Source organism: Rhinopithecus roxellana, chromosome 9 (assembly GCF_007565055.1).
Source record: "Rhinopithecus roxellana isolate Shanxi Qingling chromosome 9, ASM756505v1, whole genome shotgun sequence".
In the NCBI taxonomy this organism is placed as follows: Eukaryota; Metazoa; Chordata; class Mammalia; order Primates; family Cercopithecidae; genus Rhinopithecus; species Rhinopithecus roxellana.
The window spans coordinates 123,959,165-124,246,003 of NC_044557.1; the positions used below are offsets into that span (position 1 = coordinate 123,959,165).

General features: G+C 47.6%; 5 protein-coding genes and 1 pseudogene across 14 annotated transcripts; 1 reads left to right on the forward strand and 5 right to left on the reverse strand.

Annotated features, from left to right (window-relative positions):
* Positions 1 to 7,033: 7,033 nt before the first annotated feature.
* Positions 7,034 to 30,959, forward strand: CTSB (cathepsin B). Of its 3 annotated transcripts, none has more exons than XM_030937405.1 (10): positions 7,034 to 7,167; positions 21,895 to 22,045; positions 22,677 to 22,762; positions 24,303 to 24,417; positions 26,041 to 26,159; positions 27,043 to 27,128; positions 27,388 to 27,531; positions 28,039 to 28,155; positions 29,421 to 29,549; positions 29,996 to 30,959. In XM_030937405.1, the coding sequence occupies exons 2-10, from the start codon at positions 21,920 to 21,922 to the stop codon at positions 30,091 to 30,093; spliced, it is 1,020 nt and encodes a 339-aa protein (XP_030793265.1). In that variant the 5' UTR covers positions 7,034 to 7,167; positions 21,895 to 21,919; the 3' UTR covers positions 30,094 to 30,959. The 3 variants fall into 3 exon arrangements, with proteins under 3 accessions (XP_030793265.1, XP_010382895.1, XP_030793266.1); XM_010384593.2 differs by lacking the exon at positions 7,034 to 7,167 and adding an exon at positions 8,287 to 8,305; XM_030937406.1 differs by lacking the exons at positions 7,034 to 7,167; positions 21,895 to 22,045; positions 22,677 to 22,762; positions 26,041 to 26,159 and having other exon boundaries at positions 24,344 to 24,417.
* A 5,511-nt stretch (positions 30,960 to 36,470) lies between these two features.
* Positions 36,471 to 71,707, reverse strand: FDFT1 (farnesyl-diphosphate farnesyltransferase 1). Of its 2 annotated transcripts, XM_010384590.2 has the most exons (8): positions 71,388 to 71,707; positions 65,513 to 65,610; positions 64,553 to 64,736; positions 51,834 to 51,962; positions 47,495 to 47,686; positions 43,068 to 43,244; positions 41,836 to 41,988; positions 36,471 to 37,379 (listed from the first exon to the last, which is right to left on the reverse strand). In XM_010384590.2, exons 1-8 carry the CDS (start codon positions 71,484 to 71,486, stop codon positions 37,158 to 37,160), a joined length of 1,254 nt encoding a protein of 417 aa, XP_010382892.1. In that variant the 5' UTR covers positions 71,487 to 71,707; the 3' UTR covers positions 36,471 to 37,157. The 2 variants fall into 2 exon arrangements, with proteins under 2 accessions (XP_010382892.1, XP_010382891.1); XM_010384589.2 differs by lacking the exon at positions 71,388 to 71,707 and having other exon boundaries at positions 65,513 to 66,823.
* An 11,882-nt stretch (positions 71,708 to 83,589) lies between these two features.
* LOC115899669 lies at positions 83,590 to 84,300 on the reverse strand (annotated as a pseudogene). Its single transcript, XR_004059289.1, has one exon. The product of XR_004059289.1 is annotated as an activated RNA polymerase II transcriptional coactivator p15 pseudogene (transcript).
* A 3,002-nt stretch (positions 84,301 to 87,302) lies between these two features.
* Positions 87,303 to 107,255, reverse strand: NEIL2 (nei like DNA glycosylase 2). Of its 2 annotated transcripts, none has more exons than XM_010384587.2 (5): positions 107,099 to 107,255; positions 104,995 to 105,134; positions 95,630 to 95,982; positions 91,782 to 91,978; positions 87,303 to 88,689 (listed from the first exon to the last, which is right to left on the reverse strand). In XM_010384587.2, exons 2-5 carry the CDS (start codon positions 105,130 to 105,132, stop codon positions 88,379 to 88,381), a joined length of 999 nt encoding a protein of 332 aa, XP_010382889.1. In that variant the 5' UTR covers positions 105,133 to 105,134; positions 107,099 to 107,255; the 3' UTR covers positions 87,303 to 88,378. The 2 variants fall into 2 exon arrangements, with proteins under 2 accessions (XP_010382889.1, XP_010382890.1); XM_010384588.2 differs by lacking the exon at positions 107,099 to 107,255 and adding an exon at positions 106,125 to 106,478.
* A 7,685-nt stretch (positions 107,256 to 114,940) lies between these two features.
* C9H8orf49 (chromosome 9 C8orf49 homolog) lies at positions 114,941 to 115,632 on the reverse strand. The gene is given in 4 exon segments (XM_030937264.1): positions 114,941 to 115,128; positions 115,131 to 115,367; positions 115,370 to 115,544; positions 115,546 to 115,632. Coding segments are annotated over 4 exon segments (687 nt in total).
* A 1,407-nt stretch (positions 115,633 to 117,039) lies between these two features.
* On the reverse strand, positions 117,040 to 202,402 carry GATA4 (GATA binding protein 4). 5 transcript variants are annotated; one of them, XM_030938100.1, is made up of 7 exons: positions 202,324 to 202,402; positions 170,413 to 171,508; positions 127,884 to 128,053; positions 126,763 to 126,888; positions 121,899 to 121,986; positions 119,959 to 120,107; positions 117,040 to 118,741 (listed from the first exon to the last, which is right to left on the reverse strand). In XM_030938100.1, exons 2-7 carry the CDS (start codon positions 171,026 to 171,028, stop codon positions 118,559 to 118,561), a joined length of 1,332 nt encoding a protein of 443 aa, XP_030793960.1. In that variant the 5' UTR covers positions 171,029 to 171,508; positions 202,324 to 202,402; the 3' UTR covers positions 117,040 to 118,558. The 5 variants fall into 5 exon arrangements, with proteins under 5 accessions (XP_030793960.1, XP_030793961.1, XP_010382888.2 ...); XM_030938101.1 differs by lacking the exon at positions 202,324 to 202,402 and adding an exon at positions 175,077 to 175,232 and having other exon boundaries at positions 127,884 to 128,050; XM_010384586.2 differs by lacking the exon at positions 202,324 to 202,402 and adding an exon at positions 175,077 to 175,232.
* Positions 202,403 to 286,839: the final 84,437 nt, after the last annotated feature.

The window sequence follows — 286,839 nt, forward strand, 5'->3', positions numbered from 1 at the left end:
AGGAGATCATCCCGACCTAGACCATCCTGGCTAACACAGTGAAACTCCGTCTCTACTAAAAAATACAAAAATCTAGCCGGGCGTGGTGGCGGGCGCCTGTAGTCCCAGCTACTCGGGAGGCTGAGGCAGGAGAATGGCGTAAACCCGGGAGGCGGAGCTTGCAGTGAGCTGAGATCCGGCCACTGCACTCCAGCCTGGGCGACAGAGCGAGACTCCGCCTCAAAAAAAAAAAAAGAGTTACTCCACTAATTCCCTTGCTGATCAGTGTAGGACTTTCTGCCTCCACTATTGCCCTCGGTACTGGAATAGCAGGCATTTCAACCTCTGTCACGACCTTCCATAGCCTCTCTAATGACATCTCTGCTAGCATCACAGACATATCACAAACTTTATCAGTCCTTCAGGCCCAAGTTGATCCTTTAGCTGCAGTTGTCCTCCAAAACCTCTGTGGCCCCTTGACTTACTCACTGCTGAAAATGGAGGACTCTGTATATTTTTAAACGAGGAGTGTCTTTTTTACCTAAATCAATCTTGCCTGGTGTATGACAACATAAAAACACTCAAGGATAGAGCCCCCAAACTCACCAACCAAGCCAGTAATTAGGCTGAACCCCCTTGGGCACTCTCTAACTGGATGTCCTGGGTCCTCCCAATTCTTAGTCCTTTAATATCTGTTTTTCTCCTTCTCTTAATCAGACCTTGTACCTTCCATTTAGTTTCTCAATTCATACAAAACCGTATCCAGCTCATCACCAATCATTCTATACGACAAATGCTCCTTCTAACAACCCCACAATATCACCCCTTACCACAAAATCTTCCTTCAGCTTCATCTCTCCCACTCTAGGTTCCCATGCTGTCCCTAATCCTGCTTGAAGCAGCCCTGAGAAACATCGCCCATTCTCTCTCCATACCACCCCCAAAAAATTTTCTCTGCCCCAACATTTCACCACTATTTTATGTTATTTTTCTTATTAATTTAAGAAGGCAGGAGTGTCAGGCCTCTGGGCCCAAGCTAAGCCATCACATCCCCTGTGACCTGCACGTACACATCCAGAAGGTCTGAAGCAAGTGACGAATCACCAAATAAGTGAAAATGGCAGGTTCCTGCCTTAACTGAGGACATTCCACCATTGTGATTTGTTCCTGCCACACCTTAACCGATCCATTAACCTTGTGAAATTCCTTCTCCTGGCTCAGAAGCTCCCCCACTGAGCACCTCGTGACCCCCGCCCCTCCCCGCAAGAGAAAAAACCCCTTTGACTATAATTTTCCACTACCCACCCAAATCCTATAAAACTGCCCCATTCCTACCTCCCTTCGCTGACTCTTTTCAGACTCAGTCCGTCTGCACCCAGGTGATTAAAAAGCTTGCTCACACAAAGCCTGTTTGGTGGTCTCTTCACATGGACGCACGTGACACCAGCTACTTGGTAGGCTGAGGCAGGAGAATCGCTTGAACCCAGGAGCTGAGATCGCACCACTGTACTCCAGCCTAGGCAACAGAGCAAGACTCCATCTCAAAAAAAAAAAAATTAGCTGGGTGTGGTGGCACGTGCCTATAATCCCAGCTACAAGGGAGGCTGAGGCATGAGAATCACTTGAACCCGGGAGACAGAGGTTGCAGTGAGCCAAGGTTGCACCACTTCACTCCAGCCTGGGTAACAGAGTGAGACTCTGCCTCAAAAATTTTAAAAATGCCAAAGTGTTTCTTAAAACAAGGTAGCTGTACTCTCGTTCTCCCACCAACAACATACGAGAACTTCCACTGTAGCACATACTTGCCAGCCTTTACTACTGTCAATGTTTTTTGTAAGACTAGAACCTTCAGCGTATCTGGCCGTGGGTATTAGAAAATGGGAGGGGCTTTGTGACCAGCGCACGCTGTATCTGTAAGCCATGTGGCTGGTGTCTCCTGTAGAATCCAATTGAAATGTATTCCTCACCACACCGTGTTCTGACACTGGGAGAGGGATGTAACTGTGGGACTAGGATCCAAGCCAGGATTTCGGGGCCTCATTTTTTTTTTTTTTTTCTCACCCTGGCTGTGAGGAGTAAAACAAGAGTGTTGGGAAAGGAGACCCCTGTGCGAGGGAGCGTTTAAACCTTTTCCCCAAGCCCGACAGGAAGCCCTGCTCCATGGTAGTTCCACCTGTGGGTTCAGATGAATGGGGGGTGTCAAGGGAGGTGAGAAATGCTCCTGCAAAGACGCATTCCTTCCATCTGCTGGAGGTCGCAGGAAATCAATCCTTCAGGCTCATGAAAGGCCTGGAGGAAAAGTTTTTTTTTTTTTTTTTTTGAGATGGAGACTCAATCTGTCGCCCGGCTGAAGTGTGGTGGCGCCATCTCAGCTCACTACCACCTCTGTTTCCTGGGTTTATGCAATTCCGCCTCATCCTCCCCATGAACTGGGACTACAGGCGTGCGCCACCACATTCAGCTAATTTTTGTATTCTTAGTAGAGATGCGGTTTCATCATGCTGGCCAGGCTGGTCTCAAACTCCTGGGCTCAAGCAATCCACCCGCCTAGGCCTCCCAAAGTGCTGGGATTACAGGCGTGAGCCACTGCGCCTGGCCTATTTTAAACAGATTTGGGTAGGAAGGTTGGTCTGATCTTGCAAGACCTTGAACTCTAAACAAATTTGAACTAATGGGTTTAAGCGCTAATTGGGAGGAAAGAGAGGTTAGAGAGGATTCACTCTTATCAGGCGGCACTCTGTGGAGCCCATACCTGGGAGAAAGAACTGGCCCATCCCAAAACCGTCAGACTCCAATTGTCAACTACAGAAGAACCCACTGCATATCTACAGAGAGCATCCATTAAAAATCATTCACCACAGTCTCACTTCCCGGGATTTAGAAACTGTTGGAGGTCAGAGGCAGTTAGATTTACAAGGGTTTGTAAAATAAAGGAGAAGAAATCGGGCATTTCCTCAGAAAAGAGACCTCTTCATAGGGTCTCATTTAGAGGGTGGGGGCAGGAAGAGTTGTTTTCAGGACTTCCAAAATCAACTTTTTGTTTTTTAGTTTTAGTTTTTGTTTGTTTGTTTTGGTAACAGCTTTACTGAGATAGAATTGACATAAATATTCACCCTTTAAAGTGCACAGTTTAATCATTTTTAGTATATTCACAGAGTTGTGCAATCATCATCACAATTCAATTTTAGAACATTCATGGCCGGGCGCGGTGGCTCACGCCTGTAATTCCCAGCACTTTGGGGGGCCAAGGCAGGTGGATCACGAGGTCAGGAGATTGAGACCAGCCTGGCCAACATGGTGAAACCTCATCTCTACTAAAAATACAAAAATTACCTGGGCATGCTGGCGGGTGCCTGTAATCCCAGTTACTCAGGAGGCTGAGGCAGGAGAATTGCTTGAACCCGGGAGGCGGAGGTTGCAGTGAGGCGAGATCGTGCCACTGCACGCCAGCCTGGGCGACAGAGCAAGACTCTGTCTCAGAAAAAAAAAAAAAGAAATTCATATGAGCCCCCAGAGAAACCCCACACCTTTTAGCTGTCACCTACCTAACCTCCCATGTGCATGCCCCCAGCCTAAAGGCAATTATGAATCTAGCTGCTATCTATAGATTTGCCTATTCTGAGGATTTCATGGAATCATACAATACGGGGTCCTTTGGGCCTGGCTTATTTTACTTAGCAAATGTTTTCAAGGTTTATCAATGTTGTAGCGTGTGTCACTACTTCATTCCTTTTTACGACTGAATAATAATACTCCATTTGGCGCACTTATGACTGTTTATTCATGCAATGGTTTTTAATGGATGGACATTTGAGTTGCTTTCACCTTTTGGTTATTGTAAATAATGCTGCTATAAACATCTGGTGCAAGTTTATATATATATATGTTATTAACTTTTGGTTTAGAGATGGGGTCTCACTATGTTGCCCAGGCTGCTCTTGAACTCCTAGGCTTAAGCAATCTGCCCACCTCCGCCTCCCAAAGTGCTGGGATTACGGGCGTGAGCCCTCTGTGCCTGGCGGATTTTTGTGAGGACATATGTTTTCATCTCTTTCAGGTGTTAACTTAGGTCTCTTTTACAGATGTTCAACAAGCAAACAGCTTTTACACATGTAAGTCAGGTCTCTCTGTAAGTTCTGAGAGCTGTTCCCCAGGCCCTGAACCCTGATCCCCAAATCTAGCAGGTTAAGCCAAAATTCTCCTTAACTTCAAGGCCTACTTCATTCATTACACATCCACTCAACGGACATTTCTCCAACCTCTGCTATGGGCCAGACAGCCTGCAATGTGCTGGGATGAAGCTGGGGGACAACACAGGTAAAAATCCTTGCCCAGGTGGCGCTTAAGATCCAGTGAGGGCAGGAAGGAACATACACAAGTAAATATGCTGTACGTTCCTTTCTCCATGGAGCTTTCCTAGATGTCCCAGGAAGGGATGAATTCTACTCTGGTAGTAATTTATTTCTTTTATTTTCTTTGAGATAGAGTCTTGCCCAGGTTGGAATGCAATAGCGTGATCTCGGTTCACTACAACCTCTGACTCCCTGGTTCATGGGATCCTCCTGCCTCAGCCTCTCGAATAGCTGGGATTATGGGCATACGCCACCACACTCAGATAATTTTTATATTTTTAGTAGAGACGAGGTTTCACCATGTTGGTCAGGCTGGTCTTGAACTCCTGGCCTCGTGATCTGCCCGCCTCAGCCTCCCAAAGTGCTGGGATTACAGGCCTGAGCCACCGTGCCCAAACTATTTCTTTCCTTTTTTTTTTTTTTTTTTTTGAGACGGAGTCTTGCCCAGGTTGGAGTGCAATGGCGTGATCTTGGCTCACCGCAACCTCCACTTCCCAGGCTCAAGCAATTCTCCCGCCTCAGCCTCTCAAGTAGCTGGGATTACAGGTGCACATACTACCATGCCCGGCCAATTTTTGTATTTTTAGTAGAGACTGGGTTTCACCATTTGGGCCAGGCTGGTCTGGAACTCGTGACCTCAGGTGATCCGCATGCCTCAGCCTCCCAAAGTGCTGGGATTACAGGCGTGAGCCACCACACATAGCCTGTTTCTTTTGTTTCAAAAGTTATTTTTACCTCTCAAAAGTGATTTATAAGACACTGATAGAAAATTCCATCAAGGCCGGGCGCGGTGGCTCAAGCCTGTAATCCCAGCACTTTGGGAGGCCAAGACGGGCGGATCACGAGGTCAGGAGATCGAGACCATCCTGGCTAATACGGTGAAACCCCGTCTCTACTGAAAAATACAAAAAACTAGCCGGGCGAGGTGGCGGGTGCCTGTAGTCCCAGCTACTTGGGAGGCTGAGGCAGGAGAATGCCGTAAACCCGGGAGGCGGAGCTTGCAGTGAGCTGAGATCCGGCCACTGCACTCCAGTATGGGCGACAGAGCGAGACTCCGTCTCAAAAAAAACAAAGAAAATTCCATCAAACAGCCATAACGCATATCAAGCACTACTGCTCTGCATACCTCCTGTCACACTCTTAAGAATGTGAGAGGGGAAAGAGTTATCCTGGTTCTGGCTGTGTCCTCCCCATTTTGGCTATCTTATGAGCTCTTTATAGAGGTCTGAAATGATTTGACATCCATATGGAAGACAGCATGCCCCAGCACTGATTTGGAGTCTGGAGTCCATGGCCCTCAGGATACGACTAGGGTGAGCAGGCAGTTGGGACCACCTTGACCTCCAGCCTTCTGGTCCTCAGTTCCTTGGGTATCCCACTCCGCTGGGGGCTTAGTGACCATGTTTGGGCTCCAGAGATTATTTTTTCCTTCCACTCCTATCCTTAGTTTGGTACTAACCAGGCGGGAGTACAGGTATGTCTCTGAAGACCCTGGCAGGCTCAGGGCTGTGTGACAGCTGACGACCGGGCTGCAGAGACCCACGTCCCTTGGAGTCCTACTGCCTTCTTACTGTCGCCACAGCCTGGATAAAATACAATTCTTCTGAACTTTTTTTTTTTTTTCTGAGGCAGAGTTTCACTCTTGTTGCCCAGGCTGGAGTGCAATGGCGAGATCTCGGGTCACCGCAACCTCCGCCTCCCGGGTTCAAGTGATTCTCCTGCCTCAGCCTCCCGAGTAGCTGGGATTACAGACATGCGCCACCACGCCGGGCTAATTTTGTATTTTTAGTAGAGACGGAGTTTCTCCATGTTGGTCAGGCTGGTCTCGAACTCCCAACCTCAGGTGATCCGCCTGCCTCGGCCTCCCAAAGTGCTGGGATTACAGGCGTGAGCCACCGCGCCCAGCCCCTCTGAGCCTCTTGAAGACAGTGGTCATGCCCCCCTTGCAGGTTTGTCTTTAGGATTAGAGCTGTTTAGGGAGGGTCTGGAGGAGGGTGTCTTGAGCCAACCCCAGCATCTCCCCTCCAAGCCCTCCCGCTAATAAACCCCAAGTAAATGTGCACTTTGTCAGTCCTCTCGGAGCAGGTCTCCCGGGACTCCTGTGCCAAGCCGATTTCCGCCCCCCAAGGTCCTTCTCCTCCTCTGTAGAAATCCTGACGCAGCTCCTAGGTTCCTTCGCGGTGACAGCCACCCTTTTCTGTTCGTACGTAGCTGGAGTGTTTGGTGGGTACGTTCTCAGAACAACAAAGTGGAGCTTTTAAAGGCTGTTCTGTAGGGTCCACAGCCTCGCCACCCCCAGCCCCTGCAGCGGCTTCTGAATGAATGGAATAAGCGACGGCGCCCTCTCCCCCACCCCGGCCCCGCCAACCCGGCAGGCAGGGATCCCCCGCGCCGGTTCTGGCAGAAGCGGTCCCGCAAGGCGGGGGGACTTTTCCGGGTGGGGGTGGGGGCCTTGGGACCACCTTTAGGGGCTTTTTCCCCATCCCCGGCCCCAATTCGCAGCGTTTCGCCGCCCAGGGCCCGCCGGGCTCCAAGCCCCTCTTCCCCAACCCGCGCGCTCAGGCCCCCGCCCTCCCAGACGGTGTCTCCGGACCCCGGGCTGAAGGGTGGGGGGTGCGGGGCCGGGAGGGGGGCGCGGGCGGCGGAGGGTGGCGGGAGGGGTGGGGCTGGGAAGCGGGAGGGCACGGGCGGGGCTGCGCGGCAGTCACGTGGCGCAGGACCGGGCGGGTACTTAGGGCCGGGGCTGGCCCAGGCTACGGCGGCTGCAGGGCTCCGGCAACGGCAGCGGTTCCGCGGCGCGCAGGCTGCAGACTCAGGCTCTCGGCAGCAGCGTTCGGTGAGTGCCGGGGGCGCGGGGTCACCGCGGCGGAAGTGACCTTGGCGGGGACGGTGCCAGCGGCCGCCGAGACGGGTTCTTCTGCGTCCCCGGTCGGGCCTAGGCGCGGCCCCGCGGCGTCCCTGGGGGCCGGCGGGGAGCCAGGACCCTCGGGACTGTCCCGGACGGGCGGGCGGGCTGGGGTGGGAGCCCGCGCGCTCCGAAGCGTCGACGAGAAAAGCAGAAAACAGCCCCGCCCGCCCCCTCCCCTCTGCTCCCCTCCCCTCTGCTCCCCTCCCCGGGCTGTGCGCGGGCCCCCGGCCCCCGGAGCGGGGACGCGGCCAGGAGCCCGAGGGGGGCGCCTGCGAGGAAGAGCTCGGCTCGGTCCGGAGGCTGCTGCCTGGGGATCGCGCTCCCAGAGCCTGGGCCTCGGTGTCCCCGGGACAAACTGCCGAGATGATCGCATCTGCCGGCGTCTATTTTCCGTTTATTTCCCCCTCGTTGCAGAGGATTTGCCTGGCCAACTTTCTGCTCAAGATCCCACACAATTCCTGGGACCCCAGAAGACAGGTCCTGTTGAAGAACAGGGATCTGGCACTGGGTGGGCTGGGCAGGAACCCGCACGGGGTTAAATCCATAAACAGGAAGAGAAACCAAGCTGCGAAACCAAGAGGCGAATGGGCGATTGGATGCCGGGTGGGGAGAAGGCCGGGGCGCTCCCTGCCCCTGGACTCCAGTAAAGGGAAACCGGGCAGAGTCCCTGGGGCCCTACCTCCCCCTCGGTTAGTAGCCCTGGAGGCCGGGGGGAGTTGGCCTCTGGGGAGCAGTGGGTGCCTGGGTGTGGGGCGCTGCAGGCAGGCTGCGGTGGGTGACCCAGGTGGAAGTGAATTGCACTTGGCTTCTTGGTGGGCCTCTGTCACCCCCTTCCCCAGACATTGAGGAAGCCAGCAGGCTGGCAAGGAAAAGGACACTAGCGCAGGCCCTACACCCCTCCTCCTAACGGAGGAGACACCCCCAAACCCACTGGAGAAGTGACGCTGTGGGGCTCAAAGGCAGACCTGGCACGTTTTTGTAGCCTGGAAAAACTGATCCCCACTGCCTCCCGCCGGAGGAGAGGATAGCTGAGATGCACCCTCTTTGAATCCAAACGTTCAGAAAGGTAAGGCGAGGAGGCCTAAGAGGGCGTTGGCTTGGTTAAGGGCTGCTGTTTCTCTTCCATAACATCGGTTTTTTTTTTTTTTTTTTTTTTTTGTGATGGAGTCTCGCTCTGTCTCCTAGGCTGGAGTGCAGTGGCGCAATCTCGGCTCACTACAACTTCTGTCTCCCAGATTCAAGCTATTCTCCTGCGTCAGCCTCCCTAGTAGCTGAGATTACAGGTGCCTGCCACCACGCCCAGCTAATTTTTGTATTTTTAGTAGAGATGAGTTTTAACCATGATGACCAGGCAGATCTCGAACTCCTGACCTCAGGTGATCCGCCTGCCGCGGCCTCCCGGTGAGTCACCATGCCTGGCCAAGAACTGTTTCTTGTTGGCTCTGGTGATGGTGACTTAGAACCAACCCGCCAGCTCCTGGAGAAAGGGGCTGGGCCGCCCAACCTGTGTAGCTTTCCCAAAGACAGAGTCAAACGTCTCCTGGAGAGCAGAGGCTTCCCCTCCTTTTTGGTCATTTGTCCCCCAGCTGGGGTACCCTCTGGTGGAAAGGCACAGGTCTCTTGGCCCAGGTGGCAACGCAGACCAGACCCGGCCCTGGCACAGCTCTCGCCCCAACAGCTCTCCTGGATGTTGGCTCAGGACAGCCCTGTTGTCAACTGGTCAGGTGGTGAGGGGTGGCAGCCCTTTGGCTCCAGGTTGAAACTGCCCATGTGGTGCTGATTTAGCAGTTGGGTGAGGCTCTTCTTGTGGGCAGGTTCTTTTCTTTCCCTGGCTGCTGCACCTGGGAGTTGGAAGAGAAGTTGCACCCATTTTAGGGATAACAGATATTTTCTGTTGCTCTTGGTTGGACTGGAAAGTGAAGGGAGGTCACGTTTCAGGGGTGCCTTGGGATGTCTGTTGGTGATGTTCTCTTTCTTTTTTTTTTTTTTCCTTTTTGTGGAGAACGGGGTCTTGCTATATTACCCAGGCAGGTCTCGAACTCCTGGGCTCAAGCTATCCTCCCGCCTTTGCCTCCCTGAGAGCTGGGATTACAGGCGTGAGCCACCGCGCCCGGCTCTTTTTTTTTTTTTTTTTTTTTTTTTTTTTAAAGACAGACTTTCCCTCTGTTGCCCAGGCTGGAGTGCAGTGGTGCGATCTCAGCTCACTGCACCCTCCACCTCCCAGATTCAAGCAATTCTCCTGTCTCAGCCTCCCAAGTAGCTGGGATTGCCGGTGCCCATCACCACACCTGGCTTTTTAAAAAATTATTTTTAGTAGAGACGGGGTTTCACTATGTTAGCCAGGCTAGTTTTCAAACTCCTGACCTCAGGTGATCCGCCTCAGCCTCCCAAAGTGGTAGGATTACAGGCGTGAGCCACCACGTGGGGGTGGGGGTGATTTTCTTAAATCTGTTAATGAGTTATGGTTGTGTAGAATAATACACCTTCCTTTTGAGATATGGACTGAAACATTGAGAGGGAGGAGTTACAGGCATGCCACTTCTTATCCTTTTCTCTCTCTTTTTTTTTTTTTTTTTTTTTTTGAGGCGGAGTCTCTCTCTCACCCAGGCTGGAGTGCAGTGGCAAGATCTCAATTCACTGCAACCTCTGCTTCCTGTGTTCAAGCGATTCTCCTGCCTCAGCCTCTTGAGTAGCTGTGATTACAGGCATGCGCCTCCACACCCAGCTAATTTTTGTATTTTTAGTAGAGATGGGAGTTTCACCACGTTGGCCAGGCTGGTCTGGAACTCCTGACCTCGTGATCTGCCCACCTCGGCCTCCCAAAGTGCTGGGATTACAGGTATGAGCCACTGCGCCCGGTCTGCTGCCTCTTTTTGATGGCCTGGTGTAAGGAAATTATTGGAAAAATGTGCTGTTGAGTGATATTTACTGGGCACTTCCACATGGTACATGTAAAGGGAGATGGTTGGGGTGACAGGCAGTTTAGTCTAGCGGAGGCATCTGCAGATGTGTTGTGCCTCTGGGATATCAGGGTGGCAGGGAGCAGTCTCTATGTCTGGTCCCAGGCTGCCTGAGAAAGAGTGTGTGGGAGGCAAACCTTGCGCCCTGGCATGGTTGTTAAAGTTTATATTTACCCTAGCTTGTGTGGGGTAGGAGATTTAGGGATCAAATTCCACTCTGTGTTTAGACTTTTTTTTTTTTTTTTTTTTTGAGACAGAGTCTCACTCTGTCACCCAGGCTGGAGTGCCGTGGCACAGTCTCAGCTCACTGCAACCTCCACCTCCCAGGTTCAAGCAGTGCTCCTGCCTCAGCCTCCCGAGTAGCTGGGATTACAGGCACGCACCACCATGCCTGGCTACATTTTGTATTTGTAGTAGAGACAGGGTTTCACCATGTTGGCCAGGCTGGTCTTGAACTCCTGACCTCAAGTGATCCCCTGCCTTGGCCTCTCAAAGTGTTGGGATTACAGGCGTGAGCCACTGTGCCCAGCCGTGTGTTTAGACTTTTAACTAATCTCGTTTTTAGCTTCAAGCCTTATCCTCCGCCTCTACAGACCACTCCTGTGCCTGTTTACTGGTCCTTCCAGGGGCCATTGTATTCCCTGTCTGCTGCTCCTCTTTTGGATTCTCCTGCACATTTTTTTTGTTCATTCATTCATTCATTCATTCATTCATTCATTGTTTGATTCATGACAGGGTCTTGCTTTGTCTCCCAGGCTGGTGTGCAGTGGTGCGACCATGGCTCACAGCAGCCTCGGCCACCCAGACTTAAGCGATCTGGTTCCCACCTCAGCCTCCCAAGTAGTAAGTAGCTGGGAGCACAGGCAGTGCCCAGCTTTTTTTTTTTTTCTTTGTAGAGATAGGGTCTCCGTGTTGCCAGGGCTGCTCTGAAACTCCTGGTTTCAGGTGATCCCCTTACCTCCTCCCACTTGGGCCTTCCAAATGCTGGGATTATAAGGCATGAGCCACTTCCAGGCCTTTTTGTACTTTTAAAACTCTGCATCAGTGTATAAACAATGTTTAAGTTTATATGACTTCAGTTCCACTACATGGATCCTTTTTCACTCACAGTTGTGAGATTTATTTCTGTTGATACATCCAATTCTAGTCCATTTGTCTTAAGTGCCCAGTGTGTTTATCTACTGCGGGACAGTTATGTTATTTCGTTTTCACTGTTATCCCGTGCTACAGGAAATATCCTGTGTCTCCCAGATGCTTAGAAGGGTTTCTGCAGGGCAAATGCAGGAGAGCTTGTTCTGGGTCCTGAGGTATGTTCATCTTCCATCTTGCTGGATGTTGGCAAAGGGTTCTCCAGTGTGGTTGCATCAATTTACACGCCCAGCAGTGTGCAGAGTTCCTGTTCCTCACATTTACCAACACTAGATACTACCAGACTTTGATTTTTGCCAATCTGATGGATTTGAAGTTGTACCCTTATTTTAATTTCATGACCAGAAATTCAAATTTAATCTTTGCCATAGGAAAACATTAACTCACTTATGCCTAGTGTTCCATTATTGGATCACTAAGCATGTGGGAGTTTTTACATCATACTGCTCAAGGTCATCACCAAGGTCTGATGTTTTTACTCAGCAGCAATTCAAAAAGTTGCAACCTCTGGCATAAATGGGTTAATGAGTGACATTTTTCCCGTTTTTATTGTTGGTCAGTGATGGTGTATGTGCTGGTTTTTTTCTTTCTTTTTTTATTTGAGACGGAGTCTCGCTCTGTCGCCAGGCTGTAGTGCAGTGGCATAATCTCGGCTCACTGCAACCTCCACCTCCCAGGTTCAAGCGATTCTCCTGCCTCAGCGCCCTGAGTAGCTGGGATTGCAGGCGTGTGCCACCACACCTGGCTACTTTTTGTATTTTTAGTAGAGACAGGGTGTTGCTATGTTTGTCAGGCTGGTCTTGAACTCCTGACCTCATGATCTGCCCGCCTTGGCTTCCCAAAGTGCTAGGATTACAGGCCTGAGCCACTGCCAGCCTATTTAATTTTAAATTTTAATTTTCTAAATAGAGATGGGGTCACTATCCTACCCAGACTGGTCTTAATCTCCTGGATTCAGTTGATCCTACCACCTTGGCCTCCCAAAGGGTCAGAATTATAGATGTGAGCCACTGTGCCCAGCCCAGAACTGATGTTTTGTAAATGCTGGGTGCTGAGAAGGATGTGTGGCTGGCAGTCTTGACTGTGTTATCTGTCTTTACCAGGCCAGTAACTTCTTTGGTCTGGTCATCAAGATAATCTAGCATCACCAGCAAGCTTGCGTGGAGGAGGATGGGACCAGTGTGGCCAAGATGGTAACGGGAGCAGTAGAGAGCCCTGTAGAAGACATCTAGATATTCTGCCCTAAGAGACCTGGAGGGCTGGGCTGTTTCATGACCCTCTGACCTGCTGACCTGGATTCCGGCAGAATGTGCACACACACATAGTCACACAGCTTCCTGGCTTGCGCAAGTCCTGGGAGGGCGGTGCCAGCCACAGGCTTCTCCCATTCGAGGGTTGGAAGCGTATATCAAACCACATCAGAGTGCTGGGGGCTACCTGCCACCCATTCCCAACCCACCTAGCCCTCCTGGTGTTTGGGACGTGCTTTGCTTTGGCAGTCAAGACAGCAGAACAAATCAACTTTTGAGGCCTTGTCACTGAGTACAATTGCCATTATTTTTCATCCAAATTAGGATACTTCTGAAAATAGAAATGATGACTCTGGGACAGCAAATGTTGGCTGTCCTATGTATAAGGAGATGACTTTTCACCCTCCCAGTGACTGAGGAGGTTTCTCCCAGATGGCACTGCTCTGAGCCTGGTGCAGGGTAGGCACTTTCAAAAGAGTGTCTCCTTCTGTCTTCCATCAGCCTTGTGAGATGAGTATCTGTTCCCAGGGCCCCAAGGGAGGAAAACAGGACCTTGCTGGATCCGAGAGCTAGGCCTTTTTGTGGCTCGCCTTCGTGTCAGCCAGGGCCTCAACTGCCCTGGTATCATCTCGCCTGTGGTTGAATTAGGGAACCGCCGTGTTCTGCAACTGGAGAGACACAGAACACTAATCTCATTGCAATCTCAAAGGATCCCTAAAAGCTTTTATAAAGCAGGCCCAAGGTCCTTTGGTATCCAATGCAGAATGATGAATGCATTGGCTCTGTCAGCCTCTGAGCAAGTCAGTAACAGAACTAGGGAGCAAAAGCTTTCAGAACTTTCTAAAACATTGACTAACCAAATTGTCTTGTTTCCAGTCAACAACAACAACAAATCAACTGCTGAGGGCCTTCCTAGTGTCTGCTATTTCAAGCATACGGTAGTCATTTTGTCTGCAGGATGTGGGGTTGCTGTGGCTGACCTTGTACAATATTCCACTCATGGGTGTCTTCAGGCCCATGGAGAGCAGCTTGCGTGGGCTGGCCCTGCAGCACCTGGTTTGCATATAGGTGGGCAGCCTGGTTCAGGTGAGAGAGGTGGAGTGGGGCTTCTCTGCTTCTCCTGGTTCCCTGGAAGCCTCCAAGGCTGATGAGCATCGCTGCTGCCTCTGCCCACCTGCGTGCTGGGTGGGTTTTCTGACGGGTTTTCAATTGCTCGGGGGCTAAGGCTGCAGGGAGCCCGCTCCATGGGACAGATGGGCCCCTGGTGCCCGTTCATCAGGAGACCGATGAGACCGAGGCCTGAGAGCCCTTTGGATTTCGTTTTTGTCCTTAATTTAATCATAAGCCAAGAATCTGCTAAACACCGTTCCATTAGGGGAAAAGACATAACACATCAGAGGCCACAGCAAGGCCGTGATTCCTACTCAAAAAGGAAAGCTCTCCAGGGTCTCCTCTGGGTCACTCCAGAGCGCACCTGAGGTCAGCACACTCCCACCCAGTGCAGGTCCGCTCCAGCGTTGAGGTACGTCTGGCAGATTGAAGTAGGGGAAGATGAAACTCGCCAGTCTTGTTTTGTGGGTGCACTTAAGTGGTCGAAACTTCAGGAGCAACTGCCGTTATTAGCAGGGAGCGCCAAGACTAGTTTTTGTAAGAGAGAAAGAAAGTTCCCTGGGAAGGTCTTACTGAGCCTTCACAGTCTCCCACCTTTCCACTGTTCCGCTGCTCTTAGCCGCTCGGCTGGCCTATAAAGCACAGTCTTCATTTGTGGCTTCTGGCAAAATGTAGGCACTCGACTTTTGATTTTTTTTTTTTTTCTTTTTGGAGGCGGAGTTTTGCTCTTGTTGCCCAAGGCGGAGTGCAATGTCGCGATCTCGGCTCACTGCAGCCTCCAACTCCTGGTTCAAGCGATTGTCCTGCCTCAGCCTCCTAAGTAGTTGGGATTATAGATGCATGCCACAACGCTCGGCTAATTTTTTGTAATTTTAGTAGAAATAGGATTTCACCATGTTAGCCAGGCTGGTCTCGAACTCCTGACCTCAGGTGATCCACCTCCTTGGCCTCCCAAAGTGCTGGGATTACAGGTGTGAGCCACTGCGCCCAGCCAACTTTCCATTCTTTAGAGCTAATGATGAGAGGAGCCAGCAGTATATTCACAGCATCAGTGAACGTGGAAGAGCAAAAGACTGCATGAGAGATTTGCTAAGAATTCTTTCACTTTTTTTCTCTCTCAGCCAGGAGCTAGCAACTTGGCTTATTTGGAAATTTTAGGTGTACATGTCCTGTCTCCTTAAATCCTTTGCAGATTTAGAGTGCAGTCTACCTGAGGGCTGTGACCATGTAAGAAAGCTTTTTCTTTTTTTTTTCTTTTTTTCCTGAGAGAGTCTCATTCTGTCACCCAGGCTGGAGTGCAGTGGTGCAATCTCGGCTCGCTGCAACCTCTGCCTCCTGGGTTCAAGCAATTCTGCCTCAGCCTCCTGAGTAGCTGGGATTATAGGCACCACCACCACGCCTGGCTGATTTTTGTATTTTTAGTAGAGACAGGGTTTCACCATGTTGGCCAGGCTGGTCTTGAACTCCTGACCTTGTGATCCACCTGCCTCAGCCTCCCAAAGTGCTGGGATCACAGGCGTGAGTCACCATGTCTGGCCTCTTTTTTTTTTTTTTTTTTGAGACGGAGTCTCCCTCTGTTGCCCGGGTTGGAGTGCAGTGGTGTGATCTCAGCTCACTGCAACCTCCACCTCCTGGATTCAAGTGATTCTCCTGCCTTAGCCTCCCAAGTAGCTGGGATTACAGGCACCCACCACCATGCCTGGCTAATTTTTGTATTTTTAATAGAGACAGGAGTTTCGCCATGTTGGTCAGGGTGGTCTCGAACTCCTGACCTCAGGTGATCCACCTGTCTCGGCCTCCCAAAGTGCTGGGTTTACAGGCATGAGCCACTGTGCCCGGGCGGAAAGCTTTCTTTTTCGAGCTTGGTGGCAGCCCAAAACTGATTAAGGATGTCAGGACTTAATACCTCCTGTGACTTAGCAGCACCTCCTCTCCTTTGACTTTTCATTCCACCTCCTTCCAGGATCTCAAGGTCCCTATTTGTCCTGGGAGCGGCTTCAGGGTCATCTGGGGTGCTGTTAAGGTGCTCTGGTTGATAGTCTCCTGGCCACGCGCTCTTTTTGGCACGTGATAACATTCTACAGATCTAGAGTGGAGCATCCTTTCACATAAGCACTCCGCAGGTATGGAGAGAGAGGATATGAGGAGCACCCTTTTTTTTTTTTTTTTTTTTTTTTTAACCCAAAGATTAACTTGGAAAAGGGGCAGAGGGGTGCAGTGGAACCCAAGTCTGCCCAAGCAGCCCGGCTGACCATAGTCTAGAGATGCATCTGCTTGCAGTTGTTCTTCCACTAGCCCACATCCTGGAAAGAGTTCTTGTGGCACGCAAGAGTTCACATCCTTCCCTCATGAAATAAGGACTTTGTGTTCATCATCTCTTGTAAGAAGCAGAGCAGAAAGCACAGAATTAAGAAATAAAAGGGAAGTGTGTGCCTATACAAAGGGAAGTGAAAGCGAGTTGCTGTCCCACGCAAAGACCCTGGAACCTGTCAGCAGCCCAGCTTGTCATTTTCACCATTCGCATTTGTCCAGAGTGAGATTTGCGTTGTTGTGGAGAGAAAGGCGCCTGTTGCATGATGGAGTGGGGTTGTCACTGCTCTCAGGACCTCTGTGCCTGGCTTCACACTTTTTGGGTTCTCAGCAGTCTTGGGACCCTCAGAGTGGAAGCATTTTTGGATATTAAATGCTGGGGTTAATTGAAGTTAAGAGCTTGTTTTACTGGCCCTGCAGCACCTGGTTTGCATATAGGTGGGCAGTGCGGGGAAGGACCTGTGAGTGGCCAGCCTGGTTCAGGTGAGGGAGGTGGAGTGGGGCTTCTCTGCTTCTCCTGGTTCCCTGGAAGCCTCCAAGGCTGATGAGCATCGCTGCTGCCTCTGCCCACCTGCGTGCTGGGTGGGTTTTTCTTTTCTTTTTTTTTTTTTTTTGAGACGGAGTCTTGCTCTGCCACCCAGGCTGGAGTGCAGTGACCGGATCTCAGCTCACTGCAAGCTCCGCCTCCCGGGTTTACGCCATTCTCCTGCCTCAGCCTCCCGAGTAGCTGGGACTACAGGCGCCCGCCTCGTCGCCCGGCTAGTTTTTTGTATTTTTAAGTAGAGACAGGGATTCACCGTATTAGCCAGGATGGTCTCGATCTCCTGACCTCATGATCCGCCTGTCTGATGGGTTTTCAATTGCTCACACCTATAATCCCAACACTTTGGGAGGTCAAGGCAGGCAGATCACTTGAGTCCAGGAGTTTGAGAACAGCCTAGGTAACATAGCAAAACCCCATCTCTACAAAAAAATATAAAAGTTAGCTGGGTGCAGTGTGCATGCCTGTAGTCCCACCTACTTAGGAGGCTGAGGGGAGCAGATCTCTTGAGCCCTGGAGGCAGAGGCTGCAGTGAGCCATGATCGTGCCACTGCACTCCAGCCTGGGCAACAGAGTGAGATCCTGTCTCAAAACAATAACAAATAAGCAAATGAACTTTCTTTTCATTTAGACTCTTCTCGGCGTTGGGGACCTATTGGAATAGGTTTAGTGTGAACTGAGGGCTAGAAGTGGTGGAGGAAGAGAAGAGAGGGAGGGAACAGAGCCCACTGGAGCAACTGCCCTTCCTACCTTATCGTTGCACACCAGGCGTGTGCTGGCGCTTTAGTCCTCAGTTCATTCTTGACAGCCACCTGAGACGTGGTGGTTACTAGCTCCATTTTACAGGTGGTGAAACTGAGGCTTGGGGAAGGTCAGACCCCAAGGGTGCCATTTAGTCAGTGGCATAGCCAGATCCAAATGCAGGTCTCCTGACTCCAAGTGCAGGGCTCATTTTATCAGCCAGTTGCAGCAGGCTGGCGGCCCCTTGAACCCCAACCTGGATGCCATGTGGGAGGAGCAGAGAAGCCAGGAACACCACAGCCCTGGGCCAAAGTGCGGGACTGAAAGAACTTCCCAGCGCTCAGCCTGGGACTAGTGGAACGGGCTGGACCCTGGGGCTGGCGGTGGTGGCCCCAGGGAGCCTGGGAATGAGTAGGGAGCACAGGCAGGTGTGGGAGGGCCTGGGAACCATGGAAAGAAGGGTGGGTTCAGGGAAGTTGCCCACTAGTGAAGTGGCGAGGGGGCCCTGTGGGACTCCAGGGAATAGCTGTGGCAGGTTGTCCTCCAGGAGCTGAGAGCCATCGGACATGGCAGCTGCCTGTGTTCTCAGCCACCACAGAGCATCACAGCTGCCTCTGCCCACCTGCGTGCTGGGCGGGTTTTCTGACGGGTTTTCAATTGCTCACACCTATAATCCCAAAGAAATCTTGGTTTAAAAATTCAAGTTGCCATAGAAACTCTCCCATCCTCGACTTAGCTTATTATTTAAAATAACATCTCTACAGCACAAAAGCCCCCGGGGACATCCGAGGACACTCCTGTCTGCCCACGAGACACGCTCACCTCACAGTGTGGAGGCTGTATGGGTCACTGACACGCAGGACCACGTGAGATGCTGCCTACCCACGAGTCGCAGAAAAGGGGAAGATTATTAAGAAAGTCACTAAGGGCCAGGTCCAGTGGCTCATGCCTGTAATCCCAGCACTTTGGGAAGCTGAGGCAGTCAGATCCCTTGAGGCCAGGAGTTCGAGACCAGCCTGGCCAACATAGCGAAACCCCGACTGTACTAAAAAAAACCAGACGTGGTAGCACAGGCGTGTAATCCCAGCTACTCAGGAGGCTGAGGCACAACAATCACTTGAACCTGGGAGGTGGAGGTTTCAGTAAGCCAAGATGGCGCCTCTGTACTCCATCCAGCATGGGCCACAGAGCCAGATTCCTGTCTCAAAGTCACTAGGGAGGAAGCCTCATTGGTGGGAAGGAAATGCTGTAAGGAATCATTAAACCAAATGTCCTTTTATCAGTTTGGTGGCTCAGGGCCTTTGAGTAACACCGCCAACTATTTTTCCTAGAAGAAACGAAGCTGAAATAATAGGAACATAGTCACTTTTTTTTTTTCTTAAAAGTAAGAGTATGTTGTGAAAAAAAAGTCTTCCCGCTGCAGTGACCGACAACTGCACATCGTCCTCGGCATTTCGCGTGTAGTAGCAGGAGTGTGCTTGCATGTGTAGATTGTTGAGGGTCAGATGCTTATGGTCCTCGGTCACCCACAGCTTGTTTTTTCACCACTTAACACTGGGACTTGGGGCATTTTTACTTTGTTAGTACAATAGAATTTACTTCAACTAGTTGCTTTTTTATTTTTATTTTATTTATTTATTTTGTTGTTATTGTTTTTAGATGAAGTCTCGTTCTGTCACCCAGGCTGGAGTGCAGTGGTGCAATCTCAGCTCAGTGCAACCTCCACCTCCTGGGTTCAAGCAATTCTACTGCCTCAGCCTCCCCGGTAGCTGGAATTACAGGTGTGAGCCACCACGCCTGGCTCATTTTTGTATTTTTAGTAGAGACGGGGTTTCACCATGTTGGCCAGGGTGGTCTTGAACTCCTGACCTCAGATGATCCGCCCACCTTGGCCTCCCAAAGTGCTGGGATTACAGGCATGAGCCACCGCGTCCGGCCTATTTTTATTTTTATTTTTATTTTTGAGATGGAGTTTTGCTCTCGTTGCCCAGGCTGGAGTGCAATAGTGCGATCTCGGCTCGCTGCAACCTTTGCCTCCTGAGTTCAAGCAAATTCTCCCGCCTCAGCCTCCCGAGTAGCTGGGATTGCAGGCATGTGCCACCACGCCTGGCTAATGTTTTTGTATTTAGTAGAGACAGGGTTTCACCATGTTAGGCTGATCTTGAACTCCTGACCTCGGGTGGTGCACCATTGTGCCTGGCCAACTAGTTGCTTTTTTAATGGTTGCTTCATATTCTATTTAACCACTTACTATAATTTAACAATTACTCTGTTACTAGATACTTGCTTTATTTCTGGTCTTTTGCTAATGCAAAAATTATTTAGCGAGCACTCGTGTGCATGTATCTTTGCATTTTGTGGGATACATTTCTAAATGTCAGGTTGCCTAGTCCCAGGACACGCAGATTTAGAAACTGGTGGGCATTGCTGTAGATTAAGGAAAGGAAGCCTAAAGTGTATGTTAGTACTGCTTTGTCAGTTTTTGTTTTAAAGAGACTTTTCAGTTTAATGCAAGCATTTTCCTCTTAAGGCTATGTTTTCTGTCAATCCTAGGCTTTCCTCCAGCATTACTTTAAAAAAAAAACTTTATTTTCTTTAGAGATGGGGGTCTCACTATGTTGTCAAGGCTGGTCTTGAACTCCTGGCCTCAAGTGATCCACTTGCCTTGGCCTCCCAAAGTACTGGGGTTATAGGCCCATTTTTAAAAGGGCATTGATTTTTTTCATAAAACCTTTATAATTAAGATCTGTGGGCCGGGCACAGTGGCTCACACCTGTAATCCCTGCACTTTGGAAGGCCGAGGTGGGTGGATCATGAGGTCAGGCATTCGAGACCAGCCTGGCCAAAATGGTGAAATCTTGTCGCTAAAAATACAAAAATTAGCTGGGCATGGTGGCACGCACCTATAATCCCAGCTGCTCAGGAAGCTGAGGCAGGAGAATCGCTTGAACCCAGGAGGCGGAGGTTGCAGTGAGCCAAGATCATGCCATTGCACTCCAGCCTGGGTGACAGAGCAAGACTCCGTCTCAAAAGTCTGTGTTGCATGTGGTACTTTTTGTGTGTGAGGAGTCCAGTGTGAAGGTTTAGCCTTCAGCCAGCCACTTGTCCAAGCACTGTCCTGTTTCCTCTCTGGCCCCACCTAGGTACACTGACTCCTCCATGGAGGAGGTGCTTCCGAGTGGTCTGTTGGGTCCTCTGCTGATGGGCATCACCCAGCGTTTTATAATACATTTGCTGCCCCAGAGGGCCGGGCTCCCATCAGAGCTATTTTCCACTGGCTGGGTGCGGTGGCTCACCCTTGTAATCCCAGCACTTTGGGAGGCCAAGGCCCGAGGTCATGAATTCGAGACCAGCCTGGCTAACATGGCAAAACCCTATTTCTACTAAAAATACAAAAATTAGGTGCATGTGGTGGCGCACACCTGTAATCCCAGCTGCCTGGGAGGCTAAGACATGAGAATTGTTTGAACCTGGGAGGCAGAGGCTGTAGTGAGCCAAGATCGTGCCACTGCACCCCAGACTGGGTGACAGAACAAGACCGTGTCTCAAAAAAAAAAAAAAAGTTTTTTCCAGAGCCATCTTGCTGTCCTCATGTGTTTATTCTCGCAGATGAATTGTTGCTTAAGCAACAATGCAGTTTCAATTGTTCTTCAGATAGAATCCACTATGTTCCAGTCAGTTTGTTAGGCACTAACACCACAGTCCTGTGACTTTCATGTTGACCTGTGACCTGTGGGAGGTAGAGCACCTCACCCACCCACAGAAGCCCCTGGAGTGAGGGACAGGAGCCCCTGCCTCACCCATCTCCCCACGCTGCGGTTCTCCCCAGCCCTGGGTGCAGGCGCCCAGGAGACATGTATTGCTTTTGTCGAGCTACTTGCTTAGGAGGGTGACTCAGAGTTCAAGCTGGAAAGCACTGGCTTGTGACTCATGAGCCAGTCCCAGATCAAAGGGCTGAGGCATCAAGGTGAGAATTTTCCTTCCCAGAAGCCTCATCTCTGCAGCCAGAAGCAGAGCCCTTGGCTGACTGGAAAAACCAGAGAGGCCCCGGGAGTGGGAAGATGGCCAGCCCAGCCCCACCTCTCAGCCTCCACCTCCACCAGCCCACGCCAAGCTTGTTTGTCTGTGTCCTGTGAAAACTAGGACTCCTGTCTTTTCTTACATTTCTTTTCTAACTTTTCTTACATTTCCCTGTCCCGTGGGTGTTTCACTTAGGGCGTAATGACACACACAGGCTCTTCACTGTTTCGTGTCACTTACTTGGGCAAGTCTCTCAAGCTGTTCTACAAATCCATGCAAAGGCCGTTTAAAAATAGTAGAGCAGGCCCTGGACTCGGTCTAGTCCAGCACAGCCCTTTGGCTTTCTCTCCTGGCTCTGGCCGCCTGGCCCCCGGGGACACACACGAGGTCATGGCATGCTGCAGGCACCAGGGCAGGGAGGCGGGGAGCCCATGGGTACCTCAGCTCCTCAGAGTTCTGCGCCTGGGCCAGGACGAGCACGGGGGTCCACTGATGCCTGAGACGGTGCCCGTGTGTGTGTGAGCCTTTGACCCACATAACAGAGAAGTGCCCTGATGCCCTCTGTCCTCTCCAGGTGGATCTAGGATCCGGCTTCCAACATGTGGCGGCTCTGGGCCTCCCTCTGCTGCCTGCTGGCGTTGGGCGATGCCCAGAGCAGGCCCTCTTTCCATCCCCTGTCGGATGAGCTGGTCAACTATGTCAACAAACGGAACACCACGTGGCAGGTAGGCTGTGGGGCTGCATCCTGCGTATGTCCCCTCCCAGGTCGGTCTGTGCACACTGACTCCAGGGATGGGGAGCTGACTCTCACTGTGGCCCGCAGAACATTATGTCCTGGACCGTTGAACAGCCCTGACCCCGGGTCACAGCGGCTCTGGACCACGCCTGCCTCCTCTGTCCCATACCCCATATGTGTGCATGAGTGTGTGTGCATGTGTATGAATGTATGGTTGTGTGCACGCGGAGGTGTGTGGGGGAGTAGGTGAGATTTGGAAGTGTTCAAAACCAGCTAGCCCCTGTGACGCCCGCCATGGCAGAGTGGCAGTTCATCATCCTGCCTCTGATTCCCTTTGTCTCTGTCCAGCTCTGACCCTGGGACTGAAAACCTGGAATGAAGAGTGAGCCATGTTGAGGGCCAGAGAGGGTCTCTGATTGTCAGCAAATGGGAGCAGAACAGGGGAGGCACCCACTCTGCCTGTGTGTCACTCTGGGCTGTTCCCCACTGCCCCCCAACCCATGTGCCCTTGAGCTGGGTAGGGCCCCTGGCTTTCCCTGGGTTGGACCTGGTGTGTGGGCAGTGTGCCCATCCACCACTATCCCAGGAAACCCCTCAGTCAGTGGGTGACTCTCTTCCAGGCCGGGCACAACTTCTACAACGTGGACGTGAGCTACTTGAAGAGGCTGTGTGGCACCTTCCTGGGTGGGCCCAAGCCTCCCCAGAGGTGAGTGCCCGCTCCTCCACACCACTGTAATGTGAGTGGCGGGCGTTGGTTTGGGGCAGTGGGAAGTGGGAGAGTGAAGGCCTCTGGCATCCGCAGGGCTCATGCCACCCAGGGCTACTGACACCGCTTGAGGTACAGCACTTGTCTCGTCTTTTCATTTTTGTATTATTTGCTTTTTCTTTTTATTTTATTTTTTCTTTCTCAAGTTATTAGTAGAGAAGATGCTGGTGCTTTCTTTTGTTTTGGAGAGAGTCTCTCACTCTGTCACCCAGGCTGGAGTGCAGTGGCGCCATGTTGGCTCACTGCAACCTCTGTCTCCCGGGTTCAAGCGATTCTCGTGCCACAGCCTCCTGAGTACCTGGGGCCACAGGCCAGCACCACCATGCCCAGCTAATATTTGTATTTTTCGTGGAGACTGGGTTTTGCCATATTGGCCAGGCTGGTCTCAAACTCCTGGCCTCAGCAAGTGACCTGCCCCCATCAGCATCCCAGTGGGATTACCAGCATGAGCCACCTTCAGTGTTTTCTGGTGCGCTTCTCCAAGGTGTCTCAGCCCTAGATGTGAGAGACTAGGTCTGGGTCTCCACTATGTGGGCAGACTCAATCTTGAGTAATTTAAGGAAAATCTAAGAAAAGCCAGATAAGGCCAAGTACAGTGGCTCTACTAAAAATTCAAAAATTTGCCAGGCATGGTAGCGGGAGCCTGTAATCCCAGCTACTCAGGAGGCTGAGGCTGGAGAATTGCATGAACCCGGGAGGCGGAGGTTGCGGTGAGCCAAGATCGCACCGCTTCCCACGTGAGGATGGGGTAGTTAAGTTGCGGGACACTGCCTTCTGCACAATGGGGATGATATGAGAAATGATGAGAGGATCCTGGGCAGATGTTGAGGCAGGAGAGCGGGGCAAGAAACACTATCTGGACTGGATAAACTCATTTAAAAATGAGTTTATTATTTGTGGATAAACTCATTCAAAAAATCCATTACATAAGCCTAGGAAGAAGCATACAACATCGCAAGTCAGACCAGGCATGGTGGATCACGCCTGTAACCCTAGCACTTTGGGAGGCCGAGGCGGGCAGATCGTTTTAGGCCAGGAGTTTAAGACCGGCCTGGCCAACATGGTGAAACCCCATCTACTAAAAATGCAAAAATTATCTGGGCGTGCTGGTGCATGCCTGTAATCCCAGCTACTCAGGAGGCTGAGGCACCAGAATCACTTGAACTCAGGAGGCAGAGGTTGCAGTGAGCAGAGATCTCACCACTGCACTCCAGCCTGGACGACAGTGAAATTCTGTCCGGCCCGCCCCCCATCCCCAAAGAAAAAATCACTAGTTGCGTTGAGCAATAGAATTTCCTTTGGTTCTGTGAAAGTCCCAGGGACACCTGCCTGCAGCCTTCTCCTGCGTGTCTTGTGCTCACTTCCTTTCTAGGGGACTGTGGCCCAGCCACAGTGACTGCTCTTAAACCAAGGGGCCTTTGCAGGGACTGGGGAGGGAGTTGTGGGATGAGAGCTTGTAATGAAGACTTCCTTTATCCAGAGTTATGTTTACCGAGGACCTGGAGCTGCCTGAAAGCTTCGATGCACGGGAACAATGGCCACAGTGTCCCACCATCAAAGAGATCAGAGACCAGGGCTCCTGTGGCTCCTGCTGGGTAAGGCCCTGCTGGTCAGCGGGGGAAGGGCTGGAGAGAGAGGAAGCAGCAATGGGGAGTCTTGGGGGATTCGGGGTGGGGACAACTCTGACAAGGCAAGTTGTAGAAACTTCCTGAGTCCCGTTTTCCATCAATACAAACATCACAATCTCTCTGGCCATGAATTATGGCAAGGATTAGGCGGAATGGCGGGCAGAGCATCCTGCAGATTGCGAGTCCACGTGTATGGGCGGCGAAGACGCTCCCTTCCCCTGACACGCTGCCCCGTCCACAAATACCAGGAGCTCTCATCACTACTCTGCTTCAAGAACGCGTCCCTTTAGTGTCAGCGAGCTGCCTTCATTTTGTCACTTAATTGTGGTAAAATACACGTAACAGAAAATTTAATAATCTTAGCAATTTTCTTTTCTTTTTATTTATTTATTTTTTGGAGATGGAGTCTTGCTCTGTCACCCAGGCTGGAGTGCAGTGGCGGGATCTCGGCTCACTGCAGCCTCTGCCTCCTGGGTTCAAGCGATTCTCCTGCTTCAGCCTCCCCAGTAGCTAAGACTACAGGTGTACGCCACCACACCCAGCTGATTTTTGTATTTTTAGTAGAGACGAGGTTTTGCCATGTTGGACAGGCTGATCTCAAACTCCTGACCTCAGTTGATCTGCCCTCCTCCGCCTCCCAAAATGCTGGGATTACAGGCGTGAGCCACCACACCCGGCAGCTGTTTTCAAGTGTACAGTTCTGTGGCATTAAGGACATGCACAGTGTTGCTCAGCCATCACCAATCCCCCAGCCCCTGGTGACCCCCGCCCTACACCCTGTCTCTGAATTTGACTCCTAGGGACCTCATACAAGTGGGTCACACAGTATTTCTTTTCTGGGTGAGCTGTGTTTTTTGTTAAGAAAAAAACATGGCCAGGCACGGTGGCTCACGCCTGTAATCTCAACACTTTGGGAGGCTGAGGTGGGCAGATCACCTGAGGTCAGGAGTTTGAGACCAGCCTGGCCAACATGGTGAAACCCTGTCTCTACTAAAAATACAAAACAGCTGGGTGTAGTAGCGGGCGCCTGTAATCCCAGCTGCTCTGGTGGCTGAGGCAGGAGAATTGCTTGAACCCAGGAGGCGGAGGTTGCAGCGAGCCGAGATTGCACCACTGCATTCCAGCCTGAGCAACAAGAGTGAAAACTCCACCTCCAAAAATAAAAATAAAAAAGTGAAAAACACACACATACAAACTAAAACTACACATTTTACACATTTCAGAAATGACCCGAGTTCCCAGGCGGAGGATCACGGTGGTGGTTCTCTTGCTTTAAAAGCTGAGTTGGGCAGATGTCAAGGCAGGAGAGTGGGGCAAGTGGCTCATCATGCCTCTAATCCCAGTGCTTTGGGAGGCCGAGGTGGGCAAATCACTTGAACCGAGGAGTTCAAGACCAGTCTGGCCAACATAGCAAGACCCCATTTCTACCAAAGAAAATGAAAGCTGAGTTTGAGCCCCAGGAGCCTCCCCTGGTGTTGAGAGATCAGTTGCCCACAAGGTCTGAGGTGCCCCTGTGGGCCTTTGAGGGGACCGCTGCGGAGGGCCCAGCCCGAATGTGGCAGCCTCATGCGGTGGGACTCGTTCCTACAGGCCTTTGGGGCTGTGGAAGCCATCTCCGACCGGATCTGCATCCACACCAATGCGCACGTCAGCGTGGAGGTGTCGGCGGAGGACCTGCTCACCTGCTGTGGCATCATGTGTGGAGACGGGTGAGTCAGGCTGTGCTTCCACAGTGGGTTTACTGCTGAGAGACCCTGGGCCCCGGCTTCTCAGTGGAGGGGACTTGGAGGACTTCTGGGACTCCTGCGAGTCAGAAGTGTTTCAGGGAGACTCCGGGAGTCTGGCAGCCAGGGCCCGGCATGGCTGCTGCTTCCTGGGAGGTGCCTGAACCAAGGCTGGCCCAGCAGAACTGTCTGAGGGGTGGTGTCCCAGCAGAACAGACAGTCTCAGAAAATGTGGTGGAATGTCTGACCCCTGGCCTGGTTTGTGTCATCGCATGTTCCTTTTTCCTGCTTGGGGAAGCACTCTGGGGCATTTCCTTATGCGTAGTTAAGGAGGATGGAGCCACCTTAACAGCAAGGTGGTGGCCCAGAACTTCCCAGCCCAGCCTCACCTTGGTTCTGCAGTAGTGGTGTTCGCCCGCAGCTGCAGATCTGAAACACCTGAGGACTTCAAACATGTGCCTGGGCCTCTCCCCAGACTAGTTAAATGAGAATCACTGGTGATTCGCATTTCAGAGAACTGGTGGTTCTCTCCTAAGAACCACCAGTGGGTGGTTTTTCGTAAGTACCTCAGGGAAGTTTCGTGTCTGCTCAGTTGAGAATCACTGTTCTACCTGGAAGGACATGAACAGGAGAACCTCCTGTCTCCTCCAGGATCTCTGTGGGCAGGGGTGGGGCTGGGGGTTATTTCCTGCAAGCTGTGCTAATCTAGGAAGAGTCCCTTGGAGGGTCTGGTGTCTGGGAGGGCTGCTGCACCACTTGCTGAAGGTGGGGGCGGGTCCACGAGTGACCTCGGGCACTCGGGTGGCACGCAGTGGTCTGGAGAGCAACTAGTCCTTTTGGAGGTTTTCACAAGAGCCTGTCTTTTCAGCTGCAATGGCGGCTATCCTGCTGGAGCTTGGAACTTCTGGACGAGAAAAGGCCTGGTTTCTGGTGGCCTCTATGACTCCCACGTAGGTCAGTGTCTCCCCTCGGCCCCTTTCTGGCCAGATGGATTGTTTAAGCAGTTAACCATCGTGGCTTTATTTGCCTTTATAAAGTGGAGCTTGAGACAGGGCCGGGTGAAAGGTGCGAGCAGGTGAACAGGCCTCTGGCAGGACCTGCCTGGCATCCATGCTGCAGGCACGAGGCTGGCCTTGCCCCAGGTCTGCCTGTCCCAGTGGGGCTTCTTGGTGGGGGCTGTAGGTTGACTCCACTTTCTCCCGGGTCCCATCAGGGTGCAGACCGTACTCCATCCCTCCCTGTGAGCACCACGTCAACGGCTCCCGGCCCCCGTGCACGGGTGAGGGTGATACCCCCAAGTGTAGCAAGATCTGCGAGCCTGGCTACAGCCCAACCTACAAACAGGACAAGCACTACGGTAAGGGGCCTGGCCACGGCCGCGTGAGGCTGGGGAGCTGCTGCATCCTTCCCTACGCTGCAGGGAAGAGGTCAGGGCTGAGAAGCCGTGGGGTCCAGGAACCCTAGGATGGGGAAGGAAAGGGAAATGATGCCGTCTTGCCAGGGGAAGCAGCACACTCTCCACTTGCTGTCTGTTCCACCCTGAACTCAGCCTCAGCCCTCCCAAGCTGGAAGGGACCAAAGCCCTCATTTTACAGGGGAGTGGCATGTCCTGGAGTCCTGGGGTATCCTGGCCTCTTCCAGGGCCGCATGCTCACTGTTCCCTTCTCCCACTTCTGAGCTTCCAGCCCCAGCCCCGTCCTTACTCCCTCAGGGGAGCCTTCCTCGAGCTCCCCTGGCTGGGCAAGTCCCCTTAGACGCACAGTCTTCCCCTGGAGGCCACCAGAAATCAGTGACTGGCTGATGGTGGCACAGCACGAGGCACGGTCACCGCCCTCCCCAACCGCCAGCTTGGTTTATTTTCCAGGATACAATTCCTACAGTGTCTCCAATAGCGAGAAGGACATCATGGCCGAGATCTACAAAAATGGCCCCGTGGAGGGAGCTTTCTCTGTGTATTCAGACTTCCTGCTGTACAAGTCAGGTGCGTGCTGAGAACAGTGGAGGCTCATGCTGACCCTCCAGGGGAGGGGAGCCCAAGGGGCCAATAGGACTTGATTGGGGTAGGCAGGCAAGGGGCTGGGGAAGAGGCTGTGAGGGGCCTCCTGCACAGGCTCACTCCTCTGTGGACCAGGCTGGCTCCTCTCCTCACAGTCTGTCTCTCCACCTGCTGTGCCACCACACAGAGAATTCCGGAGGCCTCTCCCAGGCCCTCTGGGCTAGTTCCTTCCCATCCCTTAGAGTCCAGCTCACATGTGTTTTCTGTGGAAGCGCCTCCCTCCCTGGCGGCTGACCATGCCTGCCCTCGCCTTCATGGCTTTGCGTTGCTTTACCAGCGTGTTCCCGTTATAACAGCAGGCCTTTCGTGTCTGCACTGGGTGGCACGTTTTCTTCATCTTTGTCTTTGCAAAGGCCTAGATCATGCCTCACACCAGTGGATGAACACACAGGGAGGACCTTGCCCTGGGCAGTGCTGTAGGGACTCGAACCAAGGAATCTGGACAGTCCCCATCCCCAAGTCCTGTCTTAGAAATCCCTTGCTCCAGATGAACAGTCTGCTGACCGCATCGATCTCATTAATATTTTGCTAGATGGGAAACTCCAAAGCTCTCAGCTCTTATAAAACAACAGTTTGACAAGGGAAGATGATTCTGGCAAGAAAAAATGACTGTAAAGATGGTAGTTCTTAGCACAGTCCTTGCCCATATTATTAAAAGATGCGTTTCCACTTTGATGGTGATTTCCCTACCACAGGAGAGCCTGGTTGGGCAGCCCTGAGCCCCTTAGCTGGTATCTTTCCCATCAGCTAGCACTGGCCGCCACCAGCCCGCCCTTCTCCCTCACCTCTCCGGGGTGTACCTGGAGCAGCTGTTAAACCTCTTTAAGCCGTGTAACCCTTTTGAGAAACCCTTGCTTACATGGAATCCCAGTATATAGAACAGATGAATCTGTCGTCTAACGTTAAATGTTTTACAAACTAGAATGTATTAGAAATTCTATTTTTAAAGACAACCAACAAGCACATTTTGTAGGAATCTATTTTAATATTTACTCAACAGGTTTGAGTGTGTTGGGCCTTCAGAAATGTATTTAATATTTCCCAGTGTTGTAACCCTGGAGCCTTCTGATGGAGCAGCAGGGTCCCTCTGGAAGCTGTTTGTCCTGCCCGGAGGGTGACCAGCGGAGTGTGGGGGGTACTGTGGGGTGCGGGCCAGTGGCCTGGTCTTGGTCTCAGCCGGTTCTTTTCAGGAGTGTACCAACACGTCACCGGAGAGATGATGGGCGGCCATGCCATCCGCATCCTGGGCTGGGGAGTGGAGAACGGCACACCATACTGGCTGGTTGCCAACTCCTGGAACACTGACTGGGGTGACAATGGTGAGTGGCGGCCCCTTCCTGTCGAGAACAGGGAATTGTGAGCCACACACAGTGCCCGTCTCGGCTTTCTCTGTTATACCCGCTGCACAGCCTCAAACCCTGGACCTAAGGCCAGGCTGTGAGCTCCTCCTATGTGCCAGGCACCCAGGAGTTTCCTTTTGCTACAAGGGCAGACTCTGAGCAGCTTCAGAGCCCATGCCTGCCACAGTTCCCACAGCATCGAGCCAGATGCTGTGATGGGGGCGGTGACCGGGCAGGAGGGTTGTCAGCGGAGGTGTGCCCCACGGCTGCCTCCAGAAGCCTCATGGTGCTGAGGGCTGTGCTACTGGGCAAACAGCAGGAGCTGCCAGGGATTGGTGACTTACTCCCAGGTCTTTTAGGGATGAGTCTGAATATATTGATTGACCCTTGTCACACTTCAAAGGCACCTTACTTTTTATTCCCAGGCTTCTTCAAAATCCTCAGAGGACAGGATCACTGTGGAATCGAATCAGAAGTGGTGGCTGGAATTCCACGCACCGATCAGTACTGGGAAAAGATCTAATCTGCTGTGGGCCTGTCCTGCCAGGCCTGGGGGAGTTTTCCCTGAATACAGTCAGGGACGGGGGTGAGATGGGGGTAGAAATGCCTTTTATTCTTTGAGTTCACGTAAGATACAAGTTTTAGACAGGGCGTGAAGGACTGGACTGGCCAAACCTCACATCAGCCATCAGAGCTGTCTTCCAAGGAGACACATCCCAAATCCTGACTACATCGCAGCCTGTGGTTACAGTGCAGACAGACAGGCCATGTGAGCCACTGCTGCCAGCAGAGAGCGTCCTCCCCTACAGACCAGCGCCATAGGGAGTGCCTGCTGCCCCAGCTGACTGCGGCCCCTCCCCGATCCATCCATCTCCAGGGAGCAAGACAGAGACCCAGGAATGGAAAGCGGAGTCCCTAACAGGATGAAAGTCCCCCCATTAGTTGCCCCCAGTACCTCTGAGCAAGTAGCTTTCCACATTTGCTACAAGATCAGAAGAGAGATGGTGTTGGGAGCCCTTTGGAGAACGCCACATTCTCCCAGACCCCCCCGCATCTATCGAGTTTGCAATGTCACAACCTCTCTGATCTTGTGCTCAGCATGATTCTTTTTTAATAGAAGTCTTCTCTTTTGTGCACTCTGCTAATCATGTGGGTGAGTCGAACAGCTGGGAGCACCTGTGCTAGTTTTACAGATTGCCTCCTAATGGTGCGGCTCAAAACGAAACCAAGTGGTGATGACTTGTTTCTGACCCACTGATCTCTACTACCACAAGGAAACTAGTTTAGGAGAAACCAGCTTTTACTGTTTTTTAAGAATTACTGCTTCACCCTGTCAAGTTAACAAGGAATGCCTGTGCCAATAAAAGGTTTCTCCTTCAACTTGAAATCGACTCTGGTGGGATCTCAGAGATCATTTGTCACTGCCTATAGACTTGTGGCTGCTGTCTGTCCTCATCCCTGCAGAGAATTACGTCCTGGAACTGCAGGTTCTTGCGACTCTTGGGACCTCATCTTAACTTCTCGCTGCCCCAGCCATGCTTTCAAGCATGGCATCCCTCCCTCTTAGTTCCCTGGCATCCTCATCCGCCTTCTCTGTAAGTCCTTGGTAAGCTGGCCCTTGCTTAAGAACTGACAACACAGCTGTGCTCTATTTTTTTGTTGAGACAGAACCTCTCTGTCACCCAGGCTGGAGGGCAGTGGCACCATCTCGGCTCACTGCAACCTGCGGCCTCCTGGGTTCAAGCGATTCTCCTGCTTCAGCCTCCCGAGTAGCTGGGATCACAGGCACGTACCACCATGCCTGGCTACTTTTTGTATTTTTAAGTAGATATGATACTTCACCATGTTGGCCAGGCTTGTTTCAAACTCCTGGCCTCAGGTGGTCCACCTGCCTCGGCCTCCCAAAGTGTTGGGATTACAGGCGTGAGCCACCATGCCTGGCCTCTCTTTTTTATCAGCCACAAATCCAGCAGCAGCCTGAGGATTCAGCTCATAAAATAGGCCGGGTGTCTTGGTGATCTCACATAACCAAGATGCCATCCCGTGGAGGACCACATCTCCCTGGATGCCCTCTAGTCTTGGTTTGGGCTGGCGTCAGAGCCTGTATACAGTATTTTGAATTTGTATGCCACTGGTTTGCATTGCTGGTTAAGAACTCTAGTGCTTTGCATAGCCCTGGTTTAGAATCATGTTACAGCAGTTCCTGGTGTAGAGGAAACTAGAAGACCCCGCAATCATTCCACTGCCCTGCCAAGGTACACCTCAGTACTCCCCTTCCCAACTGAGGTGGTGTGGGGCTAGCTCTTTCCAGAAGCATTGAAGTTTGGTTTCTGATGTGACTCAGAAGTTAGGAACCAGAAGCTACATCAAATAAGCTCTGAGTATCTGAGGAGCATTGTAGGAAAGGCTGTGCTCATCATGGCACTTAAGAGATGCTTAACAAAGGTTACCAAAGCCACAATTCATAACCACTTATCCGGTTTCAACTAGAGTATATTCATAACCTCAATAAAGTTTTACCTGCTCCCAAACTGAGTTGAATCATTCCACGTGCACTGTCTTCCCTCACCTCCATCGTATCCCCACCTGCAACTCCCTCCCTGCCTCTGCATGGAGCCAGCGGGAATGGGCTAGTGACAGAAGGAATTGTGGGGCATCTTGACATCGGCTTAAGGCTTTGTTAGAAACACCTGCCCTGCCGGGCGCGGTGGCTCAAGCCTGTAATCCCAGCACTTTGGGAGGCCGAGACGGGCGGATCACAAGGTCAGGAGATCAAGACCATCCTGGCTAACACGGTGAAACCCTGTCTCTACTAAAAACTACAAAAAACTAGCCGGGCGAGGTGGCAGCGCCTGTAGTCCCTGCTACTTGGGAGGCTGAGGCAGGAGAATGGCGGGAACCCGGGAGGCGGAGCTTGCAGTGAGCTGAGATCCGGCCACTGCACCCCAGCCTGGGCGACAGAGCGAGACTCCGTCTCCAAAAAAAAAAAAAAAAAAAAAAAAAAAAAAAACACCTGCCTTGCAGTGTTTGTGACTGGGACAGAGCTCAGTGCTTTAATGCACCTCACATCACCCCATTGATCACTTTGTCGCCTCAGTTCAGTAGTTTCTCCTAGATTCTTGTCCAAGTGACATGACAGGTGGAGGTGACAGTGCCTTTTCAGTCTACCTAGACTCTCCAGAGAGTCACTCCAGAATAGAAATTAGAGTATAGGTAGGCAGTCCAACCTCTGCCTTTAAAAAAAATTTTTTTTAGATGGAGTCTCGCTCTGTCACCCAGGCTAGAGTGCAGTGGCATGATCTTGGCTCACTGCAACCTCTGTCTCCTGGGTTCAAGCGGTTCTCCTGTCTTCGCCTCCCAAGTAGCTGGGATTACAGGCATCCGCCACCACATGTGGCTAATTTTTGTAGTTCTAGTAGGGACGGGATTTCGTCATGTTGACCAGGCTGGTCTCGAACTGACTTCAAGTGATCCACCTGCCTTGGCTTCCCAAAGTGCTAGGATTATAGGCATGAGCTACCGTGCCCGGCTGCCACTCTTTAAAGAAAGCAGTAATTTGCCCTCTTTAATGTGCCTCAGCCATACTCAAGTGGTCCACAGACCAGGAGCACGGCCGTCACCTGAGAGCCTGTTGGGAAATGCGCTCCTCAGAGTGTGAGAAGGCCAGACCTCTGAACCAGCATTTGCATCTGCCAAGACCCCAGGTGTCTCCCAGGTACATTCAAGCTCAGAACGCCTTTCCAACTGCTCCCTGATTAGAAAAATGCCTGAGAATTTAGGATTGCAAGCTCTTGGGCACCCCATCAAACCTACTGTGTCAAAGTCTTTGGTCCCAGCAATCAGGCAATTCTGATATAAAGTCTGAGAACCACAGCCTCTTTAGAACTCTTTCCAAAACTGCTAAGAATAACCTAGAATGCTTGTTAACATGCTGGACTCGCCCTCTTCCTCCTATACACACCCAAGCCCCTGGGAAATGGCTCAGTAGACGGAGGAAGGGGCCCTCCCCGCACTTGGCCACAGGCATCCAGAAGTTCCCATATGCAGACGTCAAACTCTTGTTCCCAACCATTGTCATTGTTTATGGTCCTAGATTCAGACGGGTCAGAGGCTCCTCTGAGGAAAACCTAAAATATTCCACCATTAGGTAGGATCCAAGTAGACTGTATGCCAGAGATGCTATAAAATTATATTAGAAGTGGGGGGTAGAGGGTAGTGTTGCTAGAGTTAGCAAACAGAAATACAAGATGGCCAACTACTTTTGAATTTTCGGATACGCAAGTTTTCTTGCTTTTTCTTTTTTTTGAGACAGTCTTACTGTCGCCCAGGCTGGAGTGCAATGGCGTGATCTCGGCTCACTGCAACCTCTGCCTCCTGGTTTCAAGCAATTCTTGTGCCTTGGCCTCCCGAGTAGCTGGGGCTACAGGCATGTTCCAAGCCTGGCTAATTTTGGTATTTTTAGTAGAGATGGGGGTTTCACCATGTTGGCCAGGCTGGTCTTGAACTCCTGACCTCAGGTCATCTGCCCCCCCCGGCCCCTCAAAGTGCTGGAATTACAGGCGTGAGCCACCGTGCCCAGCCATGCAAGCAATTTTTTTAGTCTAAACATGTCCCATGCAATATTTAGAGTGTAATTCTAAAAAATAAGGCTGTTGCCCGGGTACGGTGGTTCACACCTGTAATCCCTGCACTTTGGGAGGCTGAGGTGGGCGGATCACCTGAGGTCAGGAGTTTGAGACCAGCCTGACCAACATGGCAAAATCCCATCTCTACTAAAAATACAAAAATTAGCCAGGCGTGGTGGCATGTGCCTGTAGTCCCAGCTACTCTGGAGTCTGAGGCAGGAGAATCGCTTGAATCCAGGAGGCGGAGGTTACACTGAGCTGAGATTGTAACGTTTATCTGAAATTCAAGTTTAACTGAGCATCCTGTGTTTTATGTTTTTCTTTTCTCTTTTCTTATATAATGACAGTTGATATTTTACACTTATATTGAGACAGGGTCTTGCTCTGTCATCCAGGCTGGAGGGCAGTGGCACAAACACAGCTCATTGCAGCCTCAACCTCTTGGCCTCAAGCGATCCTCCTGCCTCAGCCCCAACACCCTCCAAGTAGCTGGGACCACAGTGTGAGCCACCACGCCCAGCATCCCGTATTTTATCTGGCAACCTTAGTAGAGAAGATACTTAGAAGGAAAACAAGTTTTCAAAGAGCTTCAGAATGCAATGAGAGCGAATACCTTTGTACAAGTCAGCGAGTAGAAACACGTACATAGCTTTACAGATAGAAAAAACCTGAAATCACCCAAACCACACAGCTCAGGAAGTGGTCCCACAAGTAATGACCGCGTCAGGAGAGATTTCCGCAGGCCCCACTCAACCAAAGCTCTTTCCAGCAGGTTGTTCAGTCTCACGTGAACTTTGGCAGAACTAAATCTTAGATTTCAACACGCAGATTTGTAACAACCTACCTTGAAATCTCAAACCAAGTTTTGAGGCTTTAATTCCTTGGAAAATACTGCTGCGTCTAGCTCAGTTGTCCCCAAGCTTTTTGGCACCAGGGACCAGTTTCATAAAGGCAATTTTCCCAAGGACAGAGGGAGGGGAATGGTTTGGGGATGGAACTGCCACCTCAGATCATCAGGGATTAGATTCTCATAAGGAGCATGCAGCCCGGATCCCACACACGCGCAGCCACGCAGCCCGGATCCCACACACGCAGCCACGCAGCCCGGATCCCTCACACGCGCAGCCACGCAGCCCGGATCCCCCACACGCGCAGCCACGCAGCCCGGATCCCCCACACGCGCAGCCACGCAGCCCGGATTCCTCACACGCGCAGCCACACAGGAGAATCTAATGCTGAGTGGAGCTCAGGTGGTCATGTTCACTTACCCGCCGCTCACCTCCTGCTGTGACGCCCGGTTCCTAACAGGTCACGGAACAGTAGGTTTAGTGCCAGTCCTAGGCCTGGCGGTTGGGGACCCCTGGTCTGGCTGTATTCCATCTGGCAAGTTATCTTGGCTGGTGACAAATGTGTCCAGGGCTAAGCCTCAAATGAACCAATTAACTGAGGTCTCCCTGGACCCAAACTAATTTTGGTGTCAGTGGTCACAGCAAAAGTGTGTTTACAACAATGCAAATCCAACATTGCGCTGGGAACAACTCAAATTCAATGATTAAGCCACCATCCACGAGGGGCTGCAGAAGAGTAGACTATATACTATGAGTTCCTGTAGCATTAATGGCTTCTAGAAAGTAATGAATGCCCTAGTACACCGATTCTCAACTCAAGGGTCCACAGGCCTCCTTGACGCACTGAGCGCCTCAGTGAGAGCACATCACAAGCTCTGCTGCACTAGGGTAGAGAGGAAGGTAAAACCCCAAGCAGCAGAAGTACTGTTCTGCTCCCAAGCCAATCACCTGAAGACAGCTTTTGCCTTTCTTAAGACTTGAATATATAAACTGGTAACTTTAAAAAAGAAAAATTGCTGGGGGAAAAAAATAACCTTAATTTTTTTTTTTTGTACAATTTTTTACAATTTTTTAAAGATGAAGTCTCACTCCGTCGCCCAGGCTGGACTGCAGTAGCGCGATCTCAGCTCATCACAAGCTCCGCCTCCCAGGTTCAAGCCATTCTCCTGCCTCAGCCTCCCCAGTAGCTGGGACTACAGGGGCCCGCCACCACACCCAGCTAATTTTTTTTTATTTTTAGTAGCGATAGGGTTTCACCATGTTACCCAGGATGGTCTCGATCTCCTGACCTCAAGTGATCCGCTGCCTCGGCCTCCCAACGTGCTGGGATTACAGGCATGAGCCACCACGCTGGGCCATCAACTCCATTCTTGAGCTCCATCTTTTCCACAGTCAGGCAGGCTTCCAAGTGAACTGAACTTGACAAATGCAGAGCAATTAAATTCTTTATTATAAAAATCTCAAAAATGTCCACCTTAACTGAAGGCCAATCTTCTGAAATGGGGTCAAAGGCAATCCTGCTGTTTCTCTCTGAAAGCTAAACTCCCTTACGGTAATAGGAGAACACCCAGAATTTTATCCCCAGCCTTTGTGTGCAAAAGGCAGTTTGCATTCTTAGGAAACACCTAAGTGTCACCTAAACCATAAATATTTCCATCTACTCCATTCAACCCAATTAAAGAAAACAAAACGATGAGAAAAATAGGAACTCAACAGAAAGAAATTTCACATCATTTTCTACTATTGTCAACATTCAAAGGTTGCTTCAAATTAAATACTTTTAATTATCATTCTAGCCAGGATCACACTAAATAGGATCTCACGACAGTCACATACGCAGCTATTTCACCTAAACTGTGGCACAGAATGCTCTGCCATGAGTCACAAGCAGCACAGTGATCATCACCCACAAGGACAGGTTGCTGGGGTGAAGCGCCCTTTGCTTTCATGTTTACATTCTTCTCAACTGCATCTCACTTTCCTAAAGGCCCCGGCCACACAGTTCTCTTAGGGATTAAAGTAGGAGGAAAAAAATAAAGAGAAGCCAACATCCATCCTTAAAGAAAAAAAGTAAATCCATTTTATGGTGAGCTTCACCACGGACAAATTTGGAATCAGTGTTCTCCAGTCTGAACAAAGTCTTCTGTGACCTGGGAGAGTGTGGTCAGGTACTGCCAGCTCAGGGCAGCCAAGAGCATGACAAACGACAGGTAGAGGGGGGAGTAGTGGCTTCGGGAGATCAGCTGACAGTTGGGAAGATTCTGCGTCCGGATGGTGGAGATGATCTGCCTTGTTTTACTAGAAGATGGGTCTGAGTCGGGGATTCTATGATAAATCTGTGAAAGACACGGGGAAAATGGTAAGTGCTATGTGCTTCACATTTTCCGTGGCTACTTACAACCCTCCACTGGTAGGTAGTTTATGCCTATTTTACCAGCGAGGAAAGGGAGGCTCAGAGAACATGAAGTAACTTACCCAAAGCCACCCCAATGATAAGGTGGGGATGTCAGCCCCAGCCTACTCATCGCAAAGCCTGTCTTCCTGAGCAAACGGGAAGCACAGGTGTGCATACTGCACCCCGGAGGCCCTCAAGAGCAGCGGCTGAGCCACACTGATCTTCCCATCCCCAGCACCTCACAGTGCCCTTCCAGGAGATAAGTAAGGTGAATAAATGAAGAGAAATCTTGGTTGTGACGGTCCCCGGTAATACAATTAGTGGCAAAACGTTTGAGTCCTTTGATGATCACTTCTAATATATAGGCATGACAGCACAGCCAGAAGCTGCAGTCACTGGTCTTCAGACGTGGCCTTACCTAAAACAGAGCCGCTAAGGCCAAAGGGACCGTCTAGATGCTTGGTTGCTAGCCCAAACCCCACTTTCCATTTACCTGAAAGCACACAGTAGGTTTTTGCAAACTCAATTATTCAGGTCTTAAAAACCTACCAGTCTCGGTCAAGGAGTTACATCTGCTTGTCAAGGACAGGTTGTGGCAGACTTTTCATCTACATGCCTGGCATATAGTTGAAGCAAAAGAAATACTTGAGGGGTTTGAGAAAGGGCCTCACTCTGCCCAGGTTGGAGTGCAGTGGTGCCATCTCAGCTCACTGCAACCTCCACCTCCTGAGTTGAAGCGATTCTCATGTCTCAGGCTCCCAAACAGCTGGGATTACAAGTGTGTGCACCACCACGCCTGGCTAAATTTTGTATTTTCAGTAGAGATGGGGTTTCACCATATTGGCCAGGCTTGTCTCGAACTCCGGACCTCAAGTGATCTGCCTGCCTCAGCCTCCCAAAGTGTTGGGATTACAGGTGTGAGCCACAGTGCCGGGCCGGATGATTAAATGACAGAGGCTCCTGTAAGTGCTTACTGGACTGAAATAAGCTCTTGTGCAATGCTGTGCTACAGGAGCTCCTCTGTGAGTCCATGTGGTACTTCCAGGTCTCAGCAGTTCTACTTACAACAACAGAATATGGAATCAGTTTGATAATCATTTAAAACTCTCATCTATGAACATCTAAACTCCCATTAAAGCAAAAACATCACTTGGCAAAAAACAAAAAAAGGCAGATTCTGATTTGACAGGTTTGGGTGGGGGCTGATGTCTAACGGGCTCCCAGGTGATCCCCAGCGGCTGCTGGCTGGGGACCATCCTTGAGCAGCAAGGCACCTGGGGTCCAAAGAGCCTGATGATGCTCTGACTTAACCACAGGAGGGCACAGAAAGTGTGCAGAGACACGAACAAGATTCTCCCTGCCAAGGAATCACTTTGGCAGAGAGGGGAACGGGGGTTTCTGGCCGTTTGGCTGAGCATTTATTTATATCCCAAAATAGCAGGTTGATCTTCTCCCCAACTGACAGGCGTCCAGGCTGGTTTAAAGTGGCGGCTGCTCCACGGTGGGGTGAGGGCCCTGCAGAGTGTGGCCACCTGCTTGGGAAGGCATGGGGCTGCACTCCCAAGTCCTCACTAAGCACTGGAGATGCATCAGGAGGTCCTCTGGCAAGCCCCTTTCAGGTGCATGCTCGCTACAACACTAAGTCCAGAGATCCTACAGAGTCAACATTTCCTCCTTTCTCACTGCAAAGGACAGACTCGGTCAGCGAGGAGAAACGGGATCAGTGCTCATATCTGGACACCAGCAGGAGGCCAGACGACTTGTGGCTTTTATACAACATGTTTTCATTTAAAACTTCACTTGTAAAATGTCCTTACTGCTGAAACTAAAACCATTAACAGGTTCTACGGCTTAAGACTTAGAAATCTTCAGAGATTTTTCCAAATCAAATCAACTTAAGTATTAATATTAACATTTCTCCCCAAATGCCTTGAGTTTTACTAGGGTAACTTTAAACAAAACAACTTGATGCCCTAAGCCAGAGGTCAGCAAACCTCTCATTCAAGGGTCAAAAATATTTTTAGCTTTACAAGTCATCCCCGTTGCAGCTCCTCAACTCGGCCGTTACCTTGCAAAAGCAGCCACAGAAGATATAGAAGCAAATGGGTGTGGCTGTATTCAGATAAACTTTATTCACAAAAACAGGGCTCGGCCAACTGTAGATTGTCCACCCTTACCCTCAAACTATGAATTACCACTAGGATTTAATTCCAGTAGTTAAGGAAAAATCAAATACATCTGAATTTTAATACAGTAATGGAATTGGCCACAAAATGTTTAAAAACTGGTTTCTCTCGGGCGAGGTGGCTCGTGCCTGTAATCCCAGCACTTTGGGAGGCCGAGACGGGCGGATCACAAGGTCAGGAGATCGAGACCATCCTGGCTAACGCGGTGAAACCCTGTCTCTACTAAAAGTACAAAAAAAAAAAAAAAATTAGGCGGGCGCGGTGGCGGGCGCCTGTAGTCCCAGCTACTCTGGAGGCTGAGGCAGGAGATTGGCGTAAACCCTGGAGGCGGAGCTTGCAGTGAGCTGAGATCCGGCCACTGCACTCCAGCCTGGGCGACAGAACGAGACTCTGTCTCAAAAAAAATTAATAAAAAAAATAAAAATAAAAACTGGTTTCTAAAACTAGTGATCAGAATAAAACTGCAAAACCGAAACACTCTGAACTTACTACATAAAATGTTTCTAATTTATATAAAATGAAGAAATGGTGCTTAATATGGCAGGATTCCATTTAGAAAGGGTAGTTGAACCCCTTAGAATTGGGGTTAACATCATGGATTCTGATGTCAGACAGACCTGGGTTCAAATGATCACTGCAGCCATGAGGCTGGGGCTCGAGTTTCCCTGAGATTACTCCTACCCACCTACTCGGTCACTACCCCAGGCACATAGCTCAAAATAAGTCCTGGCTACATGGCAAACTGGAGCGTCTCCTTGGTAGCAATTTTTTTGGTCAGTGGCTGAATACTTTCATCTAGTGACTATAAAATTTTAGGATTTTTAAAAGCGATTTGGCCTTCTCTTAGACGTCTACAGGCGCCTCTGACAGAAGTTTTGGACGTCAGCATTTCTATGGCAGACAGAAGGTAGGGAGGAAATATAAGGACAATATGCGACATGCAAGAGAAATCAGAAATAGCTATTTTGTATAATTCTATTTAGAGGAAAACACTGTTGCAAACCATATTCCTGTAAAGGCATAACAAGGGGACTAGAAGGATGTACAAAACCATGGACAATGGTAACCTCTGGGGAGGGAGCTCAGGCAAAGAAAAAATGATGAGGGGTGTGTATGTTTTCATAAAGTCTACAGTGTTTCAATCTCAACAAGACCACACCTGAGGATCACAGCATCATCCTGGGCCTCTGCTCACCAGATGCCAGTAGCAGCCGATTCCTGTCCTCTTGTGGGAGGGGAGCAAATGACCTCCATTGACAAACCGCTGCTCTAGGGTCTAGACATTACAGAGACTTCTGGTCTCTAAGAAGTAATTTCTTTTTTGAGACAAAGTCTCACTCTATCACCCAGGCTAGAGTGCAATGATGAGATAACACAGCTCACTGTAGCCTCGACCTCCCAGGCTCAAGTGATCCACCTGCCTCAGCCTCCTGAGGCAGCTGGGACCACAGGCGCGTACTACCATGATCAGCTAATTTTTAAATTATCTGTAGAAATGGGGTCTGGCTATGTCACCCAGGCTGGTCTTAAATTCCTGGCCTCAAGTGATCCTCCCACCTTGGTCTCCCAGAGTGCTGAGATTTCAGGAGTGAGATACGGTGCCTGGCCAGAAATAAATTTTCTGAACCTAGTCAGGTATTACAGATTTGACCTGAGAAGGTATGTTTTCTTTTTATAGCATGCTTTTGGTATTTGAAATGAAATTTTCCAAAGAAAATTTAGGAAATAATTGCAACTGGATGGCTTATCCTTGGCCTAAATTCCCTACTGTGATTTTTCAACTGAGGCCTGTGGCATAATGAAAGTACCCGACTGGGTGTCAGGACACATGGACGGGAGCCAGAGATCCACTCAATTGCGTACTGCATCAGCACAGACAAGCTTCAACCTCACATTCCTCACCATCAGCAAGAAGCTTGGTTGGCCTCCTGCATCATCTTGCAGCTCAAAATCTATGATTGTACTCAGGGGCTCCATCCTACAGTCTTGCTCCATTTATCTCCTCTCGCCAGGGTACTACACAGCAGTGAGCAATCTGCTCGACTCCTGTGCATAGATTTGTTTCCTAACAAAGGATATCAACTCCTGTCTCTTTAGGCCATAGGAGAGTGAGTTGTTAGGATCATATAATATCCAAACATGTTTAAACAGTGACATTACTAAATCATAAAAGTAGCTACAAATTATCCAAGTAGTTAAATAAAAACCCACCTCTTCCATATACTGATATATGATGGCTTTGACAGCTGGCATGTTGGTGGCATCCATCATCAGGGTCACCGCTTGCCCTTTCCGAATCTTCACTGCCCCTTTGAACACCTGCTGGTTATTGTAACAGGCAGCCAAAGTGGCAATGGCCATCACCTACAGAGAGCAAGAAGAGAGGGGAAAAAAGAAGAGATAGTGTTGTAAGCTATCATTATCACAAAAAGGTAAGAAAACCTTCTGTCGAATGGGCAATTGCTAACCACTAATGAACTAAGATGTAATTAATCAAGAAAAAATACCCACGAAGAAAGTATGCCAAGATTTTTACCTTCCCGACTACTGCCTTTCTCAACAACACACAGAATTAAGCAGTCTAAAACAATTCTACAGTTTAGCCACAAAAGTTCCATTTTATTTGGAAAAAGCAAACACAAGTAAATCCAACATTTTCCATGCTAGAGCAATGGATTATTAGATCTGAAATATCTATTTCAACATAATATACGGAAAGAAATTTCTGTTTTACTTGTTTTTCTATTTTCCTACAACAAACATAATCATTACATATTTAAAACTAATGCCAGGGGAGAACAACAGAAGGGGATTAATTTCCTGTGCTCATAGATAAACTATTTCTAGGTAAATTGAAACATGAGACAAGGATATAGATTTTACTTTCAACCACCATTCCAAGTTGGTCATTAGAACAAGATCAAACCAAGTTCCCAAATCAGTTAAACGCTATTTTTGCAGTAGTATCTGAAATACTTGGTAAAGGCAACTAAAAAGTGTAAGGTCCTAGCATACTGAGGGACTAGGTCTACAGGACCAGGTTCTTGTTATCCTGGGTCTAGGAAAAGGACAGCAATAATCACATACGTAATGAAGACTTTTTAATGATAACAGCCTCACCCATGTTTTACCCAGCACTCCTCATAAATCTAGGCCAAAGCCCTTGACTTAGCTGAGGATAAGAACCTAACTAGTTTAGAACAGCTGTGGAAAAGAGTAAATCCAGAAAGAAGGTTCTGAAAAGGAGCAGGCCTAACCTCAAGGCTGAGATGAGTTTGGTGGCTGGAAGCAAAGCGGGGTGCTATGAAACCCCCAGCACAATCAATTGGAGCCATCATCTTTTTAAGGAATCATATCCTTGAATACAGCACAGCAAAATCCACCCTTACGCCCACCCCACTCCCTTTAGCCCCATATCCACCCAGAGGAGTCCCATTCCCTACCTGCGGAATAGCACAGAAGTTAAACACACTCTGGTTTCTGAGTCTCGAAAGGTAGGTGATGACATCTGGGATGTGGTGCAGTGCATTGGTTATAAGTTCATTCAGGCACTGCACGGCCAAGTCAATATTCTCCGGCTTGGCAAAATCCCCTAACTTCTTAACATACCTGCTCCAAACCTAGACAGATGAGAAGATTAAGGAACAGGTCAGCATGTGCATAGGGGAGAATTTACAAATAATATTAAAGGATCTTTGTGCGTAAGAACTATGACACAGGCTGGGCGTGGTGGTTCACGCCTGTAATCCCAGCACTTTGGGAGGCTGAGGAGGGTGGATCATGAGGTCAGGAGTTCAAGACCAGGCTGGCCAAGGTGGTGAAACCCTGCCTCTACTAAAAATACAAAAATTTGCTGGGTGCGGTGGCAAAAAAAAAATAAAACAATGATATACAGTAAAGTCTCTCTTAGCTGCACACTCATCTCTCACCAAGATCAAGTTTGTTTTAAGCTCCATGCAATAGCTATTTCTGACTACCAGTAAGGGTCCATTTGCAACCTAGAAGTGAGTTAAGTATTGGAGAGCATGTCCTTAGGGACAATTAGTGCGACGCTGCACTACTTGGACGAATTCAGTCTAAAGAGGCTCCTGTTAGAGCTGTCAGTCTACTTCTGAAAAAAAAACCCGATATACAAAAATGTTATAATTGTACTGTAGACTAAACACTAAACGTTCTCAAGATGGCCAGGCCTCTAAATAATGACTAATATTATATTCCTACTCTGGTAAGAATGCTGCTGAAAGCCATACCTGGGAAACGAGCTGAGTCTATCCTCTAAGTGTATTACCTCCCTGGATCCTGATAATTAGAAAGTAAAATAAAACCCTCAGTTCTAACAGTGGGATTCGGCTTGATGATTTTTAATGATATTATTTAGAGGATTCTCTGAAGCTAGCAAAAGTTCTGGAAAGATAGCGTTGACGGTTATATAAAATCATTAATGTACACTTAATGCCACTGAATGATACACTTAAAAATAGTTAAAATGGCAAATTCTCTATTATGTACATTATAAATAAGAAAATGTTAAGTATATATACATACAGTTAAAAAGAGATAACAAGAAGTGTTGGTGAGGATGTGGAGAAACTGGAACTCTCACACTGCCGACGGGAATGTAAAATGGTGGGGCCACCTTGGAAAAGAGTCTGGCAGCTCCTCACAAGGTTCGAGCTGCTGTATGAACCAGCCATTCCATTTCTCAGTATAGACCCAAGAAAAAGGAAAACACACATCCACACAAAACCTTATATGCAAATGTACACAGTACTATTCACCATAGCCAAAAAAATGGAAAGAACCCAAATATCCTTCAACTGATGAATGGATAGATGTGGTCTGTCCACACAGTGGAATAATACTGGGCAATAAAAAGGAATAAAGCACTGATGCAATGCCCCAGCATGGAAGAGCCCTGAAAACACACTAGCAAGCCAGGCGCAGTGGCTCAAGTCTGTAATCCCAGCACTTTGGGAGGCTGAGACGGGCGGATCATGAGGTCAGGAGATCGAGACCATCCTGGCTAACCTGGTGAAACCCCGTCTCTGCTAAAAACTACAAAAAACTAGCCGGGCGAGGTGGCGGCGCCTGCAGTCCCAGCTACCCGGGAGGCTGAGGCAGGAGAATGGCGTGAACCCGGGAGGCGGAGCTTGCAGTGAGCTGAGATCCGGCCACTGCACTCCAGCCTGGGCGACAGAGCGAGACTCCATCTCAAAGAAACAAAAAAAAAAAAAAAAAAAAAACACACTAGCAAAAGAAGCCAATCACCTAGGACCACATTTGGCATGATTCAACTACTATGAAATGTCCAGAACCTTTATTAAGCATTCTGTGCTAGAAGTTCATCTCATTTTATTCACACCACCACACTGCGGTAGAAATAATTCTATTTTACAGATAAAGGAAGTGAATGAGAAGAGCAGGGCTCTGCGCCTGTGTGTGCAGGATGGTGTGGCTCATGCTCATGAATCACATGCCTGTGGCTGATGTTCTGTCTGGGAGACAATGGAACAGTGGTCAGGTGCTGGCCGAGCAGCCAGGAGACTGAGACCCTACTTCCAAGGCAGCCACTGCCTCGCTGTGCATCCCCAGACAAACCCCTTCCCTTCTTGGAGCCCTGTTGTCAGTAAAAGATGGGTAGACAAGAGTGGCTTCTCAACCCTGGCTGCACACAAGTCACCTAGGAAACTTAAAAGGCCGTGGCCGAGCTCTGGGTAGTGTTGTTGTTTCTGTTTTTTTTTTTAGAGACAAGGGTCTTGCTCTGTCACCCAGGCTGCTGGAATGCAGTGGTGTGATCATGGTTCACTGCAGCCTTGAACTCCTGGGCTCAGGAAATCCTCCTGCCTCAGTATCTCAAGGAGCTAGAACTATACGGGCATGCCACCATGCCCAGCTAATTTTTAAATTTTTTTTTTTTTTTAATGGAGTCTCGCTCTGTCACCCAGGCTGGAGTGCAGTGGTGCGATCTCAGCTCACTGCAACCTCTGCCTCCTGGGTTTGAGCGATTCTCCTGCATCAGCCTCCCAAGTAGCTGGCACTCCAGGCATATGCCACCACGCTTGGCTAATTTTTGTAATTTTAGTAGAGATAGAGTTTTGCCATCTTGGCCAGCCTGGTCTCAAGCGCCTGAACTCAAGTGATCCACTCACCTGGGCCTCTCAAACTGCTGGCATTATAGGCGGGCAGTCACTGTGCCTGGCCAATTTTTACTTTTTTTTTTTTTTTAATTTTATAAAGACAGGGTCTCACTACGTTGTCCAGGCTGTTCTTGATATCCTGGCTTCAGTGATGTTCCCGCCTTGGCCTCCCAGTGTGGAGATTACAGGCGTGAGCCACCGCACCCGGCCCCCAGGGTAGTTTAAACGTGAATTTTTCTTAGGAGTAAGACTCAGCATCTTTTCAGATTTTTAATAATCATCTGTATGTCTCTTCCTGTGAACAATCTGTTCTTATCTCCTTGCCCATTTTTCTATGGGGCAGTTGGTCTTTTTCTTAACTTTTAGAAGTTCTTTTTATATTAGGAATATGAACCCTTTATCTGCTCTGTGAGTTGCAAATATTGTTTCCCCCTTTGTCACTTATTTTTCTTGAGATGGTCTCATTCTGCCACCTAGGCTGGAGTGCAGTGGTGTGATCATAACTCACTACAACCCTGAGCTCCTGGGCTCAAGGGACCCTTGTGCCTCAGCCTCCTGAATAGCTAGGAATACAGGTACATGCCACCATGCCCAGCTAATTTTTTAAATTTAGTTTTTTCTACTTTCTTTAATTTTTATTTTTGCTCTCTTTCAGCAGAATCATTTTCAAACAATTTTTGGTAGAGATGGTGTCTTGCTGTGTTGCTCAGGCTGGTCTTGAACTCCTGGCCTCAGCACTGGGATTACAAGTATGAGACGCCTCACTCATCTTTTTAAAAATTTAAAGTACTTGGCTGCAGGAAACAATTTTATGGAAAGCAAAAGGTAAATGCTGGAATAAATTCAGGAAACAGTCATAAAATTTTCTAGTTTCTTTCTGAACAAAATCAGTATCAAAATCTTTCCGTTCCCTGTCTATGTTTTAATTAAGTTAAAGATCGACGCTTGTCTCTTATTACAGACATCTGGAGTGTTTTGTCTACCTGGCATCCCTTTCCCCTTCTTGCGGCAGAATTCTTTCTTTGGGGGAAATCCATTCTGTGTGTACTGTGTAGACATAATCCAGGTGAGGCTGGAGAACTCAGTTGCATAGCAACTGATTCAGGGCTGGGCAGAAGAACCAAGCCCTTCCTCTTTTTTTGAGATGGAGTCTCACTCTGTCGCCCAGGCTGGAGTGCAGTGGTGTGATCTGAGCTCACTGCAATCTCTGCTTCCTGGCGACTCTCCTGCCTCAGCCTCCCGGGTAGCTGGGATTATAGGTTTACACCACCACACCTGGCTAATTTTTGTATTTTTTAGTAAAGACGGGGTTTCACCATGTGGGCCAGGCTGGTCTCGAATTGCTGACCTCAGGTGATCCGCCCACCTCAGCCTCCTAAAGTGTTGGGATTACAGGCATGAGCCACCGCACTGGGCCGAACAAAGCCCTTCCTAAGAACTTTTTGTTAAGCTAGTGCGCATGGGTTATCATCATATCCACCACCTGGAGAAAGACGGTCTGAAAGAAAGCAAAGACAGCAAGGCTTGAATACACTGATTACAACGTGTAAATCCTGGGATTCGGCCAGTCTATCTGAAGCAAGCTCATCTCAAACTATCCGATTTTCCACATCCTCTTACGCTGCCTGGGGTAGGTCTGACTTGTGTTTCTGTCACTCCCAATCTCAAGAGTTAAATGATTTTTCAGAGAATGTCTAAAATTTTTTTCCCCCAAACTACCCTGAATCTGTTACCTCTTGAGGCCAAAACTCTCTTCCTTCTTGCTGGTCTTCCAGATAGTCACGAATGATGTTTGTTTTCTGCAGAAACAGGCCCATAGAGTTGGCGCGTTCCGTATCTTCACCAACTAAGGGGTCTTCGAACTCTGAAGCCGAGAAGAGACGGGAAAGGCCAATTCCTACCAACCCAGCGACATAGTGGCAGTACTGCAAGAGATGATTTTTGAAGTACTTTAATAATGGAATTTTTATTAAAAGGGACACACTAGAGATCATTAGCTCCAAAAAAGCAGGTTCAAAACAGAATGGGTAAGAATGCATTTTGATTTTAAAACACAAATATACATACCAGAATTTTAAAAAAAACATCCAAGAAGGATGTGCTCATAAGATTTAACAGCGGTCTCTGGCTGATCGGAATCTGATGTTTTTATTTTTTACCTTATTTTCTAAATTTCTACAATGCACATGTACTGCTACTATAATAAAAGGCTATTGAAAAAAACTAGTCTAGTAAACATTTTTTACTTTATTTTATTATTTTTTTTCAGAGATAGAGTCTCATATGTTGCCCACGTTAGACTCAAACTCCTGGGCTCAAGCAGTCTTTCTGCCACAGCTTCCCAAATAGCTGGGATTGTAGGCAAACACCACTGTGTCTAGCCTTACCTTACGATAAACTTTTTTTTTTTTTTTTTTTTAGATCAAGTCTCACTTTGTCACCTGGGCTGGAGTGCAGTGGCACAATCTCAACTCACTGCAACCTCTGCCTCCTAGGTTCAAGTGATTCTCCTGCCTCAGCCTCCTGAGTAGCTGGGATTTATAGGCGCCCACCACCACGTCCAGCGAATTTTTGTATTTTTAGTAGAGATGGGGTTTCACCATGTTGGCCATGCTGGTCTTGAACTCCTGACCTCAACTGATCTGCCCGCCTTGGCCTCCCAAAGTGCTAGGATTACAGGCCCAAACCACCACACCTGGCTTAGCTTTACAATAAACTTTTTGATACATAAAATTGTGAGAGAAGGCAACGATGAAAGATGGAATATTCTGGCTAACAGAAACTAAGACAATACTAAGTATAGTTGAATCTTTTTTTGACCAACCTGAAAACATTTGAAGATCTGCAGGCCCTCAGAATCACCATTATATGAAAGAACAAATAACTATCATATGTTCTTGACACTGTTTTAAGAACTTCGCATATTCAATCCTCACAAACATTTATCAGGTACATAGCGCTATGATCTCCATTTCAGATGAGGAAACTGAGGCACAAAGTTAATTAACTTGCCCAACATTGCCCATCTGAGAAAAAAAAAATTAGCCAGGCACGGTGGCACATGCCAGTGGTCCCAGTTACTCAGGAGGCTGAAGTAGGAGGATCACTTGAACCCAGGAAGGTGGGGCTGCCATGTCTGTGGCAGGGGCTAAGGGTTCAAAACTAGGTAGTCTGACTTAAGTGCCAGGCTTTAACAACTTTGCTAAAACGTCCCCCCCGCCCCTGCCTTTTTTTTTTTTTTTTTGAGGCGGAGTCTCGCTCTGCCGCCCAGGCTGGAGTGCAGTGGCCAGATCTCAGCTCACTGCAAGCTCCGCCTCCCGGGTTCACGCCATTCTCCTGCCTCAGCCTTCCTAGTAGCTGGGACTACAGGTGACTGCCACGTCGCCCGGCTAGTTTTTTGTATTTTTAGTAGAGACGGGGTTTCACTGTGTTAGCCAGGATGGTCTCGATCTCCTGACCTCGTGATCCGCCCGTCTCGGCCTCCCAAAGTGCTGGGATTACAGGCTTGAGCCACCGCGCCCGGCCCCCCCCTTTTTTTCAATTTTTCTTTTAGGGATAGCGTAACTTTCCCTCTCTCAAAAGAGATTTCAGTAAAGGCAAGTCTTAATTGTCAAATACTTTTTTTCCAAGACACCAATTTGTTATAAGCTATCCTCCTCTGAAAAGGGTATCCTAAGACAACTTAACACAACATTCACATACAATAATTGTCTATTAGTTAACTTAAGAAGAGAAAAGTAAAGAAGGTAAGCTCTGGAGTGTCATTAGGAAGGGTAAAAGTTAGGCAATGACCAAAGTTCACACTTGTAATCCCAGAATTTTGGGAGGCTGTGGAGAGGGCATTGCTTGAGCCCAGGAGTTTCAGACCAAGCCTGGCCAACAAAGCAAGACCCTATCTCTGTAAAAAACTTTAAAAGGCTGACTGTGGTGGCTCACACCTGGGGGGCCAAGGCAGGTGGATCGCTTGAGTCCTCCAGGAGCTCAAGACCAGCCTGGGCAACATGATGAAAACCTGTCTCTACCAAAAAATTACAAAAATTAGCCAGGTGTGGTGGTGTGCACCGATAGTCCCAGCTAATCGGGAGGCGGAGGTGAGAGGACTGCTTGAGCACAGAAGGTCGAGGCTTCCGTCAGCCTTGATCATGCCACTGCACTCCAGCCTGAGCGACAGAGCAAGACCCTGTCTCAAAAACAACAAAAATTAAAATAGATTAGCCAGGCACAGTAGCAACATGCCTGTGGTCCCAGTTACTCACGAGGCTGAGGCAAGGAAGACTGCTTGTGCCTGGGAAGTCAAGGCTGCCTTGTTTGTGCCACTGGATTCCAGTTTAGGTGACAGAGTGAGACCCTGTCTCAAAAAAAACAAAAGTCGCCTCTGATTGAAAGCAATGCAAGGCCAGAGACGAATCGGGGCACAATGAACAGGCAAAGAGAAAGCACTTGAAATTTGTTCTAGGAGAAAAGTAACGTGAAAAAAGGAACATTTTGCTGAAATTACATGTAAATAAATTAGCTTTGGGCAGCTATACAAAATCTTAAAAAGAATTACTAGAAATTTAAAAAAATCATTAGTATATCTATAGTACTATCCAAAAATATATTTTAAGATTATAGTTCTTTTGGTAGAAATACTTCTAAAATGGAGATGTACATAATTCATCTTCCTCCAAAGTTGAAGAAAAAAAAACTCCTTAAAATATTTGGCTGGGTGCAGTAGTAGCTCATGCCTGTAATCCCAACATTTGGGAGGCTGGAGTGGGAGGACTATTCGATGCCAGGAGTTTGAGACTAGCCTGGGCAACATGGCAAAACCCTCTCTCTACAAAAAAAAAAAAAAAAAAAAAAAATACAAAAATTAGCTTGGTATGGTGGCATGCACCTGTAGTTACAGCTACTCAGGAGGCTGAGGTGGGAGGATCATTTGAGCCCAGGAGGTTGAGGCTGCAGTGAGCTGTGATCACACCACTACACACCAACCTGGATGACAGAGCAAGACCCTGTCTCAAAAAAATTCAGTTTTATCTGATCAGAACTTCTATTCAACAACCTACAATTAAGTTTCCTGAATAAATCTGCACAACAGAAAATGAAGTTACTATCATAACCAGTGCTGGTTCTTGGCCAGAAGTTTTAACTTCAACTTTATTTTCTTTCAGATGGGGTCTTGCTCTGTCACCCAGGTTGGAGTGCAGTGGCGCAATCATGGCTCACTGCAACCTTGAACTCTCAGGCTCAAGCGATCCTCCCACACGTCAGCCTCCAGAGTAGCTGTGACCACAGGCACATGCCACCAATGCCCTACTAATTTTTTAATTTTTTGAGAGATGGGGTCTCGCTATGTTGCTTAGGCTTGTGTCCAACTCCTAGGCTCAAATGATCCTCTCACCTTAGCTTCCCAAAGGGCTGAGATTACAGGTAACCCACAGTGCCTGGCTAACCTCACCTTAAATGCAGAAATTGATTTCTGGCACTCATTATATGCTGTTAACTTGGGAAGCACAAACCAGCAGTTCCAAAGATATTGCTGTCATGTTTTGAGGTTTGAAAAATTAAGAGGCCCAAGACCTTAGACCCACTAACTTGGTGACTATGTAGCAGCATCTCTTTGGAGATCCTAATTTAAGCACTGTTAAAGGTATGAAATACATCAACACTTTAGATGTTTGAAATGTCTTTGACTGTTAAATTTGACTGGCTTTAAAATAATAAAATGTCTTTGCTTCCACAGAAGTGATAAGTCTTGCAAACACCATTCCTATGAAAAATAGGCAAGACTCCTAACCCTACCTTATGTTTTGATGTGTAGTTTAATCTTCATGGTCAATTATATCCCTTTGTCTAGATAATCACTTCTCTCCAATTCCCTACTCCTAACCTGGCCGATATCCTACATAGCTGCTGGTTTGGAATCAATTCCAAAGGGTCTATGATGAGACATTCAACCTGAACAGATGAATTGTAAAACCAGAGGGCCTGGAACTAGTGAACAACTTTTCTTGTTCTGAGCTTCACTGTGAGGATTGCTAGCTGTGTGTAATACATCACACACAGACACTGTTTTACAAGACTGACCTTGTCCCACTCCTGTTCAGAGGTCACATGCTTATCCAAAAATTCTGCCATCCCAATTCCCATTCTCTGGCAAATGTCGGCAATCACCGTTTGGTATTTCTCAGCCAGATTTCTAAACTCCAGGGAGATCTGAAATAGAAACCGTAAAAACACAGACATCATGAAATATGTGCAGACATGGCACCAAAGATCACAAGGCAAACAACGGTGGAATTAATTATCACTCTGCAATGGTTCATCTATAAGCCTAATTTAGGTCATACATGTTTTGTTTTGGTTTTTGAGATGGAGTCCCGCAATGTTGCCCGGGCTGGAGGGCAATGGCGCCATCTCAGCTCACTGCAAACTCCGCCTCTCGGGTTCAAATGATTCTCCCGCCTCAGCCTCCCGAGTAGCTGGGATTACAGGAATGCACCACCACGCCCAGCTAATTTTTGTACTTTCAGTAGAAATGGACCTGTTAGAATCACCATGCTGGCCAGGCTGGTCTCAAACTCCTGACCTCATGATCCACTAGCCTTGGCCTCCCAAACTGCTGGGATTACAGGTGTGAGCTACTGTGCCCAGCCTCATGTTTCTTATTATAGCATAAATTTTATAAATATTATAATAGAAGGGTCTAAAAATGCTAACGTTTCTAGATTAAAAAGAAGTTTCAAAGTCCCACTACACACTTCATCTTTCCAATGTATAACGAGATGCTTCAACATAACGCTGAGTACAAGAATTTTAGGGAGAACAGCTTGTTTAGACAAACCTCATGATGAGAAAGATTCCTTTATGCAAACATGGATCAAGCACTACCTATGTAACAAGTATCATTCTAGGCACTGGGGATGTATATCACGGACACAAACAGAAACTCAGACCTGGAGTTGCTTCCAAGATGCCCAAAGAGGAACAGCTCTGGTCTACAGCTCCCAGCAAGATCAACGCAGACACTGGGTGATTTCTGCATTTCCAACTGAGGTACCTGGTTCATCTCATTTGGACTGGTTGGACAGTGGGTGCAGCCTATGGAGGGCGAGCTGAAGCAGGGCGGGGCATCGCCTCACCCGGGAAGCGCAAGGGGTCGGGGGATTTCCCTTTCCTAGCCAAGGAAAGCCGTGAGTGACTGTACCTGGAGGAACAGTACACCTCTACCCAAATACTACGCTTCGCTTTTCCCACAGTCTTCACAACTGGCAGACCAGGTGATTCCCTCCAGTGCCTGGCTTGGCGGGTCCCATGCCCACGGAGCCTTGCTTGCTGCTAGCACAGCAGTCTGAGATCAAGTTGGGATGCTGGAGCTTGGCGAGGACAGGCACATCTGCCATTGCTGAGGCTTGAGTAGGCAGTTCTATGTTCACAGTGTCAACAAAGCAGCAGGGAAGCTCAAACTGGGCAGAGTCCACCACAGCTCAGCAAGGCCTACTGCCTCTCTAGATTCCACCTCTGCGAGAAGGGCATATCTAAACAAAAGGCAGCGGACAGCTTCTGCAGACTTAAACGTCCCTGCCTGACAGCTCTGAAGAGAGCAGTGGTTCTCCTAGCATGGTGTTCGAACTCCGATAATGGACAGACTGCCTCCTCAAGTGGGTCCCTGACCTCCATGTAGCCTGACTGGGAGACTCCTCCCAGTAGGGGCCAACAGACACCTCATACAGGTGGATGCCCCTCTTGGACAAAGCTTCCAGAGAAGGATCAGGCAGCAATATTTGCTGTTCTGCAGCCTCCGCTGGTGATACCCAGGCAAACAGGGTCTAGAGTGAACTTTCAGCAAACTCCAACGGACCTGCAGCTGAGGGACCTGTTAGAAGGAAAACTAACAAACAGAAAGGAACAGCATCAACATCAACAAAAAGGACGTCCACAAAACCCCATCCATAGGTCGGCCCCCATCCATAGGTCGGCCCCCATCCATAGGTCGGCCCCCATCCATAGGTCGGCCCCCATCCATAGGTCGGCACCATCCATAGGTCGGCCCCCATCCATAGGTCGGCCCCCATCCATAGGTCGGCCCCCATCCATAGGTCGGCACCATCCATAGGTCGGCCCCCATCCATAGGTCGGCCCCCATCCATAGGTCGGCCCCATCCATAGGTCGGCCCCATCCATAGGTCGGCACCATCCATAGGTCGGCCCCCATCCATAGGTCGGCCCCCATCCATAGGTCAGCACCATCCATAGGTCGGCACCATCAAAGACCAAAGGCAGATGAGATGGGGAGAAATCAGAGCAGAAATGCTGAAAATTCCAAAAACCAGAACACCACTTATCCTCCAAAGGAATGTAACTCCTCGCCAGCAAGGGAACAAAACTGGATGAATGAGTTTGAGGAACTGACAGAAGTAGGCTTCAGAAGGTTGGTAATAACAAACTTCTCCAGCTAAAGGAGCATGTTCTGACCCATCACAAGGAAGCTTAAAACCTTGAAAAAAGGTTGGACAAATGGCTAACTACAATAACCAGTTAGAGAAGAGCTTAAATGACCTGATGGAGCTGAAAACCACAGGACGAGAACTTCGTGAAGCACAGACAAGCTTCAAGAGCTGATTCGATCAGGTGGAAGAAAGGATGTCAGTGACTGAAGATCACATTAATGAAATAAAGCAAGAAGACAAGATGAGAGAGAAAAGAGTGAAAAGAAATGAACAAAGCCTTCAGGAAATATGGGACTGTGTGAAAAGACTAAATCTACATTTGATTGGTGTACCTGCATACGGTGTACCCTACATTTGATTGGTGTACCTGAATATTGGTGTACCTGAATATGGGACTATGTGAAAAGACCAAATCTACATTTGATTGGTGTACCTGAAAGTGATGGGGAGAACGGAACCAAGTTAGAAAACATTCTTCACAATATTATCCAGGCCTAGCAAGGCAGGCCAACATTCAAATTCAGGAAATACAGAGAACACCACAAAGATACTCCTTGAGAAGAGCAGTCCCAAGATACCTAATTGTCAGATTCACCAAGGTTGAAATGAAGGAAAAAATGTTAAAGGCAGCCAGAGAGAAAGGTCGGGTTACCCACAAAGGGAAGCCCATCAGACTAACAGCAGATCTCTCGGCAGAAACCCTACCAGCCAGAAGAGAGTGGGGCCAATATTCAACATTCTTAAAAGAATTTTCAACCCACAATCTCACATCCAGCCAAACTAAGCTTCATAAGCGAAGGACAAATAAAATCCTTTACAGACAAACAAATGCTCAGAGATTTTGTCACCACCAGGCCTGCCTTACAAGAGCTCCTGAAGGAAGCACTAAACATGGAAAGGAACAACCAGTACTAGCCACTGCAAAAACACACCAAATTGTAAAGACCATCAACACTATGAAGAAACTGCATCAATTAATGGGCAAAATAACCAGCTAACATCATAATGACAGGATCAAATTCAAACATAAAAAATTACCTTAAATGTAAATGGGCTAAATGCCCCAATTAAAAGACACAGACTGGTAAACTGGATACAGAGTCAAGACCCATCAGTGTGCTGTATTCAGTAGACCCATCTCACGTGCAAAGACACAGACAGGCTCAAAATAAACGGATGGAGGAAGATCTACCAAGCAAACGGAAAGCAAAAAAAAAGCAAGGGTTGCAATCCTAGACTCTGATAAAACAGACTTTAAACCAACAAAGATCAAAAGAGACAAAGAAGGCCACTACATAATGGTAAAGGGATCAATTCAACAGGAAGAGCTAACTATCCTAAATATATATGCACCCAGATTCATAAAGCAAGCCCTTAGAGACCTACAAAGAGACTCAGGCTCCCACACAATAATAATGGGAGACTTTAACACCCCACTGTCAATATCAGACAACAGATCAATGAGACAGAAAGTTAACAAGGATATCCAGGACTTGAACTCAGCTCTGGACCAAGCAGACCTAATAGACATCTACAGAACTCTCCATCCCCTATCAACAGAATATACATTCTTCTCAGCACCACATCACACTTATTCTAAAATTGACCACATAATTGGAAGTAAAACACTCCTCAGCAAATGTAAAAGAACAGAAATTATAACAAACTGTCTCTCAGACCACAGTGCAATCAAATTAGAACTTAGGATTAATAAACTCACTCAAAACCACACACCTACAAGGAAACTGAGCAACCTGCTCCTGAATGACTACTGGGTACATAATGAAATGAAGGCAGAAATAAAGATGTTCTTTGAAACCAATGAGAACAAAGACACAACATACCAGAATCTCTGGGACACATTTAAAGCAGTGTGTAGAGGGAAATTTATAGCACTAACTGCCCACAAGAGAAAGCAGGAAAGATCTAAAATTGACACCCTAACATCACAATTAAAAGAATTAGAGAAGCAAGAGCAAACACATTCAAAAGCTAGCAGAAGGCAAGAAATAACTAAGATCAGAGCAGAACTGAAGGAGATAGAGACACAAAAAACCCTTCAAAAAAATCAATGAATCCAGAAGCTGGTTTTTTGAAAAGATCAACAAAATTGATAGATCGCTAGCAAGACTAATAAGAAAAGAGAGAAGAATCAAATAGACACAATAAAAAATGATAAAGGGGATATCACCACCGACCCCACAGAAATACAAACTATCATCAGAGAATACTGTAAACACCTCTACGCAAATAAACTAGAAAGTCTAGAAGAAAAGGAGAAATTCCTGGACACATACACTCTCCCAAGACTAAACCAGGAAGAGGTTGAATCTCTGAACAGACCAATAACAGGTTCTGAAATTGAGGCAATAATTAATAGCCTACCAACCAAAGAAAGTCCAGGACCAGACGGATTCACAGCCAAATTCTAGCAGAGGTACAAAGAGGAGCTGGTACCATTCCTTCTGAAACTATTCCAATCAAAAGAAAAAGAAGGACTCCTCCCTAACTCATTTTATGAGGCCAACATCATCCTGATACCAAAGCCTGGCAGAGACACAACAAAAAAAGAGAATTTTAGGCCAATATCCCTGATGAACATTAATGCGAAAATCCCAATAAAATATTGGCAAATCTAATCCAGCAGCACATCAAAAAGCTTATCCACCCCAATCAAGTCAGCTTCATCCCTGGGATGCAAGATTGGTTCAATACATGCAAACCAATAAACATAATCCATCACATAAACAGAACCAATGGCAACAACCACATGATTATCTCAATAGACGCAGAAAAGGCCTTTGACAAAATTCAACAGTCTTTCATGCTAAAAACTCTCAATAAACTAGGTATTGATGGAACATACCTCAAAATAACAAGGGCTATTTATGACAAACCCACAGCCAATATCATACTGAATGGGCAAAAACTGGAAGCATTCCCTTTGAAAACCTGCACAAGACAGGGATGCCCCCTCTCATTACTCCTATTCAACATAGTAATGGAAGTTCTGGCCAGGGCAATCAGGCAAGAGAAAGAAACAAAGGGCATTCAATTGGGAAAAGAGGAAATCAAATTGTCTGTTTGCCGATGACATGATTGTGTATTTAGAAAACCCCATCACCTCAGCCGAAAATCTCCTTAAGCTGATAAGCAACTTCAGCAAAGTCTCAGGATACAAAAATCAATGTGCAAAAATCACAAGCATTCCTATACACCAAGAACAGACAGAAAGCCAAATCATGAGTCAACTCCCAATCACAATTGCTACAAAGAGAATAAAGTATCTAGGAATCCAACTTACAAGGGATGTGAAGGATCTCTTCAAGGAGAACTACAAACCACTGCTCAACGAAATAAAAGAGGACATAAACAAATGGAAGAACATTCCATGCTCATGGATAGGAAGAATCAATACAGTGAAAATGGCCATACTGCCCAAGGTAATTTATAAATTCCGTGCTATCCCCATCAAGCTACCATTGACTTTCTTCACAAAATTAGAAAAAAACTACTTTAAATTTCATATGGAATCAAAAAAGAGCCTGCATAGCCAAGACAATCCTAAGCAAAAAGAACAAAGTTGGAGGCATCACGCTACCTGACTTCAAACTATACTACAAGGCTACAGTAACCAAAACAGCATGGTACTGGTACCAAAACAGATATATAGACCAATGGAACAGAACAGAGGCCTCAGAAATAACACCACACATCTACAGCCATCGGATCCTTGACAAACCTGACAAAAACAAGCAATGGGGAAAGGATTCCCTATTTAATAAATGGTGCTGGGAAGACTGGCTAGCCATATGTAGAAAGCTGAAACTAGATCCCTTCCTTACACCTTATAAAAAATTAACTAAAGATGGACTAAAGACTTAAATGTAAGACCTAAAACCATAAAAACCCTAGAAGAAAACCTTGGCAATACCATTCAGGACATAGGCATGGGCAAAGACTTCATGACTAAAACACCAAAAGCAATGGCAACAAAAGCCAAAATAGACAAATGGAATCTAATTAAACTAAAGAGCTTCTGCACAACAAAAGAAACTATCATCAGAGTGAACGGGCAACCTACAGAATGGGAGAAAATTTTTGCAATCTATCCATCTGACAAAGGGCTAATATCCAGAATCTACAAAACACTAAAACAAATTTACAAGAAAAAACCAAACAACCCCATCAAAAAGTGGGCAAAGGATATGAACGGACACTTCTCAAAATAAGATATTTATGCAGCCAACAGACATATGAAAAAATGCACATCATCACTGGTCATCAGAGGAATGCAAATCAAAACCACAATGAGATACCATCTCACACCAGTTAGAACGGCGATCATTAAAAAGTCAGGAAACAACAGAAGCTGGAGAGGATGTGGAGAAACAGGAATGCTTTTACACTGTTGGTGGGAGTGTAAATTAGTTCAACCATTGTGGAAAACAGTGTGGCAATTCCTCAAGGATCTAGAACTAGAAATACTATTTGACCCAACAATCCCATTACTGGGTATATACCCAAAGGGTTATAAATCATGCCACTATAAAGACACATGCACACGTATGTTTACTCTGGCACTATTCACAATAGTAAAGACCTGGAACCAACCCAAATGTCCATCAATAATAGACTGAATAAAGAAAATGTGGCACATATACACCATGGAATACTATGCAGCCATAAAAAAGGATGAGTTCATGTCCTTTGCAAGGACATGGATGAAGCTGGAAACCATCATTCTTGGCAAAATATCACAAGGACAGAAAACCAAACACTGCATGTTCTCACTCATAAGCGGGAGTTGAACAATGAGAACACGTAGACACAGCGAGGGGAACATCACGTACCAGGGGCTGTTTGGGGGGCGGGGGCTGGGGAAGGATGGCATTAGGAGAAATATCTAATGTAAATGACAAGTTGATGGGTGCAGCACACCAACATGGCACATGTGTACCTATGTAACAAACCTGCAAGTTGCACACATGTACCCTAGAACTTAAAAGTAAAATAATAAAAAAAAGAAAGAAAAAAAAAAAACTCAGACCCTCGAAGAGCTTAGATTCTAGTGAGCAGATCTGCCAATCATTTCATCTCATTAGTTACCCAATTTATATTATGAAGCTATAGAGTCTCTCTCACTATTAAGGCTATACTTTTACATTCATTAAACAACTCAATATGAGGCATGCTGCCCAATACTTTTTCCATAGTCCAAGCCCTAATGCAGAAAAGTTGAAGTGATGTTTTTAAAATTTATTGTTACTGCCCAAATGTCGTGTTTTAACTTCAAAGAATTGTTTATAGGTTGACAAAATACAATATAAAAACACCATGGGAAGTCTTAAAACAAAACATGAGAGCCTATATATAATACTGCCAACAGTGGAGAGATGTGGTTAAACACTGAAAGCGTGCAATATACTCGGTCTGTGTTTATGGAAAAGTTAGAAAAACGTCCTCGGAAAACACCCAAAATTAAGGGCCCAGAGGAAACCAGGTGGCCGGCTGATTGCAAAGCACCAGGAATTCACATAATTTAGGATTTCTGATTAACATCAACTGTCAACATCCCCATGCTCCTCCCATAAAAAAAAAAAAAAAAATCAAATCAATCAAATCAATCTGGTCTTTCCAGAACTGTTTCCAAAAAGTTGTTCTTTGCAGAACAGCTGTTCAAGCTAATGCCAAAGGATAATTCCTTCTTGTGGCTGAAACAAACTAGTGATTCAACAAGAGGTTATTAGAATCCCTGAATCTCCATAGGACTCTGCTCCTTCCACAGATCCTTGGCTAGACCAGTTCTATTTATTAGAGAGGAAAGGCCAATGAGAGTGGGGAGGAGCTTAGACTCCTCCAAAACACTTTCACTTCTGAACTTGACCGATCCTTCCAACAACTTTTGGTATTTATTATACAATTGTACAGTTCCAAAAGTAAAAACAAAAACATACAGGAGAAAGTGACAATGAAGAGCCCTATGGTTTTTCCCAGAAACCCAGAGGACGGACAGGGCTCTGCTGACTCCACACTCAGTGCCCAGTTTTGTATATTCCCTGGGTACAACAATAAGCCCTCACATGTGAATTGAGCCAGGAGGGCTTTTTCCCCTGCCAGGTAATTCTGTTCCACAACACAGTAGTTTTCTATGTTCTCAGATCACTTTCTGGTGACTCCAAGTACAAGAAGGAAGGTGCTAGAGCAATTCCACAGGGATGATGGAGAAAGGGCCAAATCCTACACAGGAGGTAAGAGTAGCAGGGAACACAAATACAAACTCCTCTGATTACAAACCTTAGGAGTGCTGTGATCAAAACACTGGGTGGCTCTATCTTTGCCTAGGTTTAAACTGTTTTTGGTTTGTTGGCTTTGTGTTTTCAACCATTTTTTTTTTAAAGTGGCAGTAAAGTATGCCACTGACTAAGCACAAGGGATCTGAAGCCAGACCTTGCAGATTCACTGATTCTGCCACTTAACTTTACAGGTAATCCTAAGCAAACTACTTAATTTCTCTGTGCCTCAGTTTCCTCATCTACATAAAATGTAAATAATAACAGTATGTTATGTACTAGGTAATTTCCCTGTTAAATGATGTTGTAGATAAAATAATACAAAGAGTAAATTAACAATGAAATATATTTAGCAACTAACTCATAGTAAATTGCTCAGTAAATGAATGCTATTATCGCTATTATCATTTAAAAATAAGGAAATAAGGCTGTATTATTACTTAAATTATGTTTACAGGTAGAGTTCTAAGCTTTCTAGCTTTCCACTAGTACCAGCTGAGAAAGATATGTGGTCATGTATTGTATAATGATGTTTCAGTCAACGACGACTGCAAATACAATGTTGGTCCTTTAAGATTGTAACACCCTATTTTTACTAAACCTTTTCTATGTTTAAAGACACAAATACCACTGTGCTCCAATTGCCTACAGCATTCAGTACAGTACCGTCCTGTAGAGGTGTGCAGCCTTGGAGCAATGGGCTGTACCACAGAGCCTACGTGTGTAGTAGCTATGCCATCTTGGTATGTGTGAGTACACTCTATGATGTTCGCAAAATGATGAAATCATCTATCAATGCATTTCTCAGAATGTATCCTGAGCCACTCATTAAGTGATGCATGACTGTGTTCTAATCGAACCCCTAATATACAATGAGAGTTCTAGAAAGCCTGACTTGAACTGGTACCAACTAATGATCACTAAAGTATAAAGCATCAGGTTCAATCTACTGTACATCGAGATGGAGGTCACTTGGTTAGAACACTGTATTGAGGCTTATTCCTAAATTCTGCAAGGCCTGGGATAAGAGGACAAACGGAGGCCTACTACATGTAGCTAAAAATTTTTAAATGATCAATCGAGTTAACGACTTGTTAAATAAAATATATTCTATCCTCCTGCCTTGACAAACATATCTTCATAACAACCTGGTTGATTCAGGTTTGAATTTAAAATTCTTAGTCCCTCAGAGGTTTATTCCAAAAGGCAACAGGACACAGACAGCTGATCCTCATATCCCAGGCTCTTCCCTTCCACTGCTTCCTGAATCCCGCTCTCTCCAGCATGGGAGGCACCTCACATTCATTTGAGAGGATATCCCAGCCCTTAGTGCCAGGATCCATCTACCACACTCCCCAACACAGCCCTGGGCCATCACTCAGGCCCAAGGGCACAGTCAGTGGTGGCACATTCCCACCTGGAGGAGATGGACAGACCTTAGGAAACAGACTGTGTGGATGCAGACATGGGCTCAGGGATTCGGGGCAAGGAACTCCACATGTCCAGAACGTGGTGTAGGTGAGCCCATGAGAGCTGAATAAGCACCTTCCCATGGCCCCAGTGACCCCTCACCCCATGGGGCCCTCTAAAGTGAGGAGTTCCACTTGCCCAAGTGTAACAGCAGTACTGTGTGAGTGAGGCCAAGCTATTAGTCCTCTTTTACACTACTTGTTCTATCCTGGGACCTCTTAGCCAAAAGCTGATTGCAGGTCTAGCCCCACACAACTGGTTTCAAAGAGATGCTGGGCCACATCAGCACATATACAAATCATTCCTTAAGGAGACAAGGCACTATTAATTCCCATACAGTCCCATCTCAAGCTGAATCAGACTGGAGGGACCTATAATTCAAGGAGCTTCAAATTATATATGCACACAAAACACACCACTTAGTACATCTTTATATTCACAAAGGATACAAAAGGTTAACAACAGCGGAAATAGCAGTGGCCTGGCTTGCGCTTTCTGCTCCCTTTTACTCTCCCCAGGGCAACTCTGCTTTCGCGAGGACTGCATCTCTAACTCTACCACCCAAAAGAGAAAACGATCAGTTCAGTGTTCACATCTGAAACCTTCCAGAACTAAGCATTATTTTTCCACTGGAACACTGTATGAACAAAGGAAGACACTGAAGTTTTACAAACATATTGGAATATCATCTGGAAATTTGCTAGTGATATTCCCCAAAATTATGTTAGCATTCACACACTTTCATATTCTTTCACTTTTGCTGAGTGGATAGCGCTGCCTTGACTTACGCAATACCTAAGACATTTACCCCCTGCCCCGGAAATGTTTTCATTATTATGACTCTACTCAAGTCAAAAGTAATTTGGCTGTTTTTTTATGGCAATAAAATGACTTTTTCAGGATTATGTGATTTAAAAGATTGACTCTTTTGACAAAATAATATGTATTCATGATATGAAATATACACAAATAAAAACAACATAGTTCACTTAACACCCCCCACCCCACCCTACCGCCGCCGCGAGCCCAGGGTTCACTGTTACCATTCTGAAGTGACTATGGAATTTCAGGCTAGGTCCAGCTAGAATAATATTAGTTGTTTCTAAGTGAGAATGTGCTTCCATTATAAATGGGGTATGACTACTTCCTCTGCTTCAGCAGAGTTCAGAGTCCCATCAAATAATGGTCACAGATTTCCCATCAAAGGAAATCCATCCTCTGGTCATCAGGTGTCCTGTGAGAGCCAAATCACCAGGACCTTCCCAGGGTTACAGCTCTAATTCTCACCCAGTTACTCGTCATAAATTTTCTTTCTTCTTTTGAATTGTACTGTATAAACTCGAATTATTCTTCAGATATTTTCTTCTCATTTGTGTCGTGTTGTACTATATTTTGGGCTTTGGTACTGAAGGTCTGATCTCAGCAATCTGAAATAGCCTTTGCACCAAAACAGTCTTCCCCAAATATTCTTTTTTTTTTTTTTAATATTGTCCCATTATGCAGAAGAATCAAAGATTCGTTTCTTTGGCGGAGGACTCTCCATCTGTCCACTTAGCTCCCTCCCAACTCAGATAAAGATTAGGTTTCTTTCAGTAACATAAGGAATGTTCTCCAAAAGCTCTGGCAACTGTGGATAAAAAGGGCTTCTTTGGGCCATTACAGAACATGTGACTTTGCCAAATCAAACTTTTATTTATAAGATATGGAAGAAGCAGTTATTTATGTGATTCAAGACATGCGAATTCTAGGAGAGTAGGACCTAGTCAGATGTCCACATAAACTTGAGGGACTTTTTAAAGCTTAGGATTTTAACTATAACCCACTTTACCCCAACAAAATAGACCAAATAGCTAATATTTTCAGAACACTTACTCTGTACCGGCACTAAGTACTTTATACATGTGAAATTACTCAATCCTCTCAGTTCTAACTTTACAAATGAGGAGATGGAGACACAAAGCAGATAAGGAATTTGCCCAGGATCACAGGTGAAGTGACAGAGGCTCACCCTGCTTCTCAATCCTCACCCTAGCTGCTAACAGACACCACCCCCTATGCCAGGCTGCTACCCATCTTGAGCAACAGTCCCTTGCTACCAGGCTCAGGGTAGTCAAGAGGCCAGTGGTGTCACACAGGTAGGCTGCATTATACAGTCAGCAGGTTTTTGTAAGCTAGCCTGAGAATCTTTTACAACACTAAAATGTGAGTGCATCTTCCCACAGGAAGAAACACTGGACTTCCAATACTGATAATAACAGCAGTAACTAACATTCTAAGAGCATTACCTATGTTAATTCTTTGAATATTCAGAATACCATGAGGTAGGTGTTATTATTACCCCATTTTATAGACGAAGAAACTGAGGTACAGAGAGGCTTTGCAAATAACCAATAGTTTAGTAAGTGGGAGATCTGAGATTCCAACCCAGGCAGCCTGGCTCCAGAGTCTTGGCTACCAGGGTTCTTAACCATCACATTATGCTGCCCTCAGACTGCCTATTTTACCTTTCTCCATAGGTATGCAGGCTAGCGGATAGGCACATTAGCAATTATGAACACAACGGTCAGTCGACAAGATGCGTAACCCCACTCACCGTTGGGAAGTCCTCCAGCACCTGGCGATCCTTCTCCTTGCTCTCCATGAACCGCCAGTCTGGTTGGTAAAGGAAAGAGTGAAAGTTGTGTAACAGCGGGACCTTCTTTTCCACACTGATGGTCATGTCATCTTCCAGTGTGTCCAGAGCTCGGAGAACCAGATAAAATATGCACACTGCGTTGCTGTAAAAAAGGAAAAACTATTAATATATTGGAACAAACAACCAAATATATTTTATTTTAAAATAACCTGTGCCACGCCATTTTCTAAACCCATCTACACGCTTAACTCTAAAGAACTATACGGATATCCAAAGCTTTTCATATTTAACGAAACTTACATTAGTTTTCCTTTCTTACATGAGAGTAATGAACTTCTGTAGTTTGTTTATTAAAAAATTAAAAGCCTACTAGTTGGGTGTCACTAGTACTCCCAGCAGTGAGTTGCATTTAACTAATGCAGAACAACTATAGAGACCAAAAGACCGAACTAATTATTTGGCAAATAGAAAAGAAAGTCAAAAAACACAGTAACTTCTCAGTATAAAGACGATCATACATAAAGGCAACTGGTGTTAAGTTCATGCGTGTAATCTGCACAGAGATAGCTTCAAAAGAATCAACCGAATATGCTAGAAATAGAAATGTAAAGTTGGATAAGAGAAGCCGAGAAAATACACGACCTGCTCACAGACAGGTTCAGCTGTCAGGACTAAAAAAAGTTAATAAACATCACCCCCTCCCCCCTTCTCTGAAAGGCTGGGCCCAAAGGGACACTACTAGATGGCAAAGAGCCTGGAAGGGCTCTAAAGTAAACACATAGGGCAGGGCTATGTTCTGGGCAAGCCACAGCAACGAGGCTGCAACGCTAAGCGCTATATCAAAACGTAGCCTCCAACCACTGAAAGCTCCCGGGACAAGCTTTCCTCCAAGCCAGAGGCGCTGCCTCCATCACTCACCGCATTTCTCCATCCAGCGCCTGGATAACAGCTGCGAAACTGCGACTGGTCTGATTGAGATACTTGTAGCAAGTTTTCAGGCTGCTGCTGAGCGAGTCCTGCGGGCAGACAAGACACACGGCGGTGGGAGACGTCGAGGAGCAGGAGTGGGAGTGGGACTGGGGCAGGCGGCTCCACAGCCTGCCGCCCTCTCCCCGGGGCCAGTCCTTGCAGGGCCAGGCTGCAGGAGGCAAGCAGCAGCCCCGCGGGGCGGTGCCTGCGCCCGGGCCCCTGGGCGCCGCGGCGGGACTCAGCACCAAGGTGCGCTTGAAGAGGGCCATGGCCTTGGTGCCGCAGGCGGCTGCGGCCATGGGAATCGCGGACCCCGCGGAGTTTTTCCTCCATAGACTCGAGCCGATCTGGGAAGCGCCCAACGAGGGGCGGGACGGGCTCGCCCTCTACTCGAATACGCGCTGGGCCGACCCAGAACGGGCCCGCCCCGCACGTGGAGGCCGCTGCCTGGCCCGCAGCCCCGCCCCCGTCTCCCGCTCCGCACCCCTTCGGCACCTGGCGCCTGCTTCCTCCCGGTCTTGCCCTTCTCAACGGAACCCACCTGCCGCTAAGGGAACCCAGCGCACTTCCGAGCAGCTCGCTTGTCCTCCCAGTGACAGAGTCTCCCTAGACCAAACTCTACCCAGGCTCCGCTGAATCCTCTTCCCAACAAGGCCTGGACTTTGTACTCAACGCGTCTGTCTTTGCATCGCCCAATTTTACCAAGAATCCTGCTAAATTGATTTGCCCAGAATCCCCCAACTTCAATATCTGATCACCCTGGACACCTGATCAGGTTCCACATCCCCCTGCATCCCTCAGGTGATGTCTGATGATAACTCTGGCCTGCCTTCAGCAAGAATCCTCACCCCTGTGTTTCCTCGTAATGATTTTCCATCCACTGACATCCGGCTCCTCTGTCATCAATTCCTACTTTTCCTTGTATTGGGAATGGAGCCCAGTTCTGTACCGAGGTCTCTCTCCTCTTACTGCAATCGTTGTTCTGAATAAAATCTGTGTTTTGCCGTTTTACTACCACTGTCCAACTATGGTTTTTCTCTGATACCTGTTTTCAGAGAAAACTGTGGTTTTTCTCTGACACCTGTTAAGCCTCTACTATTCTCCAGAAAGCCAGCCATTCCTGTCTTCTCATCTTTCCCTTCGAAATTAATGGAATGCAGTGCACTGACCTTTACTCTTCCCTAAAGCAAAGAAGGACTGTGTTTTTCCAAAAGGGAAAAAAAGTCTTATTTTAAATGCAAGCATATCAGAAAGAGTTGCTGTTTATAGTGTATTTATTTTCATAGACTATTTTTTAGAGCAGTTTTAGGCCCACAGGGAGTCGAAAGTACAGCGGGTTCCTATTCCCCACTTCCCTCTCCTCACCCGACAGTCTCACAACAGTTCTTTTTAGGAGAGAGATGGGAATCATTTATCTAACAGGGCCAGGTGTGGTGGCTCTCGCCTGTAATCCCACACTTTGGGAGGCCAAGGTGGGAGAACTACTTGAGTCCAGGAATTTGAGGGCAGCCTGGGCAACATAGTGAGACCTCATCTTCACAAAAAAGCTTTTAAAAAAATTTTTTTTAAAAGCCAGGCGTGGTAGCGCCCACCTGTAGTCCTAGCTACTCAAGACTAGCTACTCAGGAGGCTGAGGTGGGAGGATCACTTGAGCCCAGGAGATACAGGTTACAGTGAACTATGATATCGTATACTACTGAGTGAGACCCCATCTCAAAAAAAATTTAAAAATTTAAAAATTACTGATATGCTCCTAAAAAAAATATGGCATATCCACTGCTAGGAAATTCCACAGTCACTTCAGAATGGTAACAGTGAACCTTGGGCTCTGGTGGGGGGTTTAAGTGAACTATGTTGTTTTTATTTGTGTATATTTCCTATCATGAATACATATTATTTTGCCAAAAGAGTCAATCTTTTAAATCACATAATTCTGAAAAAGTCATTTTATTGCCATAAAAATTATTAGTAAAAACAAATATTTACTGGGCACCCTAATATTAGTAAAGTTCAGTGTCTGGCACATAAACATATTCGGTAAAGGTGTGATGAAAAAAATGAAGACATTCATCGAGTATTTTAAAACAATTCACCAACTCCTTCCCTCTCAAAATATGGGGAGGCAAGATTTCAGAGTGAAAGAAACAAGAATACCTGCTCTGGACTGAGCTCCAGATCAGCTCTTCACATAGCCTGACCATTACCAGGCTACAGCAGGCAGTATTTTTAACTGCACTGCCAAGTCATGTTCAGTCCAACCAAGAGTTTGGGGGCTGATGCTAAGCCAGGAGTTTCAATCAATGCCAAGACACAGTCCCCCTAGATTTGAACACCAACACTCTTCAAGAACACTATCCCTCCTTCCCACACAGCTCTCCACTCTGAAAGGGAGCAAGCTAAGCCACTTACTCCTCCAGCTCGTACCCCTGCTGCTCTTTTTCCTGTCACCTATTTGTTTCAGTGCCTTTCCTTGTAACAACAGTTTCTTCAAATCACCAAGAACAAAACAGGAAGACACAACTAGTAAGCACACTATGGAAAACACTACTCACTAAAAATTTCCACCTCTTAATTCTCATGAGCTAAGGGAGAAAGAAAGCTCAGGCTACTGCTGCCTGTCCCTCCTGGGTTTTCTATTGCAGTCTGAGATTCAGGGCACTCCCAAGAGCTTGCAAGTGGGAGAAAACAGGGATGGAGGGAATTTAGAGGAGGGGTGTGGGGTGGTCAGGAGGACAAGACCAGACTCCCAGGAAGGGGCTCCAGCCTCAGGCTGAAAGTTCCACAAGTGAACAGCTACCAGCTACCGGCCCTCTATGCAGCCTTCCTCACTTTAAAATAGAATAGGTTTCTCCAGGAGGGGAAAAATACCACAAACTCAGAACTGAATTTACATAATCAGATTGATAACCATCATTTATCAGGCACCTAACTTCATGCCAAGCACAATGTGGACATCGCCTGTTATCCTTACTCAACCCTTTAAGGTCTCAAAGGCCTACAGTCCACTGACACATTTGTGGCAAGACTTGGGGCAGAATTTAGCATTTTTAGTGTTTTAGAAAATAGGCAATAAAATGCATATACAACCCCAGTCAGTGTGAAGTAGCATCTCATAATTATTTCTTTAGCAAAACATTTGAATATTTATACTAAGTGGGATGAATGTAGCCTCAACTTCAAGTCAGGTTTTGCTGCCAAGTGATTTTGAGCCAAATTGACAAAAAAACGTTTGCAGACCATCTTAGAGTTGGGGAGTTGTGGTTAAAAAATCGTGACCACACATACATCCCAATTTTACAGATGAAGTAACTGTGGCTCAGAGGTTAAGTTACCAAGGTTGTTCACCTAACTTAACAGAGTCAGAAACTGGAGTTAATAATAGACTTCAGAGAATATACTAGTCTAAATAACAGGATTTAGATTTGACAGAAGCCAGATCTGCCTGATTACAAACAGCCTGCTTTTTCCATCACTTGGCTTTTGGGTGATGCCACACACCTTGCAGGCAGCATATGCCCCTAGATTTACTGATATGCTCCTAAAAATGCAGTATAAATCAAGTTTACTAAACCCTGAAATTCTATAGCCAAATCCTTCTGCAATAGAAATAATCAGCCCTCAATATCTGCTAAGTGTAAATTTTTTCCCTAGTTTGTAGAGAGAAACTGGTTGGGTGCAGTGGCTCACACCTGTAATCCCAGCACTTTGAGGCTGACATGGGAAAATCGCTTGAGCTCAGGAGTTCAAGACCAGCCTGGGCAATGTAGCGAGACATTGTGTCTACAAAAAAATTTGAAAATTAGCCAGGCATTGGTGGCACGTGCCTGTAGTCCTAGCTACTCAGGATTAGGAAGCTGAGGTGGGAGGATGGCTTGAGCCAGGGAAGTCAAGACTGCAGTGAGTCATGTTCAGGCCACAGCATTCTAGCCTGGACAACAGAGCGAGACCCCGTCTCAAAAAAAAAAAAAAAAAGCCGGGTGCGGTGGCTCTCACCTGTAATCCTAGCACTTTGAGAGACCACAGGCAGATCACTTGAAGTCAGGAGTTCAAAACCAGCCTCGCCAACATGGTGAAACCCAGTCTCTACTAAAAATACCAAAAAATCAGCCGGGTGTGGTAGCAGGCGCATGTAATCCCAGCTACTCGGGAGGCTGAGGCAGGAGAATTGCTTGAACCCAGGAGGCGGAGGCTGCAGCGAGCTGAGGTTGCGCCACTACACTCCAGCCTGGGCAACAGATGGGAGACTCCATCTCAAAAAAAAAAAAAAAAAAAAGGAGAGAGAGAAACTAAGATAATGTTAAGTGAAGGGAAATGTATTTTCCAATTTGTTTCCCCTAATTACAACTCGGTTATTTTTTTAACGGCTCATGGGGATTTAAATAGTGCCCAGAAAGACTACAACAAAACAAATACTACTGTACCATATTATCAGAGCTAGAAGGAATAGCTCGTCTCACTTTAAAAAAAATCAAAATGTACAAAAACAGCATACTGTGAAGTCTTTCACTACTCACCATGACCACCCACTTTCCCTCCCAACAGGTAACCAATCTGCTAGCATCTTCCTCTGCAGTGCTTTTCTCCACCTGAAAAACTGTACATTTGTTTTTTTGAATTGTCTCTCTTCCACTAAAAAGTAAGTTTTATAAAAGCAAGGTCTTCACCTATCTTGTTCACAGTTGTATCTCCAGCACCTAAAACACAATCTGATATACAACTGGTGGTCAAATATTTGTTAAATAAATGAATGCTACATCTAAATATAAAAAGTGACATCTGCCCTATCAAATAATAAGTTATTCTGCAGCAAAATAATTAAAATAATGTAGCACCGGCAAAGAAAAGATGGAGAAAATTGAATATTCTACAAATAGGCTGAAGGATGTACCTGTCCTAAAGACAGCATGTGAAAGATAACACCAAACGAGGGTGTAGTCTAATGGAGACAAAAACCAGAAATTTATTTTCTAGTGTGTTTACTGAAGCACATGGACACTGACAGAAAGACTCCAATGTTCAGGCACCTATCAAGCCTCGGCCTGAGTCACATTTGCTACCGTCCTGTTGGCCCAAAATGTCACAGCAATCAGCCAGGCTGGTCCAGACCAGAAGAACTCGGTTGAATGTGTCTATTCATTCAATAATCGCATAGAATAATTTTCTTGTTGAAATAAAAACACCTCTTATGCATTCATTTAATAAATAGTACAGGCATGAGGCAGATAAAATGTTAAGTAAAACCAAGTTCTGACCTTCCGCCAACCACCTAGCTAATCCATAGACGCACAGATAACTCATTAGAACTCGGAAGTGTAGATAGGCGATTTTAAAACTCAGGAAGCGCTGAGGATGAAGCGGTGGATGGCAGCAAGGCGGGGAGAGCTCTGGAGGAGGAGGTGAAACTGGAGGAGTGAGATTTCATTCCAGAAAGGGTGTTCATGTGATGTTACCTGCATAGTTCATTTTGCTTACCAAAACACGCACTCGTCCTCTCCCACATAACCCACCCACATCGCCTCAGATGTGCAACCCTCGGGTTAGAACACTGGTAAGCGCCGATGCTCACGGAAGGGACGAAACGGGGAGCGCAACCGCCGGGAACCAGGCAGAAGCCGCTCAGGCCCAGGGCGGCTTGCGGGGGCAGGGACAGGCCTGCCAGGAGGGCCGCGTCCACCCGGACCCGACGTGGGGAAGGCTCGAGGTAAGGGGGACGGGAACGCCCGGGCGTCGGCCCTGCTCGCTGCGCCCCTTGCCCCAGATCCGGGCCCGGCCGCTCAGGCCCTGATGCCGTCCCCGACCCAGGAAGCAGGGATGCTCGGCCCACCTGGTCCATCTTGGGCATCACCTTCCGCTTGCCCCCGATCCGGAAGCGCACCAGGTTGTAGAACTCTTCGGGGTGGCCCAGGCACTTCACGAACTCCATCCTGGCGCAGGTGGCGGACTCTCCGGCGCGGCGCTGACCTCTGCGGTCCCCAGGCTCTCACCGGCCGGCCGGACCTGTGGAGTAGGCGCGGCTCGGGGCTGGCCGGGAAGGAGGCGGGCCCAGCACGACGACGCCCCGCCCGCCGCTCCGCCCACTCAACGGGCCTCGGGCGCTAGCGTGGCCACCTGCGGGCTAGCGGGGTGGACTGACGGGTGCTGATTGGCCAGCGCCGCTCGCACTAGGAAGACGCCGGCCAATCAGTGGCGGAAGGAGCCTGGCGTGACAACACCCTAGAAGCTCATTGGAGGCGGAGAAAGAGGCCGACGAGCGGGATTGGTGCCCTGATGGAGCCGGGCCTTTGTTTTCTCCGGCTTACGCCGGCTGGGAGTGCGAACGCCGTGGGGACCGGACGTGAGGCCGCAGGGTCAGGGTTCGCAGGAGCCCAACGGTGGTCCGGCGTCTGGAGAGCAGTGCCGGCCGGCGTGCGCCCCGCTTGGTCAATAAGTCGTCCACGTGTCCAGCCTCGTTGGCTCCTGCCAACTCATGAGCTCTGCAGCCGCTCCCCATAGAGCCTAAGACCGTGAAAAGGCTGGCCCCGCGCCAAGCTGGGCGTCTTTACTGTAACACACCCCAGCACAGCCCGCTCTCCTGCCCGCCACCGCCATCCGGCCCCAGGGAGCCCCGCACACTCCTGGAGCTTCAGCTGCCTCCTCTCTAAAGTGTTTACTTGAGATCCAGCTTAGTCCTAGAAAAAGGAGCTGAAGCCTTAGAGGGCCTGTAACAGAAAGGTGGAAACTTCTCTCATCCTAGATCTCTCCAGCCGTAGAAACCACTGGCTACCTGGCCGGGTGAGGTGGCTCACGCCTGTAATCCCAGCACTTTGGGAGGCCGAGGCGGGTGGATCACGAGGTCAAGAGATCGAGACCATCCTGGCCAACATGGTGAAACCCCGTCTCTACTAAAAATACAAAAAAGCCGGGTATCAGGTGGCAGGCGCCTGTAGTCCCAGCTACTTCGGAGGCTGAGGCAGGATAATCACTTGAACCCAGGAGGTGGAGGTTGCAGTGAGCCGAGATCACGCCACTGCACTCCAGCCTGGGCAACAGAGCAAGACTCCGTCTCAAAAAAAAAAAAAAACTGGCTACCTAAGCCATTCTGCAGTCTGTTTTAACACAGCAACCAGTAATCCTCTTAAAACCTGTCCGGTCTGGCCGAGCGTGGTGGTGCACTCCTGTAATCCCAGCACTTTGGGAGGCCAAGGCGGACAGATGACCTGAGGTCAGGAGTTCAAGACCAGCCTGGCCAACATGATGAAACCCGTCCCTACTAAAAATACAAAAATTAGCCACCTACAGGCACCTGTAATCCCAGCTACTTGGGAGGCTGAGGCAGGAGAATCACTTGAACCCGGAGGCAGAGGTTGCAGTGAGCTGAGATCGCACCATTGCACTGCAGCCTGGGGGACAAGAGTGAGACTTCGTCTCAAAAACAAAAACTTGTCAGGTCCGTTCACTGCCCAAAGCCGTTCAGGGTCTCTCCGGCAAAAGCCAAAGCCCCTACGGGGATCCCGAGAGGCTGCAATGAGTAGTCTTCCACCCAGATTACCTCTCTGGCCTCCATCTCTTACGCTTTCACCTTCTCTAGTCCCAGGGCTTTTTGTCTAGCTGTTCACTATTCCTGCACTATCCCCCAGATACTGGCTTGGCTAACTCCTGTGCCCCTCGAGTTTGCTCACACCTCATCTAGACCCACCTGTTTGCCCTCCCCTGCATTTCCACCACTGCTGATCCCATTTTCCTGCTCCACTTGCCTATATTTACCATATTCTATGGTAAATACATCATTTACTTATGTATTAGATCACAGAGTGTTTCCCCTTGCTAGTGTAAACTAAAATTAAAATCCTAAGCCCCTACCACTGGACAGCCCTCCCACTCCCCACCTTGGCCAAGGGAACCCCAGAAAAATCTTTAAAACTTAGTTTCCAGTCATGATGATGTAAAAAGTAAAGTAGAGGTTCCTCTTCAAAGACTTTCCTCCGTATTTAGTTAGGAATAAATAGTAACTTCTCTTAGAAGCAAAATTTATTCAAAGACCTGTGCTAACATTCTTAAATATCTTCTAGCCGTGATAAAGAAATCAGTGTACTTTATGTTCTTAGCTCCCACAATTTAGCCTAAATATTTGCCCTGGCACGCTTATACTGGTCCAAGCAAGCCTGTTCCTCTTTCTTGTTTGAAGGTGTTTTTACCTTTCTCACCATTCCACAAGTTACTTCCTCCTTCCTTTGTTCTTCTCTACCTTTTTCTCTTTTAAAAAGTTCTAAGTTGCTAGCCAATCGGGACAAATACAGAAAGTCAGGTCCCATTCCAGACAACGGAAACCGGACACAGCAGTAGGGTGGATGTGTCAGGTTATGAATGACCCTTTCTCCTTTGTTTGGTATACTCTCGTGGCAAAACTGCTGGCAAGGTTACCCTTTCTGCAGGAAGTAAAAATAGCCTTGCTGAGTAAATTAAATTTATGTTCGAGTGCTATTTTTTTTTTTTTTTTTTTTGAGAAGGAGTTTCACTCTTGTTGCCCAGGCTGGAGTGCAGTGGCGCAATCTTGGCTCACTGCAACCTCTGCTTTCTGGGTTCAAGCGATTCTCCTGCCTCAGCCTCCCTCCTACCCACCACCACACCTGGGTAATTTTTGTATTTTTAATAGAGACAGGGTTTCACCATGTTGGCCAAGCTGGTCTCGAACTCATGACCTCGTGATCCACCCACCTCGGCCTCCCAAAGTGCTGGGATTACAGGCGTAAGCCACCACGCCCAGACTTCAAGTGCTGTTCTTTTTTTTTGAGATGGAGTGTCACTCTGTCGCGAGGCTGGAGTGCAGTGGCGCGATCTTGGCTCACTGCAACCTCTGCCTCCCAAGTTTAAGCGATTCTCCTGCCTTAGCCTCCTGAGTAGCTGGGACTACAGCCATACACCACCACACCCAGCTAATTTTTGTATTTTTAGTAGCGACGGGGTTTCACCGTGTTGGCCAGGATCGTATCAATCTCTTGACCTCGTGATCCACCCGCCTTGTCCTCCTGAAGTGCTGGGATTACAGGTGTGAACCACAGCACCCTGCCTACAAGTGCTATTTCTTTCTTTCTTTTTTTTTTGGGGGTCTGAGTCTCGCTCTGTCGCCCAGGCTGAAGTGCGGTGGCGTGACCTCGGCTCACTGCAAGCTCCACCTCCCGGGTTCACGCCAGTCTCCTGCCTCAGCCTCCCAAGTAGCTGGGACTACAGGCGCCCGCCACCATGCCCGGCTAATTTTTGTATTTTTTAGTAGAAATGGGGTTTCACCGTGTTAGCCAGGATGGTCTCGATCTCCTGACCTCATGATCTGTCCACCTCGGCCTCCCAAAGTGCTGGGATTACAGGCGTGAGCCACCGCGCCCGGCTCAAGTGCTATTTCTTTAAGGCACCGGGAACAAGCATTTCAAATAACGGGACAGGAGATCAGACAGCCCTCATTGTACCACCTCCCTTTTGGAGTTCATACACAACTGACCGGCATTAACATTAAAACAGAGATCATAAGACTAATGGAACAGACTCTGTGGCAGTAAGATACCCAATTATAAACAGGTCCTAAGGCCGTGCAGGCAATGGTGAAGTCAGGCACCCCTACGCTTAAAGAATCAACTAAGCTCTAACTGCCACAGGGTCTTCTTTTTCTCCAGCAGCTAAACAACACTGGCCTTGAGATAAGCAATAGTAAAACACTTGCAGCTCCACCAGACAGTGAATCCTTGTTCCACCAGCCATAACTACGGCTTTGACTGGTCAAGAGACTGATTTCAGTAACTTTCTGCTGATAACACCACCGACCGTGGACTGGTCTGACCAGTTTACAAAGACTGTACACTCAAGACACCGTCCTGTCCTAAAAAGACCTTTTGACATATACAGTCTAATTGTAATGCATTCACATGTTGAGTCTCTCTCTCAAAGTGACTGTGGGTCATATATTACATACATGTTTGTTCAATGTGTCAGGTCCACCTTCATAAATATTCATAGCTCCTCTTGTAACCTGTTAAATATGTATGTTTAGCCAACCCATTCAGCATAAAGCGCCTACCTCAACCCTTTCTCCTTCGAAGTGCCTGTCTGGTCTAAGCTGGAAGCATGCTGTAACCCTTTAGAATAAATAAAGTCTCTTCTCCTTTTCTAAATTGATAAATCATATTTTTAAGTGAACACTAGAAATCTAAGCTCAATGATGACGGATCTTTGTTTTGCTCACTCACGTCCCCTCAAGCATCTAGAATAGTGCCCAGCACATACTGGGTGCTCAATGAATATTTATTGAATTGAGCTGCATGTGGGACATCTCCTCTTTGATGGCGCCTAAACAGTGCAAACTTAACATGCCCACTCCTTAAAGCTCTCTCCCATTGAATCTGCTTCTCCTGTGGATAGCATTAACAGCCTCTCAGTTTTGTAATCACAAAATCTGGGTGTCATTGCTAACTCCCTTTCTTTCCTTATATCCTTCAAAATCATTCATCAAGTCCTATGGAGTCCAAGAAAACAAGTATCTTTCATTTTAATCTTTCCTCTCTGCTCTATCTTGGTTTAAGCCACATCTTCTTTCCCAAACCATGTTGAAGTTGACTTCCCCTGTCCTTTCCATATGGCAGGTAGAGTTATTTGTCTAAAACACACACTGGGCCAGGTGCAGTGGCTCACACCTACAATCCCAGCACTTTGGAAGACCAAGGCAGGTGGATCACTTGAGGTCAGGAGTTCGAGACTAGCCTGGCCAACAAGGTGAAACCCTGTCTCTACTAAAAATAGAAAAATTAGCTGGGCATGGTGGTGGGTGCCTGTAATCCCAGTAACTTGGGAGGCTGAGGCTGGAGAATTGCTTGAACCCGGGAGCCGAGATGACAACACCACACTCCAGCCTGGGCGACAAAGTGAGACTCCGTCTCAAAAAAATAAAAAATAAAAACAAAAACAAAACACACACTTGATTATAATCCTTCCATTTTAAATTCCTCAAAGGAAATGTCTTTGAATCAATGGATTCATTTAAAGGAAATCAAGCCTTCTGGCATCGAATAAAAACTCCCTTGCCATTTGGCATCTACATCCTTTGTTGGGATTTCAGCCTCCTGTCCACCCACTCTTGTACTTTTACACCCTGATCCAGTCCTAGCAGCACTTACTGTTCCCCGAACAGGCTGCAGTACTTCACATCCGGCCTTGGCCCAAGCAATTCACCTGCCTGGAATACACTTCCTGCTCCTTGCCTAGCCACTGCCACGCCTCCATTGCAGGTCAGGTGGAATCTGCCTCAGGAATCATCCTTTTCTCGTGTTTCCTGGCCTCTCCTTTATCTGTTCTCACCCCGCCCCCCCCCCCTTTTTTTTTCTGTGCGAGACAGACAGGGTCTTATGTTTTCCAGGTGGGCCTCAAGCTCCTGGGACCAAGGATCTTCCTATCTTCCCATCTCAGTTTCTTCCTATCTTCCCATCTCAGTTTCTTCCTATCTTCCCATCTCAGTTTCTTCCTATCTTACCATCTCAGTTTCTTCCTATCTTCCCATCTCAGTTTCTTCCTATCTTCCCATCTCAGTTTCTTCCTATCTTCCCATCTCAGTTTCTTCCTATCTTCCCATCTCAGTTTCTTCCTATCTTCCCATCTCAGTTTCTTCCTATCTTCCCATCTCAGTTTCTTCCTATCTTCCCATCTCAGTTTCTTCCTATCTTCCCATCTCAGTTTCTTCCTATCTTCCCATCTCAGTTTCCCTAGTAGCTGTGATTCTTTGTCTCTTCTTTAAATGCAACAAACATTGGTTGAACATCTACAATGTGGCAGCAGACACGGGAAAAACAAAGATGAGTAAGATAAGGTTCCACACCCAAAGAGCTTACAAGCAGAGGAAGAGACAGACGTGTTACGTGATGGTGCTATTTATTAGAGACACAGTTGGAGACCCTAATCCAGCTCCCTCAATCTGACTGAGGTGCCCACTTGGAGGCTGAATATACAAATGGACAACAGCCAGACCTTATATGATAACAGAACTGTGGCTTAAACAACCACTGCTGCAAGCAGTCTGAGGAAATCAAACTGAGGTAGGAGATGAGAGTCGACTCCAGAGGCGGGGCTTAGACAGCCGACCAAATTGAGGACCAGCTAAAACAGGGAGGGGCAGAAGCAGCCTTCCACAAGACACGCCCACCAGTGTGCCATATCAGTTTACCATTGCCATGGCAACACCCTGGCGTTAAGACCCCTTTCCATGGCAATGACCCAACAACCCAGAAGTTACTATCCCTTTCCTAGAACTGTCTTCAGAAACTGTCCCTTAATCTGCATGCAATTAAAAGTAGGTATAGCTCTGACTGCAGAACTGTCCTGAGCTGCTGCTTTCAGCACACTGTCTGTGGAGCAGCCCTACTCTGCAGAAGCAGTCACAGAGCTGTCACACTGCCTCTTTAATAAAGCTGTTTTCTTCCACCCTACCACTGGCTCACCCTTGAATTCTTTCCTGGGCAAAGCCAAGAACCCTCATGGGCTAAGGCCCAATTTGGGGCTTGCCTGTCCTGCATCAAAACCACAGTCTCAGCAGCAATCAGCCCCAAATGGTCAGGACTCTTGCAACTCAGAATCAACCACAGAAAGACAAATACGCTCCTCAAACCAATCACTGAAGACACCTACCTCTATCAGCTGCCTCCAGCCTCCCCAGGCCAGAAGCCTCAATCAGAGCACCCCTGCAGCCTTCCCCTTTTCCATTGTAAAGCTTCCCACTCCCCTGCCTGCCCCGGAGTGTCCACCAAGTGCAAAACTCCCTTGCTTGAGCAACTTCTGAATCAAGAGCCTCATTTTTTTGGGCTTATTGGGCTGGTCTTTACTTTCACAGACCTCAGTACTTCTAGTACTTCTACCATGTTCAGTGGCTCTTTCCATCCCGAACTTTCTGTATTCTAACAATCTCTTGTCTGTCTCACTGCCTCACAGTGGCCCCTCAAGGGCAAGCACTGGGCCTGCACAGTATCTGGCAGAGTGCTTACAGCATAATCAGAACATGGACAGTCCAGTCACTTATCCCCCATCCTCACACAGTACTTTTTCCATTAACAGAAACACTTTTCACACTCCCGTTACAATAGGATTTGGCTTTGTGTTTTGTTTATCCTTGTATTCCCAAATCCTAGCATTTAGGAGGTGTTTAAGAAATATTTATGAAGTGTCTAGAGCCACTGTGAAAGCTTACATTAAATCCCACATTTTTCACAATGTCAGTTATCTCAAAACCCCAACTCATGAGCTACACCGATCTTTCCCTTAGAATCTGTCAAGTCCAAGTATCCCGCCTCTCCTTTCTTTGACGGAAGCCTAGATTCACCCCCCACCCCCCATATTTCCATGCCCTCCTTCACGGTCCTGTAGAGCAAAAAACTCTCCTCCTTCCAGGCAACAGGCACAGGCCCAAAAGGCATAACTGCCACTGGTCATGTTCCACCCTGCTGTCTCTGTACCATCTCCTCTTCTCTCTTTCAGTCCACTTACACTGTATCATGCCTACCTCCTTTTATGTATTTATCTTAAAATTTTATTTATTTTTGAGACGAGGTCTCACTCTGTCACCCAGGCTGGAGTATAGTGACATGATCTTGGCTCACTGCAGCCTTGACCTCCTGGGCTCAAGTGATCCTCCAACCTCAACCTCCGTAGTAGCTGGGGTTACAGGTGTGCATCACCATGCCTGGCTAATTTTTGTATTTTTTTGTAGAGATGGGGTCTCACTACATTGCCCAGGCTGGTCTTGAACTCCTGGGGTCAAGCGATCCTCCTGCCTCAGCCTCCCAAAGTGCTAGGATTACAGATGTGAGCCACTGCACCAGGCCCTACCTCCTTTTGGAACCAACCTGAAACCCACTGAGAGCCTACTGCCAGGGTGAGTTAGATCTCACTCACTGGGAGAGAAGCATGGGAGTGTGGCTTGTTACCTGCCCACATTCCCCCTTCCCCACCTCTTCCATGTGGAACACGTTCCACGGAGTTCCAGCGGCACCAACCACAACCCTTACTCTCAACTGCTAGATACCAGTATTTTCCCAACTATTAGGTTTTTCCATAAGTCACTGCAGTCAGAGACACTATTAGCAAGGCTGTTCCAGAGATCCTCCTAAGGCAGGGATGAAGGTCATTCTTTCACGTTTCACTCTATAAACTTTACTGTGTGACTCTTTCGACGTTTGTAATTTTAAAAAATAATGTTTCTCCTTGCCCCATTGGTCTCCCACCATTCTTACCCCGACAAACGTCCACGTCCATTGTGGGGTAATCCAACATCCAATGTCTTCGTTTTTGATCCTAAGCCACTGGATGCTGTCAGGAAAAGTCAGGAAATGCACAAGTGCCCTGGGCTTGCCGTGTGGCTCTACAGCCCTTCCCTCTAACCGAAGTGATCATGTTTCTGTTACAGCTGTTACAAACCTCCTCACTCTTCTGTACCCCAAAGGCCTCACTTTTAGCAAATTTTCTAGGGACTTATTCTTTCTCTTCCCATCCTAGCCCAGTCGTCTTTAAGTGACAGCTCTGGTGTAAGCTTTCTCTCTCTCTCCTGGTTTTCTCCCCTGAACTAACTACACACAAACCTTCACGTTATATTCATCCTTTGCTCTCCTCCCTGCCTTTCATTTTCTTTTTCTTTTTTTCCACATTTCTTACTTTTATTTCAACATTTAAAATATTCATAGATGGAGTATTATATTCAGACATCGCCATGGAAGAGGTATGAAAACAAAGCATACAAGTATTTCGCAATTACAGAATTACGTATTTGTGACTATGTGAATATTTACCCTAGAGTTTATCTGGAAAAACACCATTAAAAAAAAACAACTTTTGAGTGTTTCACTGGATTAATTTCCATAAAAAACAAACTGCAAAGAATTTCAGGATACCTAAATATTAGTACTTTTTAAAAATTTCAAACTAAAATTTTATAGTATGCTGCTAACGTAGCTCCTATAAGGAACACTTAATACTGAATTTTTTTTTTTTTTTTTTTGAGACGGAGTCTCGTTCTGTCACCTGGGCTGGAGTGCAGTGGCCGGTTCTCAGCTCACTGCAAGCTCCGCCTCCCGGGTTTATGCCGTTCTCCTGCCTCAGCCTCAGAGTAGCTGGGACTACAGGCGCCCGCCACCTCGCCCGGCTAGTTTTTTGTATTTTTTAGTAGAGACGGGGTTTCACCGTGTTAGCCAGGATGGTCTCGAACTCCTGACCTCGTGATCCGCCCGTCTCGGCCTCCCAAAGTGCTGGGATTACAGGCTTGAGCCACCGCGCCCAGCTGAATTCTTTTTTTCCCCCTCAATAGCCAAGTCAGAATATACTTATTTCCTTTTTCACCCAAGTCTTTGTTTCTAAAGACATTATGTAGAATAGATTTGATCGTCACAGCATCTTGAGTAGCTAATGAGGTAGGAGTATTCTTAAGTTCTTAGGCATTGACAAAGCAAAGCAAAAGACAATCAAGTTACAAAGCTTCTTTTTTAGTGGTTGTTCTTTAAGTAAAATGCTAAGAGCACTGGAAATTGGTCAAATGCTGCTCACATTTTAAAAACAAAGAGGAAAAACCCATTAGAAAGCCCTGATATGCATAGAGTCTGTTAAAGGGAAAAACCTGAGTACTGGAATTAAATTCATTTTGGCATTGTAAGGTAAGGTATCTATGCCTAAAAATGCTAAGCTTTCTGCCTTGGAAAAAAAATCTTACCAAGGAGATACAATTTAAACAGAAAACAAAACTAACCTATACTTTCTTTTCAGAACAAGTTAATTTGCTTCTTTTAACCCAGTTCTCTTTTCCTATACACAAAAAAAGGATTAATAATTTCAGTACACTACATATCCAGTAACACATTTAAATGAAGTTAGCAGTCATTTTACCAACTGTGCCAGAGAAACGCTCCTTATATGGAGGCTTCATTAACATAATGCTAAACAGCTAGAAAACATGTAGGTAATAGATTTCAGCACCATCTGTTAATAGTGTTTCAAAATGCCTACACCCCCTAAATCCATATAAACCTAGGAAATGAACCCATCATTCTCTGCATCTACACCAAAAATCCAAGTTCTGAATTCTAACAACCCTGTGTGCCAAAAATAAGAAATTCTTAAAAATCTATCCAATTAAGTTAATAGGACACAAACATGTTCCCCAAAAAAGGAGGGAAGTTACCAATCAAGCATGACGTGTCTAAAATACAAATTTTGGGAGTTTCTCTGAACCTGCTCTGGTTCAAGGGGCTGGAAAAAAAAATACATATTTTTAATACATTGGTACCTATTATTTGATGAAGGCTAAATTACAAGAAGAGATTTATTTTAGCAATTTGCACCTCTTAAGGTTACTGCTAAATATACTTTAAAAAGTCATCTAAAAAATGTTTTAAAAATACAATAGAATAGCTGCTAGAAAAAAAATTGACAACTATGTGGTCTGGCAAATGATTTTCAAATTAAGTCCTTGACAATCAACTACAAAATGTTTTAGATGTACGAATCAAACTTGGTAGCAAAATAGTGCAAAACTCTGATACAGCAGCCCTTAATAGCAAGTACTCATTTGAGATTTGCTACCAAAAATGAATTGTCAACAAGAATCTTTTATGTCTTTAAACCTTTCCTTTTTCTACTCTACCTAGAACTGTATTCCACTGCTCTTATAAAAATCTCAAAATATCATGTGTATATCATTTATATAGAAGACAATTATTTCCTCTTCACTGCTGCCTCCTTTAATTTCAGTTATAATTCCCTTTATACACATCCTTTTCCTAAGGCACACCATGCCCTATTTACTGCCACAAAGCCACTAAAATCTGTGCCTCAATCTGTCTGCTTCATGGGTATGGTTAAATACAAACCACTTGCTAGGGTCTGCTAAAACTTAGTAACATCAAGCCTAGAATGCCACTGTCTGTTCTACTGGGGCAAAGGCCAAAATACACAAGCATGTACTCATATGCTCTTTTCCCTACAAACTAACCATGTTACCTACTATAACAGTAAAGCTTCATGACGTCTCTGGCTACATATAATTCATACTCAATATTATGAAATAAAGTGTTAGGCCAGTAAGCTTTCACAATTTTTATTAAATCCTACTCTAGTTTAACAATATCTGATGTTACAGACATCATCCCATGGTGAACATGTTTAATAAGTGAAAGCAACTCAGACATCTCATCTAGGTCTTTATTTTCTGCAGACTAAGCAATAACTACACAGAACACTATGGGTAATGACAAACACCTTCTCAGTTTCCACACAAGCCATGTTATCAAACTAGATCTGCTAATATTGAATACAGTCGATTTGGTGATTGTAGTTCTCATATAATTATAAGTATCATATTAAGATAACATTTTGACAGTTTCACTGACTTTCCAAATAAGCATAACATACTCAAGGAAAAGAATAAAGAGTGAAGTAAAAACTGAACATGAAGAGATTAACTTATTAAAAAAAATGAAGTAAACAAAATAAAAAGAGTGAAAAATCACTGGGGTGGAAGTCAAACAAACCTAGACATTTGATTGGAAGAGAACAGATCAAATACGGATTTCACAAACCAAAAGTTTATAAACTCAATGCAATACAAATCCTTTTTATTGTAAAAGCTGAGTTGAAATTAAAAGATGTATAAAAACTATTACTTTTGGCCTTAAACAGTACCAACTCTTATGGTCAAAAAAGCCCACAACAGTTAAGATTGTATTGCTTGGGCCAGGCGCGGTGGCTCAAGCCTGTAATCCCAGCACTTTGGGAGGCCGAGACGGGCGGATCACGAGGTCAGGAGATCGAGACCATCCTGGCTAACACGGTGAAACCCCGTCTCTACTAAAAATACAAAAAAAAACTAGCCGGGCGACGTGGCGGGCGCCTGTAGTCCCAGCTACTCGGAAGGCTGAGGCAGGAGAATGGCGTGAACCCGGGAGGCGGAGCTTGCAGTGAGCTGAGATCTGGCCACTGCACTCCAGCCTGGGCAGCAGAGCGAGACTCCGTCTCAAAAAAAAAAAAAAAAAAAAAAAGATTGTATTGCTTGATTTTATTTTGCACTAGGTGGTGGACATAAAGCAATCCTTCTTAATAAAGTTGACAATTAGCTTCACTCAACATTTTTAATAATGCACATTAAAAAAAGTATTCATCTTACAAATTCCTCTGCAATCCAAACATACAATAGCTTGGAGAGCAACGTTTGGAAAACAAAAGCCAATGTAAAAAGACAGATTAAAACAACTAGAACAGCACAGGTTTTATTTACATGGCTCGGATTTTACAGTTTTCTTACTGCATCATCAATGACAGAAATCTGTTCCTTCAGCTGGCTCCATTGTTCTGGATTTAAAGAAATCTCTTTTCTTCCGGGTTTCATTTCACCATCAGGATCCATCCAATATTCTCTAATATCCATTAGCACTTTCCCTTTAAAACCTCGAACGCTAACGTACCTCACTTTCCCAATCTGAAACTTGTTATCATCTCTGCTGCTTCCGCTGGTTAGAAGATGACAGAGCTCTCGAAGTTTCACCTGTCTTTTGCTTCTTTATAGATTTTTCTGGAGCAACTTGCTTTTTCCTCTTTAACTTTTTGTCAACCTCACTGTCAGAATCACTGCCAGAAGAGCTTGAAGAAACAAGTTCCTTTGATTGAGGCATTGCTTCACTCAGCTCTAGCAGTCAAACACCCTCCTTCTTGTTCGCTCGCGATTCCTCCCTGCCCTTCATTTTCTTTTTTTTTCTTTTTAAACTTTACTTATTATTATAATTATTATACTTTAAGTTCTAGGGTACATGTGCACAACATCCCTGCCCTTCATTTTCATCCCCTCCAAAGCCAAACTTCCTGCAGGGGAGACCACCCTCACATTCCACATCCTCCCTCCCACCCGGTCCCTTCCCACTCTGCACACAGTGCTCTCCTGAAGGTCACCATGACCTAGAATTGGATCACCTGCCAAGCCCAAGGGGCCACTGTTCCGTCGTTCCGCCTTCATCCCTGCATGACTCACGATGCCGACTGCCCGCTTCTCCTTGGACCTTCCTTTCCCCACTTACCTTTGACCCATCTCACTGATTGGTTTCTCCTTCCTCTCTTGCTCCTTCAACTTACAAGGCTTTCTCTCGGATTCCCTGCACCTTTCCTCATACTCCATGACACACTGTGAGCCTGTCCAGCTCATCTTGACTCCTACTAGGAAAGCTGCCCCATGGGTGCCTCTAAGACCAGCCTATGCTTGTGGGAGGCCAGGCCTGCTCCCCAATTACGTTGTCTCCCTCTCCACAGCACAGGTGGTCGCAGGCTCGAGCTCAACACGCCTCAGGGGCTGATGCACAGTGCCCGCTCACCCGCTCTGCCTTTCCCCATCTGCCAGGCGGTGGCCTCTGCCAGCGCTCAGCTCAGTGCTGGCTGAGCCCCTCCAGTGTTTCCTTCTCGCCCTGGTGCCCACTGTTGGCCAGGTGATACCAACAGAGCCACTGCCGCCGTGGCCCGCGCCTCTCACCCTCTCCACTCCTACAGCTACAGCCGCCCCACGGCTTGTCAACAACTTCCTCTCAGCACCACAACAGCCTTTTCCTTTCTACCAATCCCAGTTGGAGCAAACCACACGCAGGCTGTGGCGTCCAGTCCCCGCCAGGTCCGGGGAGCCCCTGGACCCACTGTCCTGTAGACACCAACTCACAGGAAATGGTCTCAGCCTCATGTGTTGCAGCTCATGCCTGGAGTCCTAGTCTTGTCCTAGCCATATGGGTTAGAAAGGCGCGTTTCAGTACACACACACACACACACACACACACACACACACACACACACTCTTAATTTTTTTTTTTCTTTGAGATAAGAGTCCCACTCTGTGGCACAGGCTGGAGTGCAGTGGCGTGATCTCGGCTCACTGCAACCTCTGCCTCCCCGGTTAAAATGATTGTCTTGCCTCAGCCTCCCAAGTAGCTAGGATTACAGGTGCCCACCACCATACCAGGCTGATTTTTGTATTTTTAGTAGACACAGGGTTTCACCATGTTGGCCAGGCTGGTCTTGAACTCCTGATCTCAGGTGATCCACCTGCCTTGCCTCCCAAAGTGCTGGGATTACAGGCATGAGATACCATGCCCGGCCCACATTCTTTAATGTTACATGTTTTATATATGTGCATATATACACACAAGTGCATGAGTATGCTCTTCTACTCTTCTAAATACAAATAAATCCATTGTTCAATATTTTCCCATCATCTATTCTGGAATTGAGGTTTTATTCATTTTTTCTTGAATCCAGGACTTCATGAAGGGAAAGTAAAGTTTTTATAAGCTATTGTACATTTTTTTTTTTTTTTTTTTTTTTGAGACGGAGTCTCGCTCTGTCGCCCAAGCTGGAGTGCAGTGGCCGGATCTCAGCTCACTGCAATCTCCGCCTCCCGGGTTCACGCCATTCTCCTGCCTCAGCCTCCCGAGTAGCTGGGACTACAGGCGCCCGCCACCTCGCCCGGCTAGTTTTTTGTACTTTTTAGTAGAGACGGGGTTTCACCGTGTTAGCCAGGATGGTCTCGATCTCCTGACCTTGTGATCCGCCCGCCTCGGCCTCCCAAAGTGCTGGGACTACAGGCTTGAGCCACCGCGCCCGGCCTATTGTACATTTTTTTAAAGAGTGGGAGGAGATGGCCTTTGAGAAGTTGAGGATTTTCTCCCAAATTCCTTTGTAGCCTGCAACAGACTGAATTCTGTTCCCTTAAAATTCACATATAAAGCCCTAATCCCCAGTGTGACCTCATTGAGGACTGAGTCAGCCAGCCCTTGATCTTGGACTTCCCAGGCTCCAGAACTATCAGAAATAACAGTCTGCTGTTTGTCACCCACCTATGGCACACTACGGCAGCCAGAGCTGACTCAGGTGTGGCTCTCGCCCTTGTTGATTGTGTGAGCTTAGGCGAGGTCCTCAGCCTCTCTAGACTCTTTCGTTTTCTCATCTATAACATAAGGACAAGGGTGAGTACCTGTCTTCATGAGTTGTTTTGTAGATCATGTGCAAGAAGTAAGCGAAGTGGTGAGGACTGGGTGAGGGAGAGAGAGCCCTCAACACAGGGAGAGCACCTGGTTGCAGGGGGAGCCTTCAGTACAAGAGATTCAGTCTGCCATCAAGTGGCTCTCCGCACTGTTGATAGTTCTCAATCACTGAAGACAGAGGAGGTGGGGCACAGTGACTCAGGCCTGTTATCCCAGCACTTTGGGAGGCCGAAGCAAGCGGATCACTTGAGGCCTGAGGTTCGAGACCAGCCGGGGCAACATGGCGAGTCTCCGTCTATACAAAAATACAAAAATTAGCCGGGCATAGTGGTGCACACCTGTAGTCCCAGCTACTGGGGAGGCTGAGGTGGAAGGATCACCTGAGCCCGGGAGTGAGCCATGGTCACACCACTGTATTCCAGCCTGGGCAACGCAGTGAGACCCTGTCTCAAAAAAAAAAAAAAAAAAAAACAAGAACGTGCGTGTGTGAGAATAAAGGAAAGCCAGAATCATCAGCCGGTGTTTTCTGTTTCACTCTCACAAATCTCTGTGCAGACATCACGGTGACAGAGCTTCAGTCCATCTCTGCTCGCCTGCGGCAGAAGAGCCGGCGTGCCCTCACCTCTTCTCACTGCTCCTTTTATGTAGATTCCTCAGCTAATCCAGTAAGCCCTGGAGGCCACCTCCGTGAATAGTTCTGTTATTTAAAGACCTTTTACTATCAAAAAAAGATGACAACAGCAAGTAACAGAGAGCTTTATTTTCATGTCACTGCTCTGGCTTCATTCACCTGTTGCCAACAACTGGAGGGAGTTTCTCCACAGCCCTTGATTCCTGAATTGTTCAACATATCAACAGTCACAAAGACATTGACTTAAGGAGTAAACAAGCAGCTTTTCTCTACAGACCACTGGGCACCCCAAGAAGGCGCAGCTCCCTGCTCCACCCCCAGCCTCTTGGTGTCTGTGTCCAGCAGGAAGGACCCGGCAGGAGGCTGAATCCAAGCACTGCTCTCAGGTCACTCTATCCTCATCCCTGGATCCTCCAGGGGAACAAGAAAAAAAACAACAAAAAAACCAAAAACCAACCTGTTTTCCTGCTTTCCAAAATGGAGGGCCTTAACATCAACCAAAGTTACAAAACAAAAACAAAACACAGGAGCTGGCTGGGCGCAGTGGCTTACACCCATGGTCCCAACATTTCGGGAGGCCAAAGTGGGAGGACTGCATGAGTTGCAGGAGTTCAAAACCAGCCTGGCCAATATGGCAAGACCCCATCTCTATAAAAAGTAAACAAAAATCAGCCAGGCATCATAGCACATGCCTGTCATCCCATTCTGCTCTGGAGGCTGAGGTGAAGACTGCTTGAGCCTGGGAGGGCAAGGCTGCAGTGAGCCAAGATCACGCCACTGCACCCTAGCCTGGGAGACAGAGCAAGACCCTGTCTCAAAACAAAAACAAAACCGCACATCATCTGCAAAGCCATGTTGGGAGCTCAGCCATTTCCCATAGGCTTTCTTTTTCCTTGCCCCAGTGCCTTCTGGGAGGTTTCCCCTTCCCCATCATCACGATTTCTCTCATCTTTCACTATGATGCAATTCAATAGGACGAATTCACTGAACTGGAAAAGGATAAAAAGAATCTAATCCTATGAAAACTCTGCCTTCAACATAACTCCGGGGAGGTGAATATTATAATCCTGGCACCCCAACATACACGATCCTCTGCACCCCATCCCTGCCCACATCCTCCTTTCTGGACACTTAGACATCAGGTTCCCCAAGGGCCAAGGTTCCATGAAGAGCACCACGAGCTCCTTAGGAGACTTGGCGCCGCTCCGGCTCCTCTGACAACTGGGGCTGGCACTGTGGGCACCACCAGGTGAGCCTCCGGAACCCACCTGGGGGCCCAAACGCCTCCTTCATGACCTGGTGGCCAGCAGGGCACTGATCTTTCTGGTAGACCTGCGTGTGCTGCGGTCTGCCCTGGAACTTGCCCTGCAGCCAGGCTGTACTGAACTCCACCACGTGATCCACCAGGGCCTCCCGACGCGGGGCACTCAGGACTGAACCAAGAGAAAGGGGATGGATCCCAGCTCTGTACAAGACTTCATTCTTAATGATGTTCCCTGAAATAAAGCAGGGGAGGGTAAGCGAAGGAGAAAGGACACATGGCACGATGAAACCACCCACAAAGTTAGCACGGCAGAAGTCAGCTCTTCCACGTCCTGTGGGACCCTGGGCGGGTCCGCGATCTCTGACTCCGCTTCTCTGTCTGTAAACTGGAGTTGACAATTCCTACCTTTAAGGTTGCTGTGAAGATGAAATGAAACTCAGCCGGGCGCGGTGGCTCAAGCCTGTAATCCCAGCACTTTGGGAGGCCGAGACGGGCGGATCACGAGGTCAGGAGTTCGAGACCATCCTGGCTAACACGGTGAAACCCTGTCTCTACTAAAAAAAATACAAAAAACTAGCCGGGCGAGGTGGCGGGCGCCTGTAGTCCCAGCTACTCGGGAGGCTGAGGCAGGAGAATGGCGTAAACCCGGGAGGCGGAGCTTGCAGTGAGCTGAGATCCGGCCACTGCACTCCAGCCTGGGCGACAGAGCGAGACTCTGTCTCAAAAAAAAAAAAAAAAAAAGAAACTCATGCATGGCCTGTCATGGCAAACAGGCTATCAAAAAGGGGTCGGGCACCTGACTGCCTGCACTTGAATCCCAGCTCAAGCAGATCCTACCCACGTGACCCTGGCAAGCTGCTCAGTCTCAATTAGCTGCAGTTTCCTTATCTCTAAGGCAGGGATGGCTCACCTGGTTTTTGTGAGCAGTAAATGAGAATTCACCAAAAAACGCTGAGCACAGTGGCTGGTATGTAGAGTACTCAATAAATATTAACTGTTGTTATTATTTAAAATGTCGGCCTGGTGCAGTAGCTCATGTCTGTAATCCTAGCACTTTGAGAGGCAGAGGCGGGTAAATCACTTGAGGCCAGGAGTTCAAGACCAGCCTGGACAACATCGTGAGACCCCCATCTCTACCAAAAATACAAAGATTAGCCAGGCATGGTAGCACCTGCCTGTAATCCCAGCTACTCAGGTGGTTGAGGTACGAGAATCGCTTGAACCTGGGAGGCGGAGGTTGTCCCTGTAATCCCAGCACTTTGGGAGGCCGAGACGGGCGGATCACGAGGTCAGGAGATCGAGACCATCCTGGCTAACACGGTGAAACCCCATCTCTACTAAAAATGCAAAAAAAACTAGCCGGGCGAGGTGGCGGGCGCCTGTAGTCCCAGCTACTCTGGAGGCTGAGGCAGGAGAATGGCGTGAACCTGGGAGGCGGAGCTTGCAGTGAGCAGAGATCCAGCCACTGGCACTCCAGCCCGGGCGACAGAGCAAGACTCCGGCTCAAAAAAAAAAAAAAAAAAAAAAATTAAAAACAAAATGTCAAGCATAGCTAGGCACAGTGGTTCATGCCTGTTATCCCAGCACTTCGGGAGGCAGAGGCAGGAGGATCGCTTGAGCCCACAAGTTCAAGACCAGCCTGGGCAACACAGTGAGAGCCTGTCTCTACAAAAATTTTAAAAATTAGTGAGACGTGGTGTCATGCACCTGTAGTCCCAGCTACTCAGGAGGCTAAGGTGGGAGGATCGCTTGAGCCACAGAGGTTGAGGCTGCAGTGGGTTGTGTCTGTGCCACTGCACTCCGGCCTGGGCAACAGAGAGAGACCCTGTGTCAAAAAATAAAATAAAATGAAATACCAAGCATAATATAATGCTCGTTATGTAGAAAGTGTTTGGGGAGGTGATATCTTATGATTTTTCTACTCCTGCCTCATTCTCTGTGAAGCCAGCCTCGATCCCTCCTTCCAGAATCAGTAACTCTCTTTGGAATGTTCCAACCATACCCTTTCAGCTCCACCAGGGATTCATAGCAATCTTTCCTAACTCGCAGTGGACTGAGTCTGTGCTTGCTGGGACATTAAACAATGATCTCCTTAAGGAGAGATTGTGAGCGTGACAGAGGTCAAGTGAGTGTGTGTTTGGAGTGAGCGGGTGAAGGAAATTCTTGCTTTTCCCAAGAGCCTCATAGTCATACTCCTCATTACACACATCGGTCTCTCCAGCATTTGTTGACAGAATACCTGGATTCACATCTCAGCTGCACCGTTTACTAGACATGCGTTCTCTGCTTCAGTTTCCTCATCTGAAAGAAGGGAAACCCACTATAACCATATCCTATGGAACAGCACTAAGGACAAAAACGTGTGCCTGGCACATCAGAGCTGCTTGGGAAACACTGGCCATTATTAATTACTACTGTTACTTTATTAGCTCTTGCCACATATACCCAAAAAGTCACTTCCGATGGCTCTTTGCTCCTGAGGGCACAGGGACTCCCATGGTCCTAACATGAAAATGCAAGGCTAGTGCCTGGTGCACCACCGGGCCTTCTCCGACCCTCATGAGGGGAGGTGAGCAGGCAGCAAAGCCACATGTTGGATATGGAGGTGACTCTGTCACCGCCAACTTGCCTGATTGCTTCAGCAGCCAATTTGGGGCACAATTATTCCCCTGCTGTGGGTAATAAGAATGGCACGCTCTCATAGTCCAGCTAATTAGCTGTTATATGTATTTCTGAAATTGTTCAGCTCTTCTCCCTATCCTGAAATGCTCACGGTTTCACTGCTCATGCCACTGCAACAGAGAGAGGGAAACTCCTCTTCACTCGTGTCTTGTAAGAGCCCAATGTAGACTGAGTCATCTTTGTGCTCTGGCCGGCAGGGGAGCTCCATCCACCCAAAAGCAGCGTCCCTTAGAACGTGCACTCACTCCTCTGGTAGCAGCCTGCACGACTTCAGTTCCTACAGACACAGGTCAGGCACCTCCTGTGTGCCAGGCACTGCACTGTGCTGTGGAGGGTACAGAGGTGCCCGAGACATGACCCCGCGCTTTAGGAGGCAATGTTCCAGCGCTGCTGGCAGAAGGCTCACAACTGATGACACAGTTAGGATGTGGATTCTGAAGCCGACAGACAAGTTAAAAACTGCCTGATCTAATGCCCTCAGTCTGAAAACAAGGGAAGTAAAACAAAGGAGATTAAGCAAGTGGCACCTCAAGACCAACAGCACTGGCACAACTAGTGTGGGCCTCAGGTCTTGTGACTCCCACAGGAGCGACTTTTCCATGAAGCAACTCTGTGGACTCACCCCTTTCCCATGAGTCATACCTAGCCCTGAGAAGTATCTCTGGTCCAGCAGTGTATAGCAGACAGGCTGCGCCTGGCCTAGAGCTTCTAAGGCTTGTCCTCGATGGAACGTCTCAGACAGGATGTCACAGGCGGGTGTGACCACTGGGGAAGAGCTCCAAGACATCTGACAATTATAAAATGCCAGGAAGCCACCACCACCAAAGTACAGGACCAACCTGGGAAGAAAGAACAGGTCATATGTACACATCGCTACCACAACATAGTCAGAGCACACTCTGTGGTCGGATCATACACACATACACACATCCCCACATCGTTACCATGATATAGTCAGAGCACACTCTGTGGTCGGATCATACACACATACATACATCCCCACATTGTTACCACAATATAGTCAGAGCACACTCTGTGGACGGATCATACACACATACACACATCCCACATCGTTACCATGATATAGTCAGAGCACACTCTGTGGTCGGATCATACACACATACACACATCCCCACATCATTACCACAATGTAGTCAGAGCACACTCTGTGGTCAGATCATACACACATCCCCACATCGTTACCACAATGTAGTCAGAGCATACTCTGTGGTCAGATCATACACACATACACACATCCCCACATCATTACCACAATGTAGTCAGAGCACACTGTGTGGTCAGATCATACACACATCCCCACATCGTTACCACGATATAGTCAGAGCACACTCTGTGGTCAGATCATACACACACACACACACATCCCCACACTGTTACCATGATATAGTCAGAGCACACTCTGCGGTCGGATCATATACACATACAGACATCCCTGACTTACAATGGTTCACTTTTAATTTTTGATTTTATAATGGTACAAAATCAATGCATGCTCAGTAAAAGCCATACATTGAGTACCTATAGAACCTTTCTTTTCAGTAAGTATTCAATAAATTACGTGAGATATTCAACATTTTATAAAACAAGCTTTGTGTTAGATGATTTTGCCCAACTGTAGGCTAATGTAATTGTTCTGAGCACATATAAGGTAGGTTAGAGGTTAGGCTAAGCCAGAATGTTTGGTAGGCTAGGCATATTAGACATATTTTTGACTTATAAGTTTTTTTTTTGAGATGGAGTTTCATTCTCGTCGCCCAGGCTGGAGTGCAGTGGCACTATCTTGGCTCACTGCAATCTCTGCCTCCTGGGTTCAGGCGATTCTCCTGCCTCAGCCTCTCGAGTAGCTGGGATTACAGGTGTATACCACCATACCTGGCTAATTTTTTGTACTTTTAGTAGAGATGGGGTTTCATCATGTTGGCCAGGCTGGTCTCAAACTCCTGACCTCAGGTGATCCACCCACCTCGGCCTCTAAAGTGCTGGGATTACAGGTGTGAGACACCACACCTGACCTAATATTTTCAATACTCCATATACTCTTTCCATATAGAAAGGATATATAAAGCTAATTTTATTTATTTATTTATTTGGAGACAGGGTCTTGCTCTGTTGCCCAGGTTGGAGTGTAGTGGCACAATCACAGCCCACTGCAGTCTCAACCTCCCTGGCTCAAACTACCCTCCCGCTTCAGCCTCCCAAGTAGCTGGGACTACAGGTATGCACCACCATGCCCGGTTAATTTTATTTTTATTTTTTGTAGAAACAGGGTCTTCACTATGTTGCCCAGGCTGGTCTCTTACACCTGGGCACAAGTGATCCTCCTGTCTCAGCCTCCCAAAGTGCTGGGATTACAGACAGGAGTCACTATGCCTGGCAAGCTACTATTATTTATTTCAAAGACCAACAAAGTAGATAAAACTCAGGTCAGCCTATTAAAGAAAAAAGAGACAAAGCAAAATAAATATAAAACATGTAAATGAGAAAAGAGACATAACCAGGTAAACAGATTTAAAAATAACGGCATGATACACATTCACTCTATGGCAATATATCTGAAAACCTAGGGGTGAGCCTGCTTCGTGGAGAGCATTTCAACGCCTCCAGCTGGTGACTAATCCAGGACTCAGCAAAGGGCAGGCTCCTGATGATGAGAGGTTTGCTGGAGGTTCTAAGAAAAGCTTCCTCATCTGAACTTCTAAAAATGACCTTCTCATCTTCTGGATTTTTTGGTGTGAATAAAATCCTGGAGCTGCAGTAGCCTTTTGCTGCTGGTCTAAGGAACAAAACCAATGTGTGGAAAGTGCAAAGCCAGGAGAATCACATGAAGCCAGAACCTCGGAACTGCAACCCCAAACCTACCCTCCTTCTGAACTTCCAGTGATGTGAGCAAAATCTCCGGGCCACAGAAGCCCAAAGCATCCTATGATACCTACATCATGCCACAAAAAAAAAGACTACAGTTCTAAACATTTTTACAAGTTATAAAACTTCAGAAAACAGAAGTCATGTGACTTTCTCTGGGGGTAGAAGGGACCTTTTTTTTAGTAAAAGGGGAAACCTATGAGCAACCAAGAAAAATACCCACCATTGACGCCATACAAATTTCAAATCCCAAATGGATTAAGCTCAAAGGACGGAGGACAGACTTGAAACAATGCTGGCAACACGTCACAAAACCAAACAGACTTTTGGTCCAAAGGCTTCGATAAATTGATAAGAAGTACACAAGTGACCTAACATTCATGAGATTTCAGCTCACCAGCACTTTCCTACGGCCATCAAATGTACAGCCCTAAGCACGTGCATTCCCTCTGAGCAGCAATTTCTCCTCTGGGAATTGACACTGAGCATAGGATCCTAAACCTAGATAGAGTTTTATGCACAAAATGTTAATCTCAACATTCATAGATTAAAAACTGGGGCCAAGCATGGTGGCTCATGCCTTGTAATCCCAGCACTTTGGGAGGCGGAGGCAGGCGGATCACTTGAGGCCAGGAGTTCCAGACCAGCCAGCCTGTCCAACATGGTGAAACCCCGTTTCTACTAAAAATACAAAAATTAGCCGGTGTGGTAGCACGCACCTGTAGTCCCAGCTACTCAGGAAGCTGAGGCAGGAGAACTGTTTCAACCTGGGAGGCGGAGGTTGCAGTGAGGTCAGATCGTGCCACTGCACTCCAGCCTGGGCCAACAGAGCAAGACTCCAGTCTCAAAACAAACCAAAACAACTCATCAAGCTGAACACTTAAGATCTGCATTCGGCCGGGCGCGGTGGCTCAAGCCTGTAGTCCCAGCACTTTGGGAGGCCGAGGCGGGCGGATCACGAGGTCAGGAGATCGAGACCATCCTGGCTAACATGGTGAAACCCCGTCTCTACTAAAAAATACAAAAAACTAGCCGGGCGAGGTGCGGGCACCTGTAGTCCCAGCTACTCGGGAGGCTGAGGCAGGAGAATGGCGGGAACCCGGGAGGCGGAGCTTGCAGTGAGCTGAGATCCGGCCACTGCACTCCAGCCTGGGCCACAGAGCGAGACTCCGTCTCAAAAAAAAAAAAAAAAAAAAAAGATCTGCATTCTATTGTATGTTAATTATATCTCAATAAAAAATAAACACACAAACAGTATACTTAAAACAAAACTGGGAAAATCTTGTCCCTAAACTCAAAGCACACAAGTCAGGAGTCAGGCAATAAAATGTTCTTCAGGGACAGTCTACTCTCAAGTGCCACATTTGTTGGGAAAATTCTCCCCTTCTCCCAGCCACCTCTGGGTGCACAACCCTCTCCTGCGTGCAGACCACAGTCTACTTCCTATCACTAGTAGATACAGAGGTGGCCTCTCTCCCCAAGACAGCAGGGCCCTGGGGGGCGGCCTGGACGTCCTCAGTGTGTCCCCACTGCTTAAGTCCCAAACCCCATCAAGCAGGGCCCTATGACTATCAGAGCCCCTGAGAATCAGATGGTCACACCATTACCTCGGGGAAGGGTCCCTCCAGTCTCCTCTCTTGTTGGCTTTCTTGGCTCTGGAGAACTCGTTCACCCAAACGCTGCCAAACAAACCAAAGCTGACACGCAGCCACCTCCCAGCATCTCCTGCAGGGGCGTCTCCCTCCAAACACTCAGATTCATCCTCTCCCTGGGGGTTGAGCTCTGCAGACTGTGAGGATCCATCAAGCGTCTTCTGCCCGCTGGGCTCCCCGTCCTGCTTTGGGTCCACAGCCCCTTCCTTGTGCGCTTCTTTTTGTGGAGGCTCTGGCGGTGGGCTGCTGCCAGGGGGCTCCATTTCTTCATCTGGATCAAATCTAAGGAATAATTTCTTTCCATGGACCTGGAAAAAATGAACAGAGATCTAAGCCTCACAGACCCAGAGGGGAACGGGGGAACGCAGATATGTATCCTATTGCAAAGGTCTTCCTCCTCGCCCCTCGCGGTGAGCCTTCCCAAATGAAGTCTTTGGGTTCTGCTTTTTGCTCTTTTGCTCCAGTGGTGTGAGCAGTTCGCATGTGGTTTTCAAAGTGACCGAGAGCAAGTAGACTTAGTTGGCAGTGAAACAGATCCATGCTAGATGGCAGGACCACCCTGGACAACCTGAGGGGAATCGCTCCCAATTTTTTCATGCAGTAGCTAAGAAGTGAACATAAGTTGTCATTCCTTCATTTCATTCATAATACATTTTCTATGCCAGAAATAAGCAGTGCATGGGAATGCACACACACAGAGCAGCTAAAGACAACACACTATAAAACGGGGTACCCCACGCTACCCCCTCCACCAATGTATTGGACTTGATAAGAAAATTGTAATCAATAAAAATTAGATACTGAAACAAAAATTGACCAATGAATCAAATCACCACTATAAAATGTACAAGGCAAAGGACCCACCTTATCTCACTGAAAATGATTTCAGTAGAAGAAAATAAATACAGAAAATGTGTGTTAATGGATGTTCTGGCTGCTTTGAGTTTATTTTCTTTTTTTTTTTTCAGACGGAGTCTTGCCTAGACTGGAGTGCAGTGGCACCATCTTGGCTCATTGTAGCCCCCATCTCCTGGGTTCAAGCGATTCTCTTGCCTCGGCTTCCCAAGTAGCTGGGACTATAGGTGAACACCACCACATCCAGCTAATTTTTACATATTTAGTAGAGACCGGGTCTCACCACATTAGTAAGGTTGGCCTCGAACTCCTGACCTCAAGTGATCTGCCTGTCTTGGCCTCCCAGTGTTGGGATTCCAGGCATGAGCCACCACACCCGGCCCTTGCTTTGAGTTTATTTTCATGTTACACCTCCTGATATGCAGCATGTATGCCTAGATTCCAGGATGTGTCAGTTCCACACAGCCTGAAATTCAGGCAGTCTTTCAAAGAGTATAAGCCAAAACATCTGGCATTAATACTGAAAATGCCTGTGTTACTTTTTTGACCACTACAGGTCTGTGCTTAAAGATCACTGTTCTGCTATGATCTTAAACTTGTTAATTAGCATACAAATTAATCTTGAAATCCTCTATACAAAAGAGCATTACCTTTCAAAATAATCCCAGAATAGCTTATCTGTAAATCTGAGCACAGATTGTTATTTGCCACATACTAGAAATGGTTTAACTGAACTACATAAAAAACAAATTGAGCAAGGATTTAAGTGGGCATAATAGAATCTGCTGCAGAAAATATTTCTTGGTATAAATTCACCAATGTTGATATAATTCTGATGAAAATAACTGTCAAATGCCCATGATGATCAAAACATTTACTAGGTCAAAAATGTCTAGGTCAAGATGTCCTCATACCCTCTTCAACTATGGCAATTTCTACTGTCCCTCTTTTAGGTTCCTGTGACATTGCAGCCACTTCAGTTCGCTAATCATTAATTAAGCTTATTCAATGTGCCTGGCAGTGTGCTAGGCTCCAAGGGCAAACAGATGAGTAAGGCGCTGCAATGGTTTGAATGTGTTCCCCAAAAAGTATGTGTCAGAAACTTAATCCCCAATGGCACAGTGGTAAGAGATGGCCCCTTTGAAATTAGGCCATAGAGCTCTGACCTCCTGAATGGAATAATGCCAACTGCAAATGACACGGCAAGATGCCAATGCCATGCCCTTGGACTTTGCATGTTCCAGAACTGTGAGCTCTATAGACTTCTATTGTTTATAAATTACCCAGTCTCAAATATTCTGTAATAGCAGCAAAAATAGATTACAACAATCTCCAATGTTCCCTCATCTGTGACATGGGTGAACTTTGAGGACTTTATACCAAGTGAAATAAGCCAGTCAAAAAAACTCCAAATACTGTATAACTGTATAATTCCACTGATACGAGGTAGCTGGGGGAGTAAATTTCAGAGAGACAGAAAGTAGAAAGGTGATTGCCAGGAGCTGCGGGAAGGGAGGAAAGGGAGAGTTAGTGTTCAACAGGCATGGCGTTTCAGCTTGGGGAGATAAAAAAGTTCAGGCAAACTGTTACACAACGTGAATATACTTAACATTACTGAACTATGTACTTTAAAATGGTTAAGATAGTAAATTTTGTTATGTGTTTTTCATCACAATTTTTTAAAAAATTTAAAAGGCGGCCGGGCGTGGTGGCTCACGCCTGTAATCTCAGCACTTTGGGAGGCCAAGGCCAGCGGATCACGAGGTCAATAGATCGAGACCATGGTGAAAGCCCGTCTCTACTAAAAATATAAAAAAATTAGCCGGGCGCTGTGGCGGCGCCTGTAGTCCCAGCTATTCGAGAGGCTGAGGCAGGAGAATGGCGTGAATCCGGGAGGTGGAGCTTGCAGTGAGCCGAGATTGCACCACTGCACTCCAGTCTGAGAGACAGAGCGAGACTCCGTCTCAAAAAAAAAAAAAAAAAAAAAAAAAAAATGTAAAACGTGGTGGGGGTGGGAGGGGGACAAGTATGAAAACAGATACTACAAGAGCATGGAGAAAAGTGTGGGTAGGCCAGGCACAGTGGCTCATGCTTGTAATCCCTGCACTCTGGAGGCCAAGATAAGAGGATTGCTTGAGCCCAGGAGTTCGAGACCAGCCTGGGTAACAAAGTGACACCCCCATCTGTACAAAAAAAAAAAAAAAAAAGAAAAGTGTGGGTAGAAGCAGAGGTGGCACACAGAAGGAGAGCCTACACCATGAGGGGAGCTGGCAGCTACCTGGGCTGGGCTTCACAAGAAGAGTGGAAGGCAGAGGAGACAGGGAGTCCCCAGCGGAGGGGACACACCTGAACGCAGAGGTGGAAACCCCACACTGGGAGGGGAGCTCCTGGTCAGACACAGTAGCTAGGGCGTGCGCTGTCAGCACTGCTCCCAACAAACCCGCCACAGGAACCAAAGAGCTCTAAACCCTTGGGATCAAGAGGAGGAGCAGACAGGAGATACAAATTCCCTCCAGAAGATGAGGAACAGGCACAGGAAGGGTAACTGACGGGAGGCAGAGCAGAGACCCCTGCTGCAACAGAGGGGGACCCCAAGGAAGAGGCAACCCAGGGAACCTACCCACCCTGAACCCAGGTGAGCTGGAGATAGGCCCCAGGTGCTATGGCAAGAGGTTAAAAATGGAAGGATTGGTCCTCATACACTGCTGGGGGACGATAAAATGGTGCAGCTGCTTTGTAAAACACTATGGAAGAGACTAAAAAAGTTAAACATACTATATAGTCCAGCAATTTCACTCCTAGGAATAGTCTCAAGAGAAATGGAAACATATGTCTACACCAATACTTGCACATGAATGCCCACAGCAGCATTATCCATAGAAGTCAAAGAGTTGAAACAATCTGAATGTCCATCAGCTGATGACTGGACATCACTGACTATAAAATGTATGATGTGGTTTGGCTGTGTCCCCACCCAAATCTCAGCTTGAATTTTAGCTCCTATAATTCCCATGTGTTGTTGGGGGGACCCGATGGGAGGTAACTGAATCATGGGGGTGGGTTTTTTTCCCATGCTGTTCCCATGATAGTAAGTCTCACAAGATCTGATGGTTTTATAAAGGTCAGTTCCCTTGCACATGCTCTTTCTTGCCTGCTGCCATGTAAGACATGCCTTTGCTTCTCCTTTGCCTTCCACCATGATTGTGAGGACTCCCCAGACATATGGAACTGTGAGTCCATTAAAACTCTTCCCTTTATAAATTACCCAGTCTTGGTTATATCTTTATCAGCAGCATGAGAAGAGACTAATACTGTAAACTGATACCCAGAGTGGGGTACTGCTATAAAGACACCCCAAAATGTGGAAGCAACTTTGGAACTGGTTAACAGGCAGAGGTTGGAACAGTCTGGAGGGCTCAGAAGAAGACAGGAAAATGTGGGAAAGTTTGGAACTTCCTAGAGACTTGTTGAATGGTTTTGATCAAAATGCTGACAGTGATATGGACAATAAGGCACAGGCTGAGGTGGTTTCAGATGGAGATGAGGAACTTGTAGGGAACTAGAGTAAAGGTGACTCTTGCTGTGCTAAGAGACTGGTGGCATTTTGCCCCTGCCCTAGAGATCTATGGAACTTTGAACTTGAGAGACATGATTATGGTATCTGGTGAAAGAAATTTCTTTTTTTTTTTTGAGACAGAGTCTTACCCTGTCGTCCAGGCTGGAGTGCAGTGGCATGATCTAGGCTCACGGCATCCTCTGCCTCCCGGGTTCAAGTGATTCTCCTGCCTCAGCCTCCTGAGTAGCTGGGACTACAGGTGCCTGCCACCATGCCTGGCTAATTTTTGTACTTTTAGTAGAGACAGGGTTTCACCATATTGGCCAGGCTGGTCTCAAACTCCTGACCTTGTGATCTGCCCGCCTCGGCCTCCCAAAGTGCTGGGATTATAGGCATGAGCCACCACGCCCAGCTGGTGAAAGAAATTTCTAAGTGGCAAAGCATTCAAGAGAAAGCAGAGCACAAAAGTTTGAAAAATTTACAGCCTGATGATGCAGTAGAAAAGAAAAACCCATTTTCTGGGGAGAAATTCGAGCTGGCTGCAGAAATTTGCATAAGTAACTAGAAGTCAAATGCTAATCACCACGTCAACGAAGAAAATGTCTCCAGAGCATGTCAGAGACCTTCACAGCAGCCCCTCCCATCACAGGTCCAGATGCCTAGAAGGAAAAAATGGTTTCCTGGGCCAGGTCCAGGCCTCATTGCTGTATGCAGCCTAGGGGCTTGGTGCCTGGTGTCCCAGCCCCTCCAGTCATGGCTAAAAAAGGCCAATGCACAACCTAGGCTGCTGCTTCAGAGGGTACAAGCCCCAAGCCTTGGTGGTTTACATGTGGTGTTGAGCCTGCGGGTACTCAGAAGTTAAGAATGGAGGTTTGGAAACCTTTACCTAGATTTCTAAGGATGTATGGAAACAACGGGATGTCCAGGCAGAGGTGTGCTGCAGGGGCAGAGCCCTTATTGAGAACCTCTGCTAGGGCAGTGCAGAAGGAAAATACAGGGTTAGAGCCCCAGGGCAGAGTTCCCACTGGGGCACTGCCTAGTAGAGCTGTGAGAAGAGGGCCACTGTGCTCCAGACCCCAGAATGGTGCCAATGTAAACGGGGCCAATGTACAACTCAGGCTGCTGCTTCAGAGGGTACAAGCCCCCAGCCTTGGTGGTGTACATGTGGTGTTGAGCCTGCGGGAGCACAGAAGTTAAGAATGGAGGTTTGGGAACCTCCACCTAGATTTCTGAGGGTGTATAGAAACGCCTGGATGTCCAGGCAGAGGTGTATTGCAGGGGTGGAACCCTCAGTGAGAACCTCTGCTAGGGCAGTGCAGAAGGGAAATGCAGGGTTAGAGCCCCGGTGCAGAGTTCCCACTGGGGCACTGCCTAGTAAAGCTATGAGAAGAGGGCCTCTGTCCTCCAGACCTCGGAATGGTAGATCCACTGACAGCTTGCAGCCTGCTCTGGAAAACCCACAGACCCTCAATGCCAGCCTGTGAAAGCAGCCAGGATGAGGGACTGTACCCTACAAAGCCACAGAGGCAGAGCTGCCAAGGTCGTGGGAGTCCACCTCTCATATCAGTGTGCCCTGGATGAGAGACATGCAGTCAAAGATCATTTTGGAGCTTTAAGATTTGACTGCCTTGCTGGATTTCAGACTTGCATGGGGCCTGTAGCCCTTGTTTTGGCCAATTTCTCCCATTTGAAACAGGTGTATTTACCCAATGCCTATACCCCCATTGTATCTAGGAAGTAACTAACTTGCTTTTGATTTTACAGGCCCATAGGTGAAAGGAACTTGCCTTTTCTCAGATGAGACTTTGGACTGTGGCCTTTTAAATTAATGCTGAAGTGAATTAAGACTTTTGGGGACTGTTGGGAAGGCATGATTGGTTTTGAAATGTGAGGACATGTGCTTTGGAAGGGGCTGGGGGTGGAATAATATGGTTTGGCTGTGTCCCCAAATCTCATTATAACTCCCGTGATTCCCATGTGTTATGGGACGGACCCGGTGGGAGGTATCCAGTGGGAGGTAACTGAATCATGCGGGCTGTTCTCGTGATAGTAAATAAGTCTCAAGATCTGATGGCTTTTTTTGTTTTTGTTTTAATTTTTAAGATGGAGTCTCGCTCTGTTGCCGAGGCTGGAGTGCAGTGGCGCGATCTCAGCTCACTGCAACCTCTGTCATCTGGGTTCAAGCAATTATCCTGCCTCAGCCTTCCAAGTAGCTGGGATTACAGGTGCCTGCCACCATGCCCAGCTAATTTGTGCATCTTTAGTAGAGATGGGGTTTCAACATGTTGGCCAGTCTGGTCTCAAACTCCTGACCTCAGGTGATCTGCCCACCTCTGCCTCCCAAAGTGCTGGGATTACAGGCATGAGCCACTACACCTGGCCTGATGGTTTTATAAATGGTAATTCCCCTGCACAAGCTCTCTTGCCTTCCACCATGTAGGATGTGCTTTTGTTTCCCCTTCGCCTTCTGCCATAATTGCAAGGCCTCCCCAGCAATGCAGAACTGTAAGTCCATTAAACCTCTTTCCTTAATAAACTACCCAGTCTTGGAAGGGGAGAGTGGAAGGAGCTTGTTTTCCAATGTTGCTCCTATACCACCCTCGACTGTTCCATTACTGGAGTGGAGGGGGAAACCCTGAGTTGGAGTAGTCATTTTTCTCAGTCTGTTACGAGTAATCCAACACAACTCCTGATACAGAAAATGGAGAGCTGACAAGGAAAGGATGTGCCAGACAAACAGATGGCACAGGGTGAAGCCAAGCTCTCTCCTGCCTCATCAACTTGTCCTGCTCACTCTACCTCCATCAGCCTGCCTGTAACTGCTTCTCAAGCCTGAAATGCCCTTTCCTCCCTCTTCAGTTCACCGAAATCCTTCAGCCTTCAAGGCCCAACTCAAGTCCTACCTCCCACGCATCATCTCCAGGCCACTGGGACCTCTTCCTATCAGGGCCATTACCTGGGCCTTCATCATGTGCTCTGCCCTCCCCATTTAGTGTAGCTTAATAGTGTGGCCTGTGTCGACACAGGCCCTATGTTCTCAATGCAATTCTAAGTTCCTAGGGTCAGGGATCCACCCACAGGGAGAAGCAGGGAAGGGCGCTCACTTCAAAGCACTGCCAGGCAGCCCCCAAGGTTCCCTGCAACCTTAGGTTCCCTGCAACATGGGTTTTTGCTTGGTTTACCGGGAAAGCAGCTCCCAGTCCCGTCTACAGGTTCCTTCACTGCACATCCATCTGTCCACCCACTCACTTGCGAAATGTTCTCTTACAGCCAGCTCTGTGGCAGACACCCTGGTAAGTGCTGGGGATCCAGAGACAAAAGACATAATCCTGCCCCTGCAAACCTCGCAGGACAGTGTGTACAAAGAGGCCACAGTCCTGGAGGCCATGGGCCCCTGGGCTCTCACCTTTTCCTTGCCAGCCACCTGAGTTTGGGCTAAGTACTCCCTTCTCCGAGCCTCAGTCTCCAAAGGAATCAACTGTGGGTAAAGGGCTACAAGATCTCTTCCAGTTCTAACAAAAAACAGTTTTAAAACCTCTGTGTGTATGTGTTGCAGGGGTGGGGGTTGAGGGCAAGATGGAAGAAAGGGAACTAGTACTTATGGTGTGCCCATTATGTGCCAGGCATAAAGTCTACTTAAAACAACAATTTTAAGAGGTCAGTGGCTTATCTCCATTCTACAATAGAAGAAAGAGCTAAGAGATGAACATGCTTAAGAGCACACGGCTAAGCAGCGGCAGAGCTCATGAGTTCATCTGCAGGCACCGCCCCGTGCTTCCTATGTGCCAGCACTCAGCTAAGTGCTAGGGGCACAATACTGGCAAGGGGCAGCCCCTGCCCTCTACATCTGTCCTCGCCCCTCAACAAGCAGAACAACTCAGTAAAAAGGGAAGAACAGGAGTAAGTACACGATATCCTGGAAGCACAGAGATGGAGTCTCCTCCCCAAGTAAAGCAGACAGGGAAGGCTTCTCTGAGGATGCAATGGCCAAGTGGAAGCTGGAAGACCAGGAATAACCATTATAAATTTGAGGGGACGGGGCAGAGTTGGGAGAAAAAGGAAGAAGTGATTGAGCAGGGGGCAGCAAGTCAAAACCACGGACAGAAAGACTAAGAAGAGCCACAGTCAGTTCCATCAATCAGAAGACAGGTTTTGGGCAAGATAAGAAGGCTAGAGAGGGAGGCAGGGGTCAGAAAACAGGGAACCCCGTGAGCGCCTGGAAGGATGAGCTGCTTTGAACCTAGATCTGAAGGTTCTGCTCTTTTCTTTCTTTTTTTTTTTTTTTTTTTTGACAGAGTCTCACTCTGTCACCCAGGCTGAAGTACAGTGGCACAATCTCGCCTCACTACAACCTCTGCCTCCCGGGTTCAAGAGATTCTCTTGCCTCAGCCTCCCGAGTAGTTGGGATTACAGGCACCCACCACCACACCCAGCCAATTTTTGTATTTTTAGTAGAGATGGGGTTTCACCATGTTGGCCAGGATGGTCTTGAACTCCTGACCTCGTGATCTGCCTGCCTCAGCCTCCCAAAGTGCTGGGATTACAGGCATGAGCCACGACACCCAGCCGGTTCTGCTCTTTCCTTAATTCTCCGCTGGCTCAGGGGAATTGAACATAGTTCCCAGCCAAAGGTGCCCATCAGCTGTGGCTGGAGAGAACAGAAGCATTCCAGACCCTCTGAATCAGGGTCTCCAGCTCATGTACACATGTTCTTTACAGTTCTACAGTCCACAGCAATATCTACTTCTGGCTGAGACCCATGAGATTGAAAGAGGGAGCTGCATGGAGGCCGAGCTTGGTGGTTCCGGACTCAGGGAAGTGACACCCTGAGACACGTGGGGATAGATCCTAGGGGAGGTGCAATGCAGGATGTGCGACAGAGCCAGCTCTTCAGAGGAGGATGCCTCACCTGGGTGTCCTGGAGCCACAGGGACTGCAGGCCGGCGGGCTGTAGCTTCTTACTGCTGCCCCCTGTCTTGACCACCTGCTGGCCCACAAAGGGGGAGATCAAATGGTGAAATTTCCTCACCAATGGCCCTTCTGGCATCCCTGTGGGCAGAAATGGGCAAAAGAGGCCACGGATTTAGCTCATTTATCTCTAGCATCTCTAACAAGTGCCAAGCAACCTCCACGCCACCATTTTTGCTGCCAACTAACTTTAAGAGCAAATATAGCCAAAAAGGGAGTGTGGCTGGGAGGGGGTCAGATCATAGAGAAGACCAGCTGTGGCAGGGTGTGGCAAACTTAGCAGTAAAGGCAGCCCCTCTTACCCTTCTTCATGCAGCAAACACTTATTAAGCACCAACAGTGTGCTAGGCAGCACATCATGGGCACCATCCACTTTATTCCTGACTGGCAACTGCCACACCAGGAGCTGGCCCTTGTTACTTTTTGCCTGGACCGTGAGCCTCTAACACCTCCTGACTTTCTCTGCGCCCCCTCCTCCCGCTCTCAAAAAAAACAGCCATTCTGACCCACTGCTGCTGACTGATTTCCCACTTTTGAAGGGACTGGATACTGCCCTACAGGACCACCGACCACTCACATGGGGGAGGTGTGCATGGGATGACCAATATGCGGACAGAGCTCAGAATCGTGAGACTCCCAGCCATGTAGTTAAGCCCAGCTTAACTTCAGATAGTTATCTCTGATCACCGAGAAAAGCCGTGGTTCTGTTTTAATGACCACGCAGGGCTCCCAGGGCCACCTCTACTCTCCCTGCCCCAAATCATCCCAGTCCACTGAGAGCCGCCTACATAAGACAGTCTGAGTGGTCTACACCCGGGCTGCTAGGGCAGAGGAGACCCCCAGTCTCACCCAGGGCAGCTGCCTAACCACCTGTTCCTGCACCAGCCTCTCTGTAAGTTATGATGAAAATCGAAAAGAACTAAGTAGATATCGGGCACGTGATAGCTATTATATTCCAGTGATCCTAAAACACATTTTAGAATACTTTTAAAATCTCAGAAAGGGGGATGGCTCACAATCTGAGCATTCTCATCGTTTCGACGGCAATACATTCAATAACGTGCATCTTACACTCGCTGGTGCCGATTCACTGAGAGGTTCTATTTCCCCTCATCAGGCTTTCGAGAGACACTCTACAGGGAATCCTCACAAAACCTCCAGGCTGGAAGGAGACGTGCCAAACGCTGCTGACCATAACCAGTTGGAAGCCTGATCCTCTCCTACGCGGAAGCTTCTGGAAAAGCCTTCATCTGAAATGCATCAAGTCCTTAAAAGCTCTGGACACGTGGGCATGTTTCCTTTAGGGATTTTTACGGAGATGCACAGGTGGGAAGCAAGCCGCCTCTGCAACAGCCTTTAAAGATGAAACGCGGAGCCGGAAGTGGTGGCTCACGGCTGTAATCCCAGCACTTTGGGAGGCCGAGGCGGGCGGATCACGAGGTCAGGAGATCGAGACCATCCTGGCTAACACGGTGAAACACCGTCTCTACTAAAAAAATACAAAAAATTAGCCGGGGGTGGCAGCGGGCACCTGTAGTCCCAGCTACTCGGGACGCTGAGGCAGGAGAATGGCGTGAACCCGGGAGGTGGAGCTTGCAGTGAGCCGAGATCGCGCCACTACACTCCAGCCTGGGTGACAGAGCGAGACTCCGTCTCAAAAAAAAAAAAAAACAGATGAGACGCGGAAGGGGCTTCGAAGAGTCTCTGCGGATGCCGCGCTCCGTCCTCGGGCCCTCCCTGCCCGGGGGCTACCGACGAGCTCGAGGCTGGCTCTGCGCCAGCCAGGGAAGGGGAGGGGTGTCTTCGCCGTTCTCTTCCGAGTGCCCGAGGGGGGTCTAAGACCACTGCTTTCCCAACTCTGCCTCGGTGTGTGGCGAGAGGGGCGCAAACGCGGGCCTGAGGGTCACTGGGGTCCTCCAGTCGTGGGCAGCACCTCCGCAGGCTGCCGAGACGGAGCAGGGCCCCACGCCCGCCCTCCCGTCCTGTCCCCTCCCGACTTCTCCGCGAGGCCGCGGATCCACCGGAGGGCGGACGGCTGCACTCACCGGCTCCGGGTGGGCGGCACCTCGGCCCGACCCCGCACTGCGGCGCAGCCCGCACAGCCGCTCCAGCTGGGGGCGGAGATTTCCCGGGGCCGCGGCCCACAAAGGCTCCGTCCTCCTAGGGGACGCCCCTGTAGGTGGAGGCTGCGGGGCTCCTCCCCTAAGTGGGCGTGGACTCCGGCCTGGAGGCGGTGGCGGGCTCGTAGCTACGCGCCGGGTGCGCGCAGGCGCGGGGTTTAGCTCCTGGGAAGGGGGTCGAGGCTGCTCACTTGCGGGTGGGCGAGGGGTTCTGTCCCCGGGGTCGCTGGAGGCGGAGCTGCGTTACAGGGTCGGGAGTGAAAGCCGAGGTGGAAGAAGGCTGCAGGCTGGGACTAACATTGAAGAGATGCTCTTGGAACTTTTTTTTTTTTGGCGGAGGAGACAGTCTCGCTCTGTGGCCCAGGCTAGAGTGCAATGGCGCGATCTCGGCTCACTGCAACCTCGGCCTCCTGGGCTTCAGCGATTCTCCTGCCTCAGCCTCCCGAGTAGCTGGGCTTACTGGCGCCCGGCTAATTTTTGTATTTTTAGTAGAGACCGGATTTCACCATGTTGGCCAGGCTGGTCTTGAACTCCTAATCTCAGGTGATCCACCCGCCTCGGCCTCCCAAACTGCTGGGATTACAGGCGTGAGCCACCGCACCCGGCCCTTTTGGAACATTTCTTGTCTCAAGGAAACAGTTGTAGGGAAAAGTTAACCCTCTTAGCCAATGGATCGGAATGGGACAGCCTGGGTGTTCCCACAATGGCAAGCCTTTCGGTGGGTTCTGCTTTGCCTCCGAGCCTAATAAAGTATGGTGCAAAGGAAACGTGGTCAAGACTGTTGAAATGTTGAACGGGTGGGATTTTTTTTGCTTTCTATTGTTTGAATATTATTACTTGAATTTTTACTATAAGCAAATTTTGCTTAAAATATTTGTGTATTAAATTTTTTATTTCAAAGAATAAAAGAAATAAAACAATAGGCTGTTTAAAGATACATGTTTTCTTGTCTTTAGTTCTCGAAGGAGGATGGGGAGCCAGCGCTCTCCAGGAAGTTGGGAGGAAAGTTTGAGGAACTCCCCAGCAGGTGTTCAGGAAATAGGCTGGGGTGAAGTCACCATGGACCGTAGCTGAGGGGGCCCTGGGGAAGGACTTAGTCAGCACAGGGAGACAAGCCCAACCCACCACCGTCAGAGACATGGTTGTGTCCTACTGATTGAGAGGAAGGGTACAAGTGGCCTTCCCACAGTGGTCACCTACTGAACAGATTAGGGCAGGAGGTGAGGAGAGGGAGGCCTGGGGAGGCCTAGGGTATAAGGTTCTCATCTAGAAAGGCATCTGGAGGCAGAGGGGATGAAGTTGGAGGGTATGGGGTTTGCAGGAGGCATCCCTCAGAGAGCCTCTGGTCCCCCTCTTTCTGTATCTGGCCTTTTCTGGAAAATAACGTCCCCACCCCTCCCAGGACACCCCTGCTATAGGATCAGGCTCATCACAATGGTAGCTTCTGGAACCCCTAGCTTCCCTTTCTGTAGACTGGCTGAACTGGGAGGGAAGCCATAGCCATAATTCTCACCTCACCTGGTGGAATGAATGCCTGGTGCCTAAAGGGGTTCTTCTGAGGCCAAGGGGCTATGCAATTGAAAATCAGATGGTTCACAGCTTGGCTGTGTCGTTGATTATTATTGTTCATTGAGCACATACTGTGTGCAAAACACTGTTGCGAGCGCTTTGCATATATTACTTGATTATTAGTTGTGGGGATACAAGCAAGTCATAGTATCTCTGACTTCATTCATTAAATGGGCTATCTATTAAATGGTATTATAGAAATATTACAAAGCCACACTTCTCAAACTTCAATGTGCCGATGAATCCCCTGGGAACCTTGTTTACATGCAGATTCTAAAGTCTATACCAGGGCCCAAGATGTTGCCTTTCCAGCAAGCTGCTGGGTGATGCTGATGCTGTTGACCTAGGGGCCACATTTTTTTTTTCTTTTCTGTGACGGAGTTTCACTCTTGTTGCCCAGGCTGGAGTGCAATGGCGCAATCCCAGCTCACTGCAACCTCTGCCTCCTGGGTTCAAGGGATTCTCCTGCCTCAGCCTCCTGGGTAGCTAGGATTACAGGTGCATACAAGCATGCCCAGCTAATTTTTGTATTTTTAGTAGAGACGGGGTTTCTCCAGGTTGGCCAGGCTGGTCTCGAACTCCTGACCTCAGGTGATCCTCCCATCTTGGCCTCCCAAAGTGCTGGGATTACAGGCTTGAGCCGCCGCGCCCGGCCCTAGGGGCTACATTTTGACAAGCAGCAAGAATTTAGAGCACAGCGATTGACAGTTGGTAGACACTCAGCAAATTGAGTGAATGATTCAATGCATCCACGTTGAGTGAATGATTAAATGAGATACTAGCTAGGAAACACACATAAACTGTAAGTACATGCAAGTACTGTGCAAGCATATGCAATCATCATTCTAAGACAAAAAGGCTGAATAATCTGCCCGGAAAAGGCCAGCCTGGAAGAGTGACTACACAGAGGAGTGGCTAGAAACCTGCTCCCATACCAGGCTGCCTGGGTCCACAACCCACCACTCAGCTGGGAGAGCCTGGGCAAGTAACTCACCCTTTCTGTATCTCAGTTTCTTCATCTGCAAATAATGGTCTTACTGATTTATTATTTATTTATTTATTTATTGAGGCAGAGTCTCAGTCTGTCGCCCAGGCCGGAGTATAGTGGTGCGATCTCGGCTTACTGCAACCTCTGTCTCCCAGGTTCAAGCGATTCTCCTGCCTCTGCCTCCCGAGTAGCTGGGATTACAGGCGCCTGCTACCACACGCTGCTAATTTTTGTATTTTTAGTAGAGATGGGGTTTCACCATGTTGGTCAGACTGGTCTCGAACTCCTGATCTCAGGTGATATGCCCCCTCCTCAGGCGCCCAAAGTGCTGGGATTACAGACCTGAGCCACCACGCCTGGCCCCTGTGTGAAATCTTGAAATGATTCACCTCCATCACTGCACTGGGTCTGGTCACTGCACTGGGTCTCCAGCACTGGATCTGGTGTATAGCAATCACTAAACGTTTTAATAATTATTATTTGTATTATTATTAGTAGTAGTAGCATTTGCCTCCTGGAGTGGGGCAACCCCCAAGCCCACTGGAGTGGGCCTCAGCTCCGAAAGGACTGGCGCCCACCTTTCTAAGAGGCGTGGAACCAATTGCTCCCCCTGCCTTTGAGTCCTTGTTTTTTTCCAACAGAGCTAGAGTTGAAATGCACGTGAAAATAGATTAAAATACAGCCGCCCCAAAGAATGCAAGGAAGGGAGTGAAAGAGAAAAAACACTAGGATCCTGTAAGGGATTGAATTACTGCTGAGAGTTTGGGGATTTTGAAGCACACAGGGAGGGTCCGTATGGCTCTAGGAGCACCACAGGGGCAGGGGCTGAGCGGATTCTGGAGGTTCTTCCAGTTGCCCCTCTTTTGGGGTACGTGGCCGTGGACAGTAAGCCCTATTCCTCATTGTCTCTAGGTCTTTCTTTCATCACGTATAATTCGGGAGAATTTGGAACCGAGGATTCTCCTCAACTTCTAGAAAGACACTGAAGGACTTCCTCTTGGACTGCCGGCTAATCCCAGACTGGGCAGGGCTTCCAGGCTTGTTGATTTCCCCTGTTTAGGAGACTCAAGAGTGGGGTGTAAAAGCCCAGATTCTGGAGTGAAATAGATGTTGTTTGAACCCTGATTTGCACTTACTAGCTCTGTGACCTTCAACAAGTGACTTAAAATCCGTGGGCCATATCTTTTTTATGTGCAAAACGTGAGTGGGGGGATATGGAAGTGTTTCCTGCGGCTGTCGAAAGCTACCAGCAGCGTTTGACATGCAGTCGTGTTCAATAAGCAGCAGGCAATTTTTGCTGGCAGCATTTCGGGGCTGCGCAGGGATTGACGGCTGGAAAACTCAGGCTGCAGCGGAGGCTGAAAGGGAGAACACGTGCGCCCCCACATGGTAGGCGCATTAACTGCAAGGGCGTACTCGAGGTGGGTTCCATGGCCTTCCGGTGCGGGTGGCTGGTCAGTGAATGTTGCTCTTCCTCACACCAGCTCTGTGGATTTGGGCAAGTTCCCTTGACTGAGAGACAAAAGGGTTTGAACCAGATGGTCTCGAGACCCGACATGATTTGTAAATGAGTCAGGCACGATATCTCAATCTGGGCTTCCTTTCCTTAGCAGAGTTCAGTTTTCTTGGTTCCATTCAGGCTCTCAGGCCAGCTGTTGGAAACTTAGGAGTGCTAACTTCTCAATCATTAGCAGTTTGTCTTCTGGAAGAAGTTTAGTTTCCAAGGCTACTTTGAGGAACAATGCTCTTTGGATGTATAATTCTGGAACCTTTTTTTTTTTTTTTTTTGAGACAGAGTCTCACTCTGTTGCCAGGCTGGAGTGCAGTGTTGCGGCCTCTGCTCACTGCAACCTCCGTCTCCTGGGTTCAAGCAATTCTCCTGCCTCAGCCTCCCAAGTAGCTGGGATTACAGGCACGCGCCACCAGGCCCAAGCTGATTTTTGTACTTTTAGTAAAGATGGGGTTTCACCATGTTAGCCAGGCTGGTCTTGAACTCCTGACCTCGTGATCTGCCTGCCTCGGCCTCCCAAAGTGCTGGGATTACAGGCATGGGCCACCGCACCCAGCCTCTTGGAACCATTTTTTTTTTTAACCTTATTAATTGGGACACAATGACGACACTGCTTTCCATTTGAGACTCAAGACATCAATGTTATTTATTTATTTATTTATTTATTTATTTATTGTTTTTGAGACAGAGTCTTGCACTGTTGCCCAGGTTGGAGTGCAATGGCGTGATCTTGGCTCACTGCAACCTCCGCCTCCTGGGTTCAAACAATTCTCCTGCCTCGGTCTCCCAAGGAGCTGGGATTACAGGAGCCCGCCACCATGCCCAGCTAATTTTTTGTATTTTTAGTAGAGATGGGGTTCCACCATGTTGGCCATGGCTGGTCTCAAACTCCTGACCTCAGGTGATCCACCCGCCTCAGCCTCCCAAAGTGCTGGGATTACAGGTGTGAGCCACCGCACTCGGCCAAGACATCAATCTTGAGTCTCCAGAAAGAGCATTTTCAAATCTTGGGGCCCTGAGGAGTCATCTGTACCAATGAGACTGTGTGAGGCCCAGAGAGAGAGGTGAGTCATTTTCCTCCAATTTGTGATTCCATAGCTGCTGGTCCAGTCTTGGACACCTGAAGCTGCCCAGGCCAAACCATTTTACAGATGAGGATGCTGAGGTCAGAGCAGTTGGGTGAATGGCCCAACAGCACGCAGCCAGCCCATGACCAAACTTGAGCCGGAAGGCAGGTCTCAGAATTCCCTGTTGTGGGCACTTCCAGTCCCCTCCTTTTTTTTGAGGAGGCAGAAGCGCAGGTGTCTATTGATACAGGATCCTTCCGTGTGTGTGTGTGGCAGTGGCCCCTTCTGGAGGCCCCAGGACCCAGAGAAACCCACAAGCCATTGAAAAACAGTCAGAAAGCATCTAAGTAACCATCCATTTAGTATCTGTCACAAGGCCACAAAGTAAACTAAATGGAATGTCTTTGCCTTAGGTGGGAACCCAGCTTGGTGTATTGACTCTCTGGTACTTGTTAGCAGAGATGAACAGTTATGGTTTTTGTTTGTTTGTTTCTTTATTTATTTATTTTGAGATGGAGTTTCTTTCTGTCACTCAGGCTGGAATGCAGTGTTGGGATCTCGGCTCACTGCAACCTCCATCTCCCAGGTTCAAAGGATTCTCCTGCCTCAGCCTCCCAAGTAGCTGGGATTACAGGCACCCGCCACCACCGCCAGCTAATTTTTGTATTTTTGGTAGAGATGAGGTCTCACCACATTGGCCAGGCTGGTCTCAAACTCCTGATCTCAAATGATCCACCCGCCTCGGCCTCCTAAAGTGCTGGGATTACAGGCGTGAGCCACTGCGCCTGGCTTGTTCATTTTTAAATTGAGGTATAATTTTCATGCGGTTGTTTTTGATCTATGAAAAATGAGGAAAACCCCAAATGACTAGTTAAAACTACTTCAAAACATGGGACCTGTGCTGGGTGTGGTGGCTCACACCTCTAATCCCAGCACTTTGGGAGGCCGAGGTGGGCAGACCACTTAAGCCCAGGAATTTGAGGCCAGCCTGGGCAACATAGTGAAACCTTGTCTCTACTAAAAATACAAAAACATTAGCCAAATGTGGTGTTGACACACATCTGTAGTCCCAGCTGCTCAGGAGGCTGAGGTGAGAGGATCACTTGAGCCTGGAAGGTGGAGGCTGCCCTGAGCTGTGATTGCACCACTGCACTCCAGCCTGGAGGACAGAGCAAGACTGTCTCAAAAATAAAAACAAAAACAAAAATGGGGCCCATGGCAGGGGTGAGAGTAGGTAAAGGGGACTCTCCTGATGGGAAGATTGGAAGCCACTCTAAGGAACCCCAAGGAAAGGTATACAATGGGTGACTGTGGAGGATATCCCAGGGGATGCCAGCCCAGAGTCTTCAGCAGGGCCCGGGCCCCTCAGAGGCTATAGCAGCTCCTTCCAATGGAAAAGCATGTTAGGGGCACTCTGGACCCATTGCTTTGCTCAGCAGAGCCCTGGCCTCGTTAGGGTTCTGTGATTTCAGTGTTTACTGACTACATCTATCCTCCATCCCGGCTTAACCATTTTAGATCATCAAGAACCCTAGAAGTAATGGATATTTTCCATTTTTATTAAGTTCTCAAGGAAAAGGACAGAGGAGGAACAATAAATCTCAATTATTATTATTATTATTATTTATTTTTTGAGATGGAGTTTCAGTCTTATTGCCCAGGCTGGAGTGCACTGGCGCAATCTCGGGTCACTGCAACCTCCGCCTCCTGGGTTCAGGAAATTCTTCGGCCTCAGCCTCCCAAGTAGCTGGGATTACAGGCGCCCACCACTGCACCCAGCTAATTTTTTGTTTTCTTAGTAGAGATGGGTTTTTGCCATGTTAGCCAGGCAGGTACCAAACTCCTGACCTCAGGTGATCCACCCCCCTCGGCCTCCAAAAGTACTGGGATTACAAGAGTAAGCCACGATGCCCAGCCATTTTTTTTTTTTAATATCTCTAATTACAACTCACTTTCAGCAAATTCATCTTGAAGAGGGAGCACAAGAGACTATGGTATCTTTCTGGTACAAACATTATGCTAATATTGTTCACCAGTATTGTCCATAGTATTGAGCTGCTTCTGAATTAACTCCTTATGTCAGTCATTCACTGATTAGGAAGCTGTGACTGGTTTAGTTGACTTGAAAAGTGATTAGAACTGGTGCATCCTGTTGCAAACTGCTTATAGATCCAGTGGGGTGTCTGTGTGGGCTTCTGTGTCAGAGGGAGGGAGAGGAAAAGAAGTTTATCAGGCAGAGAACGGCAGCCACAGCTGTAGGATGGAAGACAGTCATCCCAGAGGGAATGGAGTGAGTGTGAGTGTATGAGAAGTGCCTCATTTATCACTCATCTTGGGACGGGAGAAGCCCCCTTTTTGTGTTCATCTGAAAACCCCCCGACCTGGAGCTTGCGATCATGAGCACCAGTGTCTCACAGGCTTTTCTGGTTCTTGTATTCTGGTTAACTTGGAGCACACCTGTGCCATCAGTGCTTTCTGCAAAACTAACCCCCGCCCCCCACAGCCCCGCCACCCCCGGGTTTTAGCCAGAGGAGTGAGCTGGCAGTGCATAGACCAGAAAAAAGAATGGACTTTGAAAAATGAGGTCTGTTTTACTATCATCTTCGCTTTGATGATTTTATTCTTACTTGTTCTCAAATAGCCTTTTTGCAAATGCCACTGCCACTGCTATCTGGAAGAGCAATATGAAAGTCACACTGGAGTCAGAGCTTAGAGAGCAGCACCATGTCCCTGGAGGATAAGGGAAAGGGCCTCAGTGACTGAAACGAGAGCAACAGTGTAAAGTGGCGGACAGAGCAGAGAAGGAGGTTCCTGGAGGTTCGCTTCCCAAGCTAAGCCTCGCAGGGATGACGCATACTTGTATTGTTACAGGGTGATGGAACATTTGTGCTCCAGCTTCAAGCAAGCAAGGCAAGGATGCAACCTGAAGAATAGGTGCCAATGTCACAAAATGATAAAACAAGCAAACCAAAACCAGAACACCCAGTCCCACTCCGAAAGAAAGAGCTTTCCGAATGGCTGCGTCCCGTGCACTTAGTCCACGAGTGAGAGCTGGGGGCTCTGCAGTGGGTGGTTTGTCCTAATACTCCCCACCCCTGGCTCCATTTGGTACATATTCAGAGATTGTAAACTTATTATTTTGAGATGAAGTTTCACTCTTGTTGCCCAGGCTGGAGTGCAATGGTGAGATCTCGGTTCACTGCACCCTCTGCCTCCTGGGTTCAAGCGATTCTCCTCCCTCAGCTTCCTGAGTAGCTGGGATCACAGGCATGCACCACCACGCCTGGCTAATTTTGTATTTTTAGTAGAGACGGGGTTTCTCCATGTTGGTCAGGCTGGTCTCAAACCCCCAACCTCAGGTGATCCACCCACCCCAGCCTCCTAAAGTGCTGGGATTACAGGCATGAGCCACTGCACCTGGCCTAAACTTATTTTCATTACTGTTAAGCCAAACACAATCACAGCATAATCACAGCTAAAATTAACTTTGTTACTGCTCACCTATCTTAGAGGCATTTAAAAGTCTAATTTTAAAGATAAATGCGCTCCTTAATTGTTAAAAGACTTGATGTGGGTTTCAAAAGGTTTTGTTTGTTGTTTGAGACAGAGTCTTGCGCTGTTACCCAAGCTTAAGTGTAAGTGGCATGAGCTCAGCTCACTGCAGTCTTGACCTCCTGGACTCAAGTGATCCTCCCACAACCTTCTGAGTAGCTGGGATCACAGGGGCATGCCACCATACCTGGCTAATTTTCTAATTTTTTGTAGAGATGGGGTCACCCTATGTTGCCCAGGTTTGTCTCGACCTCTCAGGCTCAAGCAATCCTCCTGCCTTGGCCTCCCAAAATGCTAGGATTACAGGGGTGAGCCACCGTGCCCGGCCCCACTCCACATACTTTTAAGATGAAGTGGTTAAGCACCCCCGTGGCCTAAGGAGGTGAAGACAAATGGATAAAGGAGAGGAAGTGCCGCCTTCTCTCTCATGCTTGTGAGGCATCATTTGCCCCTTAGCCTGTTTGGATCAAACCATAAAATGGCAAGAGCTCCTTGTCCTAGAGGGACCCACTTTTAAGTCGGAAGGGGCTAGAGAGAACATTTTCTTCCAGGCAGGTGGAGTCTCATGCTCCAGGCCCTGTTGTCTGGAGGAGGGCTCTAAAAATGCCCTCAGATGGTTGGGAGTGGTGACCCATGCCTCTAATCCCAGCATTTTGGGAGGCCGAGGCGGGAGAATGGCTTGAGCCCAGGAGTTTAAGACCAGCCTCGGCAACAAAGCAAGATCCCATCTCTACAAAATAAAAATTAGCTGGGCATGGTGGTGTGCATCTGTGGTTCCAGCTACTGAAGAGACAGGCAGGTGGATCGCTTGAGCCAGGTAGGTCCATGATGGCACACAGCACTCCAGCCTGAGCAACAGAGCAAGGCCCTGTCTCAATAAATCAATAAATACATTGAGCAACTTTTGTTGGACCACAAGGAACTTTGTTTATGGATAGGTACAACTGTCTCCTAGGAAATTAAAGCCCAGCGGTGACACCCATCTAATGTCTGACATTAGCAGGGCTGGGATGAGTGTTCTTTTCAGGATCCACTGCTACCAAAAGAGGGAGCCTTGGCCAATGGCCAAAAATAAAGGAAGCAGCCGTGAGTGGGTCAGTGGATCCATGGCCTCAAGATTCCCCAGGAGAGAAGAGCAGTGCTGAACCTCCCAGTGAAGACCACTGAGGGAAGAGGAGGGAAAGAGGAATACAGATAAATTTATTAGTTAAATACTGATTTTACAGCCATTTCACCTTAAGACAATGTTAACAGGTTTGTGGGTTAGGGAGGGTATACGAGGGGGCCTTTGGAAGAAAACAATGTAAATGATGATTAAAACAGAATCTTGGTTCAAAGGTATTCTCTGCTACAGCCAGTAGGATTTTGGAGTGAGGGGGCTGGGCGTGTGGGAGGCGTAGTAATGCCACAGTCAGCTACAGCTCTGCTGAGAAAGAGGAAGGAGTCTCCATGAGCTCCAGCGTCAGGGGCGGAAACTGAGCGATGTGCAGAGGAGAAGGCAGCGGATCCCGGAGCAGCTCAGAGTCGGAGGCTCCCTCCAGGCCCCCTGCCATGTCCTAGCAGTCATCTTCTTTCCATGACTTGTGTTGTGTTGTGTTTGTTTGCTTTGAAATCATGTTGCAGAATCTCTGGCTTTTTGCCTCCTGGACAAAAGACTTCTGCCAAGGCGAGGCTGCAGGTCCAGAGGGACTCTGGCTGCCACCTGACCAAGGACCAGGAGGAGCAGACAGCAGGTGGGTCAGCCTTTGGAACACTCCTGCCCCCCGAGCAGGACTCTGTCCACTTACACTCTCCCCGGAAGGATCTCGAGGCCCGGCTGAGTGTTTGCCAGACTGGCTTGAGCAGCAGAATGTTTTGTTCTTACTCAGAACCCCTCTGTGTGTGACAGGGTGAATGAAGGGCCTGCAGTGAACTCGAGGGGGAGCCGTTTGGCTAACCTACCCAGCTCTGGTTTTGCCAGGGGAGGGGCATGTACAAGCTGCAGGCAGAGCTGAATCACTCAGAGCGGGAGAAGGGATTTTTATTTTGAGAGACGTTGGAAGTGAAGGAGCAAAGGCCGGCAGCAGGGGAAGGTGCCTGGGGGAGAAGTTGCCAGCTGCAGGTGGATGAGGCTGCGCTCTGTGGCGGGTGCAGTGCTCCTCTAGCTCCCCAGGAAGTGTTCGGTCACTTCTGTCACATCCCACAGTTGTGGAGACAGATTTAGTATTGGGGATGCAGGGTGGTGCCGCTTCTCAAGCGGATGGATGGGGCAAGGGCCTCTCCCCAGGGGACCGTCCATCCAGGTATATGGCAAACAGATGCCGTCATTTGGGCTGGAGCAGGGATCCCAGGGCCCAGCCCTCCGCTTGTTCTCAGAACCCTGGTGCTGGAAACACAATGCAAAACCCACTGTCTAGGCCACAGCGGTGAACATAGGGGACAAGGACATCTTGGGAAAGAAGTCTCCAACTCACAGGGAGATGCAGTGTGCTCATGCTGAAGGCTGGGCTCCCTCCAGTCCCACCACCGTATAAAGGCATCCAAGAAAATCCAACACCCACTTCCCCTAACCGGATGGTCAGCTTCAAGTTTCTTCCCAGTTGTTGTTCTGGAGTCATTCCCAGGCAGAGGACGCCGGTCCCTGGGAGCCCAGGGCCTCCTTCTTCGCAGTCCTCCACGTCCCAGGTCCGTGCAGGAATTTGAAGAGGGAAGAGGGAAGATTATGCAGTGATTATGTCCCCGTGACTGTCAGCCAAGACCAGGCTGTTCCAAGAGTCCTGCTTGGAGCTGGTCTGTGGAGACTGGCTGACGGGAGACACATAGCCTTGTGGGGAGAGCTTCAGGGCCGAGAGGACCGGGTGGATGGAGGGCCCGTGGCCAGACATCGCGCTGACCGAGAACGTCTGAAAAGCAGAAAGCACACGATGAGGCCCATGGAGACGCTCCTGAGGTAGGGGAGGGTGCCCTACTATGCAGATGTCGCCAGGATGGCTCCCGCCCTCAGGAAGGGACCAAGGAGCACGTCTCTCTGTTTCTCCTGATCCCGGTGATCTGGGCACGAAGGGTCTGGGTGACGCATCCGCTGCTTCTGAGCACAGTATACAACCAGGGCTAGGACCCTGTGGGCCTGTGGCTACTGTGGCTGCCCAGAAGGCTCTGATGGTTACAGGCACACTTTCTACCATCCCACCACTACCACATCCACTTTCCAACAGAGAAGCCGTCCGCCCGGCCCAGAAGGGGCTCCTGCTGCCCCTGGTTCTGTGGGATCAGGTTCTCCCAGGCAATAAGAAGCTCTTAAGACACAGCCTCTCTCAGTTAAGAGCAGAGGCAAGATTAACAGCAGGGGCTGGTCAGAGGAGACTGTGGTCAAGCTTGGTGCATCCTGGTCCCAAGAGAGGGAACTGCAGAGGGGACGAGGCAGGGAAGCTGAGATGCCATCATCCTCCACAAGAGGGAACCTGGGTTGCCCCGGGTGTCCCCTGACACACGTGCAGAGCTGGGCCTCATGAAAGTGGCATCCTGCCTGTGACCTCCCACAGCCTGCCCTCCCTGCCCTCTGCAGGGTCCAGGCCTTTCCCCACGCCAGCTTCCTCCTCCTTCCCCACCCTCTCCTGTTGAAGTCTAACCTCCCTGAACGTAGGAGACAGACTTGCCTAGAGAACCCCTGCTCTGCCTCCCAGGGCGGAACCACGTGGTTCCTCCCACAGCGGAACCACGCCTCCCCTCGCCCCAGCAGGCAGTCTCATTCAGCCTGTACTTGTGCGTTGTTTTCCTCCCCTGCCACCCATGCTGTATGCCAGCCCCGGACTCCCCTCTCTTTGTTTCCAAAGATAGTGGCACAGAGGAGCTGTTAAAAAATTGTGAGTCATAATCGTGTCCACACCACCATAGCTTGATAAGATGTCCTGAAATACAGCCGCATGCAGAGGCCCCTAGCCTCGAGGGGCCCTGAGGGCACCACGCAGCTCAAAGGCTGCAGCTTCCTAGCCCAGAGGGTAGCTCACTGCTTGCACCTGTGAGGCCTGGCTGCAAGTCCCACCCAAGACTAGGCTGGCCCCTGGGACTCTGCAGTCAGCCTCCCCACAAACAGCCCTGGCGCCCCACCCGTGGTGTGTACCTGGGACACGGAGCTGCTGTGCCCGTAGTGAGATGACAGGCCGGGTTCTGTCTTGATGGGGCGCATCTCCTCGCTGCTGCTGGTGGTGGCACTGCTGGAGTTGCTGGAAGCACCGCTGGCGGAAGGAAGGCTCTCACTGCCTGAAGGACCTGGAATGAAGCAGAGTCAGCACACCCAAATCAGCGGCAGGGACAAATGAACAGAGACAAATGAACAGAGGGCAGCAACAGGGATGGGTCTGTGCTAATGGCTTTATCTACATGTGTCAGGGAGAGCAGCAGGGGTCCTTATCAGTGGAGAGTTACAGTTCTCACAGGGATGGCTTCTTCCCCCTATCTCATCTCAAACCCTTGAGGCCACATGGGTTTCAGGATTCAAAACTTTAAAAAAAATTCTTCCTCATTCAACTTGAAGATTCAAATTTTTTAAAGTCCAAATACTGTGTATTATAGAATACCTCCAGCAGGGCCTGAGATAATACCCTATAATTAAATACATTAATATCCCCACAGCAAAGCATGTGAATATCATACTGAATGGGGTAAACAGAGACTATCAACAGCCTTGTGTCTGTTCAAAGTAGGTTTGCTGCCAAATCTAGCTTCCTGGGTTTGGAATTCTGGACCGGGGATGGCGCACCTGAGCCGAATGTCTTCTCTACCTGTGACTGCTACGTGCGAGGAAATAAGGTTGCCCAGGGCACATAGGGTACTCGGCAGCAGCAGGGAAGCAGGAGGAGAGGTGGAAGACCACAGGTGTGAGGCACTGAAAACTCCGGGGGGAAATATGCCTGCCAGAAGGGGCAAGCCATGGTTGAATCTAGAAAAGTAGAACTTTGATCATGTCCTTGGTAGTGGAAAGGGCCAATTTATCTGACTCTGTCATGCCTTAGGTTAGAAGATAAATTTTCCATCAGATCAGCCAATTGATTTTCTCTGAGACTGTAGCATTGACCAGTCCAGTCTTTAACTGGGTAGCAGTACTGAGTGGGGAATGTTTTGGTAGGGAACATAAATGTATTAAAGAACAGCCCTTGTTCTTTCATAAATTTATATATAATTTAATAAATACAAATAAATATAATTTAAATTTAATAAATATTTAATAAATTTATTAAAAATAAATTTTAAAAGAACAGCCCTGGTTCTTTTTAATTTTTTTTTTTTTTTTTAGAGATGGGGTCTTGCTCTGCTCTCCAGGTTGGAGTACAGTGGCACCATCACAGGTCACTGCAGCCTCCAATTTCGAGCAGCCCTTATTCTTAATCTAGAAATTAAGAAGGCAGGTATATTGAAGAGAACATTGACCCAGAAGCATAAAAGCTTGGGTTTTAATTCTCTACCCATTAACAGCTGTATGACCCTCGTTAAATCATCGTCCTCTATGAGCCTCAGTGTGCTTGTTACTAAAATGGCATCATAAACTGGTTCTCATGGAGTCTTACGTTCATGGAGATCATGTTTCTGAAGGGGCTTTCTAAAGCACAAAGCACTGCCTGATGTTAATTATCCACTGGCTTAGAGATCAATCTGTTAGGAACATGATTAATTGGACCCTGTCCTCCTGGATCCCCGTTAGCCCAAAGAAAACTGAAAGGAACTGAGCTTGGGGTGGCTGCAGCGCTGAAGATGAAGGACCTAGTAAAGTTCCTCTTTCTTGCAGGCCCTCAACCGGTCCAGCCTGCCCACTGAGATTTTTGCAGTTGGCAATGATCAGACCCCAGCCTGAGTTGAGCCTGCTTCAAAAGCTCCCAATACGTTCCATGGCAATTGTCACTTTTTGCTGAGCTCTTCATCCTGTCCCGAAAGGCCAGGGGTGTACAATGCTGTCACCACACCCTGGCAGCCTGGGCTGGCCTGCCTAACCCAGAAGATATCATTCTTATGCACTCTGAGGGCTTCTGACGTATTCACATAATCACTCACAGATCTTTTCCTCACCTGCTGGTGTCTTAGATTTATTCAGGTTCTTGGGCTTCCGTTTTCTGGTTTGAATCCCCTCTTTCCGCATTGCAAGAGGCCTGGGGACCTGGAGGGTCACAAGTCAATACATATGGTTTTCCATTTCTACATAATCTGCTACAGCACTGAAAGTCACACACCTGCTGCAAGAAGGCAACACCTAAGCAATCTCTCCACAGAGGCTGGGGCTCAGACGGTGTGCACAGGCCCCTGGAATTCAGCAAGAAAGAAATCAATTCTGTTTTTAAAGAACTTATCGAGCACCTACGTGATGTGATGGGGACTTTACTAGAGCCTGGAGAATAGGGCACGAAAGACACACAGTTCCTACCCTCAGAAATTCAGAGACAAGTAGAAATAAGCAGACTCTGGTAGGTGATATAAAAAGACAGAGAAACATGAAACTGTCCTGGGGTGAGGAGTGGGAAGGAGGGGCACGTGAGGATATCAAGGAAGGTTTCAGTGTGGAGGTGACACCTGAGTTTGTAAAAGGTTTTGAGTAGACAGAGGCAGGCATTTCAGGCAGCAGAGACAGAATGTTCAAAAGCCTTTATCATCCACACAAGGACCCTGAAAACAAAAAGTGGGTGCTAGGCCAGGCACAGTGGCTCATGCCTGTAATCCCAGCACTTTGGGTGGCAGAGGTAGGAGGATTACTTGAATCCAGGAGTTCAAGACCATCCTTGGCAACATAGTGAGATCCCATCTCTACAAAAAAGTTTTAAAATTAGCTGGGCATGGTGGTACATGCCTGTAGTCGCAACTACTTAGAAGGCTGAGATAGGAGGATCACTTGAACCCAGGAAGTCGAGGCTGCAGCAAGCCGTGATTGTGCCACTGCACTCCAGCCTGGGTGACGGAGCAAGGCCCTGTCTCAAAAAGGGGCGAGAGTGAGGGGTGCTATCAATAATTGTGCTGGGAAAATTGGCCTCAACAGCAACAGCCCCAGCGAGTTGAGATGTAACATCACTCTACTTATAGCAGCTCTGTACAGCATTGGGTCTGGCTGGAGCCACTGGTGCTTCTATGAACGGTGGGGAGCAGTAAGAGATTATTCTAGAGACTGCCCTGTGACCAGGTTCTGAGATAAAATGTGCCTGGACAATACTTTGACCACAGTTCTGTTGGGAGGCAGGCCCCACAGCCATTCACAGATGCCTAAGCCAGTCCTGGGGAGCAGGACTGCAGGGTGCCTTCCCCACATCTGGTTTCTCTTAGGCTGAGCCAAGTCTTTTAGCCCATTCTATGCTATGCTTGTCTACCATGTGGGATCGATAAAGGCCACACCTGCAAATACAGAAAGAAAAGCAATTACTGCTTCAGAGACATGAACATGGAATGGTTAAGCGAGAAATGCACCAGCATATGTGAACTTGAACTTGCCTCCTATTTAACTGTGGGTAGATGGGGCAGCATTTGCACCCCCCTAACCCACCATCTGCCTATCTGTGACTCTATACCCAGACCCCTATTTTCCACCTTGTGGGAGGGTGTCCTCCCTCACCCCATCCCCCTAACTATGCCTCAAATGTTCAAGCCCATTCCAGCCTCAGAAGAATCTTCCCTTCATGTTAATCTCCATTCATTTAGGTATGCCTTTTTTTTCAGTTGCAGTAAAATAAAATACATGTAACTTAAGATTTACCATCTTAACCATTTTTAAGTATATCGTTCTGCAGTGTTAAGCACATTCACTGTTCTGCAGCCCTCACCACCATCCCCAGAACTCTTCTCATCTTGCAAAACTCAAACGCCATACCCATTAAACATCACTCCTCATTCCCCCTTTCCTCAGCCCCTGACAGTCTCCATTCTACTTTCTGCCTCCATGGATTTGACACGTGGTGTCAGGGGCCAGAATTCCCTTCCTTTTTAAGGCTGAATAATACCCTACGTGTATGTATGTCACACTCTGTGTACCCGCTCATTTCCCCGTGGACACTTGCGTTGCTTCCATCTTTCTGCATTTGTGAGCCATGCTGCTATAAACAGGAGTGTACAAATAGCTCCGAGACCCTGCCTTTAATTCTTTTGGGTATATATCCAGAAATGGTATGCTGGATCATGTGGTAATTTTATTGTTTTATTTTCTGAGAATATTATCTTTTGAATACCTATATAATATTTCCCAATAAGTTTCTTGTACCATTCCCATATTGAAGAATAATAGTTTAACCATTTTCCTTCCAAAGGTTTTTTCCCCTCCATTTTTGCTATTACAGTGATTAACAAACACCCTTATATATATTCTTTGCAGAAAGAAATGTTTTCTTATGAATGTTCATAACTTCAGCTATTTGTTTGTTCATTATAACAAGAAATCATGAAAAGATACACGAGATTAAGTTAATAACAGCCCTCTCACTCCACTACCGTAAATCCTATCCCAATGAGGCAACTGGATTTAACAGCCTGTTATATATTCTTACATTTAAAAAAAATTCTCAAACACGTGTACACATATGTATCTATTGACGTGGTTTGGCTGTGTCCCCACCAAAATCTCATCTTGAATTGTAGCTCCCATAATTCCCACGTGTTGTGGGAGGGACCTGAGGGGAGATAATTGAGTCACAGGGTGGTTTCTCCCATACTGTTCTAACTGTAGTGAGGAAGTCTCATGAGAGCTAATGGTTTTATAAGGGGAAACCCCTTTTGCTTGGCTCTCATTCTCTCTTGCCTGCTGCCATGTAAGACATGCCTTTCACCTTCCGCCATGATTTTGAGGTCTCCCCAGCGATGTGGAACTGTGAGTCCCCTAAACCACTTTTTTATTTTGAGTATGTCTTTATCAGCAGTGTGAAAACAGACTAATACACCTATACATGTATATTTGTGTGTATGTATTCACCCATCCGCTGGTCTGTCCACTCATCCCATATGTATGTGTGTTTACTGCGCCTTCAACACTCATAGTATGGGGTCATGCTACATATATTTCTTTGCAATGTGCTTTTTCATTTTCTAGATCAAGATACATGGCTCTAGATTACTATTTTTAAATTTCTCCTCAATATTCCACATTTTGGGATATACCAGAATTTTTTCAACCATTCCTTTATGGGGTTTTAAGGTAGTTTCTAGTTTTTGCCACCACAAACAATGCAGCAATAAATGGTCCAAAGGTCATCATGTACTGGTTATTTTTTATAGGCTAGTTTCCCAACAGTAGACCTGCCAGATATAAAGGTGTTTATGGGTTTTAACCTTTAAAATACCACTAAGTTAATAGATGCAGTTATTCAAATACAAATCAATAATACATGAGAGTATCTAATTCCCCAAATCCATAGCAGCACACATTTTAATTTTTGCCAAATATATGGGCAACATAGGGACTTTCGTGGTCATTTTCAGGTACATTTCCCCGATTTTTAGTGAGATTCAGCATGTCTGCACATGCTCATGGCTATCTGGATAGCTTCTGTGAGGTGTCAGTTTGTATCTGTTGCCCATTTGGGGGAAGTGGGGGAAAGATCAATTGTTCTTTTCTTACTAGGCTATAAGGTCTATCTGTTTCTGGTTTGGTTTTAATTTAACTTGTATTTGAACAATTAAGACTTGCAAATGTACCGTCTAAGGTACCAAGGGGGTACACAGCAAAAAGAGTGTCCTTCCAATCCCTTCCCCCCAGGACCCCAGTTTTTCTCCTGGAGGCACCCCATGTACACATATATGCATACATGTGACCATGTGACCAACCTCTACATATCCTACCAGAGGTGTTCCGTGTACATGGAAGCAACCACGTATAAATTATGTTCTTCCTCATATTTATAAAAATAGTGCCATAGTAAGTAGTGTTCTGCACCTTGCCTTTTTGTTAACACTGTATAATGGAGAATGTTCCAATAAAAATGTAAAGAGTTTTGTAGAAGCTCCTTGTAATTCTGGAAATATTAACCCTTTTTCTGGTACTGTGTGTATTGGTCTTTACATTCCCTAGCTATCATTTCCAGGCACTAATAGTAAATATTTACAAAATCAAATCTATCTAACTATTTTTATATGGCTAAAAAGTTTTAAAATATTGTTTAAGAAGTTCTCCCATCCCCAAAGTTATATAAATACTTCCCCTTACATTTTCTTCCAGTGTTTTTATCGTCTGATTTTTTTTTTTGTAGTATTTTATTGTCTAATATTTTTATTTTTTGGAGACAGGGTCTCACTTTGTAACTCAGGCTGGAGTGCAGTGGCATAATCAGAGCTCACTGCAGCCTCAAACTCCTAAGCTCAAGCCATCCTCCTATCGCAGCCTCCTAAGTAGCTGGGACTAGAGGCATGCACCACCATGCCCAGCTAGTTTTTTTTTTTTTTTTTCAGTGGAGACAGAGTTTCCAGGTTGGTCTTGAACTCCTGAGCTCATGCAATCCTCCTGCCTCGGCCTCCCAAAGTGCTGGGATTACAGGCATGAGTCATGATGCCTGGCCTTACTTTTAGTTTATTTCAAAGATATTTTACATTTAATATCTTTCATTCACCTAAGTTTATTTTTGTTTAAGTAGGAGGTGGAGGTGATGCTTTCCTTTTGTTTTCCAAATGAACAGCCAATTTTGTCAATGCAACTATCCTTAAGCTTCTTATCCACTGAATCGAAATGCCGCCTTTGTTGCCTACCAAGCTGCTATACATAAATATGGCCTGCTCATCTGTAAAATGGAAAATTCACTTAAGCAATGTAAAGGACGGAAGAGGCCAGCAAAGTTGTTGAAAGTCCCTTCCAAATCTAAGTATCTTTGTTAAGAAGGGAAAATGAATGCTAGTCCAAAGGAGGAAGACAAGTGATGACTGAGAGATGGGCATCAGAAGGCAAGGATGCCGCATGGGCGTGGGACCCACGTACCCCATGGAGCTTCATGTAGAGGCCACAGGCATTGCACACAGGCTCGCCCTCCGCATTGCGGCGCCACAGCGTGGTGGTAGTGGTCTGGCAGTTGGCACAGGAGAGGCCCACTCGGCGGGAGGCGGACTGCAAGACAGGAAACAGACCCTTCATGTCCAAGTAAAAGGGGGGCACTGCCCCTTCCACCTCGCGTGCGACTGCGGAGTTGGGCCTCCCTAACGGGAGGCAGGGCTGGGCCCTAATGACCCTGCATGAGATCTCTGACCTGTGACAGCACCTAACTCTCCTGTCACCTGAGCCACTGCGAGAAGTAAATCAGAACAAGGTTGCTGCTGCATGAGGAGAGTGAACGTGGGCACTGAAGACCTGGTTTCCAGTCCTACCATCATTCACCATCAGGCAAATAACCCAGTGGGTGCCGGACACTGCCGGAAGGAAAGCTTCTCCTGAAAGAAGCTGCAGGTGCCAGGCACAGATGGAGAGTGAGGAATCATGGTGTCCAAACGGTATCAAAGTCTAAATGGCCCTGGGACCTCAAGAAAGGGAGGCACCAGGGTGTATCCCCTCTGTTCTTCCCTCCTTAATATAGTGCAATCTGGTTGGTGTTGATCAGAATCAAATTATATTAAAAAGGAGCATGAAGCCAAGAACCAAGCCCCAGGCCCAAACTCTTCCCCAGCCACGGGGCCCAGCACAAGCTGCTTGCACTTCTGAGCTTTGGGATTTGCTAACTGATCAACTGAGGTCAGGATAGAGACCAGCCTCTGAGGTGACCTTCCTTGCAGGGCTGGTGTGGATGGAGGAGACACTCCAGTCAACACTGGAGTGGGAACCAGGAAACCTGGATGGGAGACTCAGTACCTTAGTGGCTGTGAGCAAGGCCACTAGCTTTTCTGAGCCTCACTTTACGTTTCTGTGTGCTGAAGAGGTTGAACTGGACAGCCTGGATCATTCTGGTGGCTCCAGCTAACTCTGAAGTTGTGAGAGTTATGGTGGAGCTCTCACCCATCTAATCCCCTGATCCACACCCTCAAGTTCCAAAATCAAAACCAGAGGGTGTCCCACCAAGGCGAGAGCCCTGCAGCCAGGTGCCCAGAGGAGGCCGCGAGGCAGGTGCTTACCAGCCGGCGCTGGGGCTTGATGAGCGGCCGGTTGATGCCGTTCATCTTGTGGTAGAGGCCGCAGGCGTTGCACAGATAGTGACCCGTCCCATCTCGCCTCCAGAGTGGGGTGGACATAGCCCCACAGTTGACACACTCTCTGCCTTCTGAGAAGTCGTCAAACATATCTACTGAGTTGGGGAGAACAGACAAGAAAAGACACAGAGGATTAATTCTTTGTTTACGCCCATCTCTTACATCTGAGAATCTAGAGAGTGCAGAAACAATACACTTTCCTTGGAAGGAGAAGACCACCTTGGGCTGCTCTTGCTCTTCCTCACTCTGACTTCAGCCCCTGCCCCCTAATCCCAGACACTGTGAGCTCCCCTGAGCATGAGAAGAGGAAAGGTTGCAGTGATCAGCCGCGTCCTGGGCTGGGAGGCAGGACACCTGGATTTCAGTCCAGATATCACATTAAGAGCCTGCAGCCCCAGGCCTCTCACCTCACACTGAGGTCCACGCAAACCTTCTTGCGCTCTCTTTTTCCTTTTCAAAGTTAGTAAGATTACTTTTCCCTTTGCATAAAGGTATAAATATTTACCTTAGGAAAATCAGTGCCAAAATATATAAGGAAAATCCAGATTGTCACTAATGTTTTCAGCATTTGGTTCTATTGTATATTTTGTAAGACTGTATTTTATTCTTTTTATCAGAGACAGAGTCACTCTGTCACCCAGGCTGGAGTACAGTGGTGCAATCATAACTCAGTCCAGCCTTGAACCCCTGGGCTCAAGTGATCCTCTAGCCTCAGCTTCCCAAAGTGCTGAGACTACCTGCATGAGCTACTGTGCCTGAGCTACTGTGCCTGAGCTACTGTGCATGAGCTACTGTGCCCAGCCCTTTGTGAGACTTTTCTGTTTTTGAGGTGGAGTTTCACTCTTGTTGCCCAGGCTGGAGTGCAATGGCGCAATCTCAGCTCACTGCAACCTCTGCCTCCCGGGTTCACGCGATTCTCCTGCCTCAGCCTCCCAAGTAGCTAGGATTACAGGCATGCACCACCACACCCAGCTAATTTTGTGCTTTTAGTAGAGATGGGGTTTCACCATGTTGGTCAGGCTGGTCTCGAACTCCTGACCTCATGTGGTCCGCCCACCTTGGCCTCCCAAAGTACTGGGTGAGTACACCACACCCAAGCTTGTGAAACTTTCATATGTTGATATATATTTTTGCCAAGCTATATAATTCTGAGTCTGTGTGGGTCTTTTGCTTAATACCAAAACATTTTCTCAATGAGAAATTCTTTATAAACTCATTTTATAAAATTCTTTATAAACACATATCATTATTCCATCATATAAACGTGCCATCATTTAACTAGTATCATTCAACTATTAATTTTCTTTTCTTTTTTTTTTTTTTTTTTGAGAGTGGAGTCTCGCTGTGTCGCCCAGGCTGGAGTGTGGTGGCGCGATCTCAGCTCACTGCAAGCTCCGCCTCCCGGGTTCCCGCCATTCTCCTGCCTCAGCCTCCCGAGTAGCTGGGACTACAGGCGCCGCCACCGCACCCGGCTAGTTTTTTGTATTTTTAGTAGAGACGGGGTTTCACCGTGTTAGCCAGGATGGTCTCGATCTCCTGACCTCGTGATCCGCCCGTCTCGGCCTCCCAAAGTGCTGGGATTATAGGCTTGAGCCACCGCGCCCGGCCCAACTATTAATTTTCATCCAATTTTGGATTCTTGTTACGTAAACACTGCTTGTTTTGTGCATAAATCTGTGCATTTCTAGTTATTCCTTAGGATACAATCCGAGAAGTGGAATTTCTGAGTCAAAGGCACTAGATTTATTTTAAGTTTTTGGAATTTTCTAACCGTCCAGCAAAAAAACCGCTTCATTCATTCATTTTTTCTGTTTTAATATACCTGTATGGGCTGCTGCATCATAGTTTGACATTTTTCTTGCTTATTGGTATATAAAATAAAGGTGTATACTATAAGCAATGGCACCTTAGAGCTGCTCACAGGAGCGGAGCGTCTCCCCGACTACCACAAGGCTGCTGGGTCTGCCGCTCCCTTCACTCGCTCACTCCTCCCGCCATCACCTTCATCGTCCATGTCTACAGAACGTTACAACTGACAGGTTCCACTTGTGTCCATTCTCCTCACCCTGATGAGACAGGCTGGGCCAGTTTTCTTATTCCCTGTAGTCTATATAAAGCCTGGCTCACAATCTCCAGAAGTCTCTCTGACTTCATGTTATCCTAATTTGCTGTCCCTAAACACATCTACCTTGGTCTCCAGATTCTTCCTATGCTGCTGCCAGAGGCAAGGGCAGATTCTTCTCTAGTGGAGAGGGGAGCTTTTATCGAGTTGGGAGGACAGGTGGTGAAGAGCTCTCTTTCCAACAGGACCCAGCCCGGGAGGGGGTTAAGGTTGCACCTTTTGCTAGTTCTGTGGCCCAGCTACTTGCTCTAAGGGAATGTGGGCCAGAGAAAAGCATGGTGGGGGGCCCTCCCCCCAACTCTGGGTACACAAACAGTCATTTGCACCTGCAAACAGGTAGCTGTGTGTCCACACCGAGTAAACAGTGTGCAGGTGTGAGGGGCTATTTGCTCAGGCCAGGGAGCGGAGCACAGGCGTCACAGCAGAGGCTATTTTTACACCTGGGTCACACTGACAGCCTCTACCAAGGTCGCCTGCCCTCAGACCCATACATGAGATGCGGCCACTCCTGCCCATGACTTGTTCACAGCTGGACCCCCACAATTAACACTACTGTTGCCACCTCTACAGTCAGTGCCTATGGCCTGTCAGCCTCACTTCTTTCATCCAGGCCTGCTCATGAGGGGATTCGAAAGGCCAGGAATTTACAAAAGGACATTAGACCAAGCCAACTCCACAGCAGGAGGGGGGCACAGGCAACGTCGTCACTTTGTTGGGTGTCAGCAATAAACACTAGGTGGCACTACCATCTCAAGATTGAACCAAGACGCACAGTCTGGCCTGAATGACACTTGGACATAGAGGCCTTGTAAGATCACCTTTCCAGTCCAAACCTAGCACAACTCTCTCATTCTGGTTTCCTTTTTTATTTTATTTTTCTCTTTAGAGACGGGACTCTGTCACCCAAGCTGGAGTGCAGTGGTGCAATCGTAGCTCACTGCAGCCACCAACTCCTGGCCTCAAGAGATCCTCCTGCCTCAGCCTATTTTTCTTTTTCTATCTTTTTTTTTTTTTTTGAGACAGGGTCTCACTCTGTTACCCAGGCTGGAGTGCAGGGGGCCCTGCAACCGCAAGCTTCCTTAGTACCTGGGACTACAGGCATACACTACCATCCCCAGCTAATTTTTGTAGAGATGGGGTTTCGCCATGTTGCCCAGGCTGGTCTCAAATTCCTGGGCTCAAGTGATCCTCCTGCCTTGGCCTCCCAAAATGCTGGGATTACAGGCATGAGCCACTGCACCCAGCCCTATTTTCCTTTATTATGAAAAAATTCAAACATATTCAGAAGTGGACAGAATATGAAAGAGAACTCTGACTTAACCATCACATCCAGTTTCCAATCATTTGTGGTCAATCTTGTTTTATCTATACCTCCATTCACTTTCCTCCATATTGTGCTACTGAAGAAAATCCCAGACTTCTATTATTTTATTCACAAATATCTCAGTATGTTGCTCTAACAGATAAAGAATCACACTCTTAAAAATAAGCAAACTGGCTTCTCTCCTACATTCTGGTTCATTTAAGTCAAAAACATCTCATAATGTGTTCCTCTTGTTCGGTGGGGAGATTCTCTTTTCTTCTCACAATTATTGTTTTATATGCAGGAATGGAGTGTTTTTTTTTCTTCTTCCCACACTACACTGATGTAAAGAAAAACCTTTTTTGAGACAGGGTCTCACTCGGTCCCCCAGGCTGGAGTGCTGTGATCTTGGCTTACTGTAGCCTCAACCTCCTGGGCTCAAGCACTCCTTCCGCCTCAGCCTCCCAAGTATCTGGGACTACAGGTGCCTGCCACCATGCCTTGCTAATTTTTTTTTTTTTTGTATTTTTGGTAGAGACAAGCTCTCACTATGTTGTACAGACTGGTCTTGAACTCCTAAGCTCAAGCGATTCTCCCACCTCAGCCTCCCAAAGGGCTGGGATTATGGGTGTGAGCCACCGTGCCCACCCCAGAACCGTGTGCCCCCCAGAATCTTATTAAAGGACCCAGGAATCCCTGGAGCGTCCTCTCAGCTGCTGACTCACCTTTGGCTGCCTTGAGAACCCAACACACAGGTCTGCCTCGGAAGCCCCTGCAGGCAAACGTCAAAGTTGGGTCACGCATTCAAGCAACTATTTTACTGTCCAGGTAAAGTCACTGGAGGTTGCCAAATATGTACTTGTCACCAACAAATATTTACTGAGCATCTGCTATTTAATCACTCTGTTAGATGTCACAGGAGCTAGGAGGAAACCCAGGTCTCAGAATGCTAGTGATCTATTTGGACAACTTGGATTTGAATATCAATAATGAGTAATAATATTACTCAGTTTGTTTTTAGAACATACCCTCAGCAGAGTGGGGGACTCATGGCAGACCCTAATTGTCTAGGGCAGAAAGTGTGGAATTCCCACCAGCATAAAAGTCCCACTGTGATAGAAGGGTCGGGGATTACCAAAACAGCCCAAGTAAAGGCTATGCTTCCTAAAGACACCCAACAGACACTCTGCAACACCTCCAAATCTGCAGAGGTTTCCATATTTCTGACCACAAAATCTTGCCATCCAACCCGGTCAATGAAATGTTACACACATTTTTAAACAATGACTATAAAAACAAGGTAATCATAGAGGAAAATGTTGACCCTATAATGTTAAATGACAAACACAGCACTAAGTCCCAAACTAGCACTCACATCTGGTATGAACCTCGGTAAGCACCACTTCTCATTCCTTCCTAGGAAAGGTACTGAGAGGGAAGAATGATTCTGAAGCCAGGGGGCACAGCTGTGGCCTCGGATGCAGCCCCTCCCACCCAGTGCTGGCATCCCAGGAACTGCTCCAGCCACTTGGAAGGCATCACCCACGTTTGGAGGAAAGACTTGTAATAATGGTTGTAAAGTACTTTGCAAATGAGAGGAAAAACTTACAACAATGGCTGTAAAGTGCTTTGCAAACATCAAATGAGATAACAATGATGGATTATTGTTAGGAGGCTGAAGTTGGAGGGGTCAGGAGGGAATGGGAGAGACCATGACAAACCTTGGCGCTGGTTATTGGAGGAGGGGAGGACAGATAAAAGAGCTAGGAGACTGGGGAATCTGACCTTTCTTAGACCACTGGGGCTATGCTCAGGATTGTCTGTCGCTCTCAGCCATCAGGTTTGAGACTGCAAGCCGGGAACCAACTGACAGCAAGGCTGACCGTGTACACTTACTCGGTCTCCAAGTTGTTGCTCATGGAAGTATGAATTAATGATTAGTTTAGCAATGAAAAGCACAAAATAAACTATGTCCTAACTCCAAGGATGGGGATCTCACTCCTCACTTCCATCCATACCTTGCTAAAACAAAGTTTTTTTAAAGAGGAAACAAAGTCTGATAGTCTGATTTCTCAGACATCCAGTGCAATATGGATGTTCCTATGAATTAAGGCAAACTACTCCCACCCTAGTGCCTGAAAGAAGAATGTAGGCCAGGAGGTTGAAACATCCCACCCCTGACTTCCCTACAAAGAACTGACGCAACCAGAGGCAAAGACTGCGACCTCTCCTCTCCTCTGACCTGCTCCATCCATCTTGGGGAACCCACCCACCCCAACAAGGGGAAGCCAATCAGGGCTGGGAGAGGGAAGGCATGGGAGGAAGAAAGGGAGAGGAATCAGAGGCCAGGGTCACGGTTCCGCTCTCCACTCCCTCCCCTGGGCACTGCTGGCTGCTGGGGAGACAGCTCAGGCCACTACTGCCGCCCCATCGGCGCCACAGAGCCTGGTCTGCTCTCCTGCAAATGCGCCCCTCAGACCTCCATCTGCTGGGGAGAGCTGGTGTTGAGCCCCAGCTTGCGCTGGAAAGAGCCTCACCCTCATGCCTGGAGGCAGAGGTGATGGGTCTCGGCCCCTTCACTGCAATGTCTGAAGCTCAAACATTTGCCATGTGTCTGTCTACGCGCCCCTGTACGAGTGCTAGACATAATGAACATGGTGGAAAAACCCACGCTAACTCCTTGCCCTAAGTTGTTTTGGTCTAGCTGGGGATGCACAACTCAAAGCTAATCGCTACCTTTGAGGTGACAAACTGCAGTGGGCCTGGGCCTCACACCGGTGCCCAGTCCACCACCTCCAGCTTCAGATCTTCAGCATAATGGACGTTCAGGGAGAGACACATCAACAGTGGAAAGGGCCCGTGCCCGGGGCAGCTGGGCAGTGCTACACAAGAAGGGCCAGGGGGGCCAAGGAGATGCAACCCAGAAGGCTTCTTGGAAAAGGCCAGACCCCGTCCCAGACTGGGCAGGAGGGGAGGGACCTGCCCAGAGACCATTCCCTGGGAACTAAAAACGTTTCAGAGCGAAGTCTCAGCCTCGCCCAGAGGTCCCTTGCTGAACCCCAGGCCCACGTCCCATCCAGAGTTCACTAGAGATGGAGCCTGGATTTCCCGACAGGCCTGGATCTGTCCCTGCGGCTGGCGCCTGCGTGTGGGGCACGAGGCCCAAACAAAGCCTGAGGTTTTCCTGGCAGCTCTTGAGCCCTGCGTCTTCTGGGCTTCGTCAGGCTCGGCAGATGCCTGTGACAGGAGGCTGTCTCGGGGAGGCCCACACAGCTCCAGCGGGCTCCGGCGAGGGGATGAAATCACCTATTTTGGAAGCTCCTGCAGCTGCTGAACAGAGGAGGTTACCGGTTACCGCCCACCTTGCAGAGTCACCCCACAGAGTCCAAGGCCTCTGCTTCTGACCCTTATAAAGCACAAGACCCCAGGACGCTGGCTGGCTGGAGTGACGGAATGTGACTCGGTTTTTTTTTTCTTTTTCCTGAATCACAAACAGGCAAGGACATTGTGAAAGGAAAAAAAAAAAAAAAAACAAAAAAGACAAAAACAAGAATGGGGGTGGGGGGACGTACAGAGAGACAGAGGAGGAAGAGGTTGAAGATCAAATGATAGAGGAAAATACACCTGCTCATACGCAAAGACGTTTTACAAATGACAGAGAAAGATGAGCTTGAAGGCTGTAACATGCAACCACACCTGTCACGGGAGGAACTGTGGAAAGGCTCCAGCCCCAACACCTTGGGCCCCAGCGGCTCCTCCCTGGAGGTCTAAGAACTCCCAGCACCTCTGCACCTGCCTGGTCTGTGCTCATAGCAGGGTCAGCGTGGGAGGCCAGTCCAGGAGAGGGATGGCAATGGAGGAATGTTCATGTGCTTTAGAAAACAGATTCTGCCCGGGGCCACAGAGCTAATCAACAGCAGAGATGGGATCAAACCCAGGCTGGCCAGTCAGCCTCTTAACCGCAGGCCAGGGTCCCACCAGCTCTGCCCACAGATTCTTGGCCATCCCTGACCCTTTCCCCAGCGGCAGTAGCTGGCAGCAGAGAGAAAATCAGTCTTGATTTGACCTGTGAGCAGCAAGGGCTATAGGAGTCCAGAGCCCAAGCGTGTTCTGTTTTCCCAGCGTGTCTGATCCCAGAAGTGTCCCAGCATCTCGGTTTCCATGCTTCTCAGCTCACCCACTTGGGAAATGCTTCCTGGCCTTCATCATTGTCAAGATTAGATTTTGAGACCTTCAAGAACCCCTACACGTGGGTCTATAATTATGGCATAAAGATTTCCCCATAAAATGCAGGATCAGTTGTTGGCTCCAAGAGAAATGTAGGATGCTTCTGAATTCAAATTTGAGCCTCTGCAATGACAATGCCATAGAGCTAAGTCCGTGAACTTGTGGACTGTTGCATTACTCTCACATGACTTTTTTTTTTTTTGCAATGGGGTCTTGCTCTGTCACCCAGGCTGGAGTCCAGTAGCTCAGTCACAGCTAATTGCAGCCTCGACTTCCTGGCCTCAAGCGATCCTCCTGCCTGAACCTCCTGAGTAGCTGGGACTACAGGTGAATACCACCACGCTCAGCTAGTTTTTGTAGCATTTTGTAGACATGGGGTCTTACTATGTTGCCCCGGCTGATCTGGAACTCCTGAGTTCAAGCAATCCTCCCGCCTCAGCCTCCCAAAGTATTGGTATTACAGGCATGAGCCACCACTTCTGGCCACAAGCACTTTCTTGAAGCAAATGAAACAAAAGCATTGTGGTGAAAATGACTTCATTTGCTGTATCTCGACACTAAACATGCAGACTCCCAGAAAATGGTCACCACGGTCCCTTCCCACCAGAGAACTGCAGGCTGGGATACCATTTTAAAAACGGGCAAAGGGCCAGGTATGGTGGCTTATGCCTGTAATCCCAGCACTTTGGGAGGCCGAAGCGGGTGGAACACTTGAGGTCAAGAGTTCAAGGCCAGCCTGGCCAACATGGTGAAAGCCTGTCTCTACCAAAAATATAAAAAATAGGTGGGCATGTTGGTGCACCCCCGTAATTCCAGCTACTCGGGAGGCTGAGGCAGGAGAATTGCTCAAACCCAGGAGGCAGAGGTTGCAGTGAGCTGTGATCATGCCACTGTAGTACAGTCTGGGAGACACAGTGAGACCCTGTCTCCAAAAAAAATGGAAAAGGAACAAAGAAAAGAAGGGAATACTGAAAGACTGCAGTGAGCTCTACATTTCTATTTGAAAACTCTCCCCAATGCCGGCATTTAGCCCCTATACCAATACATTTTTTACAAAGACTGTCTTGCCGGCTGTCACCCTCAGGTGAAAGAGCTGTGGAGTTTTCCTGGGGGCCTCCGTGTGGGAAGCTACGATCAGTCCCAGAGTGGAGGGGCCTGGGCCTCCCAGCTGCTGTGTCTGCAGAGACCCTGCCCGGCAGTCCCCACCCCGAAACCTGGGACAATGTTCTCCTCTTTGTGCTGTCCCCCTCCCCGGGTTAATCTGGGAGCCCTGTGACTCACCATACAAAATGGGACACTTCTGAGGGGGCACATTACTAATTATTCTTAAAGCACAATCTTAACACCAGGGTGTGTGGCAACCCTCTGCAGACCTCACTGTCAGACCTGCATCCCTGACATGCTGATCCCTCCTCTTCGTGTCTCCCTAGTGTCCCAGCTGACAGGTAATACGGCTTACTTGCCCCCTCCCAGACAAGCCACACGCAGCATGCCAGGAAAGAGGCCAGGACACCACATTGGGCGCTGGTTCCTGCAGCTCCTGGGACTTCCAGCTTCAAGCTCAGATACAGCCAGGGTAGCCCTGGCCGGGGAACAGCACTTGCAAATATTTACTCCTTCCTGGCCTCTGGGGACTGCATGCAAAGGGCGCCCCCGCCGCCGCTTCCCTGTCCACTGCCTTGTTGAGTTGGCTCGCTCTGCACATCCCCAGTCCTGCTGTGTGAGAGGCTGTGAGGGTCCAGGAGCAAGGGGCAGTTGGCACAGTGGTACAGTCTTAAAACCTGCAAGCTGGGTCTGGGCTATTCCGTGAACATTCAGAAGAGGAAACCAAGGTGCAGAGCAGGCCGGGCAAGTGCCTCATCTGAGCTCCCAGTCCTCGCCTTCCATAGCACCACACTGCTCTCCGCTGGACCCCGCCACCTGTAGCACCTGGCACACAGCAGAAGCTCCAGACACAACAGAAACTCCACACACACGACAAAAGCTCCGCTCACGACAGAAGCTCTGCACATAACAGAAGCTCTGCACACAGAACCATCGAGTTTCAACAAACCCAGTGCCTAGAGTCCCGTGAGGCGGCCGAAATGAGCTGGGCTTCCGGCCAGCCGGGCTGCCTGGCCACTGGGATGCCCTGTTCCTGGACACACACCATAATTCAGCTGTGAGAATTATCTATGCAGGGCCAGAAGTTTCCGTGTGTGTGTGTGTACACATACATGTGTGTATATATGTGTGTATGTAAAATCATATATAATGGATGTATATGGAAAATTACACCGCGTTGCACTAAAAGCCAGCCCACTCTTGCTAGCAATAAAACTGCTCTAATTAATTCACTGGAACACCTTGTTTTTAAAGGGAAAATGTCTATTTTTCAGATGTTCCTGCCAAATACTGGAAACAACCAAGATGCCCAGTGGTAGAAGAATGAATACAAAACAAAGTTTCAGTAAAGCCATACGGGAATTGGAGTTGGTTTATTAAATGACAACTGGATAGACTATGTTCTTCATATTTTCTCTTCCTGTAACATGGTTTAAATTAGTTAAATATGCAGTTAATTAAACAAGCATCTCTGCCTAGGCACTGCAGGATCGGAGGTGTTTATTTTCTTCCATTTCCTGGGATCCTCCCGGTCTGAAAGAAAAAATACAAAGTACTTTTTCCACTTTGGGCCCAGCTGCCTCCCCACCACAGTGGCAGCCCCATCTGGGCTCAGGCATCGCTATGGCACCAACTATTCCTCCCACCCTACAGAAAGAAAGGGAGAACCCCTCCCTTCGGGGTACAGTCCTAGCCAGGGTAGAAGGTACATGAAGAGCTTGCTGGTCACGCTGTGGACAAAGTCTGGCACTGGTCCTGGTTCTTCCAAGTCACTGTGTTGTGATGATACCCCTCTCTAGGCTCCTCCCAGCTTGCCTCAGTCATTTTAGTGTGCCCTGGGGTTGGGGGATGTGGGGAAGCAGACACTCTGGGTCTTGATGGGAAGCGTGACATGGTACAGCCCCACAGCCAGTGGGGAAAGCAATTTAGCAATATCTTATCAAAAGTATAAATGCATGTGTCACTTGATCCAGAAACTCCACTTCCAGGAATTTATCCTCCAGATTACTTTTGTGTAAAATGGTTTATATACAAGGAGATTCACTATGGCATGTTTTTCCATAGCAGAGGACTAGAAAAACTACTCTTACGTTCATCAATACAGGACCGGTTAATTCAATTAAGGCATACTTTGTAGCCATAAACAATGGTCTTGATGTACTGATATGGAATTCTTGCCAGTATATGCTGTGAAATATTAGAAGGCATGGACAATACATTGATATTCTCTTACAAAAAGAAGGGGAGAAGAATCTATACATGGATTTGTTTATATATACAATGAACATTTTTAGGAGGACAGACAAGAAACTGATCATACTGGTTGTTTCCAGGGAGGCATCTTGGTGGCTCATGGAGGTACTTCTCATTGTTTGCTGTTGTGTAACTTTTAAATACTCAACTATTTTAATGTTAATGTATTTCTTATTTGTGATAGTGATTTTTTTTTTTTTTTTTTTTTTTTTTGAGACAGAGTCTTGCTCTGTCACCCAGGCTGGAGTGCAGTGGCATGATCTTGGCTCACTGGAACCTCCATCTCCCAGGCTCAAGCAATTCTCCTGCCTCAGCCTCCCCAAAAGCTGGGATTACAGGTATATACCACCATGCCTGGCTAATTTTTGTATTTTTAGCAGAGATGGGGTTTCACCATGTTGGTCAGGCTGGTCTTGAACTCCTGACCTTAGGTGATTTGCCAGGCTTAAGCTCCCAAAGTGCTGGGATTACAGGTGTGAGCCACCGCACCTGGCCTATGATTCTTTTGTATGTTAAATAAAGTACAGAAATATGTTATGGGCTAGCATCATCACTCTTTCATGCAGTAACATTTTTAATTTAAAGCTGGGCAGGTTCCATTTTCAGATTTTTCCACAAAAGCATCTTTTCTCCCACCTTACTTTCCTACAAAAGCATCTTAATTCCCTAATAAGAAAATGGAACCCATTTCCCAAGTGGGTCCTTAGCTTTGCTGCACTCCTAAAGCTGTTGACCCACTGTCATCTCTCACAGCACCCTAGCTCCTGCCCCAGGGAGCCCCAGACTCAGCCCTGGGGAACCCTGGCCTGGCTTCTAATGCTCAGTGATATGGTCCTGGTTCCTTTTATTTATTAGGAAGACCACAATGGAGCTTTGGCCAGAGGAGACAAGCTGGGCTAGTCTGGGCCGTTTGACTCTGCAACCCCAGTTAGGAGCTGGCAGGACGGAAAAGGAATATTGAACAAATTGCCAGGGCAGCTCCCTCAGGGACCGAGACAATGGGTCTGCTGGGAGAGGCTTTTCCTTCCAGGCCCATGGCCTGCCGTCAGGAGGAAACAACTTCCCCTTCGCCTCTGGAATGGCAGCAGCAGCAGCCAGCTGGGAGATTTATGGAGATATAATGTGACCTCTTTATTGCCCTGAATGCTAGGGAGGCATTTCAGGGGAGATTTACGCCTTTCAGAAGAGGAGGCGAGCAAGGGTGTAGAAATTTATACGTGGGGACTGTTTTCCCCTCTCGGGGGTTTCTGGAGGATTACTTAATCAAACCAAGGTTAAGCTCCAATCGCCATCACTTTACATCTTCTTCTCCTGCTAATTCACCCAGTTACCCTTGTACCCTGAAAGCTTTTTGCATGAAATGTGGAGTCTAAGCCAAGTTGCAAGGGATCTGTTAAGTTCTGAGTTCATTTAACACAAAACAAAACAAAAAATAAGAATGAAGACCAGATTTCCAGGGCCAGGAGACAGTGCCCTGCAGCCATGGACCTGGGCAGCACACATTTTGCTTATATAGGCCTCAGATCCTCTTTGTGAAAGGAAGGTGTTAGACCAGATGACTTGGGTCCTTCCTAGTGTGAAAATCATCTAGATAATATCAGATCAAATGCTAATGCTATACCTTACTCTGCACCAGTGATTTTTCTGTCACTTTTTTTTTAAGCTGCAGAACTCTTTCTTCAAAGAAAATCTAATCTGAGGAAGCCCAACATTAAAGACAGAGGAATGCGGTGCACTGGGTGAAAGGTGGCTCCGTCTTCTGGCCAGCACTCCTTCAGGTCCACATCCACGCTTCCCGGGGCCTCGAGGAAGGTCCTCCAGCCTCTAGAGGGCGCCCAGCGCTGCAGCGTTCCTGCCAAGCGCTGTTCGGGGCTCGCCTGATGCGGTGACCCGGGTCCGCCGCCGGCTTCACGATCAGAAGCCTCGCAGACCAGACATGAAGGCAGGGGCCGGCGCAATTCCAGAGGCAAGCAGAGGTGGACGTCTTGGCCAACCGTCGTTTCACCTCTCTTGGTCTGGTCTCCACAACTCAAAAGTGCAGTAGTTGGAAAAGATGATTTCTTTTTTCTTTTCGAGACAGAGTCTCGCTGTGTCGCCCAGGCTGGAGTGCGGTGGCCGGATCTCCGCTCACTGCAAGCTCCGCCTCCCGGGTTCCCGCCGTTCTCCTGCCTCAGCCTCCCGAGTAGCTGGGACTGCAGGCGCCGCCACCTCGCCCGGCTCGTTTTTTGTATGTTTTTTTTTAGCAGAGACAGGGGTTTCACCGTGTTAGCCAGGATGGTCCCGATCCCCTAACCTCGTGATCCACCCCCGGTCGGAAAAGATGGTTTCTAGGCTCCTACTTGTGAAAGCATTCAACATGGCACTGCATTCTAATTCTCATTTATGTGTTTAGTCCCTGTCCCCTTCAATTTGTGTTTAAATTATGCAATTTTTAATTGCTACAAAAATTCAAACAGGCCAGGCATGGTGGCTCTGGTCTGTAATCCCACCCCTTTGTGAGGCCGGAGTATGGCTTGAGCTCAGGAGTTCAATACCAGCCTGGCAACATGGTAACTCTTAAAAAAAAATAATTAGCTGGGCGTGGTGGCCCTCGCCTGTAGTCCAGCTACTCCAGAGGCTGAGGTAGGAGGATCACTTGAGCCTGGGACTGCGGGACTGCAAGCCTGCAAGCGAGTTATGATCGCACCACCGCACTCCAACCTGGGTGACAAAGCAAAACCCTATCAAAAAAAAAAAAAAAAAAAAAAAACAGTACAGAAGAATGTCACATAGAAACAAAAGGTCCCAACAGGGCGCGGTGGTTCACGCCTGTAATCCCAGCGTTTTGGGAGGCCGAGGCGTGCGGATGACCTTAGGTCGGGAGTTCGAGACCAGCCTGAATAACATGGATAAACCCCATCTGTACTAAAAATACAAAATTAGTCAGCGTGGTGGCGCATGCCTGTAATCCCAGCTACTCGGGAGGCTGAGACAGGAGAATGGCTTGAACCCGGAAGGAGGTTGCAGTGAACCGAGATCGCACCATTGCGCTCCAGCCTGGGCAGTAACAGTGAAACTCAGTCTAAAAAAAAAAAGAAAGAAAGAAACAAAAGGTCTCCACCATCACCGTTATCCCATCCCCAGGGGCAGAGGTAGCTAAAAATTTTTCTATTTTTCCAGATATCTTCTACTTCATTAATGAACATTTTTATTTTTAGAAATTTTAAACTTACATAAAAACATAAAGGACACTGTAACAATTCTGTTTATTCCCCCGCCATCTGCTATCCAATCAATATATCGAATTTAGTGTATATCCTTCTAATTAATTTATATACTTCTACACACAGGTATAAATGTTCCTGTGAAGAACATAAGCATTACTTTGCAATTCTAAAGATTTACATGAATGCTTTCTTTAAAAAATATGAAATATTTCAGTCACTGAGAAAAAAAATATATAGCCAACACTCTTAAACCCACCACCAGCTTTTTCAAATCTTTATATTTACCATATTTGCTTCAGATGTTTTTAAAGAAATACAACACTGCAGATACAGTAGAGGCCTCTGTGTAACCCACAATTCCAGTCTCTTTTTGCCTATTATGTTTCCCAGTTTTAATTATACATATGGATCTGCTTTATTTGAGTTGATTTATAGTTTTCCATTGTATTAATAAATCACATTTTATTTGTTCATTTCTTTTTTTTTTTTTGAGACGGAGTCTCGCTCTGTGGCCCAGGCTGGAGTGCAGTGGCCGGATCTCAGCTCACTGCAAGCTGCGCCTCCCGGGTTTACGCCATTCTCCTGCCTCAGCCTCCCGAGTAGCTGGGACTACAGGCGCCGCCACCTCGCCCGGCTAGTTTTTGTATTTTTTTAGTAGAGACGAGGTTTCACCGTGTCAGCCAGGATGGTCTCGATCTCCTGACCTCGTGATCCGCCCGTCTCGGCCTCCCAAAGTGCTGGGATTACAGGCTTGAGCCACCGCGCCCGGCCACTTGTTCATTTCTTTATGGTTATGGACTAAATGTCTGTGAATACCCCAAATTTAGATCTTGCAATCCTAACTCACATGTGATGGTATTTGGAGGTTGGGCATTTGGAAGGTGAACTGGCCATCAGATGGAGCCCTCATGAATGGGATTATTGCTCTTATAAGAAGAGAAAGAGGCTGGGTGCGGTGGCTCATTCCTGTAATCCCAGCACTTTCAGAGGCTGAGGCAGATGGATCACCTGAGGGTCAAGAGTTCGAGACCAGCCTGACCAGTACAGTGAAACCCCCCCCCCATCTCTATTAAAGATACAAAAATTAGCCGGGCATAGTGGTGCATGCCTGTAATCCCAGCAACTCAGGAGAGGCTGAGGCAGGAGAATTGCTTGAACCCAAGAGGCGGAGGTTGCAGTGAGCCGAGATTGCGCCATTGCATTCCAGCCTGGGCAACAAGAGCAAAATTCCGCCTCAAAAAAAAAAAAAGAAAAGAAAAGAAAAGACAGAAGAGATATCTCCCTACACCCACCCCATGTGTGAATGCAGCGAGATGATGGTTTTCTGCAAAGCAGGCTTGGGACTCTCATCAGACACCAATCTGCCAGTGCCTTGACGTTGGACTTCCTGGCCTCCGGAACTTTGAGAAGTAAGTGTTGTTAAAGCCACACATTCTATGATACTCTGTTACAGCAACCTAAACGGACTAAGACACTTACTGACATACATTCAGATTGTTTTCAGTTTTTTGCTGTAATAGCAATGCTTCCTCAGGCATCCTTGGACATGTCTGCTTATACACATGAGAAAAGTAGGATATAGGAGATATATTTTAGCCATGTTCAAATGCATATGCATAAAACACTTATTCTTGTTTTGGTGCTGTTTAAGTTGTTATGCTGTAACAAATATTTATCTGTTTGCTGTACACATTACATGTCAGCTGCAAGCTGGCTGAAGCTCTATATGTGTACTTCACTTGGACATGCAGGTTGAAGGCAAAACTTCTATGTGGTCCATGCCAGCCTTGTGGCAGGAGGCAAAAAGTAAGGACAGAACCATGTAATGGCTCTTAATGCCTCTTTGTGGAAGTTGTATAGTGACTTTGAGTCACATGTTCTTGATCAAAGCAAGTCTCATAGCCAAGCCTGTGTCATCAGGGTGGTGGAAATAATCCTCACCAGATACAGGCTCCCTCAGTATGGGAAGAACAGAGCAGTGTGCTGAACACACGTGGGATCATACCATCAATACTCCTCTGCAGCTGTTTCTGCAGGGAAGCGTATCTGTTTGGACATTTTTCCATATCAGCACAGATCTACTTCTCTCTTTGAAGAGGATTTATTACTTTTGTATTGTTAAGACACATAACGTTCACATTCTACTCCATAATTCTCACAGCTGTTTAGCTGTAGATGGTATTTGAAAGGATTCAGTGCTAATGCCAGTCTTTTTGTACCACAGCCTCCCCATTCCTAATACCTTGGCTGCATTTCAGCAAGTAACTTTTCACTGCTACACACAACAGGGCTGCAATGAACATCACTGCTTTAGCTTCTGTGCCAGCGTGTCTCTAGTTTGTTTTGATTTCTGATAAGGCAAGTTCCCCTTTCTTAAGTCTCCTTTTAAAAAACTATCTTGGCTATTCTTGTACAATAACTCTTTCATATAAATTTTATAATCAGCTGGACACGTCGTAGTTAAGAAATCTTGTTGGGATGTTTCCTGAGACTGTGTTAAATTTATAGATTTGTTTGAGGGAGTTTGGAATACAGAATGCTGCCAGCTTTTCCAATCCAAGCATCTAGTATCTTTCTCCATTTATTCATGTCTTCTTTTATGCCCTTCAGTAAAGCTTTATAGCTTTCTCCACAGGGAACTTACATTTGTTTACTGAAGTTGACCAGTCTTTCATCTGCAAATAATGAAAACATTGCCACTTTTCTTCCTATCCCATTTATTTTATTAACAGGGAAATTTACTCCTGGCTGGAGAGCTGAGAGGTATGCACCAGCTCTTAAAGTCTTTCCTTCAATGTGGTCTGGATTTATATTATATTTGGCAGTTTTCTATAGTTGGGGATATGAGTTGTCTCTTAATTTCACTGCAGATAAAAGTTTTACTTGATTTGGGGGTTTCTTTTCATCTGATGTGCTGGTCTTCAGGGAGGAGGGGGAGAAAGCAAACCTTTACTCTGCCAGCCTTCGCAGGAAGTCTCCACCTGTTCTTCAGACCAAACACACACCCTTCTCAAATTCCGTCAGCTCCTCTTCCTCTAGCCTTCAGATTCAGGTTCACCTGACGTGTTCATGAATCTTTATGGCAATCGCATCTATCTTGAATTATCTGTTTTATCTTGACTTATTTACTTTGCAGCAGCTCATTTTTTGGTGTTGCTTCACTTTTTCTTCCCAACCTCTCTCTGTTTTGTTTTGTTGCTCTAGCCTCGGAATTCTTTAGCCAAGCAAACATTTACAAATCAAATATAAAGTAGGTGAAATGGAGCTTCTCTGCACTAGGGGCCCCACAGACCCTGCTCTCAGCCTTCCTTCCATCTAAAGCACCTGCGCTGAAATCAGTGCTCCCGGAGCATAGTTCGATGACAAAACGTCTAGTAGTTCAATCTGCCTTTTTACAAATAAATTTCACTTACTTGGCAGACATCTTAGGTGGGGCATGAAGCTGCTACAAAATCTACAGTCTTTTATTCTGCGCGGTTGATAGTTTTAATCTAATCTGATTTGCATTCCCAAGGAAATTATAAAAGTGCATTCACTGCTATATTTTATGAATGTAACTTAAAATTTTAATGCAGATTATAAACATGGTAAATTTGCAGATCAAAATCGGACTAGCTGCTTGTAGTACAACATTTAAAAATCACCATTTTCTACCTCCTCACCAAGGATAACCTTCTCCTTATTGATCAGCCCTGTTCTGATAGCAGGATAACACTGAGACTTGGGCAGACAGAAACAGCGAAGAGCCAGAAAGGCAATCTTATAGAACAAATTCTGGATGGATAGTTCTACCTAATCTTCCATTAATGCTACTTACACCTTTGGCCAAAGAAGGAAACAGAATGAGGTGTTAGGAAAAAGGTTTTCACAATTTACTTTCTACTAGCTAAGCTTGTACACTGCCTCTCCATTTTTCTCTTCTTTATTTTAAATTGTGATAAAATACATATAAAATTAACCATCTTAACAATTTTTAACTGTACAGTTCAGTGATAGTAAATGTGTTCACACTGTTGTGAAACTAATCTCTACAACTGTTTTCATCTTGCAAAACTGAAACTCTGCACCCATTAAACACTAACTCCCCATCCTCCTGCTCCCCTCTCTCCCCCGCCACCTGGCAACCCCCGTTCTACTTTCTGTCTTCATGAATTTGAGTGCTCTGGGGGGCTCCACAGAAGTGGGACCATACAGTATTTGCCCTTTGGTGACTGGCTTGTTTCACTTGGCGTAATGTCTTCAGGATTCATCTGTGTCGTGGCAGTGCAAGACTTTCTTGTCAAGGCTAACTAATACTCCACTGTGCACACAGACCGCATGTGTTTATTCATTCATCCATGGATGGACACCTAGGCTGCTGCTACTTTTTGGATATTGTGTCTCTCTCTTTTAATCAATAATGTGCTCATTTTTACAAGAAAATAAACACTGGGAATAAATGTCGCCTCAAAATACATCAATCAAATGTGGGTCACGGTGGCTTTGCTGATCCAGCCAGGAAACTCCTCAAGACCGGGTCTTCATAAGACTCAGTCTTTCAGGAAGAAACTCAGAGGCAGTGGTAGCTGCCATATTATTCTCTTGCTGACCAAGAGTGAACAGATTACAGGTAAGGAAACGAAAAACCAGAGAAGTCAGGACCAAAGGAGAATCCTGCAGCAACAAATCGAGAGGAAAGGAAGACTGCCCGAGAAGCTCGCCCTGACAGCCATCCAGGCACACGGGCTGCACCTCAGTGGGCATTGGGCCACATGCCCTGAAATGGGAGCTCCTGGGGCAGATGACACGAGACAAACAGAGAGGGCACTGGCCAGGGAGGTCAGGCTGACCTAGGTCCCGCCAGCCTCGGGCCCTCTGTGGCCTTGGGCAGGTTCCTGTGACCTGGGTTTCTTCTCCTGCCCATGGACATTACAGTTCCTGCCCACAGGAAGTTGCTGGAATAAATAACAAAACAATGCCAGGACAGTGGGGAACATCGTAAGCGCTCAGTGTTCGCTGGGCCTCAATGCCACCACCAAATATCACACCTTTCCCCACAACTGCTCTGCTGAGCAGGCTGGCTGCGGCCTGAAGACCCAGGATCCATCCTCCTCTTTGCTGTCTACACCTCTGCCTAGTTCTTGTCCTCTGGCCCCTACATGGAGGCCAGACAAAGCCCCCAGCTCCTGATCAGAACAGGACAAATAATCACCCTTCAATTCCCCTTGTTTCACATTCTATTCAGATTTTTAATAAAACTGTTAAAACATCCTGACAGTGAGTGTTCACCTTCACTGAATCTCACAGGTCATCAGAGGTAGACGGGCTCACAGATCTAAGAGGTATCTGGTTTCAATTCACTCATCTTCACAAGAATCAAAAGCCTAGGCAAGCCCATTTGGCTCCTCTGAGATGGACACCACGTCCATGTCACTCCTGCAGTGAAGATGGAAGCACAGGAAATTCGGATCCTGACTCCAGCCCATAAAAACACTCAGTGAGGCCAGGCACAGTGGCTTATGCCTGTAATCCCAGCACATTGGGAGACTGAGGAAGGAGTATCACTTTAGCTCAGGAGTTCAAGACCAGCCTGGGCAACATGGCAAAACCCTATCTCCAAAAAATATAGAAGTTAGCTGGGCATGGTAGTAATTCCAGCTACTTGGTGTGAGGATTCCTTGAACCCTGGAGGTAAAGACTGCAGTGAGCCATGATCACGCCACTGCACTGCAGCCTGGGCAATGCAGCAAGATCTTGTCTCAAAAACAATAAAAACAACAACAACAACAAATAGTAAGTGGCACGAATATCCAGGAATTATATACTGGGTTTAAAAACCAACAATGCATAACAACTAACTAATAAGTAACTCCTCATTTTCCTTTCTTCTCCAAACTCATTCAGAATTGAGCAGCCACCATAGGTCAGATGCATTTCCAGGCAGAAATTCACAGGGCAGCAGACTTAACCCCTGCTTTTCAGTGAACAAATTTTACACCATGATAATTCAAGCTGGAATGATTCACTTATTTCCAGAGATTACTAGAGACCAACCCCGTGAGGGCTTTCTCAGAACACACACTATTGAACCACAGTCCTTCTTCCTTTCTGAGTTCAACCTAAGTAGCTTCTGCATTTTTTTTTTTTTTTTTTTTTTTGAGATGGATGGAGTCTCACACTGTTGCCCAGGCTGGAGGGCAGTGGCACAATCTCGGCTCACTGCAACCTCTGCTTCCTGGGTTCAAGCGATTCTCCTGCCTCAGCCTCCCGAGTAGCTGGAATTATAGGTGCATGCCACCATGCCTGGCTAATTTTTTGTATTTTTAATAAAGATGGGGTTTCACTATGTTGGCCAGGCTAGTCCTGAACTCCTGACCTCGTGATCCACCCGCCTTGGTTTCCCAAAGTGTTGGGATTACAGGCATGAGCCACCATGCCTGGCTTCTGCATTTTTTCTTTTTGTTCAGACATCACTGGAGAAAGTCATCTGGTCCCAACTTCCTCAGCTAGATCTTTTCTTTTTTCTCTTGTTCTGTCGCCCAGGCTGGAGTGCAGTGGCACAATCATGGCTCACCACAACCGGGTTCAAGTGATTCTCCTGTTTCAGTCTCCTGAGTAGTTGGGATTATAGGGACCTGCCACCACACATGGCTTATTTTTCTATTTTTAGAGAGACGGGGTTTCACCATGTTGGCCAGGCTGGTCTCGAATTCCTGACCTCAAGTGATCCTCCTGCCTCAACCTCCTGAAGTGCTGGGATTACAGGCATGAGCCACCATGCCTAGCCCTCAGCTAGATCTTTAAAATATTCTAAAACTATGACTATAACCCCATTAGTCTCTGCTTACCTATGTGCTCCCCTATGTAAGATAAATTATAGACAGTAAGTTGGATATGGGGTCTACGACCTAAATGTAGATTAATACTGAGAAAGAAAGCAAATTCTCACTAATATAAAACCCCACTTAATTCAACTTGGCAGCCTCCTGTACAATCTAACTCTTTATGTTATTGGATCCGGGGCTGGGCACAGTGGCTCAAATCCATAATCTCAGCATTTTTGGAGGCTAAGGAAGGAGGATCACTTGAGCCCAGGAGTTGAAGGCTATAGTGAGCCATGACCATGCCACTGTACTCCAGCCTGGGCAACAGAGCAAGACCCTGCCTCTACAGAAAGTAAAATGATAATTAAAAAAAATGAAAAAGCTGGGTACGGTGGGGCACACCTGTAGTCCCAGCTACTTAGGAGGCAGAGGCAGGAGGAGTGCTTGAGTCCAGAAGTTCGAGGCTGCAGTGAGCTATGATTGCAGCACCGCACTCCAGCCTGAGCAACAGAGTAAGACCCTGTTTCAAAAATAAAAGTAAAACAAAAAAGATCCTATTTTAAATATTTCCTTTAATGACAATAGCTAGCATTTATTAATGGTTGGCTTAATGACTAATATTTGGCTGAGTGCAGTGGCTCACACCTGTAATCCCAGCACTTTGGGAGGTCGAGATGGGTGAATCACCTGACATAAGGAGTTTGAGACCATCTTGGCCAACATGGTGAAACCCCATCTCTACTAAAAATACAAGATTAGCTGAGTGTGGTGGCAGGGGCCTGTAATCCCAGCTACTCGTGAGGCTGAGGCAGGAGAATCGCTTGAAACTGGGAGGTGGAGGTCACAGTGAGCCGAGATCGCACCACTGCACTCTAGCCTGGGCAACAAGAATGAAACTCCATCTATAAATAACAAATAAATACAGACTAACATTTGTAGATACTTACTATATGCCAAGTACTATGCTTATGAATATTATTTCTTAGCTTCTGTGGAGTAGTTTCTATTCCAATTTTATGGGCATGAAAACTGGGTGACATTGTATGGGGTAAAGCTGAAATTTTTTTTTACTTTTTTTTTGGAGACAGTCTCATTCTGGCGCCCGGGCTAGATCATGGCTCGCTGCAGTCTCCATCTCCCAGACTCAAGCGATCCTCCCACCACAGCTGGGGCCACAGACACACACTATCCCTAGCTGGGGCCACAGACACACACTATCATGCCAGGCAAATTTTTTGTATTTTTGGTAGAGAAGGGGTTTCACCATGTTGCCCAGTCTGGTCTTGAACGCCTGAGCTCAAGCAATCTGCCCGCCTTGGCCTCCCAAAGTGCTGCAGGCGTGAGCCACCGCGCCCAGGCTAGCTGGAATTTTAAATCAGGTGCCTGACTCCAGCTTCTTTAACCACTTACTAGACTCTACTGCCTCTCCTTATCAACTGCCAAATAAAAAGCTGGAGGTCCCCATAAGGATTATAAGCAAAATTCCTGAAAACAAAGGAAAAAGGGGTCTGGCTAATGGGCTCCCCCTTCACCAGGAACAGCTGCTTATATGGCCAGCTCTCCCCTTCCCAGCAGGCGGGTCCATTCTCCTCTTCCTTCTCCCCCCATCCTCTGCTTTGTGCTGGAGAAAGGGTCCCCACTATTTATGCCACTCCTGGAGACGTGTTTACACAGGGAAGGAAACTCAGTATCAACATTCCCTGAAGGAAAGTGTCCTGTCACTTCTGTGAAGCTTTTCAGGCAGGGAGTCACTATCCTCCAAGATTGACAGGCACTTACTGCCTTTAAACACCTTTAAACAGGGTCTGAAGGGAGCTTCTTTCCTTGTGGCATTTGTTATGATGAGGCTGAGAACATGGCTGGCACACACAGCTCTCCTGGTGCCTCAAGGAGCTCTCCAGGAAGGATCCTGGGGAATCTACTCAGAGTGAGTTGGAGGGAAAAACAGTGGGCTGAGGCACCCAAGATGGGAAAGGATAAACTAGCTGAGTGAACACTCCAGAAGTCCCTTTGAGCTGGCAGGAGATTGTGAGTCATCTGCTCTGGGTCCAGAACACTGATGGAATGTGAAGATGGCGGGGGGCCTTTGGAAGCCAGGAGGGCACCATCAGGGCCCAGCAGAGCACCAAGGGATCAAGTGAGGGGGCCAGGGGTGTTTATAGGCAAACGCGAGGGCACACTGCCTGTCCACTTCCTCATCTCCCTTGCCTGCTCTGGGCCTCCCAAGCCCTCCAACTGCATCAGAAGCCAGCTCTGCAGAGCTCCTCCTCCAGCCCTCTGCACCGCCCCCACTCCCCTGGGGGCTCTCTCCTACTCTCAAGGGTTCAAACGGAGGCTGGAGGGTCCCACGTGTGCACCAGCCCTTATAGCCCTCAGACTCCAGCCACCACCACCTGTGCAACTGTCCCCGGGACATCTCCACCTGCACCTTTCTCCCTGCCTCAGACCCAGGAGGTCTCCGGTGTTGGCCACACCTCACTGCCCTGTTCAAAGGTAGTGTTACTACCTTTGAGAACATAATGTTAGAACTTTCTGCACTCTCCTCTGGCCTCCTGGCCTTCTAGGTTTTGGGCGCCTTTGCTCCCTCAATCTCCCCCGACGTCTCTCGGGCTCCTTCTCCCTGTAAAACTGGCCAGGGATCCACACGGGCTCATCCCTGGGCTCCTGTTTCTCAGGTTCCTTTTATAAGGATGGCTCTGCTCCCCACTGGAGATGTCTCAGCAGAGCCATTCATGGAGGTCTGAATATGTGAGCCAAAGTTGCCAAATGCTTCAGGATGAATTCCCGGTTGCATTTTTTCAGTGAAGGAACACGTGCATGTGTCTGGTATGTTCCAGGTGATTGTATTCCGGACCCCAAAAGGAAATGTGGCATAATTCTTGCCCTGCAAATACTTCCAGACTAGTGGAACTATAATCCAAATAAAAGGACAGTACCAGAAGGTGTAGTGAGAACAGAGGCCACTGGCTGATGCTCAGGAATTGCGCCTGGAGATGAGTCAAAAGCTGCTTGCAGAGACAAGCCACACAGAGATGCAGAGGCCTGAGGCCGCTCCCCTGCCCCCAGACCCCTTTCCCGCTACTGGCTTTCATGCACTTGCAAGATGCACCTTCTGCTTCCCTCTGAGGCCATCAGTACCAGACGGATTGCCAAGGTGCGGAGTAATAATGGCTCAGGGTCAGCACTCGCTGTGAGCCAAGGCTGCTGGGTCCACGCTCTTCCCTGCCACGACAGGCAGGCAGCAGCAAGTCTGACCTCCAGAGTCAACAGCGAGGGGCAGGAGTTTCACAAACCTTTGCCATCCCCACTAAGACCAAGACTCACCCCAGCCTACGCAGTGAAACCCAAGCACTCTCCAGAAATACTGTGGGATTTGCTCTTCTCCCAACAGGAAACCAGTCAAAAAGAGGCCTTCGGTTCTGCAAGTTCCCTCCCTGGCAGTGGCATCCACTTCCCGGCCTGTGCCTGGAGTGGTAGGCTGCTGAGGGTGGGGGCCAGTGCGGGATCAGATGCCCCAGTCCTTGCGTGATGCAGGGAGCTTCAGTGGGACTGGCGGTGAGATAGTCTTTTGTAACTTTCACAACCTACTCAAAATGTACTCAACTCCCTGTTCAAAAGTTCCTCCAGACTTTCTCAACCCAGCAAATGAAGCTGCTGGGAAAATATGGATCTAAATCCCCGATGGGGAGTGCGATGACATTGGCGTGGGCCAGATGACCGGATCCCATTCACTACTACAGGGGTGTCCCTCCTCCCTCATCTCCACCCCAGCCCCACAGGGAATGCGTGGGCTCCAAGGACAAAGCATGACTCCTTCCATGACAACACAGAAGGACAGCAGAGAATGAAGGCGGTGAAGCAAATGCGAAGGCCACCCCTGGGCGGGCCACGTCACGATGACCCACCCCAGCCGGTGTACACTGCGCAGCTCTTCCCTTCACACTGTGGCTACAGGAGCTCAAGAGAAAGACAATGGCCGCTGGCTCCCCCATGGATTTCCTTCCCCATTTCGCCCGTGACTTTTCCTGCTTCCATGTCCTCTGCCATCACCCACTCACTCCCACGGCTGGGTTAGGCCTGTGATCGCCTCCTCTCTCAAGCCTCTGCCTTCAGCCCCCATGTGAGCAACGCATTTGATACACACACACACACACACACACCACACACACTTCTTTGTGCGTGTGTCCCTAAGGCACTTATTTAATCATGCCTGCCCATGTGCCACCAGCTCAGGAAAGTGATGAGAAGCCCACAGCCAAGAGCTAGAAACACTGGAGGTGAACCCAGTGTCAAAAGGCAAGCCACACAGGGTGGGTTTCAGAACTGGTACTGCTGGTGAAGTGTTGCTATTATTACTCAGAGATGTGGATGTTATGACATAAAGAAAATGAAGAATTATGTTGGAGATGTTGAGAATGGGATTTTTGGTGTGGATGGAAAGATTGACAGATGTAAAGATGCCGTGAAGGATATAAAATGGTGCAGTCTCTGGAAAACGGGATGATGGTCCCTAAAAACCACATAGAATTACCCTAGGATCCAGCAGTGCCACTTTTGGGTATATACCCTGAAGAAGTAAAAGCAGGGAGTTGAATGGGTGTTTGTTCACCCAGGTAAAAATGGCAGCATTATTCACAATGGTCAAAGGGCAGATGCAACCCAAGTGTCTGTAGAGGGATGAATGGATAAACAAAATACAGTATCGATCCATATAATGGAATATTATTCAGCCTTCAAAAAAAAAAAAGACACGCTGCATTCTGACATGCTGCAAAACGGAGAAACCTTGAAGATACTACACCAAAGGAAATGAGCCCGTCACAAGAGAATACTGTGTCCTTCCACGTAACTAAAGTAGTTACACTCAGAGAGACAGAGAGCAGAATGGGGGCTGCCTGAGGCTGGGGAGAAGCGGGTATGCAGACATTATTTAATGGGTACAGAGTTTCGCTTGGGAAGATGCAAGAGTTCCGGAGACTGATGGGGGTGATGGTTGCACAACACTGTGGATGTACTTAATGCCACCCAACTGTACACTTAATAATGGCTAAAATGGTACATTTATCTTATGTATAGTTTATGACAATTTTTTTAAAAAGATGAATAAAGCAAGTAAAAGCCTTTTAGCCCTAAATTTGAATTGAAAGCATCAGTATGAAGACATGCTGTGTTTTATCTTATCTTTGGGGTAGGAGGGGTACGTATTTCCTAACTCTGCATGTTGAATGACTAACCCAGTAGCAATAAGCCCAGCTGGCAGAGCTAGCTCTGAGATTGATCTCCAAATTCCATTCCTCACTAACAGGAACCAGGTTTCTTGGGGGAAATGGCCAAATCCAGGCCTGACAAGGGAAAACTCATAAAAAGAGATTAGGACATTTTATAGGATGGAAAGCAAGAAACTATTAAACTAAGATTTTGTCAAAAAAGCTCAGTTTGAGCAAGTTCCCTCTAGCAAAGATAGGACAATCTGAGCATCAATCAGGATACAAGGATAGAAACACATCATACTTGTTTAAACCAATGAGGGTTTTTTGTTTTGTTTTGTTTTAAAAAGACAGGGTCTTGCTGATTGCAGTGGTTGGACCACAGGTCACTGCAGCCTCGAACTCCCAGGCTCAAGCGATCCTCCCACCTCAGCCTCCCAAGTATCTGGGACTACAGGCACATGTTACCGCCTCTGCCGAATTATTATTATTATTATTACTATTATTTTGGTAGAGACAGGCTCTCACTATGTTGCTCAGGCTAGCTTCAAACTCCTAGGTTCAAACGATCCTCCAGCCTCAGCCTCCCAAAGTACTGGGATTACAGGCATGAGCCTCTACAGTCAGCTGAAGTCCATGAGTTCTTAATCATGCTGAAAACAACTTAATTTCATTGGTAATCGTTGAAGGATGCCAGAGAACTAATTTGTTCTTTTGAACAATGAAAAGTAAAGTGACAGTAGTAGGCATGTATCCTGCCTTTCCTAGACAAACTGTACCTCAAGGTAACCAAATATTCCATAAGCTAAAAATGTGCTTGTTGCTATAGAAGAATTCCAGCTAACAAATGAAGAAGGAATGATGGCATTAGAACATCACCATTAGCAACGCCTAACGAAGCAAAGGGTCTAGGCGATGAGCACCCAGGGCTGCTGCCATCACAAACCTGAATCTGACTATGCCCATTTTTCCCACCACAGACTTACATGAGCAACAGGGGACAGAGGCACATGTTCAATGTCATCAAGAGAATGCAGTCAACAAAATCCAGTCTGCAGCAGTCCTCTGGGAAAAGCCTCATTTCTTTAGCAAACAGAATGCAAGGAGAAGAAAAGGAGATGAAAGAGAAATGCATAGATTAAAAGAAACTTAAGAGGCATAACACAGGCAACGCTTAGACCTCATTTAGATCCTGATTGGAACAAGGCGTTAAAAGACAATTAGACAAACTGGGACATTTGAACAGTGACTGGATATTTAATGTTATTAAAGAGTGACGATTTGTTTCAGGGTGATAACATGGCACTGGGGCTGTATTTTTTTTAAATAAAAGAGTCCTTGTACTTTTTAGAGATATATACAAAAGTATTTGTGGGTGAAATGACATGCTGTATGGAATATGCTTCAAAATAACACTGTATGGGGGAAGTGAGTAATGTATAGATTAAACAGCTGGTCATGAATTGATATTTGTCAAAGCTGAGGGATGAATATTCTACTCTCTATTTTTATTATGTTTGAAATTTTTCACATTAAAAAACTTACTTAGGTGGGGCGTGGTGGTTCACACCAGTAATCCTAGCACTTTGGGAGGCTGAGGTGGGAGGATCGCTTGAGCCCAGGAGTTAGAGACCAGCCTGGGCAACAAAGTGAAAGTCTGTCTCAAAAAAGTTTTTTTTAAAACTTATTTAAAAGGTATAAATTGAACTTAAAGGCAAGGCGGTGGATCAAAGTGAGAGGGGTTCAAATGAGAAAGAAAGACTGGTTAATCTGAGCCCTTCCTCTTCACCTCTACACCTCCTGGGAGATAGGTGAATCCACCCTACAGGGTCTGGCAATCCATCCTTGCATCATAGTACTGTCCCCTGTAATTATCTATATTGTATGCCTATTTTATCCCACCACCTTTAGAGAAGTTCAAGAGGGCAGAATTACAAGATGTTTGACCTTCTGGGTCAGAGTAACACTCCTCTTCCTTCCCAGGGCAGGGATCCAGATTTGGGGACTAAAATTGGCTTGAGTTTTGTCCCCTTTTGGCCCTCAACTTGAACTCAAACCACACAGCCGCCATGCCCTACTGCCGAAGCACATCACATAAATCCTCCAAAACAGGCCTGTAGCGTGTGGCTTCATTTTAACCAGAGTTCCTTCTCCTATGGGAAATGGGTGACTCAGCGGGAGGCGCTCATCACCCTGCATGGGTGCAAAACAAAACCAAGAGCCAGGAGCTTGCGCCTTTCTATACCATAACCAATGCGCTGTATCTGAAGTGCTGCTCGAATCCTGCTCACCTTTCCAGCCTTCTAACATCCCTCAACGACATGCCTCTGCTTGCATTCCTGCCTTGTGCCTTCCACTCAGGACTGCAGAACAGCCTGATTCAAGCTAAGTCCTGGGCTCAGAATGACCTTCCCATAGGCAGCAAACTCCTACTCATCCTTTAGGATTCCACAAGTCTGCCTTGCCTAGGAAGCCTGGCCTGGACTTCAGGCGCTGAGGCCAGTTTCGGTATCCTAAGCGCTCCGCAGAACCCAGTTTCGCCCCCTTGTGCTTCATCCCCTGCCCTAAGAGTGCACATCCACGTGTTCCCTCCCCTAGCAAGCTCTAAGCTGCTGGGATTCGGAGACACTTCTGTTCATTTTCTATCTTTACAGCCTGACCAGTGCCAGGCTCGCAGGGAGCGGGGAGAAGTATTTATTGGCTGGTGGATGGATGAAGCAAAATCACGCATGTGGAGCTGGGGTGTGAAGGGAGCTGACCTTCTATGAAATCTCCACCACTGCCTAAACCTGCAGACAACACTGAGTGGGTTTATTAACAGAAAAGCAAAGCCCAAGCAGCAGGAAACTCAAGAGCAACTGAGGTCACTTTGCATAAGAAAAACAACGCAGCCATGAGAAAGAACCAGATCATGTCTCTTGAGGGAACATACATGGAGCTGGAGGCTATTATCCTCAACACACTCACGCAGGAAAGTATTATCCTCAACACACTCACGCAGGAAAGTATTATCCTCAACACACTCACGCAGGAAAGTATTATCCTCAACACACTCACGCAGGAAAGTATTACCCTCAACACACTCACGCAGGAAAGTATTACCCTCAACACACTCACGCAGGAAAGTATTACCCTCAACACACTCACGCGGGAAAGTATTACCCTCAACACACTCACGCGGGAAAGTATTACCCTCAACACACTCACGCGGGAAAGTATTACCCTCAACACACTCACGCGGGAAAGTATTACCCTCAACACACTCACGCGGGAAAGTATTACCCTCAACACACTCACGCGGGAAAGTATTACCCTCACACTCACGCGGGAAAGTATTATCCTCAACACACTCACGCGGGAAAGTATTATCCTCAACACACTCACGCAGGAAAGTATTACCCTCAACACACTCACGCAGGAAAGTATTATCCTCAACACACTCACGCAGGAAAGTATTATCCTCAACACACTCACGCGGGAAAGTATTACCCTCAACACACTCACGCGGGAAGTATTACCCTCACACACTCACGCGGGAAAGTATTACCCTCAACACACTCACGCGGGAAAGTATTATCCTCAACACACTCACGCAGGAAAGTATTATCCTCAACACACTCACGCGGGAAAGTATTACCCTCAACACACTCACGCGGGAAAGTATTACCCTCAACACACTCACGCGGGAAAGTATTACCCTCAACACACTCACGCGGGAAAGTATTATCCTCAACACACTCACGCAGGAAAGGAAACCGACTCCCATGTTCTCACATGTACGTGGGAGCTGAATGATGAGAACTTACGAACAAAAAGAAGGAAACAGCAGATGCTGGTGTCTCATTGACGGTGGAGGGTGGGAGGAGGGAGAGGAGTAGAAAAGGTAAGCATTGGGTACTGGGGCTTAATACCTGGGTGATGAAATAATCTGTACAACAAACCCCCGTGACACGAGTTTACCCTATGTAACAAACCCGTACATGCACCCCCAAACCTAAAATAAAAGGTAAAAAGAAAAGATGAGTCCATCAAACCCAAGATTTCACAGAGTTGCTTAAAACGAGGCAGGCAGCCATGGAAACCTGCCTGACACAGGCAAGGATGAATTTGAGTTTGATGTCCACGCAGGCGCAGGAAGGCTCACTGTTAATGTGGCCTCTGTGGTACCGGGAAAGACAAAGTCAGCCTGAACAGCTATCACGGGGCATGCCAGAAGACACTGGATTTTAAACATCTCCAAAGGGCAGTAGAGCAGTCCTCACCACTGCTGTACCTGGCCTGATTTCTTCACCTACAAATGGCCACACAAGCAGAGAGAGGCACAGTGAGTCACACGGCAGGAAGACAAGGGTCTGGGAGAGGAGCCCAGGCTTTCTCCGCGCCAGACCAATGCGCTTTCACCTCCCTGCAGCTGCTGGGATCTCGGGTCACCCCTTTTCTTTTTCTTTTTTTTTTTTTTATTATACTTTAAGTTCTAGGGTACATGTGCATAACGTGCAGGTTTGTTACATATGTATACTTGTGCCATGTTGGTGTGCTGCACCCATCAACTCGTCAGCATCCATCAATTCATCATTTCTTTCAGGTATAACTCCCAATGCAATCCCTCCCCCCTCCCCCCTCCCCATGATAGGCCCCGATGTGTGATGTTCCCCTTCCCGAACCCAAGTGATGTCATTGTTCAGTTCCCACCTATGAGTGAGAACATGCGGTGTTTGGTTTTCTGTTCTTAAATGGCATATTGAGTGCTGCAACTCCTGTTCCCCAGTGAGGACTTCTAAATCACACATCCTGGGGGCACCTCACTTCAAGGACCCTAATTTAAAACTTACAAATATGCTTTAGTTTTAAAGTGGCTATAAATGATATACCATAAGATTGAAAAACATATTTTTACACCCATCTCTTCCATTCAGCTGTTATTGACAGTGCTGGTCAATTTCTCATTTCTGCTTTATTTAAAAATATCTTCAGGGTTTAAGGATCCAGTCTGGGTCACTAATTTTACAGAAACTGCCATCAGTGCTGAAATGACTTTAAACAGTAACTTTTATGACTACTTAATAATGTAGTTATACACATGCCTGTATATGTATGATAACTAAAAGTCAAGGATTAATGCCTAACAGTGGTTATCTTTGGATGGTAAGATTACCAATTATTTTCACATTGGTTTATGTGAATTTTCCATTTTTCTGTAATAAATATACATTGAGTTTAATAAAAGAAAGAAGTTTCCCTGATACTACTTGAAAAAAAAAATACTATGTGTTTTTCTGAAGCCATTTTTGGCCTGGAAAACATTTTCTTTTTTAATATAAGCAGTATTTTCGTGTATCTGTGCACTCCGTGGGAACCACATTCTTTATTTAGGGTCAAGTTAAGTTCTCCCTAAATGCTAGGGAAAGGTTTTATTTGTTGTTTGTTTTCCCCGCCTACTCAATTTTGAGGGGCAACCTGTATTATTGCCTCTCTTTACCTGGTTTGATTTATGATCTTGGAAGTCAGGTCATTCTTTTCTAGGTCAAAGAAAGAAAAAAAAAAGGACTCCCCCACCTAATACCTGATAAAATATCTGAAAAGGTCATTGCAGACCTTGACAGAGACACAATTTCAACCCAAGCTGATAAAACAACAACTAGAAAACTTTTATCAGAATAAAATGTAACTTGCCATTTCCTAGCTCAATTGATGAACTCTTTTTTATCTGAAATGACAGACATCATAAGATAGGAAAACCTCTAGATAAGAAACCAAATTGAGTTGTTTGAATCAGATCCGATTGTCTGCCCCTGGTTCAAACTCCCGCACCTGCTCGGCATGGGTCAATGGGCGCCGCCTGGCATGGTCCCGAGGGGTTTGGAAACATTGCAAAAGTGGTGAACTTTGAGACTTCAGCGTTTATTCTGCGATTATAATTAACCTGCTCACCAGTTGCTATTGATCAGTTCTAAATGGAGGTGATAAGGTTTGACTGGATTTCTAGAAGTAGAAATGGAGATTTAAACTGGGGAGTAGAAAGGAAAATTTAAAAAATAACTTAAGGACTGAATTAGATTTTAAGAAGCAAAACTGGATTTGCGATTAGGGGATCCCCAAACCCATGGCTTTGATCTGCATGGAAGAATCTTGAGGAATCTCGAGTACAAAGGAAAACTTCAAAATTCAAAATTCCCACCAAACTGTGGTAGTCACTTCTTGATTTTTCATCCTCCAAAATAAAACATATCTGGAACTATTCAATGTGGGTTACAGACAGCCTCAAATTTTACTTGCAGAGGCTTTTCAGTGCCTTTAAACACAGAGAATGGCCCACCTGTCTGGATTATACTCCTCCTTTGGAGGAAAAACGTATTTTAAAACATCAAGTCAATTCTTGGGCTCCTGCAAAACGCAGAAGGCCAGAAAACCAAATTCCCATCATTCAGATAAGAAGCTTGAATATAGTGGCTCAATTCTGATTACAGAGCAGTAACAGATAAAAGCATAGGCCACCTGCCAGAAACAAGAAAACTTCCACTGATGGGCTGCTGCGTTCAGTTCAGACCAATTCCACGGGACTTTTCCTGCCTGGGGTTTAAGTCACTGTCTTGATCCATGCCCCTATTCTCATCTTTACTAAAATCATCATTATTGTGCTTTTATTGTGCTTTTCTCCTTTTCTTTCTCTGCTTTTACCACAAATATATTTGAAATCTTCAGAGAAAAGGGAAGACAGAGAGGTCAGTTATAGATTTCTCTTTGGAAAGGGATTTTTGAGTGAGCCATATGGTTTTGCTCTTAAGCCGTCAACAGTTCCCCCAGTTAGGAGAATCCACTCATTGGAAGGGTCTGAATCCCGGGAAGTCTCTTTAATTCTCTGCACACCAGAATCCAAGGGCTAAAAAGGAAGTTTGTGCAACACTGGGATTCCTAACATTGCATTCCTCAACTGCAGCGCTTGCAGCTGAGGAATGATACAGAAGGGACCTGAGGACGACATTGGTCCTAGAGAGACAGTCATTGGTGGGAAGCAAACGGAAACTCAGACAAGAAGCTACCCTGGGGAGAGGAAGCGGATGGGAGCGACAAGTCATGGAAAATCCTAAGGTTTTAATAGAGCTCTTCAATCACACATAGCTTCTGGTTCTGAAGAGCTACGTGCTCTCATATCAGATCTGGCAAATGCAAAATGTGGGGAAAGGGGGAAAGTACAATCCTGCAGGTTGGACTTACTGGGTTCCAAACCAGGGCTGTTACTACCCATCGGGACCTGAGATTACAGCCTCTTTCTGGTATCAGCTTCCTTTTCAGCAAAACAGAGATCATCATATCTACCTCTTGGAGAAAGACTTCAAAGTCCCTGGCATCAGATGATTTCTTCATTGACTGGGATCCACCTTACTGTTCAATGGAATGTCATGCAAGATACAGGCTACTCTCCCTAAAAAGTTGTTAGCCAGGATCCAAACATGAATGTACCAAAATTTATCAATGTACTTTGTATAAATCAAAACAGATTCAAGATTATTCCTATTATAACCCCATTCATATTATCTTCCCGGTCTTCTTTAGAAGGTGACAAAAGAGTAGCTCTAGAGATAGCCATTAAATTAGTCTTAGTAACCGGTTTATGTTGTATGGTACGTGGGGCCATGTCATGGTCTACCAGAGGTCAATACAGCAGAGCGATACTCCTTCCCAAGAGAGCCTTATCAGCTGGTTCTGCAAGCAGGCTAGGACAAATAAGTTCCCAAAAGACAAATAGTCTCAGATGTCTGAAAACTTGCTTCAAGTTCTTAAAGCAGCAGCTCTCATCCGCAAGAATTGCCCCCTTCTGGAACGAGGAAAGGAAAACCAGCATACTTCCTCTTTCTTATGCAAACACAAGCAGCTACATTTGCAACTGGCTTCAGCTCTAAATTCAGTACAACTAAATTGTCTTAAAATTTGTTGAAAAGAATCACCTTGCCCTGGAGGAAGGTAACTTGTTCTTCACACAATCACACCACTGCAGCCGGTTAGCGGTTTTCAGGCAGGTTCTGATTCCAATATAACCTGAGGGAAAACTGCCTACCTGGAGAGGCCACCATTGCCTAGTAGGTGAGTGTTTGTGCCCACAAGTGGGGACGCCACAGTAGTGTGGGGTTGGGGTGTCTGCCCATTGCTGACTTAGATCTACTACCAGTACTGAGACCAGGAGGAGAGACTCGCCCCTCTCAGTAAAGCAACCTCCTGTGAGATAAGCAAAATCAAAAGCCAAATACAGGATTGTCACTCAGGATGGTTTTGATCTACCTATAAGGTAGAGGAAGCTTGAGCACAAAGGAAAACCCCCAAAATTGTAAAAGAATGGGCAAAAGACAAATTTAATAAAAAGCAACCTATACCTTAAAGCAATTTTCCTGTACATACATAAACACTCAATACAGAATCTTCTTTTTTTTAAAAAAACTCTACTTTCAGGAAGTTGATTCATGAATACCATATATCTGTTTTTTAAAACTTAATTAGTTTAATATATTTTTAAAAATAGGTAATATAGTCACATCCTTCAATATTCAAAAGTTCCATTTGCATACCCATGTTCATAGCAGCATTATTCACAATAGCCAAGAGGGAGAAGCATCTCAGGTGTCCATCCATGGATGAATGGATAAACCAAACGTGGTCTACACATACAAAGGAATATTATTCAGCCTTAAAAAGGAAGGAAATTCTGGCACATGATACAACACGGATGAATCATGAAGACATTATGTTAAGTGACATTAGCCAGAAACAAAAGGACAAATACTGTATGATTCTACTTGTATGAGGTCCCTAGAGTGGTCAAATTCACAAGAAAAAGAAAATAGAATGGGGGCTACCAGGGGCTGGTGTGGAGAGGAATGGGAGTCGTACTTTAATGGGCAGAGTTTAAGTTCTAAAGATCTGATACACAGCAATGCGAATATACTTAACACTACTGAACTGTATACTTAAAAATGGCAAAGATGATTTGAATTTTTTTTCCAGAGATGGAGTCTTGCTCTGTTGCCCAGGCTGGAATGCAGTGGTGTGATCTTGGTTCACTGCAACCTCCGACTCCCGGGTTCAAGCAGTTCTCCTGCCTCAGCCTCCTGAGCAGCTGGGATTACAGGCACGTGCCACCATGCCCAGCTAATTTTTGTATTTTTAGTAGAGACAGGGTTTCACCACGTTGGGCAGGCTGGTCTTGAACTCCTGATCTCACGATCCGCCCGCCTTGGCCTCCCAAAGTGCTGGGATTACAGGCGTGAGCCACTGCACCCAGCCAATGATTTGAAATTTTTAGATTAAACTTAACTTTAACTTCCTTGTATGTTAAATGTATTTTCTTGTTATTAAATGGATTAATAAAGCACAGAAATGACTATAAAAATGATTAAGGTGGTTAAAAAATTCAAAGAGTTCCAAGGCATGCATAGTGAAAATCCCTTTTCTACCAGTACCCCTCACCTACCGGCTTTCCTCCCCACAGGCAAATCTGTGTTACAACTTTCTTGTGAGATTTTGTATTTTCAAGTGAATATAATCTTTTTCTCCTTTTTTTTTTTTAACACAAAGAGTAAAGTGCTATATACACTTCCTGCATTTATATGTCTTTGTGAGGATTCCATACATTAGATAACGAACTTCATTATTTTTATGCCCACATAGCTTATGGTTTCTACGTGCCACATGCATACAAACAGTCCCCTGAGGATGCACATGTAGATTATTTCCAATTTTGTTATTAAGAGCAATACTGAAATTAATATGTGCCAGTGTATTTGTGGAACCAATCCCTAGAAATGAAAATTCCAGAGTCAGGGCTGTCTACTTCGCAATTTTATGGCTACCACACCAAAGACTCTCCATAAAGGTCAGAGCGATTTACACTCCCACCCACAGGTATCAGAGTTCCTGTTTCCCCACACCTCAGTATGTTTGTTTTCTTAGTGCATTTAAGTAAGAAAAGAAATGGGAAGGGATACAGAATAAAACGTTATCTAGAACTGTCTCCTGGGCATCATTCCACCTGAGTGCTTAGAAAGTGCCTAGCAAATGTGGCCTGACCTTTTGATGGGACACAATTGGGCTCACTAGAGGTAGTGACACACCCCTGGCTACCCCAACACACCTTCCTTATTTAATTCGTTCCCAGCTTAGCACCACAGACCAACCCCAGCTCTGACTGACCTGCTCAGGGTGGTAACCAGAAAGTTAAACAACTTTGGTTTTCCTGAAGACTGACAAATCATTCTCCAGTTTCACAAAGTTCCCCACACAAATGAGCCGACTCTGAAAGCCACTAGCGTACTTGATAAGCAGGTCCCAAAAGATCCAGAAAACACTTCAGGGTTTTTCACTGACCTGCACCATACACAAACTCCGAGAACACCTTGAATGCCCCCACTCCATCCCTAATGGGGCAAAACTGCTTTTAAATAAATTGTTTGGGTAACACAGTGATATACTGTACATGTATTTCATTGTGTTGTTATTTTTATTGACTCTAAAAATGACTCAAAATTTTTGAAATCCTGGGAGAATATCATAATTGCTTATTTCTCCATTACACAAAATAATTGTTATTCCATAGTAAAATATATTTTCCTAGCCTTTCCAGTAACACCTACCACCATATATCCGTCAAGGCATATTTACAATCTATTTCCATTTCGGTCTCCTTTTCAGCCTTAAGTACTCATAAGCATTAACTGGTACAAAAATCAGCTTCACTGAGGTGTAATGTACACGCAATAAAAGATCCCATTTTAAGAGCACAGCTCCACAATATTGCCATATGGAGATACATGTGTAACCACCGTCACTGGGTTCTTTAAAAGGCAACAGCTACATTCTCCGGCTATGTCTGTTTCACAGGCGCATGCAGATCCTAGCCCCTGCAAGGCAGGAACTGTCCGCCGACCTCCACCACGGTGTTTCCAGTGCCCAGGAGTTTATGATGAACACAAGTCATATTCCATATTGCATTTCCACACAACCACAATCATCTAGGCGTGTTCTCGCATCTAATATCGCTCACCTTCAGGAACACAGAGGTAAAAGGCCATGGTCTTTTTTTGTTTTGTTTTGTTTTTTTGATTTTTAGAAATTTGGACACAGTCATACTCCATCTCACTTTTATCCACTCAGTGACTTCTCTAGCCTAAAAGCCCTACTTTCCACCAGTGGTTCCCTGAAGTTTCCAGAACCCTCTTCCATCCTGCCCACCCTTCCCCTAGGGCTCCCCAGTTTGCTTCTTAATGGACTCCTGCAGCCATTCTCTGTGGCTGGACCCAGGTAGGGCAGAGTCCTGGGGCAATTACCACCAAGATCCCTACGCAAATATTTGCTAAGTGTCCAACATGTGCCAGGCACTTAAATATGAGTAAGACTCTGTACCTGCCCTCAGTAAGGTCACATAATTCCATTCATGCAGTCTAATTAATGATTTTAACAGTTGTTTTAGGGTCATAGCTCATATGGAACTTGGAGTGAATTAAAGTTCACATACATTGCAATCAGGCCACACTTACTTCTTCCAACCTAAGTTCAGGGCTTTACAGAGGCCCCTGTTAACTTTTATTATTTTGATTTTTGCCCTATTCAAATAACCAACATAAGAACTATGGCAAGATATTGTTAAAACTACAGCAGTTACACAGAAAAATAAAAATGTTCTCTTATTTCTCCTCAGTGAAATTAAAAACAGTTTCCGAGTTAAGGGTGAATTAGTCTGTACAGTTTTACTTATAGTGACAAATATGTTATTTAAACCAAAGGCCAGGTTGCATTGTATTATTTCATGGTGCTACTTTCCGAGTTAAGGGTGAATTAGTCTGTATAGTTTTACTTATAGTGACAAATATGTTATTTAAACCAAAGGCCAGGTTGCATTGTATTATTTCATGGTGCTACTTTCCGAGTTAAGGGTGAATTAGTCTGTACAGTTTTACTTATAGTGACAAATATGTTATTTAAACCAAAGGCCAGGTTGCATTGTATTATTTCATGGTGCTACACAACTTATTAGGAAAGTAGAGTATATCCTTTCTTTTTCTTTTTTTGAGACAGGGTCTTTGCTCTGTTCTCCAGGTAAGAGTACAGTGGTGCGATCACGGCTCACTGCAGCCTCAGTCAACCTCCCTGACTCAAATGATCCTCCCACCTCAGCCTCCTGAGTTGCTGGAGTTACATGCAAGCATTATCATGCCCAGCTAATTTTTTTTTTTTTTTTTAGAGATGTGCTCTCACTATGTTGTCCAGGCTTATCTCAAGCTCCTGAGCTCAAACAATCCTCCCACCTCAGCCTCCCAAAGGGTGGGATTACAGGTGTGAGCCACTGCGCCTGGCCTCTTTTTCTTTTTCTTTTTTTTCCCTATAAAATGGTCAATATATATACATATTTTTTTGAGCTGGAGTCTCGCTCTGCCACCCAGGCTGGAGTGCAGTGGCGCCATCTGGGCTCACTGCAAGCTCCGCCTCTCGGGTTCACTCCATTCTCCTGCCTCAGCATCCCAAGGAGCTGGGACTACAGGTGCTTGCCACCACGCCCAGCTAATTTTTTGTATGTTTTAGTAGAGACGGGGTTTCACCGTGTTTGCCAGAATGGTCTCGATCTCCTGACTTCATGATCCATCCACCTCGGCCTCCCAAAGTGCTGGGATTACAGGCGTGAGCCACCGCCCCCGGCCCAATATTTCTTTTTTAAAAAAATTCCTGACAATCTCTTCCTCACCCTTCAATACCAAATGCAGATGGCAGCACTTAAGTGACAACTTCCAGAGTCTCAGCAGAGGGAAGAAGAATGCTGCTTCTCCTTTGCTCTCAGCTGCTTCTCCTCTGCTGTTTCTCCTTTGTCCTCAGCTGATTACCAAACTGCAGCGATGGGTCATGCACCATTTTATTGAGTGTCCAACAGTCTGTGTTCACTGGGGGCTATCCCAGGTTTACCACTAACAAACCCACATTCCGGGAAAACCCTCAGTCCTGGGTACACCAGCAAAATTAGTAACGCCACATGATAGTGAGTGGTTTTCAATAAAATAACCATCACTTATGAAGGACCAAAGCCGAATTCTTCACAAGTATCACCTTATTTTTCTAATTTAAGGCAATACGAAAACAAGTTACGATGATCCCATTTTACAGAAAAAGAGGTGAGACCAAGAGAGGTAAGTAACTTACCCAAGATGACCCGAGGCTCCTGGAACTGAATCTAGGTTTGCCCAACTTTAAAACCCTGTGCTCCTCCCACCGCACTGTCTGGCCATCTTAGGGCTCAGTGGCAACTCCTCAGAACGCTGGGGTCGATTCTCATCTTCCCTCCATCACTCAGGCTCAGCTAGTATGTGATGCTGGTCCTCACTAAAGCTGCCAGGCAGCTAGGAGAGCCCAAGTGATGGGAAGAACATATAAAAAGCACATTCACATGCACTGGCTTTTTTTTTTTTTGAGACAGGTCTCACTCTGTCACCCAGGCTGGAGTGCAGTGGTCTCGGGCTCATGTGATCCTCCTACCTCAGCTTCCGAAGCTGGGACTACAGGCACCCAACCCCATGCCTGACTAATTTTTAAAAATGTTTTGTAGGGATGGGGTCTCACTATGTTGCCCAGGCTCACCTCGAACTCTTGGCCTCAAATGATCCTCCCCCCTCAGCCTCCCAAAGTGCTGGGATTACAGGCATGAGCCTCCGCACCTGACCACATGCATTGCTTTTAACTTCAGTTGCTTTTATGCAAGTGCCACCTGCAGAACACGCCGAAGCTATGAATGCCAACAAGTTCAACATGCCCTGTATTCCCTCACAGTTACACCTCTCCTAAAACACTTGGCTGCGTGCGGAAGAGAAAATCTACCCTCTAGGCCAGACTCAAAGGCTGTGGACTTCATAAACTATCCGGGAAGAGCCCAGAGAAGGCAGGTGGCAGTTCTTGGCAGAGAGACGCTCAGGGAGGTCAGCTTGCCATTTGCTGACACAGGAATTTGGGAAACATCACTTCAGCAGCAGCCTCTACATGGCATGACTGACATTTTAAAATCTGAATCCTGTGTGCACACACTCACATGGTATTTCAGGTTTTTTTTTTTTTTTTTTTTTTTTGGTTTGTTTGTTTTGAGACGGAGTCTCCCTCTGTCGCCAGGCCTGGAGTGCAGTGGTGCAATCTCGGCTCACTGCAACCTCCACCTCTGGGGTTCAAGCGACTCTCCGGCCTCAGCCTCCCAAGTAATTGGGACTACAGGCAAGCACCACCACACCCAGCTAATTTTTGTATTTTTAGTAGAGATGGGGTTTCACCACATTGGCCAGGAACTCCTGACCTCGTGATCCGCCGGCCTGGGCCTCCCAAAGTGCTGAGATTACAGGTGTGAGCCACCGCGCCCGGCTGATACTTCGTTTTTACACTGCTGGATGTAACTCACGATTTTGAACTCTCTTTTGCTTAACCAAACACCAAATCCCCTCTAGGATTATCGGGGTTACAAAGCAAACTCTCCCTGGACCAGTCCTCCTATTTTTTTTTTTTTTTTTTTTTTTTGGAGACGGAGTCTTGCTCTGTCGCCAGGCTGGAGTGCAGTGGCGCGATCTCGGCTCACTGCAACTTCCGCCTCCCGGGTTCAGGCCATTCTCCTGCCTCAGTCTCCCGAGTAGCTGGGACTACAGGCGCCGCCACCACTACCGGCTATTTTTTTTTTTTTTATTTTAGTAGAGGCGGGGTTTCAACATGTTGGCCAGGATGGTCTCGATCTCCTGACCCAGTCCTGCCCATTTAAGTCAGAGACCCCAGAGGGCCCTGGAGCGGACCCCGTAAGCGCGCAAGGCCAGGGCGCCCCGCCCCGCCCCACACTCCCGCCCGCGGGCGCCATTGTGTGGAGATGTCGCCGCCCAGTCTCGCAAAGGTCGCTGCGAGGCTCGGCGGGGACCCTCCTCCCCGGGGTGGCCGTCTGGCTCCCCCAAGAGGGATGGGGGGGGCCACCAAGAGCCACAGACCGGGCCTCGGCGCCACTTCCAGGGTAATCAGTTTGCCGGCGATGTGTATTCGGCTGCACCCCAGGGGACCTTCCCTGGCCACCCAGAGCCAGAGAATAATTTAAAAGCGCTTCAAAGCCCGGGCCTTTATCGGAGCCAGCCCAAGACTGGAAACCTGGCAGGGGCAACCTTTACTCTTCAAAGTGAGAACAAATGCAGAAGGATTTAGCACTTAGTAGGTGGTCAATAAACGCGAGCTTTGCTTCTCAAGTCCGGGCTTCCCTCCCCCACAGGGTGGGCTCAATTCAAACTCCCTCCTCCGTCTCTTCCGAAATTCCAGAGGTCGTTTGCATTTGGAACTAGGGATTGCCACTTCCCTTTCTTCCCCTTCTCAGATCCCGCTGCCCCGGGATTATCTGTGAATCGGTGGACGTGGAGACACGTCTGCCGTCCCCCCCGCCGCCGTCTGACGTCCGATGCAAACACTGTATAGAACCTACCACAATGGTTATTTCCAACCCTGGCCCACGCGAGAAGAGAAGGCTCCACGCGTGCAAGCGACTGCAAAGTCTCCATTTAACTCGGGTGTCACACACAAGCCCGTTTGGGGTCCCTGTGTTCCCCCCCGGCCGCCGGCATGATGCGCCCACGCGCCGGGCTGGTGCCACCCGCAAGGTGCCCGCTCCAGTTCCGCGCATCTCCCCGGCGTCTCCTTTGTCCATCCCTCCTTTGTTCTCGGTGTGAGACCCCCGACAGGAAAATCATCAGCATCAGCCACCCCGAGGGATCCTCCGACCGGGCCGCCAAATGGCCCAGAAGGTCTAAGGTCCAAACCGTTGTAATCAGTTCCCTGCGGAGGCCCGAGGGCGGGTGGGGAGGAAATGGGCGCAGAAACCCAGCAATCGACAGCACCGTCCACGAGGGGATCTCAGGCCGCCGCCCCCGGCTCTCCAGGGAGCCCGCTGTCCTCCCGCGTCACCCACAGCGCGGCGTGGCCACGGCCGATGTCCGGGAGGGCCGCACTCCGACCCGCCACCGTCTCAGAAGAGGCCCCCGCGGGCAGGTCCGGCCACCGCACAGAAGCCGATCTCCTGGGCTGTGATGTCGCCAGCCCCGCACTGGCTTCTGCCTTCCCTGGAAACCCGAGGTGGTCAAGCACCATCCCCAGCCCAGCGAAGGCGCTCGTGGAAAAACAAGAGGCCCTAGACCGGGCTCGAGACGGCCTGTGCCCCGGCTCCCACGCGCCCCAGCCCTCGCGCTCCTACTCACCGAGATTGGGGTGCCGGGCAGCGGGGTTGGCCCGGCCGGGTAGGCTGTGCAGCACCGGGCTGTCGAAGGGGCCGGCGGAGGCGGCGGCGGCCGCGGCCCAGGACGCGCCCACGTCGGCCATGTAGGCCGGGTAGGGGCTGGAGTAGGAGCCCGCGAAGCCGGCGCGCCCGTACTGCTCGCGGCCAGCCAGGCCCGCGCCAGCCGCTCCGCCGCCGCCGCTGTAGGCCGCAGCTTCCCGGGCCGCGGCGGCGGCGGCGGCGGCCGCCAGGGACCCGGTGGTCCCCGGGAAGGAGAAGCGCGGTGACACCGGCGGCGGGGTGTAGGCGGCTCCGTCGGCTCCCGCCTGGCTCCAGCCTGGGCTGCCCTGCTGGGTCCCGGGCCCGGCACCAGACGCGGCCGCACCGGAGCTGCCGCCCGAGGCGCCTCCGGACGCAGATCCTGCGCCTCCGCCCTGGAGGTAGGACAGGCCCAGCACGGAGGAGGGCACCCGGGGCGTTGGCACGTAGACCGGCGAGGATGCAGCGCCCGCGCCGTGCATGAAGGCGCCGGGGCCGCCCGCCTCGTAGGCACCGGGGGGCGGCCCGTGGTTGGCGGCCATGGCCAGGCTCTGGTACATCGCCCCTGGGAGCTCCCGGCTTCGGGGTCCTCCTTCTCCCTCGCAGGTCAAGGAGCCACGCGGGGAGAAAAAACGACGGCAACAACAATAATATGCGTGGGAGGAACTGTCACGAAGACCAAAAATCAAAGGGGGAAAAACCAAATCGCTTAAAAATATATACGTATTAAATCCAGCATTGAGCAAAGACTCTAGGTTCTTGTTTACTCCGGAAAATCCCAATCTGAATTTTTGGTGGTTCCGGAAGGTGATGCAGGAGCAGCTGAATTCACCCCAGGGCCTGGAGGTCCGGAGCACCTATTGGGGGCAGAAGATGGAGGGCAGCGTCCAAGCCTGGAGGTGGCGCACGGGCCTTCGGGTCCCCCACTCGTCACGCCGAGAGGCCTCCAGGACACCTGCGGCCACGGGCGCAGAGGCTGCTAGGCTGGCTCCAAGGCAGAGCGCCAGGCTGGCTCCTTCCTCCTCGCTGCAGCCGGGTTCCTAAAGGAGGAATAAGAAAAAGAGAGAGGGCGGTTCATCCCAGAGCTTTCAGAACCCACTGTCTACTTGCGTGGTTGTTTCTTCCACGCTGCAATCGAAGTCGCCACGGGGGTTTGGGGGTCCAGCTCCGGAGGCCGCGCGGTGCCGGGAAGCAGGGGCCTTTGTTTTGTCCAGGCGTTGGGTCAGGCGGCCCAGGCAAGTCTGGGAGAGGCGCCCCGGGGACCAGGGGCTTCCCGGGTCTTGGGCGTGCAGTTATTGGTTGTGATCTTGGTCAATTATTTTTATATTGCTTGTCAGGAAGGACTTTAATGTTACCTTATTCTGCAAGCATATTTTTGTAAGTGTAAGCCCAAAAGTTTGGGGTTCATGCAGAGCACCTGGGACCCAAGAAATCTCTCATCTCCTCCGTTCCCCCATCTCTCCCCAAGCATTACCGACCTAGAAAGAACTTTAGATTGTCCTTGGGGGGACAAGGACAAACTATACAAAATAACAACCTAACAAAGTTTGTTTGTAATAAAAAAAACAAAACAAAAAACAAAAACAAAACAGAAGTAGAGTCCAAATATTCATAAATGAACAACGGTGTCTGCTAAGCCTCACGAAGAGGGCTGTGAAACCCTCATCCACACATTATACCATGTGTACGTCAAATCGGACAAGTTACAGGTTTCTTGCATATAGTTATAATTTAGTCGTTTTGCAAATTGTATATCAGAACCAGAAAAGTGAGAAGAATGTACAATGTTGCTCTACAGAATAACCCACTGGACCATTCTAATTCACTGAATGTGTTCTTCATATGGAATCATAAGTCCACCCATAAGCAGAATCCTAACACCAAGGTGGAAGCTTGGGGAAAGAGCAGTTTGTGGAACTTGATTATATACTTCCCAGCATCCTGCGTTTTGCTATCAGGCAATTTTTCTGATAAAACAAGAGCTCCACTTTCTGAATTACCTGCTGTCTGAATTACCTCCAAGTCTTTTTCTCTACAACTCTACTCACTGTACAGGTGTCTCTCCTCATTTTACAAGAGGGAACCGAAGCACTGGAAAGTTTTGAAACTTGTGGAAGATCAAAGTACAATCAGAAGGGGTGGGGGAAGGGGATGGGATCAGCAGGGCTCCAGGGGCTTGAAGCTGTCCAGCACACTCCATTTCTCTCTTTAAGAAAAGGCAACTACTCCCGACAAATATTTCTTTTTTATTTCAATAGTAGATTTACAAGAATATTAACTATATACTGAATCCAGGCTCTGACACTTACAGAATAAACACCCTTAGACAAATTACTTAGCCTCTCTGTGCCTCAGTTTCCTCATCTGCAAAATGCAAATATTAAAGGCACCTATTTTGTAGAGTCATCGTGAAGCTTAGGAGTGAGGATTATAAATTAATATTTGTAAAACACTTATAACAGATTTTTATAAAACTGTCCTAATGGGCAAAAAGAAAGTTCTAAAACACAGTTGACTATTGCTACAGATTTCTAACGTAACACAAGAAAGTACCTCAGATGTATGTACTATAATAAATGATCATCTTTATTACTGTAAAATCTGGAAATGGAATCTTTAATACACACCACATAATGCTTTTCACCTTTTTTGCAACATCACTAATAATAATGGAATTAATAGTACTGTATTGTATTACATAATCACAAGATAACTCCTAAAAGCTTATTTGCTTTCAAAATATGCAATAAACTATTAGTTTGGCGAATAGTTCATTCCAGCAAGTTTGGTTACAGAACAGATAAAAAAATTGACCTGAGGTCACTAACTTTTCCCTTTGAAAACAAAGTTAAAGAATTATGAGTTTACCTTAATAAAAGATCCAGTATTTGACTTTTAAATCAAGTAGCTGACCTATTTTATTGCATTTTCTGGAATACTCAACTCCTGCAGTTCTTCAAGATAATGTAATATTTTTTCTCTCATAACATTGGCAAAGAAAGGAGATTCAGAATTTTATAATCCAACTTCCAGTATACACACAGGTAGCAACTTGCAGACTTTAAAATGTAGATGCAAAAAATGTCATAAATCGAATATTTGTCTTTATCACATTCTCTGCCTTTTCAAATGGCTGATACATTGCCTGAGTTGAATTACTACAACAATAGAAGGTGGAGAAAATATCCCTCTATAACTTTCCGGAAAGACAAGAAATTAGTTACTCTTTGAAAACGCCTCTGGCTAGTTGCTGAAATTGAACCTGGATCCTGCAGTTGGTGGAGAAAGCCCAGCACCTCCGGAGAAAGCCCAGCAGCTCCTGAGGCTGCCAGAATCGGGGAGTTTTTGCTCTCCTTCTGATCACTTGTCCCAGTTCACCCCAAATTCTCAGGCCAACAGGAAATACACTCTCCTTTCAAGAATCAACCAACAGCCCTCTTCCGATCGGTTTTTGAGAATGGGAGAATTGCAAGCGCCCAAATGTACCCGTCCCTTTACAGGACACTCCTCGCTGGCCTGGGCTTACGCCTCCGCTCTCGGCCTGCAGCAAGGAGGACGGTCACACACGAGCCGGCACAACCAAGTCGGCCGCAGCCGGGAAGGAGACACAGAAATGTGCGGAGCATCACCTCCTCGCCCCAGGCTTTCTTAAAAAGCCTGAAACCTGCTCTCGGTTGTCTTCCTTTTCTGGGAATACAGGAAACGCTCTCCCCGAGGGGCTTCCCCAAACTCCGCGGTGCGGGCGGCACTACCCCAGGGCTTCCATCGGCCGCGGGTCCCCCCCCACGCTCTCTCCTCAACCAGAAGGCCCCTCCTTTCCTCCACCTGGTGGAGTCCGCCACCCCGGCACTCCCCTCTGCCCACGGTGACCCCTGAGCCCAAAGCCAAGCGACATAACCCGGCGGATCCTGGCAGCGCCGTGGCCGGCGGCGGGAAGTCACGGCTCCGGTCCGGGCTCGGGCCCTCGGCCAGTCTCAGGCAGAAGCAGCGCGGGTAGGTGGGGTGGTGAGATCCCAGAGGAACATTCAGTCCCTGGACCCCAGCCCCGAGGGCGAGGAGGCTGGCCAGAAAGGGCATGAGCAGTTCCGCCACTCAGCAGCCTGCCCGCCCCTCGGAGCGTCTCCCGGGGGCCTGAGGCCCAGCGGCGCTGCCTGGCGCCGCCACCCTGCTCCCCGGAGTCGCTGGTGGGCGACACGCCTCCGTCTACTCCCTCCATGTGCGAGCTGCCGTGCGGCCTGTCTCGGGTGCGTCAGTCCCGGCGACTTCACACAGCCACCGTGACCACCCAGGCCCCGGCCTGCGATGTGCAAACCAGGGCTGAAGAATGTGCACACGGGGGCAGGGATTGAAAGCGTTCAAGTTCACACGGAAAGAATCCAAAAGCGCTTCCAGTATTTCTCTGTTTTGCCCCCAAGTCTTACTTTGACTTAAAGATGTTGCTAAGGCAAAGTCAAAAGCAGCGCGGGGTTGGCCAATTTCGGGGAAGGGAGGAGCGCATGTCTCTTTTCCTCCCACAACTACCTCTATCTCCAGACCAGCAAGGGCGGAGAAGCTCCGAGTTTGGGGGACCGCGGGAAGGAGCAAAGAAAGGGAAGAAAAAAGCCCTACCTGCTGGGCCTGGAGGTTCCGCGCGCGCTCCCCTGGGCGCCCCCGGAGCTGGAGCGGCGGCGAAGCCTCTCGCGGCCCCTGCGCCGGTCGCCTCCGAGTCCCCTGCTCGCGGCTCGCGTCCCTGGCCCTGCGACTCGGCCCGCGGGCGCTGACTGGCCTGCGGGAGTCACGTGCAAGGGCGGGGCGGGGGAGCGCGGCCCGGCTACACCTCCGCCGGGCGCCGGCAGCCGGGCTGTGCGGAAAGCTCCTCCAGCAGGCAAAGTCCAGGCTCTGGGGTCTCCGCGGAACACGCCGAGTGCTACAGGCAGGGCGCGGGGAGTCGCCCGCAGCCCGGCCGGAGGTCGATTGGGTTCGCTGTGGTGCCCAGGGTCAGCTTTATTAATGAGTTTCCTTTCTCCCTCCCCGCCCCCCTTCCCGTGGTCCTCATCCCGCGGCGGTGGGCGAGGGGCGGGGCCAGTAGAGAAGAAGGTGACCTCTTGGGCTCAACTCCCGATCTTGTGTGGGGCACTGGGTCACCCGGAGTGCCCGGCTGGATGCTAGTTTCTGGGCAGGGGTATCCTGCCCGGATTCCGGGGAGGTTCAGGAGACACCCAGACTGCCTCCTCAGATCAGAGCGTAGAGACCGAAGCCTCCCTTTTACCTTCCCAAAAGCACAGGGAGACGGTCGGGAGCCCAGGCCTCACCCTCAATTTTATGTATTTAAGCAAAGTCTGCATCCCTTCCCGGCGACACTTCCCATCTCCCGTTGCCTCCTCCCTTCCAATCATTCCCCGTTTTTTCTGCAGCCTGCGGCGGCCGCGGCACCAATCCAAGGGATGTGGCAAGGACTGGGGAGCCGGCGGTCCAGGGGAGCTTCTCCGTGGAGGGGGCTCTTCCAGGGAACGGGGGAGGGGAATGTGTCAGGCCTGAGTTGGGAGTCGGCGTCAGGGCCTGGAGGCCCCCGCGCAGCGGGGCTGCGAGCCGCAGAGTCGCTCAGACAGGTCTAAAGGTTAATAGAGCAATCACAGGGCCCTATTACCGCGTAAAAATAACCCATCGATTACCGCAGCCTTCAGCCCCAGATAACAGCCGGCGGGTGGCTCTCACGCTTTCGGTTAAACTTTTTTTTTTTTTGGCCGCGTTTTCTCCCCCAGCACAGGCTTCTCAAACCAGATTGAAGGGATGGGGGGAGGGGCGGGCTATCACCCTGCACGAAATCCGTCCGTGCTGCTCCGAAAGCAGGCTGGGGCCGCCACCCGCTTCGGCAGTAGGAAACCAGTCGTGGATTCCCAGCGTGAGTGAAGGCCACACAGGTGCTAAGGAGCAGGCCAGGACGCGGGGCTGGGTAGAAGGAAACCCCCCATGGGATCGTGGCCAACTCCTGGGGATTCTCAGGAAAATCCCAGAGGAAGAAACGAGCGCGGCTGCGCGGGGAATTCTCTTCCCGGAATGAGGGGTGCGGAGGTTCACGGGGGCCCAAACAGAAGCTGCGTGGGGCGACGAGCGGCGAAAGGCCTGCGCACAGGCGGGACGCGCTGCAGCCGCTCCTTCAGACCCCGGCCGACCTGTGCCCCGGAAGCTGGGGCGCACACTTAGGATTTCTTCTCCGACTTCCCCCAACTCCTAGCCTGCGCCTTAGCAGAATTGGCGCCATGGACCTGAGACGTGGGAACTTAAGGCTGAAGGGATCCTGGTGATCTCGGAGGCCGGCGCTGGGAAATAGCGATCTCTGGAGCACGCTCCAATCTGCGATCCTTCGGACGCAGCGGAGAAGGAAGCAGACTCCCTGCTCACGGTTTGAAACCGGCAATCATCCTCGCGGGGGTGAGCGCGAGAGGCGCGAAGCCAAGGCCCGCGGCAGGGGCCTGCAAGGCCTTTCTGGAGAGTGGAAATTCTGGGCTTGGGCGAGCGGGAAGGTGCCCCGGCCTCTCTTTTCTCCGAGGAAATCTGTGGCTCCAGCGCTGCCTGGGGTCTCAGAGCTGCCTCCCACGCGCGACCCTCAAAGGGCGAAAAGGGCTGAGTCTGGACCAGGCAGTGAATTTTCTTAGCAACAAGCCAGGGGCTTGGGGCTTAGTGTCTGGCGGGGTGCCATCTGAGCGTTCTCCCCACAGCCAAAGACACAGGCTGCTCTCCTACGCGGGCTTCTCTCAGTAGTGCGGGATGGGCCGCAGCGGGAGGTGCAGGGCCTTGCGGCGATCCTTCACCCTCGCCTTCCCCATCCTCCCTAAGCTTCAATCCCCTGCTCTGTACACTGGTGGGGCTGTAACAGGCTGTGCTGTGGATGGCCGCTGCCACACCCCTGGGTGGGATCGCTTGCTTTTGCTGGGTGCTTGCTTGCTAGGAACCCCAGATTCCCTGAGCCGCCACTTTCTGCCAGCCCTGGACCCCCTACCACCTCCTACCACCCCCCACCACCCCGGTCCTTTACCCACACCTTCCGCTGGCGCTCCTAGTGGACTGAAACCTGGGATCCCCTGGCCCAGGAATATTCGCTGTCTCTGGAAAGCGCCTGGGACAGAGAAAATTATGTTTCTTGTGGCTTTTTCCTCTAGGTCCAGCGCCCCAACTTTCTCCCCAAGGCCTCAGCTCAAGGACAAACCAGGAGTGGTTGGCAAACGGGCTGCTTTTTGGGGGGTGTTTCCTTTTCCCTCCTTTCCGCCTTCGCTCGCCCCCTCCCTCCCTTGGGCCAAGCGGGAGCCTGCAGTTTGGCTGCGCGTTGCCAGGAGCGGGGAGCATTTCAAGGCCTCGCTGGGCCGCCGGCTGGAGGAGGTTTATCGGCGCCTCTCTAGGTTCCCAGGCTTCTCTCTCGCTCCAGAGGCCGCTGGGAAGGGGGGCAGCGGGTGGGTGCTCTGAGGTCCGGCCTCTTGGCTATTTTTAAGGAAGATATGCCTGGGCTGGCCTGGGTAGAGCGGCCCAATCCCCATTCAAATCCTCTCTCGGGTTTCCTTTCCCATAATCTAGGAGGAGAATTTAACACTGTGAACGTCTCTGACTTTTTTTTTTTTTTTTTTTCTAAGAACCTGGGTCTAATGACCCAGCGTCAGGTCGTCAGATTTTAGACAAATAAGAATTACTTAGGTGTACTCTTTTAAAAAATATCTCCAAGGTAAGAATAAATTGCTTTGCCCTGTTTCATTAAGGTTCCTGGGACTTGAGCTGGTCCATACCCTAGAAGAGGCAAATTGTAGGCTGCGCATTGTGTACAGAGGAATTTAAACACTGGTTCCACCAAAAAATAAAAATAAACGGGGGATGCTGGAATTCACAGTGAAACCACTGATGGTTTCCCAGTGCCGAGTTCCTGTGAGTTTTTGGTGGGACGTGTCCGAGTTTGCTTTAAACCAAGTTGCAACGCCAGGGACCATGATCTTGGCCGCTACACCCGGAACAAAAGCAACGTCTGAAAAAAATTTGGCGCCACCAAGGTTGCCAGAGTCTTATAATGGAAAACAAGAAACCCCAGAGAAAATCAACCCTCCTTCTATGGAACGAATTCCTCCAAGATCTGGACGCACCTCTGCCGCAGGTCGCGAGGGTTGCGGACAGACATTCAAGGTGACCCGCGCAAAACGAATGCCAAGTCCTGCCCCCACACGGCCCTCGGATTCCCCCATTGGGCCTGGGCGCCAGTCTGCGATTCTCTTTCCCTGCGCAGCACTCGGTCCTCACCGGCGCTGCCCACCGTGCCCTGCACCAGCCCCCGCGGGTGCAGCGCGGAGAACCACGGTGCGGAGCAGGATGCGTCCCTGCTGAAGGAAAAATGGAGAACGAATTCAGCTGCAAGGCCACGTCGACCTACCTTCCTTCACTTCCTATGGTCCGTGCCTCGGACACTCAGAATTCTTGGGGATACGGAGTGGACGTAGAGGCCCCGCCCTGTTCCCCCGGAACCGTGCTCTGCAGCCTGTTACAGACGAGAGGAGAGGAAGCAGCAACTCTTGTTAATGGTCTTGCTTTCGAAATTACTACTTGGGTTGCAAAGCGAATACATGTTCTCCCTCGTAGACCTCCGCAAGTGCTTCCTGGTGCTTCCAGCCCTGAGGACCAGAGTTTGTGGCACACCCCCTCATATTATATAGTCACTTCCAGATTACAGAACACTTTCAAATCTCATTTTTCTCTAGGGAACAACAATATCATTAGCAAGAGGGAGGGAGAAACGGTGTTATCACCCTCACCTTACAAACCAGCATATGGAGGCTCAGAAAAGTTAAGGTACTCGTGTGAGGTGGCAAAGCAAGGGCGAAACTGCAGATCTAGAACCTGGATTCCTGAATCTTAGTTCTTTTTTTTCCCCCATTCTATTAAATATCGACTTTCTACCATGAAAACCTATTTTTAAAAACTGTCTTTAAAAGATATTTCTAAGTTTCCTTTAATGAGCATGTTTAACATTTAAAAAATAAAATCGAAGTTTTAAACAGTTTATATCTCATAATCTAAGAGCCCACAGGAAGACAGGGAAAAGTGAAAAGGAACCTCTGAACATTTTTGCTGAGTTTGGGATGGACACCACAGCCTTTTTGAATAGGAAGGTCCAGCATAGCTGAGGCTAGGACTGAAGCCCAGTCCAGTGCAGGCAAGTCCAGGCAGGGGCCCCACTAGGTCGGGGAGCACCAGCGCTGGAGGCGTAGTGGCCATGTGGGTGCCACCATGTATGCTGCCTCTCTTGCTGCCAACTTGGTTCCCTCTCTCCCTCCCCATCCAAGGACCTGGAGAAAACAGCAGCCTGAAAGAGCTGCTAACGCCTACTGCCCAGGCCACCCACCACCCAGACCATAGGGAGTCTGGTTCCCAGACTGCAGTTTCTTTGAATCTGTAAGGGGCCCTTTCCTTCGGGGATTGCCTCCTCTGGGATCTCTCTTGGTGACACAGGCCCCAATTCTTTCACATGTGGGGCCTTGCTACCCCCCAGTGAGAGACTTTTGAAGTCACAGTGCTGTTTGTGCTGAGCCCAGAGCAAGAGCACAGTTAACATCCTTGGACTAGTAAAATGATCTTGCACTTTATTCATTTGTCCATGCCTCCTGAAGTCATAAAGTAATTTATATGGGGTTGGCTGTCCACACACATGCACCACTCACCTCCCCTCTACACACCCCAAAAGGTATGCTCTGTGAAGGCAGTGACCAAAATCCTGGTCTGCCTAAAGCAAGGATTACAGTAGGTGGTCAATAAGTGTTGGGTGAATGATTAAAATTTTAAAAAGGGCTGCTAATAGCATCCATCAAAGTTGCTGGGAGATGGAGAATGAAACATTCCCCTCAAGGGAATGTTTGCCCCTCAAGGGACCTGGTGCACTGATGGGCAGGACTGCCATTTCTCAGAGTAGAACACTGACCAGAAGTGGAAGGAGTGGCCCACCCTGGGTGGCACAAATCCCCCTGGTGGCTTCATCTGCCAGTGGAGCTGCTACCTCCCACAAACCACCAGCTCAAATCTAGACTGCTCCTAAGGACACCTCAGGATCCCCATATCCTGGGGACTGCAGGAAGAAGGGACTTCCCTGTGTGCAGCCAGGATTTGGGAAGTTGAGCTGGGAACCTGGCTAGATGCTTAGGCTGTTAGACTGGCGAGGGAGGCCTCAGGGCTCCGGGGATGAAGGCTGACCAGGAGCCAGGTGCACCCTTTCTGAGGCATAGGGAGCCCAACCCATAAATCCTGGAAGGATGGAGGGACCAAGTCAGCGGGATAGAGGAAAAATGCAGGGTGAGGAGTGGAGGAGGAGAAGCAAGAGGAGGGAGAGAAAAGCGGGAGAGACAGAGGAAGACAGGCAGAGACCAGGACAGAGAGAAATGACTGGCCGGTAGTGGAGAGGGAGAGATGGCGATTCATCCACTCATGCATCCACTCATTCACCCACTCATTCATTTCACATTGACTGAGCACTTACTCTGTGCCAGGAACACTACAGGCATGAGTGCTCAGCATGGAACAAAATAGAGAAGAATTCTATCCTAAGGAACTTACATGCTGTAAGAGAAAAACGGACAATAAATAAGTCAAACACAGAGTGTTGAATGATGAAATATTATGGAAAAACCAAAGCAGGGAATGCACCGGCAGAGAGAGCAGAGACAGAGAAAGGAGAGAGACCGCAGACTCTGGGAAGTAAGGCGAGCTGGGAGTCAAGAGACTTGGAGAGGGAGACAGGCCAGGACCTCCTGGGAGAGCAAGGACGCCAGAAAGCGGCCGGGCCTGGGTGAGAGGAGAGAGAACCCGACTGGGACGAGGTCAACCCAGAGTCCAGGGCTCCCCTTGCCCAGCTCCCAGGGAGGACAGTGGTGACGGTATGGACAACCGCGGCTGGAGCGCCGCCAGGCCCAAGACCTCCAGGCGCACACGAGGGGACTGGTGGATCCCCCAGATATCTGGCATTCCCTGAGCCAGCTCGGCCCGTTTCCGCAAAGGCCGCCCCCTCCCCCGCCCCGTGGTGGCCGGAACACCCCACCGGCCCGGCACCCTTGCCCTCGCCCCGAGGTGACCCGGAGTTGGGGAAGACGCCCAGGCAGGCGCCGCGACCTGGCGCGGCGAGCAGAGACAGGAAAGTGTCAAGGAAGCGCGAAGCCCAAGTGCGAAAACAGCCTCTGGTCCGCCGGCGCAGAGACCCGGGGTCCTCTGAAAGGGGGGCTGTGCTGGGACCGGAGGCCCGGCCGTCCTCCGCGCAGGCGAGGACCCCTTCAGACAGGCCGGGCTTCCCTGGCGGTGGACGCGAAAGTGGCCTCCGCGACCACTCCTCCCACCCCAACCGCAGCAGGTGCCCACCGAGAGCGCTACTCCCCTCCAAACACCGCTTCCCGAGCTGGGAGGTTCCTATTGTTAGAAATCATTGGTTTCTTGTAACAATAGTCTCAAGAAAGGGGAGGCACGGAGCTTGGAATAGCTAGATAGTCCTTCTTCTGTCAAAGGGTGTTCACTGTGTTCTGAACGGAGTGGATTTTAAAGAAGAACCTCCCACTCCATTTCTTTGCGGCTGGTTTCCACTCATCCCCCTCGTTAGTCTTGTGCGTGTGCGTGTGTTTGACAGAAGGACAGGGGCTCTCCGGTTAAAGTGGGACTTCTGGGACTGCCCCCTGGTCTGCAGCAGAGGTGCTAATGAACAGCAAATTGCCAAAGGGCAAGGAAGTGAAGAGAGAAAATCCAAAGTGCAAAGGGGCGTAGTGAAACGGAGCTCTCCGCACCTAGGTGGAGGGGACTGGCAGGATGTCACTCAGGAAGGTGCAGAGCTATCCCGACTTCATCTCCTCCTCCCTCCCCTATTTCACACCATCTCCCCAGGGGGCCTCCCCCAGTGAGGGGCAAACGCCACCCCTCCCCTAGGAAGACTCTGCAGATGCCCGGTTCCAGGGGCCCACACTCTTGGGCTCAGGGGCTGGTGGGCTCAGAACAGGTAGAGTCAATAAAAGACTTACTTGCCACCTCAGTTTCTCAATCACCCTGTGAGCACTTTGTCTTTACTGCACTTCCCAAACTCTGAATTCATCTCTCTCTTTCCATACATCGAATGGAGACGCACACACCCCCTCCATACACCACCTTTTGTCAGGGACTGTGACGTCCCCACCCTAGTCTTTGAACATGCCCCAGCAGATATACTATTTGCAATGAGCTTCAGGACAAGAAGAGCTAAATGTAAGTTGTGTTTTAAACTATAAAATAGTATTGTTGGTATCTTCAAAACCTACAGCTTTCAATTTCAAAACCTACAATTATTCATAATTGCCCCAAACGGGAAACCACCCAAATGATCCTTAAGCGGGGGAATAGGTAAACCGAGGTACATCCATACAATGGAATACTACTCAGTAACAAAAAGGAATGAACAAAAAACACCCAACACCACTAATGAATCTCGAATGCATTCAGCTAAGCGAAAGAACATTCAAAAGATTATAGACAAAATCCATTTTATATGACATTCTGAAGAAGACGGAACAATAGGGGCTGAAAACAGATCAGAGGTTGTTGCCAGGGGCTGGGGAGGGGAAGAGTTGACTACAGAGGGGGAGGAAGAAATTTGGAGGGGCGCTGGGACTATTCTCATGTCTTGTGATGGTGGTCACACGATTTGTGTGTTTGTCAAGACTCAGAAAACTGTACACTAAAAGGAGTGAATTTACTTATATAAGCTACACTTCAATAAATCTGGCTTTGAAAAAGGCAGGAAAAAGAGCACAGGTGGGGCAGGATAAGACTCTTCAGCTCCCATTCTCTCTAGCCCCATCCTGTCTTTAGTGCGACTCCACATCCCTGGTACACTTTTGACTCCCACCTAAAATATGCTAGAAGAGTGATTTATATACAAAAGAAAGCCTTGCATTTCTTTTTAAAGGATCATTTTTCAAGGTTGGTCCTCCCTTTTGCTCATCCTTGGTCCACAGGAATGGCCACAGTGGTCCATCCTGGGTACAGTTCCAGTGCCTATCTTGAGCATGTATGGCACAAACACACGAGCAACGGTGCACTCAGGTTTTTGGGCAGGCTGCTGGAAGGGTGACGTCAGAGTGAGGGTTATCCTCCTCTCACATCCTGAAGGTCTTGAAGCCAAACAGCAGAAGCTCAGGGATTGCTAAGTCCCTTTCAACAATCTGATGGCTGCCTGGAAGAGGGTGATGGGAAGCAGAGAGAACCAGTCAGTCCTTGGAAACTGAGTTTGGTCCAGCTGGTCCCCTGAGGCAAGGGTAAGCCAAGGACTGGCCTTGAAGGAGAAACACTTCAGCCCCTTGAGAGTAGGACTGTATTTCTGAATGGACTAAGGGAAAAGCAGTCAATGAAATGTGGTCTTTTCTGTACAAGACGAAATCATTCTGCAGAACCCATTACTCTGGCTCTGATTTTTTTTTTTTTTTTTTTTTTTTTTTTTTTTTTTTTTTTTTTTGAGATGGAGTTTCACTCTTGGTGCCCATGCTGGAGTGCAATGGCGTGATCTTGGCTCACCGCAACCTCTGCCTCCCGGGTTCAAGCGATTCTCCTGCCTCAGCCTCCCAAGTTGTTGGGATTACAGGCATGTGACACCATGCCCGGCTAAATTTTGCATTTTTAGTAGAGATGGGGTTTCTCTATGTTGGTCAGGCTGGTTTCGAACTCCCAACCTCAGGTGATCCACCAGTCTCGGCTTCCCAAAATGCTGGGATTACAGGCATGAGCCACCGTGCCCGGCCTCTGGCTCTGACTCTTAAGTCAATTTCCATCATGTTGCAGGTCATGATGTTCACATGGATGGGCTACCATCAGGGTGCAAGGTAGCCAGATGAAAGTGCTCTGTGCCAGATAAAATCACACTCTAGGCTTGTATTTACAGCAATTATAGTCTAATGGACATCACATGAGAGCCCAAAGCCACTGACTGCCTGGGCTACAAGATGTCTTTGCTCCCTTTGCTCTTCAGTAAAAGTGAGGGGTGTGTGTGTGTGTGTGTGTGTGTGTGTGAGAGAGAGAGAGAGAGAGAGAGAGAGAGAGAGAGAGGGAGAGAGATTGATTGTTTCTACCTCTTCCCAGAGTTCTTGATAATATCATTGTTTCTAACTCTAGTCATACCTCTGCAATCAGGGAAGAAAAATGGATGTTAAGATTAGCAGACACCCACTGGCCATTGATTTTAATTTCGTCATTTGAATTTGAATTTAAAATCCAACACCACCAACACTAAGAAAACAACACCATGAACTAAAACAAAACAATCCCCCACAAAATATTGTGTTTCCTCCTAGGAACAAAGCAGACAGTTTGGCTTCCATGATCTTCTCTGTCCCTCACCCTGGGAGAGCTTGCTAATTAAGCAGCAGAGGAACCAAAAGGTGGCAAGGGAAAGAAGTGATGAGAGCTGGTGGCAGGACAATGTTCTGCAGGGAGAAAAGAAAGGGATCCCTGAGGGTCATGCCTGCTCTGACCTTACAGAGGAAGGCCTTGAGTGAACGAGGCAATGGTTCAATGGGGCAATGCTGGGAGCCTCAGTCTCCCTCTTATGAAATGAGATTGAACAACTGATCTGTGAGTTCTTTCAGCCTACATGCCCTCTGATCCAGAATTACTCGAATTCCCTCACAAGAGCTACCATTCACAAAGCAAACATTTATTGAATGTTTATTATGTGCCAGGCACCATGCAAACTTGTAGATACACGGATGAACACAAGTTTCTACCTGCAAACCAGAGAGCAAAAGCGTCCTGCAGACAGGAGCAGCAGTGAATGCTGGCACAGACACCAGCAGGAAGGGGACCCACTGTGCCTCCTTGGGGAAAAGGGCAGGTGGGAGACGACCTAAATGAATTCAAGGAACGCTTTGCTTTTAATGGAGACGTGTTTCTCCCTCTCTTTTACCTAATACTCTTTCTGGACCTCACCACACATACACACACACAGAGGGTGTGGCCTGAGTTGGGGGACAGAATGCCTGCGGACTCTGTTGTTCATGCACTGACACCCACACCCATAACCCATGACTTCGCCCTTTTCACACATTCGATGCCAAACATGCATATTGATCCTGGACCTGCGGAGTGCCCATTTGGAGGGCACAAGGGCTGGGAGTGGGGGTAGGACAAGAGATGCAGGCCCTAGTCTAGTTTCCATCACCACCTCCTGGTGTGGCCTCAGGCACGCCAGCCGCCCACTCTGGCCCTCGGTCTCCTTATCTGTGAAATGCACTGGTTGTGCTGAATCAGTCCTTTCTCTCTCTCTCTCTCTGTCTCTCGCTCGCTCTCGCTCTGTGTGTGTGTGTGTGTGTGTGTGTGTGTGGTCAATCAATCCTCTTTTCTCTCTCTCTTCTTTCTCCCTTTCTCTCTTTCTCCAGAGTCTGGCTCTGTCACCAGGCTGGAGTGCAGTGGTGCGATCTCAGTCACTGCAGCGTCTACCTCCCCAGGCTCAGGAGATCCTCTCACCTCAGCCTCCCCAGTAGGACCACAGGCACGCGCCACCACGCCTGGCTAATTTTATTTTTTTGTAGAGATGGGGTTTCGCCTGCTGTCCAGGCTAGTCTCAAACTGCTGGGCTCAAGCGATCCTGCCGCCTCGGCCTCACTAGTGCTGGGATTACAAACATGTGCCACCGCGCCCGCTTGCCGACTCATTTCTAAGCCTCCTCACAGCTCTTTAGGAACAAATGAACACAGCGTCGCTAACAGACATTGGGATTAAGAGATGGAATAAAGCCACGTATGTGTTGCCGGGTAGGACAACGCTGCCTGCCACCCACGCGAGGGTGTGAGGCCCAGCCCCCGGGTGCGCGCGGGCCCGCCCATTCCACGCAGAGGCCCCGCAGGCGCTCGCAGAGCCTCGGGGCGCGGCCGGGGCGCAGCCGGGTGATGGATGGCCGGGGCCGGCGCCTGGCAGGCCTTATTGATGAGGTGCGCGCTGACGGCCGCCGCGGAACCCCAGGCGGCTGGAGGCGAGCGCGGGGCGGCTGGCGGCGCAGACTCGGCGGCGCTCGGGGTCAGCCCTCGGCCGGCCGCCCCCGCCTCTGCCCGGCCTGGCGCCCGCTGCGCCGGCCCCGCTTCCTCCCCTCGGCAGCCTCGCTTCCCGCCCCGCCCGTCCGCGCCCTTGCGTGGGTCCCGGCGCCGGCTCTCCCTCCCAGTCTCCCGGCGGGGCAGCCCGCACCCGCACCCGCACCCACCCGCGGCCGAGGTCGGCGGAGGCGCAGCGGCCGCGCGCCCACCCGGGCCGGTTCCCGCCCCTGCACCGGGGCCACGTCCTCCCAGGCGGAGCCGCCGCGGCCGGAAGGATGGGATTCAATCTAGATCGGCAAGAGCAAAGTTTCAGGGGAGTTACTCACGCTGTGCGCGGGAGGAGAAAATTCAGGACACTGGTCAATATTCTATTAGGTTCATTCGAATTATATAGTGATAGATAAGATAGAGAAATCAACGTCAACACACCTGCCTATGAAGACGGCGAGGTCTTGCGTGAATTTTTTTGTACTTTTCGAATGTTCTCATGGAGCAAGTGTTCTTTTATAACAGCACACACTGTCATTGCTGTGCTTGAAAAGGTGTGACGGAGCTTAGTTCATTCTCCACCCCTGCGCTCAGTTTCCCCCAGTTGCACCTTCCTCCCTCTGGTTATTGCCTCGTTTTTCTTCCCTTGCCTTTGGGGAAGGAGGAGCGAGGCCGCTGGGCGGTTACCTGAGGCCGACAGGCTCGAGAACAAGTGGGCCGAGCTCCTGCCTGCCTCACCTGTCACCTGCCCTTTCTACGGAAAGCCCCCACGGCCACCTCTGTTAGTGACACTAAGGTAAGGGTCATGAACAGATCCCCTGCGAAGCAGTCTCCGTGAATGAGAATTAAAGGAGAAAGTCAACACTGGAAACAACGTGGAGCATTTATGGTCTGAAGTGGTTTTTGATTTGTTTTTTTTCTTCCCTGTATGAGTTGAGAGCTAGCCCTGGACTGGGAAGAGTCCTAAATTCTTCCTTAGATGTGCCCTAAGAACTGGGAAACAGGTAGCTTCTTCTTTGGGGTGCCATAGAAAGAGGAGGGATGGACCCCAGGTTGCTGTGGCCTGAGTGTCATTGTAGAGCGAAGCTTATGCCTGGAAGATCTGGGTCTAGTTGAGGCTGGAGGGAGCTCCTTGGTCTGGGAGTCCGGATTCCTGGGTTCTCATCCCACCACTGCCACCAGAGGAGTGCCATGCCCACAGGCAAGTCATTTAACTTTCTAAGCCTTAGTTTTCTGTCCGTAAAATGAAGAGACTACTAAACTGTCTCCTAGGTTTCTTCCTGTCCCAACATTTTGTGACTTTAAGCTCCCGAAATCCAGCCTGGACAACATGGAGAAACCCCATCTCTAATAAAAATACAAAAACATAGCGGGGTGTGGTGGCACATGCCCGTAGTCCCAGCTACCAGGGTGACTGAGGTGGGAAGATCACCTGAGCCTGGGAGGTCGAGGCTGCAGTGAGCAGTGATGGCACCTCAGCACTCTGGCCTGGGCAACAGAATGAGGCCTTATCTCTTAGGGTGGGAACACCGGACCCTAAGTCTGAATTCAATCTTAGCCATTCATAACGAATATGTTCAGTGAGGAACTAAAAATGGGAGGCCCATTTGAATATGCAAAATAAAAGGTTTGGTTTGCAGGTGAAAACTGGGATCCATTTACTAGGCAAACATTTATTGAGTAACACTGGGCATTGCTATATGCCAGACACAGTGCCAAGTATGCTGCATAGATTGATTGACCACACAATCACTCTATTTCCTCCGTTTTACAGATGAAGAAACTAAGGCACAAACTATTAAGTAACTTGCCCCGCTTAATAGGTGGTGGAGCCAAGACTTAAATTCAAGTAGGTTGACTGCAGAACTCAAAAACTGCTCCTCTGGGCAAGGCAATGGTACTGTGCTGGGTATCTTCTTACATAACTTTTTTTTTCTTTTCTTTCTTTCTTTTTTTTTTTTATTAAAGAGAGAGAGACAGGGTGTTTCTCTTTCACCCAGGTTGGAGTGCAGTAGTGCGATCATAGTTCACTGGAACCTCGAATTCCTGGGCTCCAGCAATCCTCCCACCTCGGCCTGCGGGGTAGTGAGGAGTACAGGTGCACACCACCAGACCTGGCTATTTTGTTTGTTTGTTTGTAAAGACAGGGTCTCGCTATGTTGACCAAGCTGGTCCGGAATTCCTGGCTGGAGTGACCCTCCCACTGCCTTCTTGCTTAGCCTCCCGAAGTGCTGGGATTACAGGTCTGAGCTAGAGCCACCACACCAGGCCAGCCCCCTCCCCCCACTTTTTTTTTTTTTTTAACTTCCATCCTTATTCCAGAATCAGTCTCTTTCCTCTTCTGTTTTTACAGCCTTTATCATGTTGTATTTTAGTTTAATCTCTCTACACATCTGCCTCTGTATATACCTCTTTCCCCAAAACTTTAATCTCCTTGAAGGTAGAAATCTTACATTTGACATCTTTGTATTTTCCAGTTTCTAATTATAGTAGACTTTTTTTTTAAGTTTGCTGAATTGTATTTTAAAAAGTGGAGCTTCCACTTTGTCCTAATACAGTGTAAATCTCCATCCTTGATGACTGAAGATGTGGTATCATGGCTGTGGCTGAGACGCGGGTGCCAAGGTCTCTTCCACTGTGTGCAAACACAGAAGCTCACATGCAGAAGATGCCACGTGGTACCTCATCAGCACCTTCGTCCTCCATTGGTGGGTGATTATGGCCCCAGGTACCTTTGGCCCATTTATCAGTCCTGAGACAGCCTCTCTCTGACACTGATGTGGAGCCCTGGAGTTGCAAGGGACTTCAAGGATTCTGGTCCAATTCACTCATTTTGCAGAAGAGGCAGTTAGTACCCAGAAAGAGATACAGAGCCCTTTAGAGTCACACACCTATTTCGCGGCACAACCATGACAAGGTTCCCTGGCACCCTGGTCATACTATGTTCTTCCATTTCAACATGCTACTATAGGAATTGATATCTCCCCTCTATACATTGACTCCCAAGGCCAAACTTCCCTCACCCTGTTGCAATCACTAGGGTGAGAAGATCAGAGATAAGGCAGCCCTGGGCTCTGGGGCAGAGCCTAGAAATCAGGCAACCTGGTTAGAGCTGCTGCCCACGCCCTTTGCAGGGCACTGGAAACAGTGACGTTGGCCCAGTCAAGGGTAGGGGCGGGTGAGGGCTTGAGGATGAGGTAAAGGGAGATCATAGACATTCAAAGTCACAGTTATTCCATGCCCCACTTAGACTGGGGATAAACGAAGCCAAAATGGGCACCAGGCACATATTGCATCTCTAGACTGAATATCTTCCTAATGGTCTTGTGGACTCAGCCTTCAAAATAAAGAAAAGAAGGTAGTCAAGTGTATGTGGGGCATAATGGGTGGATCCTTGTTCTGATTCTCATTGTTTATTGGGGGTAATCCAATGTCCTGGGTGCCTGAAACAGGCCCGGTGCATGCTGCTGTTCTGGGTAATCATCAGTGATATACACATTCACCTGTAATTTCACATAAATTATGTGGTCACTCTATGTATAAGTCATTTGAATTTGCTGAGCCTCGATTTCCCAATATCCCAAGTAAAGGATTTTGAGTAAACCCCATGAGTAAATGTCTTCCCATTTATTTTTACACTGGAAAATGCTTCAGTTTTATGGATGCAGAGCCCAGAAATAAGTAGTTACTGGCCTGAAGAAACAGGCCTCATCCCTGGGGAGGGACAGTGAATTGACCCACGGGAGGTTCCAGAAGGTGTCTTGCAGCTTCTTGTCTGGGCAACTAAGAGCAAAGTCACTTTTTGGATTTGTCGCTGCTTTGTTATTGACATTGAATTTTGGGTCTCAGGTCCATCACTGGAAGACGACTGGGAGCAATAAAAATATAAGGTAAGCCAATGTTTCTAAATAACACATGAGAATTCATTAGTGCTCACCTCCCAAATAAATCATCAGTTGATTTTATTCATTTTCTGCAAACATTACAAATATTATAACTGCTATTGCCCCCATTGGTCCCTCATCCATCTCTCCACCAGTTTGTGCTTCAGGGGATTTGGGGATTAGGTTCTTAATTGGGGCCATCAATTCTTTGTCTTATTTTTTGCCTATGAGTTTTCCTAACCCTCTTCTCATGATAAAGGTATGTCACTGGGGAGAAGGTTGAGGCAAGGCCACCTCCTCAATGTGTTCCTGGCTGTGGCTCCCCTAGTCACACCAGGCAATCTTCACATTCCCTCCTGTCCCCATGCACACACTCCCCCTGACACCCACTGGCTCTGGGCATCATATAACGTCCCCACACAAAGATTTATAGGGTTGAGATTCAAGTGTGTGTGTGTGCACGCATGCACACATGTGTGCTTTATTTTGTCACCTCATTAGGTTTAAAAATTTCTTGATGGCTGGAATATCATTTAATAATTCTATAATCTCCTACACTGGTCTGCACAGAGTAGGTACCCAATACATACTCAAAAGAATGAATTAATGATTGAATATGTCTGAAGGTCAAATATAGAGCTCTGTATAAGCAATGTGCCTATTTGTGAAATGCAAAATATTTTCCCAAATATTATTCTTTTTCATATTTCAGGAGACCTCAGGCATAGACGCATTATAAACGTATAGCTTTGAAAATCAATTTGTTTTTTCACTGTTTTGATCTCATGTGTGTGGGGGGCTCTTGAACTGCTATTTGCTTCACTTTATAACTTGCACCTTGGAGAGGTTGGATGATAAATGAGAGATGAATAATTCCTTATTGCTACTTATCTGCCAAATCTATAAACTGGTGTCAGCATTTACTCAGTTGGGTTTAAGCTGTGCCTGGTATACTTATTAACCCGCTTAAAATAAGCCATAAAAATGGGCTTGGTAGAAGGTAATTTTAACTAATTTTAAAAAATGACCTTGGTCTAGCCGGGCGAGGTGGCGGGCGCCTGTAGTCCCAGCTACTCGGGAGGCTGAGGCAGGAGAATGGCGTGAACCCGGGAGGCGGAGCTTGCAGTGAGCGGAGATCCGGCCACTGTACCCCAGCCTGGGTGACAGAGCGAGACTCTGTCTCAAAAAAAAAAAAAAAATGACATTGGTCATTTTTCCACCAACTCATGGAGTGACCTTTGGCAAATCACTTCACCTCATTGGGCCACACCTTCAAAATGAAACGGGGGCAGGGCTTGATCAGCTCTAGGAGCCTTGTAGCTGTGTTGTTTTTTGATTTTTGGATAAGTGAGGGATCCCAATAAAACCTGTCAGAGCCATTATATATGACAGTCTCCTGTATTCTTGGCTTTTCTCTGGAGGGTGAGGGCAGCACTTGGTAGTTAGAGCATTTTGAGTTTAATTCTGTGACTCATTAGTACTGTGACCTTCGGCTTTACAACATCTCTGAGTCTCAGTTTTCTCATCTATAAAAAGGGGGAAATGCTCTAATAATACACCAATTACCCTAGAGAGTTGCTGTGAGGTTCAAATGTGACATATATGACAGCACTTTGATAAACCACAGCTATTATTTATTGCCCCCAACTCACAGATGAGGGCATAGAGCAGTTTGATTCAGCAGTTTGTAGCAGGGCCAAGAGGAAGGTTGCTTGACCTCCCTCATTCTATTTTGATTACAGGTGGAAATTATTACAAAATTGTACAAAGATGGAGCACCTAGGAGACTTCTCTGGGAGGGGGGTTGGTCTATGGATGCCTAAAAAAACCTGTGCCTGAGGAGCCATTTCTGGGAATGCTAAATGGTACAGTGATAAGAAAAACAGTCAGCAACACACTGACCCACCCACCCCAGAATGCGTAGCTAGCAGAGAATGAAGCATTTTTCAAAAGCAAGGGAAATCTGTTCCCTCCCAGCTGTGTCCTCCTTGCTTCTCACACCCCTTACTTTGGGAGGCATCCTCTCCACATCAAGAACACTGCTCAGGCTTTGGAGTTGATCCCCTTCCTAGAAAAGGGGCAGATAAAACAACTGTGGTTGACGATTTTTTTTTTTGGAGGTGGATTCTCACTCTGTCGCCCAGGCTGGAGTGCAATGGTGCAATCTCGGCTCACTGCAACCTCCGCCTCCTGAGTAGCTGAGATTACAGGCGTGCACCACCATGCCCAAGTAATTTTTGTATTTTTAGTAGAGACAGGGTTTCACCGTGTTGGTCAGGTTGGTCTCGAACTCCTGACCTCGTGATCTGACCTCCTCAGCCTCCCAAAGTTCTGGGATTAGAGGCATGAGCTACCGCGCCCAGCCTGAGGATTTTGTTTGTAGAGAATTAAGTCAACAAAGGTGTCTGGAACTCACCCCTGCAAGAATCATCCCTCAAGAATGTTCCTACCACTATGCCTGTGCAGTGCAGGGGGCTGGAAAATTACATGAAGATGACTACAGTGCCTGCCTGAAACCTGCTTGCCTTGTAGATGAAGAAGGGGAGAGATGAGCTTAGGAGGAGCTGGATCCAGTCTTCAGAAAATTCTGTGGTTTGCAAAAATTCTATTCATACTCCATTATCAACAACCACCCACCCACCCAAGCAACAAAGGCCAACCTCAAATTTTTTTTTGAAATGTAGGACTTAGAGAAAGAAAATACCATTATTAAGTGGTATTTTAAGTTTATATTTCATACTATATTCAGAATGCAATTTATTTGCTAAATATTTATTTGCTAATTAATAAAAGTGAATTTGATCTTTATATTGATGTTACTTTTATCTTCTATTGACTGGGATGTGCTACATTAAGATTAAAAAAAAAAGAAAAGACCCAGTACAAGATCTTTTGAAGGTCTCCTAAGTTTATGGTGGAACCTAATTTCTACTTCCTTTTGTGACCACTCTCACCCAGCCCCATCCCGCGCCCTGCTTGTAAAGTGGGAGGGAGGAAGGCATCTGTTACTCGTTCCTCTGCAAGCGCCAACTATTTCAGTTTCAAAACCCGCACCTGACATTTGTTAAAAGCTGTCTTGTGATTCATTCGGTCTGCAGTCCAGTCCTTTGCTTTGGCTCTCTTGCCTTCACACGACCTTCCTTTGTGAACACCTGGCTTCTTGGCCACCACCAAAGGTCTGACTTTCCTCCCCACCAAGTCTCCTCCTTTTCTCCCTCCCTGAGGTCTGAATAATCAGCTTCTATTTGCAGCGCCCCCCCTCACCACCCTGCACCTGGCCTCACATCCCACCACATCCTCCTGCCAGAAAAGGGAGTCATGGAAGAGGGAAAAGTTACAAGAATGTAGACAATTGTTTTCAATTTCAGAAACACTCAAGGTTGCAAGTGAAATTCTGAGACAATTTGGACCTGAAAACATTTTCTAAATGGGGAAGGGAATCTCTTCCTTGTGGAAAAGTCACTCCTACCAACTGTGAACATCTCTAGCCTGAAATCAGGAGTTCAGGGCTGTTCTTGGAGTTTTGAGTCCACTGAGTTTTGGGGACCCTAAAACTGAATCCTCTGGAACAAATGCTTTGCTATGAAAACGCAACAGTCATAACATCGTAGGAAGCCTGATGAAGGCTGACATGTCTTGGATCTGGCCAGTCTTCTTCACCTCTCTCAAAATATTTCTTTATTCTACTTTCAAATAAACACGAGTTTGTCTAGTCCATTTGGAAATACAGAAAAATATAACAGGGATAACCAAATCCATCCTTAGCCACATTAGGCAGAAAGAATTGGAAACATTAGTCTTCTCTCTTCTCTTTCTCAATTGTGATAGAAGTGTTTCACAATCTACTTTTATTTCTTAAGAATCGAGACTTTTCATGTCATTGAATATCTTAAGAAAACATAATTTAATGATCATGTAATGGATTTAGTACAGTTTATGTAAGTAAACTCTTATTGTTTAGAGTTTAGGTTATTATCTGGTTTTCACCTCAATAAATAATGTTTGTTGCGTCCTTGTCAAATCATAAATTTTGCTAAGTAAAGCATCTTGTAAACCTGTGATTATTCCCTGAGGGTAAATTTCTATTACCAGAAAAAATGGGTCAAAGAATATGACCACTTTTGGGGGTTTGAATGTCTATTGCCGAATTGCCTTTCAGAAACGTTGCACTCAGAATTTTCACAACCACCAGCAGCAGTCAATTTTGGACAAGCTAAATAAACAAATATATTTATCAATATGTCAGGTAAATTTCTACCTCTTATTAGATGTATTTAATTACTGAAGCGTTTTGAAGTAATAGGTAAAGAAGCAAAACACACAAAGCCGAACAAGAACAAGGAGAACATTAGTGTCTAACTGAACGTATGATTATCTCAGGGATTAGGGCAGTCTGTCTGTCCTCTAAGGTTTATAAGGATTTTAAAATATAAGAAACTGAAACACAGAAATGTTAAGTAATTTGACCCAGAAAACCAGTGAGTGGTGGAGATGGAATTCAAATCACATCATTCTAACACCGGAGTCTAAACTCTTACACTGACCTAGGGACAATGTACATTTAGGATCTCATCAAATCTAAAAAGGTTCCAGAGCATTCTTTGTAATGAGTTTATGGTTCAGAAATTGCCTTTTGTGAGCACAGATTATAAGGAGAAATTTTGTCTTTGAAAAAGATGTCATCTTCAACTTTTGAGAAGCACATTCCTGCACCTTATTTTTAGACTATGCTAGAAATAGAAGTGAAATAACGTGCTCAAGGTCACCCAGCTTGTAGGTGTTTGTGTGGGAACTAGAATCTAGAATCCAGGCTCTGGCAATTCTTTGGCTACTGCCTATGGTGTTTTCTCTCACCTTGCAGCAAATACCCACCACAGCAACAGAGGAAGGCTGGCTTGACTAAGGCCCACAGTGTCTTCAAGTTTCAGGGCTTTAGTGTTGAGCAACTCAGGGATCTCCATCACCAGGGCAAAGCTGATGGGAGCCGTGGCACAGCCCGGGTGGAGGCCAGCCAGTTATGGTTGAGGACATGGGTTGCCCTTGGGCAGGGGAACGCTTACTCTTGGTGCATAAATCCGGAGACCTGGGAGTCACAGCAGCATGAAGGGCTCAGCAGTCCAAGTTTAGGCGTGGGTAGACTAAGCCCGTTTTCTCCCGGGGAAATTCTTTCCCGTTCGCCGGGCCACTTTCAAAGGGGAAGCCCACCCGGGAGCTGTAGTTTCCTGAGCTGGCGGAGAGTACACGTAGGGGCCCGGCCCGGGCATTGTGGGGAGGGATTCCTGCACTGAATGGAAGGCTGGACTAGATAACCCCTGGGGCCCTTCCAATGCCAAACATCTCCAATTTGTGTGTCTTGGGGCAAACAAGTGAGCAGTTGCGGGACTGAAATAGTTGATTTAGCGTCCCGCCCCAGTCACCGGCTTTAGTCCTCATCTTGGGCAAATAATTTAACCTGTCAGTACAAGACATAGTGCCTAGCGCAGAGGAAAGCTTGGTAAATGTTTGCTGAATGAATGAATTAAAGAATGGGCGGATGGATTTAGTCTCCCTAGTCTCAAGGAATACTGGTGAAGGTTGGAATCGAACCGCGCCCCTCGATGGGTGAGTTTGAATGAGACAATGTAAAGCACATTGAACTTCTTAAAACAAAAAAAAAAGATCCCTCCAACCCAAAGGCCTTCTGCTACTTCCTAACAGTCACAATGGGTAGAATTACCATTTGCCGGCATCAGCAAGCATAATACGCAGTGGTGAGTTTTGATTTCGCACTGAAGGCTCTGTTTGATTAATCCCCCTGCCACCTATGGGGCAGACCTGCGCCTCCCAGGGCCGGGTGGAGCACGCCAGCCCCGTCCCTCCGTCCTCCCCCGCCCCGGATAAAAGCTGAGGTCTAATGGATTGTTCTTGCTGCTGTCCAGATTAGATAGCGAGCCCCTCCATTATCTTTGCTGGAGCAAACCGCAGGGGCCACCACACCAAGAGCTTTCCAAGGCAATCCGGCGGGAAGGTTGGGAAAACCTAGGGGGTAAGAGAGACCAGAGAGCTGTCGAGAAACCCCCGCGCACCGAGGCTGTTTCCACCTCAAGGCTCTTCCCAGAACTTTTTCTGAATCCGAGGTCTTGTTCCCACACCCACAGCATTTAACAAAGCAGGTCCCCGGTGTGGAAACTAGCTACTACCTACTGAATTCTAACCACTACCGACTGAGTAGTTCTAAGAGGGTAACTGTTAGACTCTGTGTCAACCTTTGAGAAGTGAGGACGATTGGACCACACCCCCTCCCCACATCGCCACGACCAAGAGGTGTTTTGCACAAACGGGGACTACTACATCTGACCAGTAGGATGGTAACTTTTCTAATTTTTGCTGTTCTGCAATTAGCAGAGGAGACACAGCTGGCTTTCACTCCTTCCTTCTGAATTTCTCGTGGTCAAGTTTTTACCTATTAATAATTTTGTTCTTCAAGAAAAGTTTTGTTAGAATTTTTTATAAGAGTTAGAGCTTTAAGTTTCTTGAAGGGGAAAAAAAACTTCTTGAGAGCAAAATCTTGTCTCCGTTTTGTTGAAAATGAAAAGCATCTGCTATCTATTCAGTGAAATAAAATTCTCATGTGTGATCTAACAACAAATTCTACATAAAACAAATAATAAGCACTCAAAATCATTATTTATCTACAAGGAAAGACTAATTGTTCTATCATTATTATGCTAGAACTACTGTGATCTAACAGAAAGCAAATCAAATCTTAGCTAGTGAACAAGGAAAAGTTATCTATTTCTACCATATCAGTTTCCTGTTCAATCTTCAGAGTTAGTGGAAAGCCACAAATAAACGATGTAGCAGGAGAAGCCATCTGACACCCTTTAAAAAGATTCTACATTTAAGAAATTCTGCATTGTTTTTGAGTGACTCAACCTTGTCAGACACCACCTAGTGCTTGGAAAATTATTTATAATGTGCCATTAGTTAGAGGTAAAAATTTTAGAAATTTCTTAAAGGCAAATAAAATAGCTACTGTGCAGTTTAATATCCAGAAATTAAAATAATTCAAAGACAAGAAGCCTTTTGATTCATCAAACAAAACATCTTTATCGAGTAATTTCTGTATGCAAACATCAGAATGAATAAAAACGAATTTATTGCGGGGGGCAAGGACCTCGGGTTGGGGTGGGAAAAGACCCAGGCAGACGCGGACCAAATCCGAAAGCGCAGCGTATGCCTGGGAAAAACTGCAGTTCCTAAATCAGCCGGGTCTGCCCACGGCCAAGAACAGCGGGAACGAAGACAGGCAGGCAAGGAGAAAAGAAGAACGAATGCTGTGGACAAAGGACAAAGTACGCGGGGAGGATTTTGATGAAGCAAGGAAAGGAAACTTTGCAACAGAATTAAGGAAAAAGAGAGAAATGAAGAGAGAAAGGGATGAAAAAGGCTAGGAGAAGAGAAGAAAAGTCAACAAGAGAACAGCAAACCAATAAAGAAAATTGTTAAGAACAGCGGGCGGGGTGGATGAGGGAGAAATTGTATCTCAGTATCTAAAGAAACAACAGCAGCCGTTCCCAAGAGGGGCCGACCTCATCGACCCCCGCGAGTGCCGCACCCGGCCCCGGGTTCGGGCATCTGCGCCGGGACCCGGCCCCGGATTTGGGCGTCTGCGCGCGGATCGCAGTTACGGCCCCCGAGTTGAGCCCCGCGTGGTCCTGGAAGGATCTGCCAGGAGTTTTTGTGAAACCTGGGGCGACGAGTGCTGGAGATTTGCTGGGTTAGGGAGCAGGTCGAGGCGTGGTGAAGACAGTGCTCTTTACCGGAACCGCAGCGCGCAGAGGCCTGGAAATGCAGTCGCTCCCAGGCAAACCCCGAGTCCCCCGTCGTGGAGAAATATCTGCCTCCAGATCCCGCGCGGGCCAGGGCCTGACTAACACCCGAAGGTTCTTCGAACAGAACGGAGCTGGAGATTTCCTGGGCTCGGTTTTCGGGACCAGGAACCCTGCGAGCCTGGGGTGCCACCCATGCCCCTCAATGTCCCTCCAAACCCGGCCAGAGAAAGAAGGCGCTAGATCTGCGCTTTGCAGACTGGGGTATGGGATTGCGGGGTACGGGGTCTCTCCGCAGGGTGATATCGAGATACCAGCAGCCTAACCTGGGGACACAGTGGCCATTTTGATGAAACACCGACTGTGATCCTCGGCCTCTTTAGGGGTCTCACACAGAGTCGCAACTGAGAAGAAATGGGTCCCGGGCTTCGTGATATGTCTCGCTGCTGAGAGCGCGGGGACAGCGGCGTCGGGGCGAGCCGGGAGAGGGGTGAGTGAGCCCCTCGCATCCCGAGAGGGGTGCGCAGAAGCCGGGCCCCCTCGCCGCCCCCGGTATCCCCGCGCAGCGGCTGGAGGACTCCGCGCTCCCCACGGGGGTCTCTGGAGTAAAGGGCAACCAGAGACACGTTTCCAGAAGCTCCAGGCCTGGCCAGAGGTCACGCCACCGACCGCGGCTCGGACCCTGCTGGGCACGGCCTGGGCTTCCTGGCCCACCAGCATGCGGCCCCGACGGACGTGGGCGTGACACCCGTCCAAGGTGACCCGACCCATGTGGCGCCAGATGGGTCGAAATGCATCCAAAGCAATCCGGCTTCGGCCTTGCCAGGAACGGAGAGGAGAAGAGAGGGAGCTCCTTGGCCTCGTGGGCCCGGGGGCCAGGTTAGTTACTTGCAAAGATCCGCGGGCTCCAGGGCGCGTGGTCGCGCCTCTCCGCGAGGATCTTCCCAGCCTCGTGCTGCTGAAGGAGCCCGCTCCACCCGCACCGCCTCGTCTCCCACCTGCCCACTCGGGCTTTGCACGAAAGATGGAGCCCGGGGTCCGGACATTCGGGACGTTAAGCGGCCCCAGAGCGGCCTAGGTGGGAGCCGCGTCATTTACCGGCGCGCGTTAGGTTTTCCCCGCGGGCTGCGCGCTCTGCTTGGGAACCTCCCTTGGGAAGACCTGCGGCGGGAAGTCCTTTAGCAACCGGTCGAAGCCCCCTGGCAGGAGACCCCAGCGACGTGACTTTGAGCCGATTAACTTGTCCCAATCTTTCTTCTCATCATGCAGGGAGTGGGAGAAACAAAACCCCAATGCAGACAGAGTTTGTAAACTATGCGGCGACACACAACAGGATTAAAATTCATGGCCAATTAACAATACTGTTACCCTCCTCCTCATTTTCCCCACTTAGGGACACTTCTCTGCCCGTTGGTGCTGTCCCTGAGGCTTCTGCGTTTCCATTATTCGGGGGTCTCCATCACCCTCCAGACCCCAACCTCGCCCCTGTAAAAATGTCACTTTCCGTTCGCTTTTCCAAATTCAGTGCAGGGCTAGGACAGTTTGCCCAGGACCCGGCCCACTCAGGGTTCGCCGGGATACTTTTAAGGCCGCGGGTGCTTGGCTGTCCTGGGGTTAGGCAGTTGAGGGGCCCAGGCCGGCGCCCAGCTCCTCTCCCCGGCTGCGCGCCCCGCAAGCGGACCAGGGCTTGGACCCCTGCAGTCCCGGTTCCTTTTCATTCTGCCGCCAGCCTGAGCGGGCTCCACTCTCCTCCCCTCCCGGCCCTCGGCCCGAGCCTGACGCCGCCTAGTTTATTGACCTTAGATCGGCTTCGGGGCTTTATCAGACCCGGCTGGGGCGTCCCGCGGCGCACGCCCTCCACCTCCAGTCGTGCGGCGCGAGCCCCCTTTAAGCTTCTTCTAGAAACATCCCCTTCCTCCCCCATCCCCAAGTCTGAGAACCTGCAGAAAAATTGCCCGAATTCGCGCAACCGCGGAGATCCGAGGCAGGGCCTTCAGGGCCACGGACATTCTCCTGTGTCACACTTTTATCTAGATAACTCAGGGGAAAGTGCCCCCCCAATTATTCGGATAATTGCCTCGAATCTCCACTTCGTGCAGTGTTTAGACAATTGGAGATTGATGACTTGAATTTAACCCTAAAACCTCTCCTCTCCTCTGCTCCAAGCTCTAAAATATCTCTGAACTTTACACACGCAAACTCTAATTTTCTGTCCTATAAATCACTTGGCAAATATAACAAGACATTAGAAAGCTATTTGAAATTGATATTTTATTAGGCTTGAGACTAGAACAGGGAGAAAGAGTAATTTATAAACACTTCCTCAATACTAAGCACACAAAATTGTCTTTAAGGCTCTCCTCCAATCGAACTTGTGAATGCAAAATCACTTTCAGAGACAAATTCTTAGAAGAAAAAGGAAATCTGTGGCAATGATTATGTCACTAAAAATGAACTCTGTAAAAAGAAGTTCATAAAGTGAGACTTTCACGTATCCTTTACTCTAGATTGATTTATCAAAATGAGACCAGCAGAAACAAAACATTTCTTAGTACTACAAATACTACAACTACTGCTACTGCTACTTAAAAAGCCAATCCAATTTTGTGATGATAAATCACAGGATTCTAGCAACCTTACATAAGAACGGCTTTCCCTCAACTCAGATTGGCCCGTCCCTGCTTTTCCCAGCTAAAACCCTTTCAATTTCCCTTATTTTTGGACAGCGTACAGAAGAGCAGGAATATCAGCCCTGGGAAAACATTAGCAAGGGTGAGCAAGCCAGAGAGTTGGGCAGGGGAAAGATAAGCAACGCAGATGAGTGTAAGTTTTGTGAGAGCTTTTCAATTCACCCCCTGGAAGCCGGCGGGGCTGCTGGAGATGGAAAGATAGTCAAAGGGAACAATTTTCTGTTCTCTGCCTCGCAAAGCTAATATTTGTAGTAGGTACACCAGGACTGAGAGGCTTTGCCCTCAATCCTACCCAATTCCAGAAGAGCCCTTGCTGGGTCCTCCTGAGGCTACAGAGTGAACAAATGCCACTGTCTGCTTTCAACCTGCGAGCATGTGGAGGAGGCACAGGAAACCTGGTAGGTTTCAAACTCTCAGAGTCTTGGTTATGACACTGACCGGTGCCTTCTCAAAGCTGCACTCCTTCTCAAAGCTGTCACTCCTATTTATTATTATTATTATTATTATTATTATTATTATTATTTTGACTCAGTCCTTTTCTCAGCTACAAATAAGATTCAAGACTCATTTGTCCAGACTTTGGCTTTATAGGAAGCAGAGGTAAGTTGGACTTGTATGCAAAAGAGTGCAAGCAAAAGCTCTGCAAAGCATGCAGTGGACCTGGGGAAGAAAAATACAATCCCTGCGGTCCACCTGCAAGATCCACCCCCACCCCTCTTTCCCATCACAGGTCTGGCTCCAGAATAAACGAAAATTAAACCCTGCACCAAACCTGGCGGACCCTTGATCTGCGAATAGGCAAAGAAAAGTATCCCACCCTGAGGGCTCTGAGACCTAGCTACTAACTAATGAAACCAGCCGACGGGAAACAGCATGGAGACTTTCTGACCCCAAAAGCAAACTAGGCTGGGTCTGACATGGGCCTGGGAAGGGTTTGCCTGAACTTTCCACGTGCGTTCTTAAAAGGACACCACGACTGCGGGGGACCCCAGGGCATTTGGGTGTGCTGGGTGAAGCAGAGGCCAGATGGTCCTGGCATACCTGGGCAGATCCATTTGATTTCTGGTATGTATGTATTGATTTAGGTTTTGCCTGAGAGAACAGCCACCCCTCTCCTTTCCCAGTTGTGGGAATGGGAAGCTGAATCAGGAAACAGAGAAACTAAAATGCCACGTAATTGTAAGAAGGAGGGACCCAGAAAGAAAGTGGGACGGAAGCCTGGCGTCTGCGGCCCGGCCTCATCCCTCCTTCCTGTCCCGCAAAGGCCTCAAAGCCTCTACCCAGCCTCCGCCTCGGCCCCACGCTGGGGAAGCCTTGCCTTCCCCTCCCCCACCTCCCTCTCCCCACAGCTGGAGATTGTGGTGAGCAAGGAGAGCTCCCCAAGCCTTCCATTCCCCATCATCCCAGCCTCCCCGGCAGAGGGTCACCAAGAGGGCCAGGAGGGGACTCACCCGCGGTGGGAGCGGCGTCCCTGCGGCTGCTCAAGGCCTGGTGTGAGGCAAAGTCTGCCCAGGGAATCCAGGCTGTTCTGAGCCGGGTGGGAGGGAGACGTTGTGAGCTGTCTCCCAGCTCCCTCTGAGCTCCCAGCTTCCTTCTCAGAATTAGATAACAGGAAAAATAGATAAGAGAAGTGGTTCATTAATTCAGCAAGCCATTTTTTTTTTTTTTTTTTTTTTTTTTTTTTGGTGTGTGTGTGTAAAAGTGGAAGGAACTTCTGCTAGGGAATGAAGTTCTGGCTGGACAGTTTTAAAAAAGTCAGTGTTCACAAGGTTCCAGAGATGATTCTGGAAGGTCACTCAGAAGGACCCGAGGAATCGCCGTTCACAGGGAGAAATGCTCAGTTCACTGTATGTGCTTCCTGCACCCCAAGCCTCCTCTAAGACTCTAGTCTTGCCTGTAGATTGAGGTAGGGAGGACTGCTTGTGACGTTTGCTTCTGTTGTGTGATTGCCCTCTGGGCATGGAATAATAGTAAGGGCAGCGCAAGTCCTCCTAGCATGCAATTACAAATTACAATCTTGTTGCAAGCGCTGCTATAACAGCATTTCTGAGCTCCTTACAATAGGGTCAAGCAGGCAGATGCTATATTATTAACCTAGATGCGGTAACCGGCTTGGAGAGGTTAGGAATGTGCCTGTGGTCAAGTCACAGCAAGAAAGAAATGGAGCGGGTATTGAATTTCAAATTAAAGAAATCCATGGCTTCTTAGACTAGGAAGAGATCTCAGAATTCCAAGCTCCTGCTTAAATCAGGAATACCCTCCAAGGCGATTATCCGTACTCTGCTTGAATACTCTTGGTGATGGGGAGCTCATTCTCTGCGTGCCATGGGTGTGCAGCTCCGCTGACCACCACACTTTGCTGCTTCCCAAATGACCCAGCACTGCCGGGCTGGGAACACAGAAAGGCACAGGGAGCTGCCGCTGTCATGTGATTTGAGGAACTGGGCAAACAGATCTCCCCTGACAGGTCTGCTGTGGAATTCCCTGCTCTCATGCCTGGTTTTATTTAGGGAAGTTGTCCCTGTTGGGAGTTGGTATCTCCCAAAGGCAGTTTGGAGGAAAGGAAGAAACCCAATACCTTTCTATTTTCACATATTTCCCAGTTCACAGTCTCCCAGGATCCTTACAACAATCTCTGCAAGGTAGGGAGAAACCAGACAAGTTAATATTTTTTTCCAAATGTAGGCCAGGAAATTGAGCTTGGTGGTTCATGCCTGTAATTCCAGCACTTGGAGAGGCTGAGGCAGGCAGATCACTTGAGGTCGAGAGTTCGAGACCAGCCTGGCCAACATGACGAAACCCTACCTCTACTAAAAATACAAAAAGTAGCCAAGTGTGGTGGCGGGTGCCTGTAATCCCAGCTACTCAGGTGGCTGAGGCAGGAGAACAGCTTGAACCCCAGAGGGGGAGGTTGCAGTGAGTCGAGATTGAGATCATGCCACTGCCCTTCAGCCTGGGTGACAGAGTGAGACCCCATCTCAAAACAAACAAACAACAACAACAACAAAAAAACAAATATAGGCCAGGAAACTGAAACAGAAAAGGTAAGTGAACCGCCAGAAATCAAAGAGTAAACGTATGGTCATCAGGTGGAAACAGATCTAGAGAGGTGAATCGGGCTGGGAAGAGAGAGGAAAAATATGAAGGAAACATGAATATTTTTTCCCTTCCAAGAATTTTTGGTTTTGAATATTTTTACAAGTGATGAATAAAGTGTCCATTGTTGTTATCTGGCTTTATACTCTTCCCCTGCCAAATGACTCGGAGAAACTATGCCTCAGGAAGATTTTAGTGTAAAACTCCCTGTGGTGTCAGATCATTAAAATTCCTGACGCATGAGCCCAACAGTACAAGGCACAGATGCAGAGGCCAGGGCCAGGCCTTGTCTTTCCAGTGTCCCTGCCATTTTCACCAGGGAGGAGCCTTGTTCACATGTAGCTTTCCCTTATGGAATTATTTTTATTACTTAGGATTATTATGGTAAAAAACACATAATACAAAATTTGCCACTTGAACCGTTGTTTTTATCGAGTCGGAGTTTCGCTCTTGTCACCCAGGTTGGAGTGCAGTGGCCTGATGTCTGCTCACTGCAACCTCTTCTGCCTCCCAGTTTCAAGCAGTTCTCCTGCCTCAGCCTCCCGACACTTTAACCGTGTGTGTTTTCTTTTCTTTTCTTTTCTTTTCTTTTCTTTTCTTTTTTTGAGACGGCGTCTTGCTCTGTAGCCCAGGCTGGAGTGTAGTGGTATGATCTTGGCTCACTGCAACCTCCGCCTCCCAGGTCCCGGTTCAAATAATTCTCCTGCCTCAGCCTCTCGAGTAGCTGGGATTACAGGCACGTGCCACCATCCCCAGCTAATTTTTGTATTTTTAATAGAGATGGGGTTTCACCATGTTGGCCAGGCTGGTCTTGAACTCCTGACCTCGTGATCCGCCCTCCTCGGCCTCCCAAAGTGCTGGGATTACAGGTGTGAGCCACTGTGCCCGATCCCACTTTAACCGTTTTTAAGTGTACAGTCCCATGGTATTAGGTACATTCACATTGTTGTACAACCATCACCACTTCCATCTCTGGAACATTTTCACCTTTCCAAACAGAAACCCTGCACCTATTAGACACTAATTCTCCATTCCCCTCTTTCCCCTAACCTCTGGCAACCCCCATTCAACTTTCTGTCTCCCTGAATGTGACTCCTCTAGGTACCGCCTGTAAATGGAATCATACAGTATGTATTCCTTTGTGGCTGGTTTATTTCACTTAGCACCATGTCCTCAAGCTTCATCTGTGTTGTAGCAGGGGCCACACAAAGACTGTATTGTGTGTATCCATTCATCTGTTGATGGGCCTTTGGGGTGTTTTCACCTTTTGGTTACTGTGATTAATTCTGCCATAAACATAGGTGTGCAAGTGTCTGTTTTAGTTGCTGTTTTCAATTCTTCTGGGCATACCCTTAGAAGGGGGTTTGCCGGCTCACAAGGACCTGTCTATGTGCAAGTTTTTCGAGGAATTGCCATACCATTTTCCACCTCTCATGGAGTTTTGATCCAAAATTTAGAGAGGAGGTCTCCATCATCCTGTCTATGTAGCAGGGAACTGGGAGTAGCAGCATCCTCTTATCACAGTTGGAGTCATATTCGGGGCAGATTGCCCTGCCTGCTCCGAAGTTCTGGGAGAGAGTGATGTGCAGTAAGGAAGAAGGTGGAACATGAAGTTCTCTAGAGACTTGCAGTGGAGCAGAGAGAACACTCACTTCTTTATTAAAAAATTAGGAAGCATAACTTCCAGTGTTGTGGTACAGTAACAAGAGCACCTGTGTTTGACCTTCACCTCTGACATCCCATTGCCTCTGTCCTCCACATGTGCCTACAAGAATCTGGGGACCTCACGGCATTATTATTGAGGCCACCAATGTCCAGGAAAAGTATACAAGTCCTAGAGAACACTTTTTTGTGTTCCAAAATTAAAAAAATAAGAGGAATCACGGGAGTGTTAATGACCCATCAGGTATTTTTATTTCTCCCTATATTTCTGAATTGTTTCTTGTGAGGTGAAAGGAAGCCCATTTTTGTCCCCCATGGTTTCAGATTTTCCAGGGGTTTTATATATTTTGGGGAACCTAAAACTCCATTGTCCTGAGGCCTATCACAGGGCATTATGCCTGCGCAGGCCAGCATGAGTGTTTCCCCGGGAAAAATCTAACGAAGCCCGGCAGCCCCTACTGCCCGGGAGAGTGGAGAAGGGGGCCAGGAGACAGGCCCAGGGAACCCAGGCATCATGAGTGAAGCCACCTGCCATGACTCCTGAGTGTCCTTGTCCTGGGCAGAGGCTGGTGTGCCTCTGTGCTCCCACACTTGTCCTGTTGAGTCAGAGGGGCCACCAGAGATGATGAGGATGATGTGACTGCTGATAACACCAGCCAGAACTCCAAAAATCACTTGGAATCCAGAGCAGGGAGAGTGCCAGAGAGAGACTTTCTGGGGAACACCTCGGAGGGTTTCTGAGGCCTGCTGTCCCTGTTCTTTAAACGTACACACACACATGCGTGCATGCACGTGCACAAAATTAGTACTTTTTCTTATCAACGTGTTACATATTTATTACTAACTTAAAAGTACTGTATTTTATTTTTTATTTTTAGAGACAGTCTCTCTCTGTTGCCCAGGCTGGAGTGCAGTGGCACAATCATAGCTCACTGAAGCCTTGAACTCCTGGCCTCAAGCAGCTCCTCCCTCTCGGCCTCCCAAACTGCTGGGATTATAGGCATGAGCCATTGCGTCCTGCCCAAAAGTACTACAGAAGGTAGAAAACAAAGGTCTTCTGACCATCTGCCATTTCCCCGTCCCCAGGCAGCTCTTCCATTGCGACTTCCCATCTGAGGACTGTCCTTTTTCTGAGCTGTTTGACATTAAGCATGTGATTAAGAGACAGTCTGCAGAAATTACATTTCTTCGTGTAGTGTAGCAAATGAATGAACATCTTTAATCCTCAGTTTTCAAATCTGTAAAGTGAGTGCAATAATAATACTTATCTCATTGGGTCCTTGCCAAGGTTAAAATGAGATAACCATATGAGAATCACTTAGTGTGATGCCTGGTACTAAAAACAATTAGCTATTACTACCACTGCTAATATTATTAGCAGCTGTGGGCAAAAGGAGTCTTGCATTCAGCCTGGTGACGCTGCTCTAGCCACCGAGACCGACCTGTGTTTAGGGCAGAAAATCTGTGGACAGCTGCCTGCTGAGTGTTCGCCGGCTGTGGCTGCTCCAGGCCCAGGAGCTCAGGGCTATGGAGTGCTCAGCAGGTAGCTTCTCCCATCGTGGTGACAGAACTGCTGGAAAGAGTATCCCCTCGGGACTAGGAAGCCCTAAGTGATGAACTGCTGGTGGGTGGCACTTTATTCACACTGGAGTCTCCAGAAGAGCTAAGGGACCCTGGAGTTACCTGAAGTCCCCACAGCATGGGCAGAAGTGAGAACAATTTGAAATCAAATGGCCCAATGGACCAGGTTCCAACTGAACTCCACATTTCCATCCTGCAACGAGCGACGCTCTCTGTTCCAGCCTGTTAGGCTTCCACTGTTACAAAATGAGATATAATTCACATATCCTTTAAAAATGCATGAGTCAGTGGTTTTTAGTATCTCACAAGGTTATGCAACCATCATCAGTATTGAAATCTTAACATTTTCATCCCCCGAGGCTGCAGTTTGATTGGATTCAGTAAATGTTTACTGGAAGTTTCTTGTGTAAAATCCCAGGTATTGCAGTTAGTGTGCTCCTTGGAGTTTGGCTGGCCCAGCTCCACGCTGGCTCACTTTACTGGGTCCATATCTGCAACTGAGCCACACTCCCTCCCTCTGGCTTCTACACATTGACATTGAACTGGGACATTGGTGAACCAGGACTGTCTTGATCAATGACCACCATTTCTTGGGCTCTCCCAGTACCAGGCACTGTGCCAAGACCTATGTGTGCATACTCTCTTATTATCTAATTTTACAAGAAAGCCTAGAACTTAGGTCTTCTGGCTTCCACTCTCATATTCTTGTGGCTAGGCACAGTGACTCAAGCCTGTAATCCCAGGACTTTGGGAGGCTGGAGTAGAAGGATCGCTTGAACCCGGGACTTCAAGACCAGCCTGGGCAACATAATGAGATCCTGTCTCTACAAAAAATAAAAAAATTAGCTGGGCATGATGGCACACACCTATAGTCCTAGCTACTCAGAAGGCTGAGGTAGGAGGATCACTTGAGCCCAAGAGTTTGAGGTCACAGTGAGCTATGATCACACCACTGCACTCCATCTTGGTTGGCAGAGCAAGACCTCGTGTCAAAAAAAAATTATTTTGTTTTTGCTGTGCCAGGCTGACTCTGACCTACTCATTATACCTGCCCTCAAGCTGACACTCCTTGCTAAGTAATACCAACAATAATTTGGGTAGCAGGTTGCAGTTTACAAAGCATTCTCTTCTGTTGCTTCATTTGATCCTCCCATCCACCTTGTGTGTGTGCGAGGAGAATGTTTTCATACTTTCCCTTCTTTGACCCTGCTCCTCGGAGTCTCTCTGCACCAGGTTCATCTGATCCCAGACCCTCCAGTCACTTGGGATACCAGCTCAACATTTCATTATTCAGCCTTTAATGTTCGAGTCAGATCAATGTCTTTTCATAAGTTGAGTGTGTGCATATTTGCAATCTCCCGTCTCTGGTGTTTATGTATTAATTACGTATTTGCATTCATCTTCTTGCTCCTCTTGGGACATAAGGATATAAGGTCTATAGGGCCAAGGGCTATCTGGTAATTTCGTTTTTAAGGACCAAGAGGGTTTTTTTGGAGGGCTTGCCCCATCATATGGCCTCTCTCATCCCTTCTTCAAGGGACAGATCCTCTTTCCTATGGGACATCCACTCCCTGTGGCTGAGGTGCAACAGGTGTCCCAAGTTTGGCCAATTTGAGGATCCACTGAGAATTTTCCTGGGATGTTTTAGCCAGGGCTAATGATGAAAAAGCTCTGTCCAAAAATAATTCTAAAATTTGCATGGAACAACAACAGCAACAAAACCCCTGAATCACCAAAGCAATATTAAGTAAAAAGAACAAAGGTAAAAGCATCACACTACTTGATTCCAAATACACTGCAAAGCTATAGTAACCAAAACAGCATGATACTGGCATAAAAACAGACACATAGACCGATGGAACAGAACAGAAAGCCCAGAAATGAATTCATACATCTGCAGCCAACTGATTTTTAACAAAGGGACCAAGAAAACACATGGGGAAAAGGATATTTTCTTCAATAAGTGGTGCCAGAAAAATTGGATAGCTACATGAAGAAGAATGACACTAGACCTCTATCTCTTACTAAATACAAAAATCAACTCAAAATGGATTACAGACTTGAAGACTAGACTCAAAACTATGAAACTACTGTGAAATCAGAGGGAAAATGTTTCATGATGTTGGTCTGGGCAAGGATTTTTTGGATAAGATCTCAAGAGCACAGGCAGCAAAAGCAAAAAATAGACACATGGAATTACATCAAACTAAAAAGTCTGCACAGCAAAGGAAACAATCAACAAAGTGAAGAGACAATCCACAGAATGGGAGAAGATATTTGCAAACTATACATCTGACAAAGGGTTAATATCTAGACTATGTCAGAAACTCAAATAATTCAACACCAAAAAAATCTGATTTAAAAGTGAGCAAAATAACTGAATAGATGAAATAAATATTTCTCAAAAGAAGGCATACAAATAGCAAACAGGTATGTGAAAAAATGCTCAATATCAGTAATCATCAGGTAAATGCAACTCAAAATGACAATGAGATATCACTTCACTCCATTTAGAATGGCTATGGTCAGACAGACAAAAGATAACAAGTGTTGGCAAGGATGTGGAGAAAGAGAAACTCTTATACACTGTTGATGGGAATGTAAATTAGTACTGCCACTAAGAAAACAGTATAGAGGTTTCAAAAAATATTTAAAACTAGAATTACCTATGTAATCTGGTAATCTCACTACTGAGTAGTGGGAAAGAAAAGGAAATCAGTAAGTAGAAATGACATCTGCACTGCCATGTTTATTGCCACACTTTTCACAATAGTGAAGATGTGGAATCAACCCAAGTGTCCATTAACAGATGAATAAAGAAAATGTGGCACATATACACAATGGAAGACTATTCAGCCACAAAAAGAAGGAAATTCTCTCATTTGTGGCAACATGGAGGAAGCTGGAAGACATTACACTAAGTGAAATCAGCCAGATACAGAAAGGCAAATACTGCACAAGCTCACTTATGTGTGGAATCTAAAATAGCTGAGCTCATAGAAGTAGAGAATAGTATGGTGGTCGCCGGAGGCAGGCAGGCGAGGGTGGAAGGGGGATAAGGAGAAGTTGGTCAACTGGTACAAAGTTTCAGTAAGATAGGAGGAAGTAGTTTGGTGTTCCGCTGCACAATAGGGTGACTATAGTTAACAACAATGTATATTTCAGAATAGCTAGAAGACTGGACATTGTTCTCACCACAAAGAAATGATAAATGTTTCAGGTGATGGATATGCTAATTACTCTGATTTGATTATTATGTGATATATACATGTATCTAAACATTGCATTTTATCCCCATAAATATGTGTAATTATTGTGTATGAATTAAAAATAAAACTTAAAAAAATTAACTTTAAAGTTCAGGGGTACATGTGCTGGTTTGTTATATAGGTATATTTGTGTCATGGGGGTTTGTTTTACAGATTATTTTGTCACCCAGGTATTAAGCCTAGTACCCGTTAGTTATTTTCGCTTATCCTCTCCCTCCTCCCACCCTTTACCCTGTGATAGGCCTTAGTGTGTGTTGTTCCCTTCTATGTGTTCTCATCATTTAGCTCCCACTTTTAAGTGAGAACATATAGTATTTGGTTTTCTCTTCCTGCGTTAGTTTGCTAAGGATAATGGCCTCCAGCTCCATTCATGTTCCTGCAAAACACACTATCTCATTCTTTTTAAATGGCTGCATAGTATTCCATGGTGTATATGTACCACATTTTCTTTATTCAGTCTACCACTGATGGGCATTTAGGTTGATTCCATGTCTTTGCTATTATGAATAGTGCTGCAGCAACATAGGCATGTATGTGTCTTTATGATAAATGATGTATATTCTTTTGGATATATACCCAGTAATGGGATTGTTGGGTCACATGGTATTTCTGCTTTTAGGTCTTTGAGGAATCACCACACTGTCTTCCACAATGATTGAAGACACAATGGTTGAAGAAGGCATTTGTCTATTGGGGTTCCAAAATTGGTAGGACATGTGTCTTCAGGTCTTACATATTTTGAACGCCTAGATTCAGCCATGTCTTTATTAAGCTAATTTGAATTTTTTGACACTTGCAACTGAAAGAGTACTGACTAACACAGGGTCACAAACACAGAATAATCCATCATTCTGTTGACTTATTGTCCTGTATGAACGAGTAAGCTGTGGCATTGGATAAACCAAATCTCCTCTCTTCTTATGGTTTGACAAACAATTTATGTCAAATTCGAAGTGATCAAGCTTTTCTTTGACACTACAAATGTGTTGTAAAAGGAAGAAGATGCCATCATTGTTCTCATCCCAATCATCATCTGTATCTCATTAAAAGAGATATGTGCTATCAAAATGTGAGGGAAAGACTCTCATTACAGCACAAAGGCTCTTTCCTCTTCAGTCTTTACTCACAGGGAAGCGTTTTGGCTGCTAATTCACCATGATTCGTATGTGTATATGCATACATACATATATAAACTTTTTATTTTGAAATAATTTTAGTTTTTATGTTTTGAGATGGAGTCTTGCTCTGTTGCCCAGACTGGAGTACAGTGGCACGATCTCAGCTCACTGCAACTTCTGCCTCCCAGGTTCAAGCAATACCCCAGCCTCAGCCTCCCAAGTAGCTGAGATTACAGGCATGCACCACCACTCCCAGCTAATTTTTGTATTTTTAGTAGAGATAGGGTTTCGCCATGTTGGCCAGGCTGGTCTCAAACTCCTGACCTCAGGTGATCCGTCTGCGTAGGCCTCCCAAAGTGCTGGGACTAAAAATTATGAAATAATTTTAGATTTACAAGAAGATGCAAAAATAGTGTGGACACATTTCGTACACACTTCATCCAATTTTTCCCAATTATTATGCCTTATGTGATTATAGTACAATACCCAAACCAGGAATTTGACATTGCTGCAATGCCTGTGCTAAGTTCCATGTCATTTTACGGTATGTAGATGCATGGAACCATGACTGCAATTAACATGTGGAAATATTCCATCACTACAAAAACTTCCCTTGAGCTACGCCTCTGCAGTCACCACTCCCCTTTTCCCCAGCATGCCTAATTCCTGGCAAACACCAATTTCTCCATCTCTACAATTTGGTCATTTTTGAGAATGTTATATTAATAGAATTATACAGTGTGTGTGACCTTTTGAGGCTGGCTTTTTTTTCCAGCCTGCTAATGTTTTTGGGATTCATCTAAGTTGCTGCAAATATCATTAGCTCATTCCTTCTCATCATTGAATAGTATCCCATGGTATGGATGTACCACAGTTTTTAAACTATTTACTTACTGAAAGACATTTTGGTTGTTTTCTGTCCTTGGCTATTACAAATGAAGCTGCTAAGAGCCATTGTGTACAGGTTTTTTTGTGAACATAAGTTTTCATTTCTTATGGATGAATGTTCAGAAATGTGAGAGCTGGGTCATGAGATGAAGCTTATGTTTATTTTTTTAAAGAAACTGCCAAACTACCATCTGAAGTGGCTCTACTATTTTACAGTCCATCAGCAATATATAAGAGATTGAGTTTTTCTGCATTCTTGCCAGCATTTGCTGTTCTGGTAGGTGTGTAGTGATACTTAACATGGTTTGAGTTTGCATTCTTCCAGTGGCTAGTGATCCTGAAAATCTTTTCATATACTTATTTGCCATCTGTATATCCTTTGAGGAAATGTCTCCTCCTGTCTTTTGCCCATTGTCTGAGTAGTTAGGTTTTATATTGTTATTATAATTATTATTTTACTGTTGAGCTTTGAGGGTTCTTTATATATTCTAGATGTGAATCCTTGGTTTGCAAATATTTTCTCTCCATCTATAACTTGTCTTTTCAGTTTCTTAAAAGGGTCTTTCACATAGCAAACATTTTCAGTTTGAAGAAGTTCAATTTTTTAATGAATTGTACTTTTGGTGTCATGTCTAAGCAGTCTCCATAAAACCCTAAGTTATGAATATTTTCTCCTATGTTTTCTTCTAAAAGTTTTATACTTTTACATTTTATATTTAAATCTATGCTCCACTTTGAGTTATTTTTGTATAAAGTATGAGCTGAGTTCAAGGTTTGTTTATTTATTTAGTTTCAAGATATCCAGTTGTTCCAGCATCATTTGTTGAAAGGACTATCTATTCTCCACTGAATTGCTTTTGCACCTGTGTCAAAAACCATACTCATGTGGGTCTGTTTCTGAGCTCTCTACTGTGTTCTACTGATGTAGTGCCTATTTCTCTATCAATGCTACATAGTCTTGATTGCTATAGCTATATAATCCCACTTTGTTCTTCTTTCTCAAACTTGTTTCAGCTCTTCTGGTTTGGCGGGTTTTTCTATGCTGTCTACATAATTTTTTTTTTGCCTTTCTACATATATTTTAGAATAATCTTGTCTCTATATGAAAATCTTGCTGAGATTTTTCACAGGAATTGCATTAAATCTATATATGAATTTTGAAAGAATTGACATATTTACTATGTTGAATTTTCCAATCCATGAATGTGGTATGTCTCTCCATTTATTTAAATCTTAATTTCTTTCACCAGTGTTTTGTAATACTCAGTGGACAAGTCCTATATATGTTTTGTTGGATTTACACTTAAGAATCTAATTATTTGAGCAACTGTAAGTAATATTATACATTTAATTTCATCTTCCACATGTTCATTGCTAGTATATGGAATTATAGTTTACTTTTGTATGTTGATTTTGTTTTCTGCAGCCTTGCTGAACTCATTTGTTGATTCTAGGAGGGTTTTTTTCTTTTCTAGTATATTTCTTGGAGGTTTTCTATGTAGATGATCAAGTTATCTCCAAACAGACATACTTTAATTTCTTCCTTTCTGACCTGTATTCATTGTATTTTTATTTTTTGTACTATCTTTTAAAAAGAAGGGGTCTTGCTGTGTTGCCCAGGCTGGAGATCAGTGGGTATTCACAGGTGCAATTATGGTGTACTACAGCCTGAGCTCCTGGGCTCAAGTGATCCTGTTGCCTCAGCCTCCCCAGTAGCTTGGACTACTACTGGTACATGCTACTGCACCCAGTCCTTTTATTATTATTTTCTTTACTTTCCTTATTGTCTGGCTAAAACTTCCATTGCTATGTTGAATAGAAGTAGTGAGAGTGGAAATTCTTGTCTTATTCTCAGCCTTTGTGGAAAGGCTTTAGTCTTTTACCATTAATTATATTAGCTGTTGGTCTTTTGTAAGTATTGTTTATCAAGTTGAGGAAGTTCCCTCTATTCCTAATTTTCAGAGTTTTTATCATGAATGGGCATCAAATTTCATCAAAAGCTTTTTTCTGTATCAGTTGGTATGATCATATGATTTGTTTTCTTTAGCGTGTTCATGTGGTGGATTGCATTGATTTTAAATTATTGAGTCAGTTCGACATCTCTGAAATAAATGTCACTAGTCATGGTGTGTAATTCTTGCATATTGCTGCCTTCTATTTGCTGATATTTTGTTAAGGATTTGCATCGATGTAAATGAGGGATATTGGGCTGTAGTGTTTTCTTTGTATATTAGTCTGGTTTTAGTGTTAGAGTAATATTGGCCTTACAAAATGCATTGGAAAATGTTTTCTTTTTTTTCTGGAAAAAAATGTGTTGAATTGGTGTGTTTTTGGAGTTTTAATTACAATTTCAATTTCAATTTTATTTTATTTATTTTATTTTATTTTATTTAATTTTTGAGACGGAGTCTAGCTCTGTCGCCCAGGCTGGAGTGCAGTGGCCGGATCTCAGCTCACTGCAAGCTCCGCCTCCCGGGTTCCCGCCATTCTCCTGCCTCGGCCTCCCGAGTAGCTGGGACTACAGGCGTCCACCACCTCGCCCGGCTAGTTTTTTGTATTTTTTAGTAGAGACGGGGTTTCACCGTGTTAGCCAGGATGGTCTCGATCTCCTGACCTTGTGATCCACCCGTCTCGGCCTCCCAAAGTGCTGGGATGACAGGCTTGAGCCACCGCGCCCGGCCTACAATTTCAATTTTTAAAGGAGTTACGGGGCTAAATGGCCTACTTCATATTAAGTAAGTGGTTGTACTTTACACTTTTTGAAGAACTGGTATTTTTATTAGAGCTTGGATTTCATTCACCATCTTGGTCAGGCTGGTCTCAAACTCCTGACCTCAGGTGATCCACCTGCCTCAGCCTCCCAAAGTGCTGGGATTACAGGCATGAGCTACCATGCCCGGCCTTTTCAGCTTTTTGTTTTATTGTTTTTTTCTTTTATTTTTATGTTTTCTATTTCACTGATATCTGCTCCTGTCTTTATTATTTCCTTCCTTTCATTTGCTTTGGATTTATTTTACTCTTATTTTCCAGTTTCTTGAGGTGAGAGCTTAGATAGCTGATTTGAAATTTTTCCTCTTTTTTTTTTTTTTTTTAATTGAGACAGGATCTCATTCTGTCACCCTGGCTGGAGTGCGGTGGTGTGATCACGGCTTACTGCAGCCTCAACTTCCCTGGCTCAAGTGATCCTCCCACCTCAACCTCCCTTCCTAAGTAACTGGGACTACAGATGCGTGCCGCCATGCCTGGCTAATTCCTTAAAATTTTTGTAGTGACAGAGTCTCACTATTTTGTCCAGGTTGGTCTCGAACTTCTGGTCTCAGGTGATCCTCCTGCCTTGGCCTCCCAAAATGCTGGGATTTTAGGCATGAGCCACTCCATCCAGTCTGAATGTTTTAGGATAAAAGAAGGATAAAACTGGTATAAATTTGGGGTCATTTTAATTAAACTATTCTTCTTAATATTGATGCAACTATTCTAAATGAATAAAATATTATCAAGCTGAATCCAGTGGTATATTAAAAGAAAATATCAATGCTCAGTAGGGTTTTCCCTTAGGGAGCCAGGTCATTAATATTAGGAAACAGGCACTGTGGCTCATGCCTGTAATCCCAGCCACTTGGGAGGCTGAGGAAGGAGGACTTCTTGAGCCCAGGGGTTCAAGGCTGCAGTGAGCTATGATTGTACCACTACACTCTAGCCTGCATGACAGAGTAAGACTCTCATCTCTAAGAAACAAAGCAAAATATTAGGAAGCAATATAATTTATTACAGTATTCAGTCAAAGGAAGAAAAACTATACAATTATACCAATAGGAATGAAAAGGCATTTAACCAAATGCAGCATCCTTTCTTGATTAAAACAAATAAAACTCTTATTAAAAATTAGAACAAAAGGATATTCCTATAACATAATAAAAATATCTGATTCAAACAAAATAAAGAAATGGGACCTTATTAAACTAAAATCTTCTGTACAGCCAAAGAAATAATCATCAGAGTAAACAGACAACCCACAGAGTGGGAGAAAATATTTGCAAACTATGCATTTAACAAAGGACTAATATCCAGAATCTACAAGAAATTCAAACAAATCAGCAAGAAAGAAGCAAATAATCCCATCAAAAAGTGGACAAATGACATGAGTAGACATTCTCGAAAGGAGATACACAAATAGCCAACCAACATATGAAAAAATGCTCCACATCACTAATGATCAGCAAAATGCAAATTAAAACCACAATAAGATACCACCTTACCCCTGTAAGAATGGCCATTATTTAACAAATTAAAAACAATAGATGTTGGCTGCATGTGGTGAAAAGGGACCATTATACCCTACTGGTGAAAATGTAAATGAGTACAACCCCTATGGAAAGCTGTGTGGAGATGTCTCAAAGAAGTAAAAGTAGATCTATCATTTGATCCGGCAATCTCACTACCAGGTAATTACCCAAAGGAAAAATAGTAATATCAAAAAGACACCCACATGCATATGTTTATTACAATACAATTTGCAATTGCAAAGATGTAGAACAAATCTAAGTGCCCATTGACTAATGAGTAGAGAAAGCAAATACATACACCCTGGAATACTACTCAGCCATAAAAAGGAAAGTATGTCTTTTGCAGCAACTTGAATGGAGCTGGATGCCATTATTCTAAGTGAAATAACTCAAGGGTGGAAAACCAAACACTGTATGTTCTCACTTATAAGTGAGAGCTAAGCTATGGGGTATGCAAAGGCAGACAGAGTGGTATAATGGACTTTGGAGACTCAGAAGAAAGAGGAAGGGAGGGAGGTGAGGGATAAAAAGTTACTTATTGGGTACATTGTATACTACTTGGGTGACAGGTGCATAAAAATCTGACTTCACCACTGTACAATGCATCCATGTAACCAAAAAACCACTTGTACCCAAAAAGCTATTGAAATTTAAAAAAAGTTTGAAATCGGACTCAAACCAACCACTAGCATTATTTAATGGTGAAAAACCAGAAGAGATATTCTCATTCTTGTTAGGAACAAAAAGAAGATGCCCAACATCAGTATTCCGGAAATGCTAGCCAATGCAATAATATAAGAAAAACAAGAGACATAAGAATTGGAAGGGGAGGAAGCAAAATCATTTTTACCTACACACTGTGCAAGTCTAAGCTATAGTTCCTGCCTCAAACCCACCTTTCTACTTTCTGTCTTGTGCTTGTGGGGTTGAGATTCTGTACACCACTTTTCTGTCTTTCTGGCTGGCTCTATGTCAGGTTGTGCCCATAGAGAACAATGGAGGGAGACTACAAGGCTTGTGGAGGTGAAGGAAATACACCTTCTGTTTGATTCCTGGTCATAAATGCCCTTCTTTAGCCTCTCTATCATGGCAGCAACAGTTGATTCTTATAGCAGGAGCTGACTCCAGTTTTCAGTTTTTCCTTTCTTTTTTCTTTTTTTTTTTTTTTTTTGAGACGGAATCTCACTCTGTTACCCAGGCTGGAGTGCAGTGGTGCGATACTCACTCACTGTAACCTTCGCCTCCTGGGTTCAAGTGATTCTCCTGCCTGGCCTCCTGAGTAGCTGGGATTACAGGCATGTGCCACCACACCCGGCTAATTTTTGCATTTTTAGTAAAGATGGGGTTTCGCCATGTTGGCCAGGCTGGTGTGGAACTCCTGAGCTCAAGTGATCCACCCACCTCAGCCTTCCAAAGTGCTAGGATTACAGGCATAAGCCACCATGCCCAGCCTGGTTTTTCTTATTCTTACAGAAACAAATTCATGAAGACGCTGTCAGAGATGCCAGCACCGCCTGTCACTCACCCCCTCCTCAGACATATGTTCCCAGCCCCATGGACCTTTCCTCCACGTGTCTAAATGTTAATAATTTCAACCTTTTTCTTCTACTTGCCCAACTTTACAAGTAACATCTGCCTCTGCAGTCTCTACCTTCATGATATGTTAGGATCATCTTTTTGGTTTATTGGTTTTTCCATGCCTAATTAACAATTCCTTTTATTAAATTACCTGTTAAAAATACTGATGTAGTTTCTGTCTCCTGACTGGTCCCTGGCTGGCACCCCAGCTTATAAGATAGTTTTATATGGTAGCTGGTTATAAAAGAAGTATCCGGAAAAATTAACTTTCATACCAACACTAACTAGTTAAGAAACATAATTGGGTGTTTATCTGAAATTCACATGTGATTGGGTATCCTGCATTTTTATTTGCTACAGTTAGAAACCCTGAATATGGAGAGCCTGCTCCAAGTGTTTTGGGATCAAGGGATGGGGTAAGTGTTGATGGGGATGCTGTATCAATGGTTGGGTCCTACACAGGGCTACTGGCATCATGAAAGTGTCCTGTCCAAAGCTTGGATTAGCACACTAGGACAACCCAGGGTTGAAGATAAGTGAGTGCTTTACAAAGATGGTATTTGAAGGGCAGTGGATTTCCCAGGAATATTATCCACACACATTACAATATATTGGACATAATGTCAGCTCTACCTATTCTCTCCAGAACTCTTGTCTTATTATTTGTTTTTGTCAAGTCACTCAAATACACCAATTCACTGCTGTCTCAGAGCCACCCCCATTAAACTGACCTCTGACTACAATGGTACTAGTTGAGTCCATGAGGCCAATAAACTTGGGGGCCTTGTGGGCTGAGGGGGAAGGAGCCAGGCTACCCGGAACCGTCCTGAGTCAGTCTTTCTGGGAGTAATGTCTCTCCTGAGGGAGGTGAATGAACTCTGCTCTCACCCAGCTCACAAGCCACGTTTTCCTGGTGCCTCTAAGAGTGCATTCGCCTTCCTTGAATAGCTTGGGTCACAGAACAGCTTGTTCTTGTTTGTTGAATGATAGCACCAGGGAACTTCCACCACCACTACCAGCACCACCACCATCCCCTTTAAATTACAAAACACAGAAATTCAAACATTTAGGTTCAAGTTTGTATCCAAGAAAGGTCTGGAAAGACCCTGCAAATGTGAAAATAGTTACTCTGGGAGAATGAGATTAGGAGGTTGGGTAGTGGGAGTAAGGCAGTGCTTTTGTTTATTTATTTATTTAAAAAATTTTATTCACTTCTGCGTTGCTTGAAAACAAAAGCTTTTACAAAGAGAATGTAATATTAATAATTTGTAACAGACCAGTAACAAAGCAATGACAATAGAAACAAAATTTGAAAATAAAACCCACTCCCAAACACAACTGTTTTCATCTTTTGAAATATTGTTCCCCCCCCACGCACAATTTTTGCAGTTCATAGGTTGTGAGCTTTTTTTTTATTCTGCTGTGTTCCTTAACATTTTACTACAATTTTTCTTTGCATTGCTAAAAATTCTTTCTGAGCACACCCTTTTCAGGGCTAGAAGGTGGCTTTGAGGACAGCTTGTAGCACAAGCTTGTCTTTCTTGAGCCCTGCCTTACTCAGCTAAGGAAGGTGGAGGTGGGGAAGGGATTAGTTTATCTTGGGCAAGTTCCTTCTTTTCTCTGGGCCTCAATTTTGGGGTGTGTGTGTGTGTGTGTGTGTTTCCATCTGGAAAAAAAGGCACTGGAAGCAGGTTCTCTTGGGGTCTCTTTGAGTTCTCATCTATTACCTTCACCAAGCACATCATAAATAAGGATCATTTCGACATAATTCTTTGTAAATCTTTATTTAATCCACCAGCCTTCCTGTTTCAAGATCACTTGGCGCAATGCAGTTCATTTATCCTCATGATAAATACCTGGCAGTGGACCGAATTTTCCCTTTCATAGATGGAGAAACTGAGTCCAGAGGTGTGGGATGGAGGTGTGGGATGATTTACCACAGTTTCAGCTTCTTATCAGGGCAGCCCTGGGGTTCGGCTGCCGGTGCTGTGGGTGATGCATAGCTGACGGGGTCGCCGTGGCCTGGACATCATAGCGGCTTACGTATGACCATTGCACAGATCTGTCATGTGCCTGCCGCCTCCCTTTTTTTCCTCTTTGGACTTCAAGTCACTATTTCTCTGTGACATTTCTGTGGGATCTATTCATGAATAAACCTTTGGAGCCAACAGACACACACACACACACACACACACACACACGACAATTTGGTCACGCCTAAGAGGCAAATAAAGCTGGAGCGAGCCTGAAAAAGGAGCTGCAGATAAAAAGTCCAGTATCGGGGCAGGTAACACCCAATTACAACAGAGCAGTGTTGACTTACACTTTTCCTTATCGGGGGAATCAGGTATTCGTGTAAATCAGAAAAGGATTTGATGGATACCAGTGCATTGGAGTCTCTAGCCAACGGACAGGTTTGGTTAAACAAAATATATATTCTTCTTATCTGCAGTGGCGACTATCACTGCAACTCCCCGTCTCCCCTCTACTCCTCCAAGCTCTATAAAAACGAGGGCCTTATCTAGCGTTTGTAATAGGCTCATGTCTAGCAGGGTCTGTGCTAAAATCACTCTGACAATGCCACAGCTCAGGCCCAGCCCAAGCCATTTTGGCAGACAGATGATTTTCCCTTATCTCCAATTGTCTTGGCAGTAAATGCCTTTTTCTTAAGATGCTTGTTTAGACTACCCAGGGGAAAAGAGCAGGTACCGTCTCTCTAGATGGAATAAGCCTTTAAGACGTGGAGTCTCACAAACTGATGCACTTGTTTCATGCAGTTTGAGGGCCATGGTGCAGAGAGAGCACAGACTCCAAGAGGTTGTTCCAGCATCAGGTCGGTCGCAAACACCTACAGAAAAAAATAATGCCAGTGACAATTGTGTGACACGGGGAGCCTTGGGCAAGGCAGGAAGTCTTCAGTTGGATAATAAAGAAATAAGGCAAGATGGAAGCAGAAAGGTGATGAAGGTCAAAGGAGGGAGAGTAGTTTACACGAGACATGAGGAAGTTGCTGAAATTTGGGGACCACTTTTCATCTCTGAGATGGTTGGTGTCAGGCTGAGGGTTGTGAGGGGATGCAGTGTGGTGGAGTGAGAGGCCTGTGCCAGGCTCTGCCCCTAACCTGCTGAGAGACCGTGACCAAGCCCCTCCAACTTCCAGGCTTCAGAGCTGGTCTTCCGTGAGTCCCGGAGGACTCTGGTCTGCCTGGTCCCGGAGGTGCAGGAAGGCAGCGACACACTCCTTCCCTGCCCCTGCTGGAGCCACGTGTCCCTGGGACCCACCCTGGATGAGCACAGCGGTTTAGTCAGCCTTGAATTTGCCGTTTCTCTCACTTCTAGGTGCTCTTGGTTGAATAACAAGATGGTCAGAGTGAAAATCCTGGGGGTGGCTTTTCAGTCACCCAGTGGAACATCCTGTGTGAACTGGCATGTCACCTCTATCCACCCAGAGGAGTGTCTAATCATGCGTCCACCCCCCGCCCCCCAGTGAAATGGGCGCCTCACTCTCCCTGGGTAACTCCTTCAGAACTTCATGGGCCTGTCCGCGTCTTCCACCAACTATGTAGTCTAAACTCCCCTTTCTAAGTTTTGATTTGCATTTCCCTAATGATTAGTGATGTTGAGCATCTTTTCACGAGTGTGCTGGCCATCTGTACGTCTTCTTTGGAGAAATATCTATTCAAGTCCTCTGCCCATTTAAAAAAAATTGGATTTTTTTTTTGTGGTTGAGTTGTTGGAATTCTTTATATATTATGAATATTAACCCCTTATATGTTATGTGGTTTCCAAATCTTTTCTCCTATTTCATAAGGTACATTTTTCACTCAGACAGATGGTGAGGTGGAGTCACGTGGGTCTTTTGGAGCAGACCAAATTTGCTGAGGTGGGGACCACAGGTCTGGAAGGCTCCTCAGGGAACCAAGGAGCAGGCTGACCCAGCCACTTCCCCACAGGTGCCCTGGGGAGAAAGTCCACTGTGCTTTCCACCAGGCAGCAGCAGGGGCAGCAGCCTACGGTGCCAGCTGGTGCTTCTGGGGAGATGAGGAAGGTGCTTCTGGGAAGTGGGAAAGGGCTCTTAGTTTCATTCTTTTTCACTTACAAAGAAGGTGAGAGTCTCCATAGAGGGAAATTCTTGGGAAAGGAGGAAAAGGGTTTTGATGAAGGGAGAAGGACTTCACTAGTCTGGGATCACAGGGAAGGAAAACAGGGAGGTGCAGGGCATAGTAGGGTTCTGGGGATTTGGGGCAGCTCTGGACAGGGACAAGTCACGAGGAGGCCGGGAGCCAGAGGGTAGAGATGGATGAGTGGGGGTTGTAGAGGGCCCTGAAGATGACTTCCCTCAGGTGGATGCCCTGTGGAAGCAGGCGGGATAGGGCTCAGAGCACTATGAGATTGGCAAGGCATCTTGGATGCCACTTCTTATGTGGGTGAAAGGTAGTATTTCCATTTCTGAACTTGGAAGGTAGAACCCTGCTCAACCTCTCTCTTGAAAAGGGAGTGCCAAAGGCCACTTGGTTATTTATTTCTTTGGAATTGTGTCATTTTATGGGGCTGTAAATGAGGATGGCAGGGAATCAGTTAAGAAGGTGGAGCCCAGGCGAACAGCAGAGTCCTTGCCCATGTGGCACTTGCAGTCTAAAGGTGCAGCCAGGACAGCCTGGGCTTGTGGGAGGGACCATGGCTCTACCCTCAAGGAATGACCAAGAGAGGGATCTTCTCCCGCAGCCACCAGGGGACAGGCAGCAGGGTGACACAGGTGGTCACAGGTCATTGGAGCAGCCAGATTGAAGCACAGGAGGGAGGACCCAGATTCCTGTCTCCTTTGTTTAGGAGACGTGGGAGCGGCCGTGGTTGAGTGGCTGGAGCAAATGGGCAGAAGCCTCTGTTTTCTCATCTGGAGAATGGTAGCTGTAGGACATCATTCTCTCCATTATCCCTATGACATAAGTCCTCTGGTCTTCCTGTCTTTCGGCACGTGGCTGCACCCCCTGGTTCGATAATCCTCAGGGGGACTTGGTGCGATGCAATCGGATGTGTCCCGGTCTCGGGGGCTTATGTTCCCATCAGTGGATCCAGATTTTCTCTGCGTTTCCCATAAATCCCCTCTCATCCCCCACCTACCCACGCCATGAGGTGCCTCTGCAACCTGTGTGGCTGCCACCACCCTCTTCTGCTCTCCTTTGCCGATGCCATTCCTCTTCCTTCACACCCCAAAGCATCAGGGACATCCCAGCTTTGTGTGAGACCGGCTTTATTAAAGTCTAGGGAGGTAACAGAGAGGGAAGCTCACTTTCAGGACCACACAGCACATGGATCTAAATCGAATATTGGACATGATTGCCCTGGGTTTCCTTGGCCACCCCCTCAGCGGATTTTGCTCTGAGAACCTTTCCTCTCAGGCCCCCACTGGCTGATGTGCTGCCCTTACTCTCCCCACTCTCCTCCTGTTCTCACCTTTTCTCTTCCCTGGTTGAGGCTGCCTGGAAACCCGGGCATTCATTCCACTTTATCACGCATGACAAGGCAGCTCCGAGTCAGGTTGCCTGGCCTCTACAGGCCACGGCTGGGGAGGGAGGGAGGGGCCACTCACCTTTCTCTTCCCGGAAGACCCAGGCAGGCCTCTTCTGAGAAGGAAAGAAGGTCATGTGGCGGAGCCTGGAGAGCGCAGAGCGCTGCTTGGACACAGGAGCCATCCTCATGTTTACCTGCCTGTGGGTTGCTCCCAGGGTTGTGTGGGTCTGGAGCTGTAGCCAGACAGCTGTGAGTGGTAACCAGGTGTCCCAGGGCGTTCTCGTCTGTCCTCAGCTCTGCTACTGGACAGGAACTGGACTCGTTCTCAAAGGCTTGGGTATGGTACTCCCAGCACCGAGGCTGAAGTCATGGACTGAGAGCTCCACGGCCAAATGTGCAGACAGAAGTTGATTTTCCATTGGTTACACGCTGGTTCTGGTGCCAGAATGCTGCTGGGGTGAAGGACCCACACTCAGCAGGCAAGCTGTCAGCACATGGCTCCTGGCTCTGCCTCACATTAGTTGGGTGACTTGGGGGAGTTAGCCCCTCTCTGCCTCCTGTGAAGAGTAACAGTAACAATGGCCCACCTTACAGGGTTGTTGTGAAGATTAAATGAGATACTATATGCAAATGAATTCACTATATAGTGAGTGCTCCACGAAATTTGGCTACTATTATACTGATGGTCCGTGGCTTGGAGAACTCATAGCCAGTGCACAGCTAGGTATGTAATGTCATTAAGGAAGAAAAGCCCATTTGTCTTCACTGTGCTCCACTTCTGTCCTCTTCCAGACAATACTCAGAAAACAGGTCTGACTCCATTCTCCTCAATCCTGCCTCCCTTCCCTCCCCTGTACCCTCTCCCTACTGGTAGCTGAGGTAGGTGTTGGGTGCTGAAGGGCTGCTGGCCTAGCTCCAACAGCACTATGATCAGGAGTCGGGGGAAGTAGGATCAGTTGGAAAGACGAGCAAATGACTGGCTGTAGTGGGCACGGAGCTGGGCATAACTGAGGAGGCTGTTAGGCACTGCCATGGGCATTTATGACTCTTCCTTGGAAGGTTTAAAGAAAAGAAGAGAGACATCTGTCTTTTGGGGACAGGTTTAGAAATCACAGTTTCTGGAAAGTGGCTGGGAGGATGTCCCAAGCCTTCTGATTTTGTTTCATGCTTGGCAGAAAATACCCCTCACCATTGGATATCACCTTGAACAAGGCTGCTGGTGGCAGGTGGACCAAGGGAGGCTTCCTAGAGGAGGAAGTGAGTTATAAAGGACGAATAGGAGTTTGAAAATTGGATGATGCCAGAGGAAGGCGTTCTGGGCACAAAGACCAGCACCTGCTCATGCAGGTGATCTGTCCCATCCTTTCTGTTTCTGGTACAACTGTACTGTATTTGCTGCAGTCCAAGTTTCTCTAGGGCCTGCTTAGTTTATTCCCACTGGCTGAGACCTGGTCTGTTGTTCTAGGCAGTGTCACCAGGGTTGTTTTGGTGGCAGTGCTCACTGGTGGAAAAAGGTACAGCCTTATAATCCACAAATTCAAATACTGAAGATCTTGGAGGAAGGGTGGAAAGTGCATGGGTAAAGGGAATGACAGGAAGGCACAAGATACAAGCATCTCTACAGAGGGACAGGTTGAAACATTTAGGGTGATTAATATATTTACCCTTGTGATCATGGTGATGGTTTCATGGGTTTCTACATGTGTCAATACTTATCAAATTTTACATTTAAATAGGTGCAGTTTATTGTATATCAGCTTTACTTCCACAAAGCTGTTAAAAAGAATATAGATGCCTCAAAAATTTTAGTTGCTTTAAAAATGTATGTTTCTAAAGCATAAAACTAACACAGGATAATCAGAAATTTAAAAATTTATGAAAGCAGGAAAAAGAAGATCAATCACTCATTTCATTTTTGTGTACGTTGGGAGGATTGTTTTTACCATAAAAAAAGACATCCAGGGCTCACCAGTGAACAAGACTCTAGTCCCACCTCCAGTGGGCCAAGGTGCTTCATCGAACTGAGCAGAGTCCCCTGAGGGCTTGTGTCCTGCAAATGTCCAGCTGCTCCCACTCAGTGATTGTAGTGTGGCAGGTCTGAGAAGGAGACCCAGAATCTGATTTAAACCCAGTGACTCATGTTATTCTGTTCCAGCCAGTCCACAGTTCACTCTTTGAGAAATGCTGAAATAGGGAATGAATCACAAATCCCTTAATCTATTTTCCTTTGGTCATAACCATGCTAAAAATCCCCCTGTTTACAGATGTGGAGTTGCCACTGTGTCTTGAGATAGAACTATCTAGCTCTAGTCTTGGGAAGTCTTGTAGTAACAGCAGCAGGACTGGTAGGATTATTAACAGTAGTAATGGTGGTAGTAACATTAATGGTAGTAATAGTAGCAGTAATTTTAAATTTTTTTAAATTTTTGTGGATACATAGTAGGTGTATATATTTATGGGGTACATGAGATATTTTGATGCAGGAATGCAAGGCATAATAATCACATCAGGGTAAATGGGGTATCTACCACCTCAAGCATTTAACCTTTATTTGTGTCACAAACAATCCAACTACACTCTTTTAGTTATTTTTATATGTATAGTAAGTCATTGTTGACTCTAGTTACCCTGCTGTTCCTGCTGTTGACTGTAGTCACCCTAGATCTTATTCATTCTAATTATACTGTTGTCCCCGCACTGCCTCTCGCCACACCCAGCCTCTACACTCTATCTCATCTCATCATTCTACTTCTATGAGTTCAATCGTTTTAATTTTTAGCTCCCACAAATAAATAAGAACATGTGAAGTGTGTTTTTCTGTGCCTGGCTTATTTCACTTAACATAATGACCTTCAGTTTCATCCAGTTGTTGCAAATGACAGGATCTTATTCTTTTTTTATGGCTGAATAGTGCTCCGTGGTTTATATGCGCCCATTTGGTTTGTTCATTTGTCTGTTGATGGACACTTAGGTTGCTTCCAGATCTTGGTTATTGTGACTAGTGCTGCAATAAACATGAAAGTGCAGATTTTTCTTCAGCATATTGATTTCCATTCTCTTGAGTATATTCTTAGCTGTAGGATTGCTGGATAATATGCTAGTCCTATTTTCAGCTTTTTGAAGAAGCTCAAAACTGTTCTCCACAGAGACTGTACTAATTTACATTCCCATCAACAGTGTACAAGGGTTCCCTTTTCTGCACATTTTTGTGGGCACTTGTTACTGCCCATCTTTTGAATAAAAGTCATTTTAACTGGAGCAAGATGATATGTCATTGCAGTTTTGATTTGCATTTCTCTGATGATCAATGCTGTTGAGCACCTTTTTATATACCTGTTTGCCATTTGTATGTCTTCTTTTGAGAAATGTTTATTCAGATCTTTTGTCCATTTTGTAATTGCATTATTATATTTTTTCCTGTAGAGTTGTTTGGGCTCCTTATATATTTTGGTTATTAATCCTTTGTCAGGTAAATATTCTGCAAATATTTTCTCCCACTCTGCAGGTTGTCTCTTCACTTTGTTGATTGCTTATTTTGCTGTGCAGAAGTTTTTTAAATTGATGTGATCCCATTTGTCTGTTTTTGCTTTGGCTGCCTGTGTTTTTGGGGTATTACTCGAGAAATCTTGGCCCAGTCCAATGTCCTGGAGAGTTTCTCCAACATTTTCTTGTAGTAGTTTCATAGTTTGAGGTCTTACATTTAAGTTTTTAATTATTTTGATTTCATTTTTGTATATGGCAAGAGATGGGGTCCAGTTTCATTCTTTTGCATATGAATATTCGGTTTTCCCAGCACTGTTTATTGAAGAGATTCTCCTTTCCCCAATGTATGTTATTGGCACCTTTGTTGAAAACCAGTTCACTGTAGATGTGTGAATTTGTTTCTGGGTGCTATATTCTGTTTCATTGGTCTGTGTGTCTGGTTTTATGCCAGTACCATGCTGTTTTTGTTACTATATCTCTGTAGTATAATTTGAAGTCAGGTAATGTGATTCCTCCAGTTTTGTTCTTTTTGCTCAGGATGGCTTTGGCTATTCTTGGTCTTTTGTGGTTCAATACAAATTTTAGGATCGTCTTTTCTATTTCTGTGAAGAACGTTATTGGTGTTTTGATAGGGATTGCATTGAATCTGTTGATTCATTCTGGTAATATGTACATTTTAACAATATTGATTCTTCCAATCCATGAACGTGGAATATCTTTCCATATTTTGTGTCCTCTTCCATTTCTTTTGTTAATGTTTTATAATTTTCATTGCAGAGCAGAGATCTTACAGTTCTTCAGTTAAGTTTTGTTGTTGTTGTTGTTGCTGTTGTGGTTTCAACTACTCTCTGTCTCTATGATATCTTTGGTTAAGTTAATTCCTAGGAATTTAATTTTATTTGTAGCTATTGCAAATGGAATTACTTTCTTGTTGTCTTTTTCAGATTAGTTGCTGTTGCCATATAAAAATGCTACTGATTTGTGTATGTTGATTTTGTGTCCTGCAACTTTACTGTATTTGTTGATCAGTTCTAATAGTTTTTTTTTGCTGGAGTCTTTAGGTTTTTCTAAATATAAGATCATATCACCTGTAATCAAAGATAATTTGACTTCTTCCTTTCCAATTTGGATGCATTTTATTGCTTTCTCTTGTCTGATTGCTCTACTAGGACTTCCACAGCAGTAATGTTAGTGGTAGTTGATATGGTTTGGCTCTGTGTTCCCACCCAAATCTCATGTTGAATTGTAATCTCCAGTGTTGGGTGTGGAACCTGGTGGAAGGTGATTGGGTTGTGGGGGCAGATTTCCCTCTTGCTGTTCTCCTGATAGTGAGTCAGTTCTCATGAGATCTGATTGTTTAACAGTGTGTAGCACTTTCCTTTTTGCTCTCTCTCCCCTGCTCCACCATGGTAAGATGTGCTTGCTTCCCCTTTGCCTTCTGCCATAATTGTAAGTTTCCTTAGGCCTCCCAGTCATGCTTCCTATTCAGCTTGTAGAACTGTGAGCTGAATTAAACCTCTTTTCTTTATAAATTATCCAGTCTCAGGTAGTTCCTTATAGCAGTGTGAGAATAAACTAATACAGTAGTAATAACTCACATTTATTGGGCACTTACTAATAAATACATCCATGGCACTGTTTCAAGAGCTCCACATGTGTCATTTCAGTGCTAGTTGTTAGGAGCAAGTTCCTGCAGGTAGATGTTTAGGTATAAATTTAGTCCTGCCACTGCTAGTTCAATAGCCTTGGGCAAGTTACTTAAAAGCCCTAAGTTTCCCATTTCTCCAAAGAAGATATACAAATGTCCAGCAAACACATGAAAAGATGCTCAAAATCACAAATCATTAGGGAAATGTAAATCACAACCACAATGAGATATTACCTTATCTCCGTCTTTGGCTACTGTCAACAGAAAATATGTATTGGTGAGGATGTGGAGAAATCAGAGCCCTTGTGCATTTGTTGGGAGTGTAGAATGGTGCAGCCACTGTGAGAAACAGCATGGAGTTTCCTTCAATAGCATTACCATATAATTCAGCAATCCCACTTCTGGGTATATACCAATAAGAATTGAAAGCAGGGTCTTGAAGAGATATTTGGATACCAGGCTCACAGCTGCATTACTCACAACGGCCAAAAGGTGCAAACAACCCAAGTGTCCATTATGGGTGAATAGATAAAGAAAATGTACATAAATGGAATATTATGCAGCCTTAAAAAGGAAGGAAAATTTGACACATGCTACATGGATGAACCTTGAGGACGTTATGCTGGGTGAAGTAAGCAAGACACAGACACATACTGCATGAGGCACCTGGAGTAGTCAAATTCCTACAGACAAAGTAGAATGGGAACTGCCAGGGGCTGGGGGGAGAAGACTTGGGAGTTAGTGTTGAATGGTGCAGAGTTTCAGTTTGGGAACATTGGCTGCATAACAATGGGAGGGCATGTGACGCCCCTGAGGTGCACACTTAAAATAGTTAATGTTCTGGGTATTTTACAACAATGTTAAAAGAGTTCCAACTTCCTCATCTCTAAAGTTGGGTGAAAAAGCCTTCCCTGCTTTGAATTTGTGACATGTCTAACACGCTCAGAAAATGATCCAGCCCAAAGTCAGTGATCAGACACCACTGAAGAGTGTGGTGGTCTTTCCTGTCCTTCTGTTGGCTTGTGCTCAGGGATGGTCAGCCCTTGGGCACAGTCCTTCACCTCTCTGGGCCTCAGTTTCCCCACACAGAACAGATGTGGTGGGACCATGGCCAAGGTCCCTCTCCTTCCCTGCGGTGGTGCTCCCCACTGGTTACATGCTGGCATCACCCTTCCCAGGATCTGGAATGAAGATTACTGGGGGCGGGGCCTGCGGATTTTACTCTGCTGCTCCGGATGACGAGGGGTAAAAGACAGGGGTGACCTGTGCTTCCCCCACTGGAGAAGTCTAACTCTGGCATTTGATGGTACTGGTGGGTGTGCACATATGTGTATATATGACCAAATGTGTGTATGTCCACTCATGGGTGTATCTATCTACGTGGCAGGGTGTTGAAGTGGGAAGTCCTAGCGTTGTGTGCGCAGAGGGAGGGGCTGCTGTGCTGAAGGTCACAGCCCTCAGTTTGGTCCTCAGATGACCAAGATTGAAGAGTCTTTCCATATCTGTCAATGTCAGTGTTTTGTGAATCTTTTCTGCACATTGGAAAACTTTACAAGAATGTGGGTGCCTGAGGCCCACCCCAGAGGCCCTGATTTAATTTTTCTGGAGGTGGCCTGGGCCCAGGATTTCAAAGCTGCCTTGGGGTTTTAATGTGCAGCCAGTTGGGAGTTGCTGCTCCTTGGGGCAGACAGAGGAGGCTCCAGCCCAGACTTGCTGGGGCTGTTCCCAGTCTGAGGGCTGAGGAAGCTGGTGTGTGTGTGAGGGAGGCTACCTGTAAGCTGTTTATTACCTGCTTGAATTACTGGGTAAATATTGACTGGAGGCTCCGGTGTCCCAGGAGCTACCTGTGGTTACCACGGGCACATCCCTGGTGCAGTGGGATAGATGTGTCTGGCTGGGGCTCTGGATGGGCCACACAGAGGGGAAGGGTACCCTTGAGGGATGCAGTGGCAGGACCCTCCAGTGGAGAGCTGGGCTCTTCAGACAAGCATGTCTATGTGCAGCAGAAGCCCAGGAGGTGAGGTTGGGCTGAATCTTGCTCATTTGAGCTTTGAGAGCTTTGGCAGGATTTCTAATCTCTCCAAATCTCAGTCTCAATCTGTACAAAGATAGCAGCAGCTGCCTGCAGCGTTATTGTGTGGATGAAATGACACCATGGTGCACAAAGCACTATCACACAGCAGTCACTCAATAAACAGGTGTTTCTTTTTTTCTGGATGAGAGAATCAACCACTGGTCTGTGGTAAGGTGCCTCGGCCTTCTTGCTGTGAGTCGTGGCAATCCCATGGCTCCGGGGGAATGTGGGGAAGAGACTGAACTCCTTTCCTTCTGGGTAGGGGCTGAACTGTGTCTGCCCAAAATTCGTATGTTGAATTTCTAACCCCCTGTAGCTCAGAATGTGACTGTATTTGGAGGGTCTTTAAAGAGGTAATTAAAGTCAAACGAGATCATTAGGGTGCGTCCTAATCGAATATGACAGGCATCCTTATAAGAAGAGGAGATTAGGGACATAGTCACACACAGAGGGAAGACCCAGTGAAAACGCAGGGAGGAGGTGACAGTATCTACAAGTCACAGTGAGAGGCCTTAGAAGAAACTGATCCTGCCAACCTTGGCTTTGGACTTCCAGCCTCCAGGCTGTGAGGAATACTTTGTGTCGTTAAAGCTCTTCCGTCTATGGCCCTTTAGGCAGCCCTAACTGACAGATACACTTCCCCACCTCAACACCGCTCCCGCCCTAGAGCACAGCAGTCACAGCAGCACTCACCCTCCTTCCTGCAATGTCTAAATCCTTCATCTCTCCCTTCTCCCTTCCCCCAAGTTACACCAGTCACCAAGTCCTGAAGTCTCCCAGCTTTTCCTCCACTGTAACCCTCGGCCTCCCAGGCCTCCTTCTGTGTCATTGCCATAGCCTGCTCCGCACCACCCTCCACCACAGACATGTTTGTCAGCTTTGCACATGAGCACACGATGGCGCGGTGTTCAGATCCTGTTGCATTAGACTCCAGGAGAGTCCAGATCGCTGGGCTGGAATGGCCAGCCCTCCATGGCCAGCCATGTCTCTCCTCCACCACAGGCTGCATGGACATCTGAAGATACATTTTCCGTACCATGCAGTGGCTCTGAGAGCAGTTGGGATTACAATTTTCAGAAATCAAGTTGGCGCCTCTTCTGCCTCCCTCCAATTAAATCACCTCTTTAAAAATCTTTAACTGATTTTCTCCAAAATCGCCTTCTCCCTGGAGCTTCCCAGAAGCCGTAAGAATCATAAAACACTTTGCACAAACCTCCTTTCGCTGGGACCATCCACGAAGTGTCGGGGACACCAAGCACCCCTCTGCATCCTTGCTGTCCATCTGTGTCTCTCTGCACCCAGGGCAGCAGCTTATGGAAGAGCTCCCTCCCTCCCACATTGGTCCTGAACTGCTCAGGTGACCGCTTCCCATGGGGGTGAACTGGACACGTTTCTAATCTCCCTGCACTCGGTTTCCCCTTTTGTAAAAGTGGGTGATAATATCCCCTCGTCATGACTGTAAAGCAGGGGGCACCCAGCAATGCCACCATCCTCACAGGCCACGGCACAGAGCTTGTTTAGGGACCGGGTAGCGGGATAAGCTGCCCCTTCTGACACGAAGCAAATTCTTAGACGAGGAAGCTCCTCTCCTCTGGGGAACTCTCCCGGGCCCACAAGCCCTCCTTCCTAATCACCACATTGGCTATTATGTCTCCTGTGAGACATCGAGTTCCTTTAAAGGGTGGCACATTGGGCCTTAGCAGTAGGGCTGCCAGATAAAATACAAGATGCTCAATGAAATTTGAATTTCAGATAAATGACAAATAATAAATTAACATATGTATGTTTCAAATATTGCACAGGACCTACTATACTTAAAATTATTCATCATTTGTCTAACATATAAATTCAACTGAGCAGTTTGTATTTTATGTGCGAAATCTGGCAACCCCCACTTACCAACCATTTACACCTCAGGTAAGTATGTCCATTGGATCCTTTTCAGAGAGGGAGTTTAGATAGAAAGAGAATAAATATGAGGTTCATGGAACTACCTCCTGGGTGGTAACAAGTACGGTGGCCCTGATGGGTCATTTGGTATGGATTGGCTTACCAGCTGAGTTTTCTCTATCATGAAACAGCTTTAAAAAAAATAAGGAAGCCTAGTTTCCATTGACCCTGTGGCTTCTATATGAAACATGCATGTAAGGCTTCTGTGCTGGACCCCTTTCTCAAGATTTTTGGCAAAGAGGACCAAAAAATAGCTTCTGTGGATATTATTTATTTAGTATTAATGTGGCAATGCTAGGTCTTAGCTGCTAGACATTTCAAGTAAACAGGATCACGCCACATACAGTTGTTTGAAACCAGAGATTTCCTGTGACCCCCAGAGCTTTAACAAGAACCAGAGAAGTGATTATTTATAGAAACCTGTTAATTTTCCCTCCTCCCCCATTTAATCCCAAATACAACAAATCCTGGAACGTCTGCAGACAGTGGCTTGTTTGATGGATGAAGCCAGGGGGCCATCCCCCAATGCGGTTCTGCTGATGAGTGGAGGCTGGGGTGGGTGCCATTCCGTATACGATAATTTCAAGAAGCTACAAACACAACGAATGAAGAAAAACATTAACCCCCAGCACACGATGTCTTTCGGTGAAGGCTCTTGGAGGGCTTTGCAAATCTCTTCTGACCTCAGCAGCTTAAAAGAGTTCCCAGGCAGAGATGGAAGCAGGGTGGCCCCTTCATATTTCTCCTGGAGCGATCTTGTCTCCAGACCCTGAACATTTGCTCGTGCTTTGCGGAGCGGACTCTGGCTGAATTCCCTATTGGAGGGGCAACGATTGTGGTAAGATGACCATAAGAAACTTTCCCTTTGTTAAACAAGAAAATAACATCACTTATTTTGCTAGGCCGAGCATTTTCTCTTTTCCTTTCTCTTTTTTTTTTGTTTTTGAGACAGAGTCTCCTCAGCCTCCCAAGTGGCTGGGTTTATAGGTGTCCACCACCTTGCCCAGCTTTTTTTTTTTTTTTTTTGGTATTTTCAGTAGAGACAGGATTTCATCATGTTGGCCAGGCTGGTCTTGAACTCCTGACCTCAGGTGACTCACCCGCCTCTGCCTCCCAAAGTATTGGGATTACAGGTGTGAGCCACCACACTTGGCCTAATTTTTGTATTTTTAGTGGAGATGGGAGTTTCGCCGTGTTGGCCAGGCTGGTCTCGACTTTCTGGCCTCAAACGATTCCCCCTACCTCGGCCTCCCAAAATGCTGAGATTACTGGCATGAGCCACTGTGCCTGGTCATTCTGAGCATTTTCTACTGGGATAATATATGTAAGTAAAGTGTAAATTATTGTTGCTGTAGTCAAAAGCTATACGAGTATCTGAGTGAAGGCATGTCCCTTGGACCGAGAATACGAGTGTTTTAGTGGAGTGGACTGACCCGTGGTCTACAGGGTCCTCATAATTCCATATAGCCTCACTCATGACCTGCTACCTCTTTAGGGGAATCTGTGGAGGCCAGCAAGTGTCCCTGGGTCACCAGAGCTGTGATCTCTCAGCTAGTGCTTGTCCAATTACAAGCACATTTTTCTTTTTAAGAATGATAGGGAAAGGACAAGAAGACACAGGAAAAGAAAATACTAGATGCATAGCGAATCTTCAGGATGAGTATTGTCTTGTGACACTTTTGTTTCAGGTACTTGATACACACACGTGTGTACTGCACTGCAGGTAAAGATATATTTGCTACTGTGAGTTGTACTGAAAACAATTTAAAAGAGCTGTCTTAAGCAAAGGCAAATCTGATGTCATCACTTGGGCAGCTTTGAGTCCAAAATCCAGCCAAGAAAGTGAGTGCTGAGAGAGTCATCAGGCGAGTTCAGGAATGCCTTCTTGATCAGAGTCACAGGACGGAGTCAGGGCACCAACATGGTGCCCTCAGGCAGGTCTAACCCCAGCTCTTCACTTAGCAGCTTTCAGCCTCTCCAAGCCCCATTTCCTAAACCTCAGCAAGTAGACTGGGTACCAAAAGGGCCCAGGCTTTGCTCAGTGCTAACCTCCAGGGCTCTTTACCTTCTTGACTGTTTTAAGGGGGCCTTTGGCTTCCTCAATGTAGGGAGGGGCTGAGGCCAGTGCCGAGCCTGTCTTCCCTGCCCTCCTCAGGACCCCTGCTCTCACTGATCGGGGGTCCCTCCCCCTGGGTTTCCCACACAATGAATGTCCCTAACATCCTTGGCATGTGTGGAGACAGGAATGTTTTCCAAATGTTTCCCTCTCCTCCTCTGAGAAATAAGATTCCCCTTCCACGTTTTTACCCATCAGGATGACATGGGGCACATCTTGGGCACTTCAGGCTGGGACTTTTGTTAGTAGCAGAATTGGCAAACCCATGCATCTCCCCGCTTCGTCCTCTGAAGAGGATCTCTAGCCACAGAGCCAATGATCCTTCCCTTTCTCCCTTTCCCAAATGCGTGTCACTTGACTTTGCTACCTCACAGAGTGAACACTCTTCCCTTCTGTGTTTCCTTCCTGGCTCTTCCTTTTATTTTGTCTTTCCCCATTTCCCTCTAAATCGTGCTGTTTCTGATGCAGCTTCCTAGTTTGTAAATAGGCATCCCTATACATATATTTTTACGTTGGAGAAAGCATTTGCAGAAATTAAGTAAAGCCAGCGAAAAACTGTATGGCTTTGACAATTGCATATTGTAAATATGCATTATGTGACTCTTGTTGAAATAGAGGTTCAATCAATCTAATGATCTTCCACTGTGCTTTCTGACTTGATCCTTAATTCTGAGGCTTATTCATCTGAAATAGTTTCTCACTTTTTTGGGGGTGGAGGTGGAGGATCGTGCTTTTCCTTATAAACTGCCTTCAGTAATTGTTCAACAAAACATTTAAAGACATTGGCAGTAAGTAGTACAAAAGTGATATCACTGCAACTAGTAGGAAGGTATCTAACCAGAAATCAAGTTTGAAGGGTTTTCTTCCCCAGGGTGTATACTTTACCACCTCTTCTTATAATCATAGTAAAGGTTATATTACTGGAATTTATTTAAAAAGCACTATGAAAATATCTTCCTCCCAAAGCCTTGCTGCATCTTGAGGGTGACCTTTGAGGAGGGAAGCATCTTGGGAACAGCACACATGACGCGGGCCAGCCTCTTCCAAAACCACCTGGGTCAATCTTGATCCTCCCAGAAACAGATGCTAAGATGGTTTTAAACGTGCTAAGATTTTATTAGGGGAAATGCATGTGTAAGAGAAAATGAAGAAGGAGCAAGAGAATCTGGAACTGTCAGTCTTCAAAGCGAGTTCAAATTGGGTGAAGGAGAGAGGGAGAGAAAGTTGGGTGCAAACTGCTCGACCAAGATGCCATCAAAGGCAAGTCTGGCAAAACAGTCAGGGAGTCATTGTGCTCACGCTGGCCACCGGAGGAGCCTGCCCGGTCTCCCTGCTATACTCAGTTGTGGCTGGGAGCAGCCTGTGCGTGGTGGGAAGGGAGGCCTTTCTAGAAAAGCTGCCCTGGATTTCATAGCAGCAGTGCACCCTGGTCAGTGAGCGCTGCCCTAGTGGGCAGGCGGGGTGGGAGGGTGTCTGTAAGGCTGATTCTTAAGGCCACGCTGCCTAACCTGACCATTTTCCTACCTACCTGATAGGGATCTTCTGGCCTCTTTACATCCTTGCTTAAAGATACTTTTGCAGTGTGCAAGACTTCCCTGTTTTGTGATTAGTTACTATTCATAGGTAATCCACAGGTCGATCATGCTGCTTACAGCCCAGCAAATGTGCCTCTTCCAGAGTTTGATTAGCAGGTTCTACAGCTGGAGAAAGCAAACAGCTCAGGGAGTGCATTGAGTTCTGATGGAGTGACTGCTGGTGCCCGGCTTAGGCCCCATATCAGCCTGGGCTGTGTGTTCTCAAGGGAGCAGAGGGGGTAAGCTCCCTTGCGAGAAGTAATGCCCGTTGTGTGTTCTGTAGTGCGTGAGAGGCTAGCCCTGCACTTGGAGCAATTGAGGTGCACCTCGCTCTGATCGTGTGGCACAGCCTGGGGAAGCCCCGAGGCCTCCTGGGGCTCCTGTGAAGGGCCAGTCTCTCTTCCTTATGGCCCTTGCCTTGGCTTCTACATCCAGATCTGTCAGCTTCAGTCACCCTCCTGCCAGCTGGTACGACGTTGGACCCTTCGCCTCTTCAAGCAGAAATCTCGCCACTCTTGTATGTCATCCGGTTAGTGAATTCACTGCAGTTTTAAGGATCACTTCAGGTACATCCTTCTGCCACCCTGCCTCGCCTCCCTCCTCACTCCACGTCCTTTCCAAAAGCCCATGTTCCTTGGAGCCCTGGGTTTCCCCCGACTCCACGCCCCCGACACTCCAGCTCTCTGGGAGTAACTGCATCTATTCTAAGAGCTTCTTTCCCAGACCCCTCCCCACCGACCCCGCCTTTCCCAGGTTCCAAGAATTCTGGGGAGTGAGAGTCTCCTCTCCTTATGATCATTCTTTAAAGATTTCTTTTCTAAAATAATTTCAAACTGGCAAAAAAGTTACAAAAATGGTACAAAGAATGACCACATACCCAGATTTCCCAAAGGTTAACAGCTCACAGAACCACAGTAAAATGAGTGAAACCAACAAACCGACCTTGAGGCTCTTTATTGTCTAAATTGCGGATCCCTTTCACATTTTGCCAGTTTCCCCTGAAATGTCCTTTCTCTGGTCTAGGATCCAATTCGAGACAGGCTCACACATTGCATTTCATTGTCACATCGCTTTAGTCTCTTTTAATCCAAATTCTGGCGGCTGGGAGGGCGGGGAGTTAGCAACATTTTTCTGTGAAAGACCAGATACGAAATGTTTTAGGCTCTGCAGGCCATGTAGTCGCTCTTGCGGTTATTTTTATTGTTTCTAAATGAAGGTCTGGCAAATCTAGGCCAGTCGATTCTGTAGATTAAAAAAACACAGTCTCTGAAATAATATTTCCTCATTAAAAGTGTCTGACAGCCATCCACATTTACCCAGTGTGTTTTAAGCAATGCTGGGGTGAGTGAGTGAGACAGTGCCCAGGAGCACTGGCTGGAGGCTCCCCATCCGCCTTTGGACCAGGAGGAGTGGGCGTGTCCTGAGGTTGAGCCCTGACCTGGGCAGATGGGCTTGCAGAGCAGCTGTGTCTGGGTTGCCCGCTCTTCGACATCATTTAGAATGGAGGCTGCTCACGTCTCAGGGGGCTGGGACCCCCCCAGCTGTCCCCTCTGTGCCCTCCTTCCCTCCCCCAATCGGAGTGCCTGGGGAACAGGCCTCACTTCAGATTCCTTCCCAACCCTGACTCTTCTTTCCCAGTGTGAGATGCTTGGAATCCCAGAGAGGCAGAGTCAGCTGAGGACGGTGGGAGAAGAGGGCGGTCGGGCGGGGGACGGTGCGGTGGCGACTAAGCCTCCTCAGCAATCAAAGCTGGCATTGTTCTCAAAGAGTTAACCTGCATACCAGGCTTGCAATTAGCAGGGAATAATGGGGTGTGATGGCTGCAGAACAGCGGCTGGAACTGATTTTCAGCCTCACGGTGAGAAACTGCCCTGCTGACTTCCCTGCCGTATTTCCTGGTAACTTGCTGTGGGCAAGCTCAGTAGAGCAGAAATCCTCGGGGTGGGGGGAGGGAGCAATCTGTCTTCGAATAATTTAAACAATGCAGCTCAGCCAAGCTAAATGGGGCTTATCAAATGTTACACCTCTTAAAGCTGCAATCAGAGGCGGCAGGATATTAACTGTAAAGCTCTGGGTTCTGCTCAGAAAAGCAAGGACCAGACTTGCTACTTAACCGAAAAGAAGGAGCAGTTTGAGAGGTGACGGGAGAGAGAATGGGATCAGCTTTGAAGCCCAGATCAAGAAGCAGATACTTGAGGATGGGACAGGGAGACAGCCTTTATTGAGCACCGACTGTGTATGGACCTGGCAGCTCTTTTACATAGATTGCTTTCTCTAACCTTTGCCCCAGCTCTGTGGAGACATGCTGATATTCATATGCATTTTTAAAATTTCTCTAACCTCTGCCCCAGCTCAGTACACATATGCTGTCATTCATATGCATTTTTAAATAGCAGAGCGAATCACCTGAGACTTGTTCGCTTGCAAAAATGTTAGAAAACCCTGACTCCAACTGGCCTCAGCAAAGGGATTTTTTCCCCTCAGTGTCTCTTGTAGTTAAGAATCTAGTGAACGACTATGATATAAATGATGAATTGATGGGTGCTGACGAGTTGATGGGTGCAGCACACCAACACGGCATAAGTATACATATGTAACAAACCTGCACGTTATGCACATGTACCCTAGAACTTAAAGTATAATAAAAAAAAAAAAAGAAAAAAAAAGAAAAAAAAAAGAATCTAGTGAACGAGCTTGATTCAGGGCTGCAAGGATGTCACCAGCAGCTGATCTCTCTCTACCGCTTGGGTCTGCCTTTTACCGTGTTGGCTTTAGATTCGGGCTTCTTGAAGAGGTAAAATGGCAACAGCCACTCGGATCCCTGGCTTCCTCTGAGGTCCAGGCCCAGGGAAGAAAAAGAGCTCTCTGCTCTAAAAGTCTAAGCAGGACTGACTTCCAGCTTCAGCCAAGATGGAGTGAAAGGCCATGTTCACTCTCACCTTAAACATTCAAAACCAGTATATGAAGCAATGGTTTTTAGACAAGAAATAGCAGTCAGCAGGGGACAGGGACTCTCGAGGGAAGCAAAGGAATGAGTTGAGACCCCCATTGTCCTTGCTCACTGCCAGGGGAGTTTCTAGGCTGCAGCACTGGGACGGGAGAGTCAGGTGGAGCCTGGTGGTCTCCACAAACAGAGGCAGACCCGGGAATCTGGGGAGGACAGGCAGCTGCAGGTCCCGGGAGCTGCACAGAGAGAGACCTCTGGAGACCCACAGAGAGTCCCCGCTAAATATTCAGCAGAGAATGGACTGGACCAGACCGTGGCATTCACAGAAGGAATGATCAGAGCCTGGGGAAAGAGCCCCTTGAAGGAACAGGCATACCAGTTCCCAGAGCTCACATGTGTCAGGAACAGCTCCTGGTCCTGCCAGCCGGAGTGGAGCGAGCTCGTAAGACATGGGGCATCAGGCGGAGCACTCAGAAAGCTGCTGCCTCAGTCGTGGCAATTAGTCCGATTAGCCCTTGACTTAAGGCTGTTCTGGTCCTAATAGATCTCATCCAAGTCTTGAAAGGAATATACTGTTTCCAAGTGACTGAACGAGATCACAGAATAAAAACTCAAGAACATTTGAAGAACACGTAAAAATATCCATCACTCAAACAGGTAAAACTCACAACGTCTGTCAGCCAAGTAGAAATTACCAAGAACACAAAGAATACAACCCTTCATGAAGAGAACTAGCAATCAATAGAAATAGAGCTAGAAGTGATACCGATGATAGAATTAGTAAACAGAGACACTAACACTGTTATTTTAAGTATTTTTAATGTGTTCAAGAAGGTCGAGAAAAACATGAGCATTTAAAATAGAGATATGGAAGATAGAAACGGACCCAACTGTAACCTCTAGAGATGGAAAAACAAACCTTGTTTTTATCTCAGTGTCTGAGGTCACAACTAGACAGGATGGGATTAACAGTTTTGACATTGTAGAAGAAAACGTAACTTGAAGAAATAGCAGGATATGCAAAAGTAATTTGCAAAAACCACAATTACTTTCACACCAACCTAATAGCAATAGCAACTATTCAAAATGAGAGTCCGATAGGCCAGGCAGGATGGCTCATGTCTGTAATCCTAGCACTTTGGAAGGCTGAGGTGGGCGGATCACCTGAGCTCAGGAGTTTGAGACCAGCCTGACCAACATGGAGAAATACCGTCTCTACTAAAAAAATAGCTGGACATGGTGGCACGTGCTTGTAATCCCAGCTACTCAGGAGGCTGAGGCTAGAGAATCACTTGAACCTGAGGCAGAGGTTGCAGTGAGCTGAGATCGCACCACTGCACTCCAGCCTGGGCGACAGAGTAAGGCTCTATCTCAAAAAAAAAAAAAAAAAAAAGAAAAAAGAAAATGAGAGTCTGGGTAGGGGTGGCTGATGCCTGTCAATCCAGCACTTTGGGCAGCCAAGGCAGGTGGATTGCTTGAGCCCAGGAGTTCGAGACCAGCCTGGGCAACATGGTGAAACCTTGTGTCTACAAAAAGTTAAAAAATTAACTGTGTGTGGTGGCATGTGCCTGGAGTCCCAGCTACCTGGGAGACTTGAGGTGGGAAGATCACTTGAGCCCAGGAGGTTGAGGCTGGAGTCAACCATGATTGTCCAGCCTGAGCGATAGAAGAAGACCCTGTGAAAGAAAGAGAAAGAGAGATATAGGAAGAGAAAGAGAGAGAGAAAGAGAGAGAGAGGGAGAGAAAGAGGAAGGAAGGAAGGAAGGAAGGAAGGAAGGAAGGAAGGAAGGAAGGAAGGAAGGAAGGAAGGAAGGCAGGCAGACAAAATGAAACACAGAGAAAAAGACTGGAAAATCAAAGCCCAAATGGAACATTAGTGAGCTGTGAGACTATGTTGGAGTCCCTGAAGAACAGACGGGCAGGGTCTCTGATTTGCCCACCCTCAGGGGACTTGTGTATGGGGGTGCTCTGTTGTTAAATAAATGAATGGTGCTGTTGCCTTGTGACCTTGCACTCTTCCGCTCTACGGAGTTGGTCTAATAAAGAGAGTGATAGTAACGATGGTGATGATGACAGCCGTTCATTCACTGATCACAGTACATGTGAGAATACATAGAATCCTTTCTTTTACCCTTGCGACAGTCCTGTGAAGTCAGGGTCATTATCCTCACGTTACAGATGAGGAAATAAGCATATGAGGCTTGTTTGTCCCATGAAGGTGTATCCAGGACAAGTATCTTGGGGAATCCAATTTGATTGTATAAATTCACATAGTTTTGTGAGAAGCTGAGGCCCCAGGATGTGACTTGAGCTAGAGGAGAAGGGATCGGGGAATAGCCTTGGTTTAATCTTACATTTAACTTGTGTACATGGCAAGTCTTTTTCCATCTCCGGTCCTCATGTTTTCTTCCTATAATAGGAGAATGTTTGAATAAATTGGTCTCTAGGAGCCCTTCCACTGTGAGTATTAGTTTCCATCACTTGTATGTTGGGAACAAATTTGTCCAGGCCACTTAATGCAGTCACTTTCAGTTATGTGGCATTTGTACATGGGACATTTGTAGCATTGTCTCATAAATGACACTGGAAAAAAAACTTTAAAAAATGTTAATAATGTTTGATGACTCAAAAACTGGGACATAGTTCCCTGTTTCCCTAAATCAAGGCTATTATAATTTTTTTTTTTTTTTTTGAGATGGAATCTCACTCTGATGCCCAGGCTGGAATGGAGTAGCACAGTCTCAGCTCACTGCAACCTCTGCCTCCTGGGTTCAAGCGATTCTCCTACCTCAGCCTCCCAAGTAGCTGGGATCACAGGTGCATGCTGCCATACCTGGATAATTTTTGTATTTTTAGTAGAGACGGGGATCTCATCATGTTGGCCATGTTGCTCTTGAGCTCCTGATCTCAAATAATCCACCTGCCTCAGTCTCCCAAAGTGTTTGGATTACAGGCGTGAGCCACGCCTGTAGGTGCCCAGCCTATTATAACCTATTATTGATGACAAAGAGTAACACAGTGATGCCTGCATGACCATTGAGATGTAGAATGCTATCTACCCTGAAACTATATGTCCACATTTGTCTGCTTTAAGTAAGTTAAGTTTCCTATCCCATCTTTAGGTTGTCAGCTCTCAGTTTTCACATATGAGCCTTCCTTTCTCTATAAGGTCTCCCTGCAGTGTGCTGTGGGCCAGACCCTGTGACAAACACACACCCTCACATACACACACGCTCACTGCTTTGCTGCAGCATAACCACCCTTAAGCTGCAGAGTTGGTTTTTATAACTGTGATACTAACTGGATGGGTGTCACGCAGGCCATAAGAAAGGAGGACCACAGCATGCCTGCAGCATGGTTTTGTGTGGAGCCTGTCCTAGACACCACCCTCTGGGCTCCTCATCTTTGCAGAGTCCTCCCTCTGGGCTCATCTTGCCAGCTTTCCCTTGGTTCTGGCTTCTAAATTTCTAGCATAGACTGGAGCCTGGTTCTGGTCTTTGAGTTGGTCTTCATGGACGTGAGCTTTGCAAGTACGTGGTCTGGGTCATTGCTGAGTACTGTTTGCATATCATCCTACAGTCACTCCTCAGGCCTTTGAACCCCCTCCCCCCTGGGATAACTCTCAGACTCCCCAATAATTGCACATGCATGGCCTCAGACATCCAAGGGGCTCCCCTTTTCATGAACACCATTTTGACTGAATACACTGATTTTGCTCACACCTCTACAGCTCTTTGTATGACAATGTTATGAACAATTTGACCTGTTACACATAACATAGATAACATGACATGAAGCTATTAGCAGCATGAACTCAGGTAGTTGTAATTACTTTCCTAACATAATTGCTTAAACTCATAGTATTTCTAGCTTGCAGTTTCTCACAATTGCATCTTCCCCTGTAAATTAACTATATATTTTAAGCTGAAATATTTTAAAGTGAATTACCGGTATATCCCCCCTAAATATTTCCAAATGTATCTCTAAAACATAGACCATTTTCTTACACAGTCTGATATAGTTTGGGTATGTGTCCCCACCCAAATCTCTTGTTGATTTGTAATCCCCAAGGCTGGAGGTGGAACCTGGTGGGAGGTGTTTAAATCTCTCATGGTTTGGTGCTGTCTTCGTGATAGCGAATTCTTGTGAGATCTGGTTATTTGAAAGTGTGTGCACCTTTCTCTCTCTCTCTCTCCTTTCCTCCTGCTTTCACCATGTGATGTACCTGCTCCCCCTTCACCTTCTGCCCTGATCAGAAGCTTCCTGAGGCCTCCCTAGAAACTGAGCAGATGCCAGCATCATGCTTCCTATAAAGCCTGCAGAACTGTGAGCCAATTTGATCTCTTTCCTTTATAACTTACCCAGTCTCAGGTATTTATTGTTTTTTGTTTGTTTTTGAGACAGAGTCTCGCTCTGTCACCCAGGCTGGAGTGCAATGGCACAATCTCGGCTCACCACAACCTCCGCCTCCCAGGTTCAAGTGATTCTCCTGCCTCAGCCTCCTGTGTAGCTGGGATTACAGGTGCCCACCCTCATACCCGGCTAATATTTTTGTATTTTTAGTAGAGACAAGGTTTCACCATATTGGTCAGGCTGGTCTCGAACTCCTGACCTCAGGTAATCCACCTGCAACCGCCTCCCAAAGTGCTGGGATTACAGGCGTGAGCCACAGCGCCAGGCCAGGTATTTCTTTATAGCAATACAAGAACGACCTAATATACAGTCAAAATAACAGTATAATATCAAAAAACTAATAATAATGTATTAGTATTCTCTAACCTCTATTTTGTGTTCAGTTTCTCCTGATGTCTCCACCGGAACCCAATCTGTGATTGTGCATTGCACCTGGCTGTCACTTCCCTTGTGTCTCTTTTAATCGGTAGAGCTCTATGTGCTGTCTCCCCTGCTGGATTTTTCTGGTCACTTCCCCGACACTGTCTCCTGGCTTGCCGCTGTGTCCCCTGTTTCTTCCATAGCTGGGAGTCGTGCAGCCCAAGGCTCCAGATGCCCCCACCCTTCCCCATGGGACCAGGCTGTTCTGACCTATGGCTCAACACCTCCTTGAAGGGCAAGAGGACGCTGGTGAGGAGCACCCCAGGGAGCAGCGGGAAAGTTCTCCGTCCCCAGCCTGCTGAGTCGCCCACAGCAGGGATTCTTCCTGATTTCAGAAGAAAAAAAGAAAGTGCTCACGACTGAACGTCATCACCTATGCTTGGCTTCTGTACCAGGCTCCACTCTCTCCTCCCTGTTCCTGGGCCAATCCCTTCCAAAGCATCCTGTAGCTTGTTTAGTTCTGTTGGACAGACTGTACTGAGCTCCTGCAATGTGCCAGGCATGGAGCTAGGGGACAGGGATGCAATGTTGTACAGGAATGAGTTCTGCGGAAGTCCCAGTCCTTCAGCCCACAGGCTAGTGGGGAAGGTGTGGTTGTCATCAGGTAACAGCATCACAGTGCAGTGTGTGGGTCTTTATATGGGGTGCATTGACGACACCTAGGATGGACGCCTAGTCCAGTCTGGGGCCAGAAACCTTCCTAGAGGAGATGCTCCCTGAGATTGTCTTGAGGGGCAGATGAGACTTATGCAGCCATAGTGGAGGGAGGGAAGGGCATTCCAGACGGAGGGAACAGCCCAGCGGCAGGCATCAGGGCAGGCAACATCATGGGTCTCAGGGCTCTACAAGCAGTTATGCGTTCCCCGGAGTGTGACTCAGGATGGAGCTATGCCATGGAGGAGCAGATATGTTCCACTGAGGAACTGGGACTTTACTTTGTGAGTGATGGGGGCTCACCGAGAGGTGTCAAGAAGGGGCATGGCACAGTCAGGTCTGTATGTCAGGAGCTCACGCGAATGGAGTGCCCTAGGGCAGGTGGGGTGAAGGGAGGTAGGCACCCAGGTGGGAGCTAGTGCGGGGCTGGGGAGGGGAGCTGAGGCCTTGGCCCAGGTGGGAGCTAGTGCGGGGCTGGGGAGGGGAGCTGAGGCCTTGGCCCAGGTGGGAGCTAGTGTGGGGCTGGGGAGGGGTACTGAGGCCTTGGCCCAGGTGGGAGCTAGTGCAGGACTGGGGAGGGGAGCTGAGGCCTTGGCCCAGGTGGGAGCTAGTGCAGGACTGGGGAGGGGAGCTGAGGCCTTGGCCCAGGTGGGAGCTAGTGCGGGACTGGGGAGGGGAGCTGAGGCCTTGGCCCAGGTGGGAGCTAGTGCGGGGCTGGGGAGGGGAGCTGAGGCCTTGGCCTAGGTGGGGGCAGTGGGAGAGGAGGGGCACAGATGGACGGGGTAGATCTGAGGGCATCTGCGATTGGTAGGGGTGGAGATGAGGGAGGGAGAAAAGGCCATGCCGGGTTTCTGGCCTGGTTGCCTCTGCCCATTAACACAGGGAGGGGAAACTGTCTAAGGAAGAACCACAGTGCTGGAGGATCAGGAAAGATGACTTTGTTCTGGGAAGTGTTGGAGTTAAGGTGCCTGGAGTGCCTGGATCATGTTCCACTCGTTAGGAGGTGGTCTGACCCAGGCGGTGGTGCTAAGCAGGTGCTCTGCCATGCTCATCTGAGCCCTGAGGATAGGCCTGGGTGGTGGGCATGGTGTTGTTAGCAGATCCACAGCAGCTGGCATGGTGAGAATGGATGATACCAGCCGAGTCATAGACAGAAAATTGCTGTGGGCCCAGGTGGCCGAATGGTCGGAGAAGGGGGAGGAGAAACGAGGAGCATGTGGACAATGCCACAGGAGGGTTTGAAGAACAGAAGAGAAATGTGTAGTGTTCCACACTCCAGGTCCAGAGAGACAAAGCCCGGAAAGAGTGCCGTACGCTGGGAAACAGCGCGTCCACGGTGTCCCTCGCCAGTGCAGTTTCAGTGGAGCGGGAGGAGGAAAGGAACAGCACAGTGAGATCACCTTCCATAAATGGGTACAGGGCATTTGGACCCCAGGAGGCAGGAGGAGGGGGGATGAGATAAAAATGACAGAGTCAAAATATTGGAGTCAAACAGGTGAGGTCCGTATCACCTCTGTTCAAACCAGCCATATGTTCATCCTGGACTGAAACCCAGGCTCCTCAATCCAAGCCTCAGTGGTCCCAGGAACTGGTCCAAGCCTGCAGTTGGAACTTTCTGGAGAGAGATCGCCCTCTACTTCCCCATAAGCCTCTATCCCGGCAGATTAACCTGAGCACGGATCATTCCCCTGCCTCTGCACTTTTGCTGTTCCTCATCTTGGAACCCCCTTCCAAGACTTCTTTGTCCCGCCAAGTCCTGTATACCTTTCAAGGCTGACACCCTGTCTCACTTCCTTTGGGAGGTCCTCTCTGTCTAGTCCAGCAAAAACCATCTCATACCCTCACACCCTCAGTAATGGTGAGCCCAGCCCACTTTTTTCTTTCCCACACAATTGAGATGTCTCCCCAGTCAGACCAGCCTCTTCAGTGCTGGATGCTGAATCTTGTATTTTCTTTCTTTACAGTCCCCAGACTGTCTAGCCTCTGACCCAGGGTGGGACTTCATTGGCCGCAGAGGGGAATCTCAAAGTTAGGCAGTAAGGCCCTGGGGCTGCTTTCCAGAGCCTGGCACACAAAGTTCGGTCTCCTGAACTCACCACGTCTCCGCTGTCTTCCCCAGCATCGAGCTCAGAGAACAGGAGAGATGGGGCAGGTCCAGGCCTTGCCGCCAGTGGTTGGAGAGCCTGACACACACACCCCAGGCTTTGCTGCAATGGAGGAAAGGGCAGGTGCTTCCCGGGGAGCCTAGTTCTCTTTTGAGGGGTGACGCCAGAGCCTGTTTGTGGGGAGCAGCCAACAGCACGCTGGATGTTCTGTGCACATAATCTCATTTAACCTTCACAGTCTGAATTGTTCTTATTCTCATATGCCTGCCGTGAGAGTGAATTCTCAGGGCTTGGCCAGCTGTTAGTTGTAGGCCGCAGAAGCAGCATTAGCTGATAGTTAACACAGGAATGACTTTATGAGAGACATGAGTGAGCTCCAGGCTCACTGAACAGTGGGGGCACAGGCTCTGGGGTGATCTTGCAGGAACGACTTTCTGAGCCTTATGGAACTGGCCTGGTCAGGAGCCAGGTTGCGAGACCCTGGCCCCACGTGGCCTCTGCTACAATCCAAGTCCCGTGCCTGTGTGCCCTGCAGCCTCAGAGGCTAGGAAACAGCTTTTTTGTGTGTTTTGCTTTTTTTTTTGTTTTGTCTTGTTTTGTTCTAAATTCTACATTAGGAAAGTGGATTTATAATAAGGAAACCATAAAAACGTGGAGAGAACGTTCCCAGGGGTTTGGTCAGCCTTGCACAACCGCCCTATCTGTGCTGTGCCTCAGGCAGACCCAGAACGTTTTCAGATCCGCCAGCGAAGGAAACTAAAGCTCAGAGAGGCAAACTGACAGCTGGTTTTGAGGCAGCTGGGATCCAGACTGTGATGTGAAGGCTCCACTCTTTCCACGTGGCTTGGAGGATTAGGCTCTCAAAGCGGAAGAGTGACAGTGGCTTTGACAGAAACAGGGAAGAGCGGGCTGGCTCCTGTGGGGATGGAGATGGCTCACGTTTAAAGATATCAAAGGCGCTGTTGGGATTCAGGTAGCCACATCCGACAAGCAGTTGGAGGTTGAGATTTGGAGACGTTTAGCCTGTCTTCCTGGCCTTGGAGAGAAGTTCTGAACAAAACGCCTCTATGAATTGAGTCTCAGGATCTCTACATGTTTCTCAACACACATGCACACACATGGACACACGCAGGCACACACATTAGCATACAGACATACAGTGACACATGCATACACAGGGACACACACGGACACATGCACATACTTGCATATACAATGACATGCTCTGACACACACACCTGACACACACATGCGCCCACACGTGTGCGCGCGCACACACACACACACACAGGTAACTTCGACAGCCTGTGGCTGTGGCAGTGCTTCCAAGGGCCTTTCTTTCTTGTCCTTGTCTGGAGTTTTCAGCACTTGGAAAATGTCAGGAGTGGGAGGCGTTTTGGTCTTGGGTTAGGGTAAACTCCCTCCACATATTTGGAGAGTGTCCAGGCCCTGCAAGCCGCCCACAAAGCAGATAACAGTGACCTTGCTGCTGAGGGAGGACGGCCCCGCAGAGGCCAAGGAGCTGCGCTGGCAGAGCTGAGGTTACCTCTCCTCCCTGCTGCACCTGGGCGGGCTCTGATGTTAAAGACACCCCCGCCCTCCCGTCCCCATCCCCGATTGGGCTCCGGGCCTTCTTTGTGCCGGAAACACAAGGCCCAGCTCTCAGGGAGGAGGTGAGGGCAGAGCACTGCTCTGCTGGCCCAGGTGGAGAACAGCCCAGCTTTTCCCTAGGAGCTGCAGGCTGAGGTCTGACTCCAACCCCCTTGCCTTTTTGCAGGCCCGAAGCAGCTTCTCCAGGATGGTGACAGATTTTTCCAAGACTCATCCCAGGCTGGAGGGGCCCCAGCTGCAACTTGACTGGTGTGTGTATGTGTGGGTGTCCACAGGTTGAGCTGACCCTGAGAGTCCTGGTGCTAGAGGGCTATGGAGGTCATGTCATCCCAACAGAACACCCTCTGCTGGCATTCCTGTCAAGGGGTCATCCTGCCCCATTCTGGGAGCTCACTGCTGCCAGGGGCAGCCTATGGATGGGGGAGCCTCTCCAGGTTTCTGCCTCTCTGTCGCTTCCACTTACTGGCCCTAATTGCACCTCTTGAGCTACACAGATTAAGACTAGCCCTTCTTCCACATGACAGCCTTTCACATACGTGAAAACAGCTGCATTCATACATTCAGCTACATCTAGCTTTGAAGCCCTCCCTGGTCAGCCAGCTCCCTCTCTTTGGCCCCTATTTGCAAGTTAGGGAAAGTTCAAGTCTGATTTGGGTGCCAGGCCTGGTGCTGGGGACAGACACATGGTTTGATACAAGTAGTTGGTGGCCTAATGGAGGAGGCAGACAGCAGGCTCTGGTCAGTGTGCTGAGCCTGGGGGAGGGACAGCAAGCCTGCAGGAGGACATGCAGGAGTTGGGGAGCTGGGGGCCTTAAGGTGCTCCAGACAGAGGACACAGGATGCACAAAGGCTGGGGTTGCAGCACAGTGCCCTGACCTGCAGGTGGTTCAGAATGTGTGGATCTCAAGCAAGCCTGCTGGGTATCACCCAAAGGAAAATATATCATTCTACCAAAAAGACACCTGCACTTGTATGTTCATTGCAGCACGATTCACAATTGCAAAGATATGGAATCAACTTAGGTGCCCATTAGCAGTGGACTGGATAAAGAAAATGTGGTATATATACACCACGGAATACTATGCAGCCATGAAAAGGAAGGAAATCACGTCCTTTGCAGCAACATGGGAATGCAGCTGGAGGCCATTATCCTAAGCCAATTACTGCAGGAACAGAACCAAATACTACATGCTCTCACTTGTAAGTGAGATAAACCTTGGGTACAAATGGACATAAAGGTGGGAACAGTAGACACTGGAGACTTCAAAAGAAACGGGAGGGTGAGAGGGGCAATGGCTGAAAAGCTCTCTATATGCTACTATGTTCACTGTCTGGGTGATGGGATCCACAGAAGCCCAAACCTCAGCATCATCCAGTATACCCTTGTAACAAACCTGCACTTGCATCCCCAAATCTAAAATTAAAATTAAGTGAAAAAGAAGATAGGGGTTACGAACAGCTGCAGGGCATCAGGGCATTGCCTTATCCTGAGGACCATCGCAGGGGGTGGAGGTTGGCAGCTTTCTGAAGTATTTTCAGCAGGAGGTGCAGAATTAGGTGCAAGTTTAGGTGGAGAAGGGGTTTCAGGGGAGATCCAGTGGTGTGGGCAGAGAGTCCGGCACAGGGGACTGCAGTGGCTCTGGCGAGAGGTGGTGGTGCCTAAGTGCGAGTTGTGGCAGTGGCCACGGGGCTGGGGAGCTGTTGGTGGAGTTGGGCAGACCAAGGCCTCTCTCCTCTGGCCATGGAGCTCCAGAGTCCGCACAGATGTCTACGGATCTAGCTCGAAGCCCTCCCGGTCAGCCAGCTCCCTCTCTTTGGCCCCCATTTGCAAGGTAGAGAAAGTTCGAGTGCGGTGCTCAGGATGGAAGCAGACTTCTAGGTAACGTTTGGCACTTTGTTTTCTTCCTCCTCATCTCTGTCTTCTCTGCCACCAAGGTTGACAGTAGTGGCTTGGTAACCACAGAGCGCAGTCGGCTTCTACAGAACTCACAGTGTCTCCTGAAGACCCCAAACCTTCGCCATGCTGTCTGTTTCAAGCCCACACTCCCTCTGCCCCCACTGTGGAGCTCGGCAGTGGTGTCTAGTGCTCAGTAACAGGAACCCACATTTATGATTCTTCTTTACATTATCCCCATGAGATTCAATTTTCTTCAATTCAAGTCCTCCCACCTGCACTGCTTTCTCCTTTAAAGCAGGAGCCCGTGGCTCAGAAGACTCAAGGCTTGGCCTCTGGATTGATTTGTGACTTTCAACCTTAGTTCCATCTGCTTATAAAAACACAAGTCATGCCCTTTTTCACTCCCAAAAGTTTTCCTAGAAGTTGCTGCCTGGGATATTTTTCATTCCATCTTGAGGGGTAACACTGCTAGTTGTGTGGAGCAGTGAGGCAGCTGGGGCCGTCTCTGTCCATCTTCCGGCAGCCCCCAGGGGGACCTCAGGCTGCCTCTTGGGGCCCACTGCGCAAACTCAGGAAAAAACAGAGTCTGCCTGGCCCACTCTCTTGAAGTACCTCCACCTGGGCCTGCGCAGCTGCCAGCTGGCTTGAGGCATGGTGGACCCGCTCTTTTCTGGGACCTCCGAAAGGCCACGTGAGTGCGATAGGAGTGTGTGTGTGAAGTGGGGGTCAGGTTATTAGGGGTGGAGGGAAGGGAGCTGTTTGATTAATGGGTGTCCTGTGAACCTGCACATTTGCCCAAGGCTGCATTCCTGGGCTTTCAAACCCGGGCAGTTTGATAAGGTGGGACCAAAGTCCTCTTTCCACCCAGCAAGAAGAGCAAACAGGGCCACTCACTAATCCCAGCCCTGGCCTCTGGGGCCGTCTCTCGGCAACCAGCTAGCCAAGTGGCCTTTCACAAGCTAATCAATGAGCATCCCTGGGACCTCTGGGAGGCCTGGCCAGCTTGCCTCAGTGGGGCAGGAGGGAGGCCAGGCTCACCTGACCTCCAGCATGCAGTCTGAAGGCCTGTGCTTAGCCAGCTAGGCCCTCCATGATGGCAGCACCTGCTGTCTCTCCTGCTCCTTCCTGCAATCATTCCCACCAGGGCAGCTTATCAGCCAGGCCTTCTCCGTTCCTCCAGTGCCCGACTAGAATGCTCTTCTCAACTTCCATAGCTCCTTCCCTAATCTCCCTCCCGCAGGAAGCTTTCCCTTACCAGCCTCCAGGGGATGCCCCCTTCCCTGCATCCCTACTACCCCGGAGCCCTGGATTATGGTTTAGCACCAGACACTTCTTCAGTCTGTTCCTGTGTGTTGGTTTGGTATTGCCAACTAGATTGTAAGCACCCTGAGGGTAGGACTTCAATTTTGGGATCGTTGCCAGTGGGGGGCATACTGGTAACTTTGGAAGGATAAATATTGGTGAGGGGTGGGCTTGTGGGAACAGGGGACAGATCCAGGGGTAGAGGCAGGCAGCTCTGAGGCCGGGGACCTCAATCCCAGTAAGATGTGGAGGGGAGGCTCTGGGAGATAAAAGGCAGCCGTGGAGTCAGGACTGGGGAAATGTTTATTTCTGGGGAGTCACAGTACGTACCTGTGGGGCATGGGGGTGTGGCCCAGCCTGTCTCCATCCTCCACTCTAGCCTCTGAGAACTGCTTCTCTCCTTGGTGGGGCCCAAGCGATGGAACTGCATCTGTGTCTGCACCACTGGCTCCTTGTTCTTGACTACAGATGATTTGGGTTGGGATGGATCCCGGAGGGCCCTCCAGATTCTCTTCTCTGGAGACTTGGGCTTGGGACTGAGAGAGACACATCTCCACCTCTGGGTGTTTGCCTCTGACAAGATGCAACCAGCTATTCGCTGTCTGCAGTGAGGAGCAGTGGGAAACAGACCGCAAGACAGAAGAAGGAGGCAGAGATGCACAGAGGAGCTGAGACCAGAAACTCACAGCCCAGCTTGCAGATACTTTTGCTTCATATATCATCTAAACCAACCCTCACTGCCCTCCTAAGAGGTAGGTACTGTTAAGATTCTTTTTTATACATGGGGAGAATCGGGCTTAGAGAAATTAAGCGATTCGCTAAAACACACACAGCCAGTAAGAGGCAGACTTGAACCCCATCCTGCTGAGTTACAGAGTCCAAGTGTAACATTTCTCCTACCTTTGCTTCCAGCAGTTTTGTAGATCCAGGCCCTGGTCTCTCATGAGAACTTTCTCTACATCTCACACTTCAGTTCCACAAGGTATCAGAAGAACTGTGACCAACACTGCTGTAACAAGGTTCTATCTATCTATCATCTATCTATCTATCTATCTATCCATTCATTTATTCACCCACTCATCCATCTATCCATCCAATTTATCCATCCATCCATCCATCCAGATATCCATCCATCCATCCATCCATCCATCGTCCTCCGTCCATCTATCCATCCATCAGTTTATCCATCCATCCGTCATCCATCATCTATCCATCCACCTATTCATCCATCTATCCGTCCTTCCACCCATCAATCATCCATCCATCCATCCATCCATATCTACCTATATAGTAGCTAGCAAGTAGCAATCACGTGTTGAGCCCTGCTGTGCACAAAACACTACAACAGGTGCTGTGGTGTTCTCAGTTCTGCCTACTGGCACAGATGATGACGGATGGCAGATGGCTACTGTCTGACTATGTGGTACAGACAGACAACAGGGTATCTATTAAAGTGTAGAAATTATTGCAGATTACTTGACCCTTCCCAGGGATTCTAATTCAGAATAGGGGAGGAGCTCAGGAATCCACTTTCCCAACAAATTCTTCAAGGGAGTCTGATGTAGGTGATCCATAGAGCACACCTTGTAAAACAGCTGCCTGGAGAGTCTTGTTCAAAGGGATAGGGGTCAATGAGACCTGAGACAGTCAGGGGAGACCACCTAGGTCGAGGCCAGGCACCCTCACGTCCGCTAGCAGGGCCTGGAAGACCCTGGGAAAGAGTGGTGGGGTGAGGGGAGAGAGACCCAGGTCAGTGGGCAGCCTGGGCCATGGCCCCAGGGTCTTCCCATGGTGGTGAGGGGCAGCCACTAGGGCAGAGGGTAATCTGTAGGAAGCTAGGTGAGCAGAAAAAGGCTATGGTCAGCTTTTGCTCAGTAACCATGATGTCACAAATGCAACAGCCAAAAAGTGCTCTGCCTACTTAGCCTCCGTGGAATTGGGAGCCTTTCCATATGCATTTCTGGGGACTAAATGGACCTTCCATGGTGAAGAGGAAGGAACTTGTGTCTAATGCCTGGTCCAGGACTAAAAAATAAAGAAAACACTTAGTGCAATTAGGGTTTCAGTGGGGATGAGAATGGTTGGAAATCCTGGAGATCTTGGGCTGAACGAGGACTGATAGATCATCACATCATCATCATCATCATCGATTATCAGTGTCATCATAATTGTCAATGATTATTAATGTCATTATCATTGTCAATGATTGTCAATGTCATCATTATCATCAATGTCATCATTATCAGTAATCATCAATGTCATCATTTGCTGTGGCCCACATGCCGCGTGCTTTCCAGGCATGCTCTGTTGCCTCCTCACAGCAGCGCCATTCTGCAGAAGGGAAGCTAGAACAGCGGGGCATCCCACAGCTGTCCAGACAGTAAGGAATGAGTGTCACCTGCTCTCAGGTGTCTCTTGGCACAGCCTCCAAACCACCCCAAGGGATAGAGATTTATCGGCTTATTACCGAGGAAATCCCCCAGCTTCCTCATAACACATTGCTCTGTTCAACTTTCTCCAGGACTCTCTAGGCCTGGACATGACGCCAGGGGGTGCCCAGTGCGAGGGTACCCATGCTTGGATGGTTCTGGGCTCACTTTTCCTGCAGAGCAGCCCCTACCCAGCGATGTCTCTGAATCAACCCCCACCTCACCTCTGCCAGCCCCACCTCATCTGGCTTTCCCCAGCCTCCCTCACCGTCTTCAGCAAAACCCTACCTCCCCAGCCTGCCCTGGGGGGCCCCTCTCTCCCACTCCTTCGTTATTAGTGTGCATGAAAAGAAAAGGAATTTCTTTTGCAGTTTATCCTCTGAACAGCCTCCGAAAAGAGTTGAAGGACGTGCTGCAAAGTGTGAAAAAAACAGGGCCTGAGCTTGCCAAGAGGGCCCAAGTGGTTACTTTAATCATGTGGAACAGCCCCCTTTTCATGGAAAATTTTCTACTCCAACACCTGTGGCCATTAAAGGCGCCCTCGGCTCTTTTCTACCCTGGGTCCCAGGGGTCACTCCCCAGCCGAGGCTGGCTGCCAGCTCCGGTCATTACTCCTGTGCCCCTCCTCTCTGCCTTCCTCGGCCCTTCCCAGCCCAGCTCTGCTTTGCCCCAGGCCTGCTGGGTGCAGGCATGCAGTCCTGCCTGGCTTCCCTCACCTCTCTGCAGTTTCTGAAATGAACACTTCAGCGAGACCAGGTTCCCTTCCTCCTGCACTGGTTGCTCTCTGAGGCTTCTTGGGACAGGTCTGTCTCTGTCCCTCTGCCACCTCTGACTCTCTGCTTCCTCCAGAATCTTCTTAGGCAGGCTAACTTCCCCGGACCTTGGAGATGCTCCAGTGCCTTCCGTCCCCCAGGCTGAAGTGCCCTGTGCCTCCTCTCAACTCAGAGACAGGGAAGCCCTGGAGAAACAACCCCACCAGCCCTCTTTTGATCCGCTGTTCCTCTCCATGTCCAGTTTTCGCTTCCAGATTGTGTATGCTGATTTGGGTTTGCAATTGATGATCAGTGTGCTTCGGATAGCGCACAGCCCCCTCCCCACCATTCTTTGTTGAATAACTGGGATGCAGAAGGGTGAAGAGATTTCCTTAAAGTTCTGCAGTGTCTGCCAAGACAGGGAAGGACTGGGAATAGATTGTGGAAGCCAGACCTCCCGAACGACTTGCCCCAGCTTTCTCTCCCCATCTCCTTACTTGCTCCCCCAACCTTGCCTCCCCCATCACGCTGCAGACACAGTTCTTACTCAGGCCACTGGTGACCTCAGTGTCTCTAAATCCCGTAGACATTTTCTCTCCTCATCTTGTCTTCTTGGCAGTATTGGACACTGTCCCTTCCCTCCACTGCTTGGGACATTCTCTTCCTCTGCGTCTGTGCGTCCTCCTGCTCCTTGTTTTCCTTACCACACAGGCCAGTTCTTCTTTGCAGGAAGCCTTTTCTCCAGTACTTGAAAGCTGGCACTCCTCCGGGCTCAGGTCTGGGTTCTCTTCCCATTCTCAACTTTCTTCCTTTGCAAGCTCATCCTGACCTGCTGCTTCTACCACCATCCACGTGTCTCCAGCCCTGCGCTCTCCTGTGTGCTCCATTCACCTCCTTTCTGATGTCATTTGGATGCCACAAAGACACCTCAAACATAACTTGCCTAGAACTGAATCCATGATATTCCTCAAGACTCCAGTGTTGCACAAGTCCACAGGCATTGTTGAGCAAAGTGGGGCCCCGCTCGTCACCCCAAACCTGCTCCCCTTGGTACTTCCGAACCCACTGAGTAGGACCAACCAAACAAGGCTGCAGGCTGGAAATCTCGGAGTCATTCTCAATGCCTCCTTCTCTCTGTCCCCTGCCAGATGCAATCTGTCCCCGGTCCCCTGTCCTGTGTGAGCTGCCGTCACCTCTGCACTCTAATGTTACTAAATGATATATCAGGTGATGAAAGTGGAAATGAGGACCAGGGACAGGTAGAGACTGACTACTGAGATGGTGACTTTCTAGCTCCCAATGTAGAATTTGGACTATATCCCTGCAGGAAAGTATGTCTAGGAAATTGCATCAAGTTAGGAAAATAAACGCGGCAGTGAGTGCATCCTTACCTCAGCCAGGTGACGCAGACTGTACCACATCGCTCCGTATGGAAGGGGGCATCCAGTCATGGGAGGAGTTGACCTTTTGTGTCCAGAACTTTGTTTTCCTGTAAGGCTATTTAAATATGCAGGAGCAATTCAAAATATTGAAAGCCATATCTAAGTCAAGGGGAAAAAAGCAGGCCCTTTCAAAATAATATGATTCTCCCTGATATTATTCAAGTGTGAAGCGGACTACCAGAGGGTGGCCCACACAGCTCATTTGTTTCTATACTGCCCATAGTACCCAACATAATGCTTAGCACCCAGCAGCTTCCTACAAAAGCCTCAGGTCTCACTCCAAGTCAGAAACGGAATTTGGAACTCTCTTGGCTCCATTTTGCAGAAGAATAAAGCGAGACCTAAAGGGAAGACATGGCTGGGCGTGGTGGCTCACGTCTGTAATCCTAGCATTTTGGGAGGCTGAGGTGGGCAGATCACCTGAGGTCAGGAGTTCAAGACCCGCCTGGCCAACATAGTGGAACCCCATCTCTACTAAAAATACAGGAGTCAACTGGGTGTGGTGGCATGCACCTGTAATGCCAGCTACTCTGGAGACTGAGGCAGGAGAATCACTTGAACCCAGGAGGTGGAGGTTGCAGTGAGCCGAGATCATACCACTGCACTCCAGCCTGGGCGACAGAGTGAGACTCTGTCTCAAAAAAAAAAAAAAAAAAAAGAAGAGGTGGTTTGCAAAAGACACCTAGGGAGTAAGCAGTAAAGCCAGAACTGGAACCCTGGTCTCTAGGTTCCTCCCCGAAGGATCCTTGCTCTATAGCAAGTTGTCTACTGGGATGGCAAGGGCGAATCTCCTCAATCACAGAGACCCTCATGCAATAAAAACTGTATTAATTTCCTAAAATAATATTAACACAGCAGAATAGAGGTGGAGGATTCACACTTCTCCGTTTTAAAATTTACTCCAACCTTGCGGTCATTATAGCACCGTGGCACTGGTAAAAGGATAAACATATAGACCAGTGGAACAGAATTAAACCAGAATAAGCCAGACATAAACCCATACACCCATGGCCAATTGATTTTCAACAAAGCAGAGTCATAAAACACATGTATTGCGTAAACGGAAATTACGAACTGGCTGAACCCCAGAGGCCAGTCTAGCTGGCTGAGATTTTCCTCCTAACCAGATACATTCCTGCCTCCAAGGGACATAGTAGCTCATGCCTGTAATCCCAGCACTTTGGGAAGCCGAGGCAGGTGGATCACCTGAGGTCAGGAGTTCAAGACCAGCCTAACCAACATGGTGAAACCCCATCTCAACTTAAAATAGAGATTTCTAGTAGCTGCGCCACTTTCCTGCTTGGGTCACAGGCAGGGGTGTGGTGGGATGAAAAGGAGGCTGTCCCAAGACACTGAACCTCTGGGATTGCAGACAAAGTGCCTGTCAGCTGGCAGAGGACAGTTAGGAGGACAGGGCTGAAAGGCTGCAGCATTTGGTTAGGAGGCCCTGAGAACAAAGCCTAGGCCCAAATTGGACACAAGGAGCATCAAGACCCTCGTGTGGGCTCAGGCATTGGTAGTATTCGCAGAAATGTCTATGATGATGGAGGCAGGAAGTAGGTGGCACTGGATGGACCACCTATGAAGGGAAGCATCAGGGTGCTGTCGTGGGCCAGATGCGAATGGGAGGATGGGAGGGTGAACTTGAGAGCAAACAGCATCATAGATGCCTGGAAGAACCTTGAAAAGTCATGTCCATGCATCTATCCAGCCAGCTTGGGTAGACAGGGCTGGTTCCTCACCCCAAACCACCAGCCATGTAATCACCAAGTTCACTGGATTATTCTTCTGCACTGGGTCCCAAGGTTGACCCCTCTGATCCCTCCCCTCCGTGTCCTTTGAAACTGTGTTTTTAGGGCCCACTGCATCCTACTATAGACATCAGTGTTCATGTCTAAATTTCCTGCTGAATCTAAGCCCCTTTTGGCCAGGATGAGTCTGACTCATCATTGTTTTCTGCCACTAAGCCTGGTACTGTGCCTTACTCTGAGAAGGTGCTCATGAGTTGTCCATTGCATGCATGACCATAGGGGACATGTTTTGTCTGCCAACAAGCTTTCACTGGGGGAAGCACAGTCCAACCTCATGCAGTTCCCCTGGGGGCACTGAGCACAGAAGCCTCAGGGATGACATCCAACCTAGACTGGTCCAATTCCAGTTGTTTACACCCCCAACCCCAATTTGTAGTGATTGGTTCAGATGTGGGCAGGTGACCCGAGCAGAGCCAATCAGAATCCTCCCACAAGATCTGGCTCATGAAGTCTAGAAGAGCCTGCCTTCCTTTTGGATCTTGAGCTGTGAAGACATGGCCCAGAGGCTCCCATGGTCCTATTTCTTATTATGTTTGTGAGCCTTAGGCCGGGCGCGGTGGCTCAAGCCTGTAATCCCAGCACTTTGGGAGGCCGAGACGGGCGGATCACGAGGTCAGGAGATCGAGACCATCCTGGCTAACACGGTGAAACCCCGTCTCTACTAAAAAATACAAAAAAAAAAAAAAAAACTAGCCGGGCGACGAGGCGGGCGCCTGTAGTCCCAGCTACTCGGGAGGCTGAGGCAGGAGAATGGCGTGAACCCAGGAGGCGGAGCTTGCAGTGAGCTGAGATCCGACCACTGCACGCCAGCCTGGGTGACAGAGCAAGACTCCGTCTCAAAAAAAAAAAAAAAAAAAAAAAAAAAAAAAAAAAAAAAAAAAAAAGATAGCCTCAAAAGGTAAGCAAGGGCTGGGTCTGGAGAAAGAAGCAAGCACTCGGTGATGGTGTTGGACATTTCAGCCTTGCCCAGAGTCCTTACAGCCCAGACTGCTCAGTTTTAGGACCAGGGGTTTTTCTCTTTTCCCACTCAGGTTGGCTTGAATTAGGTTTTTGATCCTCATACCTAAGAGTCTTGGGTCATCAGTGAGAGCACCCTACTTTGAACCCCACCTGGTGGTAGAGGAAATGTCTGGCAGATCTTGGGGAGAACAGGAAGAACTTGGTGTGATGCAGCCCTTGTGGTCTGCCATAATCTCAGGTTAACTGAAAAACAGGGTACCTGGAGGAAGCCAGGAAATTCTTAGGAGCTGGGAGTCAACGATAAGCAAAATGGCTGGAGAAGAGTGATGAAATTAGCCTCAGTTGTTGGCAGTGAGGGGTTGACGGGGTAGAGATGGGGAGCATAGGAGGGCTGAAAGGGGCAGGGAGACAGCCTTGACTTGCATGGAAAGTCTAAAAATGCAAAAATTAGTTGGGCATGGTGGCGGGCGCCTGTAATCCCAGCTACTTAGGAGGCTGAGGCATGAGAATTGCTTGAACCCAGGAGGTAGAAGTTGCAGTGAGCCAAGATCATTCCACTGCACTCCAGCCTGGGTGACAGAGCGAGACTCCATCTCAAAAAAAAAAAAAAAAAAAAAAAAAAAAAGAAGTGAGGAGAGGCTACTATGACCACAGTGTGTGGTCATTATTAGATATTAGATTACATATGAATTATTAGATGTGTCTGGCATGCAGAAGGTACTTAGGAAACCATAGCTATTGCTACTACCCATAATTTCTGGATTACACAGAGAAGGGATGCTAAGTCCCACTCCTTCCCATGACAATAATTTTGTCTTCTGTTCTGATTGAGAAGGTTGAGGTGTCTGGGATGTGGATTAGCAGATGGTCCCATAAAGAGGAGGGCGTCTTCTGTTTATGGGAGAGTCCCTCCAGTTCTGCATACGTTTAGTGAACATGCATTGATTGAGTGGCACCCCACCTTGCTGCTGATACATTATTTTAAAAGCAAACTCTTTGTTTTGGTATTTAGGAGCATATTTTGATTCTATGTAAACAGTTATGTAACCACTTGTTTTTATAGTAAACCATACATAGTTAGGGGCTACATATTTTCAGTCTAATTAAACAAATTTAAAAGATATTTACTAAGTGCCAACTCTGTGCCAAGGCTGGACCAGGCCCTGCAGCTGGAGATGGAAAGGGGTGTTTCCTTGGGAAGGTTACCATAAAGAAGAGAGATGAGAGTGATCACTACAGCACAGGGTGTGTTAAAGGGAGAACAGATATTTTTTCAGTGTTGTGGAAGCATAGGAAGGAGGAATTAATTCCTCTTGGGGAAAGGGATGAGGAATAGCAGCAAGCCCCCTCCTGAAGCAGCCCCGGGAGCCGTCCTCTGGGGAAGCAGATGGTCCAGGAAGCAAGAGGAGGGAACAGAGCCTCATACACAGGTGTCAGAGGATCCTAAGAACGTTCTGGACTGGCAGCTGCTTTCTCTGCAGGTTTTCATGGGCTCAGCGGCTGCCTGGGTGGGATGCTGATCCTGGCTCACTTTCAGGCATCAAGGAGACTGACAATCTCCTCGTCTTATCCACGTTCTCCCTGCAAATTCATTAAGTTAAACACACACATGCACACGCGTGCACGCACACACATACACTGAGACGTTTCAAATGTGCTAAGCTAGGCAGTATGTTTATATATTGTAAAGGGATTCTATTCTCTAAGAACAAAAAGCAATACTATAAATGCTCCAATTACAACTTACTTTTAAACTTAATGTTTGATTATATCCTTTTGTGCTTGTCCTCTCATTGTGCTGGTCTCTGATTTTGTGCTTGTCCTCTGATTTTCCTTCACAGATGAACGTAACCGGCCAGCCAAGCTGATTCACACACTGCCGCTTGAAGCTGATCTGCCACGTGTATCTTCTTGTCTCTATTGAACTAAGTTCCTGAGACCTAATGCTTCCTATCACTAGTATCAGTGCTTTCATTTTTGTTTTCTACTTAGTTGGATAACATAGTGAAGGAAAATGTGCTAATATAATAGAAATAATTGCATTAATAAGCCTGGTAAAGAGGCAGAGACAGTGAGAGCCATGGCCAGAGGCAAGCTGCTGGCAGCTAGGCAGCACCACCGTACAAAAGCTCAAAAATTTCTTTCAAGAAATGCCATACGGCTGGGTGCAGTGGCTCATGCCTGTAATCCCAACACTTTGGGAGGCCTACACGGGTAGATCACTTGAGGTCAGGAGTTCAAGACCAGCCTGGGTAATATGGTGAAACCCCGTCTCTACTAAAAATACAAAAATTAGTCGGCGTGGTGGTGCACACCTGTAATCCCAGCTACTTAGGAGGGTGAGGCAGGAGAATCGCTTGAACCTAGGAGGCGGAAGTTGCAGTGAGCTGAGATCATGCCACTGCACTCCAGCCTGGGCGACAGAGTGATATTCCATCTAAAAAAAAAGAGAGAGAGAGTTCATAATGTCTGCGTGTGAAGGCATAAGCTGTATGACAGTTAAATATATAAAAGTGAGGACCATGTGGCTTTAATTTACAGATTTATTTATGTAAAAACTCTCCTGTATTTCTTCACTTTAAAGAAACATGAATAAAATATACAACACTCTCATTGGTGCAATTCCTGAGAGATTCCTTTGCCCCATTGGGATCGGTCAATGGGTAGAGAAGGAGAAACAGAGGAAGGGGTAGAAGTAACACATGGAGAGATAGAAGGTAAAAAACAATGGAAGAAATGGAAAAAAACTTTTTTAAAAGCTATAATTAATATACTTTGAATGCTAAGATATTGCCTTAATGAAATGAGACTAGGAAATTATGAAAAAACAATAACCAGAGAACAAAAAGGAGTTCTTGGAAATAAAAATGAAGCAGAAAAAAAGGATTTTACAGGGAAAATAGATAAAGAATGAGACATTTAGAGTATCAGTTTAGGATGTCTAATATCCAATTAACAGAATTTCTAGCAGTGGAAAAAGAAGAGATGAGGAAGGGCAGAAATTAGCTAAGGAATAATAAATGGATTTTTTTTCTAGAATTGAGGGAGATGAGTTTCCAGATTGACAGAACCTACTGATTGTCCAGGACAGTAAATGGGAAAGGCCCATAGTAAGTAATATTGTCGCAAAATTTTTCCAGCAACAGGGATAGAGACAAGTTCCTTAGAGCTCCCCGTGAAAACCTAAGACGGGTCCCATACAAAGCTTCTGGAATCGGATGGTGTCAGAACCCAGAATTCAGTACCTTACCAAATAAAAAATGTACCCTTTCTCAGGAAGACCCTGAAGGTGTTCCAGCAAGACAAAGGAGTAAATGTAAAAAAGTAGAGGACACGAGCTGTAGGAAACAGGCTTACAGAAAGTTTTGTCTCAGAATAATCACCAATTACTATTTTACTCAAATATCATCATGATAATGGAAGGATGAGGGAGGAGCTGTGAAGGAGAGTGCAGTGTAACGTTGCTAAGTTCTCTTTTGCCATTCGAAGAAGCCACGAGACCATGTCTAAAATCGGTAAGTGATGACATAGCTGCATAAGCAAATTATTCAGAAATATACAGGCAAATACCAGAAGCAGCAGCTGGGAATTGATGCTGATTTGGTTACCTCTGGTGAGCAGAGCTGGGCAGAGAAGGGGCTGGGAGGAGAACTGGGAAGTGGTAGGCAGGAAACCAGTTTCTAGTTGTTGCTGTTACATATTCTTCTAATATGAGTTGGTTTAAAATACAAAAACTATGTGCACATATTACTTTGATAAACATGTTTAAAGAAATTTCTGTGAAAAATCAATGAACCAAGTACACCTGTGAGCCATTACTAATATGGTCACACAAGCATCATCCAAGTGGCATGGACAGAGCCATACGCAATTTCTGCCTAGCCCCACACCACCCTTCCCCTACACCTCCCTTCCCAACCCCCAACTCCCACCTCTGCACCCTGCCCATCCCATCCACTCTCGGGCTGCACCCGGAGGCTCAGCCCCCGTCCCCACCCTCCCTGGCACTCGGCCAGTGCTGGGCCTGGCAGGACCACCCCTCCCCCGCCCTGCCTGTGGCCGCTGGGATCCCTGTCGCCCTGGGACTCAGCTGACAGTGGACGGACAATGGTATTTCCCATCAGCCTGGGTGTCAGGAGCCGGCCTTATCCAGTGCTGTTTTTCTGTTAGTCTAACACCCCATTGTCCGCTCCTTATCACTAAAATGTTGATGTCATGCCTGGCTTGGAAGTGGTTTCTGCTGCTCAGCCCTGGGACGGCTTCACTTTAATTGGGGGCGGGGGAGGAGGAGGGGTGGAGAAGCCCATTTATCAGAATTGTCATGAGAATTCGCCCTGTTCCTTCTTTCAATCTTTCAATCGGGGCCACGAAGGGCGCCTGGCGGGGTGGGTTCCTTGCTGCGATTCCTGGCCTTTCTCTCTTCCCTGAGTAGGTGCACTGGGTCTTAACCCCAGTGGCCACCCTCAGGGCTGAAATATCGAGGTGGGTGCAAGGACTGGGGGACACTTTCATCCCACCATGCTTTTGGCTGGGGATTTTGGGGACCTGCTTTATCCTTTTGGTAGGTGGAGAGCTCTGGGTGGGTGGGGCACGACTTTTCCTTCTCTGAATCTTCTGCAGCCCCTGACGGCCTCACCAGAGACCACTCTTAGTAGGAGCTCCATAGATATGTGACGGGCTAATGCGAACCAGTCAGTCAGAAGGTCCAGTCTGAAATGTGAGGCCCATCTTCATCTCCATTCTCCTAAACCCCACCGCATTGCGTCAGCTCTTAAGGGAAGTCTTAGAATACACTCTGTGCCTTCCCCACGTGCCCTGTCCTTCTGTCCTTCTCCGATTCTGTTTGTTCGTAGTGGAGGTCAGCGCACAGGGAGACAGCATGCATGCCTGGTGCACGTGCATGTGCGAATGTGTGTGTGTTAGAGGTGCAGTTGGTGTACAACCCCCCAGGGAATCTGGTTAAGAGAGGATGCAGTGCACTCTGGAGTAGGGTAGGCTTGGCTGTGGTTTGCTCAGGCAAATTGCTTTACTTTTCCAAGACCTGGCTTCCCTGTCTGTTAAACGGGTACCACAAGGCAGCTTCCCAGGGGCTTGCGGTGAAGGCTGAAATGAAATGATTGAGGTGCTTAGCATGGTGCCTGGCACATAGTAGGCACGCGGGAAATGGCAGCTATTACTGGTACAGCTTTCTGTGGGCTTTGACTGAAAGCCTAGTTTGGGGACTGGTGAGCACGGCAGAGTGCCATTCTCCTGGCACTCTTCCTTGGAGAGCTGGGACAGGGAGGCTGAGGTCCCCTCTGGCTGGGCCAGGCTATGTGGAAAAAGCAAGTTTGCTGGGCCTCAAGTTCTTGCCTCAACTTTAAAAAGCAAGTAGGTATACACCATAAGCATTGGGAGGCTGCTGTTTTCTATGGAGTCAACATGTATAGACCATGAGTGTATTCTGGAGTGCTCATGATAGAATGCAATTTGGGACACAGATGGCAAGCACAATTTGAAGGTGCATTTTGCCTGTGCAAAGTGGCCACACCACGTTAATCTAATTTAACACACACACAAACTCTGCAAGCAGGTTCTGTTCTCTGCAAGAGGGTGAGAGGCTCAAGACCAGTCTGATGACACACAGAATGTGGCCATGCTCTCCAGCCGCCCAGCCTCCAGCCCCTTGCCCCATGTCTTACAGAGGAGCTGCTTACACTGCTGTGGAAGCCGACCCTAGAATAATGACCAGCACAGCCCCTGAGGGTCAGGGGCCACATGCGAACACCATCTCATTTGGTTCTCACCAGACCCTGCGAAACACATCAGGGAGGAATCATTATGTCTGAGCAGAGGAAGCTATAGGGGCTCATAGAGAGCTAGAATGCAAGCCTAGGCCTTCTGAGTCCAAATCCAGGCCTTTTCCATGACTTCAAGTGACAGCAGATAAAGCACTTGAGTTTGTCTCTGAAACACACATTCCTGGGAAGAAAAGAGGCCTAAAAATGAGAGCAGGGTCTGTCTGCTTTGTCACCGTGTTTACTGTGTGATCTTCATTCCTCAGGGTCTTGTCAGGTTCTCATGAGTACTGCAGTCCTTGGGGATCTTGGCCCAGAGCCCAGGACGAAGGTGGCCAGCAGTCCAGAATAGGGGTATACTACCTTGTCCCTGGTTCCAGACAGCATGAGACCCGTCTTCTCCTTCCTGATAGGACTGTTCTGGAAATTCCACAGGTTAAAATTGGGAAGTGAGAGGGAGGCAGGAATACCGTGTGTGACCTGGATAGGAAGAGACAGTGCTTTTCCGGGGGCAACTTTAAGCAATGTAAATTCTCTTACCCTAAGGGACTTGAAGGGTTTCCAAAGTCTCAACTCTCTCCTCTGTGGATGGGGTAAAATCCCACCGGTGAGCCTTCCATCTGTCGTAATTTAAGGTGCAAATATTTCTGGCAGGCCAACGCACAAATTCATGAAACGCTTCAGCATGAATGAGCAACTCACACACCTTCTTCTGAGAGTGCCGGGTGCAGACCAAAGATGCTGAGGGGAGAACACACAAGGCCCAAGAGGAAGAGGGTGTACAAACAGAAAACAGTTCTTGACAGTTTTCCAGATCTGCCACCTATTTTTTTTGGTTGAAGTGTGGGATTTTCTCTCCTCTCAAGTTTATGTCTAGAACACACGTTCCATTGGTTGGATCCCTGGGTTTAAGGCAGCATTTCCAGGGTGCCTCTTTGCTTAACTAAGCACTGACACTCCTTAAGCTTCAGTGATCTCAGCGTCTGATTTCCAGGGTGTTGGAGGGTCTGGTTGGGTTTCCTGGAAAATTCTTACATACATTGAAGTGCCCTCTCCCTTCCCAGAACAAACAACTTTGTTTAGCATTATCAAAGCCCCTTGGCTTTACAAAACCCACGTTAGCATACAATGCTCAGCTCCTCTTTTTAATTGTCCCCTTTCTCCTTTCTCCCTCCCTTCTATCCTGTCTTTCACCTTTCTCTCCTTTCTCCCTTGGGATTTGCAATTTTGTTTGTGAAATAATGACTCACTCCAGTAATCAATGACCTGGACTTAGAGGTCATTGACGTATTCTTCCTTGACTATTCACCTAAATCAGCACCTCCTTCCCAGTTTCTGTCTTTCACCAAACCTTACTAGCATTTGCTATGCTGTGTGATGATGATTTGTGCATTTCTTGTCTCTAATACCAGATCTAAGCCCCATGGGGCAGGGACTGTCACTCTTGTTCCACTGTATTCCATGTCTTGGTGTGGTGGCCAGCACAAAGAGGTGTTTAGTAAACACAGAGTGAATGAATTAATATGGGGTAAAGACTAGTGTGATCTGTAAAGACCAGTGATTGCGGGGAGGATGGACTGCGCCCTGAGTTTTCCAGGCAGACCTCGATGATGAGAAGTGACAGGGTATGAATCCAAGCGGAGAGGCCACCCTGGACTCAGAAAACAGGGGTTTGTCTTTCTCACATCTCAGCTTCTGAGATCAGGAGCCAGAGAGATGTTGGAGACTTTTAAGAGAAGAGCAGGAGAGGAGCCTGAGGAAGAAAAACCACCTGCCAGGCCTGGACAGGGGAGAGGGGAGTCACCCCCCGGCTCTTCCCTGGCTCATTTGATGTTTCTGTCTCTGCAGCCCCAGTCAGCGCCTGCCAGGCTCTGTGAGGGAGCGGTACATGAGCATGTCATCCTCCTCGGTGACCAGGTCAGAACCCAGGCATGCTGTATCTGGGCCCTGGGCAGGTAGGCAACACCAGGCAACGTCTCAGGAGGGAAGGTGGTGAGGGGAATGGCATGCAAGCAGCCAGAGAACCTCACGATGAACCACTCTTCACGCTGGAGCCGTGGGCTTCCCAATTTGCCTCCCGTAGCAGAACAAGAGGAGGCTCTGGTCCCCAGGAGGTGGCTGCCCAAGCCTGAGGCTGCTGCCTCAGTCAAAGGGGCTGGAGCTGAGACCCCCAGGCTGCCCTGGGGTGGCAGTGAGGAGCCCAGCCTCCGCCTGAAGCCGCTTTCAGGGAAGGGAAGACTTCGTTGAGCTCCTGGTGCCCCAACCATTCACCCTGCAGCACCTCTGTTCACACCACAGACACCCACGGAGGAAGCCGAGTTCTGACAACCCACCCTCCATAGCCCCATTTTTCCGCAGAGGACACTTGGGCTGGTCAGGAACTTGCTGGAGAAAGCGGGATGTGCCAGGCTGCTCTCAGGCCCAGCCTCCCAGCATGCTTCCAGACACAAGGCCCTGGCCCGGCCCTGGGCGGCTACTCGGCCGTGGTTCTCCCCTGCCTAGCACTTCCTCTGCGCTTCCTCAGCGTCTTCCTCATCCCTGTGGCTCCCCTCCCTGGCTCCGGGGGTCTGCCGCTGCAGCTGGCCTCCCCTTTATCTTGTCTCCCCGTTTCCAGGGCTATCAGTCATTATCTAGTGCGATCCACCCTGGCGGGGGCACAGGAAGCTGGCTGCAACGCTTCTCTTTATTCTCCATTCTTTTCCTTCTCCAGAGACAAAAGCAAAAACAGCCTGTTAACAGATCCGCCATTTCCCTTGGCTCCTTGACTCCCATTTCCCACTCTCATTTTTTTTTCACAGGCTCCAGTGTTCCACAGTCAGGCTGTCCTCTGGAGCCGCTGCCGCCTGGGCCTCAGGGCCCAGGCCTGCCACTTCCTCCTGGCCTGTCTGCCCAGGAGCCAGCACCGGCACCAACGGGCCCAAGGCTGTCTCCTTGGCCAAGCCGAAGTTGAAGCCGCCGGCTCCCTCTTATCCTCTGCGAGATCAGCCCAGCCAGTTGGAAGGGGCCGGCAAGCCGTCTGGCTGTCTGAGCCAGGACGGTTGGCGGCTGCTCTGGCCTTCCTCATTAGCGGGGTCTCCACTGCCCTTCCTCTCGCGGGCCAGGCTGTGGCTCCGATTATAGCTACTGGAGGGTTTTTTGGTCAAAGAGCATCATGCATGCATTTATTATTTCACCATTCACTCAGACGTTCCCTGAGCACTTCCTATGCTGCTGCTGGAGCCCAGGGATCAGCCAAATATGACCTCTGGCCCCAGACAGCAAATCCTCTGTAGAGAGTGAGGAGGTTGCTGGCTGAATCAAAGCGCTCTTGTGCACGGTGGAAGTTGCTACGTGCAAAGAGATGGGGGGAACCAAGTGCTCTGAGGTGCAGAGGAGGCGGAGACCATGCCAATAAGGAGAGCTTGCGGTTCTCAGCCCTTCTCCCTGCCAGGCTTTGGGCTGAGCACTTCACATTGCTGTCTCATTGAATCCTAGAGGTAAGCCATGGGATAGACACCATGATCACTAGCCCCCATTTACAGATGAAGAGACTGAAACTTAGAGTTAAGTGATCGACAGTGACTACAATGCCTGGATTCATAGCCAGAGGCCCACGTGCCTTCAAGCCCCAGTCCAAATGTTGCCCTCCTACTATCTCCACCCACTCCCCCGGTCCCTGGGGCTGCAGAGCACGCTGGACAGAGCTGGGGACGCTGTGGTGGGCCGGTCTCTGGCTCAAGGTACTTTGTCATATTGCATCTGGGTTTTCCTGTCTTCTAGGCTTGTTGTGGGTTTTACAGAAACAAGGTGTCCAGTGTGCTCAGCACAGTGACTGGCACAGAATACATGCTCCATACACTTCAGCCATAGTTATTTTTGTAGTGATGGCCACTACTACAGGAAGGTTATTGGGAGGTGCTTTGCAGAAGAGTGGCACAGGAAGCTGATGGTCAGGGCTGATGCACCTCTTGCATCAATTTTCGCTTTCCTCGTGCATGCATCCTCTCGGGCTGGAGGCACCAAGCTGTGCACAGCCCAGAGTGTGCTCTGCCATTTCTGTCTCAGGGTCAGCCCGAGTTCTCCCCAGTGCTCACAATCTGTTCATTGCAAAATCATCTGGGCCCTTAAGAAGTCTAAGAGTCCTTTCTTTTGTGATTATCCAACTTTATTTTTTAAATTAAAATTGTAATAAATATACAGAACCTAGTTACAAGTTACCATTGTAACTATTTTTAAGTGTTCAGTTGAGTGGCATTAAGAATATCTACACTGCTATTCAACCATCACCACCATCCATCTCCAGAACTTTTTTCAATATCCTCGACTGAAACTCTGCATCCATTAAACACGAAGTCCCATTTCTCTTCCCCTGCAGCCCCTGGCAACCCCCATTCTACTTGCCGTCTCTATGTATTTGACTCCTCTGGGTGCCCTATATAAACAGAATCATACAGTGTTTGTCTTTTTGTGACTGGCTTATTTCACTTAGCATGATGTCCTCAAGGTTCACCCGTGTTGTCACATGTGTCAGAACTTCCTTGTTTTTGAGGCTGAATAATAACCCACTTGATGGATGGACCACATTTGGTTTATCCTTCATCTGTCGATGGCCACCTGAGTTGCTTCCACCTTTTGGCTATTGAGAATGATGCATATATGTATACATGTATATATAGATACACACCAAATGTACCCAATATATCTACTTCAACGTCCACAACTAGAATTGGTGGATCAAATGGCAATACTATGTTTAATTTTTTAATTTTTCTTTTTTCATTGATACATAATATTTGTACATATTTATGGGGTCCATGTGATATTGTGTTACATGCATAGAAGGTGAAGCAATCAATTCAGGGTGTTTGGGCTATCCGTCACCTTCAGTATTTATCATTTCTGTGCGTTGGGAACATTTCAATTCCTCTCTTTTAGCTATTTTGGAATATACAATACATTGTTTTAACTATACTTATCCTACTCTGCTATCAACATTAGATCTTATTTCTTATTTCTAACTGAATGTTTGTACCCATTAACCAGCCTCTCTTTATCACCCCCTTCCAACATGCCCTTCCCAGCCTCTCTACCTCCATGAGGTCAACATTTTTATCTCCCATATATTAGTGAGATCCTACAATATTTGTCTTTCTCTGCCTGGCTTATCTCACTTAATATAACGACCCCCAGTTCCATTCATGTTGCTGCAGATGACATGATTTCATTCTTCTAATGATCATGTAATATTCATATATATATATATATATAATATTTTCTTCATCCATTCATCTGTTGGTGGACACTTAGGTTGACTCCATATGTTTGCTATTCTGACTAGTGCTACAAGAAACACGGGAGTGCAGGTCTTTTATACCTAATACTAATTTCCTTTCATTTGAATAAAAACCCAGTAGAGGGACTGCTGGATCATATGGTAGTTCTATTTTTAGTTTTTTGAAAACTCTCCATACTGTTTTCCATAGGGGCTGTACTAATTTACATTCCCACCAACAGTGTATAAGAGTTCCTTTTCTCCACATCTTCTCCAGCATCTGTTATTTTTTGTCTTTTTAGTAATAGCTAAACTGAGATAAGATGATATTTCATTGTGGTTTTGATTGGCATTTCCTTGATGATTAGTGATGTCGAGCATTTTTTCATATACCTGTTGACCATTTGTTTGTCTTCTTTTGAGAAATGGCTATTCAAGTCCTTTGGTCATTTTTAATGGGATGATTTGAATTTTTTTTTTTTTTTTTTTTTTTTTTTACTGTTGAGTTGTTTAAGTTCCTTATATATTTTGGATATAAGTCCCTTATTGAATGAAGAGTTTGCAAATATTTTCTCCTTACTCTGTTGATTGTTTGCTTTGCTGTGCAGAAGGTTTTTAGTTTAATATAGCCTCATTTGTCTATTTTGGTCTTTGTTGCCTATGCTTTTGAGGTCTTAGTCAGAAAATCTTTGCTTAGACCAATGTCCTGAAGTGTTTCCCCTGCGTTTTCTTTTACTTTTATACTTTTGGGTCTTACTTTTAAATCTTTAGTCCATGTTCAGTTGCTTTAAGATATAGGGCTCCAGTTTTATTCTTCTGTGTATGGATGTCCCATTTTCCTAGTACCATTTATTGGAGAAAGTGTCCTCTCCCCAATGTATGTTGTTGGTGCTTTAGTAAAAAATCAGTTGGCCATAAATAAGTGGATTTATTTCTGGGTTCTCTATTATGTTCCATTTGTCTATATGTTTGTTTTTACATCAATACCATATGGTTTTGATTACTATATCCTTGTAATATATTTTGAAATCAGATGGTGTGATGCCTCTAGCTTTGTTCTTTTTGCTCAGGATTGCCTTGGCTATTTGCACTCTTTTTTGGTGCTGTATGAATTTCAGGATTTCTTTTCCATTACTGTGAAAAATCATGTTGGTATTTTGATAGGGATTGCACCGAATCTGTAGATTGCTTTGGGTAGTATGGCAATTGTAACAATCTTAATTCTTCTGATCCATGAGCATGGGATGTCTTTTCATTTGCTTGTATCCTCTTTGATTTCTTTCACCAGTGTTTAGTAGTTTTCCTTGTAGAGGCCTTTCACTTCTTTGGTTAAGTTTATTCCTAGGCTTTTCCTTTTTGGTAGCTATTGTAAATGGAATTGCCTTCTTGATTTCTTTTTCGGAGTGTTTGCTGTTGGCATATAAAAATGCTACTGATTTTTGTGTGTTGACTTTATATCCTGCAATTTTACTGAATTTATTTAACAGTTCTAACAGGATTTTGGTAGTCTTTAAGTTTTTCTAGATGTAAGATCTAGATATGAGATATAAGATATAAGATTTTTCTAGATATAAGATATAAAATTTTTTTGATGAACTATTTCATAGCAGTTTTTTGTTTCACTATAGTTGTGTCATTTCACAGTCCTATCAACAGTGCACAAGGTTCCAGTTTCTCCACATCCTTGCCAGCACTTGTTATTTTCTGTTTTTCTTGATAACAACCATCCAGATGTGTATGAAGTGGGATCCAGCTGCATTTTAATATTTCTACTGATGAAGGTCTCACGGCCTCAGAAAACCATTTATTATTTATGGGACACAAATCTGATTGTTAGAAAGTTCTTATACTGAGTTGAAATCATTGTGTATTCTTTCATTACAATCCTGGCCTGGCCCTGGGAATCAGCCCATCTAAATCTGTTTCCTCTTCCTCGGGATATCCCTTCAGCAGACTGGAGCATCCACTGCCCACGCAGTCAGTGTACAGACCCTGCTTGCTGGTCCCCTGAGTGCCTGCTGGCCCCACCCTCATCCTGCAGGACACTAGCCACACTGCAGGGTCTGGCACATCCATGCTGACTGCCTGCAAGGCAGCTCCAGTCTCTGAGTGGGCATAGATGCCAACAAGAAAGGGGGGTACCACTCCTTTTCTCAGAGAGGGTGAGTTATTGGAGGGAAACTCTGGCTCTCTGAGGAGTTAAATCATCCCTTGACTCAGATAAGAGCCCTTTGCTCCATGGGAGAGCATTACTCATCCCGGCACCCCCGGGACCAGGCTCTGTGTCAGGGGAAAGCACGGCTCCCATTATCCTCGCTCAGAAACTCATAAATCATCCTTATTAGAATTTCAGCTCTTCAAATAGACATGAAACAGCTGGCCAAAACTGGGTCTCTTGAGTGCTTCTGGGGAGCAGGAGGGGATGCCTCAGGGGTTCAGGGGAGCTGGTCCTTAATCCCCAGATGCCAGGACAACTCTCACAATGCTGGTCCACGTGAGACAGAAGGACTGAAGGTCCAGTGTCCCCAGGACTCAAATGACCATGGAAGGGGAACTAGGAGAGCCCAAATGTGGCTGTGTCTGCCATGCTGTGCTTATGGTGGCTGCCTTTCTTCTGGACCAGCACTTGGCCACAGCCTGAGCTTAATATTTCATTAACAAATGTTGTTGCAAACCTCTGCCCTGAAGTCATGTGGTTCTCTCTCTGTTCCTCACCTTCTTCATCTGTAAAAGGAAAGAATTAGACTGGACAGTCACTAGAGCTGCTTCCAGCTCTACTATTCCATGACTTTCCCTCTTGCAGAAGTGCAAAACTCCATGTGGATTGGCCACAGTTGAAGTTCCAGCTTTATGCTGAGGTTCATATGGCCATTTTAATTGGAGCAGTAGGGACCAATATTGACCACACTGGAATTTCTATAAACAGTAAAGATAGCACCAGATTTATAAACAATTTAAGGAATCAACCTGCTATGTTTTATTACAGAGGCACAGCCAGATTCACGGACAGATAAGAGCCTTTCTCCGACAGTGCAAGGGCACGTGCTTAGTGTCTGGGTAGGAGGATCCTGAATTTCTGATGAGATGGAGCTAGCCGTCATGCTGACACCATTGCAGGAAGGTTGAAAACAATGCTGTCCCCAGTGCGTCTTATCCATGTGCAAGGTGATTGAGCTGGTTTGGTATGGATGAATATTTAAGACCTCTAGATTACATTCTTACAGCTGCAGATTGACCTCACCACAAATACTGGTTTGCTGGTCCCTAACTGGGAGCTGTAGGCCCCTTAATTTCCTAAGGGGTGATAATAGCACAAATCCATTTCAACCACTTGATCAATAGTGTCTACCAATGGGCCTAGGAATGTGAGATGATAGAAGGGAAAACTACAAAATTAGGAGCCAGAATGCTTGCATGCTCACCCTAGCAGTATCCCTCACCAGCTAGGTGACCTGGCAAACACAGTGATAGACATGCTGTCCTTATCTGCCCAGCACCTGCCATGAGGTCCTGGATCACTCATCACATCCCAAGCTTGGCCAGCTATTGGTGTACCAGCCACTGTATCAGGGGGTGGAGTCAATGATTAGCCAACAGGACCATTAGTGCCCTTCCCTGGGATGAATGATATAGGCTGTTGGCAGTGGGAAGTTCCTACTGGGATTGTGAAAATAATAGGAGTCTAGAGCTGTCATTAATTTCTTTCTCCTCTGTATGGAGAAAGCTTGCCAGCCATAGAAGGCAATGAGGTCAACAGCCGAAGGGAGTGAGAGCCAGGAAATGAGATGATGAGATAGAACAAGCTCTGGAAACCTCCTTTGAGTCTCAGTATCACCCAAGGTCCCAAATATTTCACTGTTACTTATCCTGGTCTGAATTGGGGTGTGTCCCTTGAAACTAAAGGAGATGTGATGCAAAAGCCCACTTCGCTACTAAGGCCTCGGAAAATATAGGCAATGATATAGGTGACTGCTGAGCTCTTCCAGCGCAGGGATTCTATGTTACCTGTGAGAAGTGAGAAGTCATTGTTTAGCTCACTTAAAACACTTCCAATGAAACCCAAAACCCAGGCTTTTTATTCCCCTTAAAATCCTGATATTGAGTTCGATGGGAGGAAAGGTTGGGAGTTCACAGTCGTTGAGTGCTTTCTATGTGCCAGGAACTATAGACATGTTTTTTCATTTACTATTCACCATGGCTCTTTGAGGTATGTGTCAGCTCTCCATTTTGCAGATGAGAAAACTGAGGCTCTGTGAGGTTATGCAACTTGCCCAAGGCCATAGAGTTAGTGAGCACCAGAGACAGTTTTTGAATCCAGATCTGTCTGATTCCAGCACACTGGCTTCTCTTTCTTATAGGGAATCAGGATTTTAGCCACAAATGATCCCCTCAGCATTGTTATGTTGGTAAGAGGTGGGCTTGCTGAAGAGTGCTCTGGGCTGATTCCTCTATATAGCTTATGTTGTTTGACTAATCCTTACAATCATTGTGCAAGATATTATTATCTGCACTTTACAGGTGGCAAGAGCAGAGGCTTAAAGAACCAAAATAACTTGCTCTGCTGTGAAATGATTTCAAAGTCCGTGTGCACTCTGATACCCCATGGTGTGCTGGCAGGGCCTGAAGGCATGGTATTCTTGATCAGCAGAAGACTTCCCAACCCAAGGCGTAGCCGTGTCCAGCCTCTGGAGATGAGCCCCGAAAGCCTGGCCTGGGGTGGCGTTTGCACCGCTGGAGCTGGGAGACCTGGAAGACAGCTTTAGCCCCGCCTTTGGCCACTGCTCTCTCATGCCTCATGATGTTGACAATGGTCAGTCATGTAAGCATAACACCTTAAAAATGCCAAGAAAGGCAGTACTTTGGGAAATATGTCCAGAGAGTCATAGCCTTTCTGTCCCTCACAGCCAAAGGGTTAGAACCACCATGACTGTACAAGGTCCTTGAAATCTGAGAGTGGCTTATGAAAGATGGATCCAAATGTCACGCTTGGGTCTGTGGGCTAAAAACTCAGTTATCCAATGCCCCTCGGCAGAGCTTTCTGTGGAGCTATCCAAGGTCCTGCAACTGCTTTGACCTGTGCTCTGATTCATCAGTTGACTCCATTATTCTACCTTTGTCCTTGGCCTGCGGCCTTTCTTGACTTTAGTCCTCATCACACCTGGCCTGTCACATCACACTGTCCTCTTTCATTTACTTCCTAGGACCTGAGCTCACTCAATGCAGTCCACGATGACCTTGAGTCTCACTCTTCAAGCTGGTCAAGGCTCACCCTTAGCTACCAGTGTCCCTGCTGATAACCAGCTGACCCAATCCTCCAGCACTGTGTGCTCCACCCTCACCTCCTCTCTCAGCCACCTGGCTTGGTGGGTGGTTGTTCCCTGGAATATGGTTGACTTTCAAGAGCCAACCAATTTATTGATTTTGTGCATTCTTCTTTCTTGCTTCCATGACTAGCCATTTATGAAATGTTTCTAAATGAGCTTAGAGCAGGGAGATATTCCTTTTCAATTAGGCCCATGGCCTAAGCAGGCCTGGCCTCCATCCCACCATGTCACATCTACCACACGTGTCTTGATACAGCAAGCAGGCTCCTTAAAAAGAACCGGCTAGAAAATGAGCTTCTTTTGAAATGTGCCACCTTGCTTCTTTTTCTCTTTTCTTTTCTTTTTTTTTTTCTTTAAAGACAGGGTCTCACTCTGTTGCCCAGGCTGGAGTGCAGTGACACAATTATAGCTCAGTGCAGCCTTGAGCTCCCAAGCTCAAGCAATCCTCCCCCCTCAGCCTCCTGAGTAGCTGGAACCACATGTGCTTGCCACTATGCATGGCTATTTTTAAAAATTTTCTTGCAGAGATAGGATCTCACTATGTTGCCCAGGCTGGTTTTGAACTCCTGGGCTCAAGCAATTCTCCTGCCTTGGCCTCCTAAAGTGCTGGCATAAGCCACTGCACCCAGCCTGAAATGCACCACCTTGCTTTCTGATGAGAGCCAGGATCATGGTGTTCCACTCTCAGCTTTGCCCCTGACCAGCCATGTGACCTCAAGCAAGTCATGTAAGCCATGGATCCTTTTATACCACAGTCATTTATTTGCTCTCTCATAAATATTTACTGACTATGTTTCATGCATCAAGCTCTCTGCTAGTGCTGAGGATGCTACAAGAAGACATAGTCTGTATCTCCAAATAACTCAGTTTAATCCAGGAGTGCAATATCTATATGGTAAAAATAAAAGTAACATGGCAAATTATTACAGCAAGAACAAACTGTCAAGAATACACAGAGAGTAGAACAATCAGTTCCCTCTGCCTCGAAGGCCTTCTCCCTTAGCCCTCGTGTGACTTGCTCTCCCGTGTCCGTAGCTCTTCCGTCAAATGTCATGTCACCAGAGAGGCTTTCCCTGACCACCCTATTTGAAATCGCAATCTCACCTCCATCCTGGCACCCCAAGTTGTTCTCTTCTTGCTTTGTTTTTCTCCAAAGCATTTAGTACCTCTTGGCAAGGAGGGGTACTCTCATCCGTGAAGCAGAGGACTGTGCTAATGATTCCTGCAGTGGGTTGGATGGTGGCCCCCAAGAAGATATGTCCACATCCTAAGCCCCAGAACTATGACTGTGAGCTTCTTTGGAAAAAGGGCCTTTGCAGATGTAATTAAGTGAAGGATCTTGAGACAAGATCATTCTGGTGTTCCCAGGTGGACTTTAAATCCAATGCCGAGTATCTTTATAACAGACAGAAGAGAAGCAGATGTGGACACAGAGTTCTCGAGAAGCCATGTGAAGACGGAGGCATGGGTTGGAGTGAGGCAGCCACAGGCCAAGAAACATCTGGAACCACCAGAAGCTGGAAAAGGCAGGGAAGGAGTCTTTAGCCAGTCTTCTCGCAAGGTGCCAGAAGGCCTCGAGGCCCTTGTTTTGACACTCAGGCCTCCAGAATGTAAGAGAGTAAATGTCTGTTGTTTTGAGCCATCAGGTTTGTGATCATTTGTTATGACGGCCACAGGAAACAAATAAAATCTCTCAGTTATCTCTGCAGTTGTCTTCCAGCCAAACAGGCTGAAACCTCAATGATGAATTAGGACTGGGAATAATCTTCAGCAATGCCAACCTTTTCAATGAATCACTAGCTGGATCTGTGGACAGAGACACAACTTGGGAAGGAAAGCAGGACGCTGAGCGCAGCCAGTCATGTCACATCAGCCACGCTAGAGCAGGACCAGAACAGCTTCCTTACTGTTCCCAGGATGAAAAGAAAGACCTGAGATCATCTGGTCCCCATGAAGACACTGACACCCACCAGCCTTGCCTACAAAATAAAAAAGAGAAAAAATTTAGACTTCCAGCATGGTTTGTAATAGGGAAAATTGGGGGGAAAACCCAAATATCTGTATGCAAATAGTTATATAATCATACTGTATCCTTTATTTTATTTCTATTTGAGATAGGGTTTCACTCTGTCACCTAGGCTGGAGTGCTGTGGTGCAATCATAGCTCATTGCAACCTCGACCACCCAGGCTTAGGTCATCCTCCCACCTCAGCCTCCTGAGTAGCTGGCCCATGCCACCATGCCTGGCTTTTTTTTTTTTTTTTTTTTTTTTTAATAGAGACAGGGTTTCACCATGTTCCACAGGCTGCTCTCAAACTTCTGGGCTCAAGTAACTCTCCTGCCTCGGCCTCCCAAAGTGCTGGGATTACAGGTGTAAGCCACTGTGCCTGGCTAATTTTTTGTATTTTTAGTAGAGATGGGGTTTCACCGTGTTAGTCAGGATGTTCTCGACTTCCTGACCTCATGATCTGCCCGCCTCGGCCTCCCAAAGTGTTGGGATTACAGGTGTGAGCCACTGTGCCCGGCCAGTATTCCTACTTCAGAAACTCTATGTAAAATGCACCCATACATGCATATTCATACATTGAAAAAAACCTCTAAGGAAGCTTTTTCAGAGCAAAAGAAACTATCAACAGAGTAAACACACCACGTACAGAATAGAAGAAAATATTTGCAAGTTATGTGTCCAACAAAAATCAATATCCAGCATCTATAAGGAACTTAAACAATTCAACAAGCAAAAAGCAAATAATTACATTAAAAAGTGGGCAAGAGACGTGAACACTTCTCCAAGGAAGATATACGAGTAGCCAAAAAACATAAAAAAATGTTCAACATAACGAGTCATCAGAGAAATGCAAATGAAAACCACACTGAGATGCCATTCACACCAATCAGAACGGCTATTATTAAAAAGTCAAAAAGCAACAAATGCTGGTGAGGCTCTGGAGAAGAGGGAGCACTTCTACACTGTTCGTGGGAATGTAAACTAGTTCAACAGCAAAGACATGGAATCAGCCTAGGTGCTCATGGCTAGGAAAATGTGGACTGGATAAAGAAAATGTGGCAAATATACAACATGGAATACTATGCAGCCGTAGAAAAGCAAAATCGTGTCCTTTGCAGCAAAATGGATGCAGCTGGAGGCCATTATGTTAAGTGTATTAACGCAGGAACAGAAAAACAAATACCACATGTTCTCACTTATAAGTGGGATCTAAACCTTGGGCACTCATGAACACAAAGATGACAGCAATAGACATAGGGGACTATAAGAAGGGGGAGAAAAAGAGGGGAACAAGAGTTAAAAAATTAACTATTGGGTACTATGCTCACCACCCGGGTGACAGGATCAATCATACCCTAAACCCCAGCATCATGCACTATACCCTTGTAACAAATCTGCACACGTACTCCTGGAATCAAAAATGAAAGTTGGAATTATGTTTTTAAAAAATTGAGGTTTTCAACAAGCCATGTAAAATGAACTTAAGCTACAAAAACAGAAAGAAAGAAAAAGGAAGAAAGGAAGGAAGGAAGGAAGGAAAGAAAGAAAGGAAGGAAGGAAGGAAGGAAGGAAGGAAGGAAGGAAGGAAGGAAGGAAGGAAGGAAGGAAGGAAGGAAGGAAGGAAGGAAGGAAGGAAGGAAGGAAGGAAGGAAGGAAAGAAAGAAAGAAAGAAAGAAAGAAAGAAAGAAAGAAAGAAAGAAGGAAAAAGTCTCCAAGGACATGCTCAGCTGAGGGCATAAGTTATTTCTGGGGAGGAGATGGGGACTATAAAGTGGTCAAAGTGAGTTTTTACTTCATCTGCTACTTATTTTATTTTATTATTATTATGTTTACAATGACTTGAGCCATTATCTTTTGTTTAAATGAAAAAAAAATTAGAAGAGTTGGGGTGTGGCAGCTCACACCTATAATCCCAGCACTTTGGGAGGCTGAGGCAGAAGGATTACCCGGGGCCAGGAGTTCGAGACCAGCCTGGGCAACATAGCAAGAGCCCATCTCTACAAAAAAAATTTTAAAAAATTAACTGGGTGTGGTGGCATATGCCTGTGGTCTCAGCTGCTCAGAAGCCTGAGGCTCACTTGAGCCTGGGAGGTTGAGATTGCAGTGAGCTGTGATCGTGCCATTGACCTGTAGCTTGGACAACAGGGTAAGACTCTGTCTCAAAAAAAAAAAAAAAAAGGAAGAAATAAATTCAGGTGAGAGTGTGACGCCATGATTGCCGTGGCCTCGTGCCCAGCTGGGGTGGTGTGCAGGAGGCAGGAGCTGCTTTTTGCTGATGCTCCAGGCTCATAGATGTGGCTTCTGCTGCTTTGTACGCAAAACCTGCAGATGAACACAGCCTGGGAACCTAGTGTTCCCAGCGGAAAGTGCTGTCCTGGCCAAGCAAAGCAAGGAGACAGTGTCCCTTTATCACCACTCTTGCAGGCAGCCTGGGAGCTGACCCCTTTGCAGCCTGGAGGCGGGAACTGCTGGGACAGTCCTCCAGCCTATGAGGAACAGCCCCCACCCACCCTCCCTTCCAAGGCCATGAGGTTCAGGGTGGAAGAGTCCAGTCCCACCTGGATGGGGTACGGTGCTGCCCACAGCAGAGAGCCTGAGAGAGACTGCAGCTGAGTGTGTACTGACCCTGGGCCTCTGAGCTCAAGGGAGGCAGCCTTTCACCCTTCACGGAACAGGGGCTCAGACAGTCTGAGAACACAGGACACCTGGGGCCAGAGAGGGGCTATTGGGAAGGACTGGGACTATCACATGGGTGAATTCTAAAATTGCGTGTGTGTGTGTGTGTGTGTGTACACAAGTAAATCAGTACTTTTTAGTGCAAAGGATAAAGTGAACTGAGAATATCATAAACACAGGCTCTTTAGGGCTCCTTCAGTGAACAGATAGTCTCATTTGTAACCGGCCTGTGTTGGTGATTCACCAAATGATACAAGGCTGAAAACGAATGTGCTTTTCTCCAAAAATCCTCCAACTGTTCCCCCATTCCTACTTCTATAATAGGTACATTTCTTAGCAAATGCCGTGTCCTGGAATTCAAAAATCAGGCTAGAATGGTTACCGCCAAAAGGAGGCTTGATGACAACACTTACTGCAGGGTCATGGAAGGAAAAAGGCATTAGGTGAAAACTAAGAATCTGAATAAAATATGGACTTTAGTTTGTAGTAATGTATCAATAATAGTATTGGTGCATTAATCTGACAAGTGCAACATACTAACGTAAGGTGTTAACCATGATGGAAACTGTGTGGAGGAATATGGGATCTCTCTGTACTATCTATGCAGCTTTTCTGTAAATCTAAATCTATGCTAAAATATAAAGTGTATTAAAAACAATCCAGCCAGCCATGGTGGCTCCCGCATGTAATCCCAGCATTTCAGGAGGCCAAGGTGGGAGGATTGCTTGAGCCCAGGAATTTCAGACCAGCTGGGTAACATGGAACCTTGTCTCTACAAAAAAAATACAAAAATTAGCTGAGTGTGGTGGTGTGCACCTGTAGTCCCAACTACTCAGGAGGCTGAGGTGGGAAGATTGCATGAGCCCAGGAGGCCGAGGCTGTGGTGAGCCATGATCACACCACTGCACTCCGGCCTGGATGACAGAGTAAGACCCTATCTCAAAACAAACAAACAAACAAAACAATTGTGCCCGGCCTGGTTTGATGGATGCCTGTGGTGGGAGGTGGGAGGTGGGAGGTTGAATGAAAAAATCAGAAGGCTTGTGATGGCTTTATCTGAAGTCACCTCTGGGAGTGCTTTGCCATAAACATTCTTCTTTCCCTGTTGTCTCAGCTGACCCTTATGCCAACTGCCTGAGATATTATTACCCCATTTTACAGATGGAGAAACCAAGTTTGGAGCGTGCTGTCGTTTGAATGTGTCCCCTCCAAAATTCATGCTGAAAATTAATCCCCATGGTGGCAGTATGAAGGGGTGAGGGCCTCGGGAGGTGATGAGGCTGTGAGGACTCCTCCTTCATGAATGGATTTGTGCCTCATCAAGGGGCAGTCAGGGGCCAGCTGAGGCCTTTCCCACTCCTGCCAGATGAGCAGGTGCCAGGTGAGCAGGCACCAGGTAAGCTCACAGCAGGAAAGCGCCATCATGGAAGCAGAGAGCAGCCCTGTCTAGACACCAGTGTCGGCCCCTTCATCTCAGACTTCTGGCCTCCAGAACTGTGAGGAATCCATTTCTCTTCCTTATAAATTACCCAATCTATGGTATTTTGTTACAGTAGCACAAGCAGAGGGAGCAGTTCTGAGCCTCCCACCACCCATTCCGGCCACACAGCTGTGCCTCTTCACAGGCAGACTCTGCGCCCACAGCTCACTTTGCCCCGTGATCCTTCCCCCTTCTCTGCTTGGCTGGTGGGCCAAACCTTTCCATGCCTTTAAAATTTGCTCCTGTTTCACCTCCTCGGAGGAGAATTCCTTGACAGTCCCTCCTATTTCACCAGGCCATGCTCTGTATGTCTTCTGAGCCCCGTGCAAATGAATTCTCTCCTCCAGCTTTTCAGATTCTGTATTCAAGCATGCCCTCCTCCAGGGGTTCCTCTTTGAATCCACACTATCCAGCCTAATGCCTGGAGAATGGTGCCTGGGAGATTTGCATTTCTTGAATTGAAGCTGGCATGAAACCTGCATGAATCAGCTCCGGCTGCCATGACAAAGTCCCACAGACCAGGTGGCTTCAACACCAACCGTTCATCCTCTCACTGTTCTGAAGGCTAGAAGTCCAAGATCAAGGTGCCGGCAGGGTTGGTTTCTCCTGAGGCCTCTCCCCTGGGTTTGTGGATGGCCACATTCTTGCTGTGTCCTCACATGGTCATCCCTCTGTGTGTCTGTGGCCTAATCACCTTTTCTTTTATTATTATTATTATTATTTTTGAGACAGAGTCTTGCTGTGTCACCCAGGCTGGAGTGTAGTGGCTTGATCTCAGCTCACTGCAACCTCCAACTCCCAGGTTCAAGCGATTCTCCTACCTCAGCCTCCCGAGTAGATGGGACCACAGGCATGAATTTGGGCCCACCCACATGACCTCATTTTACTTTAATTACTCCCAAAGACCAAGTACAGTCACATTCTGAGGTCAGGGGCTTAGGGCTTCAGTATGTGAATTTTGAGGGACACAATTCATTCCTTAACAGAGCCCAGGCAGATCATGCTGACTATAAAGCTCAGGTCAGGCTGTGAGGAGGGGCTGGGGGTGGAGAACGTCCCCACGGCTCCACCATTTAAAAGGTGAAGGTGAAATGCAGGCAGCTTCCTGGGCACATCCAGGCTGGAGCCTTGAGGGTGTTGCTGTCTTCCAAGACAAAGGATGTGAGAGTGACTTGTGTTTGGAAACTGATCTGAGGTCCTGAGATGAAAGAGCCATGGAAGAGGTTTTTATTTATCACCACTAATAATGGCTGCAGCCAGAAGAGGATTCTGGGGCCTCTGGTCTGTGCTTGTGTTTTCTGACCTTGACCCCCGACTATTGCGAGCTCAGGGTCTCTGAGCCCTGCTCCCATTGCTCCCGCCCTGGTGCTTCCGCCGGGTCCAGCCCACACAGCGAGCAACATCTTCAAGGCCTTGGGATCCAGGGCAGGGGGAGGCCCCGGGATGGAATTTCAGACTAAACTTGCACCACAAGTTACCTTCTCAAGGGCACAGAGATGTCTCAGGCAGCAGCTGCAGCTGCCAGGGAATATCAGAAAGTTCTAGTTTGTTGTGCATTGGAGGAGATGGTCCTGAGAAACAGCCCACTCTGGGAAGGGGCCCTTTTCCCGAGAGCCCAACTGTCTAGGAAAGGCACAAGGACACTCGCAGGACCGAGGCAGCCAGGATTATTTCATAGCTGCTGGTTTTGTGCCATCAACCTTGCTACTTTGGGAATAGGGTTTGTTTTGTCAGGCAGTGGCCATTTATCAAGCATGTGGCAAATACCATCTGCATAGTGCTGTAAAGTCTACAGGGTCGCCCCTCACACCACTGCATCTGATCTGCACAGTGGGAAAGAGTGGGGAAGATGCTGTTGTTCACATGCCCATCTTGCCAATGAAGGAACTAAGCTTAGCAAGGTGGGATGACTTGCTCAACCCAAGGTGGCAGGACAAGCCCTCTGGTATCTGAGCACTCAGCTGGCCCCTGGCAGCCTTGAAATGGAAGGCCTGGAGCTTTTCATTTATCAGGTAAAGCTGGTGGTCAGACGTTACATGAGTGCCCAACATCACATAGCTGTTTGGAGGCAGAGTTGACTTCAACTAACTCTCCTGACATTAGATCTGGGGTACTTCTTCCTCCATGATGCCACCATACCTGAGATGGGGGTGTGGGTAGGTTTGGGACCAAGCCTTGCCCTGAGTGTGCTTCCAATCTAGCTGTTTGAAGGGCTGGTGAGCAAGCAGTGTGGGGAGTACAGGTGGTGACCTATACACAGGCTTGAGGATGGGGTCACCCGCCCCCTGCCCTGGGTGCTCCTCGACGATCCAGGAACCGTGCCAGCAGCAGCACTTGGGCCCACAAACATGGGAAGACCTGGGCTCTCACCAACAACTTCCATGGGTGGTGACCAGTCCAGAGGGGAAACGCAATGTCACAGAAAAACAGCATGGGTTTGGGAGTCAGAAAGGTCTGAGGGCAAATGCTGATGCTGCGTCGGATGGGCTGCGTGAGTTTATGCAAGTCAATTAATTTATCTGAGCCTCAGTTTCTCCACCTGTAAAGTGAAAGCAATAATGCCGGCTTGGTGGGACTGCATTGCAGATTAAATGAGATAATGTATGTCAGTTTTCCAGCACTGTACCTGTAGCATAGCAGATGCTAAATAAATATCAGCTACTCCTATTATGATTAGCCTGGCGGGGCTGATCCCTGGCGCAGGCAGAGGCTGGGAAGAGTTGATAAGATATGCTGGTGTCTGCATCTCTGCACAAGTCTCAGGCTGACCCGTGTGCCTCCCTGCACACCTGTCCTCCCCACATGCCAGAGGCTGGGCAAGCTTTTGAATCACTAGCTGTGGAGCCTTGGGCAAGTTACTTTCCCTCTCAAAGTCTTTCTTTTCTCATCTGCAAAAGGGGGATAATAGAAATACTTTCCTCACAGTGCAGTGAGAATCACATGAAGCCATGCAGGTAAAGACCAAACATGGAGAAACGCTTCCAGCATGTATGAGTGGTGGTTAACACCATCATCATCCTCATCACCACCATTTCAGGTGGTGGTTAGTGGTCAGTGTCTGGAGAGCCACGTCAAATGGACTGAGGGCCTTGTCTGGGTTCATCACAGGGAGTGGCATCCTTGATTAGTGGTGTGTGCGCCATTATTGACTCATTAGTGGATTGGGAGCATAGAACTCATGAACTTTCCCAACCTAAAGTAGGTGACCTCCGAGATCCCATTAGTCTAAAATTGGACTCTTCTCTACTTGGGGTCTGAGCTGCCTTCTCCATGCATGATGAGTTTGGGCTGACTGATCCTCGAATTCCTTCATAGCTCCTTCATTCTAGGACTCCGAGACTCCATGCCCTGGCTGAGCTGAACATTACCTGAAATGCTCCTCTCCAGTGAGTTGGCTCCAGCCAGGAACAGAAAGGAAGCTAGCTCCTGCCTCTTGGGGTCCTCTGGGAAGAAGCTTCCAGCTCAGCAGGCAGCTCCTGATTGTAGGCAGGGCTCCCCTGAGCCTGTACACACAATCCTTCCTGGGGGAGAGCCCTTGGCATGCATCCGGGGTCCCAGCCTGGAGTGAGACTCAGCCCAGCCTCTTTGCTGTGCTTCCCACTCAGAAGCAGCGAGGGTCTAGGGAGCTTTATCTATTCCAGGGCCGGCTGCTGAGCCCACCAGCGTGTCCATAAGATGGACTTCAGAGCTCTGCAGACCTAAGGAGCAATGGACCTTGACCACTAAAAGGGCCTGTGAAAGGCCCTTGGTCATCTTCCCAGAGGAGAGAAGCATCGAGAACGAAGCATAGTGTGGAGGGTGAACATCGGCCATGCCCTGCTCTGCGGGCAGAGCAGATTCTCATAACATACAAAGAAGGAAGGCACGGGGTTTGCTGTCTAGGAGGTAAAAGTTGCTTTTAGTTTCATTTCTAGAATTTTTTAAAATGCCTCTTCTCTCCATCTTAATATATACTGCAGGAAGGGGAATTTCCTTCATCCTGTTTACCAGGGTGTTACTCAGACCTGATAGTTAATATTTATTAACTTAATGGAACAATCACGATGCCACAGGATGAGGATGGAAGGGATACGGTGCTGGGAGGACCTTGGAGAAGCTAAAACCAGACAGGCCACGATCAAACTGGGTTTTGAAAGATGAATAGGAGTTTATCAGGGAGCGACGAGAACAAAGATGTTTGTTTTCTTCAGTTAGGTTTGAGGATGAACATTCTGTAATGAAACCTGCAAGACCTTTAAATAAGTCATGGTGGGAGGTGAGGATGTGAGCCGCAGAGAAATTGGAATCAGGGTCTTGAGGTTGCCACGGGGAAGGGAACTGACAAACATTAGCAGCTTACCTGTCTGTGCCCGGTGCTGTGCCGGGTACTCACGGGCATTCACACTTGTCAACCATCCCATGACGGGCATGGACAAACTCGGGCTCAGGCTCAGAGGACCCCAGGAACTTGCTTTGGGTCTCAGAGCTCCTCCAGCTGCAGCTGGCCCTCCTCCAAGACATGGGCTCTGGCTGCGCTAACCACTGGGTTACGTGAAGCAAATGGCCCTCAGAATCAGAGCCTTTTGCTGAAGCTCCAAGCCCCAAGGCCAGAGCTGAAAAACAAGCCCCAAGGCGTTTGGCATTTTTGACAAAAAGTCTTTGAGTCTGTGGCCCTTTCTGCTTCACTTTCTCCCAATCCATCCCATCCCTCCCATCATCCTCCCTTCCAGTCCGAGGTCTCGGAACTCTCGGAAGCTCTGAGAAGAGGCTGGAGAAGGCCCATCCATCAGCAGCCTTGAAAGGCCCAGGCAGGGTGGAGCAGCCTGGCTGTTCCAGGGGAGAAGAGCAGCCGCAGCCCAAAGCTCTGGGGTCCCCAGCCCATTTCCCTGTCGGGGTGGG

What these genes read in the sequence shown, in the direction of transcription:
- FDFT1 (XM_010384589.2), bottom strand. Translation starts at nt 65,862, where the DNA reads ATGGCCGCAGCCGCCTGCGGCACCAAGGCCATGGCCCTCTTCAAGCGC. An exon ending in CTGAACAGGAGTGGGACAAG is followed by an intron (nt 47,687 to 51,833) that starts GTCAGTCTTGTA and finishes CATCTCTTGCAG; the next exon opens with TACTGCCACTATGTCGCTGG. An exon ending in TATATCAGTATATGGAAGAG is followed by an intron (nt 37,380 to 41,835) that starts GTGGGTTTTTAT and finishes TGTCTTTCACAG; the next exon opens with ATTTATCATAGAATCCCCGA.
- NEIL2 (XM_010384587.2), bottom strand. Translation starts at nt 105,132, where the DNA reads ATGCCAGAAGGGCCATTGGTGAGGAAATTTCACCATTTGATCTCCCCC. An exon ending in TGTGGCTCCAGGACACCCAG is followed by an intron (nt 95,983 to 104,994) that starts GTGAGGCATCCT and finishes CATTTTTTCCAG; the next exon opens with GTCCATGGAAAGAAATTATT. An exon ending in GAGATACTTCTCAGGGCTAG is followed by an intron (nt 88,690 to 91,781) that starts GTATGACTCATG and finishes GCTTTATTTCAG; the next exon opens with GGAACATCATTAAGAATGAA.
- GATA4 (XM_030938100.1), bottom strand. Translation starts at nt 171,028, where the DNA reads ATGTACCAGAGCCTGGCCATGGCCGCCAACCACGGGCCGCCCCCCGGT. An exon ending in TGCCCGGCACCCCAATCTCG is followed by an intron (nt 128,054 to 170,412) that starts GTGAGTAGGAGC and finishes TCCCCAACTCAG; the next exon opens with TAGATATGTTTGACGACTTC. An exon ending in ACAGCAGCTCCGTGTCCCAG is followed by an intron (nt 118,742 to 119,958) that starts GTACACACCACG and finishes TCTGCTTTTCAG; the next exon opens with ACGTTCTCGGTCAGCGCGAT.
- CTSB (XM_030937405.1), top strand. Translation starts at nt 21,920, where the DNA reads ATGTGGCGGCTCTGGGCCTCCCTCTGCTGCCTGCTGGCGTTGGGCGAT. An exon ending in CAAACAGGACAAGCACTACG is followed by an intron (nt 27,532 to 28,038) that starts GTAAGGGGCCTG and finishes TTTATTTTCCAG; the next exon opens with GATACAATTCCTACAGTGTC. An exon ending in CACTGACTGGGGTGACAATG is followed by an intron (nt 29,550 to 29,995) that starts GTGAGTGGCGGC and finishes TTTTATTCCCAG; the next exon opens with GCTTCTTCAAAATCCTCAGA.